Raw genomic sequence first — 253,731 nt, 5'->3', positions numbered from 1 at the left:
ACAAACATGGAAAACAGTATGGAGTTTCCTCAGAAAACTAGACATACCTATATCTAGCAATTCCTCTCCTAGGTATATACCCTAGAGATATTATAAAAAAAAAAGAGATATTATACAAGGGACAAAAACAGGCATACACACACCTATGTTCACTGCAGCGCTATTCACAACAGTAAAAAGGTGGAAACACTCTAAGTGCCCATCAACAGATGAATGGATAAATGAAATGTGACACCATACATACAATGGAATACTATGCAGTCAAAGAATAATGGTGAGTTCTCTAAACATAAAATGTGGATAAATCTGGAGGACATTATGCCGAGTGAAATAAGTTAATCACAAAAGGACAAATACTGTATGATCACACTTATACAAGAAAACAAGAATAGGTAAATATATGGAGACCAACGTTCACTGGTGGTTACCAGGGATGGGTGGAAGGGAGGAATCACTCCCTAGTCAGCAGACGTGTCATTTTTGGTGATGGGAAACATAGCATCAAATGTGCGTGAAGTGTGCACAGCTTGACCAAGGTAAATGATGTCACTAAGAAATACACAAGAAAAAAGGGCATTTCTGGTAAAGGATACAAACCTGTTGCTGTCGAGTTGATTCCAACTCATTGCAACACTATAGGATAGAGCAGAACTGCCCTATAGGGTTTCCAAGGAGTACCCAGTGGATTTAACTGCTGACCTTTTGGTTAGTATCTATAGCTCTTAACCACTACACCACCAGGGTTTCCAGTAAAGGATAAAACATATATAATTTTGCAACAATATCAACACAACCACCAAAAAAAAAAAAGTATAGTTACATATGTATGTATATATATGCATATATGTGTATGGGTATGTGTGTAGATAGGTATACATGTATAGATGTATCGATATGTATATGTATATACAGATATCCATGTGCATGTATATATATTCATATATATAATAAATCACATAGTGGGCACAGTTTCTTAGACATAACCAAACACCTTCCAAATTTGGTTTTCTGGGTTTGAAAGCTTAGGACCATAGTCTCATGGGACAACTTGGTCAACTGGCATAATACAGTTTATAAACTTTATGTCCTACTTCCTAATTTGGGAGAATCGTCTAGGGTCTTAAAAGCTTGCGAGTGGCCATCTACAACTATTGGTCTCTGCTCCTCTGGAGCAAAAGAGAAAGGAGGAAACCAAAGACTCAGAGAAGAAACTAGTGTACAGGACTGACAGTCTACATGAACTACAGCCTCATCTACCCTGAGACCAGAAGAACTAGAAGCTGCCCAACTACCACTACCTACCGTTCTGATCAGGGCCACTATAGATGGATTCTGATAGAATAGGAGGAAAAGGTGGAACAGAACTCAAATTCTTTAAAAGTCCAGGCTTACAGGACTGGTTGAGACTGGAGGACTCCCCAAGACTATCGCCCTGAGATACTCTTTAAACCTTGAGCCGAAACTATCCCCTGTGGTTACCTTTTAACTAAATAACAACAGAGTGGCTCATAAAATAAAGAATAGAACCCATAAGTACTACACTCCTTTAAAAAATCATCTATATGAGACCAAATGGTCAACAATTACCCTAAAGCAAAGACAAGAAGGTAAGGGGGTAGGGAAACTAGATTACTGGGAACAGAACAATCAGAACAGAATTAATGAGAATGGTGATACCTAGTGAAATATGTAACCAATTCATGGAATAAAAAAAAAATGTGTATAGAGGTTGTTAAATGGGAACTTAATTTGCCGCCAGGTTAGCTCTCACTGAAAACACAATAAAATATTATTTTAAAAAAATACAGTAAAAAAAAAATCAATTAACTATAAGAGTTTATTTCTGGTTTCTCAATTCTATTCAATTGCTCAATATGTCTACCCTTATTCCAGTACCATATACTGTCTTCATTACTGTAGTTTTACAGTGAGCATTAAAATTACAAAGTGTGATTCCTCAAACTTAGTTCTTCTTTCAAGATTATTTTGGCTACTCTGGGTTCCTTTAACTTCTATATGAATTTTAGTTTCAGCTAATCAATTCTTATGAAGAAGCCAGCCAAGATTTTGATATGGGCTGCACTGAATCTGTAGATAACTTGAGGGATATTGCCAACTTAACAATATCAAGCCTTCTGATCTATGGCCATGTGATGTCTTTCCATTTATTTAGATCTTTAAGTTCCTTAAAAATTTTTTGTAGTTTTCAGAGTATAGGTTTTGTACTTCTTTTGTTAAATTTATTCCTAAGTACTTTAATCTTTTTACTGCTATTGTATACGGAATTGTTCATTAATTTCATTTTCAGGTTGTTCATTAAAAGAAATGTTGATTTTTTTTTTTAATAATGATCTTCCTTCCTGCAAATGTGCTCATTTCTTTTATTGGTTCTAATAGTTTTTTAGTGGGTTCCTTAGGCCTTTCTATATACAGGAACATGTCATCTGCAAACAGATAGTTTTACATCTTCCTTTTCAATCTGGATGTCTTGTATTTCATTTTGCTGCCTGATTTCCCTGGTTGGAACCTCCAGTGCAATGTTTAATAGAATTGTCAAGAGCGAACATCCTAGCCTTACTTCTGACAGTAAGGGAAAGCATTTATAAGTTGCTGGATTTGGTTTCCTGGTATTTTCTTTTGAGGACTTCTGAATCATATTCATGAAAGATACTGGTCCATAGGATTTCTGTCTTGTGATATCATCGTCTGGTTTTGCTATCAGGGCAATATTGGCCTGCTATGGATTGAACTGTGTCCCCCTAAAATGTGTCTCAACTTGGCTAGGCTGTGATTTCCAGTATTGTGTGATTCCACTATTCTGTCATCTGATGTGACTTTCCTATGTATTGTAAATCTTACCTCTATGATGTTAATGAGGCAGTATTAGAGGCAGTTATGTTAATGAGGCAGGACTCAATTTACAAGGTTAGAATGTATCTTGAGTCAGTCTCTTGAGATATAAAAGGGAGAAGTGAGCAGAGAGACAGGGGACTCCATGCCACCAAAAATGGAGAACCAGGAAGGTAGCATGTCCTTTGGATCCCGGGTCCCTGTGCTGAAAAGCTCCTAGACCAGGGGAAGACTGATGACAAGGACCTTCCCCCAGAGCTGGCAACCTGAATTTGGACTTCTAGTCTCCTAGACTGTGAGGGAATAAATTTCTCTTTGTTAAAGTCATCCACTTGGGTATTTCTGTTACAGCAGCACTAGATAACTAAGACATGGCCTCATGAAATGAGCTGGGAAGTGTTCCCTTCTCTTTTATTTTTTGGAAGACTTTTTTTGAAGATTTTGGTGTTAATTCTTTTTTAAATATTTGATAGAATTCACTAGGGAAGCAATCCAGGCCAGGACTTTTATTTGTGAGTATTTTTTGATTACTACTTCAATCTCTTTACCAACAAACCAGTTGCCACTGAGTTGACTCTTGATTCATGGCAACGCCACGTATGTCAGAGTAGCCCTATGCTCTGTAATGTTTTCAATGGCTAATTTTTTGGAAGTAGATTGCCAGGCCTTTCTTCCAAGGTGCCTCTGGGTGGAATTGTACTTCCAATCTTTCAGTTATCAGCTGAGTACATTAACCATCTGCACCACCCCAAGGGACTGCTTAAATTTCTTTGATTGTCATACAGTGTTGTTCAAGTCTTCTATTCCGTTATAGATCTTCTGCTTAGTTTTCTATCCATTATTGAAAGTGGGGCATTGAAGTCTCCAGCTATTATTGTTGAGTTGTCTACTTCTCTCCCCATTTCTGTCCATTTTTACTTCCTGTATTTTGGGGCGAGTAAAAAAAAAAAACTGGTTTTTTTTTTTACTGGGATGTAAGGTAATTTGTTTAATTGGTATGTATTCCTGATGGTTTGATCCTTTTATCAGTATATATAAAAAAAAAATCCCTCTTTATCTCCAGTGACATTTTTTGTTTCAAAGTCTATTTTGTTCTGTATGAGTATACCTTCTTCAGCTTTCTTATGGTTGCTGTTTACATAAGTATCTTTTGCCATCCTTTTACTTTCATTCTATTTGAAACTTTGAATATAAAGCGTGTCTCCTGTAGAAAGTATATAGTTGGATATACATACATTTTTCTTTATTCAGTCTTAAAATCTCTGCCTGTTGGATGGACTGTATAATCCAGTCACAGTAAAACTCATGCTATCATTGATACAGTTGGATCTACATCTACCATATTCCTTTTTTTATGTCTCATGTCTTTTTTGTTCCTCTATCCGTCCTTTACTGCCTTCTTTTGCACAAAGTGAATATTTTCTAGTGTAATATTTTAATATCTCTAAGAATTTTTTCACTTTATTATTATTTTTTAGTTATTTTCCTAGCCATTGCTCTAGGCCTTACCACATACATCTTACCGTCAGAATCTACTTCAGATGTATACTAACTTAATTCCAGTAAGATACAGGAATATAGCCATATTCTTTTTTCCTCCATTTGTGCTATTATTGTTATACATTTACATCTATATGTTTCAAACCCAACAAAACACTGTTATGATCATTACTTGAGATATTTTATGTCTTTTAAAGAAGTTGAGAGAAAAGTATACATTTAAACTGCTTATTAACCTTTTTATTTATCATTTCTGGATATCTTCATTTGTTTCTGTGGATTCGAGTTACCTTCTTATGTCATTTCCTTATTCAAACACAACTTTTCTCCCACTTACCTCCTTTGTGCTATTATTGGCAAATATATTACATTTCTCTATGTTATAGGGCCATCAATAGAGTTATATGTTATACAACTGCTTTTTAAATTGGTTAGGAGAAGAATGTAGAAGAAATTTCCATTTATGCTGTATTTTATACTTATGTTTTTGATGTTGCTCTTAAAAGAGCGCAGTCTTGGGCACGTGCAGTCACTCTGGAACATTAGTGGTTTTAACAGGGCTCTCTGACTCTCTAGCTGTTCGGTCCCACTAACTGCCAGCTGATTGCTCTACTATCTTTGACAATGCCCTACAACATAAACTGTTGCACATTCTGATCCAGGTATATTCACACTCCTCTGCAGGCGTGTGTTTATGAGGTCAGTGTTTGAAGTTTGTTCTGATTCCGAAGGGTTTCTTCACTGCCTCTTTCCCTTGTTCTCTCTGGTAAACTAGCTGGCCTACACTTTATTTCACATCTCTCCTGAAGTTATCAGCCTCCTCTTAATTGTGCCACCAATACCTACATTGTTTTTAAGAATGCCATTAGGCTTGAATGGCATTCAACTTCCCTATACTCTGTTTCAAACAGAGTCAGTTTCTTTGGAGAGAACTTTGAAGCTCTTCTTCATAGCCTGCCTTGCCCACTGGGCCAGCAGGCTCTGGAGCTGGGGGCAGGGACAGTGGCTTGCTTCCGAGTGACACATCTGCTTTAGGACAAGAGTACTGAGTGGGGGCAGTAATGTCTGGTCTACTTGGCTTGCCTCTTCCAGCATGGAACCAATACCCTATGAATGAGCTAGGGTGAGACCAGTCAGGGTCCTACTATTCTGAGTGTGCTGCTCCTGAAGTAGAGCCTACACCCTATGAGCGGGGGCAGAGTAGATGAAGGGAATCTCTGATCTCTTGGCTGCACTTGCCTGGAATTTATTCTCTGCAACACATAGTTCAAGATGAGAAGTATGCGTGGTCTGCTCTCCCAGGAAGATACCAAAAAAAACAAACCTGTTGCCGTCAAGTCGATTCCAACTCATAGCTACCCTATTGGACAGAGTAAAACTGCCCATAGGGTTTCCAAGGAATACCTGGTGGATTTGAACTGCCGACCTTTTGGTTAGCAGCCATAGGTCTTAACTACTATGCCACAGGGTTTCCCAGGAAGATATAGTAACCCTCAATTGTGAGCTGAGGGAGGGGAGCCCTGTGTTCTCGGCTCTACCTGTCTGGAGTGGAGGTTCCCTCAAGCTGAACTGGGAGGAAAGAGGGAAGTAGTGGGTCATGGTTCAAATTAAATAAGGCCTAAATAAATGGACAAGGTGCCTTGGTGGCACAGTGGTTAAAGTACCCGGCTGCTAACCAAAGGCCCACAGTTCAAACCCACCAACCATTCTGCAGGAGAAGGATGTGGTGGTCTGCTTCTGTAAAGCTTTATAGTCTTGGAAACCCTATGAGATAGTTCTACTCTGTCCTATAGGGTCACTATGAGTCAGAATGGATTTGATGGCACTAAGGTTTTTTCAGTAAATAAAGCAGACAATTATATACTAAGTTTATGAACTGAAAGACTCGATGTTGTTAAGATGTCAACCCTATTCAAACCAATATTTAGATTCAGTACAATCCCTATAAAGGAAAGAGGATAGCTAAGACAATCTTGAAGAACAATATAATTGGAATATTTATATTACCAGATATCAAAATATAATAATTAAGACAGTGTGGAAATGATGCAAGGATGGACAAAAAGACCAATGGAACAAAACAGGGAGTCCACAAACAGAAATCTGTATGAAAATTACAACAAAGGTGCTTTTGCAACGTAGTGGGTAAAAGACTTCCAGTATATGGTGTGGGATATCAGTACAGAAACAAAGCACAAACCTTCATCCCTACCTCACAACATACATAGAATTGAATTCAAAATGAATTAAAGACCTAAATATGAAATGTGAAACAATAAAGTATCTAGAAAAGAAACAGAATGCCTTCATAAGCATAGGATAGATAAAGATTTCTTGACCAGGACACAAAAAATAAACCATAAAATAAAAAATAAAAAAATAAGAGATTGATAAATTAGACTTTGTTAAAATTTAGAACTTTTGTTCATCAAAGGAAAATGAAAAGGCAAGCTGCAGACTAGGAGAAGATATTTGCAATGCTTGTATCTGACAAAGAACATGTATTCAGGATATCTAAAGAACTTTTACAAATAAGTTAAAAAAAAAAAAAAAGACAAGGAGCTCTACTTCTGAAATGGTACTATGAGGAACTCTACAGACCTGCTCCCCAGCAAAACAAGTATAACTGGTGAAAATAATTTAAAAAACAATCAGTTAAAATCTTTAAAATCATTAGGTTAATTCGTATGTACTTTGTGGTTGGTTTTTATTTTATACTATCACAGATGGGTTTTTTTTTTTAATTTCATTTTCCAGTTGTTTGAATATCAAAATACTTTTAAGTATGTCTTTAGGCACATGTGTGTGGTTTAAAGGTATATTGTTAGAATTTGTCTTTTTGGGTCAAGAATGCATGCATATTCAACTTTTCTAGATTTTGCTAAATCAAATGGTTTTCCAAAGGAGTTTTTCCAATTTAGATTCCACTAGCTTTTTTGTAGCACTGTAAAAAAAAAAAAAAAGCAGTGGGCAGGAGTTCTTGCTATTTCACTTCCTCACCAATACTAGTATTATCAGACTTTTAAATTTTCTCTGGGTAATAGGTATAATATGGTTATCTCATTGTATCTTTATTCCCTGAGTCCTAGTAAAGGTGAACAGTTTAATTCATGTGTATTGGCTACCATGATTTCCTTGCCTGCGAGTTGTTTATTCACATCTTTGACCATTTTTCTATTGGGTTATTTTTCTCTTATTGATTTTTAGAAATTGTTTATATAACTGAATACTGATTCTCTTTAAATTACATGCATTACAAATGTCTCATTCCAGTCTATGTTTTTATACTGTGTTGATTGTGTCTTTTGATCCACAGGAGTTTTTACTTTTAAAGTGGTAAACCTTTGGGTTTATAGATTGGGCTTTTCATGTCTTAAAAAATCCTTCTCTATCCCCAGGTCATAAAGATAATCCCCTGCTTTTGACAATAGAGTCTTTTAATCTATTTAGAATTGATTTTTGTATGATGTCAAGTAATAACCCAAAATTTTACATAGGGATAAGCAAATTTCCCAAAAACATTTAACGGTCTTTTCCTTATTTTGTCCTATATTGTTTCAATGCATGAATGGGTAAATTTATAATTTTTTCTTTACTTGCTCATTTTCCTTTTTAATTTATTGGGGAGATAGAGGGTCCTGCTTGTCTTTGTATCCCTGGACTAAATACACAGTAAACCAAATAAAAAAAAAGGACATAGTAGTACTTATTAATAGTCATTGAATGAATGAATGGTCACCTAAGCCAACCTTGAATAATGAATAGAAACAGGAAAGGGGGAAAAGGCAGCAGCACATAAAAATCATGTCACAGAGTAAAACGCAGAGTATCACAGGAAAAAGTTGGAAAGGTAGGCAAGGTTTGGCCATAAAGTGGAGTTTATTTTGTGAATAATAAAAAGCCAAAAAGCAGAAAATTGTCATAGGAAGATATGTTGTTGTTGTTGTTTTTAAACTGGCAAGTATTCCGGCAATACAGAGCAATCAAAATGCATAACTATCCTGTGGGGGATGGAGCAGGAACTGTTATGACACTCAGAAGGGCAACTTGATACCATCTAGCAAAGTTGAAGAAACCGATATTCTACATACAGCCCAGCCATTCCAAACCTAGCATTTACCTTTGAGAAACCCGTACATATGCATGAGGAGATAGGTGCAGGAATGTTTATTGAAGTATTTCTGTAAATTTGAAAAACTGGAAAAAACCTAACATATACCAATAGAAAAAAAATGAATATATAACAAGTAATATATTGTAATGCCCAACAATAATTAACTATATGTATCATCACGGATAAATTTCAAAAACAGTATTGATCAAAAAAGGCAAGTCACTGAAGGAGCCAAACTGTGTGATACCTTTATATAAATTTAACAGTACTGTGTTTTGTTTATACATACAAAGATATGTGGAAAACAAAAACCCAGAACCATGCATGAAAATAACACTAAGTTTAGGACAGTCGTTACCTTTGGGCGAAAAGAGAGCAACAGAATAGAGCAGCAACAGGATCTTTAATGTTTAATTCAAAAATATATATCTCTGAATCAAACATGGCAAAATGTTAAGATCTGAAGAAGCTGGATGAGTGTTCATTACTCTCTCTACTTTTCTAAAAAAGAAAAGATTACTCTGGTGGCAGTATGGAAAATGGACTGGAGTGGGGAGAAGGCAAAATGGAAACAAGGAGGGCAATTAGAATACTTTTGAAATCCAGTGGAAAAAAACGATAAGCAGTGCAAGGAGGGTAAAAAGGTGGGGAGCAGGAGAAGGTAGTGGAACTTAGAGATATTTAGAAATTAAAATAAGCAGGATTAGGTGACAAACCAGATATAAGGAGTAAGTGCAAGGAGGAAACATTTTGGCTCAATGTCATTCTTCCTTAAAACAAGAAAGTAGGAGAAGGGCATTTTAGATGATGAGTTCCTTTTTAGAACCTACTGAGTCTGAAGGGCCCATTGGATGCCAGAGGAAAGATCCAACAGGAGGCAGTATAGAAAAGCAGTTAGCAGCACAGGCTCTGCAGTCATGTGGCCTGGGTTCAAACCCAGGTTCAACCACTTAAGCAAATTATTTAACCTCTCCAAGTCTCAGTTTTCAAATCTGTAAAAAGGGAGTAGGGAATTTGTTAATAACTATTTCTTATAGTTTAGGTGACAAGGGAATTAGGTAATGTCTGTCAAGTGCTTAGCAAAGTATGTGGCACAGACTAACTGATAAATATCTATAGCTACTGTGACTGCTCTTCTTTCTCACTTCCATGACATGCTTCTATTACATACAGCACTTAGGACTCTTCAGTGATTTCACCTTTGTTCCTGAGCATTTATTTCTGTAAATTACATTCTGTTGTGGATACAGGCTCCCCCCGCTCCAGACGCTTAATATTATACCTTATTTAAAATTGTTAAACAATTTCATTAAGTCAACATCATTTTCTAACCCAAGAGCATACTCTTCATTACCTGAAAGTATTATACATGAGATCTAAGCCCAATCCCTAGGGTGATAACAATAAACAATGCAGAAAGAGTCCTAAGCAAGATTACAGTCTAAACATACTTGCTAATAAGTAATTACAATGCAATGTGATAAATGCTAAAACAGGAGGCATAAAAGTGCTACAGAAGGCAGAGAAAAGGGATTCTCCCAGAATTTGAGGGTTAAGAAGGACATTGTAAAAATGGGACATCTAATGTCAAAGATAAGCAGGAGTTAGCAGAGTAAGGCAGGGAGGTGAAAGACGCATTTAGAAAAAAGTATCCTGGGCAGAGGGAACAGTATGTTCAAACACTTAGACTTGGCAGAGAATACAGACTGTCCAAGGAAGTGAAAAAGTTCAGGACACATGAAGTACGCAGTGCAAAGCAGGGAGCATTGGCCATGAAGCTGGTTAACATAAGCAGAAAAGAGATTGCGAAGAACCTTGTAAGTCATGCTCTATATGATTCAATTGAGTTAATGTTTAGTGTTTAGCACAGTTCCTGGTACAAAATAAATGCTCACTAATTGTTAAACTTTATTAGCTTATTAAAACTTCATGTGCTTATTAATATCTAATACACTCCCTTTTTCAGCCACAAGTTCAAATTCGACAACGTTCCTACCCAAAAATATTTTCCACCCAGTTTTCCTTAGTTTATTGCCAGAAAAACAGACTACTTGCTTAATGTCTTTGAGACTCTGTGCCCTTATTTATAAAATTGGAATACTAACTCTGCTGGCTTGTTGTAAGGACTAAAGAGTGTTTCTATTAAGGCAGGTCAGCAGACAAGCCAGAGAAATATAAAAGTGGGAAGCTTCACCTTCACTTTGGTGTTACGCGATAGGAGTGCCTCAGAAATAAAGGCACGTTAGGACTAAACTCCTTTGAAAGAGGGTAATAGGCATGCACCAAAAAATATCAAAGTTATAATAAAAGAATCAACACCAGTTTGACAATGGGTTTATTGTTTCCTAACATGTAAGTTTTTTCAAAAAAGGAAAACTGACCTTCTATAATTCACTTTTTTTACAAATTCCATATAAATCATATTTATCTCAAATATTTTGAAAAATAATTTCCCAAATCCCATTTCCCTAAACAACTAGTCTCATTTTACATATCTTTTTCCAAGTACTTTAAACACAATAATTTGAAGACTTTTCTTATTTAATATTATTGTGCTCTGATTTAAGATCCAGGCCAAATGTGTATTAGATTAGTAATGTTACCCACTTTTGCAAAAGCAAAATAATAAAATCCCTTGGTACATTTAAAACAAGACAATTTACCATAATTCATTTATCTCAACCTTTGAGTAACACATTTGGGATTTAAAGAGAGGCATCCTGTATAAATTTTATACCATGAAATTTCTGTCTGATTCTAATGTCTTATTGACAACATAAAACATTTATTTCTAACTACTTCTTTTCCTTCCTAATGTTCTTATTTAATGGGAGCTAAACTCTAAGAAAATTTTATTGATATTAATCCTAAACAACAATTAAATCACAATGTATTTGATAAAGGAAGCATCAAGCTACATCACTTTCTTAAAGAATGAAGAAAATTTTACCTATGATAAAAGATGATCTTAACAAAACCAAATATTTTTTGACATTAGTATACAACTATTATTATTAGAAAGTCATAAACGAACTAAAAGTTTAGCTAAATTTCCTAAATAAAAAGCTCAATTCAATGTAATAAAAAGCTAAACCTAGAATTTTGAGATAAGAAATCCTTCGACGCTACTGATACAAACTCCAAACCAAACAAGGTAAGATTGTCCTTAGACTTCTTACCAGAGATGTTTTCGAAAGTTACTATTCCAGGAAGGGGGAAAAAAAAAAAAAAAAATCTCTTACAGATCTTATTCAGTCTTATAAGTACTAATAAACATCTGCTTATGGCTCACATAAATGCCCTCGATAAACCCTCATTATGTCTAAAGATCAATTAATCTAAGCTTGCTGATGCTATACTGTCAACGATCATACTATGAAAAAAAAGAGTAACCCCTAAATTAAGGTGATTTAACTATAGCCTCTGAAGGATACATCCAACTCTCATGGTCCTCACTACTTAAAAAAAAAAAACTATGTAAAAATGCCAAGTCATGAGCAAAATATACTGGAAGCCACATAAACAAACACCCTCTCCACCCCCAAGAAAAAAAAAACAGGACTATTAAAAGAGTAAATCTTATGTTTTCAGTCTTGAAATACAGTAAGTCAAAAATCCATTAAGGTGTTTAAAATAATCTTAATTATTTAACCACTATTCACTTAAAAAATGCTCATTACCTCTCTCCCAATCAACCTTTAAAGCAAGTGGCAAATCCAGGCATAAAACAAGCAAATTAACTTCACATCACCTTCAATACCAATCCAACTGATTTCATTTGATCAAATTAAACTTCTTATGTAGGCATTTCTGAAATATATCATTTGGCTTAAGGCTATTATATGTGCATATTTTTCTTCATCTCCAATAACAATTTTTGTTTTTCTGATCTCTGGTAAAAACCTACCTTTGAGGTTCTTTGAAGTTGATCACCAACATATGTTTTACGAAACTGATCCAAGAACCACAGAATTGCAAGCTCTATTTTCTCATTAGAACACTGAGGCAATCCGGTATCCATTAAGGATATAAGCTGAAAAACTCTTTTCATGAAGGAAAAAAACAGCTTTCAGTAAAAATTCTTAAAAAAAAACATTAAAACACTTATCATCAAATAATATATAATTGCTGCAAAAAGTGGGAAAATATAAAAGTGTAAAAAGAAAATATTTTTTAATTATCTGAAATTCTACCACTGAGAAATAACTGCAATTTGGTCTAATTACTTCTGGTCTATTTTTTGACATATTCACATACACATGCATACAAACATGTATACATACACATATTATTTTGCTACATAAATATATATAAGTCCATGACATATACATATAAATATATATACATAAATTTTTAGTAAAAGGATGATTATTGAATGGGGAGTTTTGGATTTTACTTTTTCACTTCACCTTGTATTTTTAATAATTAAGTATTTTGGAATCATATCAATCAAAATTCAAAAAAATATCAGGAGGTATACCTGTCAGGTTATATCACCTTCTTAAAAAATAGTAAAAAATTTTACTGAAATAAACCACAAAATGATTTTAACAAAATCAAATATTTTTACCAGTAGTATGCAACTATCATCAGAAAAGCATAAATGAACTGAAGGTTAAATGAAATTTCTAGAGAAAATAATTTAACTCAATGTAATGAAAAGCTTAGTCTAGAATTTTCAAAAAAGAAATCCTTCAACATTACCTATTTTCAATAAAATTTTCCAGTGTATGGCTGCTAAGTGTCTTGCACTAACAAAATCAGTACATTATAATTATTTAACAAACAGGAGAGGTTCTTAAAAAGTAGCACCCTTTTCTAATTTGCACAAAAGCAACTGTATTTAACCCTGACCCACCCAGCTCCTTCCATGTATATATATACACATATGAACACAGACACACACATCACTAGTAGTCTGTGTCCTTCCAGAGATTTTTTTTTAATGCATATACAGGCAAATATGACTATATATTCTTTTCCCAGCCCTTTTAAACACATGGAGCATTCTATACACATGGATCTAAACCTGGCTTTTTTTCATATAACAATGTATCTTAGAAATCTTTCCATGCGAGACGAAAAGAGCTTCCTCATTCTCTTCTGCAGCTACTTAACATTCCATGATATGAAGGCACCATAATTTTATCAAATATTTCCCTACTGATGGACATTAAGGTTGTTTATAATTTTTGCTGGAATTAACAATCTTGTACATGTCATTTCACAAACATTTATAATATACATCTCTAAAAGTAAAACTACTAGCTCAGAGTACATACTTTTGTAATTTTGATGCTATTACCAAATTGCCCTCTGTAGAGATTGAACCGATTTATACTCCTATCATCAATAGTGCCTATATACACCCAGCAAGATAATTCAGGATGACATTAAACTTTAGAATTTCTGTAAATCTAAAAAAATTGCATCTCAGTACAGTTTTCATTTGTATTTCTTTCATGTGTGAGGGTAAAATTTTCTCATATTTTAAAGCCATTTATATCCTTTCCTACAATCTGTCTGTTCATATCTTTTGCCAATTTTTCTATTAGATTGTCTTTTTACTACTGATTTCCACAAACTCTTTATATACAGGTAGTCCCTGGATTACAAATTAGTTCCCTTCCTAAATCTTTAAGTCGAATTTGTAGGTTAGGTACGGTTCGTATCTAGTGACAGTCAAATGTTTTGTCTTCGTCTTGGTTGTATATATATTCTTCTACAGAGGAGCCCTGGTGGTGCAGTGATGAAAGCACTCAGCTGCTAACCGAAAGGTGGGCGGTTCAAACCCACCAGCTGCTCCTTGGGGAAAAGATGTGGCAGTTTCCTTACACCAAGATTTAGAGCCTTGGAAACCCTATGAGGCTGTTCTACTCTGCCCTGCATTCCAACTCAACTGCAGTGGGTGGGTTTGGGTGCTTTTCTATGCATAAAAAAACATTAAAGAGACACTTTCAGATACACTAAAACATCTTTAACATAATACAGTAATAACAATGTTTTGATGCACCTTGCAAAGTAGTGCCCATTTGTTATTATGAACTATCGTATGTACCACAAATTTTTAATACAGACTTTACAGAAGTTGGTTCATAACTATTGGTTGTACTTGAGTCAGACATTTGTAACCAAGGGACTGCCTGTATTAGAGAACTGAGCCCTTTGCCTGTAAATGGGCTATATTTTTTCTTTTGTCTCTTAACTTTGATTATGGTGTTTCTTAACTTCATGAAGTTTTTGTTGTTGTTTTCCTTATGCAGAAAATTTTATCAATTTTTTTCTTTTACAGATCTTACATAATAGCAAGACCTTCCTTGAATCTGAAATTTCTGTTTCTTTTCTTTTCACATTTGCCTCCATGGTACATTTGATCTTATTTTGACACAAAGGTTTAAGATACACCTCCAACATTATCTCCCGCCCACTCTCCAAGGCTAACCAGTTGCTTCAACGCCACTTCCTTCTTAAATAGTCCACCTTTTGCTTACAATTTTGAAGTAGCCATTACCATATATATTAGATTCATTTATGCACTTTGATTTCTTACTGGACCTTCTATTCTACTAATCTGTCTCACTTAATATGTTTTGACTAATTTTTTCATATTATTAAATAATTTTCAAAGCATTATCTTTAATGGTTGCATAATCTTAAGGCGATGTCAAAATTCAATCATTGTCTCATTTTGAACATAAATTCATATTTCTAAGTGATACATGATTATTGTCCTCTCCTACCCCAAAGATTTCTACAAATAAAATGTTTAGGTGACAGATATAAACTTATTTTAAAAACTTGGTACTTATTGACAAAGTGTTAAGAAAGATTATTTTGACAACCATATTACAGTGATTATTTCCTATATTTCTGTATTAAGTTGCTTATATAGAAGTACCTTCACTTTCCATGTCCTCAATACTGCTAAGATTTAAGAAGAACTTGCTAAAGATCATATTTAAGAATTAGATTACTGTAACCAGGTTTTTCCCCCGCTAAATTCAGGGCTGACTGTGGAACCAGCCATCGATTGCTTATATGCAAGTTCAAGTTGAAGCTGAAGAAAATTAGAACCAAGTCCACAAGGGCCAAAATATGACCCTGAGTATATCTGACCTGAATTTAGAGAACATCACAAGAATAGATATGACACATTGAACATTAATGACCTAAGACCAGACCAACCATGGAACGACATCAAGGACATCATACATGAAGAAAACAAAAGCTCATTAAAAAGGCAGGAAAGAAAAACCCAAATTGGATGTCAGAAGAGACTCTGAAACTTGCTCTTGAACACAGAGTAGCTAAAGCAAAAGGAAGAAATGATGAAGTCAAATTGCTGAACAGAATATTTCAAAGGGCAGCTTGAGAAGACAAAGTAAAGTACTATAATGAAATGTGGAAAGACCTGGACTTAGAAAACTAAAAGGGAAGAATACGCTCAACATTTAACAGGCTGAAAGAACTGAAGAAAAAACTCAAGCCTCAAGTTACAATATTGAAGGATTTTATATGGAAAGGAAGCACCAAAAGAAGATAGAAAGAATACAGAGTCACTGTACCAAAAAGAATTGGTCAACGTTCAACCATTCCAGGAGGCAGCATATGAACAAGAACCAATAACACTGAAGGAAGAAGTCCAGGCTGCACTGAAGAGAATGGCGAAAAACAAGGCTCCAGGAATTGACAGAATATCAACTGAGATGTTTCAATAAACGGATACAATGCTGGAGGTGCTCATTCACCTACATCAAGAAATTTGGAAGACAGCTTCCTTCCTGGCCAACCAACTGGAAGAGATTCCTATTTGTGTCCATTACAAAGAAAGGTGATCCAACAGAATGTGGAAATTACCAAACAATATCATTAATATGACATACAAGAAAAATTTTGCTGAAGATCATTCAAAAGTGGTTGTAGCAGGGAACTGCCAAAGTTCAAGCTGGATTCAGAAGAGGACATGGAATGAGGGATATCACTGCTGAAGTCAGATGGATCTTGGTTGAATGCAGAAAATACCTGAAAGATGTTTATCTGTATATTATTGACTATGCAAAGGAATTTGACTGTGCAGATCATAACAAATTATGGATAACACTGCCAAGAATGGGAATTGCAGAACACTTAATTGTGCTCATAAAGAACCTGTACATAAACCAAGAAGCAGTCGTTCGAACAGAACAAGGGAATACGCCATGGTCTGAAGTCAGGAAAGGTGTGTGTCAGAGCTCTTACCATACTTATTCAATCTGTATGCTGAGCAAGTAATCCAAGGAGCTGGACTATATGAAGAAGAAGGCAGCATCAGAATTGCAGGAAGACTCATTAACAACCTGCAATATGTAGATGACACAACTTTGGTTGAAGAAAGTGAAGAGGACTTGAAGTACTTACTGATGAAGATCAAAGACTACAGCCTTCAGTACGGACTGCACCTCAACATAAAGAAAACAAAAATTCTCACAATTGGACCAATAAGCAACATCATGATAAACAGAGAAAGGACTGAAATTGTAAAGGATTTCATTTTACTTAGTTCCACAATCAACGCCCATAGGAGCAGTGATCAGGAAATCAAACGATGTGTTGCATTGGGCAAATCTGCCACAAACGACCTCTTTAAAGTATTAAAAAGCAAAGATGTCACTTCGAGGACTAAGGTGCCCCTGACTCAAGCCATGGTATTTTTAGTCACTTCGTGTGTGTGTGTGTGTGTATCAAACTTTTTCTCTGTAATCATGTGATTTATCAAGCAACTTAAGGCATATTGTACTTTTAAATTCTTTATTAAGTAGGACCTCTCTTCTACTGAAGTTCCTTGTTGATTATATTTTCTTTTACTCTGTTTTTATAGCATATATTCCCAAATACAGGAAAGATGTAGGACCAAAAGATGGTTTGTTGGGGTGCCTTTACAACTCATATTAAACTGGTGATTTGTGTTTGCCTAAGGGGCAATGATATCCCGAGCAGAAGAGTAGGAAAGAATCACAACAGGGTACATAATCTATTTGTAAAAGAAGTTTTGGTGGTTGTATTATTTAAAAGGTAGGATCAGGTCCAGCTGTAAGGGACTAAAATCCAAAATAACAATGGCTCAAACCATATAGATGTTTATTCCTCTCTCAAGCAAAAATCCAAGGCACTGCTCCAGGGCTAAGTTGGTGCTCCATGGTGTGTTCCTTCAATCTTGTTGTTACACTAGCCTCCACTCCCACAATCACCTCATGGTCTAAGATGGCTTCTTTAGCTCTACCCATTATTTCCACATTTCAGCCAGCAAGAAGGTGGATGTTTCTTCTCTTTACGGACACATCCCAGAATATACAACTTTCACTTACATCCAATTGCCCAGAACATAATAACTTAACCCTATCTAGCTGCAAGAATCTAGTAAATCTAGTCTTTATTTAGGGTTGCCATGTACCCAGAAAAATAATCAGGTATTTTACTAGTATGGAAAAAAGTTATGAAGAAATACCGGGGGACAACTAGCAGTCTTTTACCACAACGTCCTTCATAGATTTGTAGTCACCTCTAACAAGTGCAGAAGACCAATGCTTGTACTATATATAATCTTCACTCTCAGCTTCAATTTATTGTCCTACATTTATTTTTCTTTTATCTTAAATCATTTGTAATAAAAAGCATCTAAAGAATAAATAGATAAAACACTTTTAATCCAAAATTAATCAGACCATTTCAAATACAAATGAATTTTGGATTATCAATTGTTCTGGATTACCCTAGACAGCCACTTAAATTGAGTAAGTATTCATTCAGAAAACAAATTTTTGAGGGCATACTCTATGCCAGGTGTGTGTTAGGAGTTCAGAATCCCAGAGTGAGCAAGACGTATAAATTCCCAGTCCTCCAGAGAGACAATAAAACAAGAAATGAGAATAAAAAAACGGCAAGTGCTATAATAAATGCTATAAAGAAGTTAGTGAGGATTCCTAATATACTAGGGTGGAGAAGGGTGGGAAAAGACAGTGTCTAGAGAAAGAGGAAAGTATGTACAGATCTCTAGAGAGGAAGAAAAAACACAGCCCATTTAAGAGCTAAAAAAGTTCAATACGCCTATAAAGCAGTCAGTAAAAGGAGAGGAGGCTAAAGAAACAGACAGGAGTCAGATCACGAAGGGTCTTATAGACCATGTTTAATTTAATTTCAAAAAACCATAAACCAAAGCCACTGCCATCAAGTCAACTCCGACTCATAGTGACCCTGCAGGACAGAGTAGAACTGCTCCACAGGGTTTCCAAGGAACAACTGGTGGATTCGAACTGCTGACCTTTTGGTTAGCAGCCGAGTTCTCAACCACTCCATAACCAGGGCTCCTTTTAATCTCAAGAGTAATGGAAAGTCATTGCAGAGTTTAAGCAAAGCACTGTCATAATCAGATCTGTACTGTAGAAAGATTACTCTGGCTGCAAAGCAGAAGCAAGGAGTCCATTTAAAAACTGTAGCACTAATCCCAAAGCACTGCATTGGGCAAATCAGCTGCAAAAGACCTTTTTAAAGTGTTGAAAAGCAAAGACGTCACCCTGAGGACTAAGGTGCGCCTGACCCATGCCATTGTGTTTTCAATCACCTCATATGCATGTGAAAGCTGGACAATGAATAAGGAAGGCCAAAGAAGAATTGAAGCCTTTGAATTGTGGTGCTGGAGAAGAATATTGAACATACCGTGGACCGCCAAAAGAATGAACAAATCTATCTTGGAAGAAGTACAATCAGAATGCTCCTTAGCAAGGATGGCGAGACTATGTCTCACATAGTTTGGACATGTTATCAGGTGGGACCAGTCCCTGGAGAAGGACATTATGCTTGGAAAAGCAGAGGGTCAGCAAAAAAGAGGAAGAAACTCCATGAGATGGACTGACACAGTGGCTGCAATAATAGGCTCAAGCATAGCAACAACTGTGAAGATGGTGCAAGACCAGGCAGTGTTTCATTCTGTTGGGCACAGGGTCGATATGAGATAGAATCAACTCAATGGCACCTAACAACAACAACAATAATCCAGGGGAAAGATGGCAGTAGCTGAACTGGCAGGGGAGATAGAAATAAGTGGACCAATTGGGATAACTAGAAGATAGTGCCAACAAGACTTAATACATGGATGTACGGATCCTAGTGTATGGAAGCTGGAGAGAGAAAAAAGGGAATATTAAGGATAATTTCCAGTATTCAGGCTTGGGTAACTAAGTAGACAGTGATGAGACACTTAAAGACAGTCACGGCTGGGGGTGGATGAAAGAGGGTTTATCCCACTTGTGAACTAGAGACACAAGTGGGATAGAACATCCAAGTGAAATAGTCCAATAGGTATTTTGAGGTCAGAAGACAAGAATTATGAAAACAAAATAGAATCCCTGAGGAATGCTGAGGACCCAGGGGAAGTCAAAAACTATATATTAGTTGGCAATGGCACCTATCTACAGAGGTGTGTAATTTCTTTCATTAGCACCCAGAAAATTAGAAAGAAACCTGAATTCCATCAGGGTTAAGGTTCTGCCAGGCAGAAGATAGAATACAGAAGTGAACAAAACAGACAAAGCTTATCCCTTCCCTTATTTTAGTAAAATAAACAATGTCAAGAAGTGAAAGTACTATGAAGAAAAATAAAAGTAGGAGAGGGTATTATTTGAGGATAAAAGGCCAGAGAAAACCTCTGTGAGGAAAAGATATCTGAGAATAGACCAAACTGAAGTAAGGGAGTAAACGACACAAATATCTAAGAGAAAGCTTTCCTAGCAGAAGAAAAAGAAGTACTAAGGTCCTGAAGTGAATACATATTAGTATTATTCAAAGAATAGCAAGACAAATAACCCAACTAAAAAAAGCACAAAGGACTTGAACAGACATTTCTGTAAAGGCGATATACAAGTAGCCAATAAACACGTGAAAAGACGCTCGAAACCATCAGTCATGTGAGAAACACAAATCAAAATCATAATGAGATACCACTTTACATCCACTAGGACAGCTGTTATTAAAAACAAAATAGAAAACAATAAGTGTTGGTAAGGATGTGGTGAAACTGGAACCCTCGTCACTGCTGATGGCAATGTAAAATAATGCAGTGGCTGTGGCAAACAGTTTGGCAGTTTGTCAAAAAGTTAAGCACAGAATTACCCATTCACCCAGCAATTCCACTCCTAGGCATATACCCAAAAGAAATGAAAGCAGGGACTCAGATACTTGTACACTGATGTTCATTACAGCATTCTTCACAAAAGCCAAAAGGTGGAAACAACCCAAGTGTCCATCAACAGATGTATAAACAAATGTGGTATATCTGCATCATGCAATATTAATCAGCCATAGAGAGAAATGAAATTCTGATAAAGGCTGCGACATAGACGAACCTTGAAAACATCATGCCAAGTGAAATAAGCCAGACACAAAGGGACAAATATTGTATGATCCCACTTACATAAGATATCTAAGATATCGAGATAGAAAGTAGATTAGTGGTTACCAGGGGCTGGGGGAGGAGGGAATGGAAAATTATTGCTTAATGGGTACAGAGTTTCTATTTGGGATGATAAAAAGTTTTAGAAATAAATAATGGTGATGGTTGCACAATATTGTGAATATAACTGTACACCTAAAGATGGTTAAATTGGTAACTTTTATGTTATAAATATTTGACCAGAATTAAAAATAAAAAGAATAGTGAGGAGGCCAGTATGGCTGAGTTGAATAGGAAAAGGTATAAAATGAGATCAGAAAAGTAGCAGACACTCCCTTGGCCCAAGCCAAGGTCTTTGGATTCTGTCTCTCAAGTGTGACAGGAAACCACTAGAGACTTACGAGTAGAGAAGAGCATAACATTACCTCGTATAGATTCGAAAAGAAGTTAGATTCATTGATATGACTGTAGGGTTTGGGAGAGAGACCAAAACTCTGAGCTAGTTGCCAAAGTGTTCAATGAATTGTAAGGGATGACTGGGAGATGAACAGGTAAAAAAGCAAGGTAGTGTTGCTGAGTGGAGTGAGGCACTCTGCTAGCATTAGTGGGTTGAGAGGAGACAAGGATGAAGATAAAATCACTCGAGAATCTCTCAAGATATTTAAATGCTAGTCATAATGAATGAAACTAAAATGAGTATAAAATCATCTGTAATAGAACTACGTGGCCTGAGCACAAATATATTTATTTGGTAAGTTAAGGCAGCACATGTTTAACTATAATTACAAATTTATCACAATATTAGGAGCTTCTATGTATATTAACCTTTTCCTGCTAAAATGGCACAGAAATTTTTGACAGGAGCTTGGCGATCTAATCTGGCTGTGTTCACCCAGGAGTAGAAGAGGTATCACGTAACACACAGAAGGCAACACTATCACTGTTCCAGTTACTTGGAACTCTTCCATATGAAATTTATATTTTGCAATTTTATATAAAACATCATTCTTACTTTTGAATCTAATATTTTTAAAAACATATTTATATGTTTCTAGACAAATATGTTAGTATATGCCCCCACCTCAAATCTCCTTGGCCCTGCCTGCACACCCACCAACTCCACCACTACTTGCCTCCCCCACCTCTGGCCTCAGCCATCTGCCCTGTAGTCCCTGCGAAGGTTCATCCGGTTCTACGATTATAAACCCCAACCCACGGAAAACAAGAGGGCTGTCAAGCTCCAACTCCACAGGACCAATGGAAACTCTGCCTTCCCCGGCAGCTGTTCAATGAAGCCAGGAAACACAACTCAGAGGTGTGAAACACATAAAACACTCCACGGGGTAGACTTCAAGCAATAAGAAATGGGACATAGAAAGGAGCCAAGAGATAAACTGCTTACCCTCAGTACCCCTAACATGGACTGTTTTGAGGCACAGAGGCTCCATGTGACATCTGTGGAAAACTTGTGTGAAAGTAAACAACCACTGTTTTCTTTGTAATACAAATCACCTTATATTTCTCTTATTCTCTCATTTACTTTCTCTTTTCCTTCATTCTTTTTCCCCCTCTCCCTTCCCCCGAAATAGCATTAATATATGACTTGTTTTAGGCTCTGTTTTGTAGGGAATGCAGGCTAAAACATTAATTAAATCTTACTTAAACATGTTCGCTGTTAGAAGAAAAAAATGAGATTTTCTATCTAGGAAATACACACTTTCTTTTTTTTTATTTCCTGTTATATGTTTTCTCAGGAAAATAATGTCAGTGTTTTATTTCCCTGCCTGATGGTGAAAACTTTAAAAATATCAAAGTAACGATAGTAGAAAAGTATACCTTATTTCCACTTTACTAAATATGCAATGAATTGACTTGATGGCAAAGGTCTTTTTTTTTTTTTTGGTATATTAAGAGACGGTATAGAGGCAAATTGTACACTTGGTTTAAAATTAATCGAAGTGTTTTAAGAAGGCCCCCAAATACTTATTACTCATGTTTTCAAGTGTCTTAATTTGATATTAGAAATAATAAATTTTAGAAAACTAAAAAAAATTATGTTCCATTCAGATTCAAATATCACTGAAAAGATAGGTTATAGATTAAAAAGTGTATGGAATATAAAAATTTTTTCCATTCAAAATCACAACAAATTTATTAAACACTTACAAATATATTTAAAAATAATGAAGAAGACTATATGAGGAAGACTATCACAACTAGGTATGATGATTTTAATAGGGTGGTAGAGGTATAAGAATAGACTTCTAAGATCAATGGAAAAGAATAAAACACACAGAAAAAGACTCAAGAATTAGTGTAAGACATAGGTATTTCAAATCAGTAGGGGGTTATTCAGTAAATGGGGTTAGCATTAAGTGGTTAACACTTTGGAAAGAGTATACACAACAAAATAAATTTCAGATATATTAAAAAATTAAATACAAAGCTGAAATCATAAAAGTACTAGGAGAAAATATAGGTGGATATTTTTATCATCTAGGTGTGGCAACATCTTTTTAAACATGAGCAGTGGAGAAAACATGAAGGAAAAAATGTAATGAATCAATATATAAATACTTAAAGCCAGTAAAAAAAAAAAGATATTTATAACAAAACTATGCAGAAAATACTTTCAAAATAAATAGCAAAATATTAAGATCTTTGATATAAACTCTGCTCCGAAATTAGAAAAGGTAATCATAGAAGCAAATTAGGTAAATATAGATATGAAGATTACAAAGAGGAAATACAAATGGCAAAAGAAGGGGTGGAAAAGAATGTTTGACACCAATAGTAACCAAAGAAATACAAATGAAAACAAAACATTTTGTTACCTATAAATTGTTCTATCTAGTGTTTGCAGAAAAATGGTCCCTTACATGGCCTCTGGGTTGGGAGGATAAACTGGTACACTGTATAGAAAATTCTTTAAAATGCCATATGCCCTTCAACCAGATATTCAACTTCTGTGAATTAATTTTAATGAAATTATTTAAATGTACATAAAGATATATCTACAAGAATATTTACCTAAAAGCAATTTATAAGAAGAGAAAATCAAGAAACATCTAAAATTCCAAAACTAGGGGTTTGCTTAAATAAATTATGGTACAGCTTAGGATATTTAATATATAAGTAAAATGCTCATGAGATTATGTTTGATTAAAAAAAAGTTGTTTTTGATAATATATTGCTTATCACTTCCCATTGTTCTAAGCATTTTAAAGATATTAGCTCATTTAATCCTTTTAACAGCCCCAAATGAGAAATTATTACTATTATTATTTCCATAATACAAAATACAAAACATTATAGCATGACTTAAATTGTTTTAAAAAGTTAAAAATTACACATGTGGTATTCATACACACACCCACATCCATTAATTAAAAAGACTAAAAAGTATTTTCAAAATGATAGTAGCAGTTACCTCCAGATTAATGTTTTCTTTACCTTTCAGCTGAATTTTTTAAGTCTTCCAAAAAATACATATCGGTTCACAGTAAATAAAAATGTTATTAAAAATAAAATATATGGCAACCTAACTCATTCATATTCACATGCAAAAATTTTCTTCAGTTAAAATAGAAACGTAAGAGGAATAATTCAGTTACTCCTTACTAGTGCTGTGGTCACTAGATGAGAAACCTAGTCAACAATCAAGCGAAGCCTGTGTTATATAACTATTCTTTGTTTTTTTTTTTTTTCTTTTTTTGGAGTGGGGCGATCAGATGTATATCATCCCTATACACATCAATTCTGCATGCTTTCTTAGTTCCTAAGAAACAAAAAGCAACTTAAATTTATATGACACTACCACACAATGTTTTAAAAAAATTTTACTCCACTACTTACTAGAAGGAGCCCTGGTGGCACAATGGTTAAGTGCTCAGCTGCTAACCAAAATGTTGGCAGTTTGAATCCACCATCTGCTCCTTGGAAACTCTATGAGGCAGTTCTACTCTGTCCTTTAGGGTCCCTATGAGTTGGAATAGACTCTACGGCAGCAGGTTTGGTTTTGGTTTATTTATTTGAGATTTGATCTTTTACAAATCACTTAACCTCTAAGCCTTGGTTTTCTCATCAGTAAAAAGGGAGGTAATATATTCTTAAAAAAGACCAGGTGCAACATGCTTTAGCTCACAGTACCAGATCAATAACTAAATGTTTAAACTAATTAGTCAATTTCTGTAAATTATATGGCTATTACTTACCGACAAGATAATTCTCCATCCATAGCATCATGTTCATCTGTACTCGTATATGTTAATCTTCCTCCTACAACTGTTCCAACTAAGTATACCAGCCATGCAAGACGTCCTAATAATATATAATAAGAAAGAAAAAAGTTAAGGAACTGTTGATAGAAACAAAACTTTTTCAGAAAATTCCAAAATTAGCAAAATGATGTATTCTTGGAAACAACTAATAAACTATCGTGAAATCAGTTCTCCACAGAGTTGAGAGTTGGGTTTTAAGTTTATTAAGCCAGCATTATAGGAGAAATGACACAGATTTTAGAGCTAGATAAAGCTATGTTTGAATCCTGGCTCTAGCAATTAGCTATGTGGTCTTGCATTAAGTTACTTAACCTTCCGATTTTCATATGCAAAATGGGGAAAATAATACCTACCATGAAGACTTATTACTAAAATAAAGTTTGATAATAAAACACCAGATGTAATGTCTAGAACCAGGGCTATGATTCAGTCAGTGTACTGATCCAATGATCAGCATCTTTACTGAATGGTAGATGTTATGATAGTACCTGTCTGACCATTTTTAATACCAACTCTGCTTGAAACATAAAATGTGCTAATAAATTTATTTCTTTTGTCTTTTTCTGTATGATTTTTAAAAATCAAAGACTTGCAGTGTGCAACTCACATTGTTCGACAGCCAAATTAAGTTCACGGCCAATAACAGCAAAGGATTAAATAGTTTTACAACAGTGGCACAAAAGGCAACCTCTACAGTTTTCACAAATATTATTTCAGGACATCCAAAATTGACTAATTTAGAAGTGCAGACATTTAGTGAATGATTTCTGTTTAAGATATATTATTTTACATCTCTGTACTCACTGATCTAGGTATCAGGTTCTCCACAAACTTCTGGAAAATATTTCGGCTGCTAACCAAAATGTGGGTGGTTTGAACCCACCCGCTGCTCTGTGGGAGAAAGATGTGGCAGTCTGCTTCTGGAAATATTTACAGCCTTGGAAACCCTATTCTGTCCTATAGTCGGAATCGACTCTACGGCAACAGATTTTATAAGTAATTAACAACACACTACTTACCTATTAAAATGAAATCGTGCGCTGTATTTGTGGACTAATTTTTCAAATACAAGCAGGCTAGTCCGTAATAACCAATTATGTTTTTGAATTGAGAAACTTTTTTTTTTTTTTAATTATACTTTAGATGAAGGTTTATAGAACAAACTAGTTTCTCATTAAATGGTTAGTGAGCAGGCAGGCAGCCTCAGGGCCCAACCCTTCTGAGAGACACCTGCTCTGACTTATCCTCCTACACCCAGCAAAATAAGCTGCCCTTTTTCTTCTGAAATTGTCCTTGACATGATAACCACAGAACAGGCCATAAGCCAAAAAAAAAAACCAAACCCAGCGCCGTCGAGTCGATTCCAACTCATAGCAACCCTATAGTATGGAATAGAACTGACTCATAGAGTTTCCAAGGAGCGTCTGGTAGATTCGAACTGCTGACCCTTTGGTTAGCAGCTGTAGCACTTAACCACTACACCACCAGGGTTTCCTAGAACAGGCCACAGATGGCCTCAACCCGCCTCTGGGCGGAGACTTAACATCCTAAGAAGAAAAATTCATTCCTTTCTTCATCCTGAGGGATCTAACCCTTTTCTCAAGAAAATGCATAGTCATCCCCAAGCTCTGAGCGCCTGCCTGAAGGTCAATCCTGAATATTCATGATGAATTTGCATTTCCCTGTCTACTTGCTATAAAAGCCCACCTCCCCAAGATGCCTGCAAGCAGTCTTGGAGACAGCAGCCCTGATTGCTCCTTTCCTTGTACAATGAAATAAAGGTATCTTTCTGATGTCCAACCTTGGCCTCTTGTTTATTGGCTGTAACAAGTCATGCCGAGCAAAACCTGGGGTTTTCACCCGGCAATTAGTACACATATTGTTTTATGAAACTGGTTAACAACCCCACTACATATCAACACTCTCCCTTCTTGACCTTGAGTTGCCTATTACCAGCTTTCCTGTCCCCTTCTGCCTTCTAGTGCTTGCCATTGGGCTAGTGTGCCCCTTTAGTCTCATTTTGTTTTATAGGCCTGTCTAATCTTTGGCTGAAGGGTGAACCTTGGGAGTGAGTGACTTCATTACCGAACTAAAAGTGTATCTGAGGGCCATGCTCTCAGGGTTTCTCCAGTCTCTGTCATGCCAGTAAGTCTGATCTTTTTTGTGAATTAGAATTCTGTTCTACATTTTTCTCCAGCTATGTCAAGGACCCTCTACTGTGATCCCTGTCAGAGCAGTCAATGGTGGTAGCCCGCACCATCTGGCAAAACTGGACTCACTCTGGTCAAGGCCGTGGTATATGTAGTCCATTAGTCCTGTGGAATAATCTTTTCTTGTATGTTTAGTTTTCTTGATTCTTCCTTGCTCCTGAAGGGTTGAGACCAGTAGAGAATCCTAGATGGCCTCTCACAGGCATTTAAGACACCGGACGCTACTCACCAAGTAAAATATAGAACATTTTCTTTATAAACTATTATGCCAATTGAGCTACGTATGCCCCAAGACCAGGGTCCCCACAGCACTCAGTCCAGCAATTTAGTCCCTCAGGTAGTTTGGATGTATCTATGGAGCTTCCATGACCTTGCCTTTGGCAAGCTGTGCTGGCTTCCCCAGTATTGTGTACTGTCTTACCCCTTACCTAAGTTACCACTTATCTATTGTCTATTTAGTGTTTTTCCATCCCCACCACTCATATCCCTCATAACCATCAAAAATTGTTTCTTTTTGTGTATAAACCTTTTCATGAGTTTTTACAATAGTGGTCTCATACAAAATTTGCCCTATTGTGATGACTTATTTCACTCAGCATAATGCCCTCCAGATTCATCCATCTTATGAGATGCTTCACAGGTTCATCATTGTTCTTCATCATTGTGTAATACTCCGTTAAGTGTATGTACCACAGTTTGTTTATCTATTCATCTGCTGATGGCACTTAGGTTGTTTCCTTCTATCTTTTTGCTATTGTGAACAATACTGCAATGAACATGGGTGAACATATGACTATTCATGTGACGACTCTTGTTTCTCTAGGATATAGTCCTAGGAGTGGGATTGCTGGATCATATGGTATTTCTACTTCTAGCTTTCTAAGGAAGTGCCATATCAGCTTCCAAAATGGTTGTACCATTTTGCATTCCCACCAGCAGTGCCTAAGAGTTCTGATTTCCCCACAGCCTCTCCAACATTTGTTATTTCCTATTTTTTTTTTATTTGTGTCAGTAATGCCAGGGTGAGATGGTATCTCATGGTGGTTTTGATTTGCATTTCTCTAATAGCTAGTGATCTCCAGCATTTCTTCATGTATCCGTTGGCCACCTTAATGTCTTCTTTGGTGAAGTGTCTGTTCATTTCCTTTGCCCATTTTTTTAAATGGATTATTTGTCTTTTTGTTGTAGAGATGTTGGATTTTCCTGGAGATTTTACAGATTAGACCTTTGTCTGAATTATAATAGCCAAAAATTTTTTCCCAATCTGTAGGTTCTCTTTTTACTCTTTTGGTGAAGTCTTTTGATGAGCATAATGTTTAATTTTTAGAAGATCCCGCTTGAGTTTGTGTGTTGTTGGTTATGGTTTACATCCTGTTAATGTCGTGTATTTGGACCTCTAGTGTTGACCTTATTTCTTCTTCTATGAACTTTACAGTTTTTGGCTTTGTATTTAGGTCATTGATCCATTTTGACTTAGTCTGCATGTATGGTGTGAGATATGGGTCCTGTTTCATTTTTCTTGAAGCTGGACATCCAGTTTTGCCAGCACCATTTGTTAAAAAGACTGTTTTTTTCAACACACAATACAGGCAAGGTCAGCACAACTGGACTAAACCAAAAGCAAAGAAGTTTCCTGAATAAACTGAATGCTTCGAAGGCCAGCGTAGCTGGGGCGGGGGTTTGGGGACCATGGTTTCAGGGGACATCTAAGTCAATTGGCATAATAAAATCTATTAAGAAAACATTCTGCATCTCACTTTGGAGACCGACGTCTGGGGTCTTAATCAGTAGCAAACGGCCATCTAAGGTGCATCAATTGGTCTCAACCCACCTGGACCAAAGGAAAATGAAGAACACCAAAGACACAAGGTAATTACAAGCCCAAGAGACAGAAAAGGGCCACATAAACCAGAAACTACATCAGCCTGAGACCAGAAGAACTAGAGGGTGCCCAATTACAACTGATGACTGCCCGACAGGGAACACAACAGAGAACCCCTGAGGGAGCAGGACAGCAGTGGAATGCAGACCTGAAATTCTGGTAAAAAGATCAGACTTAATGGTCTGACTGAGACTAGAAGAACCCCGGTCGTCATAGCCCCCAGACCTTCTGTTAGTCCAGGATAGGAACCATTCCCAAAGCCAACTCTTCAGACAGGGATTGGACTGGACAATGGGCTAGAAAAAGATGTTGGTGAAGAATGAGCTTCTTGGATCAAGTACACACTTGAGACTATGCTGGCATCTCCTCCCTGGAGGGGAGATGAGAGGGTAGAGGGGGTTAGAAGCTCATGGAATGCACATGAAAAGACAGAGTGTAAAGAAGGAGTGGATTGTCTCATTAGGGGGAAAGCAATTAGGAATATACAGCAAGGTGTATATAAATTTTGGTATGAAAGACTAACTTGATTTGTAAACTTTCACTTAAAGCACAAAAAAAATTAAAAAAGACTGTCTTTTTCCCGTTTGATGGACTTTGGGCTCTTGTTGAAGATCAGGGGAATGTAGGTGTGTGGATTTACATCTGTGTTCTCAATTCTGTTCCATTGATCAATGTATCTCTTGTTTTACCAGTACCAGGCTGTTCTGACAACTATAGGTGTATAGTAGGTTCTGAGGTCAGGTAGTGTGAGTCTTCCTACTTTATTCTTCTTCTTTAATAGTGCTTTACTTATCCAGGGCTTCTTCCATTTCCATATAAAGTTTTTCCGTATCTTTAAGGAATGTTGTTGATATTTGGATTGGTATTGCTTTGTGTTTGTAATTGTTTTGCGTAGAATTGTCATTTTCACAATGTAGAGTCTACCTATCCATGAGCATGGTATGTTTTTCCATTTATGTAGATCTTTTTTGGTTTCTTGAAGTAGTGTTTTATAGTTTTCTTTGTATAGGTCTTTTACATCCCTGGTTAGATTTATTCCTAAATGTTTTATTTTTTAGGGGTTATTATAAATGGCGTTTTCCCGATTTTCTTTTCATCATTCTTTTTACTGGTGTATAGGAATTTAACTGACTTTTTTATGCTTATCTTGTATCCTCCTAATTTGCTGAATCTATTAGCTCCAGTAGTTTTCTCGCAGAATCTTTTGGGTTTCCTATGTATATTATCATATCATCTGCAAATTTCTTCATTACCAGTTTGGATACCCTTTATTTCTGTTTCTTGCCTTATTGCTCTAGCTAGGACTTCCAACACAATGTTAAATAGAAGTGGTGATAAAGGCCATCCTTGTCTTGTTCCCATTCTCAAGGGGAATGTTATCAGCCTCTCTCGAATAAGAATGATGTTGGCTGTTGGTTTTGTACAGATGCCCTTTATCACGTTGAGAAATTTCCCTTCTATACATATTTTATTGAGAGTTTTTATCAGGAATGGGTGTTGGACTTTGTTGAATGCCTTTTCTGCATCGACTGTGATGATCATGTAATTCTCTTCTTTCCTTTTATTTATGTCGTGGATTACATTAATTGATTTTCTAATGTTGAACCATCCTTGCATACCTGGTATGAATTCTACTTGGTTTTGATATATTATTTTTTTGATACGATGCTGAATTCTATTGGCTAGAATTTTGTTGAGAATTTTTGCATCTATATTCATGAGAAGTATTAGTCTGTAATTTTTTTTTGTGGTGTCTTTGCCTGGTTTTGGTATCAGGGTTATGCTGGCTTCACGGAATGAATTTGGAAGTATCGTTTCCTTTTCTATTTTCTGTTGTAAGGTCTTCTCTGAATGTTTGGTAGAATTCTCCAATGAAGCCATCTGGGCCAGAGTTTTTTTGACATTGTTGGGAGTTTTTTTTTTTTTTACCTTTTCAATCTCTTCTCTTGTTATGCATCTGTTCAGATTTTCAACATCGTTTTGTGTAGGCACTGTGTTTCTAGAAATTTGTCCATTTCCTCTAGGTTTTCAAATTTGTCAAAGTATAGTTTTTCATAATACTTTGTTATGATCATTTTTTATTTCAGTTGGGTCTGCTGTAATATGCCCCATTTCATTTCTTATTTGGATTATTTGGGCCTTCTCCTGTTTTTCATTTGTCAGTTTGGCCAGTGGTTTGTTGATCCTTTCAAAGAACCAACTTTTGGTTTTGTTGATTCCTTCCATTGTTTTCTATTCTCTATTTCATTTATTTCTGCTCTGATTTTTATTATTTCTATTCTTCTGGTGGCTGTGGGGTTTTTTTTGTTTTGTTTTGTTTTTTTGCTGTTCTCTTTCTATTTGTTGGAGTTGCGTAGCTAATGTTTTGATTTTGTCCCTTCTTTTTTTGATGTGCGCATCTATTGCTATAAATTGAGCCCTGAGGACTGCTTTTGCTGCATCCCAAAGGTTATGATATGTTGTGTTTTCATTCTCGTTTGATTCTAGAAATTTTTTTATTTCATCTCTGATTTCCTCTATTACTCAGTGGTTTTTAAGTGGGGTGTTATTCAGTTTCCATGTAGTTGATTTTTTTTTTCCTTGCTCTTCCTGTTGTTAATGTCTACCTTGAAGGCATTGTGGTCAGAGAAGATACTTTATATTATCTCAGTGTTCTGGATTTTGTTGAGGGTTGTTTGTGGCCTATTCTGGAGAATTCCATGTGCACTGGAAAAGAATGTGTACTTTGCAGCTGTTGGGTGGTGTTCTATACATGTCTATGAGGTCAAGCTGGCTGACTGTCCCCTTTAGTTCTTCTGTATCTTCGCTGAATTTCTTTTTACATTTTCTGTCCTTTACCAAGAATGGTGTGTTGAAGTCTCCTACTATTATTGTGGAACTGTCAATTTCTCTTTTCAGTACTGTTAGAGTTTATGTATTTTGGAGCCCTGTCATTGGGTGCGAAGATGTTTATCATGGTTATGTCTTCATGATGGATCATCCCTTTAATCATTATATAACTGCCTTTTTTTGTCTTTTATGGTGAATTTTGTTTTAAAGTCTATTTTATCTGAGATTAGTATTGCTGCTCCTGCTCTTTTTGGTAGTCATTTGCTTGATGTATTTTCTTCTATCCTTTAATTTTTTTAAAATTCACATCTTTGTTTCTAAGGTCTGTCTCTTGGAGACAGCATATTGACAGACTCTATTTTTTTATCCATTCTGTCACTCTCTGCCTCTTTATGGGTACAGTTAGGCCATTTACATTCACTGTAATTACTGATAGGTGTGAGTTTATGCTGTCATTTTGTAGAGCTTTTTTTTGGTTGTGCTGATATTCTCTTTGTTCCTCTTACTCTCCTGTGCTGATTTCCTTTTGTTTGTGGACTTTTTTCTTTCTTTTTTTTTTTTGGTGTAGGTTTTGTTTTTAATGAGGCTTTATGTTCTCCTTTATTTTGATAAGTAGGTTTGTTAACTTTCTTTGTGATTATCTTGAAATTTACCCTTATCTTTCTAGGTTTGAACCAGTCTATTATTACTTGGTATCGCCTTGCCTTCATCTCCATTAGAAAGTTCTATACCTAAACCATTATTCCCTCTTTTATTGTTCTGACATGGTTGTCCTTTATAGATTAACCTCACTGGTTCCCTGTTGTAATTCTTTTGGTTCTGGATAGTCCTTGAGAGTTTATTTTCTCGGCTGGCATCTGGCTGGTACAATCTTTAGTCCTAGATTCAGGCTGTGGTATGATGTCGTTTGTTTTCAAACTGAAAGACTCCCTTTAATAATTCTTGGGAGCCTGGATCGGTTTTTACCTATTATCTTAATTTCTGTTTATGTGGAAATGTCCTGATTTTACCATCATATTTGAATGAGAGTTTTGCAGGATATATTATTCTTTGTTGGCAATTTTTTTTCTTTCAAGGTTTTATATACATAAGCTCATTGCCTTCTTACTTGTATGATTTCTGCCAAATAATCAGAGCTTAATCTAATTGTTCCCCCTCTATATGTGACTTTTTGTTTTTTTCAAGCTGCTCTCAGGATTCTTTCTTTGTCTTTGGTTTTATCGAGTGTGAGGACGATATGCCTTGCTGATTTTCTTTTGGGTTCTATCCTATATGGGGTTTGTTGAGCTTCTTGGATGGTCAGCTTTTCATCTTTCATGATATTAGGGAAGTTTCCTGTCAGGAATTCTTCAATGATCCTCTCTGTGTTTCCCATTTTCTCCCCCTGTTCTGAAACTCTGATCATTCACAAATTTTTGCTTTTTGATTGTATCAAATATCATTCACAGGGTTTTTTCATTTTTCTTCATTCTTTTTTCTGATTTTTCCTCAAAGTTGTATCCAAGTGTTTCTCTTCAAGTTCGCTGATCCTGTCTTCCACTGTTTCAAATCTGCTCCTCAGCCCTTCTATGACACTGTACATTTCTGAAATCTTGTTGTTTATCTTTTGGATTTCTAATTGTTCTTTTTGTATGATTTCTAATTGTGAATTTATTTTGACACTTTCTTCCTGTATTTATCTTCTTGAACTTTTCCACTGTTTTGTCTTTTATTTTCCATGAATCTGTCTGCCTTTTCCATGAATTTGTCTATGTTTTCCTCATTTTTGCTTCAACTTTTGGATAATTCTGAACATTGGAGATATGAATTCCCTAATAGTTAGTTCTAGTGCCTTTTCTTCTACTGGAAAGTCATCTGGTGTCTTATTTTGGATGCCTACTGGAACCATCTTGTCTTTTTTTTTAATATGTTTTGATATTGTCTTCTGTCTTCAGGACGTTCAGTAGTCATTTTCTTCATTTATTGATTGTAATTTGTTTTGTCCTGCTTTTTTGTTTTATTTGGTTATGTCTGAGCAGGCGGGCTGTGCGTTCTTTGTTGTTTGCTCATCTGTGGGCGTGATACTTTTCACCTCCTTGTTCAATGGCAGGGCCAGTCACTCAGCTATGGTGCAGCAGGGCAGAGCTACCTGAAAGGGAGGGGCTGGGATGATTGGTTTGTGTTAGGTATTAGGGCTGACAGGGTGGGACAGGAATCAGTGCAGGGCAGGTTCCAGTAGGCCATGCCTGTGCTGCTTAGAAGTGTGATATTCAGTGCATGGCGCTGGCAGGCGGGAAGTAAGGAGGAGGTTGTGATGTGTGGAGTTATCATGGGTATGGGAAAGGAAATAGAGAGGAGAGGGAAGCAGGAGCTAAAAATAAATAAATAAATTAAGAAAAAAAAAAGAGTGCTAAAGGAAGCTTGCTGTTGGAGTGGAGAGACGAGAAACTGAGAAATGGAGAAAAACAAAAAGAAAAAATAATGAAATAGATAAAAATTAGAAAAAAAGAAAAGCCCCCAGAGATTCTACCAGTGCAGCTGCGAAGACCTGGTAAATGGCTCCCAGGCTGCACAGTACAGCCTGGCTAGATGGGCTCCAAAGGCATGGAAAGAAAAAGAAAACAAACGAAACAAAAAACGAACAAAAAAGGAATACCCCAGGGATCCCACCAGAATGGCTGCACAGACTGGGGAAGTGGCTCACAATCCGAGCAGTACAGCACAGCTTGAAGGGGCTCCCAAGCCTCGAGAAGACACAAACAAAAAAAAAAGACCCTGGGGATCCCACCAACATGGCAGTGTGGCCTGGGAAAGCAGTTCCCCAGCCGAGTGGCGCTTCACAGGCTTTCAAGAAGACGTAAAGCTGGCACACAGAGCCAGATGTTTGAGAGAAATGGGGGGGGGGCAGGTGTGAGCAGCAGGGAGGAAACCAAAAAAAGCAACACCAGCAGCAAACAGTTGGCACTGATGAGGTCGGCCAGTGTGGCCAACTCAAATCCAAGCTCTGGCCAAGAGACTATGGCCGGCGGAAAGTGGCAGAGGTGGAGCAGCAGGGAGAAGAATGGGAGGTGGGAAAGCATTTATTGCTTGTTACTGGGTGTTCTGTCTCCTGCTGGGATCTCCATGAAGGTGCTTTCTTATAATCCTTGTCCACCAATCTCCAATGTAGGCAGGGCGTATCCAAGTGACATGGACCCTGCACTTCCTGGCTGGCTAAGTGACTGCAGCCAGCTAGGAAGCTGCAGAGGCTGGGCAGGCAGGAGAAGGATGTGAGGTGGGAAAGCACATATTGCTGGCTATCGGGTGCTCTGTCTCCTGCCAGGAGCTCTGTGAAGCTGATTTTCTGTACGCCCCATCTGCTGATCTCCGACAGGAGTCCAAGATGGTGAATCCACGCTATGTTAGCTGATAGGAGACCTCCGCATATATCTCTCCTCGATCTCTGTTCTTTGTCAGTTTCTTATTCCATTAGGTGCTTGGCTGAGTTCTTTATCTCTTCATTTGATGCTTATAGTCCCAGGATTGATGTTTTTCTCTGTTTTACTTAGTCTTTCAGGTCTTTTTTGTGGAGGGACAGCACGGTGCTTCTGTCTACAGAGCCATGTTTGCTCCACCTGAGTAACCTTTTCAAGTGAACTGCTGCATGCTTTTAAAAAGGTGTTCAATTGAAGAGTCATAAAAGAGGCTGTTTGTGCTTATTAGAAGACTTAGGAAGGATAAATAAATAAATGTAGAAAAAGAACACATTCTTCCATTTTCATGTGGCTATTTTTTTTTTTTTATTATTACGTCATTATTACACTACAACTAACCAACAACTCCTTCAAAGCTTCTAGGGAAGCCTCAGCCTATTGAGGTGACAAACTTCCTATAAGGTAGAAATACAGCCCAGCAAGTATCCACATTCCTTATTCTAACACACAGCAACAGTCAGTAAATCAGAAGGGACCAATTATGCAACCTTGTACATTAGCAATGTGAAGCTGATTAAATAGAACAGGAACACTAATTTGATCAAGTAACCCATCATAGAACAGACATAGGCTTCAAGACATGTACAATCAGTGAAAAAAGGTAAGCAGGACAAAAAGCCCATGTAGGAAACTTAAGGTATTCTGAAAGTTACGTACTTCAAATGTATCTTATGAGCAATATTTACCATTGTTAGGTACTGTAGAGTTGATTAGGACTCATAACAACCCCACATGACAGGGTAGAAATGCCCCATAAGGTTTTCTTGGATGTAATCTTATAGAAGCAGATCATCAGGTCTTTCTCCAGCAGAGTCGCTGAGTTAGTATCAACAGAGCACATACCCATCTGTGTCACCAGGGCTCCTTATGAAAAACGTAAGAGTCTATAATAAGATGCCTTGGTGGTGCAAGGGCTAAGTGTTCAGCTGCTAAACAAAAAGGTTGGCAGTTTGAATCTACCAGCCGCACTTTGAGAGAAAAGATCTGGCAATCTGGTCCCGTAAGGATTACAGCCTAGGAAACCCTATGGCTAAGTTCTACCCTGCTATATAGGGTCACTATGAGTTAGCACACAACAACGGCAACATAACATAAACATATTCTCTTCCTTAATGAACCTTCTTCCCCTGTGGGCCTTTCTAAAGTGGTAGTTGCTTTCTCTTCTATACCTCTTATATTTTTGGCCTTATACATTAAGTACATGTTCTTTATATTCCTCATTTCAACTTCCAGGATAGCCTCCCTCTCTCCATGATAAAAGCATTCAGCATTATATCTGATGTCACCAAGCAATACTACCAAATATCTCTCCTGTTACAATTATCTACTTTTCCTCAGGTCTACTGTCCCTTAATTTTTGAATCTATTAATTCCTGACTCACCATTACTCTTTCCAAAATTATTTCTATCAGAATCACTAGTGATTTGAATATCTACACAGATGTATCTTCCAACTCAACAATCTTTCATCCTACTGGGAATCTTCAACCATGAACATCTCACTTTTTTAAAAAGCTTTACTGATATGTAATTCACAGACAATCCATCCATTTAAAGTACATAATTCAAAGCTTCTTAGTAAATCACAGGGCTGTGCATTCATTACCACTATCTAATTTTAGAACATTTTTATCACCCCTAAAAGAAACCCTATGTTCATTAGCAGTCACTCTGCATTCTCCCCCGCCCAAGCCCTAACTAACCACTAACCTACTTTATGTCTCTTCAGATTTTTCCATCTCTGGACAGTTCATATGAATAGAATCATCTTTGTGACTGGCTTCTTTCAAGGTTCATCCACATTATAGCATGTATTCGTATTACATCCCTTTTTTTTATATTAACTTTTATTGAGCTTCAAGTGCATGTTTACAAATCAAGTCAGACTATCACATAGAAGTTTATATACATCTTACTCAGTACTCCCACTTGCTCTCCCCCAAATGAGTCAGCCCTTCCAGTCTCTCCTTTCGTGACAATTTTGCCAGCTTCCAACTCTATCTATCCTTCCATCCCCCCTCTAGACAGGAGATGCCAACACAGTCTCAAGTGTCCACCTGATATAATTAGCTCACTCTTCATCAGCATCTCTCTCCTACCCACTGTCCAGTCCCTTTCATGTCTGATGAGTTGTCTTCGGGGATGGTTCCTGTCCTGTGCCAACAGAAGGTTTGTGGAATATGACCGCCGGGATTCCTCTAGTCTCAGTCAGACCATTAAGTATGGCCTTTTTATGAGAATTTGGGGTCTGCATCCCACTGATCTCCTGCTCCCTCAGGGGTTCTCTGTTGTGCTCCCTGTCAGGGCGGTCATCGATCCTGGTCAGGCACCAACTAGTTCTTTTGATCTCAGGATGATGTAGGTCTCTGGTTCATGTGGCCCTTTCTGTCTCTTGGGCGCTTAGTTGTCGTGTGACCTTGGTGTTTTTCATTCTCCTTTGCTTCAGGGGGGTTGAGACCAATTGATGCATCTTAGATGGCCGCTTGTTAGCTTTTAAGATCCCAGATGCCACATTTCAAACTGGGATGCAGAATGTTTTCATAATAGAATTATTGTGCCAATTGACTTAGAAGTCCCCTTAAACCATGGTTCCCAAACCCCCGCCCTTGCTCCGCTGACCTTTGAAGCATTCATTTTATCCCGGAAACTTCTTTGCTTTTGGTCCAGTCCAACTGGGCTGACCTTCCATGTATTGAGTGTTGTCCTTCCCTTCACCTAAAGCACTTCTTATCTACTAATTAATCACTAAAAAACCCTCTCCCTCCCTCCCTCCCTCCACCCCTAGTAACCACAAAAGTATGTGTTCTTCTCAGTTTATACTATTTCTCAAGATCTTATAATAGTGGTCTTATACAATATTTGTCCTTTTGCCTCTGACTCATTTCGCTCAGCATAATGCCTTCCAGGTTCCTCCATGTTATGAAATGTTTCACAGATTCGTCACTGTTCTTTATCGATGCGTAGTATTCCATTGTGTGAATATACCACAATTTATTTACCCATTCATCCGTAGATGGACACCTTGGTTGCTTCCAGTTTTTTGCTATCGTAAACAGAGCTGCAATAAACATGGGTGTGCATATATCTGTTTGTGTGAAGGCTCTTGTTTCTCTAGGGTATATTCCGAGGAGTGGGATTTCTGGGTTGTATGGTAGTTCTATTTTTAGCTGTTTAAGATAACGCCTGATAGATTTCCAAAGTGGTTGTACCGTTTTACATTCCCACCAGCAGTGTACAAGAGTTCCAATCTCTCCGCAGTCTCTCCAACATTTATTATTTTGTGTTTTTTGGATTAATGCCAGCCTTGTTGGAGTGAGATGGAATCTCATTGTAGTTTTAATTTGCATTTCTCTGATGGCTAATGATCGAGAGCATTTTCTCATGTATCTGTTAGCTGCCTGAATATCTTCTTTAGTGAAGTGTGTGTTCATATCCTTTGCCCACTTCTTGATTGGGTTGTTTGTCTTTTTGTGGTTGAGTTTTGACAGAATCATATAGATTTTAGAGATCAGGCACTGGTCGGAGATGTCATAGCTGAAAATTCTTTCCCAGTCTGTAGGTGGTCTTTTCACTCTTTTGGTGAAGTCTTTAGATGAGCATAGGTGTTTGATTTTTAGGAGCTCCCAATTATCGGGTTTCTCTTTGTCATTTTTGGTAATGTTTTGTATTCTGTTTATGCCTTGTGTTAGGGCTCCTAGGGTTGTCCCTATTTTTTCTTCCATGATCTTTATCATTTTAGTCTCTATGTTTAGGTCTTTGATCCACTTGGAGTTAGTTTTTGTGCATGGTGTGAGGTATGGGTCCTGTTTCATTTTTTTTCAAATTGATATCCAGTTATGCCAGCACCATTTGTTGAAAAGACTATCTTTTCCCCAATTAACTGACACTGGGCCTTTGTCAAATATCAGCTGCTCATACATGGATGGATTTAGATCTGGGTTCTCAATTCTGTTCCATTGGTCTATGTGCCTGTTGTTGTACCAGTACCAGGCTGTTTTGACTACTGTGGCTGTATAATAGCTTCTGAAATCAGGTAGAGTGAGGCCTCCCACTTTCTTCTTCTTTTTCAGTAATGCTTTGCTTATCCGGGGCTTCTTTCCCTTCCATATGAAATTGGTGATTTGTTTCTCTATCACCTTAAAAAATGACATTGGAATTTGGATTGGAAGTGCATTGTATGTATAGATGGCTTTTGGTAGAATAGACATTTTTACTATGTTAAGTCTTCCTATCCATGAGCAAGGTATGTTTTTCCACTTAAGTAAGTCTTTTTGAATTTCTTGTAGTAGAGCTTTGTAGTTTTCTTTGTATAGGTCTTTTACATCCTTGGTAAGATTTATTCCTAAGTATTTTATCTTCTTGGGGGCTACTGTGAATGCTATTGATTTGGTTATTTCCTCTTCGATGTTCTTTTTGTTGATGTAGAGGAATCCAAGTGATTTTTGTACGTTTATTTTATAACCTGAGACTCTGCCAAACTCTTCTATTAGTTTCAGTAGTTTTCTGGAGGATTTCTTGGGGTTTTCTGTGTATAAGATCATGTCATCTGCAAATAGAGATAATTTTACTTCCTCCTTGCCAATCCGGATGCCTTTTATTTCTTTGTCTAGCCTAATTGCCCTGGCTAGGACTTCTGGCACGATGTTGAATAAGAGCGGTGATAAAGGGCATCCTCGTCTGGTTCCCGTTCTCAAGGGAAATGCTTTCAGATTCTCTCCATTTAGAGTGATGTTGGATGTTGGCTTTGCATAGATGCCCTTCATTATGTTGAGGAATTTTCTTTCAATTCCTATTTTGCTGAGAGTTTTTATCATAAATCGGTGTTGGACTTTGTCGAATGCCTTTTCTGCATCAATTGATAAGATCATGTGGTTTTTGTCTTTTGTTTTATTTATGTGGTGGATTACATTAATGGTTTTTCTGATATTAAACCAGCCTTGCATACCTGGTATAAATCCCACTTGATCGTGGTGAATTATTTTTTTGATATGTTGTTGATCTATTGGCTAGAATTTTGTTGAGGATTTTTGCATCTATGTTTGTGAGGGATATAGGTCTGTAATTTTCTTTTTTTGTAATGTCTTTACCTGGTTTTGGTATCAGGGAGAGGGTGGCTTCATAGAATGAGTTGGGTAGTATTCCGTCATTTTCTATGCTTTGAAATACCTTTAGTAGTAGTGGTGTTAACTCTTCTCTGAAAGTTTGGTAGAACTCTGCAGTGAAGCCGTCCGGGCCAGGGCTTTTTTTTGTTGGGAGTTTTTTGATTACCGTTTCAATCTCTTTTTTTGTTATGGGTCTATTTAGTTGTTCTACTTCTGATGTGTTAGTTTAGGTAGATAGTGTTTTTCCAGGAATTCATCCATTTCTTCTAGGTTTGCAAATTTGTTAGAGTACAATTTTTCGTAATAATCTGATATGATTCTTTTAATTACAGTTGGGTCTGTTGTGATGTGGCCCTTCTCGTTTCTTATTCGGGTTATTTGTTTCCTTTCCTGTATTTCGTTAGTCAGTCTAGCCAATGGTTTATCAATTTTGTTAATTTTTTCAAAGAACCAGCTTTTGGCTTTGTTAATTCTTTCAATTGTTTTTCTGTTCTCTAATTCATTTAGTTCAGCTCTAATTTTTATTATTTGTTTTCTTCTGGTGCCTGATGGATTCTTTTGTTGCTCACTTTGTATTTGTTCAAGTTGTAGGGACAGTTCTCTGCTTTTGGCTCTTTCTTCTTTATGTGTGCATTTATCGATATAAATTGACCTCTGAGCACTGCTTTTGCTGTGTCCCAGAGGTTTTGATAGGAAGTATTTTCATTCTCGTTGCATTCTATGAATTTCCTTATTCCCTCCTTGATGTCTTCTATAACCCAGTCTTTTTTCAGGAGGGTATTGTTCAGTTTCCAAGTATTTGATTTCTTTTCCCTACTTTTTCTGTTATTGATTTCTACTTTTATTGCCTTGTGGTCTGAGAAGATGCTTTGTAATATTTCGATGTTTTGGATTCTGCAAAGGTTTGTTTTATGACCTAATATGTGGTCTATTCTAGAGAATGTTCCATGTGCGCTAGAAAAAAGAGTATACTTTGCAGCAGTTGGGTGGAGAGTTCTGTAGAAGTCAATGAGGTCAGGTTGGTTGATTGTTGTAATTAGGTCTTCCGTGTCTCTATTGAGCTTCTTACTGGATGTCCTGTCCTTCTCCAAAAGTGGTGTGTTGAAGTCTCCTACTATAATTGTGGAGGTGTCTATCTCACTTTTCAGTTCTGTTAAAATTTGATTTATGTATCTTGCAGCCCTGTCATTGGGTGCATAAATATTTAATATGGTTATGTCTTCCTGATCGATTGTCCCTTTTATCATTATGTAGTGTCCTTCTTTATCCTTTGTGGTGGATTTAAGTCTAAAGTCTATTTTGTCAGAAATTAATATTGCTACTCCTCTTCTTTTTTGCTTATTGTTTGCTTGATATATTTTTTTCCATCCCTTGAGTTTTAGTTTGTTTGTGTCTCTAAGTCTAAGGTGTGTCTCTCGTAGGCAGCATATAGACGGATCGTGTTTCTTTATCCAGTCCGAGACTCTCTGTCTCTTTATTGGTGCATTTAGACCATTGACATTCAGCGTAATTATAGATAAGTAAGTGTTTACTGTTGTCATTTTGATGCCTTTTTATGTGTGTTGTTGACAATTTCATTTTTCCACATACTTTTTTGTGCTGAGACGTTTTTCTTAGTAAATTGTGAGATCCTCATATTCGTAGTGTTTGACTTTATGTTCGTTGAGTCGTTACGTTTTTCTTGGCTTTTATCTTGAGTTACGGAGTTGTTATACCTCTTTGTGGTTACCTTCTTATTTACCCCTATTTTTCTAAGTAAAAACCTAGCTTATATTGTTCTATATCGCCTTGTATCACTCTCCATATGGCAGTTCTATGCCTCCTGTATTTAGTCCCTCTTTTTGATTATTGTGATCTTTTACATATTGACTTCAGTGATTCCCTGTTATGAGCATTTTTTTTTAATTAATCTTAATTTTTTTTTGTGGTTTCCCTATTTGAGTTGATATCAAGATGTTCTGTTTTGTGACCTTGTATTGTGCTGGTATCTGATGTTATTGGTTTTCTGACCAAATAATATCCTTTAGTATTTCTTGTAGCTTTGGTTTGGTTTTTGCAAATTCTCTAAACTTGTGTTTATCTGTAAATATCTTAATTTTGCCTTCATATTTCAGAGAGAGTTTTGCTGGATATATGATCCTTGGCTGGCAGTTTTTCTCCTTCAGCGTTCTGTATATCTCATTCCATTGCCTTCTTGCCTGCATGGTTTCTGCTGAGTAGTCTGAACTTATTCTTATTGATTCTCCCTTGAAGGAGACCTTTCTTTTCTCCCTGGCTGCTTTGAAAATTTTCTCTTTATCTTTGGTTTTGGCAAGTTTGATGATAATATGTCTTGGTGTTTTTCTTTTTGGATCAATCTTAGATGGGGTTCGATGAGCATCTTGGATAGATGTCCTTTCGTCTTTCGTGATGTCAGGGAAGTTTTCTGTCAGCAGATCTTCAACTATTTTCTCTGTGTTTTCTGTCCTCCCTCCCTGTTCTGGGACTCCAATCACACGCAAGTTATCCTTCTTGATAGAGTCCCACATGATTCTTAGGGTTTCTTCATTTTTTTTAATTCTTTTATCTGATTTTTTTTCAGCTATGTTGGTGTTAATTCCCTGGTCCTCCACATGTCCCAGTCTGCATTCTAATTGCTCGAGTCTGCTCCTCTGCCTTCCTATTGCGTTGTCTAATTCTGTAATTTTATTGTTAATCTTTTGGATTTCTACGTGCTGTCTCTCTATGGATTCTTGCAACTTACTAATTTTTCCACTATGTTCTTGAATAATCTTTTTGAGTTCTTCAACTGTTTTATCATTGTGTTCCTTGGCTTTTTCTGCAGTTGGCCTTATTTCGTTGCTGATGTCTTGAAGCATTCTGTAAATTAGTTTTTTATATTCTGTATCTGATAATTCCAGGATCGTATCTTCATTTCGGAAAGATTTTGATTCTTTTGTTTAGGGGGTTGTAGAAGCTGTCATGGTCTGCTTCTTTTTGTGGTTTGATATCGACTGCTGTTTCTGAGCCATCACTAAGATATTTAAAAAAAAGAGATTTTTTAAAAAAAAAAAAAAATGTAGTAGTGGTTTATTCTGTAATTGCTCACTGAGTCTTATCTTGTTTTGTTTTCCTTCAATATACGTGGATGGGCTACTAGATTGTGCTGTCTTGTTTGTTGTAGCCCTTGACTTACTTATGACCTACTACCAGCTGGTTTGGGCTGTTGCCAGATACATATGCCTGAGTCTCTTCACTATTCTTGAGTAGAATCTGATTTTGGTTCATCAAGTGTGTGCTGCACCTTAACCCCTATGCACCTTGAGAAGTAGTGGTGATAGTTGTGTGCACCAGATTCTATTAGCAGCTGGGGTTCCCCCTCCAGGGGGGGCAGGATGCTGACAGGGTTCCCCCAAGTGTCAGTGAGGTAGGTGTGTCTCTATTCCTATAGCACCTTGGTGGGAGGGCACTGCAGCTGTACCTTAGGCCCCCAATGCAAGTATCTGTACTGATTGGTAGATGTCACCCTCCTTAGACCCCTAAGGCAAGAGGCTAGGTGATCTGGGGGGAGCTTCAGCCCTCAGTTCCCTGTTGTGGGTCAGTTAGGGCTCTGTTGAATAAGCAGAGATATCAGACCTGGGAAACTTGTTTTTCCAGAAAATCCGCTAAAAAAAAAATGCAGTCAGATCCCTATCAGAACTGCCTTTGGATTATAACTGCCACCTTGTTGCCTGTAAGGATGAAAGTCTGAGATTTGGATCATATATGCTTGGCTGTAGCTGGTTCTGTGTTTTTAGTCCAATTAGGGATGGATTTTTGGTCCCTGGGGTTTTTGTGGTTCCTTCTCTCAGGCCGGAAGAATGGGTTAGGAAAAGACCAAAAAAAAAAATAGGAAAAGCAAAGCCGCCACGGAGCTGGAGCCGTTCTCCCTCTGGCTCAGGAAATTCCAATGTTAATGAAGCCGCCTGGGAAGAATGGGGGAGGGTTCAGAGAGATAGGAGAGTAGCACCTCGGAATATAGCCAAATTTGTTTATCTTGCTTAGAATGACTATTTTATCTGAGATTCCCCAGGGGCGTGTCGCCTATGTGTGCTGGCTGTGTGGAGATTGCCCCCGGGGGTCTGGCCCACTGAAGCCGCGGTCAGATCCTCCGCTGCCAATCCAAAGCCCAGCGTCAAGGTTCCCCTGCTGGGACGCTGCACTCCTGGCTCCAAAATCAGTCGCTGCCTCCCGGGGACTTCTCATCCCGCCAGCCGCGTCGCCGCGCCGCCTCCGCTCACCGGCTGGGCCCCCTCCCGGGGTTAGTTCAGGGGAGTAGGGCTGTGCCCCGTGCTTTTGCCGTAACAGCACCCAGTCAAAAGCCCAGGGCCAAGGTTCCCTGGCTGGGACGCTGCACTCCCGGCTCCAAAACCAGTCACTACCTCCCGGGGACTTCTCCCACCAGCCGCCTCGCCACGCCGCCCGCACGGGCCAGCTGGGGCCCCTTCTGGGGTGAGTTCAGAGGGGTAGGGCTGCGCCCCTTGTTTGCGCCGTCAGAAGAATTTGAATTCAGCTCCTCTGGGCCCAGACCTAAGTCCGGCGCCAAGGTTACCTGACTGGGACACTGGCTCCAGGCTCCGAAAACAGTCGCTGCTTCCCGTATTTGTTCTTTCTCCGTCTCTAAATCTGTGTTTGTTGTTCAGGGTTCGTAGATTGTTATGTATGTGATCGATTCACTTGTTTTTCCAAGTCTTTGTTGCAAGAGGGATCCGAGGTAGCGTCTACCTAGCCCGCCATCTTGGCCCCCTCCTATTACATCCTTTTTATGGCCAGATAACATCCCATTGTTGGGATGTACACATTTCATCTGTTCATCCGCTGATATTTGACTTGTTTCCTTTTTTTGTTTTTGCTATTATAAATAATGCTGCTATCAACATTCAAAGGAGCCCTAGTAGTACAATGGTTACGTACTTGGCTGCTAACCAAAAGGCTGGCAGTTTGAACCCACCAGCAGCTCCAGAGAAGAAAAGGCGTGGCGATCTGCTCCTGTAAAGATTACATCCTAGGAAACCCTAAGGTGTAGTTCTACTCTGTCATATAGGGTTGCCATGAATTGGACTTCACTTAACAGCACACAACAACAACATATGAATGTTCACGTACAAGTTTTTATATCAGCAGATGTTTTCATTTCTCTTGGATATAACGAGGAGTAGAACTGCTGGATCTAATTGCAAAGATGTCACCTTGAAGACTAAGGTGAGCATGACTCAAGCCACCATGTTTTCAATAGCCTCATATGCATGCAAAAGCTGGATGATGAATAAGGAAGACCAAAGAAGAACTGACACCTTTGAATTTTGGTGTTGACGAAGAATACTGAATATACCATGGACTGATAAAAGAATGAACAAAAGTATTTTGGGAGAAGTTCAGCCACAATGCTCCTTAGAAACAAGGATGGCGAGACCTTGTCTAACACACTTTTGACATGTTATCAGGAGGCATCAGTCCCGGGAAAGGGACATCACGCTTAGTAAAGTAGAGGGTCAGCAAAAAAGAGGATGACTCTCAAGTAGATGAACTGACACAGTAGCTGCAAAAATGGGCTCAAGCATAAGAACGATTGTGGGGATGGTGCAAGACCGGGTAGTGTTTCGCTCTGTTGCACACAGGGTTACTGTAAGTCAGAACCGACTTGACAGCACCGAATAACAACAACAACAGAATTACTGGATCAAATGGTAACTCTATACTTACCACTTTGGGGCACTGCCAAACCAAAGCACCTGTACCATCTTACATTAGCACCAGCAATGTATGAAAGTTCCAATTTCTTCACATCCTTGTCAGCACTTGTTATTATCTGTCTTTTTTTATTATAGCCATAGTGAATACGAAGTGATATCTCATTGTGATTTTGATTTGCGTTTCCTTAATGAATAATGTGGATCATAACAAATTATGAATAACATTGCAGAGAACGGGAATTCCAGAACACTTAATTGTGCTTATGAGGAATCTGTACATGGATCAACAGGCAGTCCTTTGAAAAGAAGAAAGGGATACTGCATGGTTTAAAGTCAGGAAAAGCGTGCATCAGCATTGTATCCTTTACCATACTTATTCAATCTGTACATTAAGGAAATAATCCAAGAAGCTGGACTAAATGAAAAAGAAAGAGGCATCAGGATTAGAGGAAGACTCATTAACAACCTGCATTATGCAGATGACACAACCTTGCTTCCTGAAAAGGGAAGAGGACTTGAAGCACTCACTGATGAAGATCAAAGACCATAGCTCTCAGTATGGATTACACCTCAACATAAAAAAAACAAAAATCCTCACAACTGGACCAATAAGCAACATCATGGTAAATGGAGAAAAAAATAAGGTTGTCAAGGATTTCATTTTACGTGGATCCACAATCAACATCCATGGAAGCAGCAGTCAAGAAATCAAAAGATGCATTGCATGGGGCAAATGTGCTGCAAGAGATCTCTTTAAAGTGTTAAAAAGCAAAGATGTCACCTTGAGGACTAAGGTGCGCCTGACCCAAGCCATGGTGTTTTCCATCACCTCATATGCATGTGAAAGCTGGACAGTGAATAAGGAAGACCGAAGAACTGACGCCTTTAAACTGTCATGCTGGTGAGGAATACTGAATATACCATGGACTACCAAAAGAAAGAACAAATCTGTCTTCGAAGAAGTATAACCAGAATGCTCTCTGGAAGCAAGGATCACAAGACCACATCTCACATACTTTGGACATGTCATCAGGAGGGATCAGTCCCTGGAGAGGGACATCATGCTTGGTAAAGTACAGGATCAGCGAAAAAGAGGAAGACTCTCCATGAGATGGACTGACACAGTGGCTGCAACAATGGACTTAAGCATAGCAACAACTGTGGGGATGGAGCAGGACCAGGCAGTGTTTCATTCTGTTGTGCACAGGGTCGCTATGAGTTAAAACCGACACGATGGCACCTAACAACGACTAATGATGTTGAGCATCCTTTCATGTATTTACTGGCCATCTGTATGTCTCTTTTGGAAAAATAACTATTTTTAAAGTGGGTTACTTGTCTTTTTCATTATTGAGCTGTAGGTATTATTTATATATTGTGGATACCAGTCCCACATCAGAGACATGATTTGAAAATGTTTTCACCCATTCTATGGATTGTCTTTTCAGTTTCCTGGAAGTATGATCTGCAACACAAAAGTTTTTAATTCTGAAAAAGTCCAAGCTGTCTACTTTTTTCTTTTGTTGCTTCTGTTTTTGGTGTCATTATCTAAGAAACCAGTACCTAACAAATATTTACTCATCAGTTTTCTTCTAATAGATTTATACAAAGTTTTCAATACACATTTTTCAGTATGATTCATTTTGAGTTAATTTTTACACATGGTGTGAGGCAGAAGTTCAAGCCCTGGTAGCACAGTGGTTAAGAGCTCAGGCTGCTAACCAAAAGGTCGGCAGTTCGAATCTACCAGCCATTCCTTGGAAACCCTGTGGGGCAGGTGTACTCTGCCTTATAAGGTCACTATGCGTTGGAATTGACTTGACAGCAACGGGTTTGGTTTGGTCTTACCCAGTTATCTCAGTACCATTTGTTAAAAAGACTAGTTTCCCACTGAATTGTCCTGGCATCCCTGTCAAAAGTCAATTGACTTCAACAACAAAAAAACAACCCAATTTAAAAATCGGCAAAGGATATGAATAAACATTTCTCCAAAAAGACCTAGAAATGGCCAATAAACACATGAAAAGATGCTCAAAGTCATAAGTAATCAGGGAAATGGAAATCAAAACCACAATAAGACACCGCTGCACAGCCACCAAATGGTTATTATCAAAAAATGGGAAACAAGTATTGGCAATAATGTGGAAAAAATGGAATACTTGTGTATTGCTGGTAGAAATATAAAATACTACACCTACTGTAAAAAGCAGTTTGGTGGTTCCTCAAAAAGCTAAACACAGAATAACCATATGACCCAGCAATTTCACTGTAGGTATGTGCCCAGAAGACTTGAAACTACAGACTCAAACGGATCATATATTCCAATGTTCATTACAGCAATATTCACAATAGCCAAAAGGTGGAAACAATTCAAGTGACCATCAACTAATGAATGGATAACAACAAAGTGGTATAGCCACACAGTGGGAAATATTATTCAGCCATAACATTCTGACAAATGCTACAGCTTGAATGAATCTTGAAAATATTACACTGAGTGCAAAAAGCCAGATACAAAAGTACAGATATCCTATGATTCCACTTATAAGAAATAGTTACAATATACAAAGTCATACAGTCAAAAACATATTAGTGGTTACCAGGAGCTGGGGGAAGGAGGATGGGAGTTACTTACAGAGGATGCGGTGAATTTGTTTGGGGCGATGAAAAACTTTTGGAAATAGATAGTGCTGATGCTCACACATAACGGTGAATGTGGTTAATGTCACTGAATTATACAATTAAAACTGGTTAAAATGAAAAATTTTTCATTATATGTATCTTCCCATGACAAAATTATTTATAAAAAATAAATGGATGCAGAGGCGGAGCCAAGATGCTGGAACAGACGCTTCCGGCAACTCCTTTTACAACAAAAACCTGAAAAAACAAGTGAAACAAGTATATTTATGACAAGCTGGGAGCGCTGAGCATCAAAGACAACCTTAGAAAAAGAACAGAGGGGCGAGGGAGGAAGAGACAGTTCAGAACCAGAGAGGAGTTATCAGACCTGAATTGCAGGGAGCCCTCAGGCACCATTCCCGGAGCGGCGGCAGCTACAGTTTTCTCAGGGAGAAGGAGCCAGCCACACAGCCTACTCACACCTCCGGAACCTGAGAAGAATGGCGCTCACGCAAAAGCTAAGTACTTGCATATACTTTACCACGCCCCCGCACCCCCAAACCAGCTGCAGCGGCTGAATTCCCTGGGCCTCGGATAGGCACGGCTGAGCACCTAGAGCCATCCTCCTGGCCTTGGAGAGGAATAAATTTGCAATAGGGGGAAAAGATAATTTGACAGCTCTACTAACACTAACCAGGGGAGCTCAGGACAGAAGCCACTACTGCCCAGGCATAAACGGCCCATGGACTTTGAGCACATTTCCCCTCTGCATGGACCCATGTGGGCCTGTTTCAGGAGAATAGGCCATGATTGGCAGACTCCAACCATTTCAGCTGTGCAGTGGAGAGGTGGGTGTTGGATGTTTGACATTCCTCTGCCTACTAAACAGGGTCCACACCTACCCACATCAGGGGCCTAAGGACTGGTAGCTCCACTCAGGTCACCCGGCCACCCGCGACAGGGGTCTAAGGATAACTGGTGCTTCCCAGTCCTTACAACCAAAAACACTGGGTGCTCATGGTCCATCTGCAGAACTCACCCACATGCATGCTCTAAGGAACAGGAACACGCTTTCTTCAGAGACACTCGGGGGTCAGTTCTCAGCCCCCTGCCTTGTTAACAGTGTGACCCCCCGCTGCAATCAGATACCGGTACATACACCAATCACCCCTGTACTTCTAAGACTGTAGGACAGACCCTGTGCCACACACTTGATGATCAGCTACCCAGACACCTCAGCTGAACTCTTACAAGAAAAGTGAATGGACTCCTAGATTGATATACATGATAACACCTCTACCCATCTGGGAAAAGGATGTCAGAACTCCAAAGGTGAAAATAATCAAGCTAGCTCACTCAAGCAACCCATTTGGGCATATCAAAACTAAAAAAAGCAAGAAGCTACAACACAGTAAGCAACCATAAACTAATACAATAACTTGTAGATGGCTCGGTGTCAACAGTCAATATCAAGTAACACAAAGAAACAGACTGTGATCACCTCAACATGATCTCAAAACAAAGAATCCAGGGATCTTCTAGATGAAAGTGCATTCCTGGAATTACCAGAGGCAGAATACAAAAGATTAATACACACAACACTTCAACACATCAGGAAGGAAACACAGCAATACGTGGAACAAGCAAAGGAACACAGATAAAGCAATTGAAGAAATTAGAAAGATTATTCAGGAATATAATGAAAAATTTAATAAGCTGGAAAAATCCATAGAGAGCAATCAGAAACTCAGAAGATTAACGATAAAATAACAGAGTAAAAAAAAAAAAAAATTTTTTTTTTTTTTTTTTTTTTTTAGACAACTCAGTAGGAAGCCAGAGGGGCAGAATTCAGCAAGTAGATGTCAGAATTTCTGAACTTGAGGATAAATCACTTGGCACTAATATATTTGAAGGAAAATCAGATAAAAGAATTAAAAAAAAAAAAAAGAAGAAACCTTTAGAATCATGTGGGACTCTATCAAGAGAAATAACCTACGAGTGATTGGAGTACGAGAACAGGGAGGGATAACAGAAAATACAGAGAGAATTGTTGAAGATTTGTTGGCAGAAAACTTCCCTTACATCATGAAAGATGAGAAGATAACTATTCAAGATGCTCATCGAACTTCACATAAGGTAGATATTAAAAGAAAGTCACCAAGACATATTATAATCAAACCTGGCAAAACCAAAGATAAAGAGAGACTTTTAAGAGCAGCGAGGGATAAACAAAAAGTCGCCTGCAAAAGAGAGCCAATAAGAATAAGCTCGGACTACTCAGGAGAAACCACGCAGGCAACAAGGCAATCGGATGACTTATTTAAAAAACCAAAGAAAAAACTTGCCAGGCGAGAATCATATATCCAGCAAAGCTGTCTCTCAAATAGGAAGATGAAATTACAACATTTCAACATAAACAGAAGTTTAGGGAATTTATAAAAACCAAATCAAAACTACAAGAAATACTAAAGGGAGCCCTTTCGTTAGAAAGCCAATAATATCAGGTATCAACCCAAGACTAGAACACTGCGCACAGCAATCAGAAGTCAACCCAGACAGGGAACTCAAAAAAATAAATCAAGATAAAAAAAATCGTTCAACACAGGGTAACAGTGCTGTAATTATGTAAAAGAAGACAACATTAAAACAATAAAGAGGGACTAAGAAATGTAGCATAGATATTCCATATGGAGAGAAAGATACGGTAATACAAAGAAATAAAAGTTAGGTTTAAATTTAGAAAAATAGGGATAAGTAATAAGGTAACACAAAGCAGACAAACTATCCTACACATCAAAATAAAATACAAGAAAAAAATACTCGGCAGAAACAAAATCAACAACAATGAATATTAGGAAAGGACAATATGGAAAGATAATCTACTCAGCACATAAAATTAAGTGGAAAAAAGATACTGTCAACAACACACACACAAAAAAATCAAAATTTATAGCACTAAATTCATACCTATCCATAATTACCCTGAATGTAAATGGACTAAATGTACCAGTAAAGACACAGAGAGTGGCAGAAGAGATTAAGAAACACGATCCGTCTCCATGCTGCCTACAAGAGACACACCTTAGACTTAGAGACACAAACAAACTAAAACTCAAAGGATGGAAAAAAATACACCAAGCAAACAACAATCAAAAAAGAGCAGGAGTGGCAATATTAATTTCTGACAAAATAGACTGTAAAGTTAAATCCATCATAAAGGATAAGGAAGGGCACTATATAATGATTAAAGGGACAATACACCAAGAAGATATAACCATATTAAATATTTATGCACCCAATGACAGGGCTGCAAGATACATAAAACAAACTCTATCAACATTGAAAAGTGAGATAGACAGCTCCACAATAACAGTAGGAGACTTCAACATACCACTTTCGGTGAAGGACAGGACATCCAGAAAGAAGCTCAATAAAGACACGGAAGATCTAAAAGCCACAATCAACCAACTTGACCTCATAGACATATACAGAACACTCCACCCAACAGCAACCAAGTATACTTCCTTTTCTAGTGCACATGGAACATTCTCTAGAATAGACCACATATTAGGTCATAAAGCAAGCCTTAGCTGAATCCAAAACACTGAAATATCATAAACCATCTTCTCTGACCATAAGGCCCTAAAAGTGGAAATCAATAACAGAAAAAGCAGGGAAAAGAAATCCACCATTTGGAAACTGAACAATACCCTGCTCCAAAAAGACTGGATTATAGAAGACATTAAGGATGGAATAAAGAAATTCAGAGAATCCAATGAAAATGAAAACACTTCCTATCAGAACCTTTGGGACACAGTGAAAGAGGTCAATTTAAATCAACAAATGCACACATCCGAAAAGAAAAAAGGGTCAAAATCAAAGAATTATCCCTACAACTTGAAGAAATAGAGAGAGAGAAACCAAAGAAATCCTGAGGCACCAGAAGAAAACAAATAATAAAAATTAGAGCTGAACTAAATTGAAAAGAAAAGAGAAAAACAATTGAAAGAATTAACAAAACCAAAAGCTATTCTTTGAAAAAAATCAACAAAATTGATAAACCACTGGCCAAGCTGACAAAAGAAAAACAGGAGTGGAAGCAAATACCCCAAATAAGAAACGAGATGGGTGATATTACAACAGACCCAACTGAAATTTAAAAAATCATATCCAATTACTATGAAAAATTGTGCTCTAACAAATTTGAAAACCTAGAAGAAATGGATGAATTCCTAGAAACACACTACCTACCTAAACTAACACAAACAGGTAGAACAATTAAATAGACACATAACAAAAGAAGACATTGAAAAGGTAATCAAAAAACTCCCCACACAAAAAAGCCCTGGCCTGGACTGCTTCACTGCAGAGTTCTACAAAACTTTCAGAGAAGAGTTAACACCACAACTACTAAAGGCATTTCAGAGCACAGAAAAAGATGGAATACTACCAAACTCATTCTATGAAGCCACCATTGTTTTTTTTTAAAAAAACGACATAAAAACCAAAAAAACGAAACCCAGTGCCCTCAAGTCGATTCCGAATCATAGGGACCTTAGAGGATAGAGTAGAACTGCCCCATAGAGTTTCCAAGGAGCGCCGGGGAGATCTGGACTGCCGACCCTCTGGTTTGCAGCCGTAGCACTTAACCACTACGTCACCAGAGTTTCCAAAACCACATAAAGACACCACAAAAAAGAAAATTACAGAGCTATATACCTCATGAACTTAGATGCAAAAATCCTTAACAAAATTCTACCCAATAGAATTCAACATATCAAAAACATAATTCAATCATGACCAAGAGGGATTCATACCAGGTATGCAGGGATGGTTCAACATTAGAAAAACAATTCATGTAATCCACCACATGAATAAAACAAAAGACAAGAATCACATGATTTTATCAACTGATGCAGAAAAGGCATCTGACAAAGTTCAATGCCCATTCACGATAAAAACTCTCAGCAAAATAGGAATAGACGGAAAATTCCTCAACATAATAAAGGGCATTTATACAAAGCCAACAGCCAACATCATCCTAAATGGAGAGAGCCTGAAAGCATTGCCCTTGAGATCAGGAACCAGACAAGGATGCCCTTTATCACTGCTCTCATTCAGTATTGCACTGGAGGTTCTAAACAGAGCAAACAGGCTAGATAAAGAAATAAAGGACATCCAGACAAGCAAGGAAGAAGTAAAATTATCTCTATTTGCAGATTACATAATCTCATACACAGAAAACCCTAAGGAGTCCTCATGAAAACTACTGAAACTAATAGAAGAGTTCAGCAGAGTATCGGGATACCAGGTAAACATACAAAAATCAGTTGCATTCTTCTACACCAACGAAAAGAGCATTGATGAGGAAATCACCAAATCAATACCATTTACACTAGCTGCCAAGAAGACAAAGTACTTAGGAATAAATCTTACCAGATGTAAAACACTTATACAAAGAAAACTACAAAACACCTCTCCAAGAAACCAAAAGAGACCTACTTAAGTGCAAAAACATACCTTGCTCATGGATAGGAAGACGTAACATTATAAAACTGTCTATTCTACCAAAAGCGATATATACATTTAATGCAATTCCGATCCAAATTCCAATAACATTCTTTAATGAGATGGAAAGACAAATCACCAACTTCATATGGAAGGGAAAGAGGCCCTGGATAAGTAAAGCATTACTGAAAAGAAGAACAAAGTGGGAGGCCTTACTCTACCTGATTTTAGAACCTGTTATACCTCCACAGTAGTCAAAACAGCCTGGTACTGATACAACAACAGATACGCGGACAATGGAACAGAATTGAGAATCCAGATATAAATCCATCCACATATGAGCGGCTAATATTTGACAAAGGCCCCAAAACAGTTAAACGGGGAAAAGACAGCCTTTTTAACAACTGGTGCTGGCATAACTGGATATCCATCTACAAAAAAACGAAACAAGACCCATACCTCACTCCATGCACAAAAAAGAGCTCGAAATGGATCAAAGACCTAAATATAAAATCTAAAATGAGAAAGATCATGGAAGAAAAAATAGGGACAACGCTAGGAGCCCTAATACATGGCATAAACAGTACAAAAAACATTACTAACAATGCGGAAGAAAAACTAGGTAAAAAAAAAGGTAACTAGGAGCCCCTAAAAATCAAACACCTATGCTTATCCAAAGACTTCACCAAAAGAGTAAAAAGATTACCTACAGGCTGCAAAAAAGTTTTTAGCTGTGACATTTCCGATCAGCACCTGATCTCTAAAATGTACATGACACTGCAAAAACTCAAACTACAAATACACAAATAACCCAATTAAAAAATGGGTAAAAGATATGAAGAGACACTTCACTAAAGACATTCAGGTAGCTAACAGATATGTAAGGAAATGCTCACAATCTTTAGCCATTAAAAAAAAAACCTTAGAGAAATGCAAATCAAAGCTACAATGAGATTTCATCCCACTCCAACAAGGCTGGCATTAATCCAAAAAACACAAAATAATAAATGTTGGAGAGGCTGTGGAGAGATTCGAACACTCATACACTGCTGGTGGGAATGTAAAATGGTACAACCACTTTGGAAATCCATTTGGCACTTCCTTCAAAAGCTAGAAACAGAACTACCATACGATCCAGCAATCCCACTCCTTGGAATATATTCTAGAGAAATAAGAGCCTTTACAGGAACAGGTATATACACATGCATGTTCACTGCAGGACTGTTTACAGTAGCAAAAAGATGGAAGCAACCAAGGTGCCCGTCAACCGATGAACAGATAATTAAATTATGGTATATTCACATAATGGAATACTACACATCAATAAAGAACAGTGAAGAATCTGTGAATAATTTCATAACATGGAGGAATCTGGAAGGCATTATGCTGAGTGAAATTAGTCAGTTGCAAAACGACAAATATTGTATAAGACCACTATTATCAAAACTCATGAAATAGTTTAAATGGAGAAGGAAATATTCTTTGATAGTTACGAGAGGGGGGATGGAGGGAGGGTAGGAGAGGGGTCGTCACTAATTAGATAGTAGATAAGAACTACTTTAGGTGATAGGAAAGATAACACACAATACAGGTGAGGTCAGCACAACTGGACTAAACCAAGAGCAAGGGAGGCCGGAATAAAATGAATGCTTCGAAGGCCAGTGTAGCAGGGGCAGGGGTTTGGGGACCATGGTTTCAGGTGACATCTAAGCCAACTGGCATAATAAAATGTATTAAGAAAACATTCTGCATCCCACCTTGGAGAGAGGCGTCTGGGGTCTTAAATGCTAGCAAGCGGCCATCTAAGAGGCATCAACTGGTCTCAAGTCACCTGAATCAAAGAATGACGAACACCAAGGACACAAAGTAATTACGAGCCCAAGAGACAGAAAGGGCCATGTAAACCAGAGACTACATCAGCCTGAGACCGGCAGAGCTAGATGGTATCTGGCTACAACCGGTGACTGCCCTGACAGGGAACACAACAGAGACCCCCTGAGGGAGTCGGAGAGCAGTGGGATGCAGACCCCAAATTCTCATAAAAACACCAGACTTAATGGTCTAACCGAGACTAGAAGGACCCCGGTGGTCATGGCCCCCAGACCTTGTGTTGGCCCAGGACAGGAACCATTTCCAAAGCCAACTCTTCAGACAGGGATTGGACTGGACAATGCATTGGAGAGGGATGCTGGTGAGGAGTGAGTTTCTTGGTCAGGTGGACGCTTGAGACTATGCTGGCATCTCCTCCCTGGAGGGGAGATAAGAGGGTAGAGGGGGTTAGAAAATGGCGAAATGGACAGGAAAAGAGAGAGTGGTGGGAGGCAGCGGTCTGTCTTATTAGGGGGAGAGCAAATGGAATATGTTGTTGTTTTAAGGTGCTGTCGAGTCGGTTCCGACTCATAGTGACCCTATGCACAACAGAACGAAACACTGCCCAGTCATGTGCCATCCTCACAACCGTTATGCTTGAGCCTGTTGTTACAACCACTGTGTCAATCCACCTCATTGAGGGTCTTCCTCTTTGCCACTGACCCTGTACTCTGCCAAGCATGATGTCCTTCTCCAGGGACTCAACCCTCCTCACAACATGTCCAAAGTATGTAAGATGCAGTCTCGCCATCCTTGCCTCTAAGGAGCATTCTGGCCTCACTTCTTCCAAGACAGATCCGTTCATTCTTTTGGCAGTCCATGGCATATTCAATATTCTTCGCTAACACCACAACTCAAAGGTGTCAACTCTTCGGTGTTCCTTTTTCACTGTCCAGCTTTCACATGCATATGATGCGATTGAAAATACCATGGCTTGGGTTAGGCACACCTTAGTCTTCAGGGTGACATCTTTGCTCTTCCACACTTTGAAGAGGTCCTTTGCAGCAGATTTACCCAATGCAATGCGTCTTTTGATTTCTTGACTGCTGCTTCCATGGATGTTGATTGTGGGTCCAAGTAAAATGAAATCCTTGACAACTTCAATCTTTTCTCCATTTATCATGATGTTGCTTATTGGTCCAGTTGTGAGGATTTTTGTTTTCTTTATGTTGAGGTGTAATCCATACTGAAGGCTGTGGTCTTTGATCTTCATCAGTAAGTGCTTCAAGTCCTCTCACTTTCAGCAAGCAAGGTTGTGTCATCTGCATAACGCAGGTTGTTAATGAGTCTTCCTCCAATCCTGATGCCCCGTTCTTCTTCATGTAGTCCAGCTTCTCAGATTATTTGTTCAGCAAACATTAAATAGGTATGGTGAAGGAATACTACCCTGACAGACACCTTTCCTGACTTTGAACCAATCAGTATCCCCTTGTTCTGTCTGAACAACTGTCTCTTGATCTATGTAAAGGTTCCTCATGAGCACAATTAAGTGTTCTGGAATTCCCATTCTTCACAATGTTTGGGAGTATGTATCAAGGTGTATACAGTTTTTGCGTGAGACTGACTTGATTAGCAAACTTTCACTTAAAGCACGATAAAAAAAAAATGAATGGATGAGGATTTATACCTGTACTCTCAATTCTCTTACATAGATCTATATCTACCCTTATGTCAGTACCATACTGTTTTATTTACTGTTGCTCTGTAGTATGTTTTGAAATGAGGAGGTGTGTGTCTTCCAACTTTGTTCTTTTTCAAGATAGTTTTGGATATCCTGAGGTCCTTGAATTTCTATATGAATTTGAAAAGCAGCTTGTTAATTCCTGCAAAGAAACCAGCTGAGATTTTGGTAGGGACTGGGTTGAATCTGTACATCAATTAGGCAATATCGCCATCTTAACAATATTAAGTCTTCTGATCCATGATCATGGATGTCTTTCCATTTATTTAGATCTTCTTTTTCTTTCAATCCTTTATAGTTTCAGTGTACAAGTCATGTACTTCTTTGTTAAATTTATACCTATGTATTTTAATCTTTTTGATGCTATTTTAAATCTAATTGTTTTATTTTATTTTCAGATCATTCATTGCTAGTGTATAGAAATACTGTCGAATTTTACATGCTCATCTTATCCTTCAACTCTGGTGATCTCCTTTATTACTTCTAAAAGTTTTTTGGGACCTCCCACTTTTTCGCTCTCCCTTACATATTTATCATTATCTATGATTACTTATTTCGCTTAGTTATTTACATATTCCAAGACAATATAAATGTATAAAGGCAGACAGTTTTGTCTGTTTGGTTCTCTACTGTATCTCCAGAGCCCAAAACACAGTAAGTCATCAACAGACACACGTTAATGAACTAAGATATCACCACATAGAAAATACAGCATGTATGACAAATCCAATCTAATCTCTAAAATCTACAGGAATATCCAACATCTCTACAACAAAAAGACGACCCAATTAAAAAATGGGCAAAGGAAATGAACAGACACATCATCAAGGAAGACACACAAGCGGCTAAGAGACACATGAAGAAATGCTCGAGATCACTAGCCATTAGAGAAATTCAAATCAAAACCACAATGAGATACCATCTCACCCCAGCATTGCTGGCATGAATCAAAAAAACAGGAAATAACAAATGTTGGAGAGGCTGTAGGGAGATTGGAACTCTTATGCACTGCTGGTGGGAATGTTAAATTGTACAACCGTTTGGAAAAGGACATGGCGCTTCCTTAGAAAGCTAGAAATAGAAATACCATATGCTCCAGCAATTTCACTCCTAGGAATATATCTGAGAGAAATAAAAGCTGTCACAAAAATAGACATACGTACACCCATGTTCACTGCAGCACTATTCGCAATAGCAAAAAAGATGGACACAACCTAGATGCCCATCAAGAGATAAATAGATAAACAAACTATGGTACATATACAAAATGGAGCACTACACAGTGATTAAGAACAATGATGAATCTGCGAAGCATCTCACAAAATGGATATATCTGCAGGGCATTATGCTGAGTGAAATAAATTAATCACAAAAGGACACATATTGTGTAGACCACTACAATAAAAACTCATGAAAAGCTCTCGTGGAGGCGGGGCCAAGATGACGGACTAGGTAGACTCTACCTCAGATCCCTCTTGCAAAAAAGACTCAGAAAAACAAGTGAATCGATCACATACGTAACAATCTATGAACCCTGAACAACAAACACAGATTTAGAGACAGAAAACGAACAAATACGGGGAAGCAGCGATTGTTTTCAGAGCCTGGAGCCAGCGTCCCAGTCAGGTAACCTTTGGTGCCCGATTTAGGGCAGGGCCCAGGGGAACTGACGGCGCAAACAAGGGGCGCAGCCCTACCCCTCTGAACTCACCCCGGGAGGGGACCCAGCCAGTCCGCGCGGGCAGCGTGGCGACGCAGCCGGTGGGAGAAGTCTCCAGGAGGCAGTGACTGGTCTTGGAGGTGTGAGAGCAGCGTCCCAGCTGGGGAATCTTGTCGCCGGGCTTTTGACTGGGCCCTGTCATGGCACAAGCTCGGAGAGCTGCTCCACTACCCTGAATTAACCCCGGGAAGGGGCCCAGCCGGTTCACGGAGGCAGCGCGGCGACGCAGCTGGTGGGACGAGAAGTCCCCGGGAGGCAGTGACTGATTTTGGAGTCGGGAGTGCACTGTCCCAGCAGGGGAACCTTTGACGCTGGGCGTGGGACTGGCAGCGGTGGATCTGGCCGCGGCTTCAGTGGGCCAGATCCCTGGGGGCAATCTCCACACAGCCAGCACACATAGGCGACATGCCCCTCGGGAATCTCAGAGAAAATAGTCATTCCAAGCAAGACAAGCAACTCTGGCTATATTCTAAGGTGCTACTCTCCTATCTCTCTGATCCCTCCCCCACCCTCCCCAGGCGGCTTCATTAGCATTGGAATTTCCTGAGCCAGAGGGAGAACGGCTCCGGCTCCGCGGCGGCTTTGCTTCACCCCCCCCTTTTTTTTTCTTTTGGTCTTTTCCTAACCCACTCCTCCGGCCTGAGAAAAGGAAACACAAAAAACCAAGGGACCAAAAATCCACCCCTAATTGGACTAAAAACACAGAACCAGCTACAACCAAGCATATATGATCCAAATCTCAGACTTTCATCCTTACAGGGAACAAGGTGGCAGTTATAATCCAAAGGCAGTTGTGATAGGGATCTGACTGCATTTTTTTTTAGCAGATTTTCTGGAAAAACTAGTTTCCCAGTGATGGCTCGGAGACAGCAGTCCATATGAAACCACATAAAGAAGCAGATCATGACAGCTTCTACAACCCCGCAAACAAAAGAATCAAAATCTTTCCCAAATGAAGATACAATTCTGGAATTATCAGATTAAAAAAAAAATCAGATACAGAATATAAAAAACTAATTTACAGAATGCTTCAAGACATCAGCAACGAAATAAGGCCAACTGCAGAAAAAGCCAAGGAACACAATGATAAAACAGTTGAAGAACTCAAAAAGATTATTCAAGAACATAGTGGAAAAATTAGTAAGTTGCAAGAATCCATAGAGAGACAGCACGTAGAAATCCAAAAGATTAACAATAAAATTACAGAATTAGACAACGCAATAGGAAGGCAGAGGAGCAGACTCGAGCAATTAGAATGCAGACTGGGACATGTGGAGGACCAGGGAATTAACACCAACATAGCTGAAAAAAAATCAGATAAAAGAATTAAAAAAAATGAAGAAACCCTAAGAATCATGTGGGACTCTATCAAGAAGGATAACTTGCGTGTGATTGGAGTCCCAGAACAGGGAGGGAGGACAGAAAACACAGAGAAAATAGTTGAAGATCTGCTGACAGAAAACTTCCCTGACATCACGAAAGACGAAAGGACATCTATCCAAGATGCTCATCGAACCCCATCTAAGATTGATCCAAAAAGAAAAACACCAAGACATATTATCATCAAACTTGCCAAAACCAAAGATAAAGAGAAAATTTTCAAAGCAGCCAGGGAGAAAAGAAAGGTCTCCTTCAAGGGAGAATCAATAAGAATAAGTTCAGACTACTCAGCAGAAACCATGCAGGCAAGAAGGCAATGGAATGAGATATACAGAACGCTGAAGGAGAAAAACTGCCAGCCAAGGATCATATATCCAGCAAAACTCTCTCTGAAATATGAAGGCAAAATTAAGATATTTACAGATAAACACAAGTTTAGAGAATTTGCAAAAACCAAACCAAAGCTACAAGAAATACTAAAGGATATTATTTGGTCAGAAAACCAATAACATCAGATACCAGCACAATACAAGGTCACAAAACAGAACATCTTGATATCAACTCAAATAGGGAAACCACAAAAAAAAATTAAGATTAATTAAAAAAAAATGCTCATAACAGGGAATCACTGAAGTCAATATGTAAAAGATCACAATAATCAAAAAGAGGGACTAAATACAGGAGGCATAGAACTGCCATATGGAGAGTGATACAAGGCGATATAGAACAATATAAGCTAGGTTTTTACTTAGAAAAATAGGGGTAAATAAGAAGGTAACCACAAAGAGGTATAACAACTCCGTAACTCAAGATAAAAGCCAAGAAAAACGTAACGACTCAACGAACATAAAGTCAAACACTACGAATATGAGGATCTCACAATTTACTAAGAAAAACGTCTCAGCACAAAAAAGTATGTGGAAAAATGAAATTGTCAACAACACACATAAAAAGGCATCAAAATGACAACAGTAAACACTTACTTATCTATAATTACGCTGAATGTCAATGGTCTAAATGCACCAATAAAGAGACAGAGAGTCTCGGACTGGATAAAGAAACACGATCCGTCTATATGCTGCCTACGAGAGACACACCTTAGACTTAGAGACACAAACAAACTAAAACTCAAGGGATGGAAAAAAATATATCAAGCAAACAATAAGCAAAAAAGAAGAGGAGTAGCAATATTAATTTCTGACAAAATAGACTTTAGACTTAAATCCACCACAAAGGATAAAGAAGGACACTACATAATGATAAAAGGGACAATCGATCAGGAAGACATAACCATATTAAATATTTATGCACCCAATGACAGGGCTGCAAGATACATAAATCAAATTTTAACAGAACTGAAAAGTGAGATAGACACCTCCACAATTATAGTAGGAGACTTCAACACACCACTTTTGGAGAAGGACAGGACATCCAGTAAGAAGCTCAATAGAGACACGGAAGACCTAATTACAACAATCAACCAACCTGACCTCATTGACTTCTACAGAACTCTCCACCCAACTGCTGCAAAGTATACTCTTTTTTCTAGCGCACATGGAACATTCTCTAGAATAGACCACATATTAGGTCATAAAACAAACCTTTGCAGAATCCAAAACATCGAAATATTACAAAGCATCTTCTCAGACCACAAGGCAATAAAAGTAGAAATCAATAACAGAAAAAGTAGGGAAAAGAAATCAAATACTTGGAAACTGAACAATACCCTCCTGAAAAAAGACTGGGTTATAGAAGACATCAAGGAGGGAATAAGGAAATTCATAGAATGCAACGAGAATGAAAATACTTCCTATCAAAACCTCTGGGACACAGCAAAAGCAGTGCTCAGAGGTCAATTTATATCGATAAATGCACACATAAAGAAGAAAGAGCCAAAAGCAGAGAACTGTCCCTACAACTTGAACAAATACAAAGTGAGCAACAAAAGAATCCATCAGGCACCAGAAGAAAACAAATAATAAAAATTAGAGCTGAACTAAATGAATTAGAGAACAGAAAAACAATTGAAAGAATTAACAAAGCCAAAAGCTGGTTCTTTGAAAAAATTAACAAAATTGATAAACCATTGGCTAGACTGACTAACGAAATACAGGAAAGGAAACAAATAACCCGAATAAGAAACGAGAAGGGCCACATCACAACAGACCCAACTGTAATTAAAAGAATCATATCAGATTATTACGAAAAATTGTACTCTAACAAATTTGCAAACCTAGAAGAAATGGATGAATTCCTGGAAAAACACTATCTACCTAAACTAACACATCAGAAGTAGAACAACTAAATAGACCCATAACAAAAAAAGAGATTGAAACGGTAATCAAAAAACTCCCAACAAAAAAAAGCCCTGGCCCGGACGGCTTCACTGCAGAGTTCTACCAAACTTTCAGAGAAGAGTTAACACCACTACTACTAAAGGTATTTCAAAGCATAGAAAATGACGGAATACTACCCAACTCATTCTATGAAGCCACCCTCTCCCTGATACCAAAACCAGGTAAAGACATTACAAAAAAAGAAAATTACAGACCTATATCCCTCACAAACATAGATGCAAAAATCCTCAACAAAATTCTAGCCAATAGATCAACAACATATCAAAAAAATAATTCACCACGATCAAGTGGGATTTATACCAGGTATGCAAGGCTGGTTTAATATCAGAAAAACCATTAATGTAATCCACCACATAAATAAAACAAAAGACAAAAACCACATGATCTTATCAATTGATGCAGAAAAGGCATTCGACAAAGTCCAACACCGATTTATGATAAAAACTCTCAGCAAAATAGGAATTGAAAGAAAATTCCTCAACATAATGAAGGGCATCTATGCAAAGCCAACATCCAACATCACTCTAAATGGAGAGAATCTGAAAGCATTTCCCTTGAGAACGGGAACCAGACGAGGATGCCCTTTATCACCGCTCTTATTCAACATCGTGCCAGAAGTCCTAGCCAGGGCAATTAGGCTAGACAAAGAAATAAAAGGCATCCGGATTGGCAAGGAGGAAGTAAAATTATCTCTATTTGCAGATGACATGATCTTATACACAGAAAACCCCAAGAAATCCTCCAGAAAACTACTGAAACTAATAGAAGAGTTTGGCAGAGTCTCAGGTTATAAAATAAACGTACAAAAATCACTTGGATTCCTCTACATCAACAAAAAGAACATCGAAGAGGAAATAACCAAATCAATAGCATTCACAGTAGCCCCCAAGAAGATAAAATACTTAGGAATAAATCTTACCAAGGATGTAAAAGACCTATACAAAGAAAACTACAAAGCTCTACTACAAGAAATTCAAAAAGACTTACTTAAGTGGAAAAACATACCTTGCTCATGGATAGGAAGACTTAACATAGTAAAAATGTCTATTCTACCAAAAGCCATCTATACATACAATGCACTTCCAATCCAAATTCCAATGTCATTTTTTAAGGTGATAGAGAAACAAATCACCAATTTCATATGGAAGGGAAAGAAGCCCCGGATAAGCAAAGCATTACTGAAAAAGAAGAAGAAAGTGGGAGGCCTCACTCTACCTGATTTCAGAAGCTATTATACAGCCACAGTAGTCAAAACAGCCTGGTACTGGTACAACAACAGGCACATAGACCAATGGAACAGAATTGAGAACCCAGATCTAAATCCATCCATGTATGAGCAGCTGATATTTGACAAAGGCCCAGTGTCAGTTAATTGGGGAAAAGATAGTCTTTTCAACAAATGGTGCTGGCATAACTGGATATCAATTTGAAAAAAAATGAAACAGGACCCATACCTCACACCATGCACAAAAACTAACTCCAAGTGGATCAAAGACCTAAACATAGAGACTAAAATGATAAAGATCATGGAAGAAAAAATAGGGACAACCCTAGGAGCCCTAACACAAGGCATAAACAGAATACAAAACATTACCAAAAATGACAAAGAGAAACCCGATAATTGGGAGCTCCTAAAAATCAAACACCTATGCTCATCTAAAGACTTCACCAAAAGAGTGAAAAGACCACCTACAGACTGGGAAAGAATTTTCAGCTATGACATCTCCGACCAGTGCCTGATCTCTAAAATCTATATGATTCTGTCAAAACTCAACCACAAAAAGACAAACAACCCAATCAAGAAGTGGGCAAAGGATATGAACACACACTTCACTAAAGAAGATATTCAGGCAGCTAACAGATACATGAGAAAATGCTCTCGATCATTAGCCATCAGAGAAATGCAGATTAAAACTACGATGAGATTCCATCTCACTCCAACAAGGCTGGCATTAATCCAAAAAACACAAAATAATAAATGTTGGAGAGGCTGCAGAGAGACTGGAACTCTTATACACTGCTGGTGGGAATGTAAAATGGTACAACCACTTTGGAAATCTATTTGGCGTTATCTTAAACAGTTAGAAAGAGAACTACCATACAACCCAGAAATCCCACTCCTCGGAATACACCCTAGGGAAACAAGAGCCTTCACACAAACAGATATATGCACACCCATGTTTATTGCAGCTCTGTTTACGATAGCAAAAAGCTGGAAGCAACCAAGGTGTCCATCTATGGATGAATGGGTAAATAAATTGTGGTATATTCACACAATGGAATACTACGCATCGATAAAGAACAGTGACGAATCTGTGAAACATTTCATAACATGGAGGAACCTGGAAGGCATTATGCTGAGCGAAATGAGTCAGAGGCAAAAGGACAAATATTGTATAAGACCACTATTATAAGATCTTGAGAAATAGTATAAACTGAGAAGAACACACACTTTTGTGGTTACGAGGCGGGGAGGGAGGGAGGGAGGGAGGGAGATGGGTTTTTTTACTGATTAATTAGCTGAAAAGAACTGCTTTAGGTGAAGGGAAGGACAACACTCAATACATGGAAGGTCAGCTCAACTGGACTGGACTGGACCAAAAGCAAAGAAGCTTCCGGGATAAACTGAATACTTCAAAGGTCAGCGGAGCAAGGGCGGGGGTTTGGGAACCATGGTTTAAGGGGACTTCTAAGTCAATTGGCAAAATAATTCTATTATGAAAACATTCTGCATCCCACTTTGAAATGTGGTGTCTGGGGTCTTAAAAGCTAACAAGCGGCCATCTAAGATGCATCAACTGGTCTCAACCCACCAGGAGCAAAGGAGAATGAAGAACACCAAGGTCACACAACAACTAAGAGCCCAAGAAACAGAGAGGGCCACAGGAACCAGAGACCTACATTATCCTCAGAACAGAAGAACTAGTTGGTGTCCGGCCACAATCGATGACTGCCCTGACAGGGAGCACAACAGAGAACCCCTGAGGCAGCAGGAGAAAAGTGGGATGCAGACCCCAAATTCTCATAAAAAAAAAAAAAAAAACTTAATGGTCTGGATGTGACTAGAGGAATCCCGGCGGTCATGGTTCCCAAACCTTCTGTTGGCACAGGACGGGAACCATCCCCGAAGACAATTCATCAGACATGAAAGGGACTGGACCGTGGGTGGGAGAGAGATGTTGATGAAGAGTGAGCTAACAATATCAGGTGGACACTTGAGACTGTGTTGGCATCTCCTGTCTGGAGGGGGGACAGGAGGATAGAGAGAGTTGGAGGCTGCCAAAGTTTTCACGAAAGGAGAGACTGGAAGGGCTGACTCATTAGGGAGAGAGCACGTGGGAGTAAGGAATAAGATGTATATTAACTTAGTGAGAGACTGGAAGGGCTGACTCATTAGGGGGAGAGCAAGTGGAGTAAGGTGTAAGATGTATATTAACTTATATGTGACAGACTGACTTGATTTGTAAACGTTCACTTGAAGCTCAATAAAAGTTAATAAAAAAAAAAAAACTCATGAAAAGGTTTACATCCAAAAAGAAACAATCTTTGATGGTTATGAGGCAGAGGAGGGGTAGGGATGGAAAAATACTAAATAGACAATAACCAAACAACCAAACCCACTGCCTTCGAGTCGATTCCGACTCATAGCAACCCTATAGAACAGAGTAGAACTGCCCCATAGAGTTTCCAAGGAGCGCCTGGCAGATCTGAACTACTGACCTCTTGGTTAGCAGCCATAGCACTTAACCACTATGCCACCAGGGTTTCCAATTAAACAACAGACAATAGGTAAGTGGTAACTTTAGTGAAGGGTAAGACAATACACAATACTGGGAAAGCCAGCACAACTTGCCCAACGCAAGGTCATGGAAGCTCCACAGACACATCCAAACTCCCTGAGGGACCGCGTTGCCAGGCTCAGGGATGTGAGGATCATGGTTTCAGGGAACATCTAGCTTAATTGGCATAACATAGTTTATAAAGAAAACTTTCTACATTCTATTTGGTGAGTAGCATCCGGGATCTTAAAATCTTGTCAATGGCCATCTAAGATACTCCACTGGTCTCAGCCCATCAGGAGCAAGGGAGAATGAAGAAAACTAAAGACATAAGGGAAAGATTAGTCCAAAGGACCAATGGACCACAACTATCACAGTCTCCACTAGCCTGAGGTTGACCCTTCAGCCAAAGATTAAACAGGCTCATGAAACGAGACTAAAGGGGCATACCAGCCCAGCGGCAAGGACTAGAAGGCAGGAGGGGACAGGAAAGCTGGTAATAGGGAACCCAAGGTAGAGAAGGGAGAGTGTACACATATCATGGGGTTGGTAACCACTGTCACAAAACAAAACGTGTACTAAATGTTTAATGAGAAGCAAGTTTGTTCTTTAAACCTTCATCTGAAGTACAATAATAAAAAAAAGATAGAAATAGAGCAGACTAGGACAGAGGAGCTAGCAGAGCTGGGGGAAAGAGAGATGACACGCCGCATGAAGATCACCATGGCTGCCAAGGAATAGAAGCTGAAAAAGGACAAGAACCTTCTCCCAAAGCCAACAAGAGAGAGAAAGTCTTCCCTTAGAGCAGTGCCCTGAATTTGGACTTCTAGCCTCCTGAACTGTGAGAAAATAAATTTGTTAAATCCAAAAAGAAAAGAAAATACAGCATGAAGCAGAAAAGTTGACATTTTTTAATTAATTTATCAAACTTATAAAAGGTAGAGCCATTATTAAAAATAAATATTAATGGTAATTATTTCTGCTGCTTAAATAAAAGCGACTTCTTCTCAAAGCATATTAAATAAAAGATGTGATATTTCTCAGAATCTTGCAGAGGTCATTATTAATAGACTAATCAAACTGTGTGTGGGCATACATACTTTATACAACAGATGTGAATCTGAAACACTGCAAGCATTAATTATGATGAACGTACTGTTATATTTTACCTGTCCTATGTCGACTGCACTGGGTTTACTGGGTTTATGGAAGTCACTATTTTTTTTTTAATATCCTATTGTAAACTGTTTCTTAAAATGAATAATATTACTTAAATGTAGATAATTACCTATATGTCTTATCAGTTTAAATTTTTAGGTATCTGTTTTTCTTACAGCAAGCTTTGCTATTACTAATAAAACAGCAAACATTTACATACTGCTTACTATGTATTTACTATGTATTTTTTTTTACTATGTACTAAGCACTATTCTAAGCACTTGTCTATTATATGTATTCATTTAATCATCATAAATCCCTATTAAAAAATAGAGCTATGATTTAAATCTCAGCAAAGTTGTTTCAGAGTCCCTTCTCATAACATTCTATTAAACTTCCTTTCAACATACTGATAAAAGGAAGTTTTCAAATGACAGAGTTGTCAATTAATTAGCTGGACAGAACTCCAGTTCCAATAATCTCTTAAATGCTTGTTTAACACATTGATTCCTAATCCTGAACTGTCCTTTAGCTGTCTCCCTAATCTTGACTGCAGATGAAACTGCACAGGATTTGGGATAACTGATAAGTTTCATACTCTTGATTCCCAAAGCACTCATCATAAAACCAGGTATATGTGCCACTTGGTTTTATGATATATGTGACACATGAAATAAATGTTAAATAGTTGAACCTGAAATATGCAAACTTACGTTTGTAGTTTCTCATTAATTTAAGTGTTAAAAAGGGAACAGATGTCACTTTAAGGACTAAGGTGCGCCTGACCGAAGCCATGGTATTTTCAAAGGTCAAATATGCATGTGAAAGCTGGACAATGAATACGGAAGACGGAAGATGAATTGATGCCTTTGAATCATGGTGTTGGTGAAGAATACTGAATATACATACCAGGGACTATAAGAAGAATGAACAAATTTGTCTTGGAAGAAGTAAGTACAGCCAGAATGCTCCTTAGAAGCAAGGATGGTGAGACTTTGTCTCACGTACTCTGGACACGTGATCAGGAGAGACCAGTCCCTGGAGAAGAACATCATGCTTGGTAAAGTAGAGCATCAGTGAAAAAGGGGAAGATCCTCAACGAAACGGATTGACACAGGCAACAATGGGCTCAAGCATAACAAAGATTATAAGGATGGCGTAGAATCAGGCAGCATTTCGTTCTATTGTACGTATAGGGTCGCTGTGAGTTGGAACCAACTTGGCAGCACCTAACAACAACAACATTAACGCAACCACAGAGACATTTGCCTATTAGCTACTTGAAAACAAAGAATTCGACATACGTGCAATTTTAACATTTCTTTGTTGGAAAGTCAATATAAAAAAATAATGGAGGTACTATAACTTAACCACTAAGAGCACCAGGACTGCCCCATAGAGTTTCCAAGGAGCGGCTGGTGGATTCAAACTGCTGACCTTTTGGTTAGCAGCTGATCTGTTAACTACTGCACCAACAGGGCTCCACAAGAGCACAACCTGGTTCAAATCCTGTCTCTACCACTTACTAGGCAAGTTATTTAACTTCTCTTGGTTTTAATTTCCTTGTTTATAAAAATGAGACTGATAATACCTGGCTCATAAGCTTGTGACAAACAAATGCTATTTTGCAGGAAAAGTACGCCTAATAATGTCTGCTGCAAAGTAAGTGCTCAGTAAATGTTGGCTATTGTTACTATTATTTTATTAAATAAAAATGATTCCTTTTTAATGATTCCTCTATTATACCTATGAAAAACATAAAATATACCAATATGTAACATCTGGCATATGTTCATTCTGAACTATATTTTAGAAGCTGCTCAAAGAAAATGAAGTCACACAATATTTAAGAATTTTTAAGTTGTTTTCCTCTCCACCACAGAGGCTTGTTATGATTAATGCTAGTTACAATTAGTCATGTATACTTTCTTTATGCCCTTAGAACAACAAACAAAAAACTGAAAAAAAAAAAAAAATCTCTAAGTAAAAGACATTCAGAAAAACATTTGTTGAGTACCTACTATATGTCATGGTCTCTGGTAGGGATGTAACAAAATAAGTACATGTATGGGGTAGGTGGGAGGGAAGGAAGAGACCCTGTGTTCAAGGAGTTCAGCCTAACGAGGCAGGAAGATAAGGAAAAGAAACCAATGACTTCTGCAATACAGTGTGATTACCATCATTGTCTAAGAATAAGAAAATTGAAGATATTAAATACAGGACATGAATTTTTCAAATTTTAAATTTTGTATTCTTAGTTCGTTTTATTCTGTGACCTTCAAATTCAACATTTTATATGAAAAAATGCCATGCAAAGACAGCATGTAATCAATCATGAGCAGTTTTCCCTAAAATTATGTAAATATTAAACAGAAGTTTATTCATTTAGAAAAAAATAGAATGCATATTCACTCTTTCCTTGTTTTAGAAAGTAATGATTTCTATTCTATCAACAGAGAAACAAAAGGAATCACTTAACCCTCAGAAATTAACGAGTACTGATTGCATGAGTTAGGATTAGGGTTAGAAATGAACAATGGAAGATAAAGGCATTTTAAATAAGCTCTCAAATATATTTTTCATATTTAGCTGAGTGAGAAGCAGTATTTCTTATAAACACTAAACCTTTCCCTAAACCTCAATAATTTTAGATTGACAATCTTTGAAATAACATATGTTAAGAAGTTACTTTGGTTACAGAACTATATACACAAAGTTTAAAGAACCGTGTAAATCCATAAACAAACAGCATTTAGAAAAAAATATTCCATACATGAGTTTCATATCTATAATTAAAAGAAAAATCTTATCTTATAAGAAGACTAAATTTCCTTTATAATTTTCTATTTATCCTGAAATGTTCAGGGCACTTGTTTTAGCAGCTGTACCAGCACAGAACATTTTTTCTTTAACAAAATAATTATTGCTGTAATAATCTGTAATTATGGTTTATAACTGCAATAATCCCAAAGAAATCAGTCATTACCATAGATCACAAGTAATCGTTAACTACTGTTAATGACCTATTTCTTAGGGATTATTGTTTTCGTAAACCATGACCATATCACCACAAATATGAAAGAGCAAGACAATATAATACAAATGAGATCATAATATAATAATAAACTTATTTTGTAACATTAAAAGCCATTAAGCATCTAAATTAAAGCACACATAACGAGGGCATATAATTTTCTTTGTTCAACACTAACAGAAGTGTTTAGCCTGCACAAAGAAATTGAATACTAGTATACACAAACTAAAGCCATATTGGGTATTTTGTAATATAAAACCATCGTTTTTGAGCAGAGCAAAGTTCTCTTTAAAAAGCAGACAGATTCCTTCCTACTAATCTTTTGACTAGAAGGAAGGGAAGATTTATTAAAAGTTTTCTATGTGCCAGGCATTACGTTAAAGACGCTGAAATGTCATTTTATAAAAACTACAGAGTACATCCAACTGCAAAAACGCCTTAATTTATATTTATATTTATCAAGAATTAGGATGCTTGGTATTTTACTCAATAGACCTATTTAATATTAATGAATTATTACATTTCAGTAAAACTCAGTCATATATCATAAAATATCTATGCTTTCATCCAATACCCTTCTGATGGAAAACAGGTCTATTATTTTGACAACTGCATCTTTATACATTTTATACTTTAATGTAAAATTTATATATATGAAATAATGAATATGCAAATTATCAAGTATAATAAAACTTTATTACATCTGTGAGCTCCCTATCCAAATTAACAACCAAGGCATTACCAATACTGCCACACCTATCTCCACATTCTTCCTCTAGCTTATCCCCCTACCCGCCCTAGAGGTAAATATGATCCTATATTCGGCATGTAGTATTCTCTTGATATTTTTTCCAGTTTTATCACATACACTTATATTTCTAAACAACACATTTTAAGTTTGACTTGTTTCTGAACTTTTGTATTAGAGTTTCATACTGTGTATAGCTTTCTGAGAATTGCTTTTTTCACTAAACATATTATCTCTAAGATTCATCCTTGTTGAGTATACCTGTAGTTCACTCATTTCTATTGTTGCATAATATTCCATTGCACAAATATTTTAAACCAGTTGCCTGAGAGTCACTTCTGACTCATGGTAACCCACTGTATATCAGAGTAGAACCATGCTCATATGGTTTTTAATGGCTGATTTTTCAGAAGTAGACTCTCAGGTCTTTTTTCTGAGGCATCTCCTTCCTTCTAGTCAAAAGGTTAGTAGCTAAATCCATTAACTATTTGCATCATCCAGGGACTTCATATTTACCATAAAAATGACCCAGCAATTCTAGCCTTAGGTATTCACTCAAGAGAGATGAAAACTTAACTAAAAAAAAAAAAAAAAAAACCACCACGTCTGTTGCCATAGAGTTGATTCTGACTCATAGCGACCCTATAGGACACAGGAGAACTGCTCCATATGGTTTCCAAGGAGCGCATGATGGATTTGAACTGCCGACCTTTTTTTCGGTTAGCAGCCATAGCTCTTAACTACCACACCACCGGATGAGAACTTAAGTATGTACAAAGACATGTCGGCAAATGTTCATTGAACAATTTGAAGTATAACACAAATGTCCGTCAGCTAGTGAAGAGATAAACTATAGCAAAGACATACTGTAGAATACTATGCAGCATTAAGAAGGAAAAAAATATTAATATACCCTGTTTGAATCTCAAAAACGTTAGGCTAAGTGAACAAAGTCAAACACAAAAGACTACTTATATGATTCCATGTATACAGAAAGTCTAAAAATGACAAAACCATAGTGACAGAAGTCAGACAGTGGTTGCCTGCACCATGGATTGAGGGAGGGGATCGAAGGGCATGAGAAAACTATTTAGGGGTGAAGAAAATGCTCTCTACCTTGATTGTGGTTGTGACAACAAGGCTATGTATAACTGCTGAACTCATCAAACTGTACATTTAAAAAAAAGAAAGGAAAAATATATTTGCAACTCTTATTAGACAAGCGGCCCAATTTTCACCTGCAGGACTGGCAAAAATTCAAAAGCGTAGCAATAGTGTCCTGTGAAAACTACATGAAAACACTCTTATAGATTGCTGGTGGCAAAAAAAATGGTACAGATCTAACAAAGAGCAATTTGGGAATATTTATAAAATTACAGTACAGGACTTCCGACTAACAGGACACCATAGACAGAGGCACCACACCATCCCTCCACAGCAGAGACCCAAAAAACTAAGTAAAGCAGACAAACGTCATTGCTGGAACCCGAAGTGTCAAACGAAGAGATAAAGAACTCAGCCAAACACCAAATAGAATAAGAAACCGACAGAGGACTGAAAGTGAGGAGGTATACTTGCCGAGGTTCCTTATCAGCTATCGCAGCACGGATTTGCCATCTCCGACTCCTGTCAGAGATCGGCCGACAGGGAGCACGGGAAAGCAGCTTCAGGGAGCTCCCAGCAGGAGACAGAGCACCTGGTAACCAGCGATACACACTTTCCCACTCCCCATCCCCTTTATGCTGCTCTACCTCCAACCTTCCTGGCTGGTTGTGGTAGTTTTGCCAGCCTCGAAGTACAGTGTCTGTGCTGCTTGGATTCGCCCCACTCACATCACAGATCGGTGGACAGGAAGTAAGGGAAAGCAGCTTCACGAACTTCCCAGCGGGAGACAGAGCACTCGGTAACGAGTGATATACCCTTTCCCAACACCCACCCTTCTCCCCGCCCCCTTCAGCCTCCTCTGCTTTCCGCCAGCCATAGTCTCTTGGCCAGGAGGCAAACGCTTCCATCCCGGGCCACTTGGATTCAACCCATCCACAATGGCTGGGTCCCTCAGCTGGTGTAGATTTTGTCTCTTTCAGTTTCTTCAGTGTGTCCCACCACCTCCCTCTCCTTTCTGTCAAATACTTGGCTCTGTGTGCCACCTCTGCTTCTTCTTAAAAGGCTGTGAAGCCCCACTTGAGTGGGGATCCGCTCCCCTGGCCCGCAATACCATGCTGGTGGGGTCCTTGGGCATTTTTTTTTTTTGGCTTGTTTTGTTTTGCTTTGTTCTGTTTTTGCTTTTTCTTTTCGCAGTTGGGACCCCTTTCTAGCTGGGCTGCACTGCATGGTCTAGGAGCCACTCCCCAGATCTATGCAGCTGCGTGGGTGGGATCCCTGGGGGTATTTCTTTTCTTTTTTCCTTCTCTCTTTTTCCCTTTCTGTCTTTCTTCAGTTTTCAGTTCTCGTCTGTCTATACTTAGTTTCTTTTCCAGTCTCCTGAATACCTGGTGCTGTGTGACATCTATACCCCACCTAGTCAGGCTATACTGTGTAACCTGGAAGACTTCCTTGGACTTTGTGGCTGAACTGGTGGGACCCCTGGGGGCTTTTCTTTTCTTTTCCAGATTTTTATCTAGTTATCTTTTTCCCCTTTTCTTTTTTTTTCCTTTTTTCTTCTCTCCATTTCTCAGACTTTCATCCCTCTACTCCAATGGCAAGTTCCCTTTGTGCTCTTCTTTTTTTGTTTTTTTGGGTGTGTGTCCATGTATGTTTTTCCTTTGTTTTTGGCTCTTGTTTCTCTCTCCTCCTTCTCATACCCATACTAACTCCATACATCAAAAACTTCCCCCTTTTTCCTGCCTACCTGCACCATGCACTAAACAGCACATCTCTAAGCAACACAGGCACGGCCTACTGGAACCTGCCCGGCACTGATTCCTGGTCCACCCTGTCAGTCCTAGTACGTGCCAAAAACAACCCATCCCAAACCCTCCCCTCCAGCTGGACCTACCCTTCTGCACCACAGCTGAGTGACTGGCCCCACACATTGGACAAGGAGGTAAAAAGTATCATGACTACAGACAAGCAAACAACAAAGAACACACAGCCTGCCTGCTCAGATGTAACCAAATAAAACAAAAATCCAGGATGAAACAAACAAATCTACAATCAATAAATGAAGAAAATAACTACTGAATGTCTTGAAGACAGAAGACAATATCAAAACACATGCAAAAAAACAGGACAGTATGGTTCTGGAAGGCACCCAAAATAAAATACCAGATGACTTTCCATTAGGAAAAAAGGCACTAGAACTACATGACAGGGAATTTAAATCTCTAATATTCAGAGCAATCCAAGAGTTGAAGCAAAAAGCAGACAAAAATGAGGAAAAAATAGACAAATTTATCGAAAAGGCAGAAAAATTCATGGAAAATACAGACCAAAAAAATGGAAGAATACAGGAAAATAATACAGGAACAAAACGCCAAAATAAATTCACAACTAAAAACCATACAAAAACAACAATTAGAAATTCAGAAGATAAAAAACAAGATTTCAGAAATGGACAGTGTCATAGAAAGACTAAGGAGCAGGTTTGAAATGATGGAAGACAGGGTCAGTGAAATTGAAGACAAACACTTGGATACGACTCAGAATTAGGAAAAATCAGAAAAAAGAACAAACAAAAATGAGGAAAACCTGACAATTACGTGAGATACAATCAAAAGCAAAAATCTGTGAGTGATCCAAGTTCTAGAACAGGCAGAGAAAACGGAAAACACAGAGAGGATCATTGAAGAACTGCCGACAGAAAACTTCCCTAGTATCATGAATGATGAAAAGCTGACCATCCAAGAAGCTCAACGAATCCAATATAGGATAGACTCCAAAAGAAAAACACCAAGGCAATTTTTTATCATGAATGATGAAAAGCTGACCATCCAAGAAGCTCAACGAATCCAATATAGGATAGACTCCAAAAGAAAAACACCAAGGCATATCACAATCACACTCGCTAAAATCAAAGACAAAGACAAAGTCCTGCAAGCAGCTCAGGCAAAACAAAAAGTCACATACAGAGGAGAAACAATAAGGCTAAACTCTGATTATCCGGCAGAAACCATGCAGGCAAGAAGGCAATGGGATGATATATATAAAACCTTGAAATAAAAACACTGTCAACCATGAATAATATATCCTGCAAAACTTTTGTTCATACATGATGGTGAAATCAGGACATTTCCAGGTAAACAGAAATTAAGGGAATATGTAAAAACCAAACCAAACCTAGAAGAATAATTAAAGAGGGTCCTTTGGTCTTTTTTTAGTTTTTGGTCTGAGAACAAAAAACATCAGATCACAGCCTGAATCTAGGATGCAAGATTGTAACAGCCAGATGCCAAAGTAGGAAATGAACTCTCAAGGACTATCCAAAACCAAAAGAAGTGCAACAGGAAACCAGAGAGGTTAATCTGTAAATGACAATGCCAGAACAATAAAAGAGGGTAAACAGTGTAGGTATAGAACTTCCTAACAGAGAGAAGGGCAAGGCGATACCAAGTAATAATAGACTGGTGCAAACCCAGGAAGATAAGGGTAAATTTCAAGGTAACCACAAAGAAAGTTAACAAACCTACTCATCAAAATAAAGAAGAAAAACATGAAGTCTCAATAAAAACAAAAGAAATGAAAAAGAAATCCACAAACAAAAGGAACTCAGCACAGGAGAGAAAGAGGAACAAAGAAAACGTTAGCACCACAAGAAAAAGCACTACAAAATGACAGCAATAAACTCACGCCTATCAATAATTACAGTGAATGTAAATGGCCTAAATGCACCCATAAAGAGACACAGAGTGACAGAATGGATTAAAAAAACAGAATCCATCAATACGCTGTCTACAAGAAACACATCTTAGAAACAAAGATGCGAACGTATTAAAAATCAATGGACAGAAAAAAAATATATCAAGCAAATGGCTACCAAAAAAAGAGCAGGAGTGGCAATACTAATCTCAGATAAAATAGGCTTTAAAACAAAATCCACCATAAAAGATTAAGAAGGGCACTACATAATGATTAAAGGGACGATACATCACGACGACTTAACCATAATAAACATCTACACATCCAATGACAGGGCTCCAAAATACATAAAACAAACTCTAACAGCACTGAAAACAAAAATTGACAGTTTCACAATAATAGTAGGAGACTTCAACACACACTCTCGGTAAAGGACAGAACATCTAGAAAGAAACTCAAAGAAGATACAGAAGAGCTGAACAGTACAATCAGCCAACTTCACCTCATAGACATATACAAAGCACGCCACCCAACAGCTGCAAAGTACACATTCTTTTCCAACACATGTGGAATGTTCTCCAGGACAGACCACATCTTAGGCCACAGAGCAATGCTCAACAAAACCCAAAACACTGAGATGATACATAGTACCTTCTCTGACCAAATGCCATCAAAGTAGAAATTAACAACAGGAAGAATAAGGAAAAGAAATCAATTACATGGAAACTGAATAACACCCTGCTTAAAAATCCCTGGGTCACAGAAGAAATCAGAGATGGAAAAAAAAAAAATGCCTAGAATCAAACGAGAATGGAAACACATCATAAAAGTTAAAATACATTTACCCTTTTACCAACAAAAATTTCACCTTTAGAAATTTATCTTCTGCATTTGCATACATGTAAAATGACAGAGATATAAGTTCATCTGTGCAGCATTGATTTTTTATTGTGGTAAAATACTTACAAAATTTTCCACCGTAACCATTTTTAAGTGTACAATTCAGTGACATTATATTCACAATGTTGTGTAATCATCACCACCAACTAATTCTAAAACTTTTTATCACCTTTTCAAAAAAAAACTCTATACCCATTAAGCAGTAACTCCCTATTCTCCCCCTTCCTCAGCCTCTGGTAATCACTAAGTGCTTTCTGTCTCTGAATTTGCCCGTTTAAGCTATTTCATGTAAGTGGGATCATACAATATTTGTCCTTTCGTGTCTGACTTATCTTACTCAGCATGTTTCTAGGTTTATCCATGTCACAGCATGTATTAGATTTTCATCCCTATTTATGGCTGAATAATATTCCATCTATGTATATACCACATTGTCTTTATCCATTCACCTGCTGACAGACATTTGGGTTGTTTCCATGCTTTGGCTACTGTGAATATTGCTGCAGTGAACACTGGTGTACAAGTATCTGTTTGATTCTCTGCTTTCAAATCTTAGGTATACAGCCAGAAGTAGAATTGCTGGCTCATATGGTAGTTCTATGTTTAAGTTTTTGAAGAACTGCCAACCTGATTTCACAGTGGCTGTACCATTTTACATTCCTACCAACAATGTGCAACATTCCAATTTCTCCATCTACATCCTTGCCAACACTTGTTGTTTCTGTTTTTCTAGTAACTTCCATCATCGTAAACCAAAAAAAAGAAAAAAAAAAACCACAGTTGCTGTGGAGTCTACTGTGTCAGAGTAGAACTGTGCGCCACAGGGTTTTCAATGCCTATTCAAGCCCTCTGCCCATTTTTTAAATTGGTTTTTGTTTTGGAGTTGGAGAAGTTATTTATAGATTCTGGATATCAAACTCTTATCAGATATATGATTTCCAAACACGTTCTCTCATTCTGTAGGTTTCCTGTTCACATTGTTGATAATGTCCTTTGATGCACAGAAGCTTTTAATACTGGAGTTAAATTTATCTATTTTTTTTCCTTTCATTGCTCGTGCTTTTAGTACCACATCTAAGAATCCATCGCCAAATACAAGCTCCTGAAGCTTTACCTCTTGTTTTCTTCTAAGAGTTTTATGGTTCTGGCACTTATATGCACTTATATTGCTGATCCATTTTGAGTTAATTTTTGTACGTGGTCAGAGGTAGGGGTCCAACGTCATTCCTTTTTATGGGGAAATAGACTGTCCCAACACCATTTATTTAAGAGACGATTCTTTCCCCATTGAACAGACTTGGCACTCGTGTCAAAAATCATTTGGCCGTGTATGGTCAGGTTGCTTTCTGGACTCTCTATTCTGTTACCTCGGTCTATATGTCTATCCTTATGCCAGTATCATGTTGTTTTGACCTCTGTAGCTTTGTAGTCAAGTTTTGAAATAAGGAAGTGTGAGTTTTCCCACTTTGTTCTTCTTTTTAAAGATTGTTTTGGTTATCCGTGGGCCCTTAAAATTCCATACGGATTTGAGGATTACTATTTCTGCAAAAAAGATTGTTGGAATTTTGATGAGATCTGTATTGAATCTGTAGATCTCTTTGAACAGTACTGACATCTCAACAACATAAAGTCTTCCAAACCATGAACACAGGACGTCTTCTTGAATTTCTCTTAGGAATGTTTTACAGTATTCAGTATATAAATCTTTCACCTTCCTGCTTAAATTTATTCCTAGGTACTTCATTCTTTTAGACGTTCTTGTAAATGAAATTGTTTTTCTTAATTTCCTTTTTGGAACGTTCATGATTGGTTGTGATGATTAAGGTTGTGTTTGACAGGGTGGCTGAGCCACGATTCTCAGTGGTTTGGCGGTTATGGTGTAGTTTAGCAGTTATGTAATGGTGTAATCATCTCCATGATGAGGCTGTGAGCATCCAATCAGCTTCAAGTCTCCTTGGGGGTGTGGTCTGTATTCAATATATATGGACTTTCTGGCAAAGCTTGCTGGCTTTAGCTCACTCTAGATTCTACTCATCATCATCTGACCTCCGGTTCTTGGGACTTGAGCCAGCAGCCTGCCATCTTACCTACTATCTTGGATTCATCAGTCTCTGCAGCACATGAGCCAGCAGCCTGCCATCTGACCTGCTATCTTGGGTTTGTTAGCCCCTGCAGTTATGTGAGTCAGGAGAAGCCTCCAGCTGGGCACCTGACCCACAGATATGCGCCATTTCCTTGATATAAATCTCTATAAACATACATACATACACACATACACACACACACACGTACATACATACACCTCATGGTCTTGCTTCTCAAGAGAACCTTGCCTAAGACATATGGTACCAAGAGTGGGTCTTGGTGAGTGGAAGTCCATGTTGTTGAGCCCATGTATAACTTCTATGCCTGCCATCATGGCCACTCTGTTCATGAGCCCATTGCAATGATGGGAGTGGCTGGGAAAGAGGATGGCTGGTTTTCACAGAACATGTCATTCTATCCACTTGACTGTTAAAATCCTCCTCTGGTGAGCACTCACATGAAGACAGAAATATCTTCACTTCTTTCTTCTGTTTAGAGAGGTCTATCCACATACCACTTACCCATGCCTCCTTTTCACCAATTTTCCAATCATGTTCCTTCCAAGTCCCTGACCATTCAGCTAAACCACTGGCTACAGCCACTGCTGAGTACCCAATCTGCCAACAGCAGAGATCAACACTGAGGCCCTGATATGGTACCATTCCTCAAGGTTATCAGCCAGCAACCTGGTGGCAGGTTGATTCCATCAGACACTTCAATCATGGAAAGGGCAGCATTTTGTTCTTACCAGAACAGACACTTGCCCCAGATACGGATTTGCCTTCCCTACACTCAATGTTCCTGCCAAAACTACCATCTCTGGACTTATAGAATGCCTTATCCACTGTCATGGTACCCTGCACAGCATCACCTTAGATCAAGGGACTCACTTCACAGCAAATGAAGTGTGACAATAGGCCCATGCTCACAGAATTCACTGCTCTTACCATATTCCCCATCATCCTGAAGCAGCTAGCTTGATAGAACAATGGGATGGCCTTCTAAAGACACAATTACCTTGCATGTTTGGGGCAATGTTAGGCTGTATATGCTCTAAACCGGCATCCAATATATGGTGCTGTTTCTCCCACAGCCAGGATTCATGGATCCAGGAATCAAGGAGTGGAAAATGGGAGTGGCATCATTCACTATTACCCCTACCCACCTACTAGTGACTCATTAACAAAATTCTTGCCTCCTGCCCCATGACCCTATGCTCTATGAGTCTAGAGGTCTTAGTTCCAAAGTGAGGAATACTCTCACCAGGAGACACAACACTGATTCCACTGAACTAGAAGTTAAAAATGCCACCTAGACACTTTAGGCTCCTCATGCCTCTGAATCAACAGACAAAGAAGAGACTTACTGTACTGGATGCTGTGACTGATTCTGATTACCAAGAGGAAATCAGGCTGATATTACATAATGGAGGTAAACAAGAATATGGCTGGAATACAGGAGATCTCTTAGGATGTCTTAGTACCACCATGCCCTGCCATTAAAATCAATGGAAAATTACATCAACCCAATTCCGACATGACTACTAAGGGCCCAGACCCTTCAGGAATGAAGGTTTGGGTCACCCCAACAGGCAAAGAGCCACAACCACTGAGGTGCTTGCTGAGGGTGAAGAGAATACGGAATGGGTAGTGGAAGAAGGCAGAAATACCAGCTATGACCATGTGACCAGCTGCAGAAATGAGGACTGTAATTGTTACAAGTATTTCTGCCTTGTATGTCTGCATCAAATATTTTTGTTTTCTTCACTTATAAAACATAAGATGTAAACTGGGTTAGTGCATTTTCGGTTGTACCCGTGTAAGTTGTAACATGTTAGATGCAAGTATGACTTTATAAATGTCTTTATTTAGAGATCACGTATGGTATAGGGAGATGTGCACAAGTGCCAAGCTGACAAGGGATAGACTGTGATAATGAAGGTTGTGTGTCAACTTAGCTGAGCCATAATTCTCAGTGGTTTGGCAGTTATTACACAGTTTGGCAGTTATGTAATCATGTAATCATCTCCATGATGAGATCTGATATAATGTAATTACCTCCATAAAGAGACCTGCTATGGAACAGCCAATCAGCTGAAAGGGAGTTTCCTTGGGGGTGTGTCCTACAGCCAATATACATGGACTTTTTGGCACATTTGCCTCGCTTCTGCTCATTCTGGATCCTGCATCCAGCTCGTCGTCATCTAACCTCCAGTTCTTGGGACTTGGGCCAGCAGCCTGCCATCTGACCTGCTGATCTCAGGTTCCTCAGCCCCTGCAGCTATGTGTGAGTCAGGAAATCTTCCAGACTGACACCTGAACCATAGACATGGGACTTTCCAGCCTCTACGACTGTGTTAAGTCATTTCCTTGATATAAATGTCTCTCTCTTTCTTTCTACATATACACACATATGCTTCACTGGTTCTGGTTCTCTAGAGAACCCAGCGTAAGACACTGGTGTCTAGAAATGCAACTTATTTTTTTGTGTTGATCTTACACCCTGTAACTTTGCTTTATCTGTTTATTATCACTAGTGGACTTTTTGAGATATTCTATATATAGGATCATGTCATCTGCTAATATAAATAGTTTTACTTCTTCCATTCTCATGTGTATGTCTTTTATTTTTGCCTAACTGCTCTGGCTAGAACTGGTCAGTATAGCTGTGGTGAAAGTGGGTGTCATGGATTGAATTATGACCCCCCAAAAATGTATCAGTTGGGCTGGGCCATGATTCCCAGTATTGTGTGATTTTCCTATATGTTGTAAACCCCACCTCTATGATGTTAATGAGTTAGAATGGGCAGGAGTTGTGTTAGTGTAGCAGGACTCAACCTACAAGATTGGATTGTGTCTTGAGGCAACCTCTTGAGATATAGAAGAGACAAGCAAGCAGAGAGACAGGGGGACCTCATACCACCAAGAAAGCAGTGCTGAGAGCCGAGCACGTCCTTTGGACTCGGGGTCCCTGTGAACAGAAGTTCCTAGTCTGGGGGAAGATTGATGAGAAGGCCGACAGAGAAAAAGCCTCTCCCTGGAGTTGACACTCTGAATTTGGACTTTTAGCCTGCTTTACTGTGAGGAAATAAATTTCTCTTTGTTAAAGCCATTCATTTGTGGTATTTCTGTTACAGCAGCACTATATGACTAAGACAGTGGGTATCATTGTCTTGTTCCTAATCTTAGGGGGAATGCTTCAAATCTTTTCCCAAGGAGTATGATATTAGCTGTAGGGGTTTTGTAAATGCCCTTTATTGTGTTGAGGAAGTTGCCTTCTATTCCTAGTTTGCTAAATGTTTTTATAATTAAAGAGTGTTGGATTTTGATAAATGCATTTTCTGCATCAATTGAGATTACTTTTGTTTTTTGTTCTATTAATAAGTTGTGTTACATGGAATGACTTTATGTTGAACCACCCTTGCACTTCTGGAATAAACATCCTTTGTCCATGGTGTATAACCCTTTTAATCTGTTCTGGATTCAGTTGGCCAGGATTCTGTTAAGGATTTTTGCATTTATATTTATAAGAGATATTGGTCTGTAATTTTCTTTTCCTGTGATTTCCTTATTTGGCTCTGGTAGCAGGATAACGCTGGCCTCATAGAACTGAGTTGGGAAATGTTCCCTCATAACACTTTTGGAATAGTTTGAGAAAAGTTTTCTGGAAGAGTTTGAGAAGGACTGATATTAATTCTTCTTTAAATGTATGGCAGAATTCGTCAGCAAAGCCATCCCATCTTGGACTTTGTTAGGAGGTTTTTTGATCACTGGTTCAATGTCTTTACTTGTTATATGTCTGTTGAAATTTTCTATTTTTCTTGAGTCATTTTTAGGTAGCTTACGTGTTTCTAGGAATTTGTCCATTCCATCTAAAACCAAAAAACCAAACCTGTTGCCGTTGAGTCAATTCCAACTCATAGAGACCCTATAGTACAGAGTAGAATTGCCCCCTAGGGTTTCCAAGGAACAGGTGGTAGATTCAAACTGCTTACCTTTTTGTTAGCAGCCAAGCTCTTAACCACTACGCCACAATTTGTCGTCATACAAATTATTGTGTTCTCTTACAGTCATTTTTATTTCTGTGCAGTCAGTAGTAATGCCCCCACTTTCATTCCTGATTTTAGTAATAGGAGTCTTCTTCCTTTTTTCATTTGCCAGTCCAGCTAAAGGTTTGCTGATTTTATTGATTTTTTAAAGAACCAATTTTTGGTTTCATTGATTCTCTCTATTGTTTTTTTATTCTCCATTTCATTTGTCTCCACTCTAATCTTATTTCCTTCCTTCTGCTAGCTTTAGGTTTAGTTTGCTTTCCTATTTCTAGTTCCTCAAGGTATAAAGTTCAATTATTAATTTGAGATCCTTCTTGTTTTGTAATGTAGGCATTTAGAACTATAAATTTCCCTTTGAGCAATGCCTTCGCTATGAGCAGCATTTGTTTTAATAGCAGAAGACTGAAAACAACTAAAAATGTCCATGAATAGTGGAAGGAATGGTTAAATCAACTGATGCATTAAAACAATAAAATACTATACATCTATAAAAATACTTTGGACATGTTATCAGGAGGGATCAGTCCCTGGAGAAGGACATCATGCTTGGTAAAGTAGAGGTCAGTGAAAAAGAGGAAGACTCTTAACGAGATGGACTGACACAGTGGTTGCAACAATGGGCTCGAGCATAACAACGATTGTGGGGATGGAGCAGGACCTGGCAGTGTTTCCTTGTGTAGTACGTAGGGTTGCTATGAATTGAAACTGACTCAATGGCACCTAACAACAACAACATAAAAATAAGAGTTCTCTTTATACTGATTTGAAAATAGAGAATACGTTGTTAAATAAAAAAAAGCAAGGAGTTGAATGGTAGGTGTGGTATGTAAATAAAGGGGAGTAAGAATTTATATATTCATAATTGTTTGCACATGCATTTAGTAACTCAGTAAAGACCTGACAAACTAATAAGAATGGTTATTGTTGGCATGAAGAATGGGAGGACGGAGTACATGACTGAAGAGAACATATTTTTAGTTTTTAAAATTTTGAACAATGCAAATATATTACTTGTATAGACAAGTCACAAACTTGGGAGATGATATTTACAATTCAAATAATTAAAGGATCAGTGTCAAAAATATATAAAGAACTCCTACAAATCAGTAAGAGAAAGACAATCCAATGGTGGAAAAGCAGGGAAATGAACAAAAGCATGAATATACATTTCATAATGATGACATAACTATCAGTCAATAAATATGAAACAATGCTAACCTTCACTAATAATGAGGGAAGTGAAAATGAAAATACTCAGGAACACATCACTCCAACTAGACTGAAGAAAATTTAAGTTTAATATTATGAGCTGTTAGCAAGGATGTAGATCAGCGGTCAGCAAACTGCAGCCTGTGAGCCAGCTGCTTGTTTTTGTAAATAAAGTTTTACAGGAACACAGCCACACCTATTCCTTTACGTATGGTCTACAGTTGCTTTCTGGCTAAGACGACAGAGATGAGTAGTTGAGACAGAGACTGTATGATCAACTAGCCTAAAACATTTACTATCTGGCACTTTAAAAAGAATAGTTTGGCATTATCTACCAAAGCTGACTATGTACAGGATATATTTAACAATCTTTATAGCAGCACTGATTGTATTCACAAAAACCAAAGAAAACACAAATACCCAATGACAAGAGAATGCATAAATAAATTGTGGCATATTCGAACAAAAGAACAGTGCATGACAGTGAAAATGAGTGAACTATAGCTTTTATAGCTATACACATCAACATGAACACTCATCAATGCAATACTGAGAAAATAATAATGTGAGTTGTAGAAGAATAAATACAGTATGATTCCAGAAATATGCGAAACACAGTTTTAAGAATATATACATATACAGTAAAACTATGAAGAAAAGGCATAAACTGATAACACAAAATTCAAGATTCTAACTACCTTGTGCTGGTAGGTGAGGTAATAGGTTTGGAAACAGGGGAGCTTCAAAGATATTAAAACCCAAACCAAACCCGTTGCTGTCGAGTCGATTCCGACTCATACCGACCAAAGGTATTGGTACTGATCTATTCTTTAATCTTGGTGATGGTGTTTGTTGCTGCTATTCTCTAAGTCTCAATATATAGAAATATCCTTTTTATATGATTTCATATTTAATAATTTTTTAAACTCTACTAAAAAAGAAATCAATCACAAAAAGACTAAATGCTGCAAAACACGTTAGTTATCCCTCATTTAATTTATAAATAATGAGACTGCAATAAAAGAGAGAACATTTAAAAAAGGTTAACTACTCACTATCCCCTCAGCACTGCTGTGTAACTCAATTATGGATGGATGGATGGGTGGGTAGATGGATGGCATTTTAAGAAAATATTATACAAATGTAAGAGATAATCTTTTAAAGAATTTTAGAAAAAATAGTTAAGATAGAAAATAATTGGAAAATTTGATTATCATCCCTTATCAAGCTCACTTTGCAAAACAAGATAAAAGTAACAAATATGAGAGAAAGAAACAAACATTCTGAAACTACAATTAAATTTCCTATTAGAAATCCCATTCTCATGATTCATCTGATTTAAACAATCTGAATAATGTGCTTACTTATTTTAATTCCCTGCTATGTTTCTGAAAGAATTTAAAGGGATACACAAAAATAAATTACCTCTTTCCACAACAAAGTATTAAAGAGAAAGCTGACAAGGAAATTAGAGAAAGAATAATAAAACCATGATGAAGGTTAATACACCAAATGCAAAACTATGATGAGGTCTGATGCAATTTTTAACTGGCCTGAAACTTGGCTGTGAATTTCCAATCAGCTACAACAAAGCAGGACATATAATTAGTTAAAAGATAGCTATAAGTTAACAAACTATCTGCTCAAGAATAATTGTCAGCTTTTCTTGATACTCATATCAGAGAGAATTATTTCCTGTGACTCTTATAAAGGAAAACTAAACATCGACCACCAAGCCATCAAAATATCGAGAAGAATAATAAAATTAAAAGTTTATTAGGGGCCCAGGAGTTGGGGGAAATACCTAAAAATGATATGCAAAGAAATTCTTAAACAAATTGATTAATGATGCTACTTAAAATTCAACATAATATTCATAAAGTAGTCATATAAAATTTACTGACCTTCCTGAATTGCCATGTCCACAGTTATCCCCGAAGCTGAATGTAGAAGTTTTTGGTAGTTCTGTGCATTTTGGTCAAACAACTGTATAAGAAGAGTGCATGTCTTTTCATAGTCACATCTACTAACAGTGCACAACTGCTCCAGCTGCTGAAACACAGTGGCAGTATCATCCAGTGGATCATCTAAATTATCTCTGCAAAGATACAGAAACCAAGTATACAAATGGCATTAGAATAAACCCAAAAACCCACTGCCGTCAAGTCGATTCCGACTCATAGCGACCCTACAGGACAGAGTAGAACTGCCCCATAGAGTTTCCAGACAGCGCCTGATGGACTTGAACTGCTGACCTTTTGGTTAGCAGCTGTAGCACTTAACCACTACACCACCAGGGTTTCCAATATGATGTACTATTTCCCAGCAAAAAGAAACTTTATTTGTTAAATAAAATTCTATGACGGATAAAGAAATAAAAGACAAAAGGATCAGAAAGGATGAAATGAGACTGTCTATATTTGAAGAAAGGAGCCCTGATGGAACAGTGGTTAAATGCTTGGCTGCTAACCTAAGGGTGAGCAGTTCAAACACACCCGCTACTCTGCAGGGGAAAGATGTGGCAGTCTGCTTCTGTAAAGATTACTGCCTTGGAAACCCTATGGTGCAGCTCTACTCTGTCCTAAAGCAAACCCAAACCTGCTGCGGTCAAGTCAATTGTGATTCACAGCAACTCTACAGGACAGAGTAGAACCGCCCTATAGAGTTTCCAAAAAGCGGCTGGTGGATCTGAACTGTGACCTTTTGATAAGCAGCTATAGCTCTTAATCACATGTCACCAGAGCTCCTATAGGGTTGCTATTAGTTGGCATCGACTCAACCTCAATGGGTTTTTTGGTATATTTGAAGACAACATGATTATCTACATAGAAAATGCTAAAGAATCCACAAAAAAAAGCTACTAGAACTAATAGGTGAGTTTACCAAGGTCACTGAACACAACTCAAATGTATTTCTATAAACTCTCAATAAACAACTGAAATAAACAGTATCATACAAAGGCACCAGAAAACATAAAATACAAATTAAATCTAACTAAACATATGAAAGATTTCAATGTTGAAAACTACAAAACACTGATGAAAATAGTCTAGGAAGATCTAAATAAATGAAAAGATAGACAAGTTCATGGGCTGGCAGACTCAAACCTGTTGAGACATCAATTTTCCTCCCCCAAGGCAACAGACGCAATGCAATCCCAGTCAAAATCCAGCAGAATATTTTTTCAGTAATTGACAGACCAATTCTAAAATTTTCATAGAAAAGCAAAGGAACTAGAATAGGCAAAAGAATTTCAAAAAGGGAAAACCAATTTCAAGGGCTCACATTCAAGATAACTCAGGCAGCTGTACGCTCTCTGAATTTTATGGTAGGTAAATTATACCTCAATTAAATTATAAAATACAAAAGACGAAACTAAAACATAAAACATTTAATTTTTCAATACCTCACAACTATGGCAACAGATTCCAACCGAGAAGTGATAAAGGCCTTCGTGATTTCGGGTGCATAAGTGTCTAATAGATGGGGTTCAGTTGATTTCACAAAAGGAACTGATGCTACCATCCTTTGCCAAAGAGTTAATAAATAATGAACACTGTTGGGAGCAAATTCCCAATGCTACAAAGAAATAAACCAAAAGTTACTTAAAATTACATTCTGTTTTCCTAGATTAAGAATTGCAGAGGCAAGACAATGACACATTCGTTTTAAAATTAACAGTTCTTTTGTTTTTATAAGCAATGAACACTTAATATAGCAAATTTTATAAATGCAAAAAGTATAAAGAAACAATCTTTATTCCACGACCCAGAAATGATCACTATTAAAATGTTAGTGTACTTCCTTCAAACCATCATCTTCTCATGAACATTTTTTTCAGAGTTGGCAATGTGAAGAAAATATGGTTTTCTAACCTCTCTCCCAGACTTATAAACTGAATTTTTCCATGTTAATACAACCTGTAAAAACATTTTTTTATTTCTTTACATAGACTTATTAGAGCTTCTTAGTCATTCTTCAATTATTAGATATTTAAGTGGTTTCTAAATCTTTATAAATACTGCAATGAACTTTTTTACCTAAAACTTTGCAAAGAAAATTTCTGTAAAGTACTCAAATTAACCGACATTAAAAAAAAAAAAAAAAAACCTCCCACCAACCAATACCAAGGAATTGCCTCAAAAAATGTCTATAGTTTAACACAAACTACACATTTTTACTTACCTGGAGGCTAGTAATTGTAAAATTAGCTATCAATCTGATAACTTCAGGATACTCCTTCACCATAACTAATTCTCCCAGCTGATAATTTGTCTTTAAACGAGCCAAAAATCGACAAAATTCATGATAATTACCTGGATCAGACAAACCCTAAATTATGAGACAAACAGAAAGGTTTTTAAACATACTTAGAAACAGACCAAGCTAAAAAAAAAACAATTATACCATGAATAAAATTCCAAGTGTATCTTAAGTCTCCCAGTTTTCACAAGTACTTATGGTACTTTGCAACACTGGGTAGATAACAATGAAAAAAAAAAAACAAGTGACTTCTGCTGGATTTATTGCTGTCATTAATGATTAATAACAGGGACTTCAAAGCAGAGGCTTTGGATGAAACTTTGCACCGTTATGACTGAATTATAATGTTTGGGGACTTATATTACATCAAAAACTGTGTGTATGAGTGTGTATTATGGTTTAAAAAGAAGTCAAAAGACAACTTAGAAAATATTTAAGACAAAAAATACAAATGGGCTCTTGAAACCTTGGAAAAGAGCAGCACTAACTGGACTAAGTTAAATGGTACGTGTGTGTATACACAGTTAAGAGGAATTTCTTCTAATTCAACAAGTACTTACTGAGAGCCTACAGTTACTGTACCCTCAAGCAACTCCCCAACTCTAAATAAAGACTCGGTCAAACAATGGAAAACAGAAAGTTTAACGATATTATCTCCAAGACATAGAAATAACTCTCTGGAGAGGATAGGTTAGAAGGAAAGATCAGGAAAGGCGCCCCTAGTTGCCTGCAAGCACCTGAAGACAGGGCATACGTGTTACTTAGTCTGAGCACTTTGCCCTAAGCACTGTATCTGGAACGAAGCAGAATTAATACTAAAAGAAAGAGGTTCTAAGAAATTTCATTCACATGAGCTCCATGAAAGCATATAAAATAGTGTCTAAGTATTAAGGGCAAATTGCAGAAAGATATTTTGTACTCAAAAGTCTTTTAATAAAAAAGTCTTTTAGTACATGTTTATTAGGCTAAAGTAATTAATAGGCTATCCAAACTAACTTATGCAGCCATTAAACATTAACCTGCAAGTATTGGAAAATCATTTAAGAGAATTATATGACATTTGCATGTTATCTCCCCGTATTGGTTGATGACAGTAAATCAAACAACTAAAATTTTTAAAGTATATTGGTAAAATCCCAGCTATCAGAAAACAGGTATATTTCACAGCTATGCTAGCACTGAAAAGATAAAACAAACACACGATAACACATTAAATGCTCCTGGGAATAGCTTGCAGTACACCCAGCATTTTTTAGAGGAAGGACATTTTCTTTCTGTAAAAGTAGTATATGCCTCCCCAAAAGTTATCAACCAAGAGACTTAGATAAACCTCCTTAACCATCCCTTAACCTTTAAAATCTGTACTTAATTATAAATATTTTATACCAAAAACAAAATAGAAAGTGGAACAAAAAATTTTTATCTAGGTATCCAAAACCACTCATTACTAATGGTTTTGCAATTCTCTGAGATGAGTGTTACCTTAGAAGCTCTGTCCTTAATGTAGAGAGTACTCTTTAAAATCTACAAATTCTTATTTGTCCACAAGAGGGCAAAAAGGCATTCTTTCATAATTTAAAGCCACTTCTTCCATTATTAACATTCAGATTTATATTAAGTTTTCTAGTTCAGAAGGTGGATATAACTCTGAATTAATCACTTCAGAACTTAAGGAAGTGCAAGCGAAGAAATTCAGTACCATGGTAAAAGCCCAAAACATAATAACAAGATATATGAACTCTTTTTATACTCACCTAAAAGAATGGAAAAAATAAAGAAGGGGAACACCTAAGTCTGTCAGGTTAGCATCCATTTTTAAAACAGCCCAAAGAACTGTTAAAAATGAGACGTAAAGAAGATGAATACGATACTTTGTATTCTCTTGCAGAATCATAATAAACTCATGCTGAGTTTATTATGCACCTTTTGGTAGAAAAACTGTATTTCTATATGCTAAGTATTAATTAAATTACTTCATAAATACCTGAGGGTTTTCAAGTATCCTTTTTACTCCCTTAATTAAATTACCAAGGTACTTGGCACGTTCAGGACTGCTAAATAAGGACCTTCTTGTAGAAGCAAACTGAACTAAACATGAAAGTGCCTAAAAACAATAACAAAATTTATTTCAATTTTAAAAGCATCTATGGCCACATGTAATGAATACAAGTCTTTACATTAAAAAATTCCAATGATAAAAAAGCATTATAGAGTCTAAAAATAATGAAAGCTAAACATTATCAACCACCATCACCACCCACCACCACCCTTCCGCCCCACCACTAAAATTCCTATTTGTGCGTTATTTCCCTCTAATATTTTTTCATATACCAAATCTGCCAGAGCAGCGCCTGGACAAGTGCATGTGCAGAAGGCTTTCCAATCGATTCTGATGCCCAGCTCTGTTTGAGAACCACTGAACCTGATTTTCTACCAAAAAGAAAATACAGTTTTGTGGTGGAATATGTTTGTGAAACTCTGCAGGTTATACACCGAGGAATCCTGCAAGGGGAAAACAATTCTGTAACTTTACTTAATCCAACCTGTCCCAAACTTATGTGGCTACAGAATATTCTACCCACACTATTATTAATATAAAAAAAAAGAAAAACCCCTGGTGGTGTAGTGGTTAAGTGCTACAGCTGCTAACCAAAAGGTGAGCAGCTCGATTCCACCAGGGGCTCCTTGGAAATTCTACGGGGCAGGTTTACTCTCTCCTATAGGGTCACTATGAGTCAGAATCGACTCGATGGCAATGGGTTTTTTTTCCCCAGGTATTCATTCATATCTTAAAGGACAGTTTAGAAAATGCTGCTAGAAGAATTACATACCCCATAAATTACTAAAGAGTATCTGTGGTATAGTTGCCTTCCTAACGTCTTCAATATTTTACCAGATAATCTCACTACTTGGGTTTTTAATTCTACTGCTGATACCCATTGAAGTCAGCCTGATCATTGACTGCAAGAACCCTCAAACTGGCAACTTTCAGTCCAAACTGACCCATATATGTTTTGTTTTGGTCCATATGTGTCTGTTTGCCCACCTTTTTTAATTGGAATGAGTCAATATTTAGGTATTTAAGATAGGAGATTTCACATATGAAAAATGTTTGGCTCTCTTGGCAAGTGTGAGAATACTGACAAAAAAAAAATCAGAGCATGCCTTTTTAAACGTTCTCCAGTTTGCCACACACAGCCCCTAGTGTTAGAAACAAAAAGTAAAAATAAACGCCTTTCCTAAGCAATTCTGATAAGCAGGTTTGGGAACCACTCATGTATTAAAAATAGTCAGAGCTCTCGCCCAAAAAGACTTGGGTTTGAATTTTAGTTCCAATATTTACTTTGTTGACCAGGGAGATGTCACTCAGCCAGCCTGGGTCTGTTTCCTCCTCTATATAGAGTCGCTATGAGTCAGAATCGACGGCAACGGGTTTGGTTTTTTTTTTTTAAATAATACTTACCTCACAGGGCCACTATGAAGATTAAATGCGATAAGCACCAAATAACAGGGCCTGGTCAATAAATGCCACTTTCTCTCAAAGCAGCTGTTTACACTTTATATTTTAAGCAGTGGTACTTTCGTTTCGTCCCAAAACATAATTGTATATGAAACCATGGTTTTTAAACAACTAAAAGCAAGACTGTGGTGGCTAAAAGACAGAAAGCTGGAGCCCTACAGCACCACCTGGAATGTTAGTGCCCTGTGAAACCCAGTCTGAAAACCAGCACCTTAACACTCTAGATTCAAAAAGTGACACGTTTTTTTCTTTTTTTTTAATAAAAAGGGGAGGTATTTTTTTGAACCTGTTTTTCCTTTCTAGGAGATAACATATCTAAACAAATATACCGCTCCTGTGTACCTTAAATTTGGAACATCTTTCCTCAGCAAACAGCAATATTCCCTAATTTTACTTGTGCAAACTTAAGACATTAAATTTTTTTTTTTTTTTTTAAATCTTGCTGGGTCTCTGTTTTAGATTCTACAAAGGTAAGTCCCACAGTCTCTACATAACCAAAGAGTTTCAAGAATCTTTTAAACATGAATTTGATTCAAAAAACAAATGAGCAACTGGAGTTGCTCTTTTCTTACAGAATCATAATGTAATGAGCACAAAATCAAATGAGTAGATCCACTTCACTTCTCATTCACAGAGATCTGGTGAGGGCTGTCTGTCAAGTCTAAGACATGGAGCCAGGCAAGGTTGAAGAAAGACTTAGGGAGAGGGTAAGATAAGGGAAGGAGCTGATGGGTGGTAGATGCTAGACTAAGGCCCAGAGAAAGGGATGGGGACTGGTAGGAAGGAAGACATACTCAGAGACTGATAGTTTGTTCTGGCTCTGGGCAGGGGCTAAATCAACAGTTATTGGTTCTGGGCTCAACTGTGAAATGGAATGAACTGTTGACTATAAATCTAATCTGACAAATAGTTTAAACAATATACATCGCAGGAGACTTAAAAATTTTTTGTGAGAAGTAATCACTAAACATGTGGAAAAACCCAATCAAGTATGTATATAATTAGAATTTTTTTTTAAGTAAGTATATACCACCCCTTACTTCAATTAGGCAGATACTTTTTAATGAAGTAATGAATGATTTTTACTTACTAACTGAGATAGTAGTGGTGGAAATGAATGATACAAATTGAAGAAAAGATCCAATGTTTCTGGTTCCAGGAAAACTGAAAAAAAAAAAAAAAAAAATTTTCCCCCTAATACGGTTACTTGTAATTCACAGGGGACTTTTTCTTGCAGTGATTATAACATAGTAAGATATCACATAAAGCAAGAACTCCAAGACTTCTGCACGTGGTCACTCTTTTCAGGTAGGCCAATTTTTAATTTCTAGGTATTTTCTATTGAAAGACGAAATAAGAGAGAGAGAAAAATTAACTAGCTAAGACGTTCCGCATTTCTATGTAGCATTTATAGTTCTTGCTCGGAGAATCTTCTATTTTCACTTGTCTTAGAGTAACATAAACATTGTTTAAAAATTAAATAGTACCAAAAAGTCAACAGTAATGAAAAGTTTATAGTAAAAATATAGCTGACCCTACCCCATTCCAGCCACCTTTCAACTTTTTTAGCTACATTTATCTCCATGTTTCCAAATAACAATGCTGTATTATTCTTGATTTGATTGTTTTACTTTACACAACAGCTGAATTCCCATTATAGCATATGACATACAACATTATAGCATACAACATCCACTACTCTCTCTACAATCCATTCTCTCTCATAAAATCTATCCGCTATGTCACAATTTGGGGTTAAATCAATTCTCAGGCAGTCCATTTCCCCAGATTTCACATCTTCCACTTTCATGGCTTGTACACCAAGTAGCTTCCTGAGAACAGGTACATTGGGGTAAATTTTGGGAGAGATTGCACGTTCAAAAATGTCTATTCTATCTTGATAATCTGGGTCTAGTTTAAAAATTATTTTCTCTCAGAAATCTCAGGATATTACTGCATTGTCTTCTAGCGCTGTTGTTGAGAAGTGTAATGCCATTTTATTACATATTTTGTAAGTGACTTAATGTTTTCCTTCTAGAATATTTTTGAATCTTCTCTTTATCTTTGCTATTCTCAAATGCCATGATTACGAGGCTTAGTGTGCAACTTTTTTTATTCATTATGCTGAGTACTTGGTGGGACCTTTCAATCTGAAAATTTATGTCTTCAGTGCTGAAAACTTTGTATTATTTGTTTGCAAATTTTCTTGTTTTCTGTCATCTCTTTTTAGAACTCCTTCCAGTCATGTCAGACCTCCTAGTTTCATTTTCTAATTTTCTTACATATTTTTTTCTCTTACCCAACATCTCTTTGAACTTGGTTCTACTTTCTGGGAGATTTCCTTAACTTTTTCTTCCAAATCTTCACTGAATATTTTATTTTGGTTACTGTCTTTTAAATGTGTAACATTCTCTGAATATTTCTTTTTAAAACAATTTCCTGTTCTAATTTCAGGATGTATTACCTTTTATCTCCCTGGGGATACTAAAGTATGCCTTTTTTTAAATTAAACTTTTTGAGGTAATTACAACTTCATACAGAGTTGCAAAAAGTACAGAGACCCCCATCTGCCCTTTACCCAATTTTCCCTCAATGATAATATACAGCACAATATCACAACCAGGAAGCTGACAATGATACAATCCACTGATCTTACTTAGATTTCCCAGTTTTACACGTATGCATTTGCATGTGTGTGTGTATTTAGTTCTAGGCAATTGCATTGCATGTGCTGATTTGTGTATCCACCACTACAGTTAAGATAAAGAACACTAAGTCCCTCTTTATCGTTGGCATTAGTATTTGATTTCCATATTAGAAAGGTTTTCATGAAATCTCTGGTGCTCCATCTCTGGTATCCCTGAATATGAAGCCTGTGCAGTTTAATTTTTTAAGGAAAAAAGCCCTGGTCTTGGGAAGCTAGTGGGAAGCGAGAAAGAAGGTGGGGAGGGAAGGGCAGTCACCTCACTGCAAAGACTGTACAGCAAATTCTGGGGAAGTTAAGTATACAGCATACAGACTTTTTCACCCCTGACTTCAGGGGTACTCTAGTGCCACCGTTTTTCAGGGGTATATGGAGGCAAATCAGCTTGCTTTTTCTTGGTATCCCTCTCCGTAAAGAAGTAAATTGCAACTCTGCTCTGCTAAGTCAGTTATTCTATTTTCTTTATAATCGTAAAAAAATGGCGCTATCTCTTCTCAACTGTTATATCATCTCCCACTGTTTATCTGAGGGTTTCAAAACAGAATACCTGATTTCCCCTCCCACACCTGCTTTCCCCCAGCTCTAGAGTTCTGTCTTCTCTTTTTTCCAAATTCGAAATATGAAAGTTACTAGATATAAATAGGGGAAAATAGATTTCAAAACTGGCTATCAGAAACTACTTTGGGTTTAAATCCTTTTGAGGTTTTTTTGATTGTCTAGCAAAAAACAGGAGACAATTGTGCCTAGGGGAATTGTATTGCTTCACTGTGAGCCTCTTACGTTGACCATCATTCACGTTAAACTTTTTTCTTACTTGTTCTCCAGGTTGTTGGAATCTGCACTGTGCAGAGATCATCTGCAGACTCATCTGCTGAACTGCCGATGAAGTCAAAGTTAAGGCAGTTGAGGACCAGCTTCAAGACCTGCATTACAAGATTTTGTTGACACTGATCCTGCAGATTTAAAGGTTTGGCCAATACCTGAAAAAAAGTTCAAAGTCAAATAAAGCCTTATGAAACAAGTCAATAAACAAATTTTTCACGTCACATAACTTCAATAACTCTTCAATGCCAAATTAAAATTAGCAAAAAGAGTTTACAAAGTTTTGTTGCATACATTAGGAAAAAAAGGTAAAATCACAATCCACAAACTTCTATAACAGACTATTTTCTATTTTAATTTTGTGAAATGAGAATAAAAACATTTATGATTAACCTTAAATTGCAGGTCACCCTCTAAAATTGGAGCTTTACAACAAATACTTTAAATAGCACAATAGTGTAAACACATATGGCATTCATTAGCTCAAAAGCTGTGTGGAACAAGTTGAAAATATAAATTTTCTTCAAGAAAAGCTAGGCTATAACTTCATGCATAAAAGATTCATATTCAGCTAACAGAGGCTCCCAGAGCTGTCTGAATGTGGGAGGACACTCAAAGCTTCTGGGGCGCAATCTTGACCCCTAAAAATGTCCACCTCCACACAACCAGAAAAGATGGTATCTTTTAAAGATACACAGTGAAATATTTATGGAAGAAATGATACAAAGTTTGGGGTTCTGCTTTAAGAGTAATACAAAAAGAAATAAAGTGAGGAGGTAGGGGCAGCGATGAAACAAGACTGACCATAAGTTTTTAGCTGTTTAATTTGTTGATGGGTACAAGGGGGTTTCACTATACTATTCTGCCCACTTTTCTGTATGTTAAGATTTTCCATAATAAATTTTTTTTTAAGATAATAAAAAATCCACTGCCATCGAGTTGATTCTGATTCACAGCAACCCTACAGGACAGAGTAGAACTGCCCCCATGGGTTTCCAAGGCTATAATCTTTATAATTACACCATCCTATCTTTCTCCCATGGAACAGATGGTGGATTCGAACCGTCAACCTTTCGGTTAGCAACCAAGTGCTTAAACACTGCAATACCAGGGCTCCTTTTCAAGATAATAGAGGGTCTTTTGGTCTGACCTAGTTTAACAGTTATCATGTACCAAAGAACTGAAATACCCACTGCCGTCAAGTCGATTCCAACTCATAGCAACCCTATGAAATAAGTGAATAAAAATAAAATATTTTTTAAATAGTTTTTTTTAGCATAGCTTACCTGTGTTTCACAAATTGTCTTCTACTCAAAACTATTCCATCAGTCTCTTGGCAATTCACAATAATCTTTAGTATATTAAAGACTTTGATAAGTCCTTCAGAAAAGAAATCTACTTACCTCAGTTTGTTTTTTAAACTTATTTGACAATGAAACACTTTTGCTTACCTAATATCATTAAGACCCCAGAAACTAGTGCTTAATGGAACTTAGAGGAACGTATTTTGGGAAATGTTGTACTAGGCCAATTAACAAGCTTGAGCAGCACGATGAAGTCGCTATATTATACAAGAAGACAAAACATAATCATGAATTATGCTATCCTTAATGTTCAAAAGGGAGCTAAGTTATAAATGGGAAAATGTGTCCAAATGTATTATTGAAGTCAACAATCTTGGCTCAACTATGAATTAAGTTTGATAGCTGATAAATAACAAAAACTTACTTCCATTTCACTGTTCATCTACACTCTAGAAAAATATGGACAGGACAGATAAAAGAAGACTCAGTTAGCTTCTGTAATAAAGAACCTACAGCAGGAAGATCATGAACTACTACCTAGAGATAAGTTACTAAATTCCTTTGGGATTTTACTTTATCATAACCCAAGTAACTAAAAGAAATTTTTGGAACTTCTAGATTTGTGCAAATCTAATACACTTAAGTCAAGATTGTCCACAACATCTCTTCGGACAGCAAAATAGAGGAAAGAAAATCTATTTGAAATTCTTTTGAAACTCTGAAAATTTTCTAAATACTAACTAGGATAAAAAACCCACTGGATAATGTACTATTAAATAACTTACCTCTTTTAGAAGAGAGCATGCTAGCACTAGAATGTCTTTGAGAGAAGTGTCACGAAATGAAGTAGCTATTTTCCTGTGTTTTCCTGAAGATCTAGAATAGTCAATCTAAAAAGATCAAGATGAATTAGTTTAACTACACCTACCAAGGAGTAAAGCAAAAATTTATGGAATTAGAAAAGGAACGGAAGTAACGATTAAAGAGTCATAAAGTATTGAACTAAAAGAGCTTTTAAAAACCCACCAAGGAAGTGACCTATTCAAGGCTATTAAAGAGTTAATGGCAGAGCTAGGGTTAGAATCCAAGTTTCTGGATTGTTTTAATTCCGTGCTCCTTCTACAAACCATAAAAAATCCACTGTCGTTGACCTTATTCCAGCTCATAGCAGCCCCACAGGACAGAGCAGACCTGCCTCACAGGGTTTCCAAGGAGTACCTGGTGGATTTGAACTGCTGACCTTTTGGTTAAAAAGTTGCGTTCTTAACCACTGCACCATCAGGGCTCCACTTACAAACCATACTGATGCCAAAATTAAAAGCCAGATTAATTATAGTTTCAGAGGAAACATAAATACAGATTAGAAAATAACAAGCAGATAATTTTTGTTGTTGTTGTTGTTAGGTGCTGTGGAGTCAAAGCAACCCTGTGTCCAACAGAACGAAACACTGCCCAGTCCTGTGCAATCCTCACAATTGTTGTTATGTTTGAGCCCATTCTTGCAGCCAGTGTGTCAATCCATCTCCTTGGGGGTCTCCCTCTTTTTCACTGACCCTCTAGATAATAAGACTATCAATTCCTGATCCATGCATCTTATTTCATATTCGGCAAGTAACAACTTCTCTGATCCTGAGGATCTACATGTAAAATGAGTAACCTCTGAAATAATCTTCGAATTCCAACTTCCTGTGAATCCCTATCAGCAAACTGAATTACAGAAAAATTTTTCTATATGAAAAAGATATTTCTATATACACCATGTCATTGGTTCATATATCTTTGGTATTCTGAAAAGAAAGTAAGACAAATTATAAATAATTAGACGTCTAATTTATTATATCATCAATATTCATCTTGAATATTTTCTTAGCTAATGATAACTAATTCTTAAAAATAAATTTACTAAGACTAGCTTTTGTGCCTCTAACCTAAAATATAATATAGTCAAAATAATATTATGTGAATACACCATAATTTATTTATCCATTCATCTGCTGATGGACACTTTGGTTGCTTCCATCTTTTTGCTATTGTAAACAGCACTGCAATGAACATAGGTGTGCACATATCTGTTTGTGTAAAGCCTCTTATTTCTCTAGGACATATTCCAAGGAGTAGGATTGCTGGATTGTATGGTAGATCTAGTTCTAGCTTTTTAAGGAAGCGCCAAATCTATTTCCAAAGTCATTGTACCATTTGACATTCCCACCAGCGCTGTATAAGTGTTCCAATCTCTCCACAGCCTCTCCAACATTTATTATTTTGTGTTTTTTGGATTAATGCCAGCCTTGTTGGAGTGAAATGAAACCTCATTGTAGTTTTGATTTGCATTTCTCTAATAGCTAATGATCATGAACATTTCCTCATGTATCTATTAGCTATGTGAATGTCTTCTTTAGTGAAGTGCCTGTTCATATCTTTTGCCCATTTTTTAATTGGGTTATTTGTCTTTTTGTAGTTGAGACTGTGCAATATCAGGTAGATTTTGGAGATCAGACGCTGATTGGAAATGTCACAGCTAAAAACCTTTTCCCAGTCTGTACGTAATCTTTTTATTCTTTTGGTGAAGTCTTTTGATGAGCATAAGTGTTTGATTTTTAGGAGCTCCCAATTATGTAGTTTCTCTTCTGCATTGTTAGTAATGTTTTATATACTATTTATGCCACGTATTAGGGCTCCTAGCATTGTCCCTATTTTTTCTTCCATGATCTTTATCATTTTAGATTTTATATTTAGGTCTTTGATCCATTTTGAGCTCATTTTTGTGCATGGAGTGAGGTATGGGTCTTGTTTCATTTTTTTGCAGATGGATATCCAGTTATGCCAGCACCATTTGTTAAAGAGACTGTCTTTTTGCCATTTAACTGACTTTGGGCCTTTGTCAATTATCAGCTGCTCATATGTGGATGGATTTATGTCTGGATTCTCAATTCTGTTCCATTGGTCTATGTATCAGTTGTTGTACCAGTACCAGTCTGTTTTGACTACTGTGGTGGTATAATAGGTTCTAAAATCAGGTAGAGTGAGGCCTCCCACTTTGTTCTTGATATCCATTTTTTTGAGAAACAGAACTGTGTATCCATTTTGTACTGCATCCCTATACCTCTATCACACAAACATATTTTACTTCTTGATGATTATACATTGAGTATATGTAAGAAACAGTAGATTTACCTTTTTAAAAAGCCTAATAACTTAAATACTCTTTACTTTCAGAAAACCCCAAGTTTAGATCTTTGTCTTACATACATCCTGTTACTAACATTACATGAATTTACCTGGCTCACATCTGACAACCATAATATTTGATTTTCCTCATGCAATGCAGATATTTCTATTGCCTGGCTCAGAAGTGCTTAATAAATGCTAGTTGAAATTGTGAATGTTCTATAATTAGGCTGAGTAAAATGTACAGCACCTATACTATTATACCATTATACTATTCTCTTTGCTTTTATGAGGTTAAATTTTCATACTAAAATTATTTTAAAATATATATATATTTTAAAAAGCTACAGTTCAGACCAAATCAGAGTAAAGTAGGACCAGAATAAGCATTAACATGTCTCTGGAGAAATCACTTATTTTTTACCTTACGAAGCCTAAGTCACACTTCAGCCCTTGGAGCTTTTTTTAAAAGGCACTTGGTAATATACAGATAAGCCTGGAACACCGTGCAGTGCCAGGAAGAAAGACAGCATCCAAAGAGTAGTGAGAAAATGTCAAATCTACACAGAAGCCAGCTTGAAAGGGCTCCTACTGGCCAAATCTGGGGAAATTTAAGTATTGAAATAAATGATATTAGTAACAAATTATAACCTATTAAATAAAAAAAAAAAAAATAGCAAACCAGGAATCCATACTGATATAAAGAATAAATTGAAAGTCTGATGAGGAATGGGCTTTTTCAGGATCTTACGTACCTCACCACAAAATAGTCAATAATTACAAAGAGGAAAAGAATAAATCTGCAATGGAGAGGGCTAGCACAGACCATTTTAATCAAGTGATCAAAGTAATGTGGCAAATCAAATCATGCACGTATGACAGGATGCACTGAGAAGGCTACATGTCATGTCTGTGATATTCCTGACAAATAGTATGCAAAGTCTGAATCTAATAATGAGGAAACATCAGACAATCCCAAATGGAGGGACAGTTTACAAAACAATTGACCTATAATCTTCACAAGTATCAAGCCCATGAAAGTAAAAAAAAAAGATGGAGGAATTTTTCCAGATTGAAAGAGACTTAAGACATGATGGATTCTAAACGGGTTCCTTCTGCTATTAAGGACATTTGGGGGACTAACTGGTAAAATTTGGTTGGGGTCTGAGGATTAGATGGTATTAGTATGTCAGTGTGAATTTCCTGATTTCAGTGGTTGTATTGCGGTTATGTAGGACAATGTCCTTGAATGTACCAAATACACACTGAAGTATTCCAGGGTGGTAGGGAATCATTTCAACAGCTTAGTATCAAATTCTTGAGGGAAAAAAAAAGCAAAAATCTTCTTTGTATTATACTTGCAACTTTTCTGTAAGCTTAAGATGGTTTATTAAAAAAAAAAAGTTCTTGATTGCTCTCTAAAAACTACACCTTTATTAAGAACTCCGTATTACCTAGCTGTGTTTCAGTAACAATATAAACACAGCAAAACGGCACTACCAGGGCAGCCTATTATGCTGTGAAGTAGGAAATGAATAAAACTGCTAGTCTTAAAATTGGCAAAAAGTTGACGATTGTAAAAGCTGGGTGATGAGTACATGGGAATTATTATTTTCTTTGCTTTTATGAGGTCAAATTTTCACACTAAGATTATTTTAAATATATATATCTCTAAAAAGCTACAGTTCTTCATATTTAGAGTCTAGTAGGATTAAAATAAGCAGGCACCAGTGTTTCTAGCCAAGGTTCCTGTCATAACATCCCTGCCAACATAGTACCTATGTTCCACATACAACCACCAGTCCTGGAGATAGAGGTACACACGTACATACATACACAGATACATGCATACAAACTGCAGAGAAATCTTCACATACTCAAGGGCGGAAGGGTTGGGGAGGTAATGGCCATGGTTAAATAAGAGATCACATTAAGTTTTCGAAGTTCTTCTTATATCTTTAGAAATATTTCCTAATTCCTGATTGGATAGAAGTGGAAAAGGGTTATTTTAGATTTTTTTTTTCTTTCATTTAAATGCACAAGAACTACATTGTCACTCCAAAAGGAGCTGGAAAAGAGGTATGCATGCCTTCCATATATATACATAGCCAAGTCTCATTATTTACAGTAGTTATGTTCTATAACACTGAATTAACAAATACTGAGCATCACTGCTCTTAGGGGAAATATGGGGTTAGGTTCCTGTGAGCCTCTGGTCACATTTTTGATAACTGATCAATGCACAGCCTTCTTTTATGAGTAGTTCGGTTTAAAAACACTTTATTGAATATAAACTGTTGATTCATTAACACTGAACTCAGTCAAGAGTACTATAACTCATGTCTGAACAAAGCTTATCTAACACAATTTCTCCATAAGGTACATCATAGACTTTTGTGTGTGTGTGTATGCGCGCGCGTGCTTCAGGTGAAAGTTTACAGAGCAAACTAGTTTCTCATTCAAAAATTTATAAGCAAATTGTTTTGTACATTGGTGCAATGCTTGCATTATGTCAGCACTCTCCCCCTTTCCCTTTCCACCCCGGGGCTCCCCAGTTCCATTCGTCCAGTTTTCCTGTCCCTTCTCACCTTCTAGTCTTTATTTTTGGGCAGGTATTGACCATCTAAGAAGCACATTCCTCACGTGTGTTATTGTTTGTTTTACAGGCCTGCATAATCTTTGACCGAAAGGTGAACTCCGAGAGTGGCTTCAGTCCTGAGTTAGAAGGGAGTGAAGGGACCATAATCTCAGGAGTTTCTCCAGTCTTTGTAAGGCCAGTAAGTCTGGTCTTTTTTGTGAATTTGATCTTTTGTTCTACATTTTTCTCCCACTCTGTCCGTGACCCTCTGTTGTAATCTCAGTCAGAGTGGTAGGTAGTGCTAGCCAGGCACCATCTAGTTCTTCTGGTCTCAGAGTTGTGTAAGGTGTAGACTAACTGCTCCCTTGAGTCTTTAGTTTTTTTTCACTCTCCTTTGCCCCAGATTAGAAGAGGCCGATAGTTGTACCTTAGATGGCTGCTCTCAAGTTTTTAAGACCCCAGGCACTACTCACCAAAGTAGGATGTAGAACATTGTCTTTAAGAACAATGTTGTGCCAACTGACGTAGAGGTCACCCAGTCTATGGTCTTTTGCTTTTGAGCCTGGGAACTTCATTCCATGAGGTGTTTAGTTATGTCCGAGGTTTTCCTGACCATGCCACTTGTGTGTTCTATTGTCCATATTAAAATATGAGGAGAACCTACAGTCATGTATTCAGAAATTGCCACCACCAAATCTGTATCTGCTGGTGGATATACTCCCTTACCCCCTCCCTCATCTGCTAGTATTTCTACATATCCATTTGTAGACTACTGTTTGTTAATACTATTGCTGCAGGACTGTCTATGCTATAGTAGTTAGCAGAGTTGTCCTTTATTCCTGCATGCCTCTCAGTGTCCTATCTTGCCTTGGTCATGTTATGTTGACTTCTCTCATACTGTGTACTGCCTTTCCCTTCACCAATATTAACGCGTGTCTACTCTGTCTTTGGTAATTTTCCCTCCCTCCCCCTCACATCCCTGGTTACCATCAAAGAATTTTTATTTTCCTGTCCATAAACCTTTTGTTGTTACTTTATAATAGCAATCTGATACAGTATTTGTCCTTTTCCTATTGACTTATTCACTCAGCATAATGCTCTCCAGATTTACCCATGTTGTCAGATGTTTCGCGGATTTGTCATTATTCTTTATTGTTGTGTAGTATTCCATTGTGTGTATGTAGCACAGTTTGTTAATCCATTCATCTGTTGATGGGCACTTAAGTTGCTTCCGCCTTTTGGCTACTGTTAATGATGTTGCAAGTAACATGGGTATACATATGCCTATTCAACATCACAGACTTCTTGCACTTAAGAAACCTAGACAGCACTTCAGCACTATGCTTGGGGGACATTTTAAATGGTGAAATCACCAACAAAAGCACAAAAAGACAAAAATTGTGGCACTAACAAGACCTCAAAAAGGACGCCTGTTAACATCATGAGAGCTGAAACAAGAAGGCAGAGGGTCACTTCCTTCAGCAGTAGCTGGAAACATACACATCAGGCAACTCAACCCTTTTGCAGCTCTGTACATGTCCATGAACGACTACAAATGTACTGACTTTGGGTTTACAAATACATTTTTAGCAAGTAAGCTCACTTCCAAATACAGATTCCTGGGAATGAGGACTGACTGTATATATGAATGTGTCTGCATACACACACAAACATACACGCACAAACACACCAAAAACATACCATTCAGGATGACAATTTTAAAATTTAAATACTACATTACCTATTTTTTATAAAATTATTCCATACAGAACCAACTTCTGCTTTCGCTTCTGTTTATAACCATGTTAAGTGCAAAAGTGAACAGGAGGAGGTGAGGATGTGCTCAGCTGCGGAGCTCTCAAAAGGACTATCGCAGGGAGGTATAGCTTCTGAGAACCGTTCTTGTACAGGGGGAAAACCCATATGAACAAGAGGCAAAGTACCAAGTGGCCTGCTTTTTGATGAGTCCTGCTGTGTAACCAATGTTGAGAAACAATTCACCAAACTGCTTGTCTTTTATTTGTAAGCAAATAAAGGTTTGTTTCTCTTTTGCATATAATTTTTTTAAATTTTATTGTGTTTTAGGTAAAAGTTTACAGTACAAATTAGTTTCTCATTCAAAAATTTATACACAAATTGCTTCGTGACATTAGTTGCAATCTCTGCAACATGTCAGCGCTCTCCCCCTTTCCTTTCACACCCCAGGCTCCCTGTGTCCATTCATCCATATAATTTGTTTCTTATGGTTAGTACGTTACAATCTATACAGAGGATAAAAGGACAATTATCCAACTGTCCATGGAGCAAGGACCATGTCTAATTCCCTGTTCTTTGTAGTACTTTATTCTACTGCTGATACTTTCAATAACAACAAAAGTGTTCTAATATGTAATAACCCACCCAATAGACCTAAAAAATAAACACTACTGGTTATTCAGTTTTATGCCACATAAAGAACACTGTACATTTTGCCACGAATAAAACCAGCAAATGAATAGCATTTCTTAAATAAACCTTAAGTCCCATTAGATGAAAATGCTTACCAGGTTCATTTCCTGCGTCAACTCTGAAAGGATTATTACTCCTATTATGCAGTGTTCTACAGTACCCTTTGGAGAAAATAACCAAGTTTAGCATAAGTGGAGAATTATGATTGGTTCTTTATGAATAAATCAGGCAATGTTTCCAAATAATGATATATTCAAGCATCACATTTAATTAATAATATATCTATTAAAATATGGAAAATGACTATGAGTTCTATAAACAAAGAATATCAAGCTCGTGTTTTGAAAATAAATTTATGTACACAAAGTTGAGTAGGGAAAAGCCCATCTACCTTAGAACTGCATGACACTCTTCAAAATGTTTTTGGCACCTTGGACTTACAATAAACTAAAGCTTCAAAATTCAAGAGTTGCATTTAATATTTTTCATATAATCAAGAATGAGCAAAAAATGCTTTTTAGTTCTATAATTGTCTTGAAGGGTACTGACATAGCTATAATTAATAAGTAGCTTAGTAACAAATTCAAATCTCTGGATCTAATATCACTTAGGTTCTTTTAATATTATTTAATAGTGCATGTGTATGCATTTATTAACCCATTGCTGTAGAACTGATTCTGACTCATAGCGACCCTACAGGACAGAGTAGAACTGCTCCATAGGGTTTCCAAGGAGCACCTGGTGGATTCAAACTGCTGACCTTTTGGTTAGCAGGCAAACTCTTAATCAGTATGCTACCAGGGTCTTCATGCATTTATTAGTTACCTTTAATGAAGGCATCTAAAGTACCCAACGCACTGGGGTAAATACATGACAATATAGTATATACATTCTCATAACATCTGTAATGTTTTTAGTCAACTCCCAATTTAGTCTCGAAAACTTCCTTCAAATCAAAATCCATATTTTACATGCACATTACTAACAAATTACCCTATTGCAAAATCACACCGGAAGTATGGAAACAATAAATGCAACACCCAATTATAGTACAATCATAAAAAAATCACTAGTACAGATGACACACTTTTCAAATCTTAATTTTACAGTTGATCATTCCTTCTAAGTATCACAGAATTGCACTAACATTGAGCAACCATGTGTAATTAAATTCAAATTATCTTAGGACAAAAAATGAAGAAAAGACACATCCAAGAATTTTTGCACTTTAAGACTTTATAGCTGGTTAAGACAGTCTGGGTATCTGAAGTGAGCTACAAATTTCCTACTCCCTGAAGCATCCATCCTATATACACTAAATCAGCGCTACTCCAAGTATGCTCACTGACCAGCTGCTGCACCATGAACCCACTGGTGGGCTGCAAACTTGATTCTAATCTGAGAAAGGTTTGTTACTGATCAGTGACAAGATATGGAGCCTGCACCAGGATATAAAACAGCTAGGTCACTAAACACACTGTTTAGGTCAGCTAGCATTCTTTTTGTTGTTGCTGTAGCAAGTCTTGGTCGATGAAGGAAGCACCATGTTGATTTACACTCTGACTCAAGCTCCGTATCTCGCTGCAGTAACACAGGAAAGAAGATGCACAAACTCTGAGTCAGTAAAGATTTAACAAACCTTGAAATAATTTTTAGGGCAAAACTCACAGAAGCTGCTAATGCCCAAAGGAGCCATGTGGTACTATTTTAGAGCAGAAGAACATTAAAGGCAATTGCTTTCTCATGACTCAAGGTTAGGTCAAGTCATATACCCAGAAAGCAAGTGCTAAATATTTTGTGATGACACTACAATAAACTTAGAAGATAAAATATCTTGTTTCTTCTGGCCTTCCAAACTGACGAAAGCTAACAGAGGACATGAACTCAGCGTAAACCGAACTTAACGCCACTGAGAAAGGAGCTTGAGAAATGTTAGCCAACAAGAATTATTGTACTCCATGCTGCGTGCTGCGTGCGTGTTCAGTGTTCGATCTTGATTTTACTTTAAAAGAACTCCAAGGTCTAATTTTGTCTGCGCTAATGACTTTTTTTTAAATATGGTTTTCCTTAATTTATTTTTCTTATTGTACTTTAGATGAAGGTTTACAGAACAAATTAGTTTAGCATTAAACAATACACATATTGTTTTGTGAAACTGGTTGCCAATCCCACAACATGTCAACACTTTCCCCTTCTCGAACTTGGGTTCCCCTTTACCAGCTTTCCTGTCCCCTCCTGCTTTCCCATTGTTGCCTCAGGGCTGGTGTGTCCGGTATAGTCTCCTTTTGTTTTACGGGCCTGCCTAATCTTTGCCTGAAAGGTTAGTTTCAGGTGTTATTTCAGTACTAAATTAAAAGGGTACATGGGGCCATACTCTAGGGGTTTCTTCAGTCTCTGTAAAGGCCAGTAAGTCTGGTCTTTTTGTTATGAGTTAGAATTTTGTTTTACATTTTTCTCCAGGTCTGTCTAGGACCCTCTATTGTGATCCCTGTCAGAACAGTTGGCGGTGGAAGCTGGACACCATCCAGTTTTGCTGGACTCAGTCCTGTGGAGGTTCTGGTAGTTGTGGTCCATTAGTCCTTTGGACTAATCTTTCCCTCCTACAATGTTCTCCATTTCATTTCTTATTTGGGTTATTTGCATCCTGTCCTGTTTTTCTTCTGTCAGTTTGGCCAATGGTTTGTCAATTTTGTTGATCTTTTCAAAAAACCAATTTTTGGTTTTGTTGATTCTTTCTATTGTTTTTCTATTCTCTATTTCATTTATTTCTGCTCTGGTCTTTATTATGTCTTCTGGTGGCTGTGGGATTCTTTTGCTGTTCTCTATTTGTTCCAGTTGTGTAGCTCATGTTTTGATTTTGTCCCTTTCTTCTTTTTTGATATGTACATCTGTGCCTATAAATTGACCTTTAAGCACTGCCTTTGCTGTGTCCCAGAGGTTATGGTTTCATGTGTTTTCATTTTCATTTGATGCTAGGAATTTTTTGATTCATTTTTTATTTCTTCTATTACCCAGTAGTTTTTTTTTTTTTTTTTTAGTAGTTTGTAAGCAAAGTATTATGCAGCTTCCATGTATCTGATTTTTTTCCTTGCTCTCCCTGTTACTAATTTCTACTTCTATGGTGCTGTGATCAGAGAAGATGCTTTGTATTATCTTGATGTTTTGGATTTTGTTGAGGGTTGCTTTGTGGCCTAAAGATGTGGTCTATTCTGGAGAATGTTCCATGTGCACTGGAAAGAATGTGTACTTTGTGCTGTTGGGTGCAGTGTTCTACATGTCTATGAGGTCAGTCAAGTTGGATGATTGTGGCCTTTATATCTTCTGTATCTTTGCTGAGTTTCGTTCTAGACGTTTTGTCTTTTACTGTGAGTGGTGTGCTGAAGTCTCCTACTATCATTGTGGAACTGTCAATTTCTCTTTTCAGTGCTGTTAGAGTTTATGTATTTTGGAGCCCTGTCACTGGGTGCGTAAATATTTATTATGCTTATGTCCTCTTGGTGGACTGTCCCTTTAATCATTACATATGATGTCCTTCCTCATCTTTTATGGTGGATTTTGTTTTAAAATCTATTTTATTTGAGATTAGTATTGTCACTTCGGTTCTTTTTTGGTGGCTATTTGCTTGATGTATTTTTTTCCATCCTTTGATTTTTAAGATATTTGTGACTTTGTTTCTAAGATGTGTCTCTTGTAGACAGCATATTGATGGTTTCTGTTTTTTCTAATCCATTCTGTCATTCTGTCTCTTTATGGGTACATTTAAGCCATTTATGTTCACTGTGATTGATAGGTAGGAGTATACTGCTATCATTTTGTAGCGCTTTTTTTTTTTTTTTTTAGTGGACTGACATTCTCTTTGTTCTTCTTACTCTTCTGTGCTAAATTCCTTTTGTTTGTGGATTTTTTGTTTGTTTCTTTTGTTTTTGAAGGTTTTGTGTTTACTGAGACTTTATGTATTCCTTCTTTATCCTGGTAAGCAGGTATGTTAACTTTTTTTGTGGTTACCTTGAAATTTACCCCATCTTCCTAAGTTTAAACCAGTCTTATTATTTGATATCGCCTCGGCCCCCTCTGCCATAATTTATTCCCTTTTTTATTGTTCTGATGTTATTGTCATTTACAGATTGATCTCTCTGGCTCCCTGTTGTAAATCTTTGTTTTGTTTTATTCTTGAGAGTTCATTACCTAGGTTGTTACCTGGCTGATGCTGTCTTGCGTCTAGACTTAGGTTGTTGGTTCTCTAACTGAAGGACTCCCTTTAATCATTCTCTTAAGTTTGGTTTTTACATATTCCCTTAATTTCTGTTTATCTGGAAATGTCCTAATTTCACCATCATATTTGAGCAAGAGTTTTGCAGAATACATTATTCTTGGTTGGCAGTTTTTTTCTTTCAAGATTTTATCCATTGCCTCCTTGCCTGCATGGTTTCTGCCAAGCAATTACAGTTTAGGCTTATTGTTTCCCTTTGGTATGTGACTCTTTGTTTTTCTCAAGCTGCTCTCAGGATTCTTTGTCTTTAGTTTTAGCGAGTGTCATTATGACATGTCTTGGTGATTTTCTTTTGAGGTCTATCCTATATGGGGTTCACTGGGCTTCTTGGATGGTCGACTTTTTGTGTTTCATGATATTAGGGAAGTTTTCTGTTAGCATATCTTCAGTGGTTCTCTCCGTATTTTCCGTTTTCTCCCCCTCTTCTGGAACTCTGATAACATGCAAATTTTTGCTCTTGACTGTATCCCACATCATTGTCAGGGTTTCTTCATTTTTCCTCTGATTTTTCCTCAAATTAAGTGGTATTCAAGGATTTATCTTCAATTTCGTTGATCTTTCATTTTTTCAAATTTGCTTCTGAAACTTTCTATTGCACTGTCCATTTTTGAAATCTTGTTTATCTTTTGAATTTCTAATTGCTGTTTTTGATTTCTAGTTGTTTGACATTTTGTTCCTGTATTATTTTCCTGAATTCTTCCATTGCTTTGTTTTCCTTGATTTTGTCTGTATTTTCCATGATTTTCTCTATTTTCTTCGTTATTTTTATCTTCATTTTCCTTCATCTCTTGGAGAGCCCTGACTATTTCAGTTTTGAATTCCCTATCAGGTTGTTCCTGTGTCTTTTCTTCTACCATAAGGTATTCTGGTGTTTTTATTTTGGATGCTTTCTGAAGCCATCCTATCCTTTTTTAATATATGTTTTGATATTGTCTGCTATCTCTAGGATGCGGAAACCCTGGTGGTGTAGTGGTTAAGTGCTATGGCTGCTAACCAAAAGGTCGGCAGTTCGAATCCGCCAGGTGCTCCTTGGAAACTCTACAGGGCAGTCCTACTCTGTCCTACAGGGTTGCTATGAGTCGGAATCGACTCGACAGCAGTGAGTTTTTCGTTTTTTTTTTTTTCTAGGTCAGTCAAGAATTTTTTTTTTACTGATTGTAGATTTGTTTGTTTCATCCTGCTTTTTTGTTTTATTTGATTATGTCTGGGCAGGCAGGCTAGGTGTGTTTTGTTGCTTGTTCACCTGTGGACACAATACTTCTCACCACCTTGTCTAGGTGGGCAGAGCCAGTCACTCAGCTATGGTGCAGCAGGGTGGGTCCAGCGGGTATGGAGGGGTGGGGATGAGTAGTTTGCAGCCAACAGTTGGTACTGGTGGGCAGTGCAGGGCGGGGTCCAAAGAACTACATCTGTGCCACTCAGGGATGCTGGGCACATGGCACGGATAGGCAACACAGAAGGGAGAGGATGTAATGTGTGCAGCTATGTGGGTAAGTGAAAGAAGAGAAGGAAGAAAAACAAAAGCAAAAAACAGAAGGAAAAAAGAAGGAAATAAAATGGTGGAGCGTTAGGATTTGGCAGGTAGGGGCATGGCAGACCTGGTGCAGCCACGTGCCAGTGGCTCTCTAGCTGAGCGTTGTGCTCGGCCTGTCAAGAAGGAGCATGGGAAGCTCATGGGGCTAGGTGGGCAGGGGAAAGAAAAGGAAAGAGGGGAAGGAAAAGATGAAACCAACCAACAAACAAATTAAAAAAATATATAGTGGTGGGGGAGCCGGCCTTTGGGGGCAGGACAGAATTGAGGTGGCAGCGAGGTGATATCTATCCAATCAGGCACAGCCCGTCAGGAAGGGGTGGAGGCACTGCAGGGCCTAGGTGGGAGGGAGAAGGGGAAAGAAAGAAAAATTGAAAATATGGAGCCGAGGGAGCTGACCTGTGGGAGTGGCGCAGACCTCGAAGGGCCACGTGCCAGAGGCTCTCCAGTCGAGTGTTACAGCACAGCCTGCCAAGGGCAGGAGGGGCACACAGAGCTAGGTGAGTGGGAGAAAGGGAAGGAAGGAAGGGAGAGAGTGAAGAAAAAACAAAAAAAAAAGTGAATAAAAAATTAATTATAAGGGACTGACAGATTCAGTCAGTGATAGCAACACAGATTTGGGGAGGCAGTGCACCGTGATCTCCGGCTCAGCAGTGCAGCTCAGCTCCTCAAGAAGGTTCAGAGGCAGTGCACAGGGCTGGGTGGGTGGGAGAAAGGAAAGGAGAGAGAGAGAAAATAAACAGAACAAAAAAAATCACAGCCCATCAGGAAGGGGAGAACAGCACACAGGGCTAGCTGGGCAGGAGAAAGGAAACAAAGGAAGAAAGAAGCAACAAAAAATAACCAAAAAACAAACAAAAAAAAATAAACCAAAACAACAACAAACAGAAAAACAGCACTGAAAGGGCCAGCCAGTAAGAGCAGGGCAGACCCGAGTGGCAGTTCGCTGGCATCTCTCTGGCCAAGCGACTGTGACCCGCTGGAAAGTGGTAGAGGCCACGTAGCGGGAAGAAGGGTGGGGATGGGAAAGCATGCATCCCTGGTTGCCAAGTGCTCTGTCTCTTGTTCAGAGCTCCTTGAAGCTGCCTTCCCATACTCCTTGTCCATGGTCCTTGGTGGCTAAGGTCAAAGATGGTGAATCCAGGAGGCAGCGAGTCAATGTCTCTCCGACTGAGTGACCATGACCCGTTGGAAAGCGGTGTAGGCCACAAACAGGGAAGAAGGGTAGGGGTTGAGAAAGCGTGTATCCCTAGTTACCGGGTGCTCTGTCTCTTGTTCGGAGCTCTGTGAAGTTGCCTTCCTGTACTCCCTGTCTGCATTCCTTAGTGGCTATAATCCAAGATGGCAAATCTGTGCCACATTAGCTGGTAGGGGACCTCCACTCCTTAGCTCTCCTCATTCTCTGTTCTTTGTCAGTTTCTTGTTCCATTTGGTACTTGATCAAGTTTTTGTTTTTTTTTTTAATTGTGCTTTAAGTGAAAGTTTACAAATCATGTCAGTCTCTCACGAAAACTTATGTACACCTCGCTACATACTCCCAATTTCTCTCCCCCTAATGAGACAGCTACTCCCTCCCGCCACTCTCTCTTTTTGTGTCCATTTCGTCAGCTTCTGACTGCCTCTACCGTCTCATCTCCCCTTCAGGCAGGAGATGCCAGCATAGTCTTAAGTGTCCACCTGATCCAAGAAGCTCACTCCTCACCAGCATCCCTCTCCAACCCATTGTCCAGTCCAATCCCTGTCTGAAGAGTTGGCTTTGGGAATGCTCCTGTCCTGGGCCAATAGAAGGTCTGGGGGCCATGACCACTGGGGTCATTCTAGTCTCAGTCAGACAATTAAGTCTGGTGTTTTTATGAGAATTTGGGGTCTGCACCCCACTGTTCTCCTGCTCCCTCAGGGGTTCTCTGTTGTGTTCCCTGTCAGGGCAGTCATCAGTTGTAGCCGGGCACCATCTAGTTCTTCTGGTCTCAGGCTGATGTAGTCTCTGGTTTATGTGGCCCTTTCTGCCTCTTGGGCTCGTAATTACCTTGTGTCCTTGGTGTTCTTCATTCTCCTTTGATCTAGGTGGGCTGAGACCAATTGATGCATCTTAGATGGCCACTTGCTAGCGTTTAAGACCCTACTTGATCAAGTTCTTTATTCCTTCATTTGATGCTTATGGTTTCAGGACTGATGTCTGTATCTGTTTTACTTAGTTTTTTGGGTCTTTGCTGCAGAGGAACAGCATAGTGCTTCTGTCTATAGTGCCATGTTGGCTCTGCCAACTGCTAACGATTCTTGATAAATTGTGTGGAATCTTAGTAAATGATATGAAACCAAACGAAAAACCCACTGTCATCTAGATGATTCTGACTCATAGCAACTCTATAGATATGAGGGGGAAGCTACTGTGTTAGCCAAAATTACAAGCACAACTCTAAAGTAAGAGCTCATCAGCCTCATAACAAACTATCCCTCTGCCTCACTGTACGCTGATCTCCTCAGGGCTAAGAAATGCACTTATTCCTGGGAATATTTGTTAACCAGCGATTTAATAACATGAACAAAAGAGTCTAGTATTTCATATTCTGAAGTTTTCAGTATGGAACTATATGATAGAATTATATCTTAAACAGTGGTTAAATTTTAAAGTTACTAAGAAGTAAAATTTCAAAGTGATAATTACCCCTAACTGCTAATAAACCAATACTGAACCATCTCTCAATTAATCCAACACCGTCAGTTTTTCTTCTAGAACTGTCACAGATTACTGTTCCTTCAGCTAAACACTAGCTAAGGTAGTGTCTTGTAATTAGTAACAGCGTTTGTAGGGAAAAAAGCGTATTTAAATATTTGAATTACACTGGATAGGGCACGGTTATCAAGAAGAAAGCACACAGGAACCAACAGCAGATTTAGATTTTCCACCTCACACTCACCCCCACACAATTACTGTGTGAAATGGCAAGTGGAATTGCTAGCACAATTTAATTTCCTCTTGCCTTTTTTTTTTTTCCAGAGTCCAAATACCTGAATTTGTGTAACTTAAATGTTAAAAATGCACATAACTTCAATCAGTTAGGTTGAAAAACATTCTTGAAAAATTGATACAGTCAAAGTGGTACAGTACAAAAATTTTAAATATGTCTATCTTAAAGGTAGAAGGCTTGTTGAAGTGCTAGCTCTATATTTTACTAGGTCACTATGTGACTTTATGGAGACTACTTGACCTTTCTAAGCCTGTTTTCTCACTGACAAAATGAAATCCATTTCACAGGATTAAAAGGAGGATTGAATTAGATAATATATGAAAAGCATTATACATGTTTTATATATATGTAGTACATAAATAGATACATATCACAAAAGAAGAGCATATATTTTTTAAATTAGAAAACATTATACTTTGCATTCTTCTGGTTTGGAAGTTACAGAACTCTATAACAGCATGATCCTTATTTACTTACAATAAAAGATAAATGACCTGAGAATGAATAATAAATCATAATTAATATGGTACTGGTTGCTACACATCAGATTACAGAGCTTTATAAGTAGTAGTATTCTAAACTAAAAAAGCAACTAGTGATGTCCCAATAATGTAATAAGACCTTCTTACCTGTAGAAACTTTTTCACATCAGCAATAATTTCTCTGAAGATAAACTGGTCTTTCTGAACCTCAAACCACCCCAACTTAGTTATTTTAGCAATGACTTGAACAAGAGCTTGGATGACAAAGGGAGCCAGCTTGGGTTGTGATGCCACATAATGCAGAATGTAGTTTCCTATAAAGAAAATATTCTGTGATCATTTGGACTTTTCAGTAACATAATGTAAGTCATGTGAAGAAAAAGAGACGTCAATAACTCTTTGACAAAAAGTTAACCCTTTTCCCCAAGATATGTACTTATTTATATAGTCAGTTCTAAGCCTTGTTTTAAAAACGCAAATTTGTTTCAATGCAATCGATGTATTAGGAGATATGGGCAGTTTCCGGGTTACGAATGAGTTCCATTCCTAAATCTGTATTTAAGTCAAATTTGTACATAAGGTTTAACAGTTGGGTACAGTTCATATCTAACGTCAGTCAAATGTTTGTCTTAGTATATTATATGTAGTGTACCTTTCTATGCATAAGAAACATTAAAGAAACACTTCCAGATGCACTAAAACATCTTTAAGGTAATAATACAGTAATAATAACATTTTGATGTGCATCGCAAAGTCGCTACCATTTATTATAAACCACTGTACGTACCTCGAGTTTTTAATATAATAGGCTTTATGAAGGACAGCACGTTAACTATGAGTTGTATGTAAGTCAGATATTCGTAACCCGGGGACTGACTGCAGTTTGACTGTAATTTGAATACAACGAGAATGTTACTTTTGTTTATATGTGATTTCATCCACAAAAAAAAGCTAAGTGAATGCAGAAAACTCCAACCAGGCCAACTGAACTCAGCCATGTAAGAATACACAAAATGCACACACTTCTAACACATACCAGCTACCTAAGTTCACCCTGCGTGTTATAAGCCACTCTCATCCTCATCTGGTGTTATAACTTCCCATCTCCTTTCCATAATCTTCCTTCTACCACTTCATAGTAACTCATGAGGTGCAACCCTTCTGATGCCCACGTTCCCAAATAAACTTCGAGTCTTTATCAAGGTAACGTTTCGTATTTATTACAGTACTTACGAATTTCTAAACTATTTAATATGTATAAAACAACCTACTGCTTTTATTAGATTTGTCTTTTTTTTTTTAATGTGCCATTGACAAAGTTTTGCAATGTTGTTTCCATAACCCCATTTTTCTCATAAGCCCTATGGCTTTTACTGCATGACATTACACAGCACAGTCAGTTTTAGGAAAATGCATGTCATGTTATAGAAAAACTATCTTGTTTAAGCAGCATACAAAAATACAAATAGTAAAAAAAAAAAAAAATTTTTTTTTTTAATAGTACATATGATAAAATAAGTACAGAAATTTAAAAAAGTAAGAATAGAACAGTAAAGCTTGGAATAAAGTTAATATACCAAAATTATTAAAGGTGAGTAGGAAATTCAGCTATGAGCTTCTAGTGGACTAAGTAATTGAAGTCAGGTAACAAATACGCTACAAAGGCTACCAGAAAACATACAAAATAAATGTAAAATAAAGGGGAAAACAACAGCCTGAGACCAGAAGAACTAGATGGTGCCCGGCTACAACTGATGACTGCCCTGACAGGGAACACAACAGAGAACCCCTGAGGGAGCAGAAGAGCAGTGGGATGCAGACCCCAAATTCTCATAAAAACACCAGACTTAATTGTCTGACTGAGACTAGAATGACCCCAGTGGTCATGGCCCCCAGACCTTCTGTTGGCCCAAGACAGGAACATTCCCAAAGCCAACTCTTCAGACAGGGATTGGACTGGACAATGGGTTGGAGAGGGATGCTGGTGAGGAGTGAGCTTCTTGGATCAGGTGGACACTTAAGACTATGCTGGCATCTCCTGCCTGAAGGGGAGATGAGACGGAAGAGGCAGTTAGAAGCTGGCGAAATGGACACGAAAAGAGAGAGTGGCGGAAGGGAGTAGCTGTCTCATTAAAATTAGGGGGAGAGAAATTGGGAGTATGTAGCAAGGTGTATATGGGTTTTCGTGTGAGAGACTGACTTGATTTATAAACTTTCACTTAAAGCACAATAAGAAATACATGGAATAAAAAGGAACTACCACAAGATGCTCAAGAAAGGATTTATGTGGTGAGGATATGGAGAAACTGGAACCTTCACACATGGCTGGTAAGAATGCAAAATGGTACAGCCACTTTGGAAAACAGTTTGGCAGTTTCTTAAAAGGTAAGCATAAATCTACCTTATGGCCCAGCAACTGTACTCCTAGGTATCTATCTACTCAAGAGAAATGAAAACATATGTCGACACAAAGACTTGTATGTCAATGTTCAAGTTAGCATTATTCATAGTTAGCAAAAAGGAGAAAAAACCCAAACATCCATCGACTAGTGAAGAGATAAACACAGAGGTTATTCAAATCTAATTTCCTCATTTGCACAAGAATAACAACAGTGCCCATCTCATAAGTTTGTTTGGAAGATAAAACAAGATTGTGCAAATCTAGCAAATAGTAAACACTATAAAATGCTAGCTATTATTTATTATGAAACTAAAATGCTTTTTTGATTACGTGTAGCTTTGTATAACACACATCACTGTTCATCACTGGATGGGAAAAGAAGACTTGACTACTCACCCTAAAAAAATGGCAGAATTAAATAATTCACATGCTTAGTAACAGTTTAGCAAATTAAAAAAAAAAGTTTATTTATAAAGTGCAATTTCATAAAAGCATAATAAACCACTTACTGATATCTATCCTCTGTTCAACAGGTAAAGGTCTGACTCGGCTAACGAGTTTTGAAAGACATGTTGCTGCGAGGAGCTGGGCATAGGATGTCTGTAAAGAATAAATTTTTATTTGTTGTCACAAATGAAATTAGAATGATCAAAACACTATGACAGGAACTTTTCCTAAGGAATAATGAGACTATTTCAGGTTTCCCAAATCAGCTCAGTAGATTTGCATAAAACACACACACACGCATATATATATACACACAACATACGACCCCTCATAAGGGATCAGTAGCTAAGGGAGGTGCAGATAGTATCCTCAAATAACAGCAAACAATCAGAGAAATAAATGACCACAGACAAGTTCAAATAAAATACTCTTTACCATAGACCACATGATCAGGCCTCTGATTATCTCTTCAAATTCACCTGGTTCCACTCCTCACCACGGTCCATCTTTAACAGCCTTCTTTTTGTTCCTTTCAATGCCTTCCCCACTCTCACCTCCCTACTTCTTCAGAACCATGTCTGACTATTTTTCTCTGGCTATCAATTGTCTTAATGTTGTTGTTGTGTGTTGTGGAGTCAATTCTAATTCATAGCCACCCTACAGGACAGAGTAGAACTGCCCCATAGGGTTTTCTAGACTGGAATCATTACAGCAGAAGATTGCCAGGCCTTTTTGCCTGTGGAGCAGCTTGCCGGTTTGAACCGCCAACCTTTCGGTTAGCAGCCTAGCACTTAACCACTGCCCCACCAGGGATCCTTAACTGTCTTAATGTTGTTTTTGTTAGACACTGTTGAGTCAGTTCTAACTCACAGCCATCCTATGTACAACAGAACAAAACCCTGCTCAATCCTCCGCCATCCTCACAACTGTTGCTATGTTTAAGCCCACTGCTGCAGCCATTGTATCAACCCATCTTTTTGAGGGTCTTCCTCTTTTTCGATGACTCTCTACCTTACCAAGCATGATTTCCTTCTCCAGGGATTGGCTGCCCTGATAACGTGTCCGAAGTATGTGACACAAAGTCTTGCCATCCTTGCTTCTAAGGAGCATTCTGGCTGTACTTTCAAAGACAGGTTAGTTTATTCTTCTGGCAGTCTGTAGTACAGTCAATACTCTTTGCCAATACCGTAACTCAAAGGCATCAATTCTTCTTCAGTCTTCCTTATTCACTGCCTGGCTTTCAAATGCAAATGAGGAGACTATGAATATCATGTCTTGGATCAGCCTTAGTCCTAAAACTGACATCTTTGCTTTTTAACACTTTAAAGAGGTCTTTTACAGCAGATTTGTCCAATGCAATACGTCATTTGATTTCTTGATTGCTGCTTCCATGAGTGTTGACTGTGGATCCAAGTAAAATGAAATACTTGACAACTTCAATCTTTTTTCTCTTTACCATGTTGCTTATTGGTCCAACTGTGAAGATTTTTGTTTTCCTTATGTTGAGGTGTAATCCATACTGAAGGCTATATAGTCTTTGATCTTCATCAGTAAGTGCTTCAAGTCCTCTTTGCTTTCAGAAAGCAAGGTTGTGTCATCTGCACATTGCAGGTTGTTAATGAGTCTTCCTCCAATCCTAATGCTGCGTTCTTCTTCACATAGTCCAGCTTCTCGGATTACTTGTTCAGCATACAGACTGAACAAAAATGGTGGAAGGATACAATCCTGATGCACACCTTTTCCTGATTTTAAACCACACAGTATTCCCTTGTTCTGTTCAAATGACTGCCTCTTGGTCTATGTACAGTTTCTGCATGAACACCAGTAAGTGTTCTGGAATTCCAATTTTGTGCAATGTTTTCCATAATTTGTTATGATCCACACAGTCGAATGTCTTAATAGTGACTTACTCAAACTCTCTAAGCACGTGCTCATTCTTGAAAATTCAGTTCAGCTATTCATTCTACCCCCAGAAATTCCTTGCAAAGATAGTCCCTCTTTTTTTTCTCTAAGGCAAGAGGTAGGCAAACTATACAGTCCATGGACCAAATGCAGCCCACTGCCTGTTTTTGCACAGCCCATGAGCTAAGAATGGTTTTCACAATTTTAAACAGCTGATAAAAAATATCAAAAGAATAATATTTTGTGATATGTGAAAATTACATGAAATCCAAATTTCAGTGTCTCTAAATAAATTAGAACACAACCATGCTCATTCATTTATATATTGTCTACAGCTACTTTTGTGCTATAAAGGTTAGAACACAACCATGCTCATTCATTTATATACTGTCTACAGCTACTTTTGTGCTATAAAGGCAGGGTTGAATAGCTGAGACAGAGACCATACGTGGGGCCCTCCAACTGCTGCTGAGCTCACTATAAATTTCAGTGGTGTAGTCATAACTCGACAGTATCTAGAGCGCCATGAGTATTGCCATGACATGGAATGTACTTTTTATTATTACCACTGCATACCTATCGTGTCAAAACAACAGGAGGTAAAGGCAGATTTCAAATGTGTAGCTTTTAAGGCACAGTGGAATATGAATTATTGTTATTGAATTACTGGCAAAGCACTGCGCTTTTTATGCAATGACACTATAAAACCAAACCCGTTGCCGTCATGTCAATTCCGACTCATAGTGACCCTATAGGACATAGTAGAACTGCCCCACAGGGTTTCCAAGGAGTGCCTGGTACATTTGAACTGCCAACCTTTTGGTTAGCAGTTGAGCTCTTAACCACTGTGCCAACAGGGCTTTTCCGCAATGACACTATAACTGTCCTAAAGAATACAATATAGGTTGACAATACCACACTAAGCGCTTTTAACAGTCCCATCTAACAAGAAAGCAATAGTCAGAAAAAGCAAAAAATTCAGAAAACACCTCATCCCAGGGGAATTTCTTTACAAAAATAAAATACGAAAATAAGGCTGCAACCAATGTTGAGTTTCAACGTGGAAATTAACAAAACATCTGTTAGCCAAGCAAGAAAAGCCATTTACTAATGGTAAGTTAATTAAATCATTATGGTTTTACTGCAGCAACAGAAGTTATGTATGTAGAAAAAACTTGAAGTTATGTATGTAGAAAAAACTTGTTAAAGACTACTAGTCTTTCAATGAGGACAAAAGCTTGAAGAGTTGACATCTGAATAACTTCAAAAGTCGATTTAAAAACAATGCAAATGATTTGGAGAGGTTCTCTCCTTGGTTCTTGATGAGTGGACAGCTGTTACTGATACTGTTGCTGTTACTGAGACATACTCTCTGTTATGCCAGAAGTCAATGCTGAGTTTGAAGTGACTGAAGAATTTGCCTCTATGAACAGTCTGTGTGGAACTATAGGCTAGAACATTTTCAAAGAAGTTAGGAAAACACCAATTCAGTACAACCTCAAGTAAAATGTGCTAAGATGTATTACAACCGATGGTGGTAAAAATATGTGGTGCAGAAGAGGGATTGGTTGGACAAATTTACAAAGCTTGTGAAGATGTAAGATGTTTAAAGCCTATGGTATTCACTGAATCACTCATCAGCAGGTGCTCTGTAGAAAATACTTGAATCTATCATATGTTAATGAATTGGTAGTGTTAACAGCAGACTGCATTTGCTTTTGGAGGCTTAAATTTATCTTCAGCTCTGTGAATTTCTTCAGAAATCGAAGCTGAATATCTTGACTTTCCCTACCACACAACACTCAATAGCTTAGCAGTGGTGAAGTTTTACTGCAATTTTTTGAGCTCAGGACTGAAATTATCCTGAAAGGGAAGAACTACCTTCAAACACCACTACTGAACAATAAATGGCTTTGGAAATTGGCTTTTGTTGAACACTTGATAATGTGTTCCTAAAATTACAACATTTCCTAAAAGGTAAACAGAAGGTAAACAGTGCTGAGTGATTATGCTGCATAAAGTCATTTCGATGACAACTATGTGTGAATCACATGTAATGTCAAGCTGCTTTATACACTTTCCATGCTGTCAAAAGTTAAAACAAGTAGCGAGATCTCCACCTCCACACAAATTTGCAGCAGATGTATTTTCTGAGTTTAAGTTATAGCTCCAGCAGTGTTTTTTATATCTTGATGCAAGAACAAAGTAAATTTCAAAATCCATTCAACTGCACAATTGAGGAGTTTCCATCTAACCTTCAATTGGAAGTGATTTATCTACAATGTGATGACATGTTAAAAGGCAAATATCAAGAAAAAATTTAACAGAATTCTATAAAGGCCTTCAAAGTGATGAATATCATCAATTAAAATCATACACTCATGGGAGGAAACAGAATGTGTGGCTAATTGTCTCCCTAGACAACCGAACCCCCTTTCACCTGAGACCAGAGGAACTGGAGAGTGTCCACCTACTATTACTGAACATTTTAATCAAAAATTCTACAGAAAAACTCTAACCAAAAGAGGGGAAATGCAGAACAGAATTTCAAATTCTCACAGAATCCAGACTTTCTGAAGCCACAGGGCATGAATGAACCCCCGAAAACTATTACCCTGAGATAATCTTTAAACTTAAACCAAAAATATCCCCTAAAGTCTTCTTAAAACCAAGTAGTAGTTTAGTTTAACTAGTAAAGAAATGTCTGCTTTCAGCACTGTGCTCTTTTAAGATCTATGTATATGGGATCAAATTGACAAGAGCAACTCCAAAAATTAGACAGGAAACTTAGCTGGCAGTAAGTTTATATTAATGGGGAGGAACGATTTGGAAAGGGAGGGTGAGAATGGTTGCACAACTGGAAGAATGTAATCAATGTCACTAAACTGTACATGTAGAAAACCAAAGACACATGGAAAACACTAGCCCAAAGGACTAAAGGACCAAATGAACCAGACTCCACCAGCGTGAGACCAGCAGAACTAGATGGTGCCTGACTACCACCAATGATGGCCCTGACAGGGAACACAGCAGAGAGTCTCAGAGTAGGAGAAAAATGTAGAACAGAAATCAAATTCATGTAAAAAGACCAGGCTTAATGGTCTGACAGAGACTGGAGGAACCCCTGAAACTATGGCCCCCAGACGCACTGTTAACCCCAAACCGAAACCATTCCCAAAGCCCACTCTTTAGACAAAGATAAGACAGGATTATAAAACAAAAAAATAATACACATGAGGAATGTGCTTCTCAGTTCCAACAGATATATGAGACCAAGTAGGCAGCTCCTGTCTGAAAGCAGGATGAGAAGGCAGGAAGGGACACGAACTGGTCAAATGGACACAGGGAACCCAGAATGGAAAGGGGGAGTGTGCTGTCACATTGTGAGGATTGCAACTAATGTCACAAAACAATAAAAGAAAAAAAATTGTACATACAGAAACTGTTGAATTGGTATATGTTCTACTGTGCATACTCTCGTCAACAACAAACATAAATTTAAAAAAAAAATCATTCGGTCATGGACTGATACAAGTATTTGGCAGTACTGATCTGTGAGAAAAGATATTTTTAAAGATGAAATCAATAAAATCTCATTACAAATGTGGCGTCTGGGGTCTTAAATGCTAACAAGCAGCCATCTAAGATGCATCAATTGGTCTCAACCCACCTGGATCAAAGGAGAATGAAGAACACCAAGGTCACACGATAACTAAGAGCCCAAGAGACAGAAAGGGCCACATGAACCAGAGAACGACATCATCCTGAGACCAGAAGAACTAGTTGGTGCCCGGCCACAATCGATGACTGCCCTGACAGGGAGCACAGCAGAGGACCCCTGAGGCAGCAGGAGATTAGTGGGATGCAGACCCCAAATTCTCACAAAAAGACCATACTTAATGGTCTGACTGAGACTAGAGGAATCCCGGCGGTCATGGTCCCCAAACCTTCTGTTGGCACAGGACAGGAACCATTCCCGAAGACAACTCATCAGACATGAAAGGGACTGGACAGTGGGTAGGAGAGAGATGCTGATGAAGAGTGAGCTAATTATATCAGGTGGACACTTGAGACTGTGTTGGCATCTCCTGTCTAGAGGGGGGATGGGAGGATAGAGAGAATTGGAAGCTGGCAATATTGTCACCGAAGGAGAGACTGGAAGGGCTGATTCATTAGGGGGAGAGCAAGTGGGAGTACGGAGTAAGGTGTATATAAACTTATATGTGACAGTCTGACTTGATTTGTAAACGTTCACTTGAAGCTCAACAAAAGTTAATTAAAAAAAAAAATCTCATTACAGATGAGCATTACCATACAAACATTTGCAATCAATGTTGATAATATGGAACAGTAACTATGAATCCCAATTTAGCAAAATATTAATCCCTAAATGAATAATTCTATCTTTTCATTAGTAGACCTGTATTTAAAAAAATGTACTCAACTATTATTATATCTTGAATTTCATCAATAAAACTTTGTGGAAATTTGTCTTTTCTCTTGTTATAGAAGTACCTACAAAATATCCTAAATTTTGCCTGTTGGCCCACAAAGCCTAAAATATTTACTATCTGGCCCTTTACAGACAAAGTTTGCCATCCTCTGCTTCAAACCACACAGTCTTTTATCATAGTGATCACCTATCATTTCTCAGCTCTTTATTTACACACCTCTACCTCCCCAACCAAACCTTGAGCTACTTTAAGGAATGTACATAAACCAAGTAGGCAGTTCAGTGCCTGGTTCTGCATTTAAGGATTTGCTAAATGATTACTGAATGAACAGCTATGAACCTCTAGAAGGGAGGCAGACAAGAGGTAGTCAGCATTCTTCTGAATCATTCCTTCATGTTTCAGAGTTAATTACAACCTGCCTCCTCTAACTAGATTTAAAAAAAACAAACAGCTGTTAGTCAACTTTCTAAAAATGTAATGCTTGCCTACTGATAACCCCACTGCCGTCGAGTCGATTCCAACTCATAGCGACCCTATAGGACAGAGTAGAACTGCCCCGTAGAGTTTCCAAGAAGCACCTGGCAGATTCAAACTGCAAACTTCTCGGTTAACAGCCATAGCATTTAACCACTACGCCACCAGGGTTTCCTGCCTACTGATATGAAATAGAAAAAGGAATCAGCCAGAGCCAAGAAACTATTTCAAACCATTCCTATTTCCAACTCCTGGGCTTTCCAGGCTTTTCAGTTCTTTCCCTAATTAATCTCTTTGACAGTGAAATAAACTACAGTAAAAAGACATGTGGCACTATCTATCAGTTATCAACACAAGCATACACCACTGCATTAACACTGACACATATCTACTGATCTTTCATGGTTAATCACTGTTATCAAATACTTACTGTTCCTTGTTCTAATAAAAGTTGACACTTGCTGAGACATTCTGGGCTGTCAATAAGTTCCAGGAGTGCTTTCTCAGCCTCTATTCTTTGGGTAAGATCAGTTCCTACGTACAGGTGAGTACATAGTGCTTCCAATTCAGCCAAACTCTTCAAAGGCAAAAAAAAAAAAAAAGAAAAAATTAACATTTTACTTGCATGAAAAAAAAAATAACCTAAGTATACTAACCACAGGAAATAAGTGATACAAAAATCATGATTTTACTCAATAACCGAATACATGATTATTGAGCTACCACTTCTTACTAGGGAATACAGTGCTGAACAAAACAGACACATCTCCTACCTCCAAAAATTATTTCATTATAAAATTGATAGCTCCATGATAGAAAAGTAAGAGTACAGAAAAGGGGAGGACACGCATAATCCAGGGTGTTAGGAAAGGCTTGCCTAAAGAAGTAACATGTATGCTGAGAGCTGACAGAGTGAGCCAGATGAAAAAAGACTAGAAGCCTTTCAGGCAAAGAAATAGCATGTACCAGCGGGTTGCAGTGGAAAGGTGCTCAATCATTTTGAGGCAATAAAGGTCAGTGCAATAGTAAACACACAGCAAGGAGGAAACACCAGGTGAGGCTAGAGAGATGGGTACAGGAATGATCATGCTTTGCAGTCACTCTGCCAATTTACGTTCTTTCTCAAATTGTAAGAACTTCAATTGCTCCATCTATAAAAAAGAAATGATGGTAATTATAAGTATATGCTGATTTGGGGCCTCTGAACTAACAACTTATAGTGCTGTAGGCCAACTATGTCATGATTTTCAGGAACTGTAACTTGACCCCATGGTATTTATAGCAATGTAATTACTAGGTATCATTTTGCAGGTCCCTATTTTATAAACAGTGGAAACCCTGGTGGCATAGTGGTTAAGTGCTACAGCTGCCAGCCTAAAGGGTGGCAGTTCAAATCCACCAGGCGCTCCTTGGAAACTCTATGGGGCAGTTCTACTCTGTTCTATAGGGTTTCTATGAGTTGGAATCAACGTTGGCAACAGGTTTTGTTTTGTTTTTTTTAATTTTATAAACACAAAGAATAATTCATTCTTTTTATAAACATAATCTCATCTGAAGATACAGGACACACGGATACAATCTGAAAGAATATAAAATAAGTCTGACATTCCTCTCTGCTTAAAAGAAGTCGTGCTAAAGGCACCTTACTAAAACAAACTACTTTCTTTAGAACCTGAACTAGAGAATTATTCACTGGAGCATAAAAAAAAGTTGGCACAGATTTCAATGTCAGGTAGACAAATGAAGGTAATGGAAATTTCTAAAGAAATTCTATTTTTTGTCCTTTTATGGCCTGAATATTTAGGTGGTAGCCTTATAGCTCTTCTAGTCCAAACATTCCTTCAAATGTATATTCCTTGTCCTAAGAGGTATACACGGGTAACACTGAAATGAGACCTCCTCCAGCTCCCTTTACTCTTTTCACTTCTCTCTCTTCCTCGGCTCCTTGCTGGTATTTTCCACTTCCCTCTCCAGGTTAGAGCCCAGCATTCCAGACTTGGGATTTTCTTCTAGAGTGAAAATAGATGTCCAAAAGGAAGGTTACGAGTGGATAAATTAAGACAGATGACCTCAAGTGAACCACATTTTAAACATTTTCCCCACCTAGATAGGTTCAATAAACCTTCAAACACTACCACATACAGTACATGATATTAAAATGCATAGAAAATTCATAGTTCATGAATACATATGAATTCTCAGATTTTCTCCAAGAGTAAAAAATATAAAAATGAAAAGGATTACATTTTTCCTTCTCATGACCAAACCTGAAGTCTTTTCCTTCATCTAATATACCTGAATGATTGAATTTTAGAACTGGTAAAACCCAGAATAATTTCATGATAAACGGATTCTGCTGTCATATATTTTTCTAGATCTAAGATTCCTTGAAGAAAGTAGGCTTTGCAAACAGAACAGGGCCAGAAAGCGCAACAAAACCTAACTGTTGAACAAAACAAAAGCCCTCAAAAAGTGATGCAAATACTAGTGCTTACCTCATAAAATTGTTCAGAGGATTAAAGGAATCAGTACCGCATGTGTTTATTACTAATATTATCTAATAATAATAACAACGTAGTCGGTTGAATTGTGTTCCCCCAAAAGATATGTCCAAGTCCCCAGTACCTGTGCATGTGACCTTATTTGGAAACAGAGCCTGTGCAGTCTATTGTATGTCAACTATGCCTCAAAAAGTTAAAAAAAAATAAAGAAATAAAGGCTTTTGTATCAGGGAAAAAAAGTCCTCTAATAGTAAAAAACTACTACAAAAATCCCACCTCAACTGTACTTAAAGCTCTTTTCAATTACTTCCTTCTATCTTTCCTGGCTTCTGTAATTAAGCCTCATGATTACCATTAGTAGACACTGCCTTTATCTTAAAGCTATTCATTTCCCATCCACAAACAGTTAAGCACTAAGCTACTAGCCAAAGGATTTGAGGTTCAAACCCACCCAGAGGCTCCTCCGAAGACGAGCCTGGCAATCTGCTTCTGAAAAGTCACAGCCTTGAAAATCCTAAGGAGCAATTCTACTCTACACACTTGCCATGAGTCGGAATTAACTGGACAGCAACTGAAAACAAGAACTTCATTTCTTCTTCCCCTCACTACCTTTTACTGAGCATCCCTGAAGGCTTATTTATTCCTGGGCATCTTAGAACTCTTACTTCTACAATGAATAGGATAATACTTGTTTTTGTGCCTGACAGTTTACAAAGTATTTCCTTTTTTTCCCCAAACTAATTCTTAAAAGTAGACTCCTACAGAGTACTTATTTTCCACATGCCCATTTTACAGACAAAAAAACTACGGCTCAGAGATCAAATATATATTAGCTGTTCAAGATCAAATATACAGTAAATGGTCAATTTCTAGACAAATATAAGTTTACAGACCCTAAGTACATGTTGTCTCCTCACTACCATGTGATTCTGACACCCATTACTTCAGTCATCATCTACCTGCAGATGACGTCCTAGTCCGTACTTTCGACCCTGTCTGTTCACCTTCTTTATACTTATCTAAAAATTTCATCCTCTTGGAAATCTGGAAAGCTGCTTAAAAAAAAAAAAGAAACTGAATTAACGTATTTCCTGCTGATCTCCACTTGAAGTGTCTGTCCACTCCCCACTTTAAACATTTTCCCCACCTAGATAGTTTCTAGGCCTCACTGTTTCGCTAACTCTGGGTACGTTTCTAATTTGTCATAATGCGCTACCAATTCTCTTTCTATGAAGACTCAGATTTAACACCTCTCCATGACTGTCGAACACCTCTCCATGACCGTCAACAGTATCTTCTAACTGTGGCCTCCTCTCAGATAATCCAGATCCACTGCTTCCTAGAAGACAGGGTGCCCTAAGTCACATCTTCCTAACCAGACTGCATGTGCTTAGAATGGGTTATGGGTATACCTGGAATACTGATCCCCTTGCCCTCCTGACAGCCACACTGATGGCTGCTGGCTGTGACCAGCTTACCTCCATGAGCCACACGATTATAATTTTTTATGTATGCCATAATGTGAAAAAGACAGTAAAGCAGTGGCCTGTGTTCCACACAAATCAGCTTCTTTACCAATCACTCGATTCCATACTTTTTGACTACCTATCCTGTTGAGTAGATGACATTAAGATATGGCTAATGGAGAGAATATGAAACTTAAGAGTTATTGGGCCTACTCTAACTCTGTAAACTTGGACAAGCCCCAACTGTGCTGAGACTCCATGTCTTCAGGAATACAATATATATCTGCACGCCTCTCAAGTTAGTTGTGGGGTTCAAAATCTACAATGAGCATGTGAAAACTCAAAATGCTAGGTACTAGTTATCACTATTAACAAATGCTCCTTGAGTTATCTGGATAACAATATGATCTCTTACGCTTAAAAGAATTCAAACTGAGAAATTTCAAAGTTTTTTTCTGGCCCCCCCCCCAAAACTGTCTGATCTTTTATTTGTCCAACTCCACTTTGAGGCTGATTTATATCAGACCACAGCTGCTGCTAAGTACATTTCTGGGAAACTAAGATGGAATGGTAGTTTTCACATTAGCATCTAATTTTTCCCACACTGCATCTAAGTCTGAAGTCCTCTAGGACTGGGTGATTTATAACATCTTCCCAAGTCTGAAAAAGTTTCACTACACGTTTTAATGTACTTTCAAGATTTACACCTGAACTGTGAACATCTGATTACATTATTTACAATTCCTAAGTCTTCCCTGTGAGATTCTTCCCATGAAAATTTCCCAGAGGGTATATTTACTGAAGTGGTAATAAATACATTATTTTGACCTGGGGACCCTCAAAAGAGGGAAAGAGTCAAAATGTAATGTGTGGGGCTTGCTATCTCCTGGTTTATAACATCCTGGAGCTGTCAATTACCTAACAGGCAAGTGATTGGTTGGAAAGAAAAGACCCTTTGGAACAATCAATAAATAAGAAAGTAATGAGTCAGTGTGACCACAGGGGTTTCAAAGAAGTCTAGGAGGGGGCTGTGACACTTAGATATACTGTCTCCACGTTATGAAGCTGCCTACCTCTCCGAAGATATCGCCTACTCCTTCCCTTTTATATAACCCTATGCTCCAACTAGACAAAGCTTCCAAAATGTGCCACAATTCTTTGCCTCGGTGCATAATGTCCTCCTGTCTTTATACTCTTCTTCTTCACTTGTTCAACTCTCACAATTCTTTCAAGACCCCCCCCCCGCCCCAGATTGCACGTTCCTTGTGTAGAGATGGTGTTTTGCTTAGAGCTGTATCTTCAGCACTTAAGCATAATAGGTATTCAATAAACAGTAAGCCGAGGAATGGAAGCTCCTCAAAGCATCCCTTGTCTAGGCGGCACAGCAGTTCTGCCTCACTCCCTTCCAAAACACACACACACACACGACTGACTGCACCCTTTCTGTGCTCCCATGATATCCTGTACATTTTCACATGTACTGTAATGATCTTTGAGCACTAAGAGAGCAAGAATAGTAAGATGTAATCCTTTACCCCCCAGAACTTTGCAGTGCTTAAGACACACTGGGGGGCTCAAAAGCTGCTTACAGAATGAACACCTGAACCAATATGCCAGCGCGCTGCCCTGTAATACACGGGCCTTTCTCCTCAAGGAGAAAGAGGACCATCCTTATCTCCGCGACCCTCTTGCGCGTGCCCTGCCTCCGCTCCCTCCTCCAGTGAGGCGTCTGCGGAGTCCTTCGCAATTCCTGACAGAAACGGCCCCTGCCTCCCCAGCCATTCAAGCCCAACAGCCGCCGCCGCCGCCGCTCTTTTGGCCGACCTCAGGCCCCTCTAGAGCTCCATTTCAACTGTGCGGAGGCCGACGACAGACCCAGGCCAGCGACGGGGCGCGAAGGCTGGTCCACGGCGCCGGCGCCCTCCCGAGGCGCGCAAAAGCCGGCGGGTCCGGGCTAGCACCTGCCCGGGAGCCACCAAAGACGCCGTTCCCGCCCGTTCCGCGGCGCCAGGGAAGGCGGACACCCGCCCGGCTGGTCCTCAGCATCCGCCCTCCCGGGAGGGGCGGACTCCAAACCCGGCCCCTGCTCCATCCACCCCCGTCCCCCGGCTCGGTCCGCCCCGCGGCTCGGGCCCAGGGTTTGCAGCCCAGGCCCGTGCCCCTGGGTCCCCGGCCGGGGGCGGGGGCAGGGGCTGCGGTTCGGGGGCGCCGCCCCGCGGCCCTGAAGCCTCCTCCACCATCCCCGGCCCACAGGGCCCAGGCCCCGGCGTCCTGCCGGGTTCCCAAGGCGGCGGAGCTGGGGGCCGGGGTGCTCGGCGAACTGACCTGGAAGTGCAGCGCCATCTTCCCGTGAGGCGGCGCCGGCCGGCCAGTCCCGAGTGCCTGAGGGGAGGGAGTGAAGGCGGGCGCCACCGAAACCCCAGCCGCCCGCGGGGTCCCTGCGCCGCTCGCTTTGCGCCTCAGCAGCGCGCGGCCTTCGTGTTAGAAGCGCCGGGCGGGGTGAGGGAGGCGGTGCGCGCGGGGCGGGTTCTCCGGGGGCGCAGGAATCTCAACCGCCTCCTGCGTTCAAGTTTCAACCGCTGCTTTGGTGGGCTGTGACCTCTGACCCCTGTTCTTTGACTCAGCCACAACAACTTAACTGTCAGTTATGACCCTTGACTCTTAAATCTCTCATACACTTTCTTGACTCAGGACCTCAACAGCACAACTATGGCCCATGCCTCCTGACTCTCACACGGCCAAAGATTTTCTTGTCCCCTAGCACCCACTTGACGTTCTCGGGTGATGCAAACGTTGTTTGGCCGCTAACCTAAAGGTTGGTGATTGGAGTCGGCCCAGAGGTGCCTTGGAAGAAAGGGCAGGAAATCTGCTTTCTAATAATCAGCTGTTGAAAACCCTGTGAAGCACGCTCTGACACACAATGGGTGGCCATGAGTTGGAATCAAATGAAGGGCAACTGGTGGTGGTGGTGAGCACCCACTTGCTACCAGCACACCCAGTCAGCCATAACCTTTGACTCCCACATACCAGCTGCTTCCTGAGACCCCTGACTCCCAGAGCCCAATTTCCTTTCTTTAAATTTTAACTTTCTTAGACCAAAATTAAATTAATGGCGTTTGCATGATGCTAAGTTGTAAAATTCTAGATCATTTCTTACTCTTTTGTCTGCATTTCGTTGAATATGAAATTATATTTTCCACCAGATGATTCATTGGAATGAGAATTTGAGCAGAAGTGGGTCAAAATCTCTCCATTCTGATGTTCTTTGTTTCTATTTAAATAAAGTTCAACACTTCCATGTGTGTTGTTGTCCTTTAGCCTGAAACCTCCCTTTAGTACTTCTTACAGTTCAGTTCTGCTATTGACAAATTCTCTCAGCTTTTTAATATGAAAAGTCTTTTTTTAACCTTCATTTTTTAAAGGATAGTTTTGCTGGGAATAGAATTCCACAGAGTCTTTTCTTTTTTTAATCTTTCAGCATTATAAAGATGTGTTTCTGTTGTCTTCTGGTTTCTGTTGAGAAGGCAGCTGTCAGTCTGATTTTTCCTCCTTTTTCCTTAAAATGTACCCCCTCCACTTTTCCTAAACCCCAGCAACTTAAAATTTTTTCTCTTTCTCTTTGGTCTTCAGCAATTTCAGTCTGATGTAACTAAGTGTTATTTTCTTTGTAATTATCCTGCTTGGAATTCATAAAACTTTTTAAATATGAAATCTGATACTTTCATTGGTTTTTGAAAATTCTTGGCTAGCATTTCTTTAAATATTACTTCTTTCCCAGTCTATCTCTCTTTTTCTTCTGGAGCTCCAATTATATGTTTGTTAGATCCTTTTGCTATATTCCATATGTTGCTTACTCTGTTTTCTATAATTTGGGGGTTTTAATTTTTTTTTTCTTTTTGTGCTTTAATAAGGATATTTTCTACTGACCTGTTGTCTGTTCAGTAGAAACTCTGTTCTGTTGTGTCTGAGCTGGTATATGACCCATTTATTGAATTTTTAATTATTTCTATTTGACTCCTCTCCCTCCCATTTAAAAAAAATAGATTCCATGGCTCCAGTGAAATTGTTTCTCTTCCCTCTATTTTATTTAACATTTTAATCATATTATTTAAACTCCTTATCTGATAACTCCAATACCTGAGTCATTTGTGGGCCCTCCTGGTTTTTGGTATTTGGATTTGTTTTTTTAGCATGCCTCATAATTTTTTACTGAATGTTAGACAGCGTGGAAGATTCTCTTTCTCCAAAAACATTGCTTTTTTTATTGTCATAGGCAGACAGAGTACCAGTTGATCAACTTAATCTTATGGAGACTTGGATTTAGGCTTTTTAATGCTGATCTATTTCAGTTTTGCTCTTACTTTTAGGTCATGATACTTACTAGATCTTACAAGTAAAATACTGGGATGTTTGCCAAAATACTTCCATGCTGGTGAAGCTTGTACTCTGCCTCCTTAGCACTGCAGTTGCTAAAATCTCCATTCCACTCCTTAGGTGCTCCTGTTCTTCTGGGTTTCTTGAAGCCTGTCCCTGTGCATGTGCAGCTAAGGAATTTGCTGGTGGTTTGAGGAGTATTCATACAGATTTTTGGGCTCAGACCTCTGCAGTTGCCTCCAATCTAGAATTTTGTCTCTCAAGTCCTAGTTGCTTTCATTCTCAAATTCTGACCTCTGCCCCTAGGCTATTGGTACTTACGTTTTCTTTTAGCTCTATTACCCCTTTCTGCCAGTGGAAACTGCTCTCAGGGAAAAAGCTTGAAGTGACATGGATCTCACTTCTTGCGCTTTTGTTCTCTCAAAGATTATGGCCACGCAACATCTCAAGTTCTGCCTTCATTGGTTGTTCTCTAATGCCTTCCAACAGTTGGATGGATGGATGGATGGATGGATGGATGGATGGATGGATGGATGGATGGATGGATGGGTGGGTGGATGGATGGGTGGATGGATGGATGGGTGGATGATTATAGATAGATAGATGGGTGGGTGAGTGGATGACTGCATGAGTGGGTGGCTAGGTGGGTGGGTGGACAGATGGAGGATGATCAATAGATAGATAGCGAGTGCACCGTGTTGGCACAAATGGTTAAGTGCTTGACTGATAACTGAAAAGTTGGTAGTTTAAACCCACCCAGAGGCCTGGCAATCTGCTTTATAAAGCTTACAGCCTAGACAACCCCATGGGGCAGTTCTACTCTGTCACATGGGGTCACCATGAGTTGAAATCCACTTGACAGCACCCAACAACTATATAGTGATCCAACTGAATGCAGAAATTATTGAACAATATGATGAACATCACATGCGAGTAAAATTTTGTTGAACATGACTCAAAAACAGTTGCAGCAGTATATCTATAGGGAAATTCCAGAAATTCAAGCCAGACCCAGAAAAGGACATGGAACAAAGGATGTCATTGCTAATACCAGACAAATCTTGGCTGAAAAACAAAGAATACCAGAAAGATGTTTACCTATGTTTTATTGACTATGCAAAAGCCTTCAGCTGTGTGGATCATAACAAATTATTGATAACATTCCAAAGAATGGAAATTTCAGAACACTTAATTGTGCTTATGAGGAACCTGTACACAGATGAAGAGACAATCATTCAAACAGAACAAGGGGCTACTGCATGGTAAAAACAAAAACAACAACGTAAACAAAACAAATGTACTAAAAACCAGAATTAACAAATGTTACCGTATTGAGGTATTTGCTCTAGACTTTGTCTTTTTTTATTGTACTTCAGATGAATGTACAGAACAAATTAGTTTCTCATTAATACACATATTGTTTGGTGACACTGATTGCCAAACTCATGACATGTCAACACTATCCCCATCTCGACCTTGGGTTCCCTGTTACCAGCTTCCCTGTCCCTTCCTGACTTCTCATCTTTGCCCCTGAGCTGGTGTGCCCATTTAGTCTCATTTTGTTTTATGGGCCTAAATGATCTTTGGCTGAAGGGTGAACCTCAGCAGTGACTTCAGTACTAAGTTAAAAAGGTGTCTGGGGGCCATACTCTCAGGGTTTCTCCAATCTCTGTCAGACCACTAAGTCTGGTCTTTTGTGTGTGTGTGTGAATTAGAATTTTGTTCTACATTTTTCTCCAGCTCTGTCCAGGACTCTCTATTGTGATCCCTGTCAGAGCAGTTGATAGTGGTAGCTGGAAACCATCTAGTTGTGCTGGACTCAGACTGCTGGAGGCTGTGGTACTTGTGGTCCATTAGTCCCTCGTGTCTTTGGTTTTCTTATTCTGTCTTGCTCAAGTTGGAGTGGGACCAGTGGAGTATCTTAGATGGCTGCTCACAAGCTTTTAAGACCCCAGACACTGCTCAATAAAGTAGGAGGTAGAACATTTTCTTCATAAACTATATATATACGTTCTTTATAAACTTATGCAAATTGAGCTAGATGTCCTGTTAGACCATGGTCCCCAGCCCTCAGCCCAGTAATTCGGACCCTCAGGGAGTTTGGATGTGTCTATGAAGCTTCCATGACCTGGCCTTGGTCAACTTGTGCTGACTACTTCAGTATTGTGTACTGTTTTATCCTTCAAAACCAAAGTTACCCACTTATCTATTGTCTAAAAAAAAAGTCTAGTTAGGTTTTTTTCCCTCCCTACCCCTTCTCTCCCGAGTAACCATCAAAGATTGTTTCTTTCTGTGTGTAAATCTTTTAACGAGTTTTTATAACAGTGGTCTCACACAGTATTTGTCTTTTTGTGATTGACTTATTTCACTCAGCATAATGCCCTCCAGATTCATCCATGTTGTGAGCTATTTCGCAGATTCATCATTTGTCTTTATTTTTGCATAGTGTTCCATTGTGCATATGTACCACAGTTTGTTTATCCATTCATCTATTGATGGGCACTTATGTTGTTTCCATCTTTTTGCTATTGTGAATAATGCTGCAATGAACATGGATATGCATATGTCTATTTGTGTGATGGCTGTTATTCCTCTAAGATATGTTCCCAGGAGTGGGATTGCTAGATCGTATGGTATTTCTATTTCTAGCTTTTTTAAGGAAATGCCATACCATTTTCCAAAATAGTTGTACCATTTTACATTTCCACCAGCAGTGCATAAGTGTTCCAATCTGCCCGCAGCCTCTCCAACATTTGTTACTTTCTGTTTTTTTGATTTGTGCCAGTAATGTCAGGGTGAGATGGTATCTTATTGTAGTTTTTGATTTGCATTTCTCTGAAGGCTGCATTTCCTCATGTGTCTGTTGGCTGCCTGAATGTCTTCTTGGGTGAAGTGTCTGTTCATATCCTTTGCCAATTTTTAAATCAGATTATTTGTCTTTTTGTTGTAGAGGTGTTGGATTTTCCTATAGATTTTAGAGATTAGACCTATGTCAGACTTGTCACAGACAAAAAATTTTTCCCAGTCTGTAGGTTCTCTTTCTACTCTTTTGATTAAGTCTTTTGATGAGTACAAGTGTTTAATTTTTAGAAGATCCCAGTTATATAGCTTATCTTCTAGTGTTTGTGTATTGTTAGTTACTGTTTGTATGCTCTTTATGTCATGTATTAGGGCCACTAGACTATTTTTTGAGGGAAATAAAATATTACAGATAAATATATATATATAAGTTTACACTGGACAGCAGGAGTTGTTCTGGAAAAACTGGGTATTACAGTCACCCAAATTAAAGATAGGTTTAAACTTTAAATACTTGTTTAAGAGTAAGCCCATTTACCTAAAATCACACCAAGATGTTAATGTGTTACACAAAGTGGTAAACCTTTGCTTTTGGAAGAATGCAAAGGATTTATCCAGTATAGGAGCTTAGGAAAACTGTTGGTCTTCAGACTAATGGGGACCTTCCCAGAGTGTTTCACAGGGAATTCACATCCAGAATTCTTCCCTTTCTAGCTAACCCAAGGAAAGTTACTTAATCTCTCTCAAAGCCTTAGGAGTATAACGCCAAGTACTTTACAAAGCTGTAAAAGTTTAAAGCATCTGGCACACGGTGATTAATGTTGTATTTTATTGATTCCTCATGAACACTTTGTTTTTTCATAGTTTATTTTTTCAGAAATCAAGGTGCATCTTACAGTGGACGGCTTCTTACTGTCAGGAACAGCCAGAAATAGTCTAGATGCAGTGTTCATTGCCTGCGTGTTTGTAAATTTGGGTATTAGTCCCAGTGACCTGACTGGAAAACTGCAACACTTCAGTGTTTCAGTCAAAAAAATAATTTTAGAAACATTTGAGGAAGGCACACAAGCGTTGCTTGTTGATGGAAACCTTCTGCTGACCCCTTCTGGTGCATGTCATACTTTTGGGGCTCAGGGTCGCCAACAAAAGACACAGAGAAGACAATATTAGTGCGTGTAATGCTTTACTCACATAGAGGCAAGACAGAGTGATATCAGGTTCTCTAGTGCGCACCTGTCTCCCATGGCCCACGGATCATCCCCTCGTATGTCCGATGCAGGGCAAATGTTCTACATTCAGCCCTCTTGTGCCATATAGGAGAGACCTCGTTCATTCCCCACTGAGAAAAGATATAAAAGTGGGGTTGGCCAAGGGCCATATGGTGCCTGCACATTTTCAAGAGACAAATTTACTCTGTGTCCAGAACAGAGGGAACTCTTCTCTGATAAGGAGAAGGTACTGGGGGAGAGGGAGTGTCCCAGTTCCCAGCCTCCTTATCAGAGGGGGTTCTGGGCCCAAGGCATTTACTTAGGCAGCCTGGATAGGAGGCACAGAGGCAGACCATTCCCAACTTTCAGAATGGGTGTCGGTGGCTAGAGTGGAGCCCTCTTTTTAAAAGTGCTACCAGAGGACAATTTAAAACGAAACAAAACGAAACAAAAAAAACATTGCTGTGGCATCGATGCCAACTCATGGTGACTATGTACTACAGAGTAGGAGAGCTCCATAGAGTTTTCTTGGCTATAATCTTTACAGAAGTAGATTGCCAGGCCTTTTTTCCATGGCACCACTGGGTTGGTTCAAACCGCCAACCTTTCAGTGAGTAATCAAGTGCAAACTATTTGTGCCACCCAGGGAACTATTCAGAGGCCAATATTCAATAGAAAAACATGGACACCAACAATTCAGAATTGAAAAGTGATTTGGAAGATTCAGGCTGTGTATGTGGAGATATTTTAGGAATATTGGAACCCATTCATTTCACTTCAGTTTCCTTTTTATGTTTGCACAAGAATGAATGAGGATAAAATCCCTGTCCAAATAAGTCTAAAGATCTCTTTCAATAAGCACATAAGTATTCTAAATTATATATAATTTAATTGCCAGAGTTTTTCTTTCTTAAGTTTACATAAAATAATTGTGCTTTTTGCAGTTTATGTGTGCCTTAGATTTGGAGAAGTGCATTCAATGGTAATTTTTATTATCCTTGAAACCACATCACTTAAACAGTTGCCTGCCCTGCCCACACAGAAAATAATCTGCAGAAACATGCTGAGATCCCTAGGATTGCTTCCTTGTAATGGCAGAATTCATGCTGAAAAAATATATCCTCTGAGAGACAGTTTTTACCTATTCAGTTGCCATCAAGTCAATTCTGACTCATGGCAATCTCATATGTATCAAGGTGATGAGTAGAACTATGCTCCATAGGGTTTTCAGTGGCTGATTTTTCAGAAGTAAATTGCCAAGTCTTTCTTCTGGGTACCTCTAAGTGGACTTGAATCTCCAACCTTTTGATTAGCAGCTGAGCACTTTTGCAGCACCCAGGGATTCTTTACCTTGTTGTTGTTAGTTGCCATCAAGTTGTTTCTTGGACCCATGGTGACCCAGTGTGTGTTAGAATAGAACTGTGCTCTGTAGGGTTTCCAAGGCTATGATCTCCAGAAACAGATTGCCAGGCCTGTCTTCTGAGGCACCTTGGGTGGGTTTGAACTGACAACCTTTCGGCTAATAGTCAAATGCTTAACCATTTGCGCCACCCATGGAGTCCTCATTTTTTACCTAGGAAGACTAAAAGCAGTGTCCATCATGTCTGTATCATTAGGAATACACTCAGGGGAAAAATGAATTTACATTCTAGGGACATGCCAGTCGCACTCATCATTAATTAACTGATATGGTCCCGTTGTGTAGTATTCTGAAGTTAAAATGTTGGCCTCAGGAGGTCAGAAGAATCTACGTGAGTGATGGAAGTACAACCAAATTTTAGGGTGTTCAAGGAGACTATGGCTGAGTAAAGCATCAACCACCCCGATTAAAAAGGGAGGTCATGACATGGTGGTGCTAAACAAAACACTGAACATGGTGAGCTGTGCTATGTAGTGACACTAACAACCTTCTCTGGAGGGACCTGCTTATGAAGTGATGACAGTATCCATTTGGCAGGTGGACAAGCATAAGCATGGCGATTTCTAGATAGTTTACCAGAACCAACATATTTAATACTGGGGAAGAATGTGTGGCATTACCAAAGGCCTGATTTGAAACGAGATCAGCATTGTGAAGTACATTGTAACGTGACTTGCACGTACCTAGCACCTACTCATACACAGACATTTCTTGAGCTACCTCCCCTTCAATCAGCCTGGGATCAATCATTTCACAAAAGAGATAGCAGAATTTTGAAAATGGGCCAGGTCAAGGCATTTTTCGAATGAGCTATTCTTGGCCAAGTCTTCTACCCCTGTCTTTCCACTGTTCCACCCTCTCCCAACATGTACTTGGACAAGGTGTTTACAAATTGGGTGACTCAGGCTGTTTTACAATTGTGTCTGCTGCAGTGTCAATTGTAGATGGGTTAACCTTAGTTACTTTTCAAACTGGTTAACCTAATCTTGATCTTTGATTCACGGTTGTATACAGGGAATTTTTGCAAATAATTATCCAGTTGCAAAAAATGTTATTGTATTCTAAGACAAAAAATAAATAAACAAATGGAATGCATAAAGTTCGATACCCTGAGCATTAGTGAGCTGAATTGGACTGGTTTGGGCCACCTTGAATCAGATAATCATATGGCCTACTATGCTGGGAATGACAAATTTAAGAGGAATGGCATCACATTCATTGTTAAAAAGAACATTTCAAGGACTATCCTGGATTTCAAAGCTGCCAGTGATAGGATAATATACATACACCTACAAGAAAGACCAGTTACTATGACTACTATTCAAATATACACACCAACCACTAAGGCCAAGGATGAAGAAATTGATTACCACCAACTTCTGCAGTCTGAAATTGATCAAACATGCAATCAAGGTGCATTGATAATTACCGGTGATTGGAATGTGAAAGTTGGAAACAAAGAAGAAGGATTGGGTAGTTGGAAGATATGGCCTTGGTGATAGAAATGAAACCAGAGATCATGTGAAAGAATTTTGCAAGACCAACGACTTCTTCATTGCAAATACCTTTTCTCAATAACATAAACAGCGACTAGACACGTGGACTTCACCAGATGAAAAACACGGGAATCAAATTAACTACACCTGTGCAAAAAGATGATGAAAAACTCAACACCATCAGTTAGAACAAGGCCAGGACACAACTGTGGAACAGACCATCAATTGCTCATATGCAAGTTCAAGTTGAATCTGAAGAAAATTTTTTAAAAGTCCACAAGAGCCAAAATACAACCTTGAGTATATCCCACCTGAATTTGGAGACCATCTCAAGAATAGATTTGATGCATTGAACACCAATGACTGAAGATGAGACGAGTTATGGGAAGACATCAAGGACATCTAAAGAAAATAAGAGGTCATTAAAAAGACAGAAAATACCAAAATGGATGTCAGAAGAGACTCTGAAGCTTGCTCTTGAACACAGAGTAGCTAAAGTGAATGAAAGAATGATGGAGTAAAAGAGATGAACAGAAGATTTCAAAGCACAGCTCTAGAAGACATTGTAAAATGTTATAATGAAATGTGCAAAAATCTGGAGTTAGAAAGTCAAAAGTGAAGAACACACTCTCTATTTCTCAAGCTGAAAGAACTGAAGAAAAAATTGAAGCCTCGAGTTCCAGTTTTGAAGCATTCTACACGGAAAATACTAACCGATACAGGAAGCATCAAAAGAAGATGAAAGGACTACACAGAGTAACTGTACCAAAAAGAATTGGTTGATGGTCAACCATTTCAGGAGGTAACATATAAATAAGAACCAATGGTACTGAAGAAAAAAGTCAAGCTACCCTGAGGGAATGGCAAAAAATAAGGCTCCAGGAATTGATGGAATGCCAATTGATATGTTTCAACAAACGGATGCAGTGCTGGTGATACTTATCTATGCCAAGAAATTTGGCCAACTTTTTTGTGTGCACTGCAAAGAAATGTGATCCGACAGAACGAAAAAATTACTGAACAATATCATTAATCACACACAAGTAAAATTTTGCTGAAGATAATTCAAAAACAGTTGCAGCAGTACATTGGCAGGGAACTGCCAGAAATTCAGGCTGGTTTCAGAAGAGGATGCAGAACAAGGGATATCACTGCTGATGTCAGATGGATCCTGGCTGAAAGCTAAGAATACCAGAAAGATGTTTACCTATGTTTTATTGACTACGCAAAGGCATTCAACTGTGTGGTTCATAACAAATTACGAATAACATTGTGAAGTGTGGGAATTCTAGAACACTTAATCGTGCTCTTGCGAAAACTGTACATAGACCAAAAAGCTGTCATTCAAATAGTGCAAGAGGATACTGTGTGATTTAAAATCAAGAAAGGTGTGGGTCAGGGTTGCATCCTTTCACTAGACTTATTCAATCTGTATGCTGAGCAGATAATCCAAGAAGCTGGACTATATGAAGAAGAACATGGCATCGGGATTGGTGGAAGACTCATTAACAACTTGCCTTATGCAGATGACACAACCTTGCTTGCTGAAAGTGAAGACGACTTGTTGCACTTACTGATGAAGATCAAAGACCACAGCCTTCAGTATGGAGTATACCTCAACATAAAAAAAAATAATAATAATAAAGCAAACAAAAATCCTCACAACTGAACCAATAAGTAACTTCACGATAAACAGAAAAGATTGAAGTTGTCAAGGATTTCATTTTACCTGAATCCACAATCAACATCCATGGAAGTAGCAGCCAAGAAATCAGATGATGCATTGAGTTGGGCAAATCTGCTGCAAAAAACTTCTTTGAAGTGTTCAAAAGCACAAGTGGATAGCTTTAACAAACAGAAATTAATTTTCTCACAGTTTAGGAGGCTAGAAGTCTGAATTCATGGCGCCAGTTCTATGGGAAGCCTTTCTTCCTTTGTCAGCTCTGGGGAAGGTTCTTGACTCTTGTCAGCTTCCATTCCTTGGTTTCTTGGTGATCCTCGTGTTGGTATGGCACCTATTGCCCCCCATCTCTACTTGCCTTTCTATGCTCATTTTATATCTCAAAGGTGATTGGCTTAAGACAGACCTTACACTGATGCAGTCTCACTAATATATTACATCCACAATTATAGGGGTTAGGATTTACAGAATATATTCTAGGGAGACACAATTCAATCCATAACAGATTCATGAGGGATACAATGTATTTAATAACCGTTGGTCTGAGAGGAGACCTCCAAGTGCTAAATCTACCTACACCCTCTCCTTATCCCTGTTCCACCTTTCCCCTCATCCCACTGAGACAAACACAACCCTCCAAAATACAAGTATTTATCAAGCCCCAGGATTATCCGAGACACATGCATGGATTATTTATATTATTACTGGATGTCACAAAGTATTTGAATGCCCCAGGCATAACAGATTGCTTACTTTTATTTATTAATATATTGAGCTCTGGTGGCACAATGGTTCAGCACTTGGCTGCTATGTGAAAGGTTGGTGGTTCAAACCCACCAGCAGCTCCACTGGAGAAAAGACCTGGCAATCTGCTTCTGTAAAGATTGCAGCCTCAGAAGCCCTATGGAGCAGTTCTACTCTGTCGATGGCATACACCAACAATTTATTAATGTACAAAGAACCTAAAACCTAAGAACTTTAAGTTCTTAAGTGGCCAAGTTTTACTCTGCCTTTTCAGTTTTAGAGTCTGTTAAGGAAATTTCAAGTTATATTACCAATTATCTTTAGTTGAGGTAGTTTGCCATTCAGTCTTCTGTACTAAAGTGGTAATATCAATTAGCTAATATGAGTCTTTACTTTATGCAAGGCATTGTACTATAAGCTTGATCAACACAAAATTTAAGACAATCTTTGCCTTTAAGAAACTTAGAATGCAATTGAAGAGACAAGGAATAAACTGTTAAAAGCTCTATTTTGCATTCCAACATGAGGAAAATGATAACAAAACAAAAACCAAAAACCAAACCCAACCCAGTGCAGTTAAGTCGATTCCGACTCATAGCGACCCTATAGGACAGAGTAAAATTGCGCTATAGAGTTTCCAAGGAGCACAAAACTAGGCATTACAAAATAAAAAAAAAAATTAAGTACCCAATGAAAGGTCACAAACACTTAATAGTATTAGTATTCAAGGAAGGAGATGACTGTATACTTGAAGGTAAATACTTCACAGAAGTAGTCTTAAAGAGAGAAAAGACAGGAAGAAACATCATTCAAAGAACTGGAGTAAATCATTTGGCTCTAAGAGACGGCTTGGAAGGTAAGTAGTTGATGTAAGCTTGAAGAGGTTGGTTGGAGCATGATTACGGAGGGCTGTCAACGCCAGCTTGAGTAATTTGGACTGATTATTCTGCAGGTAAAGGAGCCATGGTGGTGTAGCAGTTAAAGTGAAAGGTCAGTTGTTCAGGCCCACTAGCTGTTCCATGGGAAAAAGATGTGGCAGTCTCCTTCTGTAAAAAGGAATCCACTCAATGGCAAAGGGTTTCTGGTATTCCTCAGGTAAGGAGCACTGGTGGTGCAGTGGTTAAGTGCTCAGCTGCTAACTGAAAGATGAGCAGCTCGAACCCACCAGCTGTTCCATGGGAAAAAGATGTAGTAGTTTGCTTCTGCAAGATATACAGCCTTGGAAACCCTATGGAGCAGTTCTACTCTGTCCTATAGAGTTCCTATGAGTTGGAATGGACTCGACTGCAATGGGTTTGGTTTTTTTATTCTGCGGGTAACACAAGGTGATAGGATGAAAATAATGATTTCAAAGGACAACTGTGGTTGTGGTATTCAGGATGAAGGGAAGGAGGAGACCCTGAAGGTAGGTAGACCAGTTGGCCATCTTTTATAAGACCTGAAAGAAAGATTAGGTGCAAATGAAACCACAATGGAAGTTAAAGAGCCATCATACTAAAAGGTGGATGCCGTTGGTCTTTAAGCATATTAATTTTTAAACCACAGAAGTAATAAATAATCATTATTATAAAGTCAGAGTATTCATTTATTTATTCTTTTGTAATAAAAACTAATATTAAGTAAAAAATGAAAACATCCCTTCTTATCCTCCTTCCTGCTCTCTAGGGGCAATTCCTTTTAAAAAATCTAGTGTGTTAAATATGGAATTACCATATAGCCCAGCAAAACCAATCCTAGGTATATACCCAAAATAACTGAAAGCAGAAATGCAAATAAAAACCTGTATACCAATGTTCTTTGTATCACTATTCACAATAGCCAAAAGGTGGAAACAACCAAAATGTCCATCAGCAGATGAATGGGTAAACAAAATATGGTACCTAAATATGATGGAATATTACTCTGCCATAAAAAGGAATGAAGTCCTGATACATGCTATGACATAGATGAAACTTGAAAACACTATGCTGAGTGAAATAAGTCAGTCACAAAAGTACAAATACTGTATGATTCCACTTACATGAAATAAGTGAATGTGTAGACACCAAAACACTTAATTGTGCTCATGAGGAACCTGTACATAGATCAAGAGGCAGTCTTTCGAACAGACCAAGTGAACACTGCATGGTTTAAAATCAGGAAAGGTGTATATCAAGGTTGTATCCTTTCATCATATTTATTCGATCTGTACGCTGAGCAAATAATTTGAGAAGCTGGACTATATGAACAAAAACGGCATCAGGATCGGAGGAAGACTCATTAGCAAACTGCGTTATGCAGATGACACAACCTTGCTTGCTGAAAGTGAGGAGGACTTGAAGCACTTACTGATCAAAGACCACAGCCTTCAGTATGGATTACACCTCAACATAAAGAAAACAAAAATCCTCACAACTAAACCAAAAAGCAGCATTATGATAAACAGAGAAAAGATTGATGTTGCCAAGGATTTCATTTTACTTGGATCCACAGTCAACACCCATGGAAGCAGCAGTCAAGAAATGAAAGGATGCATTGCATTGGGCAAATCTGCTGCAAAAAAACCTCTTTAAAGTGTTTAAAAGCAAAGGCATAACCTTGAAGACTAAGGTGCACCCGCCCCGAGCGTGGTATTTTCAATTGCCCCATAAGCATACGAAAGCTGGATGATGAATAAGATAGACTGAAGAAGAACTGATGCCTTTGAATTATGGTGTCGGTGAAGAACATTGAATATACCATGGACTGCCAAAGGAATGAACAAATCTGTCTTGGAAGAAGTACAGCCAGAATGCTCCTTAGAAGCAAGGATGGTGAGGCGACGTCTCACATACTTTGGACATGTTATCAGGAGGGATCAGTCCCTAGAGAAGGACATCATGCTTGGTAAAGTAGAGTGTCAGTCAAAAAGAGGAAAACCCTCAATGAGATGGCTGCAACAATGGGCTCCAGCATAGCAATGATTGTGAGGATAGTACAGGACCGGGCAGTGTTTCATTCTGTTGTATGTAGGGTTGGTATGACTTGGAACCGACTCGAGGGCACCTAACAACAACAACAACATAGAGACCAAAGCTTATAGTGATTATCAGGGGAGGAAGGGAGGGGAAAAGAGGAACTCATTGCTTAGGGATTACTAAGTTTCTGTTAATGGTGGTAGAATAATTTGGAAAAGGATGGTGGTGATGTTTGCACAACATAATGAATGTAATCAATGCCACTGAATTGTACATGGAAAATTGTTGAACTGGCAAATTGTGTTGAATTTACCACAATAAAAACAAACAAACAAACAAAAGGTGTGCTCTGTCCACATGCTTTTCTCCTATATTTGACTTTTTCAAAGTACCGTCTATTTTTAAATAAAAAAATTAATTTTACCAGGATCAATAACTTCCAGTCTTGCCGGTACATAGGCTGTACCATATTTATTTCTGGTGTGGCAGATATAAACACCTTTGTCTTATTTCCCAATCCCTTGAATTTTTTTTTTTTTTGAATTTGCAGCCATCCCATCAGATCATATTTCTTTCTTTCTTTTTTTAAATTGTGATTTAAGTGAAAGTTTACATAGCAAATTAATTTCTCATTAATGAGTTAATATAGAAATTGTTTTGTGACATTAGTTGCCAACCCTCTGATGTGTCAATACCCTCCTCTTCTCCACCCCAGGTTTCCTGTTTCCATTCCTACAGCTTTCCTGTCCCTTCTTGTCTTCGCTTTTGAGCTGGTGTGCCCATTAGTCTCGTAAACATGACTCAGCTATGAAGCATGTCCTTTATGTGGGTTATTGTTGGCCGTATAGACCTGTCTAAACTTTGGCTGAAGAGTGAACCTCAGGGAGACTTCAGTACTGAGTTAAAAGAGTGTTTCAGGGGCCATTGAGGTTTCTCCTGACTCTGTCAGGCCAGCAAGTCTGATCCTTTTTTTTTTTTTTTTTTTGAGAATTTGAATCCTGATCTACATCTTTCTCCTGCTCTGTCCAGGACCTTCTATTGTGATCCCTGTGAGAGTAGCTGGTGATGGTAAAGTTGTTTTGGACTCAGTCCCCTCAGACCCTATTTCTGAGGTACACCTCTCAGCTGTTAGGAAGATTTTCTAGCAATTGTTTATTTATTTAGGTATAATATCTAATTATGGAAACTTGAAACATAAAAAAAGAAGAGAGATAGTATAATGAATTCTTATGCCCCATGACCCACAATATATGGCCAACTTTGTTTTATCTATTAGTTCCATCCCAGGATTTATCCCCTCTTGCTTATTGTTCTGGAGCCCTAGAGGAGCAGTGCTTAAGAGCTCAGCTGCTAAGCAAAAGGCTAGCAGTTCGAATCCACCAACCATTCCTTGGAAGCCCTGAGGGGCAGTTCTACTCTGTCCTATAGGGTTGCTATGAGTTGGAATCGAATAGACGGCAGGGGTTTGGTTTGGTTTTGGTTTATTGTAAAGCAAATCTTAGACATAACACTTCAGTATGTATCCTTAAGAGATAAGGACTTTGAAAAAAAAAGCAAAACATTATAACCACAATCGTATTCTAGCCCCTAAAATTTTTTACAACTCCTTAATATCATCTAGTGGCCAGTCAGTGTTCAGATTTCCTCAGTTAGCTCATATTTATATTTATCTTTATAGCTGTTTTGTTTGAATCAAGATCCAAACAAGGTCTATGCATTGTATTTGGTTGATACATTCTTTTAAGTCTCTTTTAATCTATGTTAATTTTCTCCCTCTTTTACTTGTCTTGCCATTCATTTATTGAAGAAAGCAATTTGTTTGTCCTGACTCCCCACATTTCAGATTGGCCGATTATATCCCTGTGGTGCCTGCCGTTGAACATATTTCTCTAGCCTCTGTATTTCCTATAAATGGTTAATTAGATCTAGAGGCTTGATCCAGATTCTTAGCAAGAATATTTCCTGGGCAATTCTGTGTTCTTTCCCTGTTGTCCCATTTCTTGTGATGTTAAAATTGATCAGGTATAAAGTCAGTTTGAGCAGTCATTGCTGTTTGTTACCTGGATTCATTATTTTATCAGAGAATGCAAAATGGTGACATTCTAATTCTACTAGTCTTTCTGCTTTTAATAACTGGAATTTTTCTATAGAGGAATCGTTCCATCTTATGAATTATTTGTTTACCCAGAAACATATTTTGCTTGCTTCTTTTATTTACAAGTTTTCAGGATAACAAAACCTCCAAAGCTGACCCATGAGTTTTTCTTAGTATTTTATGAATGCATGTTTTTTTAATCTACTTGGTTTCTTTTTTTCTTTGTGCTTGAAGTGAAAGTTTACAAATCAAGTCAGCCTCTCATATAAAAATTTATGCACAGGCGGAGCCAAGATGGTGGAATAGACAGACACTTCCGGTGAGCTCTCTTTACAACAAATCCCCGAAAAAACAAGTGAATCGAGTATATTTGTGACAAGCTGGGAGACCTGAGCATCGAAGGTAAGCTTAGACAACCAACTGAGGGGCGGGGGAGGAAGAGGCCATTCAGAAGTGCAGAGGAGTTACCGGACCTGAATTGCGGGGAGCCCTCAGGCACCATTCCTGGAGTGGCGGCGGGTGGCGACAGCAGAGGCGGTGGGTTGGTAGTAGCATTCCATCGCAGTTTCCTCAGGAAGAAGCAGCCAGCCACACAGCCCACTCACACCTCCGGAACCTGAGGAGAACGGCACTCTCGGCAAAAGCTAAGTACTTGTGTATATTTTACGGCACCCCCCCCCCAAACACCACCACCACCAAGCCTGCTTCAGCAGCTGAATCCCTGGGCCTGAGATAGGCCCTGGTGAGCACCTAGAGCCATTGTCCCAGCCTTGGGGAAGGAAAAAATTTGCAACTGGGGGGAAAAGATAATTTGCTCGCTCCATTAACCGGGGGAGCTCAGGACAGAAGCAGCTCCTGTCCAGGCATAAACTGTCTGTGGACCTTGAGCACCTGTCCCTTCTGCATGGACCTGCGTGGGCCTATTTCAGGAGAATAGGCCCTTGTTGGCAGACTCCAGCCATTTCAGCTGTGCGGTGGAGAGGTGGGTGTTTGATGTTTGACATTGCTTTGCCTATTAAACAAGGTTCTCACCTACCCACATCAGGGACCTAAGGACTGGTAGCTCCACTCGGGTCACCCAGCCACCCAGGGGTCCAAAGATAACTGGTACCTCCCAGTCCTTACAACCAAAAACTTTGGGTGCCCACGGTCCATCTGCAGAACCCACCCATCAGCACGCTCTAGGGAACAGAGACGTGTTCCTTGAGGGTTGGTTCTCAGCACCCTGCCTTGTACAGAGTGTGACCCCTGCTGCAATCAGGTACCGGTATATACGCCAATCACCCCTGCCCCTCTAAGACTGTAGGACAGAGCGGTACCACGTACTTGATGATCAGCAACCTAGAAACCTGAGCTGAATTCATACAGGAAAACTGAATGGACTCCTAGACTGAACTACCTGATAACAGCTCTAGCCAGCTGGGGACAAAGGTGAAAATAATCAAGCCAGCTCAGTCAAGCAACCCATAGAGGTATATCAAAACAAAACAAAGCAAGCAGCTATGACACAGTAAGCAAGCATAAACTAATACAATAACTTATAAATGGCTAGGAGACAACAGTCAATATCAAGTCACATAAAGAAACAGACCATGATCACCTCAACAGGCTCTCAAAACAAAGAATCCAGGGCTCTTCTAGATGGAAGTGCATTCCTGGAATTACCAGATGCAGAATACAAAAGTTTAGTATACAGAACCCATCAAGGCATCAGGAAGGGAATGAGGCAATACGCAGAACAAGCCAAGGAACACACAGATAAAGCAACTGGAGAAATTAGAAAGATTATTCAGGAACGTAATGAAAAGCTTAATAAGCTGGAAAAATCCATAGATGGACAGCAATCAGAAATTCAGAAGATTAACAATAAAATTACAGAATTAGACAACGCAATAGAAAGTCAGAGGAGCAGAATTGAGCAAGTAGAAGCTAGAATTTCTGAACTCGAAGATAAATCACTTAGCACTAATATACTTGAAGGAAAATCAGATAAAAGAATTAAAAAAAAATGAAGAAACCTTAAGAATCATGTGGGACTCTATCAAGAGAAATAACCTACAAGTGATTGGAGTACAAGAACAGGGAGGGATAACAGAAAATACAGAGAGAATTGTTGAAGATTTGTTGGCAGAAAACTTCCCTGACATCGTGAAAGATGAGAAGATATCTATCCAAGATGCTCATCGAACTCTACATAATGTAGATGTTAAAAGAAAGTCACCAAGACATATTATAATCGAACTTTCCAAAATCAAAGATAAAAAGAGAATTTTAAGAGCAGCGAGGAATAAATGAAAAGTCACCTGCAAAGGAGAGCAAATAAAAATAAGCTCTGATTACTCGGCAGAAGCCATGTAGGCAAGAAGGCAATGGGATGACATATTTAAAAAATTGAAGGAAAAAATTTGCCAGCCAAGAATCATATATCCAGCAAAACTGTCTCTTAAATATGCAGGTGAAATTAGGACATTTCCAGATAAACAGAAGTTGAGGGAATTTGTAAAAACCAAACCAAAACTACAAGAAATACTAAAGGGAGTTCTTTGGTTAGAAAACGACAATATCAGGTATCAACCCAAGACAAGAACACTGCACAGAGCAACCAGAAGTCAACCCAGACAGGGAAATCCAAAAAAACAAAGCAAGATTATAGGAAAAAAAAAAAAAAAAAAGCCTGACACAGGGTAACAGCAATGTTATTATATAAAAGAAGACAACATTAAAATAACAAAGAGGGACAAAGAAATGTAATCATACACCTTCCATATGGAGAGGAAGATACGGCGATTCAAACAAATAAAAGTCAGTTTTAAATTTAGAAAAATAGGGGTACACACTAACCTACTCATCAAAATAAAACACAAGGGAAAAATACAGACTCAGCAGAAACAAAATCAACAACAACAAATATGAGGAAAGGACAATATATAAAGAAAATCTACTCAGCACATAAAATCAAGTGGGAAAAAGAAACTGTCAACACACAAAAAAGACATCAAATTGTCAGCACTAAATTCACACCTATCCATAATTATGCTGAATGTAAATGGACTAAATGCACCAATAAAGAGACACAGAGTGGCAGGATGGATTAAAAAACAAGATCCGTCTATATGCTGCCTAAAACAGACACGCCTTAGACTTGAGACACAAACAAACTAAAACTCAAAGGATGGAAAAAAATATATCAAGTAAACAACAATCAAAAAAGAGCAAGAGTGGCAATATTAATTTATGAAAAAATAGACTTTAAAGTTAAATCCATCAGAAAGGATAAGTAAGGACAGTATATAATGATTAAAGGGACAATACACCAAGAAGATATAACCATTTTAAATATTTATGCACCCAATGACAGGGCTGCAAGATACATAACACAAACTCTATCAGCATTGAAAACTGAGATAGACAGCTCCACAATAATAGAAGGAGACTTCAACACACTACTTTGGGTGAAGGACGGAACATCCAGAAAGAAGCTCAATAAAGACATGGAAGATCTAAATGCCGCAATCAACCAACTTGACCTTGTAGACATATACAGAGCACTCCACCCAAGAGCAACCAAGTATACTTCCTTTTCTAGTGCACATGGAACATACTCTAGAATAGACCACATATTAGGTCATAAAGCAAGCCTTAGCTGAATCCAAAACATTGAAATATTACAAAGCATTTTCTCTGACCATAAGGCCATAAAAGTGGAAATCAATAACAGGAAAAGCAGGGAAAAGAAATCAAACACTTGGAAACTGAACAATATCCTGCTGAAAAAAGACTGGATTATACAAGACATTAAGGATGGAATAAAGAAATTCAGAGAATCCAATGAGAATGAAAACACTTCCTATCAGAACCTTTGGGACACAGCAAAACCAGTGTTCAGAGGCCAATTTATATCAATAAATGCACACATCCAAAAAGAAGAAAGGGCCAAAATCAAAGAATTATCCCCACAACTTGAACAAATAGAAGGAGAGCAACAAAAGAAACCCACAGGCACCAGAAGAAAACAAATAATAAAAATTAGAGCTGAACTAAATGAAACAGAAAACAGAAAAACAATAGAAAGAATTAACAAGACCAAAAGCTGGTTTTTTGCAAAAATCAACAAAATTGATAAACCGTTGGACAAACTGACAAACGGAAAACAGGAGAGGAAGCAAATAACCCGAATAAGAAATGAGGGGGGCAATATTACAATAGACCAAACTGAAATTAAAAGAATCATATCAGATGACTATGAAAAATTGTACTCTAACAAATTTGAAAACCTAAAAGAAATGGATGAATTCCTAGAAACACACTCCCTACCTAAACTAACACAAACAGAGGTAGAACAACTAAATAGACCCATAACAAAAGAAGAGATTGAAAACGTAATAAAAAAACTCCCGACAAAAAAAAAGCCCTGGTCCGGAAGGCTTCATTGCAGAGTTCTACGAAACTTTCAGAGAAGAGTTAACACCACTACTACTAAAGGTATTTCAGAGCATAGAAAAGGATGCAATACTACGAAACTCATTCTATGAAGCCAGCATATGCCTGATATCAAAACCAGGTAAAGACACCACAAGAAAAAATTATAGACATATATTCCTCACGAATGTAGATGCAAAAATCCTCAGCAAAATTCTAGCCAATGGAATTCAACAACATATCAAAAAATAATTCACCATGACCAAGTGGGATTCATACCAGGTATGCATGGATGGTTCAACATTACAGAAACAATGTAATCCACCACATAAATAAAACAAAAGACAAGAATCACATGATTTTATCAATTGATGCAGAAAAGGCATTTGACAAAGTTCAACACTCATTCATGATAAAAACTCTTAGCAAAATAGGAATAGAGGGAAAATCCCTCAACATAATAAAGGGCATTTATACAAAGCCAACAGCCAACATCACCCTAAATGGAGAGAGTCTGAAAGCATTCCCCCTGAGCTTCGGAACCAGACAAGGATGCCCTTTATCACCACTCTTATTCAACATTGTGCTGGAAGTCCTAGCCAGAGCAATTAGGGTAGATAAAGAAATAAAGGGCATCCAGATTGGCAAGGAAAAAGTAAAAGTATCTCTATTTGCAGATGATATGATCTTATACACAGAAAACCCTAAGGAATCCTCCAGAAAACTACTGAAACTAATAGAAGAGTTCAGCAGAGTATCAGGATACAAGATAAACATAGAAAAATCAGTTGGATTCCTCTACGCCAACAAAAAGAACATTGAAGAGGAAATCACCAAATCAATGCCATTTACAGTAGCCCCCGAGAAGATAAAACACTTAGGAATAAATCTTACCAGAGATGTAAAAGACTTATAAAACCACAGTACATGTCTGCAAGAAACCAAAAGAGACTTACGTAAGTGGAAGAACATACCTTGCTCATGGATAGGAAGGCTTAACATTATAAAAATGTCTATTCTACCAAAAGAGATCTATACATTTAATGCAATTCCAATCCAAATTCCAACGACATTCTTTAGTGAGATGGAGAAACAAATGACCAACTTCATATGGAAGGGAAAGAGGCCACGGATAAATAAGGCATTACTGAAAAAGAAGAACAAAGTGGGAGGCCTTACTTTACCTGATTTTACAACCTGTTATACCGCCACAATGGTCAAAACAGCCTGGTACTAGTACAACAGCAGATACATGGACCAATGGAACAGAATTGAGAATCCAGACATAAATCCATCCACATATGAGGAGTTGATATTTGACAAAGGCCCAAAGTCTGTTAAATGGGGAAAAGACACTCTTTTTAACAAATGGTGCTGGCATAACTGGATATCTATCTGCAAAAAAATGAAACAAGACCCATACCTCACTCCATGTACAAAAAAGAGCTCAAAATGAATGAAAGACCTAAATATAAAATCTAAAACAATAAAGATCATGGAAGAAAAAATAGGGACAACGTTAAGAGCCCTAATACTGTCCATAAACAGTACACAAAACATTATAAAGAATGTAGAAGAAAAACTAGATAACTGGGAGCTTCTAAAAATCAAACACCTATGCTTATCCAAAGACATAGCCAAAAGAGTAAAAAGACTACCAGAGACTGGGAAAAAGTTTCTGGTTATGACATTTCTGATCAGCACCTGATCTCTAAAATCTACATGATACTGCAAAACTCAACTGCAAAAAGACAAATAACCCAATTAAAAAATGGGCAAAAGATATGAATAGACACTTCACTAAGGAAGACATTCAGGTAGCTAACAGATTCCTGAAGAAATGCTCACGATCATTAGCCATTAGAGAAATGCAGATCAAAACTACAATGAGATTTCATCTCACTCCAACAAGGCTGGCATTAATCCAAAAAACACAAAATAATAAATGGTGGAGAGATTGGAACACTTATACACTGCTGGTGGGAATGTAAAATGTTACAACCACTTTGGAAATCGATTTGGCGCTTCCTTCAAAAGCTAGAAATAGAACTACCAAACGATGCAGCAATCCCACTCCTTGGAATATACCCTAGAGAAATAAGAGCCTTTACACAAACAGATACGTGCACACCCCTGTTCACTGCAGCACTGTTTACAATAGCAAAAAGATGGAAGCCACCAAGGTACCCATCAACAGATGAATGGGTAAATAAATTATGGTATATTCACACAATGGAATACTACACATCGATAAAGAACCGTGAGGAATCTGCGAAACGTTTCATAACATGGAGGAAGCTGGAAGGCGTTATGTTGAGTGAAATTAGTCACTTGCAAAAGGACAAATATTGATAAGACCACTAGTATAAGAACTTGAGAAATAGTTTAAATTGAGAAGAAAATATTCTTTTGTGGTTACGAGAGGGGAGAGGGAGGGAGGGTGGGAGAGGGGCTTTCACTAATTAGATAGTAGATACGAACTGCTTTACGTGAAGGGAAAGACAGCACACAATACAGGGGAGGTTAGCACAATTGGACTAAACCAAAAGCAAAGAAGTTTCCTGAATAAACTGAATGCTTCGAAGGCCAACATAGCAGGGGCAGGGGTCTGGGGACCATGGTTTCAGGGGACATCTAAGTCAAATGGCATAATAAAAACTATTAAGAAAACATTCTGCATCTCACTTTGAAGAGTGGCATCTGGGGTCTTAAACACTAGCAAGCAGCCATCTAAGATGCATCAATTGGTCTCAACCCACCTGATCAAAGGAGAATGAAGAACACCAAGGACACAAGGCGATTACAAGCCCAAGAGACAGAAGGGGCCACATGAACCAGAGACTACATCATCCTGAGACCAGAAGAACTAGATGGTGCCCAGCTACAACCGATGACTGCCCTGACAGAGAACACAACAGAGAACCCCCGAGGGAGCAGGAGAGCAGTGGGATGCAGACCCCAAATTCTCATAAAACTAGACTTAATGGTCTGACTGAGACTGGAAGGACCCTGGTGGTCATGGCCCCCAGACCTTCTGTTGGCCCAGAACAGGAACCATTCCTGAAGCCAACTCTTCAGACATGGATTGAACTGGAGAATGGGTTGGAGAGGGATGCCGGTGAGGAGTGAGCTTCTTGGATCAGGTGGACACTTGAGGGTATGTTGGCATCTCCTGCCTAGAGGGGAGATCAGAGGGTGGAGGTGGTTAGGAGCTGGTGAAATGGACATGAAAAGAGAGAGTGGAGGGAGAGAGCGGACTGTCTAATTAGGGGGAGAGTAATTAGGAGTTTGTAGCAAGGTGTATATGGGTTTTTTTTTTGTGAGAGGCTGACTTGATTTGTAAACTTTCACTTAAAGCACAATAAAAATTATAAAAAAAAAATTTATGTACACCTTGCTATATACTCCTAGTTGCTCTCCCTCTAATGAGACAGCACACTACTTCCCTCCACTCTCTCTTTTCGTGTCCATTCGGCCAGCTTCTGACCCCTCCCCCCCGCTGCCCTCTCATCTCCCCTCCAGACAGGAGTTGCCCACACAGTCTCATGTGTCTACTTGATCCAAGAAGCTCACTCTTCACCAGTATCATTTTCTATCCTATACTCCAGTCAAACCCCTGTCTAAAGAGTTGGCTTTGGGAATGGTTCCTGTCTTGGGTTAACAGAAGGTCTGGGGACTATGACCTCTGAGGTTCTTCTAGTCTCAGCCAAACCATTAAGTCTGGTCTTTTTACCAGAATTTGGGGTCTATACCCAATGCTCTCCTGCTCCTTCAGGGGTTCATCTGTTGTGTTCCCTGTCAGGGCAGTTATTGGTTGTACTGGACACCATCTGGTTCTTCCGGTTTCAGGCTATTGTAGACTCTGGTTTATGTGGACATTTCTGTCTCTTGGGCTCATCATTAAGCTTGTGTCTTTGGTGTTCTTCATTCTCCTTTGCTCCTGGTGGGTTAAGACCAATTGATGCATCTTAGATGGCTGCTTGCTAGTGTTTAAGACCCCAGATGACACTCTCCAAACTGGGATGCAGAATGTTTTCATAATAGATTTTATTATGCCAATTGACTTAGATGTCCCCTGAAACCATGGTCCCCAAACCCGTGCCCCTACTATGTTGACAGTCTAAGCGTTCGACTTATTCAGGAAACTGCTTTGGTGTAGTCCAGTTGTGCTGACCTCTCCTATATTGTGTGTTATCTTTTCCTTCACTTAAAATAGTTCTTACCTACTATCTAACTAGTAAAAACCCCTCTCCCTCTCTCCCTCTCCCTCCCCACTCTCGTAACCATCAAAGAATATTTTCTTCTCTGTTTAAGCTATTTTTCGAGTTCTTATAATAGTGGTCTCATACAATATTTGCCCTTTTGCAACTGACTAACTTCACTCAGCATAATGCCTTCCAGATTCCTCCATGTTATGAAATGTTTCATGGATTCATCACCGTTCTTTATCGATGTGTAGTATTCCATTGTGTGACTATACCATAATTTATTTATCCATTCCTCCACTGATGGGCACCTTTGTTGCTTCCATCTTTTTGCTATCGCAAACAGTGCTGTAGTGAACCAGGGTGTGCATGTATCTGTTTGTGTAAAGGCTCTTATTTCTCTAGGATATATTCCAAGGAGTGGGATTGCTGGATCTATGGTAGTTCTATTTCTAGCTTTTTAAGGAAACACTGTATCGATTTGCAAAGTGGTTGTTCTATTTTACATTCCCAGCAGCAGTGTTCCAGTCTCTCTACAACCTGTCCACCATTTATTATTTTGTGTTTTTTGGATTAATGCCAGCCTTCTTGGAGTGAGATGGAATCTCATTGTAGTTTTGATTTGCATGTCTCTAATGATTGTGAGCATTTCTTCATGTATCTGTTAGCCACCTGAAGTCTTCTTTAGTGAAGTGCCTGTTCATATCCTTGGCCCATTTTTTAATTGGGTTATTTGTCTTTTGTAGTTGAGTTTTTGCAGTATCATGTAGATTTTAGAGATCAGGTGCTGATCAGAAATGTCACAGCTAAAAACTTTTTCCCAATCTGTAGGTAATCTTTTTACTCTTTTGGTGAAGTTTTCAGATGAGCATAGCTGTTAGAGTTTGAGGAGATCCCAGTTATCTAGTTTCTCTTCTGCATTGTAGTAATGTTTTGTTTGCTCTTTATGCCATGTATTAGGGCTCCTAGCATTGTCCCTATTTTTTCTTCCATGATCTTTATCGTTTTAGATTTTATATTTGGGTCTTTCATCTATTTTCAGATAATTTTTGTGCATGGTGTGAGGTATGGGTCTAGTTTCACTTTTTTGCAGATGGCTATCCAGTTATGCCAGCACCATTTGTTAAAGGGACTGACTTTACCCCATTTAACAGACTTTGGGCCTTTGTCAAATATCAACTGCTCATATGTGAATGGATTTATGTCTGGATTCTCAATTCTGTTTCATTGGTCTATGTATCTGTTGTTGTACGAGTACCAGGCTGTTCTGAGTACTGTGGAGGTGTAATAGGTTCTAAAATCAGGTAGAGTGAGGTCTCCCACCTCGTTCTTCTTTTTCAATAATTCTTTACTTATCCAGGGCCTCTTTCCCTTTCATATGAAGGTGGTGATTTGTTTCTCCATCTCATTAAAAAATGTTGTTGGAATTTGGATCGGAATTGCATTAAATCTGTAGATTGTTTTTGGTAGAATGGACATTTTTACAATGTTAAGTCTTCCTATCCATGAGCAAGGTATGTTTTTCCACTTATGTAGGTCTCTTTTGTTTTCTTGCAGTAGTGTTTTGTAGTTTTCTTTGTATAGATCTTTTACATCTCTGGTAAGATTTATTACTAAGTATTTTATCTTCCTGGGGGCTAGTGTAAATGTAGTGATTTGGTGATTTCCTCTTCGATGTTCTTTTTGTTGGTGTAGAGGAATCCAACTGATTTTTGTATGTGCATCTTATATCCTGATGCTCTGCTGAACTCTTCTATTAGTTTCAGTAGTTTTCTTGAGGGTTTTCTGTGTATGTGATCATGTCTTCAGCAAACAGAGATACTTTTACTTCTTCCTTACAAATCTGGGTGCCCTTTATTTCTTTATCTAGCCTAATTGCTCTGGCTAGGACCTCCAGTACAATGTTGAATATGAGAGGCGGTAAAGGGCATCCTTGTCTGGTTCCTGATCTCAAGGGGCGTTCTTTCAGACTCTCTCGATTTAGGATGATGTTTGCTGTTAGGCTTTGTATAAATGACCTTTGTTATGTTGTGGAATTTTCCTTCTATTCCTATTTTGCTGAGAGTTTTTATCATGAATGAGTGTTGAACTTTGTCAAATGCCTTTTCTGCATCAATTGATAAAATGTGGTTCTTGTCCTTTGTTTTAGTTATATGATGGATTGCATTAATTGTTTTTCTCATGTTGGACCATGCCTGCATACCTGGTATGAATCCAACTTGGTCATGGTGAACTATTTTTTTGATAGTTTGTTTTATTCTATTGGCTAGAATTTTGTTGAGGATTTTTGCATCTAACTTCATGAGGGATATAGGTCTGTAATTTTCTTTTTTTGTGGTGTCTTTATGTGGTTTTGTATCAGGAATATGCTGACTTCATAGAATGAGTTTGGGAGTATTCCATTCTTTTCTATGCTCTGAAACGCCTTTAGTAGTAGTGGTGTTAACTCATCTCTGAAAATTTGGTAGAACTCTGCAGTGAAGCTGTCGGGCTGGGGATTTTTTTTGTTGGGAGTTTTTTGATTACCTTTTCAATCTATTCTTTTGTTATGGGTTTATTTAGTTCTTCTGCCTCTGTTTGTGTTAGTTTAGGTAAGTAGTGTGTTTCTAGGAATTTACCCATTTCTTCTAGGATTTCAAATTTGTTAGAGTACAATTTTTCATAGTAATCTGATGTGATTTTTTTTAATTTCATTTGGGTCTGTTGTAATATCATCCATCTCATTTCTTATTCAGGTTATTTGCTTCCTCTCCTATTTTCCTTTTGTCAGTTTGGCCAATGGTTTATCAATTCTGTTAAGTTTTTCAGAGAAGCAGCTTTTGGTCTTGTTAACTCTTTCAATTGTTTTTCTGTTTTCTATTTCATTTAATTCTGCTCTAATTTTTATTATTTGTTTTCTTCTGGTGCCTGTGGGTTTCTTTTGTTGCTCTCCTTCTATTTGTTCAAGTTGTGGGGATAATTCTTTGATTTTGGCCCTTTCTTCTTTTTGGATGTGTGCATTTATTGATATAAATTGCCTTTGAGCACTGCTTTCACTGTTTCCCAAAGGTTCTGATAGGAAGTGTTTTCATTCTCATTAGATTCTATGAATGTCTTTATTCCATCCTTAATGTCTTCTATAACCCAGTCATTTTTGAACAAGGTATTGTTCAGTTTCCGAGTGTCTCATTTCTTTTCTCTGCTTTTTATGTTATTGATTTCTGCTTTTATGCCTTATGGTCAGAGAAGATGCTTTGTAATATTTCAATGTTTTGGATTCTGCTAAGGCTTGATTTATGACCTAATATGTGGTCTATTCTAGAGTATGTTCCATGTGCACTAGAGAAGAAAGTATACTTGGCTGCTGTTGGGTGGAGTGTTCTGTATATGTCTATGAGGTCAAGTTGGTTGATTGTGGCCTTTAGATTTTCCATGTCTTTATTGAGCTTCTTTCTGGATGTCCTGTCCTTCACCAAAAGTGGTGTATTGACATCTCCTACTTTAATTGTGGAGCCGTCTGTCTCACTTTATTTAAAGAGTTCATTTTATTTATCTTGCAGCTCTGTCATTGGGTGCATGAATAATATGTTTATATCCTTCTGGTATATTGTCCCTTTAATCATTATATAGCGTCCTTCCTTATCCTTTGTGGTGGATTTAACTTTAAACTTTATTTTGTAATAAATTAATATTGCCACTCTTGCTCTTTTTTGATTGTTGTTTGCTTGATATATTTTTTCCATCCCTTCAGGTTTAGTTACTTCGTGTCTCTAAGTATAAGGTATGTCTCTTGTAGGCAGCACATTGACGGATCATTTTTTTTTAATCTATTCTGCCACTCTCTGTCTCTTTATTGGTGCATTTAGTCCTTTTACATTCAGCATAATTATGGATAGGTATGAGTTTAGTGCTGTCATTTCGATGTCATTTTTTGTATGGTGTTAACAGTTTCTTTTTCCCACTTAATTTTTTGTGCTGAGTAGTTTATATATTCTTTTCCTCTTATTCGTTGTTGTGAATTTTGTATCTGCTGATTCTGTTTTTTTCTTGTATTTTATTTTAATGAGTAGGATTGTTCGTCTCCTTCGTGGTTACCTTATCATTTACCCCTATTTTTCTAAGTTTAAACCTAACTTTTATTTCTTCATATCACCTTGTCTTTCTCTCCATATGAATGATCTATAACTACATTTTCTAGTCCTCTATATTGTTTTAATGTTGTCTTCTTTTACATCTTTAATATCTTTTACTTCTTTAACATTGCTGTTTCCCTGTTTTGAGCTTTTTTTTAATCTTGATTTGTTTTTGCGATTTTTCTATCTGGGTTGACATCTGATTACTCTGTCCAGTGGTCTAGTTTTGGGTTGATACCTGATATTACTGATTTTCTAACCAAAGATCTCCCTTTAGTGTTTCTTGCAGATTTAGTTTGGTTTTTACGAGTTCCCTAAACTTCTGTTTATCTGGAAATGTCCTAATTTCACCTTCATATTGAGAGACAGTTTTGCTGGATATATGTTCTTGGCTAGCAATTTTTTTTTCTTCAATGCTTGATATAAGTCATCCCATTGCCTTCTTGCCTACATGGTTTCTGCTGAGGAGCCCAAGCTTATTCGTATTGGCTCTCCTTTGTAGGTGACTTTTCGTTTATTCCTAACTGCTCTTAAAATTCTCTGTTTATTTTTGGTTTTGGCAAGTTTGATTATAATATGTCTTGGTGACTTTCATTTAAGATCTACCTTATGTGGAGTTCGAGGAGCATCTTGGATAGATATCTTCTCATCTTTCACAATATCAGGGAACTTTTCTGCCAACAAATCTTTAACAATTTTCCCTGTATTTTCTGTTATCCCTCCCTGTTCTTGTACTCCAGTCACTAGTAGGTTATTTCTCTTGGTAGAGTCCACATGATTCTTAAGGTTTCTTCATTTTTTTTAAATTGTTTTATCTGATTTTACTTCACATAATTGATGCCAAGTGCTTTGTCTTCAGTCTCACAAATTCTGCCTTCCACTTGCTCATTTCTGCTCCTCTGACTTTCTATTGAGTTGTCTAATTCTGTAATTTTATTGTTAATCTTCTGAATTTTTGATTGCTGTCCTCTATGGATTCTTGCCGCTTATTAAATTTTTCATTATGTTCTTGAATAACCTTTTTAATTTCTGACTGCTTTATCTGTGTGTTCCTTGGCTTGTTCTGTGTATTGCCTGATCTCTTTCCTAATCTCGTTCCTGATGTCTTGAAGAGTTCTGTATATTAATCTTTTGTATTCTTCATCCAGTAATTCCAGGAAATCACTTTCATCTGGAAGATCCCTTGATTCTTTGTTATGAGAGCTTGTTGGAGCAATCATGATTTACTTCTTTATGTGATTTTATATTGACTGTTGTCTCCAAGCCACCTATAAGTTATTGTATTAGTTTATTTTATGTTTGCTTACTGTATCCTAACTTCTTGCTTTGTTTTGTTTTAATATGCCCAGATGGGTTGCTTGAGTGAGCTAGCTTGATTATTTTTGCCTTTGAATCTCTGACGTCCTGTCACCAGATGGCTAGAGCTATTATCAGGTTTATCATTTTAGAAGTCCATTCACTTTTCTTGTATGGATTCAGCTCAAGTGTCCAAGTAGCTAATCATGAAGTGTGTGGTATAGGCTCTGTGCTACAGTCTTAGAGGGGCAGGAGTGATTGCTGTAGGTACCAGTATCTGGTTGCAGCAGGGGGTCATGCTCTGAAAAAGGCAGGGGGCTGACAACCATCCCCCAAGTGTCTGTGAGGAAACTGTGTTTCTGTTCCCTAGAGCATACAGGTGGGTGGGTTCTGCATGGCCACCCAATGGGCACCCAATGGGCACCCGATATTTTTGTTTGTAAGGACTGGGAGGTACCAGTTATCCTTGGACCCATGTCACGGGTGGCTGGGTGAACTGAGTGGAGCTACAAGTCCTTAGGCCCCTGATGTGGGTAGGTGAGGACCCTGTTTAATAGGCAAAGCGATGTCAAACATCAAACACGCACCTCTCCACCGCACAGCTGAAGCAGTTGCAGTCTGCCAACAAGGGCCTATTCTCCTGAAATAGGCCTACACAGGTTCATGCAGGAGGGAAAGGTATTCAAAGTCCACTGATGGTTTATGCCAGGACAGGAGCTGCTTCTGTCCTGAACTCTCCAGGTTAGTGGAGTTGGCAAATTATCTTCTCCCCCTATTGTGAGTTTATTCCTTCTTCAAGGTTGGGAGAATGGCTCAGAGTGCTAAGCACAGCCTATCTCAGGCCCAGGGAAATCAACAGCCACTGAAGCTGGCTTGGGGGCAGAGGGCACAGTAAAGTATATGCAAGTACTTAGCTTTTGCCGAGAGTGCTGTTCTTCTCTGGTCCTGGAGGTGTGAGTAAGCTGTGTGGATAGCTGTTTCTCTTTGAGGAAACTGCAGCTGAATGCTACCACCAGCCTGCCACAGCCTAAGGGTTCCTGTTGATTCAGGTCCAACAACTCCTCTCTGCTTCTGAACCATCTCTCCCTCCCCTGCCACTCAGTCTGCTTTCTAACTTTGCATTTGATGTTCAGGGCTCCTAGCTTGTCATAAATATAATCGTTTCACTTTTTTGAGGGGCCTTTGTTGTAAGAGGGATCGCCAGAAGCATCTGGCTATTCCGCCATCTTGGCCCTGCCTCATAATCTATTTGATTTCTTATAATCTGTTGCAACCATTCTTCTAACTGATGCTTAAATTGTCCCATCTTTGACTGGAGGGAATCCCTTTGAGTTACTTCCTAAGTCCTGTTGATAAGACTCTAGTTGTCTGAAAAGTTTCTTACTTTGGAGTATGGCAAGATATTCCAGGTTCTACTTGCACATTTCCTTCCCCATACCTGGAATCAGCCATTTCTGCTTGGAGCCTTGATTCCTTTTAATGGAAAGTATATTTAGACACCACAATCTGGGTATTAGGAGTGCTCTTTACTACATGGTTGACCTTTGCTTCTAGGGCTTTTCATTGCTCAGAGTTAGGAAATAATTTAGTTTTGTTTTGCTTTAGAGTTAAAATTATATCATGAGTTTGTACAGACATTTCCCATCTAAATTTAAGGTTACAGGTTGTTATGGATTGAATTGTACCCCCCCGAAAGATATGTTGAAGTTCTAACACCTGGTATCCATGAATGTGACCACGTTTGGAAATAGGGTCTTTGAAGATATTATCAGTTAGGTTAACATGGCATCACACTGAAGTGGGGGGAAATCCTAATTCAATATAAGTGATGTCCTTATGAAAAAGAAGATGAGACATGCAGAGAGATACAGAGGAAGGACCAGCCATGTGAAGATGTATCTACATGCCCAGATACACTTGGGACTACCAGAAGCTGGAAGAGATGAGGATGGATCTTCCCTTAGAGACTCTGGAGAACTTTGGCTAATTTGGGCTTCTAGCCTCCAAAACTGTAAGATAATCAATTTCCGTCTTTACAAACCACCCAGTTTTTAGTGTTTTGTTACAGCAGCCTAGGAAACTAATCCATAGGTTTTAATTAACTTTTTATTTTATATCTATATTTATTTTCTTTAAGGCCAAAATCTTGATTTATAATAACACTAACATAATTACTTATTTGATTTACCATACAATTTTACTAATATTATGATTAATGAATACAGATTAATTCTGCTTTCTATCCTTTTTTCCTTAGGATATATCACACTAGGGATACATAGTTAAATTATTGTGTTTTGAAATCATCTTAAGTAAGTATTCTTTGTGTGATTAAGTCACCAGCTTGATATATACTTAGGTCATTTATTTTACTTCATTTTCAGTTTTTAAGGATTACTTTTTTCTCTTTTTATTCAATTTTGGTTTTCATTATCATTTATGTATTTATATGGGTCAAAGTCAAAACTACAAAACAAGGCACATTCAGAGAATTCATCCCTTTTCCCTGTCTCCCTGCTAATAAAACCCCTTGCTGTCGAGTTGATTCTGACTCATAGTCTCTCCCCTAGAGGTCAAAATTTCCATTAGGTTTTGGCTTACCCTTCCACTATTTTTTTTTTTTATTTCTCCCCTTGTTTAGATTAAATATGGCATTTTATAGTCACTGTTCTGCCCCTACAGCAATGATGTATGAAATAGTTAGGCACCCACAGGTTGATCCTGTACAAAAAAATTGATGACCCACTTATTTCTGGTACTAACTTTGGTCTTATTACTGCTTCCCTTATATTTTTTTCAACTATCTCCCAAATTTTTATATCAGGCCTCTAACTCTCTAAGAGGTTTCTATCAGTTTCAAAATTCTTACTGCCTGTTGGTCATCTCCACCTAGATACTGTGCTGTCATGAAATCCCCCATATCTTGTCAGCTGCTTAGACTTGTCACTTTCTAATGTTTCCTTAGTCAACCACCTTCTTTCTATTTACATGGCCACCACTGCAGTTCAGGGCCTTGCTTCCTCTGACCAAGACCCTTATCTTTAAGACAGAAGTCCTCAGGCTGTGGAAAATTCCACTGCCTCATGCACCTTGCTTGGCTTGCCCCATAGCTTTGCATTAGAACCCTGGTTCCTTTGCTTGGCATACCCCATAGCTTTACATTAAAATCCTGGTGATACATGAAGTTATATGCAAACCTCATTGAGCCAGTACAGTATGATTAAGAATGTTACCGATATAACTTGTATGAACTCCCTACTTGTAAGCCCCTTTAAAGTAATCTTTCCCCTTGCCCTTGCTGAGCAGTCTTGGTGGCAGCAGCCCGAACTGTTCCTTTCCTTGCACAATGAAATAAAGATGTCTTTCTACTGTCCCACCTCAGTCTCCCATTTATTGGCTGATACAAGTTACACTGAACAGAGCCTGGGGTTTCCATCTGGCAATATCATGGTGTCTTTACTATCCTAGAGGCTTGCAGTCTCTTCTTTTTTTAATTCACCCTAACCTCCTGCTGGATGAACCATCCGAAAACATGACTTTAATCATGTCACTTAGAGCTCTTTCAAAAAACTTTAATAGGCAACCGCTTGCCAAAAATGGAGAAATTTAAGCATCAAAAAATAAGGAATGAAATTGATTAAAACACATTGTATATGTAAAATATGAGTTCATAATGATATTGGAAGAAAAGACAAAACAACACAATTTACTGGAACTCATTGGAAGTAACTAACTCTTCACTCTGAAAATTCACAATTAAAAGAAAGAAATTTAGTATTTATCCTTGTTTTCCTATAAACATCGTATTTTTCAGTTAGTGAAATAGTCTTTACAGGAGAATTCTAGTCTCTAAACATGGAAGGAATGCTAGAATTAGAACATCGCCATTTTGTAATCCCTAATGAAAGAGTTGGAGTCCCTGCATGGTGCAAAAAGTTGAAGCAGTCAGCTGCTAACTGAAGAATTGGAGGTTCGAGCCCACCCAGAGGTGCCTCAGAAGTAAGGCCTAGCAATTTAGTTCCAAAAAGTCAGCCATTGAAAACCTTATGGAACACAGTTCTATTCTGACACACATAGGATCCACTCGATGGCAATTGTATTTTTTTTTTGATTGTTGTTGTATAAATATATATAGTACAACATTTGCCAATTTAATGTTTCTCACATGTACAATTTAGTGACATCAATTATATTAATCATGTTGTGGAACTATCACCAATGTCCATTGCCAAATTTCCATCAACATAAACAGAAACCCAATGCTTCCTAAATATTGACTTCCCCTTTCCTCCTCCCATCTGCTCCTGGTAACCACTAATAAACTTTGTTCTCTGTACATTTAGCAACTGGTTTATAGTGAAGGAGTTTGTTCAGGCAATAGTCATCAATTGGATGAAACTGTTCATTGAAGGTGATGGGGAGCTTTATAATGGAGAGATCAGGCTTTCACCTCCTGAAACAACCGACCAATATTAGCTTTAGTAGAAGCAGGATGGCCAGACCTAGTGTACTTGTGCTGTGATGCAATAGGAAGCCCACAGAACCACTGTGAAAGACTCCTGATGAGAAAGCTGAATCTGAATGTAAACAAGCCTCAAAAGCTAACATCCAGTAATAAGAAATATGAACAGAAAAACAACTTAAATGATCCTTTTCCCACCCCCCTACCTCCAGCCCTGGAAGGCCACAGACTAGTCCAGAATGTGGCATACTCCATAGGAATAAATCACCTGATTTCTGCCATATGCCAATGACATAAAAAAAAAAAAAAAAAGTGGGGGTGAAGGTACTTACCTAAACTAAAAGGACTTGAGAGTCATAATACCTATAATGTAGACTGGGTGTTAGATGATGCTAAGGAAATATTGTTATTTTTTTTCGGGTATGAAAAAGGCATTTTGATTATATAAGAAAATGTTCATAATTCTACAGACACACGCTGAGGCATGTAGGGTGAAACAATATGAAAGCTGGGGATTGGTTTAAGATATTTTGGGGAAAAAAGTAAAATAAAATAAAGATAGATGAGTCAATGTGCCAAAATGTTGATGATTGTTGAATTTGGGTGATGGGTCTTTAGAGCTTTATTATACTAGGTTCTGTACTTTTGAGTATGCTTGAAATTTTTTATAATGAAAATAAATAACCCTTTAGTGACTTTATGGCTTACTGTGAAAAATCCAGCCTCTGTACTTTGAGGTTCAGGGTCCTCTTATCTAACCTAGTCCTATTTTCCAGATTCATCTTTTACCACCCCCTCATACACACTCTACAAAGCTATAGTGAATGACTTGTGCGTCATAATTGTCCTCACTGCTTTGCTTACACTGTTTCCTCCACTTAAATGTTCCCTCTACCCATTATTCTGAGAATACCCCAGAGATATGGTTGAAATGACTGATAGTAATGTTGCCTTTGTGTGCCTCCAAGTTGATTCCGACTCAGTGACTCCATGCGACAGAGTAGAACTGCCCCATAGGGTTTTCTAGGCTGTAATCTTCATGGGAGAAGATCACCAGGTTTTTTCGCCCACAGAGCCTCTGGTGGATTTGAACCGCCAACCATTCAGTTAGCAGAAGAACACTTAACCATTGAGCCATCAGGGCTCCTACTGATGATAATAACTACCGTTTACTGAGTGTTCGCTATGAGTCGGAATCTACTTGATGGCAACTAGTTTTTTTGTTTGTTTACTCTGGGTAGGTAATATGCTGGGAGCTTGGGTACATTGATTATTAAACAACCCTGGTACGATTCTGAGAATGTGAGGAAATAAGATTAAAAAGATGAAGTTATTCACTCGTATTATGCCTCTGATTGATTGATTTTTTTATACCAGTGGCTGCCAAAATTTTGAGTGAATTGGGGTCCAAGAACAATTTTTTAAAAATGCAGATTTGTGAGGAACACCCTCTGAAATCCTGATCCTTTATGGCTGCAGTTGGGGCCTGCAGTTGGTCATTTCATGAGGTTGTAGAGTGATCCTGTAGCTTGAGGTCTTTGAACCACGTTTTGAGCAACATTGCACCATAGCAATATTGGTTGCCATTGAGTCGATTCAAACTTGTGGCGACCCCATGTGTGGCAGAGTAGAACTGTGCTTCATAGGATATTCGTGACTCTGACCAGGTCTTTCTTCTGAGGTACCTCTCGGTGGGTTTGAATCACTAACCTTTCAGTTAGTAGTTGAATGCTTAGCCATTTGTGCCAGCCAGGGACTCCTGGGTTACAGCATGCTATTACCTGTTTTATCTTTTATCTCTCTCACCCCATGCAGACTACCAGGTCATATTGATGTGATCATATACATGAAATGATTTCGTAAACCTTCTAACACCTTCAATATGTAAGATATTATTATATTCCCTGACATGATTATAATGGACATTTAATACTTCAGAACGGTATTATCAAATGTGATTTGGGAAAGAGAATTCATTAATGTCATCAAAAAATATATTGAGTGCCTGTGTGTGCAGTGCAAATAATTCACGTACCTGAATTGAAATACATGTATCATTGCCAGGGAGGAACATTTCGTCTGCCTTTTTTCTTCCACTCCACATGTGGTATTGGATAGACTGAAACTTCACAACCACAAATGACATTACTTCCAGTGAAGCTCTCTGTATTATGAGGTGGCAAAGAAATAACAGAAGTTACAAGACAAAAAATTAAGTCAAAAATGGCTCTAGTGTCTAAAAAAAAAATGGTTTTGAAAATAATTTGTGTGTGTATAAATGCAAGTGGCATAAAAAAAAATTGAGGGTTGTTTTTTATTCAGTACTCACATAAATAGTAGACTTTTAGCCAAAAAAATTATGAAAATATGTGTGGCATTTATACAGCTCGAAAACGGAAATCCCAACAACAAACAATCCTTGCATTACACAGTTATTCACAAGTGAATATTGTTTAATTGCATATGGCTTATTTAGGAGGGAATTTTTTTGTGGTTAAAATTTCCAAAAGCTTTGGTAAAAATGAAAGCTCTTTTAGACTCTGTTATGGGGGAGGTGGGGAGGAAAAAATAGGGAAAAAAGGAGGAAAAAGTGGTACTGTGTATCTGATAAGAGATCTGAATCTAGAATATATAAAGAACTACCACAACTCAATAGTAAAAGGACAAATAACCCAATTAAAAATGGGCAAATGATCTGAATAGATAGTTTTATAAAGAATATATACGAATAGCCAATAAAAAAAGTCCACTGCCATCGAGTCAATTCTGACTCATAATGACTCTATAGGACAGCGTAGAACTGCCCTATAGAGTTTCCAAGGAGTGCTTGGCAGATTTGAACTGCTGACCTTTTGGTTAGCAGCCGTAGCACTTAGCCACTACGCCACTAGGGTTTCCCAAATAGCCAATAGGCCCATAAAAAGATGTTCAACATCATTAGCCATCAAGCAAATGCAAATCAAAACCATAATGTGATATCACTGCATACTCATTAGGATGGCTATAATAGAAAAGACAGGTAATAACAAGTGTTGGTGAGGATTTGAAGAAATTGGAACCTTCCTACTGCTTCATACTTCATACAGCTTGTGGGAATGTAAAATGATGTAACCACTTTGGAAAACAGTGTTACAGTTCCTCCAACAGTTAAACAGTTACTGTGTGATCCAGCAATTCCACCCCTAGGTACATACCCCAGATAAATGAACACATGTTCACACAACAACTAGTACACAAACGCTCATAGCACCATTATTCATAATAGGCCAAAGTAAATACAACTCAAATGTCTGTCAACAGATGAATGGATAAACAAAATGTGGCATATCCATACAATGAAGTATTATTCGGCAATAAAATGGTATGAAGTAGCAATAGTGTTACAACGTGGATGATCCTTGAAAACAATATGCTAAGTTAAAGAAGCCAGCCACAAAGGACCACATACTGTATAATTCCATTTGTATGAAATGTCAGAATATGCAAATCTATAGAGACAGAAAGTAAAGTAGTGGTTGCCTAGGGTTGGGGAGAGGGGCGACTGGGAGATGATAGCTAAGGGGAACAGGGTTTCTTTTTGGGGTGAAAAAATATTCTAAAATTGTGATGATGCACACACAACACTCTGAATATACTTCAAGCCATTAAATTGTAAACTTTAAATGGGTGAATTATATGGCATATGAGTTATAGCTCAATAAAGCTGTTTAAAAAAAGACTAGTCAAAAAATGCAAAGATTATTATTAAAAACAATAATCTTTATAATATATGGAATAAAAACAGCCATTGCTCTAGGATCTCATTTCCATGACATTGACAGGAGAAAGGAGCAAATATTTTTTTTCACAGCTTATGTACTAAGCATTGTGCAAGATACTTTTGCTTATTTAACAAACACTGCCAGCTGGCAAGATAGGTGTTTCTCATTTGACAGGGGGCTTTGAAGGAGTTCAGGACCTCGCGCAGGGTCAGTCACATCTATAAGCGGCAGAGCCCAGATTTCAATAAGGGTTGTCTGTCTACGAATAAATATTCCATTACATCATTTAGTCTCTGTATTATAACTGGTTTTATAATTTGATTTCCGTAATGGAGCTACATCTAAAACAGACCTTTTATTCAGAAAGGAAACATAACAACTTAAAAAATGTATTTTTATAACAACTTAGAAGACGATAAATCCTATTTCAGTGTTATTTTTACTTTTAAAAAATCACATAATCAAAAAGGGTCCTATAACCATCCGCAAACTGCTGCAGAGGAGATTTTTATCCATTTAAAGGATAAAATTCAAAATATATGCATGTGCGTATATTTAATTAATATTTAATTATGTATCCTAAAAATTCTCCCTGAAAAATAATACAATATCATTGTTGCGTAGCTCAGTTTTCTCTTACATGATGCAACATCTTGGAAATTGAATTTGTTATGGCCCAGGGTAAAAAAACAAATCAAACCATCTTTAATCCAGGTCTCAAAATTTTCTTGCCCATTTATTTAACTATTTATTTGTTTTGGTCTATGTAGCAATTTATTTAATAGCTGATATGGTCTTTTTTTTTATGGTCCTATAAAAGGAGGTAGCTTTTATAAATTTATATACCATCACTTCTATTTCTTAATATTAAGTATTTTTTCATTAGTGGAAATCTGAATGGGTCATCAGTCATTTTAGCATTAAAGTAATTTTTCTTTTTGTCCTGGGAAAGCAAGAATGTGGATGTCAAGGGCACCAAATAAAAAACCAGAAATTACATAAATTCCCTTTTTCAAGGGTAAAACTACTCTCGTGGCCCTTGGAAGTATTAGGTTGTCCACATCCAATCAAAAATAAATGAGATAAGAAATAAAACAACAAAATGGACTGGTGTTAAATTGTTTCTTCTCAACATTAGGGAGTACATTTTATATCAAAAAACTCATAAAGAATGGGTGATTTAGCTTAGCTCTCCTATCCACCCAATTTTTTTTTTTTTTTTTTGGTGCTGGCTTGTGCTAAAAGCTCCCAATATTTGGTGATGCTTTTCTTTTTCCTCTTTTGGGGATATTTTTTGATTGCTAACAATAGTAACCTTTCCTTGGGCTTAAATGAATTAAACCTATCAGTGGGTTTTAGTTAGTATCCTGATTGTCCGCAAATCAATTTTTCTCAGCTAAAGGGAACTCTGGTACTAACTTCATTGCCCCAGCTAATGTCACATATTCATCAGTGGGCCTGGCCCTTTAATTTCTCTGTGTATTAGAAACTTAATCTATCCACAATAACTTGTGCTAAAATCACTCTTGATAAATCTACTTGTCCACGAAAGGTCTCACAGACTTTCCCTAGCCCCAGCGCGATCAAAGTTCAAACTCAATCCATCATATTATCTGCCAAACCCCAAAGAAAATTGTACCCGATGGACTGTTAGCTACACTAGGTTTGTATTATTTAGGTCAAAAATATTGAGTCAGATTTAAGTAAAATGCAGGCTTTCAAGTATTTTAAAGGATTCAACTCGCTGTTGCTGATAAGTACATGTATCAGTATGCTAAAATAACTGCAAATTATTTCTTATGAATGTAGGAAAATCAAATCATAATTATGTTGGTAAATTGGTTATTTTGCAAACGTGTGAATTCAGAACATTATAGGAAGTTATTAATATAGATTAACATAGAAAGGATGAACTATGTTTTTGTAAATGTGATTTTTAAAAGGCTTCTCACAAGATTCTGAAAGAATCCTATGGCTAAATTCATTTTATGATATTTCACCTTCAAATACTGATATTATCCATGTAGAAATTAGAGTGTGGAGAGATAACTGAATCGGGAATGAAAAAGTTGTGTACTCCCAAAACGTTGACATCACCAATCCTTTTAGTCCCATCTTCTCAGCCCTAAAACAAAAAAAGCAAACCAGTGGCCATTGTGTCAATTCCAGCTCATGGTGACCCCACATGTGTCACAGTAGAACTGTGCTTCATAAGGTTTTCAAGGCTTTTGGTCAGTAGTCTAGCATTTACCCATTTCCACCACCCAGGCTTGGCCCTAGCAATTTACAAATTCTGCCCAGAAGCTGAGAATCAATGGTTGGAAGTGATGTAAAACCTTTCTGAAAACTAACCTCAATGGCCGTAAAAGGGATACTAGAAAAGCAGTCCAATTTTGAAAATTAAAAAAAAAAAAAGACACTAGAAAACTGTCTTATGAATAAATAATCATCAATAATAAATACGATAATGATATTGGGATCACTACACACACTTCAAGTGTCGCTGAGGTTCTATTACTCTGGAGAAAACGACTGTTATTTCTCGTTTATAAGAGTACACACATAATATTAGGCTAGAGCCGATAGGAGAGATTATTATGAGCTTGTGGGTCTTTGGTGAAAACATTTTGTTTGCTAAACTATGTATTCTCAGGAGTCTTGCATTCTAGCACATCCAGTACTGCAATGCTCTGCGGACTGTGTGCCTGTATTTGCAATTCTAATGCTGTATTAGGATGGGTCAACGTTATTACCCTTCCGGGGGCAGTGCGGTTAAGCCTGATTTCATTCTGGGAACCTGCTTCTTCAGAGCTCAAATGTTTACTTGTCAAAAACAGATGTAGCAGGGAAAATTAAACCAATTTTTTTTTTTTTAAACGAAGTGGAATGACCCTTACTGACATACGTGTGTTTAATGTGCACATGTGACAACACACAGTGGATTTTAGCTACTGAGGTCACTGTTGAACTTGCCCTGTTTCATTAACAGCTATCTCTAGAACTATACTTCGAAGCATTTAATGAGCAATTTAGAGCTCTGGAGAGTACCTATTAGCACATTTGAAAATCTGTAAGAAATTGGAGCCACTCATTTTTGAAGAATGAATTATATTAATATGGGGCCGTAAGACTATCTCTGTGAAAGTTGCTGTTGTAATTATTTTTCTTCATCTTTCCCAATGAGTAGAGTAGGTTTATGTTTACATCAGCTTCTTCATCCTATCAAGGAAAACGCAGCCTTATAAGAACTTTAGTTTGTCTTGTTACAGCTCTTAAGTGCACCAAAATAAATGAAAATGATCTCCCATTGGTACAGGAAGTCTTTTCTACTTACTTTTCTAATAATGAAGATTTATAATCTATTTGCATGTGGTTCTTTCAAATTATATAAGTTTTGACTCTCACACTAAATGAAAATTTCACCCAATTGATTATGTCTTGTTTTTTTTTTTTGTCCATACTTTTTTGAAGTGTTGAGCCCAGCACCTATTTATCAAGTCATTTTACTTTTTATTCCTTCTTATAATTTTTAATTCCATCTAAATATCACTAAATAAAAAGTGAGTTGATTTTGTGTGATAACTTGTAGAAGAGATATAGGAAATTCTGTTAGTATTGTTGTGATGCCTGTAAACACAGAAACACTTGCTAGTATTTGATGAAGTCACATAGTTGCACTCTTTTACGCAGTTAATTTTTTGAAACCCTAGTGGCATAGTGGTTAAAAGCTGTGGTGGCTAACCAAAAGGTAGGTAGTTTGAATCCACCAGGCGCTCTTTGGAAACCATATGGGGCAGTTCTACTCTGTCCTTATAAGGTCACTAAGAGTTGGAATCGACTTAACAGCAATGGATTTTTTTGGTTTGTATAATTTTATCTAAGTAATAATAATAATAATTTCATCTACAGAGCGCTAAATCAAGGCCTGCGCAATTCACTTTTCACCTGAGTTTTTATATCTGCCAGAGGCCTAATAGCCCAGAAATTAAGTCAGATTAGGACCAAAAATTGATACAGCAAAACCTTCGAAAGCTGGAACCTGTCAGAGAAGGAAAATTACAATGTTTCCCATTAATTGAAAGTGGTAGAAAAGTGGTAAGACTGCACCCTGTCAAAGGCAGGAAACTTGTGATACCCAGAAAAAAAGGCAGTTCTGTCGAGTTCTCATTCTCACAGGTTTCACTGTATTAAGCTCTTACATCCTTTCAATATACAAGTGTTAGAAATAGAAAAATATGTAGAACTCTATATCCTTCAATCTTTGAAGATTCCACGGGATGGTGTGGGAATTCTGTATTACCTGAGTCACGAGGTCCTTGGTGTTTCAGGTGACTGTTGGCACCCTTCTGACAGTGCAGCTCCTTGAACTGGCACTCTCATAGGTCTTTCCTTTGAGCCCCCAGATGCTTTCCTGGCTCACACAGACTCATCCGGGCTCAGGAATTTCTCTATCCAGTGCCTCAGCATCCAGGACACATGCCAGGTCATGTCCACACTGACCATCACTGTTCCCGTCTAATTCACAGAGCTGACCTTCCACATTCTGAGCAGCAGCCAACACAATCCCAGCCAGACTGTCTGCAGGCTGGGAGCCGAGTTCTAAACCACATTTCCCACAGTCGTCACCGTCCCTGGATCATCTCAGCCACCTCTCGTGATTTAAGGTGGGGAGACTTTGCAAACCATGGAGCAGGGCAGCAAGGATCACTATGTTCACCAGAGGCTTCATTTCAAAGGCAGCAAGTACAAGCCCAGAATCTTTGGTTTTCAGCCAAAAGGAAAAAAAGTCTATTTCTTCTTTTCTTCTTTCCCTTCCTTTTCCCTCCACAAACATGTACAAATCTGCCACAGATGATTTCAAGCCAATATTGACATCAGATTGCAAGCCTAGAAAAGATAAATAGAATATTTTAAAACCCGCAAATGCTCTTCTGGGATGCAATTTTTATAAGGACAGCCTTTGGATTTAAAACAAACTATACTCTTGACAGTGGAATTATAGTTTTTGCCTCCTGTTATTTCTGGAAGCCAAATCCCAAGACAGTTATTGTATGAGAACAGAATTGTTTTATACCACCTAATATTGAAGCCCAAGAAGTATTAATGAAGAAAAATTGTGTAGGGTATAAAGTTTATCATTTAAAACAAATTCAGGGAAAGGCCTTCTGTTCTTCTTTCCCATCTACCGTCTTTCTTTCCTTCTCACTTTCCTTCCTTCCTTTCTTCCTCCCTCCCCTTCTTCTTCCTTCTTTCCCTCCCTCCCCTTCACTTTTGCTCCCTCCCTCCCTCCTTTTCTCCCTCCCTTCCTTCCTCTCTTCCTGTCTTCCTTCATTCTTTTCTCCCTTTCTTACTTGCTTGCTTCCTTCCTTTCTTCCTCCCTTCCTCTTTTCCTCCCTCCCTCCCTTTCTTTTGTCTTAATCATAAGAATCAAAGTTAAACTAACATGTTCACTAAGTTTAGGCTACGGTTTTATGAAATACCAGTGAGTACCTATGGCCCAACCTAATTAGCCTTTGTTTATTTGATGGTTAAGTGAGATTCTGGGCCATTATTTAATATACTGTGATTCTAAAATAAATGCCAAACAATAATACAATATAGGACTTCTGGTTAAACAGGGTAAAATGAATTCTCCCGTGTGTCCCTGTTCTGTCTTCAAATCTCACTAACATAAACATAAACAAATTTAAAAAGTACAAACCCACAAGGACAAAAGAAGAAGCAAGGACTCGATAGTCAATGAGAGAAATCAACACACTCTGGGAAGCTGGGAAGCCAATGAACAGGTGGTAACTGGTTTAGCACAGCAGGGAGAGTGGAAACCTAGATATCTGCAGTGAGGGCAGGTGACAAGAAGCCAGACACGTTGTGGTGCAGAACCTGAACCACTTTAAGTCAGAATGTCGAGACTTGAAAGCAGTATGAACCTCTGAAGATGGGGTTGTAGAGTGCGGTGGAGAATAGGGGGCTGTTTCAAAAGTTCTCCTGTAAGTCAGGAAGATTCCCTACCAGAGAGGGCAGTTGTGGTTCAGTAGTAGAATTTTTGCCTTCCAAGTGTAAGACCAGGGTTTATTCCCGGCCAATGCACCTCAAGCACAGCTACCACTTGTCTGTCAGTGGAGACATGTATTGTTGTGATGCTGAATAGGTTTCAGCAGAACTTACAGACTAAGATGAACTAGGAAGAAAGGCTTGGCGATCTACTTCTGAAACAATGAAAACCCTTTGTTCAGATCGCTTCCCAGATTAAAACAAAACAAGAGTTTAATTTCTTGCAAGATTTGCTTAGTTGTCATCTGTGGTCTTAAAGGCCTGTGAGCAGCCATCTAAGATACTCTACTGCTCTCACTCCTTTGGGAGCAGTGGAGAATGAAGAATACTAAAGACACAAGGGAAAGGGTAGTGCAAAGGACTAATGGACCACAACTACCATGGCCTCCACCAGACTGAGGCCACTACAACTAGACAGTACCTGGCTACCACCACTGACTGCTCTGACAGGGATCACAATAGAGGGTCCTGGACAGAGCTGGAGAAAAATGTAGAACAAAATTCTAACTCACAAAGAAAAAGACCAGATTACCCACCTGAAACAGACTGGAGAAACCCCACGAGCATGGCCCCTGGACACCCTTTTAGCTCAGTAGTGAAGTCACTCCTGAGGTTCACCCTTCAACCAAAGATTGGACAGGGCCATGAAACAAAATAAGGGGTTAAAGGGGCACACCAGCCCAGGGACAAGGACAAGAAGGCAGGAGGGGACAGGAAAGCTGGTAAAAGGAGACCCAAAGTTGAAAAGGGAGAGTGTTGACATGTCGTGACTTTGTTAACCAATGTCATAAAACAATATGTGTACTGTTTAATGAGAAGTTAATTTGTTCTGTAAACTTTCATCTAAAGTTCTATTTAAAAAAAAAAAAAGATTTGCTTAGTTGTGGCAGGAGTAAAATGCTAGACAAGGAGAGTGAGTGCAAGACAGCATACTGAACAGCAGGACCTCAGGCCGGTTTCTCCTATGGGCTCCCAAAATGCTGGCAGCCAGGTTTAAACCTTCCAAGCAAGAAACTGAAGGATCCTCTTGAGGGAAACCAGCTTATAGGAGGCATAATCTTTGGATGGTAGCTTTAAGTATCAACCAATGGAAAAGCTGACCCGCCACTTCATCACCCTCTTATCAAGCTCACTAGTTAGATGTTCTACACAGCTTCCTGTGTCATATTTCAGAATACCTCAGAGTGACAAGGCCAAGAATCACAAAACATTTCAGGAATACCTCTAATATGAAAGGTGAGAACCAAATGAGCGCATAGAAAAACATTACTTAAAAGAAATTAAAAAAAATTTGGGAGTAGGACAAAAAACAAACACTTTAAACCAAGCTATAATTAATTTTCTTAGAAAGAGAGAAAAAAATTGTATCCCTGAAATAAGGACAGGATTTGATAATAAAGAAACATCCAGAGAATAAGAAATAGACCTTGGAACTGGAAAAATACAAATCCTACACCCACAAATAAGAAACTCGCTAGTTGGAAGGAAATCACCCAAAAAATAGACCAAAAGGGTAAAAAAGCAGGCAAGAAGAGGTGAGGCAGCAAATCTATTCAGGAGGTCCAGCATTTAACTAGTAGGAGTTAGAGAAATAGGGGACAGAAATTCTCAAAGGCAAGGAAATTACCAAATAAACCACATAGGAGATACTTCCAGAACTGAGGGATGTGACCCTCCAGATTGCAAGTGCCTATCCAGAGCCCAGGACAGTGAATGCAGCAGGCCTGGGGAGCCACCAGTGTGGATCAGGACAGTTCAGGGATCCAGAATGAACAGTGGGGAAAAAATACACATGCACACACAGAAAAATGATAGATTACTTGATGATTTGACCATACTGAGAGTTTTATGATTCTGGTAGAGAGCTAGGGATGAATTGGTAATAGAAACACAAGATACTCAAGAAGTGAGATGGTGGTGCCGTTACGAATTCCAGGGAAAACTGTTGCATGAGAAAGGAAAAATGGTCAAGATATGCTACTACTGTTATTTGTCTGTGAATAATATTTACATGTCCAAAACAATGTAAACACTGACTACTGATTTAACCAAAAATTCTCATATTAGTATATTAGATGAGGGAAGAGGGAAGGTGTGTGGGGCGGGGGTGGGACATGGTGGTTGAAAGTTAAATCTTTATCTTTCATGGTAGTAAGTCAATTATAATTCTAAAATTCAAAAATCAAGAAATAGTAAATAGCGGAAAAAGCAGTTAAAGGAGTTGAAAGAAGTTTTCTTTGGGGAATGAGAATTGGGTAGGGAGGGGTGGTACAAGGGACCGTTGTTTGTTCTAAGTCTCATGGAATTCTTTTAACATTAAATGCATGTATTACTAGGTCTCTGGGTGGCACGAATAGCTTGGCCTTGACTACTAACCTGAAGGTTGGCAGTTTGAACCCACCCTGTGGCACTGTGGAAGAAAGACCTGGCCTTTGTTTCCATAAAGATTATAGCTAAGAAAACCCTATGGTTCTACTGTGTAACACATGGGGTCGCCATGTGTCAGAATCAACTCGACGGCGACTTTTTTTTTTTTGTATAGAACATTTGGCTAAAAATAAATTTGAAATTAAAAGTAATGGTAAGAAAGCATAGTCAAATAATGAATCGTGGTTTGGCTTGAATCTTGGCTCTGCGTCTCATCAGCTTGTGGCCTTGGGCAAGTAATTTCACCAACTTGATCTTTAAATTTCCTTAAAATTGGGAAAACATTTGCAGAGTTGTGATGAGGATGAAAGGAGATGTGTATGTAAAAGCATCTAGGGGACACTGAAAGTACTTAATAAATAGCAGCTTTTTTTTTTTTCGTTAGTTCGCAGCGATCAATAATTACCATGAAAGTGAACGCTCTTAGAATAATTAACCTACTCTGGCATAGTAACCTTTGGTCGAATATTACTCTGGGCAGAATATTGTATTGGCTTGCTTTAGACTTTTGCTAAGTGGCCTGGCTGTTGCCTGAGAAACAGTGATTTAAACTAAATGTATGGATTTCTGTCTAAGTGTGATAGATGAGGTAAGATAACAGTGGGAAAAGAGGGACGCTCGAGTAAGAGGGTGGAGAGGGGATTGATTTTTGTTTTCTTCAAAGGGCTGGTGTCATTTTTCTTGGATTTGTCATCATGTTTTGTTTGATCACTTGAAATCTAAGTGTCAAGTAGCAGCAGCATGCTTCACAAAAGAAGCAGGCTTTGTAGAGGAATTGAAAAAATTTGAGAGATAAAAAGGAAAAGAAGAGATGTGTGTCTCATGCCAGTTGCCACCTGGAGAAGGAGAGCGATGGCAGCAAAAGGGATTGAGATGCTTGAAAAATGATGCAGGATTAGAGGACCTGTCTGGATGTGAGTGTGGAAGGGAACAAACACCAAGTGCCCTCTGTGTTCCCAGTGGTGGGCTAGTCAGTTACATTTGAAACCTCACAACCCTAACCTTAACCCAGAGAGATGGCTGATGATGGAGTTTTTTTTTTTTTTTTAATTGTGCAATGATCATTTATTTATTTGGCCTAGATTTTGTTTCTCTCTTGTTTTATAACAATGGATTTAACAGTCCAGAGAAGTCGGATGACATCGTTGTTGTACTCTGTTGAGTTGATTCCGACTCATAGAGACCCTACAGAACAAGGTAGAACTGCCCCATAGGGTTTCCTAGGCGGTAATCTTCACAAGAGCAGATTGTGAAGTCTTTTCCCCTGCGGAGCCAGCCACTTGCAGGTTTGAACTGCCAGCCTTTCGGTTAACAGCCGTGTGCTTAACTGTTGCACCACCAGGGCTCCTTAGATGACATTAGTAGGCTTATTTTTTTTTATAGATCTATTTTTTTAATGTATGCTTCTTTTTAATTCTGAGATTTTTTAAAAAATAATTTTTATTGTGCTTTAAGTGAAAGTTTACAAATCAAGTCAGTCTCTCACATATAAACTTACATACACCTTACTACATACTCCCATTTACTCTCTCCCTAATGAATCAGCCCACTCCCTCCTTTCAGTCTCTCCTTTTGTGACCGTTTTGCCAGTTTCTAACCCTCTCTACCCTCCCATCTCCCCTCCAGACAGGAGATGCCAACACAGTCTCAAGTGTCCACCTGATACAAGTAGCTCACTCCTCATCAGCATCTCTCTCCAACCCATTGTCCAGTTCAATCCATGTCTGACGAGTTGTCTTCGGGAATGGTTCCTGTCCTGGGCCAACAGAAGGTTTGGGGACCATGACTGCTGGGATTCTTCTAGTCTCAGTCAGACCATTAAGTCTGGTCTTTTTATGAGAATTTGGGGTCTGCATCCCACTGTTCTCCTGCTCCCTCAGGGGTTCTCTGTTGTGCTCCCTGTCAGGGCAGTCATCGGTTGTGGCTGGGCACCATCTAGTTCTTCTGGTCTCAGGATGATGTAAGTCTCTGGTTCATGTGGCCCTTTCTGTCTCTTGGGCTCATAATTATCTTGTGACCTTGGTGTTCTTCATTCTCCTTTGATCCAGGTGGGATGAGACCAATTGATGCATCTTAGATGGCCGCTTATTAGCATTTAAGACCCCAAACACCACCCTTCAAAGTGAGATGCAGAATGTTTTCTTAATAGAATTTGTTTTGCCAGTTGACTTAGATGTCCCCTGAAGCCATAGTCCCCAAACCCCTGCCCTTGCTCCGCTGACCTTCAAAGCATTCAGTGTATTCAGGAAACTTCTTTGCTTTTGGTCCAGTCCAGTTGAGCTGACCTTCCCTGTATTGAGTGTTGTCCTTCCCTTCACCTAAAGTAGTTCTTATCTACCATCTAATCAGTGAATAAACCTCTCCCACCCTCCCTCCCTCCCCCGTCTCGTAACCACAAAAGAACGTGTTCTTCTCAGTTTAAACTATTTCTCAAGATCTTATAATAGTGGTCTTATACAATATTTGTCCTTTTGCATCTGACTAATTTCACTCAGCATAATGCCCTCCAGATTCCTCCATGTTATGAAATGTTCCACAGATTCATCACTGTTCTTTATCGATGCATAGTACTCCATTGTGTGAATATACCATAATTTATTTATCCTTTCATCCGTTGATGGGCACCTTGGTTGCTTCCATCTTTTTGCTATTGTAAACAGTGCTGCAATGAACATGGGTGTGCATATATCTGTTTGTGTAAAGGCTTTTATTTCTCCAGGATATATTCCGAGGAGTGGGATTGCTGGGTTGTACGGTAGTTCTATTTCTAACTTTTTAAGGAAATGCCAGATAGATTTCCAAAGTGGTTGTACCATTTTATATTCCCACCAGCAGTGTTTAAGAGTAGTAGGCTCATATTTTTAAAAAATATTTTTAGTGACAATTACTAAATACTTTACATATTTAGTTACACATTTTAGATATTGTTACACATTCAGTCTTTCAGTGTTTGGAAACTGGGTAAGGGTCACAGCCCTCTCCCGGCTATGGTGGGGACACGCCACCCAATGGCAGCTGACATTCAATGGCAATTGAAAGGCTGTGAGGGCAGAAATTTACAAAAGGCAACATAAGGTTACAACATATACCTTTGAGGTGCTTTGTTCAGGTAATTCCAGTTCATTTGGCCTAGACTTCAAAGTGAACGTGGTTTATATACACAAAAGCTTTGTATTATATATTCTGCAGCCTTATGTCCCATTTGTGCATTAGCATGATGGAGCTTTTTTTTTTTTTTACTTTTAAAATTATCTTTTTATTATAATTTTTTAAAATTGTGCTTTAAGTGAAAGTTTACAAATCAAGTCAGTCTCTCATACAAAACCTTATATACACCTTGCAACCTCTTAGTCGATCTTCCCCTAATGAGAGAGCACATTCCTTCTCTCCACTCTGTGTTTCCGCGTCCATTCAGCCAGATTCTGTCCCCCTCGGCCTTCACATCTCCCCTCCAGACAGGAGGTGCCCACAAAGTCTCGTGTGTCTTCTTGATCCAAGAAGCCTGCTCCTCACCAGCATCATTTTCTGTCTTATAGTCCAGTCCAAACCCTGTCTGAAGAGTTGGCTTCGGGAATGGTTCCTGGCATGATGGAGCTTTTTATACATCCATTTGACAGATGAGAAAATTGAAGCAAAGAGGCTAATTAAATAGTTTGTCTATGATTGAATACTTAGGCGACCCAGGGTTTGTATCCAGGTGAATCTCATTCCAGAGCCCGTCTACTTTTCACTGTGTCATTCTGTGTCTCCCCCAAAAGGGGAAAATCCCCTTTTTAAGGCATAAGAAAACAAAAACCAAACCCATTACTATCAAGTCGATTCTGACTCATAGTGACCCCATGTGTTACAGAGTAGAACTGTCCCATAGGGTTTTCTTGGTTGTAATTTTTATGGAAATAGATTGCCAGGCCTTTCTTTCGAGGTGCTGCTGGCTGGGTTTGAACTGCCAACCTTTACATTGGTAGCCAAGTACAAACTATTTGTGCCACTCGGGGACTTTCTTAAAGCATTATATAAATCCGAGACATGCTGATAACGTTTAACATTCGGAAAGGAAAAAGACAACTGAAAAGGAGAGACGCAGGTGTATTTGGGTAACACTCAATGTATTTCGTTCATATTATGTGCATGGAACAGGCTGGGAAGTGAGAAGGGACTATGAGGCTGAAATGGAGATGAAGTGGAGACAGATGAAAGGTTGTGAGTTCTTGTATTTCAAAGCAAAACAAATAATAAAACTGTCTCTGAGTAGTAGAAATTGCTCACTTCAAACATTTGATTCTTGGATTGAAAATTATACAAATATATACCTTTACCAAATTTAAAATTAAACAGATGATTTCCAGAGGCAGTAAGTTTAGGTCCTTTCTACTCTAAGTGTGGCCCGAGACCAGCAGATTTGGCCTCACTTACGAGCTGTTTTAGAAATGCAGACTCTCGGGCCCCATCTGAATCTACTGAGTCAGGAAGTGCATTTTAACAAGGTCCCAGGTGATTGGCATGGATGTTAAAGTGTCAAAAACATTGTTTTGAGACATAAAGGTTGTAGATAAAGAGCAAAGGACACGAAGTCGGGCAAGGGGTTACCTTTTTTTTAATGAGAAAAATGAATTACGGCGAATTTTTTCGTGAATGAATGGACTATGAATAAATCACTCCAATTGCCATAGAAGTCTGAACTGGACTGTGGCAGGTGAATGGGAGTGTGGGGAGGTGGGAGGAGAAGTTTCACTGTAAATAAAGCTCACTAATCTGTCAGTTTGTCACTCATCTGTCAGTTTGTCATACTGTCATGGTTTGTGTGTGGCTATGATGTTGGAAGCTATGATACCAGTATTTCAAATATTAGCAGGGTCACACATGGTGGATGAGTTTCAGTGGACCTTCCAGACTAAGACAAACTAGGAAGAAAGGCCTGGCAATCTCCTTCTGAAAATTAGCTAATGAAAACTTTATGGATCACAATAGGACATTGTCCAGTATAGTGCTGGAAGATGAGCCCTCTAGGCTGGCAGGCACTCAAAATACACAGTGATCTCAGCAATAGACTCCAGCATACCAATGATCGTGAGGATGGCACAGGACTGTGTAACATTTTATTTTGCTGTACACAGGGTCTCCATGAGTTGGAGGCAATTTAATGGCAACTAACAACGACACAAGCCAAAAAAAAAAAAAAAAAAGAGTGTATATATTAAAAGGAATCAGAACATTTAATTCAGTCTACTATTTGGCAGGCACATTTTAATTAGCCAAGGTGAACATGAGGGAAATTCTGAACATTCAGCTTAAGAAATGCTCTCTAATATGTTATACATATATCATGAATAAAACAAAAGCAGTACATTGTGGATTTCTCTTGTAAAAGCAATTCACTATTTCATAAAGAAGTTTAGTTTACCCTCAGTGTGCTGAGGAGGCAGGAAAGGGGTATCCTGCACCTTGCTTCACAGGTAAAGAAGCCGGCATTGGGGCAGGTGACGGTTCCCTTAGGCCTTCTGAATTCCAGCGAGGGGCTCGGTCCCATTTCCTGGCAGTCTGTCATCGCCACTGAGACCTTTGGCACTCTCAGCAGAAGGGTGTATTGAGAATGTTTTGTGGAGGTGTAAGACAGGGAGAAAAGGAGCACTGGTAGCCCAGTGGTTCAATGTTGGGGATTTGAACCCACCGGCCACTCCTGGAAGAAAAATGTGGCCATCTGCTTCCGTAAAGATTACAGACTAGAAAACCCTATGGGGCAGTTCTACTGTGTCCTATAGGGTCTCTATGAGTTGGAATCAGCACTACAGCAATGGGTTTTAAGTCACAGAGACAGAGGTTTGGAAGGGTTCACAGCATGTAGCTATGGTCTCTGATGTAAAAGAAATTGCAACCCTTCAGGTTCTTAGGAAGTAAATGAAGAACTTACACTGTATCGGTCAATTCATTAACCTGTGTTTAGTAAGCACGTAGTCTATGAACATCTCCTTGCAGTACACCAAACTGTAAACCAGTAATTCTTTTCTAACAAGATTTAAAAATCTCCAAACCAAAACTGGCAGAGCATTACATGGAGCAGCGGGTGATGCCTGCTTTGGTAGCAGGGGGCATAGTAATAACACACTGCCTATATTTAGGACTTGATATTGGACAAAAAGCATTCAGAGTCAGAGGGAGGTCATCAATTTTCCCCTTTCCCAACCAACCAACAGTTGGCATCAAGTCGATTCCGACTCATGGCAACCCCATGTGTGTCCAAGTAGAACTGTGCTCCGTAGGGGTTTCAATGACAGATTTTTCAGAAGTGGAGCGCCAGACCTTTCTTCCTTTCCCATTTTAGAGCTACGGAAACAGGTTTGGGGAGATTTAATGATTCACCCAAGGCCACCCCTGCTAGTACTCAGAAGAGCTGGGAATAAACCCCAGGCCTTCCATTGCCTAATTCTGTGAGGAAGAGTAACCCAGATGATGATGCTGATGATGGTGATGGTGGTGGTGGTGATAGGGAAGGGTAAAAAGATGAGAAAGGCAGTGCTAGGGCCTCTCTTCCTTAAATGAAAGAAATGTCTCTTATTCCTCCCATTGGTATTGTTTGTTCTGGCTGAAGAAAAATGTTAGTAGCTTCAAGAGACGGAAACAGAGGAAAAAAAAAAAAAAAAACAGACTGGGGTATCCCAACATGATCTGAGTACATGTGGGACTTCCCAGAGCTCCACGCAGTGGATGTAAGTGAAGAATCCTTGTTGTAACCCACAACTGAGGTTAAAAAAACCAGGAGCTTCACTAAATACATCTGGCAAGCATTTCGTCTTCCTTAAATAAAATAAATTCTCTTAATAAAGCCAATGGAGGCAGGGTTGGTGGTAGGGGCGGGGGGTGTGTATGATTTATTGCAGAACGAAAAGAGGGCCTTGATGGCTCTGAACTATCTATTTAGAACTGCTGGCTCTAAAGCCAAGTTTTACATTGGTTTCTCTTTTTGTGCCAATCTTACATTTTTTTTTTAAATATAACTTTTATGAATATCATCATTAGCTCTATAAGCATTGGGAAGTATAAGTTAATTCTACAGTAAAGTGATTATTAAATCCATTAGTCATATACAGGGAATCCATAATTAACTTATTCTCCAGCATCAAGTAAATGATTCTACTGTGTGCTTTAAGAAAGCAATTGTTCGCTAATATGCAAAATACAGCAGAACTATTAGATCATAAAGCTATGCAATCTTATAATTAAATTATAAATTTTACATATTTTAATAATGTGCTTTATATACTTTAATTGTTTTCTACGCAAGATTAAAAGGAGGTGCCACGTTTTTTCTCAGACATACTATATCTTGACCTGAACTGTGCAATACTTAATAATAATTGATGAGTATCTACCAGGGATGACAGCAGTCTTTCAGCAGCATCAGATATTTCGTTGGATTATTGCTGAGGACTAAAATGAGGATACACATTAGTCTTAAGTGGAGTCCCAGCTATACCCTTGGGCTTTCTCTTGTATTCCCTCCTTTCGCTGTTATAACAACTACAAGCATCCACGTTGTCTCTTCCCAAGCCTGGAGAATGGGCTGGCTCCCATTCACACTGCCTTGGCTGCGTATGTGGGTAAAGGCAATGAACACATTAAATACTCTACGGGGGACTTACGCACCCACATGAGCAATCTATTGCTGTTATTGTATTTTGGATTAAATAATGGTGCCATTCTTTTTCATGTGTGCAATTAAATGTGTTTGAAAGACCTGGGAAATACCACCATCTGTGCTGTGGGAGTTGCCTCTGTAACCTTCTGTTTTTCAAATCCTGATGGCTGCAGAGGGAACTGGAGTGCTGGTTTCCTTCCCCCGCCCCCTTCAGAGCAAGCCAACCTTTCTCTCAGATGATTACACCATTCCAGGCTGCTTTCCAGTTTTCAAAAGTAACATTGCACTGAGAATGCCCTCCACACAAGACAGCTAAGTGGTTCATTCATTCCTTCCCTAGTCAACACTTATGGAGGGTTTACCAAGTGCCTGACTCTGATCTTGATGTTGGTGGTGGAAAGATAGAAAAGATGAGGCTTCTTTACTTAGGTCCACAGAGGTGAATGGACCACTAAGGCCTACACAGGATGCTAAGCACCACCAAGGAAGAGTACTCAGCCTAGGCTAGGGTGGGAAGGTTTCTAGAGGGATGCTTTTAGTCTGAGTTTTGAATGGTAAATAGGAGTTATCCAGGTGAAGTATAGGGAAGGGGGGTAGGCAATCCAGGTGAAGAGGGTCATGATCGAACATTAGTTTTGTGTGTGGCTGGAGTATGGTGTGCTAGGGGCAGGGGAAAGGGAGTAACACAATGAGAGGGCTGGAAGGTCAGCAGGAGGCCCAGCCTTGGAGGATCTTGGGAATCATGCTAAGGGGCTTGGCCTTTATCTTGAGGCTGAGGGAAACCACTGAAGGACTGTCCACTGGGAAATGGTAGGATCGGAGTTGTTTGTTTAAATAGACTTTATTTTTTAGCGTGGTTTTAGGTTTACAGAAAAATGGGGCAGAAATTACCTGTAACCCATTGCTGTCCAGTCTATTCGGACCCATGGCTATCATATGTATTATGAAGTAGAACTGCTCCAGGGGGTTTTTTTGGCTGTAATCATTACAGAAGCAGATTGCCAGGCCTTTCTTCTGCAGTACTGCTGGGTAGGTTGAAAGTGACAACCTTTAGGTTAGTAGTCAAGCAGAAACTATTTGTGCCATCCAGTACGGAGTTTCCGTATACTCTGTCTCCCCCATTTATATTGTGTGTATTACTAATATCTTGCATTCCTGTGGTACATTTGTTACAGTTGATCAACCAATACTGACACGTTATTATTAACTAAAATCCTTAGTTACATTACAGTTTACTCTTTGTGTTGTACAGTCTAATGGGTTTTGACACCATAGGGCTTTTTTGCACAATTTTTCTGTAAACCTAAAAAATAAATAAATAAAAAATCATGGCTTCAGTTTAGATTACCATACGTTTACAATATGACCTTTACATTCTACACATTTATGATGTGACTGTCACATTCCACAGCCTGGAACAAAAAATGTGAAAAGATAAACAATTAGCAATCTCTACTCTTAAAAAAAAAAAAAAAAATTTTTTTTTTTTTTTTTTTTTACTCTTAGAAGGGAGTCCTGGTGGCAGAGTGTTTAAGAGCTCAGACTGCTAACCAAAAGGTTGGCAGTTGGAATTCATCAGCCGATATTCTGTCCCATAGGGTCATCATGAGTTGGAATTGACTTGATGACAATGGGCTAATGTTTTTTACTCTTAGAAGTACTTCTTTTGATGGCTTCACACTATTTGAAACAGTGTGTCTCAAAGTGTGGTCTGCAGGCTTTCCATCAGCATTTTTGGTGCTGAACAAACTACAGTGAACCAGGTGCATGAATGCTCAGAGCAGAATGAGGGAAACCTGGGAAAACTTCTCAGGGGAGATGAGGCCTCAACTTGGCTTTGAAGTCTAGGTATTGACTGTGGAAAATGAAAGGTAGAGAGTGGGAGACTGGGTGCTACAATGTTCTTCCCGAAGAATTGGTCAGAGGCAGGGCCAAGATGGCAGAAGAGTCAGATGCTTCCTGTCATCCCTCTTACAGCAAAGACCTGAAAAAAACAAGTAAATCAATTATATATGACAATCTAGGAACCCTAATCATCAAAGACAAAGCTGAAGAATCAGACTGAGCAGCAGGGGGAAGGAGAGACAATTCAAAAGCAGCAGAGCAGTACCAATTGCAAGATCTCCAGCATCTTGCTAGCTGAGTCTGTGCAGTGCATACTGGCTAAGGCAAACAGCAATGTTCAAAGACAAACCTCACCACACTGGGTGAGCCAAGAAGCAGTGAACCTGCACATGCCTCCAGAACCAAGTAGGAACAACACCAGATCTGTGGAAGTTAAGTGCAAGCATCTAACCTACTATGTGGGGCAAAATAAATCCTTCCCCTTGCAGTTTCACAGTGAAGTGCTTCCTTCCCCTTACCTACTCCACACCCCACTCCACTCCAACATCAGTCCCGCAGTATTAAAAAATGCTATGCACCCTGAGCTGGGAACTCAGGGCTCTCTGCTCCCACACCAGTCTCGTGGCCACTTCCCCCAGCCACTAGCATAAGGCATCCACAGACTTGTAACACTCCTCACCTCTGCCCAGACCTGTGTGGGCTGGTTCAACACCACTTGCCTTTATTAGCATAAAACAGCAGGGCATACACCTGAAGCCCATTTTTAACTGCAGCAGCCAAGGGGGAGCTGCAGATTTGTGACATTTGACATCACCCTGCCCCGTAAGCAGAGGCCTCGCCCAACCACACTTGGGGCCTGATGGCTAGTACCACCTACTCCATCTAGCCACCCATGACAGGGGTCTGAGAATAAGTAGTGCCTCCCAGTCCCTCCAGCCAACAGCACTGGGTGTCCAAGGACCGGGTGTAATACACCCTCCACTACACACTCTAGGGGACGGGGCTTACCCTCCACCCAGGCACCTGGGACAGCCATCATCTATCTGCCTTGCTGCACACATAGCCCCCTATTGCAGCCAGACACCTGTGCCTGTTCTGAACAGCCCATGCAGCCCTGCCTATCTAGGACTGTAGGTGAAAGTCTGCACCACACTTGTTGACTGACGACCTGGATACTTGTGCTGCACCCCTACAAGAAAAGTGAACAGACTCACACATCTAGTAGCTGCTCTGAATACCTGGAGACAGGACATGAGAGCTTCAAAGAAGCCAACAGCCAAAGTAGCTTACACACCCAGCCTACCTGGGAATATCAAAACAAAACAAAAAGTTAGGACACAGTAAACAAGCATACCATAAATAATCATAATAAATTATTGATGCCTTGGAGACAACAGTCAATACCAAATCACACAAGGAAGCAGTTTGAGATGACTCCAGCAAGCAACAAAAGAATCAGGAAACCTTCCAGAGGAAGATAAAGTAATGGAACTATCTGAGAAAGAATTCAAAAGACTAATATACAGAGCTCTCTAAGAGATCAGGAAGGCAATCAGGCAAAACTCAGACAAAGCCAGGGAACACACAAACAAAGCAATAGAGGAATTCAGGAAAACAATACAAGAACAAAATGACAAAATTAACAGGTTGATAGAAACCACACAGACAGCAACTAGAAATCCGAAAAGTTGATGATAAAATTTCAGAATTAGACAACTCAATAGGAGGTCATAGGAACTGAATTGTGACAATGGAAGTCAGAATTAGTGAGACTGAACCAATTTATATAGAAAAATTGGAAAAAAGAATTTAAAAAAATGAAGAAAGCCTAAGAATTATGTAGGACACTATCAAAACGAAAAATCTACAAGTGACTGGAATACCAGAACAAGGGAGAATAACAGAAAACTCAGAGACAATGTTGAAGATTTGCTGGCAGAAAACTTCCCTGATATCATGAAAGATGAGAAGATATCTATTCAAGATGCTCAATGAACCCCATACAAGGTAGTCCCCAAAAGAAAGTCACCAAGACATATATTAATCAAATTTGCCAAAACCAAAGACAAAAATAGAATCTTGAGAGTGGCCAGGAATAAATGAAAAGTCACCTACAAAGAAGAACCAATAAGACTGAGCTCTGACTACTCAGCAGAAACCATGCGGGCAATGGGATGACATATATAAAGCCTTGGAGGAAAAAAAAAAAAAAATGCCAACCAGGAATTATATATCCAGCAAAACTCTCCCTCAGCTCCCCACTATGATGGTGAAATTAGGTAATTTCCAGATAAACAGAAGTTAAGGGTATTTGTAAAAACCAAACCAAAATTACAAGAAATATTAAAGGGAGCCCTCTGTTAGAGAACCAACAATATCAAATGACAATCCAAGAAAAGAACGTAGGGAAGATCAACCAGTTATCAACCCAGATAGGGAATTCTCAAAAACAAATCAAAGCTAAAAGACTGAAAATAGGGAACCAGAGATGTCAGTATGTAACCGATGACAATGTCAAAACAAAAAGAGGGAATAAACAGTGTTGTCATAGAACTTCCATTTGGAAAGAAAGTTAAAGCAATATCAAGAAATAAAAGATTGGTTTAAACTTAGAAAGATAAAGGTAATTTTCAAGGTAACCATAAAAGAATCTAAGGGACCTACCAGCAAAATAAAAAAGAAGAAAAACAAAGACTCAGCAAACATAACATCAACAATAATGAAAAAGATGAAGAGAAAATACATAAAGAAAAGAAGCTCAGCACAGAAAATTAAATGGAACAAAGAAACTCTCAACACCACACACACAAAAGAACAAATAAACAGAAAATGACAGGAGCAAACTCATACCTATCAATAATTACACTGACTGTAAATGGCCTAAATGCACCAATAAAGAGACAGAAAGTGGCAGAATGGATTAAAAAAACACCACCCGTCCATATGCTGTCTACAAGAGACACACCTTAGACACAAAGACACAAATAAATGAAAACTCAAAGGATGGAAAAAAATATATCAAGCAAACAACAACCAAAAAAGAGCAAAACTGGCAGTATTAATTTTTGACAAAATAGACTTTAAAGCAAAATCTACCACACAGGATAATGAAGGACATTATATAATAATTAAAGGGTCAATATACCAGGACATAACCATAATAAATATATATGCACCCAATTACAGGGCTCCAAAATACATAAAACAACCTCTAACAGCGTTAAAAAGAGAAATAGACAGCTTCACAATAACAGTAGTAGTCTTCAACACATTTCTTTTAGTGAAAGACAGAACATCTAGAAAGGAACTCAATAAAGACATGGAAGATCTAAACACCACATTCAATTAACTTGACCTTGTATACAGAACACTCCACCCAACAGTGACAAAGTATACATTCTTTTCCAACACACATGGAACATTCTCCAGAATAGACCACATTTTAGGCCACAAAGCAAGCCTTAACAGAATCCAAAACACTGAAATACTACAAAGCATCTTTTCTGACCATAATGCTATAAAAATAGAACTCAGTGGCAGAAACGGCAAGGAAAAAAATCAAATGCATGGAAACTGAAAAACACCTTGCTTAAAAACTACTGGGTTATAGAAGAAATCAAAGATGAAATAAGGAAATTCATAGAATCAAATAGGAATGGAAATACCTCTTACCAAAACCTTTGTGACATAGTAGTAACAGCGCTTAGAGGTCAATTTATATCAATAAATGCAGACATCCAAAAAGAAGAAAGGGGCCAAAATCAAAACATTAACCCTACGACTCAAACAAATAGAAAGAGAGCAGCAAAAGTAGTCCTCAGGCACCAGAAGAAAGGAAATAATAAAGATTAGAGCAGAAATAAGTGAAATGGAGAATAGAAAAACAATTGAAAGAGTCAACAAGACCAAAAATTGGTTCTCTGAAAAGATCGACAAAATCAACAAACTGACAAAAGAAAAACAGGAGAGGAAGCACCTAACCCAAATAAGAAATAAGATGGGTGATATCACAATAGACCCAACTGAAATAAAAAGGATCATAACAGAATACTATGAAAAATTGTACGCCAACAAATTTGAAAACCTAGAGGAAATGGACAAATTTCTAGAAACACGTTCGTTACCTACCAAAACTAACACACACTGAGGTAGAAAAACTGAATAAACCAGTAACAAAAGAAGAGATTGAAGAAGTAAAAAAAAAAAAAAACAACAAAAAAAACAAAACTGGCTACAAAAAAAAGCCCTGGCCTGGATGGCTTCAATGAAGAATTCTACCAAACTTCCAGAGAAGAATTAATACTAGTACCACTAAAGGTATTTCAGAGCATAGAAAAGGAAGGAATACTCATTCTACAAAGCCAGCAAATAACCCTGATACCAAAGCCAGGCAAAGATACCACAAAGGAAGAAAATTACCTACCAATATCCATTATGAACATAGACACAAAAATCCTCAACAAAATTCAAGCCGAAGGAATTCAGCAGCATGTCAAAAAAAAAAAAAAAAAAAAAACTATTTATCATGACCAAGTGGGATTCATACCAGGTATTTTTTTTGATGCAGGGATGGTCCAACATTAGAAAACCAATCAATGCAATCCATCATATAAATAAAAGAAAAGATAAAAACAACATGCTTTCATCAATCGAGGAAGAAAAGGCATTTGACAAAGCCCAACACCCATTCCTGGTAAAAAGTCTCAGCAAAACAGGAATAGAAGGGAAATTTCTTGACATTATAAAGGGCATTTATACAAAGGCAACAAAAAACACCAACACCATTCTAAACAGAGGGAGACCGAAAGCCTTCTCCTGGAGTATAGGAACCAGACAAGGATGCCCTTTATCACCACTCTTAATTTTTTTTTATTCAACATTGTGCTGAAGATCCTAGCCAGAGCAATAAGGCAAGAAAAAGAAATAAAGGGCATCCAAATTGGTAAGGAAGAAGTAAAAGTATCCCTATTTGCAGATGATATGATCTTATACATAGAAAATTCCAAAAAATCCACAAGCGAACTACTGGAACTAAAAGAAGATTTCAGCAAAGTGGCAGGATACAAGATAAACATACAAAAATCAGTTGGATTCCTCTACACCAACAAAGAGAACTTTGAAAAGGAAATCACCGAATCAATGCCATTTACAATAACCTCCAAGAAGATAAAGTACTTAGGAGTAAATCTAACCAGGGACGTAAAAGACCTATACAAAGAAAACTAAAAAACACTACTTCCAGAAACCAAAAGAGACCTACATAGGTGGAAAAACATACCTCATGGATAGGAAGACTCAACACTGTGAAAATGTCAATTTTACCCAAAGTAATTTACAGATACAATGTGATCCTGATCCAAATTCCAGTGGCATTTTTTAACAAGGTGGAGAAACAAATCACCAACTTTATATGGAAAGGGAAGAGGCCCCAGATAATTGAAGCATTACTGAAGAAGAAGAACAAAGTGGGAGGCCTCATACTACCTGATTTTAGAACTTATTATACTGCTACTGCTACTGCTACGGTAGTCAAAATAGCTTGGTACCGGTACAACAACAGACACATAGACCATTGGAACAGAACTGAGAACCCAGACATAAATCCATCCACCTACGAGCAGCTGATATTTGACAAAGGCCCAAAGTCTGTTAAGTGGGGAGAAGACAGTATCTTTAACAAGTGGTGCTGTCATAGCTGGATATTCATTTGTAAAAAAATGAAACAGGACCCATACCTCACACCATACACAAAGACTAACTCAAAATGGATTAAAGACCTAAATATAAAATCTAAAATGGTAAAGATCATGGAAGAAAAAATAGGGATGACACTAGGGGCCCTAATACATGGCATAAATAGTATATAAACGGTAACTAACAATGCACAAACACCAGAAGAAAAACTAGGTAACTGGAATCTTCTAAAAATTAAACACTTATGCTCAATCAAAAGACTTCACCAAAAGAGTAAAAAGAGAACCTACAGACTGGGAAAAATTTTTTGACTATGATATATCTGATAAGGGTCTAATCTCTAACATCTACAAGATAACTGCAACACCTCAACAACAAAAAGACAAATAACCTAATTTAAAAAATGGGCAAAGGATATGAACAAACACTTCACCAAAGAAGACATTCAGGTGGCTAAGATGCACATGAGGAAATGCTTACTATCATGAGCCATTAGAGAAATGCAAATCAAAACTACAATGAGATACATCTCACCCCAACAAGGTTGGCACTAATCCAAAAAACACACAAAAACAAAAGTTGGAGAGGTTGTGGAGAGATTGGAATACTTAGGAGCTGCTGGTGGGAATGTGAAATGGAACAACCATTTTGGAAAATGGTATGATGCTTCCTTAAAAAACTAGAAATAGAAATACCATACAATTTAGCAATTCTACTCCTAGGAATTTATTCTAGAGAAATAAGAGCCATCACATGAATAGACATATGCACACCCATGTTTACTGCAGCACTATTCGCAATAGCAGAAAGATGGAAACAACCTAAATGCTCATCAACGGACAAATGGATAACCAAATTATGGTACATAGACACAATGGAATACTATGCAACAGTAAAGGACAATGATGAATCTGAAACACGTCACAACACGGATGAATCTGGAGGGCATTATGCTGAGTGAAGTAAGTTAGTCACAAAAGGACAAATATCATATGAGACCACTATTATAAGAACTCAAGAACATGTTTAATCACAGAAAAAGTATTCTTTAACGGTTATAAGACCAAGGATGGATGGGGAGAGGAAATTGCTAACCAGACAGCAGACAAGGATCAATTTTGGTGAAGGGGAAGACAGCACACAATACAGGGGAAGTCAACACAACTGGACCAAAGCAAAAGCAAAGAAGTTTCCTGGACACATCCAAACACTTTGAGGGACAGAGTAGCTGAGGCTAGGGCCTGGGGACATCTAGGTCAATTGGCATAACATGGTTTATAAAGAAAATGTTCTACATCCCACTTTGGTGAGTGGCAAGAGGCCATCTAAGATAAATCAATTTGTTGCATTCCACTTGGAGCAAAGAAGAATGAAAACCAAAGACACAGGGAAAACACTAGCCCAAAGGACTAAAGGACCAAATGAACCAGAGACTCCACCAGCTCAAGACCAGAAGGATTAGATAGTGCCTGGCTACCACCAATGACAGCCCTGACAGGGAACACAGCAGAGAATCCTAGACAGAGCAGGAGAAAAATGTAGACCAGAACTCAAATTCATGTAAAAAGACTAGACTTCATGATCTGACAGAGACTAGAGGAACCCCCGAGTCTATGGCCCCCAGATGCACTGTTAATCCAGAACTGAAACCATTCCTGAAGCCCACTCTAGATGAAGACTAGACAGGAGTATAAAACAAAAAATAATACACGTGACGAATGTGCTTCTTAGTTCAATCAGATATACGAGACCAAATGGGCAGCTCTTGTCCAAAAGCAGAATGAGGAGGCAGGAAGGGACAGGAACTGGTCGAATGGACACAGGAAACATGGGGTGGAAAGGGGGAGTATGCCGTTACATTGTGGGGATTGCAACCAATGTCACAAAACAATATGTGTGTAAATTTTTGAGTGAGAAATTTACTTGAGCTGTAAACTTTCACCTAAAGCACACACACACAAAAGAATTGGTCACTTCTGTTCTACTACCCGTAAGAGAGTCGCTGGCGAAGGGCCAAGCTCTTGACAAGAGGCAAATGCCTGAAGAACTCAGACCCTACCAGGTGTCCTTCCTTGGACCTTCCTACTCTGTGGCTACCCAAACCAAACTTGACTTTCCAGAATTGGCTGAAAGAGCAAGAGCCCGTTTACTTTGTGAGTTCTGGACACACAATCATTCTCTGTGGCAGCTCTGATATTGGCAGATGGGAGATTTAGCTCTGTCCTGTTTATTTAACAGCAGTTGATAGATAGTGACTTCATAGTTGGATATTTATGAGAGGTTTCATTTCAAATAATATAGTTTTGGCCTGTGGCAATGCTAAGGCTCTTACCCATTATTACTGAGAAGCTAAATCTTTAGGATATTGTGACTATAACTGCGGGGTCCGTTTGATCTACCCCGAAGAACTGGAAAAGTTAATTTTTTTTCAAAGCAATGAAAGCTTTATTATAAAAAGTCTCATTAGGAAGTTATCTGTCCTTAAAACATATAGGCAGTCAGAAGGTCAGGTGTGAAAAAAGGCAACTTTTCATACTTTTTCTTTCACCTTATGACTGCTGTCAAACAACAAGGCAATTAAAAAAAAGAAAGTCTCCCGCTTTCCATTACAGAAAACTGAGCACTGTGCCATGCCCTCCAGCCAGGCCTTACCTCTGAGGTAAGCTGGTAAAGTCCATTCTTCCCCCATTGCTGTGTTAGGTACTGAGGCCTCCTCTGATTTAGTGCTGTTTTCAGCCCTATAAACCGTCATCAAATAGTGGAAGTCGTCTGTTTTCCCGCTGTGAAAGACTACTGACTGGAGTGTCTTCCAGAGTCACCAGGTGGTACAAATGTTTAATGTGCTTGGCTGCTAAGTGAAAAGCTCAAGTCCACCCACAGGTACCTTGAAAGAAAGGCCTGGCTATCTACTTCTGAAAAACCAGCAATTGAAAGGTCCCTGAGTGGTGCAAATGGTTTGCACTTGGCTGGTAACCAAAATTTTGGCAGTTCAAACCTGCCCAGCAGGACCACAGAGGATATAGGCCTGGTGATCGGCTTCCATAAAGATTACGGCCAAGAAAACCCTATAGAGCAGTGTTACTCTGTAATAGATGGGCGTCCTTCCAAAGCCGCAAAACAACAACAACAAAAATCATCGACAAATCAACAGCAAAAACAAAATAAAATCAGTCATTGAAAACCTGTGGAGCACACACGATTCTACTCTGACACACATGTGGTCGCCATGAGGCAAAGCTGACCTGACAGTAACTGGTTTGGGAGCATCTTCTGGGTACTTTGGATGTTAAATATTTATAATGTGACGGGGGATCCTTGACAGCTGGGGAAGTTACCTTCATGTAGTCCAGCTTCTAGGATTATTTCCTCAGCATATAGATTGAATAGAAAAAAAAATAGGTATGGTAAAAGGATACAACCCTGACGCACACCTTTCCCGACTTTAAACCATGCAGTATCTCCTTGTTCTGTCCAAACAACTGCCTCTTGGTCCATGTACGGGTTCCTCATGAGCACAATTAAGTGTTTTGGAATTTCCATTTTTCGCAATGTTATCCGTAATTTGTTATGATTCACACAGTCGAATGCCTTTGCATAGTCAATAAAACGCAGGTAAACATCTTTCTGGTATTCTCTGCTTTCAGCCAGGATCCATCTGACATCAGCAATGATATCCCTGGTTCCACATTCTCTTCTGAATCTGGCCTGAATTTCTGGCAGTTTCCTGTTGATAAACTGCTGCAGCCGCTTTTGAATGATCTTCAGCAGAATTTTGCTTGTGTATGATATTAATGATATTGTTTGATAATTTCTGTATTCTGTTGGAACACTTTACTTGGGAATAGGCATAAATTTGGGTCTCCTCCAGTCGGTTGGCCAGGTAGCTGTTTTCCAAATTTCTTGGCATAGACGAGCAAGTACTTGCAGTGCTGTATCTGTTTGCTGAAACATCTCAGTAGATATTACGTCAATTCCTGGAGCCTTGTTTTTCGCCAATGCCTTCAGAGCAGCTTGGACTTCTTCCTTCAATACCATCGGTTCCTGATCACATGCTACCTCTTGGAATGGTTGAACACCGACCAATTCTTTTTGGTATAACGACTCTGTGTATTCCTTCCATGTTCTTTTGATGCTTCCTGCATTGTTTAATATTTTCCCCATAGAATCCTTCACTAATACAACTTCAGGCTTGAATTTTTTCTTTAGTTCTTTCAGCCTGAGAAATGCGGAGCATGTTCTTAACTTTATATGGAAAGGGAAGAAGCCCCGGATAAGTAAAGCACTATTGAAGAAGAATGAAGTAGGAGAACTTGCACTACCTGACCTCAGAAGCTACTATACAGCTACTGTAGCCAAAATAGCCTGGTACTGGTACAATGACAGATACATTGACCAATGGAACAGAATTGAGAACCCAGATGTAAATCCATCCACCTGTGGTCACCTGATCTTCGACAAGGGCCCAAAGTCCATCAAATGGGGGAAAAACAGTCTTTCTTTTTTTTTTTTAAATTGAACTTTAAATTCGGCCTTGGATTTCTTATTACCAGCTTTTCTGTCCCCACTTGCCTTCTAGTATTTGCCCAGGGCTGGTGTGCCTCTTTCGTCTTGTTTTTTCCCACGGTTCTGTTCAATATTTGGCTGAAGGGTGACCCTCAGGAGTAGCCTCATTGCTGAGCTGAAAGAGTGTTCGGGGGCCATATTCTCAGGGTTTCTCCAGTCTGAAGACAGTCTTTTTAACAAATGGTGCTGGCAGAACTGGATGTCCATCTGCAAAAAAATGAAACAGGACCCATATCTCACATCGTATACAAAAACTAATTCAAAATGGATCAAAAACCTAAATATAAAGCCCAAAACTATGAAGTTCATAGAAGAAAAAATAGGGTCAATGCTAGAGGCCCTAATACACGGCATTAACAGGACAGAAACCACAACCAACAATACACAAACTCCAGAAGATAAGCTAGATAACTAGTATCTTCTAAAAATTAAACACTTATGGTCATCAAAAGTCTTCGTCAAAGCAGTAAAAAGAGAACCTACAGACTGGGAAAAAAATTTTGGCTATTACAAATCATACAGAGGTCTAATCTCTAAAACTTACAAGAAAATCCAACACCTCTACAAAAAAAAAGGCAAATAATCCAATTAAAAACTGGGCAAGGGAAATGAACAGATACTTCACCAAAGAAGACATTCAAGCAGCCAACAAACACATGAGGAAATGCTCTCAAACCCTAGCCATCAGAGAAATGCAAATCAAAAACCACAACAAGACACTGTCTCATCCCAACATTACTGGCACAAATTAAAAAAACAGGAAATAACACATGTTGGAGAGGATGTGGGGAGATCGGAACTCTTAAGCAGTGCTGGCAGGAATGCAAAATGATACAACCATTTTGAAAAACCATATGGTACTTCCTTAGAAAGCTAGAAATAGAAGTACTGTATGATTCAGCAATCCCACTCCTACGAATATATCCTAGAGAAATAAGATTCGTCACACAAATAGACATATGTACACCCACGTTCATTGCAGCATTGTTCACAATAGCAAAAAATGGAAACAATCTAGATGCCCATCAACAGGTGAATGGATAAACAAACTGTGGTACCTACCCACCGTGGAGTATTATGCAATGATAAAGAACAACAATGAATCTGTGAAGCATCTCATAACATGGATGAATCTGGAGGGCATCATGCTGAATGAAATAAGTCAATCACAAAAGGACAAATATTGTACAAGTCCAGTACAGTAAAAACTCAGGAAACAATATTTGATGGTTATGAAGGAGGGGAGGGGTGGGGGTGGAAACACACTGAATAGACAGTAGATAAGTGGTAACTCTGGTGAACGGTAAGACAGTACACAATACTGGGGAAACCAGCACAACTTGTACAAAGCAAGGTCATGGAAACTCCACAGACACATCCAAACTCTCTGAGGGACCAAAATGCTGGCCTGAGGGCTATGGGGAACATCTAGCTCAATTGGCATATCATGGTTTACAAAGAAAATGTTCTGGGTTCTACTTTGGTGAGTAGTGTCTGGAGCCTGAAAAGCCTATGAGTGGCCATCTAGGATAGTCCACTGGTCTCACCCCTTTGGGAGTAAGGTAGAATGAAGAAAACTAAAGATACAAGGGAAAGATTAGTCCAAAAGACTAATGGACCACATCTACCATGGCCTCCACCAGACTGAGTCCAGTACAACTAGATGGCGCCTGGCTACTACCACTGATTGCTCTGACAAGGATCACAATAGAGGGTCCTGGACAGAGCTGGAGAAAAATGTAGAACAAAATTCTAACTCAAAAAGAAAGACCAGACTTGCTGGCCTGACAGAGACTGGAGAAACCCTGAGAGTATGACCCCCTGGATACCCTTTTAGCTCAGTAATGAAGTCACTCCTGAGGTTCACCCTTCAGCCAAAGATTGGACAGGCCCATAAAACAAAATGAGACTAAAGGGGCACACCAGCCCAGGGGTAAGGACTAGAAGACAGGAGGGTACAGGAAACGTAATAGAGAACCCACGGTCGAGGAGAGAGTGTTGACGTGTTACGGGGTTGTTAACCAACGTCATAAAACAAAATGTGTACTGTTTAATGAGAAGCTAGTTTGTTCTACAAACCTTCATCTAAAGTACAGTAAAAAAAAAAAAAAAAGAGGAAAAAAGAACTATGGGTAGTGCAAATGGTCAAAGCAAGAAAATGATTGGCAGTTCAAGTCCACCGGGAGGTGTCTCAGAAGAAAGGAGAAAGGCCTGGTAATCTGCTTCCTAAAAACCAGCCATTGAAAACCCTATGAAGCACAGTTCTACTCTGAGACACGTGGGGGGCGCCACGAATTGGAGTCAACTTGAAGGCAACTGGAAGAAGTGTGAAACTTTATGTGGTGCCAGAGTTTGGTCAGATTGTCGCTTGTGAATCCTAAGGCTTCTTACTGAGTTAGGCACCCAGCAGCCTCATTTTCCTTCCCCAATTCTCTGTCTAAAGGTCCCTAGGTTTTGCAAACTGTTTGGATTTGATTGCTAACCTAAAAGTTGGTGGTTCGAATTCGTCCAGTGGTGCTGCCAAAGAAAAGATCTGACAATCTGCTTCCATTAAGATTACAGCCAAGAAAACCCTATGGAGCAGCTCTATTCTGTAACACATGTAGTTGACATGAGTCAGAATCAATTCGACAACAACTAACGACAACAACAAAAATGTCTCCTTTATTCATCCAGAAGTAAATATTGTAAAATATTATTTTTCCAAGGGGACAGCTGCATTTTATCTAGGATTAAACCACAAGAAAAAAGGCTGAAGGTCCAGTCGGGAGGATTACCTTGGGCAGGAGGTCTACCCAGAGGTGGCCCTGTGTCAGTTCTGTATATCTACCAGGCTGCTAGTCTATCTTCAGTGATATACTAACGGCATTTTCTTTTTTTTTAAAAGAAGAGTTTTGGAACGTTGGACATGAGGGTTAAAACTTTATAATATAAAAATAAGAAAGTTCAGAGATTGCTATATCAGTTTATAATTCTATGGACTCTGATTTCACACTCCCACCAGTACTGATTTCCTACTTAAACTGGCCCAGCCAGTTGCCGTTGATACATGGCGACACCATGTGTGTCAGAGTAGAACTATGCTCCGTAAGATTTTCAATGGCTGATTTTCTGGAAGTAGATTGCCAGGACTTTCCTCTGAGGTGCCTCTGGGTGGACTCAAACTTCCAATCTTTTGGATAGCAGTCAAGTGTGTTAATCATTTGCACCACCCAGGGACTCCACTTAAACTGGCAGGGGATATCAAATGGGCTTTATTTTAGGATGTCCAAGTGGGCTTCGGAAACCCTGGTGGCGTAGTGGGTAAGAGCTATGGCTGCTAACCAAAAGGTCGGCAGTTCAAATCCACCAGACATTCCTTGGAAACCGTATCGGGCAGTTCTACTCTGTCCTATAGGGTCACTATGAGTCGGAAGCAACTCGAAGGCAATGAGTTTTTTTTTTTTTTGTAACTGGGCTTCAGTGTTAGCTGAGCCAAAACAAGAGCATCTGTTCTTGAAAATAGAAACCCCATGTTTAATACTCAGTCTTAGTTTTTAAGGCCGTCTTAAATCAAGAGTTGCAGAGTTAGTACCTGCCCTTGAAAACCGGTTAAACCTGAAACTGAATTCTTAACAATAATGTGTCCTTTATTTTTATATAGCAACTTAACAGCAAAAGTACCAGTAAAAAATGTCCAACATTTACTGAGCATGCAACAATATGTCAGATGTTAAGTGTTTTGTAAACATTGTATATTCAAAGCTATGAGGTTGTTTTTTCCATTTTGCAGAGAAGCAAGTAAGCTTCAGAGAGGTTGGGTCGGGTCACACGACTAACTGGTAATAGGCAGAGTCAGGGCTCCAACTCAGGTTGACTTTGGTCAAAGCCACAGCTCCTGACCTCCTCAGTATATGGCTTGAATCAATGGTTAAGTGCTGGGCTGCTAAGTGAAAGTCGGCAGTTTGAACCCACCAGCAGCTCCACGGATGGAAAGACCTGGCTATCTGCTCTTGTAAAGATTACAGCCTAGGAAACCCTACGGGACTGTTCTGCTTTGTCCCAGAGGGTGGTTGTGAGTCGGAATTCACTTGACGGCATACAACAAGAAGTTTGCTTTTTACTCATTGCCCTTGTGAGTTACTTACTGGCTCTAGAGATAGAAAGTTTAGTGGATATTTCTGAGAGGAAGGAAAGGAGACATGTTCTTATTACTGTTGGCATTTCTTTCATTCCTATTATTGTCTAACTCTGATCCTGAGCTGGAGACTTGTAACAACTTGTTTGTGGGAAGCAGTATGGTTTAGTGGATGAAGCCATGGTCTTAAGGTCAAATAGACCTGGGTTCAAATCCCAGCTCTGCCACTTACCAACTGTATAACCTTGAAGCAGCCCCTAAGTCTCATTGAACCACAGTTTTCTCATATGCAAAATGTGTCAACAATAACTACATTCTAGGATTGTCCTTAAGATGGGAGACTGGTTTCTCATAGGTACGTTAGGTGCCTACTACTACATGGCTGACAATAAATTGTAGCAACTAAGTGGCATTTACATACCACGGATATCTGTCCCTGGACGTGGTGTGACTCACAACACCAAGTCTATCTAAAGTATTTGAAGAAGCAACGTGAGGAAAACCACTGATAGATTGCACTGTGGTGATTATTTTTAACATTTCCTTCCAGGAAACCGAATAAAAGTTATTTTATGGTTGTGTTCTACTTGAAAAAATATTGAAACACTTTGCGCAGACAAAGTTCTGTGATAGCGTAGTGTTTACCAAAGCACTGTATGCTTTTCTGATAAAGATATAACTTTATTGCCTTTATGTACTCTCCTGGCTAATACAGTAGGCAAATGAGAAATAATTTGAAATACCTTTACTACCATTTATAGTGTCAGAACGTACAACTTACCTTTACAAATGCGAAAGATTCATTGCAATGGAAGGCCCTGCTTATACATACAAATACATTTTTTTAAAACAATCCAGTTGTGCTGTGCTGAAAGTCTTCATGGTCTGGGCTCTTTCACCCCAGAAATGAAGCAGGATTTTCTTGCCAATCGTCATCTTGCAGTAGCGGGCCGGGTCAGAGATACATTCCGTAGGCAGGGTGCCAGCTTTTGCGATGTCCCTTGAAGGGGCTTTAAGAGGAAATGGGTGAAAAGCTAGGTTCTGTAGGCTGAAGAATGACTTTAAAAAGTCCTTTCTGGGGAAGGATGATCTGATTTGGTAGCTAAGATTTCAGAGATAGCTCTACCTTGAATTTCTGGAGGCAGAATAGTCCTGGCCGATCAAGAGAGATTGTCAAAAGTAGACCTCAAATAAGGCCATTGAACATTGATGGGGCTGTGGCTTTTTGTTATAGTGTAGACGCTTGAATCTTGTGGCATGGCTTCTGCATGGGTGGTGTATGAAACCACCCGCCCAGAATCATTTAGCGGGCGATGGGATGAGCAGAAAGAATGCTGGACTCAGGGACCTAGTTTCTAGTCCTGGCTGTGCCCTGTGTCTGATCTTGGACAAGTCCTTTGATGTCTACACTTATGTCATACTAGCTGGTTGGACTTTATGATGTCCCAGAACCATCCTAATCCTAATTTTGTAGGGGTCTGTGATATGTGCATAATCGTGTATCATATTAATTAGGATCCCAGCAATTCCACTCCTAGTTATACACCCAAAAGAATTAAAAGCAGGAACACAAACAGATACATGTTCACTAATGTTCATTGCAGTTGTATTCACAACAGCCAAAAGGTGGAAACAGTTTAAATGTCTATCAACTGATGAATGGATAAACAAAATGTGGTACATACGTGTAATGGAATATTACTCAGCCATAAAGAGAAATGATACATACTATGACATGCATAAACCTTGAAAACACTGTGCTGAGTGAAATAAGTCAGACACAAAAAGACAAATATTGTATGACCCCACTTACATGAAGTATCTAGAACATGCAAGTACATAGAGTCCAAAGTTTATTAGTGGCTACCAGGGTTGGGAGTGAGGGAGGGGGAAAGGGAGACACAATGCTTAAAAGACACTGAGCTTCGGTTAAGGGTGATGGAAAATTTCAAGAGTAGTTAATGGGGATGGTTGAGCAACATGATGGTAATTAAAGTCACTGAACTGTACCTGTGAAGATGGTAGAAATGGCAAATGTTTTCCTACCTATATATTTAAAAACTAGTGCCATTTACCACCATATAAAAAGGAAATTAGGAACTACTTAGGTTGCACATTTCCAATATACTTTTACGTTTATAATCTCAATTTTAAAATTACCACAACCCTGTGAGATAGGAAGGGCAAATGTTTGTGTTCCATTTGACATATTCGGAAATTTAGGCAAATAGAGATTAAGTTGATGGCAGAGCCCAAATCTCTTGACTCTCATTCCTGGGTTCCTGTATGAAATTAAACTGGATTAGTCTTTTGGGATAAGTGTAAAAAGATATGCAACTGGATTCTCTCTATAAAACATAGCTCGATAACTTATGTTAAAATAGTACAGGAGTAGATAAAACAAAGTTCTAATTCCCTTGTTGAGAATTTCCCTTCTAATTGCTTTGTGAGATGGATTAGAATGTTTTGTCAGGATTTAACGAATATGCAAACCCAGAAAAGGTACATTCTGATATTCTTTTAAATGGATACTTTCTCCTAGGACTACTTTACATTCTGAAAATGTACTTTATTATTACAGTCTAAGGTTTGTGGCTTTAAATGCCACGGAATCAGAGTCTAACTTTTATTGGTGAGATTTCTGGTTATAACTTTCCACTGTCATTCTCTCTCATTTGTTTTGTTCTGTAGATACGATTTGATTTATGAATGAGGGTTTTTTGATTCTTCAAGATACATTTTGGCAAATTGGTTCAATAACTTGTTATTGAAAAGCAAAATCCATCAGGGACATACTTGCCTACTTCCTCTAAAAAAAACAAACAGACAAACAAAAAACACCTCTCTAGAGACCGGCTGGTTATTCATCAGTCCTGCCACCTTTCTGTATGTTTTAAGGCAATGTCTACATTGGTTTTTTTTTGTTTGTTTGTTTGTTTAATATGTCTATAAAAGCATTAAACCTAAAAATCCAGCTTCGATACTTCTAAAATTCAGAAATTTAGTGTTTTTAACCCAAAAGGTAATATGTATAATTTATTTTATTTTTTCTATTTTTTTAAATTGAACTTTAGATGAAGGTTTACAGAACAAACTAGTTTCTCATCAAACAGTACACACATTGTTGTATGACACTGGTTAACAACCTCACGACACGTCAACACTCTCCCTTCTCAAACCTGGGTTCCCTATTACCAGCTGTCTTCTTCCCTCCTACCTTCCAGTCCCTGCCCAAGGGCTGGTGCGCCCCTTTAGTCTTGTTTTGTTCCATGGGACTGTTCAATCTTTGGCTGAAGGGTGAACCTCAGGAGTGGCCTCATTACTGAGCTGAAAGGGTGTCCAGGGGCCATACTCTCAGGGTTTCTCCAATCTCTCTCAGGCTAGCAAGTCTGGTCTTTCTTTTTGAGTTAGAATTTTGTTCTACATTTTTCTCTAGCTCTGTCTGGGACCCTCTATTGTGATTCCTGTCAGAGCTGTCAGTGGTGGCAGCCGGACACCATCTCATTTTACTGGACTCAGTCTGGTGAGGCTGTGGTAGATGTGGTCCATTAGTCCTTTGGACTAATCTTTCCCTTGTATGTTTTGTTTTCCTCATTATTTCTTGTTCCTGAAGAGGTGAGACCAGTGGAGTATCCTAGATGGCCACTCACACACTTTTAAGATCCCAGACGCTACTCACCAAAGTAGAGTGTAGAACATATTCTTCACAAACTCTGTTGTGACAGCTGAGCTAGATGTTCCCTGAGACCAAGGTCCCCACAGCCCTCAGCCCAGCAATTCGGTCTTTCAGGGAGTTTGGATGTGTCTATGGAGCTACCATGGCCCTGCCCTGTACAGGTTGTGCTGGCTTCCCCAGTATTGTGTACTGTCTTACCCTTCACCAAATTTACCACTTATCTGTCAAGTGTTTTTCCATCCCCACCCCTCCCCTCCCTCTTGACCATCAAATATTGTGTGTTTTTTTGTATGTAAACCTTTTCATGAGTTTTTACAGTAGTGGTCTCATGCAATATTTGTCCTTTTGTGACCGACTTATTTCACTCAGAATAATGTCCTCCAGATGAATCCAAGTTATGAGATGCTTCACAGGTTCATCTTTGTTCTTTGTTGTTGTTGTTGTTAGGTGCCGTCGAGTTGATTCTGACTCATAGCGACCCTAAGCACAACAGAACGAAACACTGCCCGGTCCTGTGCCATCCTTACAATTGTTGTTATGCTTGAGCTCACTGTTGCAGCTACTGTGTCAATCCACCTCATTGACGGTCTTCCTCTTTTCCGCTGACCCTGTACTCTGCCAAGCATGATGTCCTTCTCCAGGGACTGATTCCTCCTCACAACACGTCCAAAGTATGTAAGACACAGTCTCGCCATCCTTGCCTCTAAGGAGCATTCTGGCCACACTTCTTCCAAGACAGATTTGTTCATTCTTTTGGCAGTCCATGGTATATTCAATATTCTTCGCCAACACAATTCAAAGGCGTCAACTCTTCTTCAGTCTCCCTTATTCATTGTCCAGCTTTCACATGCATATGATGTGATTGAAAATAGCATGGCTTGGGTCAGGCACACCTCAGTCTTCAAGGTGACATCTTTGCTCTTCAACACTTTGAAGAGGTCTTTTGCAGCACATTTGCCCAATGCAATGCGTCTTTTGATTTCTTGACTGCTGCTTGCATGGATGTTGATTGTGGATCCAAGTAAAATGAAATCCTTGACAACGTCAATCTTTTCTGCGTTTATCATGATGTTGCTCATTGGTCCAGTTGTGAGGATTTTTGTTTTTTTTATGTTGAGGTGCAATCCATACTGAAGGCTGTGGTCTTTGATCTTCGTTAGTAACTGCTTCAAGTCCTTTTCACTTTCAGCTAGCAAGGTTGTGTCATCTGCATAACACAGGTTGTTAATGAGTCTTCTTCCAATCTTGATGCCCCGTTCTTCTTCATACGGTCCAGCTTCTCGTATTATTTGTTCAGCATACAGATTGAACAGATATGGTGAAAGGATACAACCCTGATGCACACATTTCCTGACTTTAAACCACTTAATATCCCCTTGTTCTGTCCGAACAACTGGCTCTTGATCTGTGTAAATGTTCTTATGAGCACAATTAAGTGTTCTGGAATTCCCACTCTTTGCAATGTTATCCACAGTTTGTTATGACCCACACAGTCGAATGCCTCTGTTATGATCCTTTTTATTTCACTTGGGTCTGTTGTAATGCCCCCCATTCCATTCCTTATTTGGGTTATTTGTCTTCCCTCCTGTTTTTCTTTTGTCAGTTTGGCCAGTGGTGTGTCAATTTTGTTGATCCTTTCAAAGAACCCACTTTTGGTTTAGTTGATTCTTTCTATTGTTTTTCTATTCCCTATTTCATTTATTTCTGCTCTGATCTTTATTATTTCCTGTCTTCTGGTGGCTGTGGGCTTCTTTTGCTGTTCTGTTTCTATGTTTTCAAGTTGTGTAACTAATGTTTTGATTTTGTCCCTTTCTTCTTTTTTGATGTGTGCATCTAGTGCTATAAACTGATCTCTGAGGACTGCCTTTGCTGTGTCCCAAAGGTTTTGGTATGATGTGTTTTCATTCTCATTTTATTCTAGGGACTTTTTGATATCACCTTTGATTTCTATTACTCAGTGGTTTTTAAGCAGGGTATTATTCAGCTTCCATGTAATTGATTTTTTTTTTTTCTTTGCTCTTCCTGTTGTTAATTTCTACTTTGATGGCATTGTGGTCAGAGAAGATATTTTTTTTGTATTATCTCAATGTTTTGGATTTTGTTGAGGGTTGCTCTGTGGCCTAAGATGTGGTCTATTCTAGAAAACGTTCCATGTGCATTGGAAAAGAATGTGTACTTTGCAGCTGTTTGGTGGAGTGTTCCATGTATGTCTGTGAGATCAAGTCGGCTAATTGTGCTCTTTAGCCCTTCTGTATCTTTGCTGAGTTTCTTTCTAGATGTTTTGACCTTTACTGAGAGTGGTGTGTTGAAGTCTCCTACTATTATTGTGGAACTGTCAATTTCTGTGTTCAGTGCTGTTAGAGTTTGTTTTATGTATTTTGGAGCCCTGTCATTGAGTGTGCAGATGTTTATTATGGTTAAGTCTTCATAAGGGATCGTCCCTGTAATCATTATATAGTGCCCTTCTTTGCCTTTTATGGTCAATTTTGTTTTAAAGTCTATCTCATCTGAGATTAGTATTGCCACTTCTGCTATTTTTTGGTAGCTATTTGCTTGATATATTTTTTCCATCCTTTGACTTTTAATAAATTTATGTCTTTGTTTTTAAGGTGTGTCTTGTAGATAACATATTGATGGATTCGGCTTTTTTTTTTTAAATCCATTCTGTCACTCCGTGTCTCTTTATGGGTGCATTTAGGTCATTTACATTCAGTGTAATTATTGATAGGTGTGAGTTTATTGCTGTCATTTTGTAATGTTTTTTCTGTGGTGCTAACATTTTCTTTGTTCCTCTTACTCTCCTGTGCTGAGTTCCTTTTGTTTGTGGATTTCTTTTTCATTTCTTTTTTTTTTTGTAGATTTCGTTTTTATGTTTTTTTTTTTATTTTATTTTGATGAGTAGATTTGTTACCTTCCTTTGCGCTTACCTTGAAATTTACCCTTATCTTCCTAGGTTTGAACCAGGCTATTATTACTTGATAACGCCTTGCCTTTCTCTCCATTAGAAAGTTCTATACCTAAAACATTTATTCCCTCTTTTATTGTTCTGACATTGTTGGTATTTACAGATTAACCTCTCTTCTTCTCTGTTGCAATGGTTTTGGTTTTGGATAGTCCTTGAGGGTTCATTTCCTAGGTTGATATCTGGCTGGTACAATCTTGCATCCTAGATTCAGGCTGTGGTCTGATGTTGTTTGTTCTTAGGTCGAAGGACTCCCTTTGATAATTCTCATTGGCTTGGTTTGGTTTTTACAAATTCCCTTGATTTCTGTTTATCTGGAAATGTCCTAATTTCACCATCATATTGGAATGAAAGTTTTGCAGAATATATCATTCTTCATTGGCAATTTTTTTCTTTCAAGGTTTTATGTATGTCATTCCATTGCCTTCTTGCCTGCGTGGTTTCTGCTGAATAATCAGGGCTTAGTCTTATTGTTTCCCCTCTGTATGTGACTTTCTGTTTTTATCGAGGTGCTCGCAAGATTTTTCCTTCGCCTTTCATTTCAGTGAGTGTGATTTTGTCCCTTCTTTTTTGATGTGTGCATCCAGTGCTATAAGTTGAGCTCTGAGGACTGCCTTTGCTGTGTCCCAAAGGTTTTGGTATGATGTGTTTTCATTCTCATTTTGTTCTAGGGACTTTTTGATTCCACCTTTGCTTTCTATTACCCAGTGGTTTTTAAGCAGGGTGTTATTCCGCTTCCATGTAATTGATTGCCTTGGTGTTTTTCTTTTGGGGTCTGTCCTATATGGAGTTCATTGAGCTTCTTGGATGGTCGGCTTTTCATCATTCATGATATTAGAGAAGTTTTCTGTCAGCAATTCTTCAATGGTCCTGTCTGTATTTTCCATTTTCTCTATCTGTTCTGGAACTCAGATCACTTGCAAATTTTTGCTTTTGACTGTATCCCACGTAATTCTCAGGGTTTCTTCATATTTTTCTTGTTCTTTTTTCTGATTTTTCCTTAAACAGAGTTGTATTCAAGTGTTTTCAGTTTCACTGATTCTGTCTTCCATTTTTTTCAAACCTGCTCCTCAGCCCTCCTATGACACTGTCCATTTCTGAAATCTTGTTTTTTATCTTTTGGATTTCTGACTGTTGTTTTTGAATGATTTCTAGTTGTGAATTTATTTTGGCATTTTGTTACTGTATTATTTTCCTGAACTGTTCAATTTTTTTGTCTGTATTTTCCATGAATTTGCCTTTTTCATAAATTTGTCTATTTTTTCCTCATTTTTGTCTGCTTTTTGCTTTAAGTCTTGGATTGCTCTGAATATCAGAGATTTGAGTTCCCTATCAGGTATTTCTAGTGCCTTTTCTTCTACTGGAAAGTCATCTGGCATTTTATTTTGGACACCTACTGGAACCATCATGTCCTTTATTAAAACATGTTGTGATATTGTCTGCTGTCTTCGAGACATTCAGTAGTTATTGTCTTCATTTCTTGATAGTAGATTTGTTTGTTTCATCCCGCTTTTTTGTTTTATTTGGTTATGTCTGAGCAGGAAGGCTGTTCATTCTTTGTTGTTTGCTCATCTGTAGTCACAGTACTTTTCACCTCCTTGTCCAATGGACAGGCCAGTCATTTACCTATGGTGCAGCAGGGCAGATCCAGTTGAAGGGGACAGGCTGGAATGGGTTGTTTGTGGCATGTACTAGGGCCAACAAGGTGACAGGAATCAGTGCTGAGCAGGTTCCAGTAGGCTGTTCCTGTGCTGCTCGGGGCTGTGATGCTCAGTGCACGGTGCATGTAGGCACCAGGTATTCAGGAGACAGGAAAAAAAGGTAAGCATAGAGAGATGAGACTTGAGAAATGGAGAAAGACAGAAAGGGGAAAAGAGAGAGAAAAGAAAAAAAAAAAGGAAGAAAGAAAGAGGAGGAAAAAAAAAAAAAGAAAGAAATGCCTGCAGGGATCCCACCTACGTGGCTGCACAGATTCGGGGAGTGGCTCCTAAGCCATGCAGTGCAGCCTGGCTAGAAGGGGCTCCCAAGCTGTGAAAAGAAAAAGAAAGCAAACAAAGCCAAACAAAACAGAACAAAGCAAAACAAGGAAAAAAAAAAAAAGCCCCAGGGATCCCACGAGCGTGGTGTCGGGGGCTGGGGGAATGATTCCCCAGCTGAGCATGGCTTCGCAGCCTTTCAGGAAGAAGCAAAGATGGCATATGGGGCCAGGTGTTCCAGAGAGAGGAGGGGGAGGTGGTAGGAGGCACAGAAGAAACCAAAAGAGATGGAAAGAACCAATGCCAGCTCAGGGGCCTGGCCAGTGTGGGCAGGGTGAATCCAAGCAGCCTGAGGTCAAAGCATTTGCCTCCCAGCCAAAAGACTGCAGCTGGCAGGAAGCAGAGGAGGCTAAGGGGGGAGGGGGAAGAAGGGAGGTGGGAAAGCGTGTATATCACTCGCTTGTTACCGGGGTGCTCTGTCTCCTGCTGGGAACTTCAGGAAGCTGCTTTCTCCTACTCCTGTCTGCCAATCTCTGACGTTAGTGGGGCAAATCCACGCAGCATGGACATTGCACTTCCCGGCCAGCCGAGCCACTGCAGCCAGTCAGGAGGTAGCGCAGCAGGGTGGGAAAGCTTGTATCGCTGGTTACTGGGTGCTCTGTCTCCTGCTGGGAATTCTGCAAAGCTGCTTTCCTGTGCTCCCTGTCTGCCGATCCCTGACAGGAGTCCAAGATGGTGGATCTGTGCTGCCTTAGCTGATGGAGTCTTCACCAGGTTATCTCTCCTCACTGTCCTCTGTCAGTTTCTTATTCCATTTGGTGCTTGGCTGAGTTCTTTATCTTTTCATTTGACACTTCAGATTGCAAGAATGACGTTTGTCTCTGTTTTACTTAGTTTTTGAGGTCTTTGCTGAGGAGGGAAAGTGTGGTGCTTCTGTCTATGGTGCCTTGTTGGCCAGAAGTCCAGTATAATGTAATTTAGATTCTCTACCACGTGTCTGTCAATTTGTCATTCTATGTTGTCTCATGTGTTGCTGCCATGCTGGAAGCAATGCCACTGGTATTTCAAATACCAACAAGCTCACCCGTGGTGGATGGTTTTCAGCAGAGCTACCAGGCTAAGACAGACCAGGAAGAAAGGCCTGGTGATCCACTGCCAAAAGGCATCCTAAGAAAACTCTATGGATCACAATAAAACATTCTCTGATTTAGTGCTAGAAGATGAGCCTCCTAGGTTGGAAGGAACTCAAAATACACAGTTACTGCAATAATGGACTCAAGCACACCAACAATTGTGAGGATGATGCAGGACAGGGCAATGTTTTGTTTTCTTGTATGTGGGATTGCCATGAGTCGGAGCTGACTTGATGCTAACAAAAATAACCACAACAATTCAGACTCTGGCTAAACGTGTAAGGCCTCAGCCTTCAGTGTGGATGTAGAATAAGTTGGCAGGCCAGGGAGAAAGAGGCTGTAAGAATGAGAAAGGTGTTGGAGTTGGGAGATGCCCTATGATGTTCTCATATTTCTCAGCTGAGCCCTCTCCCTTTGTTACTCTAATGAGAGTTCTTAATGAGACTTTGGGACCATACCCTGCACCTCCTTGAGAACTGCCTGTGAAGCATCATTCAAACCAGTGGACCCCTCTATCTATTGCAAAAGCCAAACTCTCTGGTTACATGCTGTATCCCCATACATCTCCCTGACTCTTCAACCACATATTTATCAGTGGATGACTTTGTGTCACCTTTAGGCCCTATCAGAAATAGAATTTGTCCTGTTCCTTCTTTGCACCAAACTGTAAGATACAATGAGACAAAGAGAAAATTTTGCTTACTGTAGGCTCTATACATTATTTGTATTCAATAGTCATATTCACTTGGACTTTTGCCTTCCGTGTGGCAGACACACTATGTTATTATTCTTCTCAGAAAATGCAGTTTTCATGCAGCCCTTCTCTTTTCCACAAAGGCATTTGGCATCTGTCTTCCCATCTGGCCACACATCAAAAACATCTGGAGAGATTTGAGAAATACAGATCTTGAGTCCACAGGTCTGGGGTGAGGCCCATGGATCTTGTCTATAAAGCTCCAACAGTGAGTCATATGCTCAACCAGATATGGGAGTCACTGCTCCAAGACATGGATTCCAGGGGTCCCAAGACCACCCTCAGGTTTGATGATTTGCTAAGCGGACTCGCAGGACTAGGCATATAGTCATACTCATGGCTATGATATATTACAGTAAAAAGGGACGAATTATCCAATTAGCAATGTAAACATGGACCTGCTTGTGCTTACTTACTAATGTAGTGAACAATTTCACATCGTTTCACCACATCAAAGATCCTACTTCTTGGTATGGCTAGTATCTGTCTCTCTCCCAACCTCACAGCACCTTCCTATAGAATCAAAGCTTCTTTTCAAATTTACAGTCCCTGATAGAGGCAGATGACTTAGTAAGCAAGGTGTCTTAGGCTAGGTTCTCTAGAGAAGCAAAACCAGTAAAGCGTGTGTATAGAGAGAGAGAGAGATTTATATCAAGGAAATGGCCATCATGATCGTACAGGCTGAAAGGTCCCAAGTCTGTGTATCAGGACAGAGGCTCCTCTCAATTCACATAGCCACAGGGGCTGGCGAACCCAAGATTGGAAGGTCAGAGAGCAGGCTCCTGCTCTCAGGCTGTGAAGACTGACGAATTCCAAGATCTGCAGTTAAGTTGGTAGCTCAAGTCCCAAGAGCTGGAGGTCAGATGAACAGGAGGCAGTGCAGGATCCAGAATAAGCAAAGAAGCCAGAAAGTCTGCTTATATTTGGATGCAGGCCACATCCCCAAGGAAACTCTCTTTCAACTAATTGTCCACTCACAGCAGATTCAATCATGGGAATGATCACATATAAACACCGAGAACATGGCCCAGCCAAGGTGACACACAATCTTAACCATCACTCAAGCTAAGCATGGGTTTACTTGTGCTTGCTTATTAATCTTTAGTTAAACCCATGCTTACCTTGCTTATTGGATAATCCACCCCTGACAGCAAAAGAATGCAAAGCAAAATCAGCAAAGGGAAAAGGCTCATGGGGCAAGCTTGGAGGAAACCAGGTGTAAGCTTCCAAGAGTCCTCTCCCCATGGAGTCACACAGGATGTGCTTAATTCCTCCAACATGGCATTGTGACAACATGTGTGAAGTGTTGTCTACCAGAGAAGCAGATTAGAAACTCAGTGTACAGCATTTGTGTTGGGGAGCTGGTTATATAGGCATACTATGCCTAACATGTACCAAAATTCCACATTCCCAGAAGGAAAGCAAGTGTTCAGCATAAATCACATTGTTTGTGTGAATACTTTAGGCATAGTAAGCAACTCTTATTAGTCAGAAATCTAAGTTCCCAGGTGCCAGCCAAGGGACCAACCTTGCAAGCAGACCTTTCTAAGGATAGTGGTCTCAGGCCTGCTGTTTTCTGCACAGCATGTTAACTGTGTTTCTCTTTTGGGCAGGAGGAGAAAATTCCAGATGAAAATGGAGATTCAGGTGATGAAGTATGAAATCCTGTTCCTTGAGGATTTTAGCAATATAATCACCTGCCCTGACTTGATGAGAAAGTGCATGGGCTACCTCAGTCTCCAAGACCTTTCTAGTCCTTGGCTCTAGTCTGCGTTTAGGGCACAATAGATAGCTGGCTTGTAGATGCAGATGTCCTCAGAGATCACAGAGACATTGAACCAAGATCCACTGCCCATTCACTTTTCATGTTTTGTTCTACCTTCCTGTTTTCCAAATGGGATTGCTTCTTCTCTAGCTTCTGGAAAGGCATAATTATATATAATGAGATAGGATGGTCAAGCCCTATTCCACATCCAAGTCATTGAAGGCTGCGAATCATACAACTTCCCTTCAAGTCTCTGAAAAGAAACCAAAATTTTGGAGTTCAACCGCATGAGCAACCAAGAATATTCCTCAGCATACATTTTATGCTAGCAATGCTTTTATGACACTTGAATTTTCTGCAGCAAGAGGCGGCTCCCTCAATCTACAGTGTCCCAAAATTACCTGGTACAATACAGCCATCTGCTTTCAGGCAGGTAGATGGCAGAACCAAAGGAGAGATGATTGTTTGCTGTCAAGGGAAATTTCCAGATGGAGACTAGAAGCTTACCTGAGCATTTGATTATTTAACTACATTTCGTTATGCAACTTGTACATTTTCTTCCTTCTAAATAATTAGGCTTTCTCTTAAGTTCATTTATGTCTGCTTACTTTTATTCAGTTCATTTACTCAAGTGAATAGTGGACCCGCATGTTCCTTGTACAAAATCCTTCTCAAACTTAATAATGACAGTCATTATCACTTAGCCTTGATTTTCAAGGTGCAAAAGCTTCTTCTTATTGGTCCCGCTTTCCATTATTTTAATCACTTCTGTTATTTTTCTCAGACTCTTTTACTATGTCTGTATACTCTTCTTAGAAGTGTGGTAAACAAAATGGACTCAATGTTTTTCAGCTCAAGTATACTGCAGTCTGACACATATATATATTCACTCCAAAACTTACGAAAATCATATGTATTTAATATATTCATTTTTAATTATCCAAAACACACACGAAGTGTGTATTTAAGTGTTCTTTCACTCATTTTAAATATCATTGGTACAGAACATAAATTACGCTGACCATATATAGGAGTATAATTCCTTTATCTGTTAAGAGTCAATTTAAAGAATATATATGTCTTAAGGGAGCAAGGAGTTTTGGTGTAAACATATTATAGAGTGATAAGTCTTTACTACAAGGCCAGCTGCTGAGAAGAGCTGCTCTGTATATATAAGTGTACTGCACAGCATTGAAGAAAGACTGTGTCTCAAGCCTGGATGTCAAATTCCCCCTAATTACAGATCGTCACTATACTTTCCTGGCACTGAAAACCCATACAGTACTTTTTCTCCTGTTGGTACTCCATTGCCCACTCATTTGGAGCTTGTGGCCTACTACGATCTCACGCTCTTTTCTGCTATGCTCATTTCTCCATTTCTCTTTCATTTGAAATTAACCCTTTATCATGTTATTAAATATGTTCCTATATTGATAAGACTGCTTATTCTCAATATCAAAATAATTTAAAATTATATATCTATGACTTAGAATATTCCCAACCACACCTAGTTTCATGTCTTTGGGAAATTTGAAGAGGCTATTCTTGATATTTTCATCCAATAAATCAGTATGTTGAATAATCCTGGGATTGACTTAGGTAGGATACATGGGGCAGATCTAAAATATTAGGATATATTTTACTGAGAACCTGCATAAAATGCAGAGTGATACAAAGCTAAAGAAGAAACTGTTTCCAAAGTGTATTCTCAGACTATAAAGCTATCATGCAACAACAAAACAGAATTTCAGAATAATAAAGAAGACTTAGAAGGGGATGTGCGGTAGTTTCTTAGAATTGCATCTTTCAGCATCACCAGGCCCAGCTGTTTAATTGCAAGGGAAGTGCTGTGGGGTCAATTAAAAAATTGACTGTGTCACTAGTATTTATCTTCCTTGGTAGGAAATAGTGGGGCGGGGGCGGGGAGGGGAGGGAGAGTGTGTGTGCACTGTCTGGGATGGCGGAACATGAAGGTGGCAGAGTATGAACCCATTGTGCACTATGATGTATCCTTTTTCCAGATAGACACAACATTCATTCTAGAGATGACCAATTGATTTGCTAATTTGGTGTATTTATTTCACAGTTTCACATCTTTACAGTTTTGTTCACATAATGCTTGAATAGGATTTAAAAGCAAAAATATTTCCTTTTAAATTTTCTCTTTTTTAGGTCATAAATACAATTAAACTTACAGTCATATTCCACCTCTTTTAATTCCCCCATTCCCATTAAAAACATTTTATTGTTAAATACCCAGCTGATCAAATTCATAGAAACTGAATGATGAGAACTATCGTAATGGGAAAAAGAGTAAGAGCCTGTAGATATATGGGATTACTAACACCTCTTCTGCATTGGACCTTACCATTTTCTTGGCCTGTTGAAAGAGAAATAACCTTCCAAAGCCATGGTTTACCTGAAAGGAGCGGTAAGGCATGCATTTATTAGAAAAGGAAGCTAAAGAATTAGAGATGGCAAGGTTCTTTAAAACGATTGAGGCTGAACCGGAAGCCTTTATCCTGGTGCAGTTGCAAAGCATCAGTTATACAACTGTTCGCTTAGCTTGGCCAATAAGCAGGGGAAGGTACACACTGGTGCTTCTTATGTCAAGATCAGGCTGGCTGAACTTGGAGAAGATGCCTTATTTGCAGCCCGAAAGTAGATTCTGTAACATGTCCCATTGTTACTCAGAAAGTTCAGAACTCAGGGCCAACATCCTCTTGCTCACGCAATGATGAGCCACTCAGAGGAGTCCAGCTAGAAGGCTGGCATCTGAGCAAAGCTGAATTTACTGAGCTAAGCCATTCGCTCCTGGGGAATGAAGCTGGTTATCTAACAAGCATCATTCCTGGTCATTACAGCACAGGAATTGAAGCTCCTCTTGGAAGGATGCAAGGGATCTGCTGTTGGGGAAAAGAGTTGCTCAGGGTCAGTGCAGTAGAATTGACAGGGAACTCTCTGAATCTCTGAATGTGTCAGCTTACTGTTTTTAGCACCTCACTAGTATGTGAATAAAGGCAGCTGGAAAATGGACTCAGTTCTGCAAGTCTTTGTGTCAGGTTAGATTATATGATACTAACAAAAAATGGTTTTGTAAAGCCTTTCTACATTGAATTACCACATTATTAGTTACAACATCACTACTAACTAAGCAGAAGCCTTTTTTGATTTTTTCTTTTAATTACTACCTCCTTCTCAAAAAAGTTATTGCTATAGGTTCACAAATACTAATTACTACAATATTGTAGCTAAAACACCAGAACATTTGACAGAATCAGCAACTGTAAAACAACCAGCAACAACGAAAACAACGTTATTCGAAGAATCACTGAAATTGGGTAATAGTGACAGCTCTGACTGGAAGGCATTAGACGGTTCGAAAGTAAATGAGCATAGAGTTGTAGCCTTGTAGTTATATCGGTACGTGTAAGCTGGGCTTATGAAAAATGTTTCTGCTGTCATAACTAACTACAAGGATATTTTTATAAAAACCAAATTTCTGCTAGAACACGGCACACAAATTTTATAGACAGTCAGTTTGGCGTCACTGCCTCTGACAGTGTCACCTGGTGTGGTTCACACCCGCACACCCCCCTAGTGATGCCACTGAGATTACTGATCCACTAAATTTTTCTTTGTTTGCATTTGATTTCTTGGCGGCAGGACTTTTTGGAATTTGGGGACAATTCTGCTTTGGTATTAAATAATATATTGAAAAATCACCTTGGTGTTGAGTTATCAGTAACTGTGCAGTGAATTCCAGTAAACTGACATAGGCTCACATTTCATTTTAATAAAAAACAAAAACTAGAAGATGTTACTGTCTAAATAGGCAGCAGTGCATTTTATAAGCACTGAAGAAATTTAGTAAATACCATGTATCGTTAATTTAGAAACAACCCCTAACACTTGAGGGTTACCTAATGCATGTAATGGTCTTCTTCTCATTTTTTATATGAGAGGTAAATGCAGACCAAAATTCCTGTGTGGCACAAATGGTGAAGCACTCAATTACCAGCTGAAAAGCTGGCATTTCAAGCCCAGGCAGAGAAGCCTTGGAAGAAAGTCCTGGCCATCTGCTTCTAAAAGGTCACAACCTTGAAAACCCTATGGAGTGTAGTTCTACTCTGCACACACGGGGTCACTGTGTGTTGAAATCAACTCCACAGCAACTAACAACGACAAAAATGCAGACCAGGGAGCCATTGACCACATAGTCAACCCTGAGTGGGCTTATCGTCTTGGGATCTGCAGGAATGTCCTTCAAAAACTTAAAAGAGTAATGGGCTGATGTTTCTTTCTCAAAACCCTGTAATGGTAGGACTTCTACATAGCTTAGAATAATGGTTTGAGGTCAATTCTTTTCAGAGAAATAAATATTATTTTAGTGACTTGCAGCACCATTGAGTTAGGGTGCCTATTTGGATTAGGGTAACATTAACATCATTACCTTGTTCTGTTGAAGACCAGCAGCATGCAAAAAATTCAAGATTAGAGTCTCAAAAATACAGGTAGTATGCCCAATAAAATACATTGGCCAGCATAAAAATCAAAGGAAACAAAAGCTTGGAATACCGATCAACATTGCTGGGGTTTTGAATTGTGAAACAGTCGATAATCTTGCCCATTTTATCTCTGAAGACAAACTTGAACTTGTCACTGGTTTTCATTGTCAGGTCGCTATAGTTGACTTTATCACTGGAGATTTCAATGTTGGCAAAGCTGATCTTCCGTTTAAAGCTGGAGATGGAGCTGTTGATGACGTTAGTAATATTGACTTCTTCCACTTCCTTAGCTGTCCCCTAGTTTAAAGACAATGCAATTAGCTCCAAGGACTTAATTCGGCAAAATAAATCAGTGGATAATGAACTAACAAAAAGTTTAGAGACCTAAGTACTGAATAATTAGGTTTAATAGGGTGTGGCATTTAGTGTCTTGGAAACTGGCTGGTAAGCCAGGCTTGGCAGTCCTGTTATCCTGCCTGTAGGTACCCATCTCTAGGTCCACGGCAGTGGTGGTTCAGTGGTAGAATTCTTGCCTTCCATGCGGGAGACCCAGGTTCAATTTCTGGCCAATGTGCCTCATATACAGCCACAACCCATCTGTCAGTGAAGGCTTGCAAGTTGTTATGAAGGTTTCAGCAGGGCTTCTAGACTAAGAGCAGGAAGAAAGGCCTGGCGATCTACTTTCAAAAAAAAACAAAACAAAACAAATCCATTGCCATGGAGTTGATTCTGACTCATAGTAACACTATAGGATAGAGTAGAACTTACCCCATAGGGTTTCTGAGGCAATAAATCTTTATGGAAGTAGACTGCCACATCTTTCTTCCATTGAGTCTCTGGTGGGTTTGAACTGCTGACCTTTCACTTAGCAGCTGAGCACTTAACCACTGTGTTACCAGGGCTCTTTTCAAAAAGCAACCAATGAAAAAACCCCATGGATCACAATGGTCCTAATCACCAACCAATCAAGAGGATGATGCAAGATCTGATGTTTTGTTCTGTTGTGTATGGGGTCACTGAGTTGGAGGCCGGCTGGCAATAACGACATCTCTAGGCCATCAACATGTAAACTGGAAAGAACAACCATTGCCCACTCTACACATGCAGAGCATATAATGGCCAAATGCTCAGACTCTGAAGTTAGCAGACCTGGCTCCAAATCCCATTCGGGCCCCTCACTATTGTAAAAGTTTAGACACATTAATCCTTTCAAGAATAGATTTCCTTGCCTGGAAAATGTTGATGATACTAATACCTACCTTATGAGGCTGATGGGCAGATTAAGTGTCATAAACTATGTAAAGCATTTAGTAGGTGTTTGATGAATTCTATTCTGTTCCAGGGAGAATGATAGGGTAATTGATGATGAGAGATAACAGAAATTAGGAGCGTTTTAAGATCTTGCCACACAAACCAAAACAGTGATGCCCCTTGTAATTCCAGGGCATCGTCATTCTCCAATATGGTGCTCTAACACAGCATGTGGGATGTTTAGAGAAGTCAGAGAGAGTGGGGTTTGCATCCTTGGACAGGCTATCAACTAGGTGTGGGGTATTGGATAAGCTTCCTCCTCTCTTTGAGTGGCATTCCTCAGTAGTAAAACTGGGATAATAATGTTATCTATCTCAAAAAGAAGGAAACCCTGGTGGCGTAGTGGTTAAGTGCTACGGTTGCTAATCAAAGGGCTGGCAGTTCGAATCTGCCAGGCACTCCTTGTAAACTCTATGGGGCAGTTCTACCCTGTCCTATAGGGTTCCTATGAGTCAGAATCAACTCGACAGCACTGGGTCTGGGTTTTATCTCGAAAAGAAAGACCAGACTTGCTAGCCTGAGTGAGAATGGAGAAACGCTGAGAGTATGGCCCCTGGACACCCTTTCAGCTCAGTAATGAGGTCACTCCTGAGGTTCACCCTTCAGCCAAAGACTGAACAGTCCCATGGAACAAAACAAGACTAAAGGGGCGCACCAGCCCTGGGGCTGAGACTGAAAGGCAGGAGGGAACAGAAAAGCTGGTAATAGGGAACCCAGTGTTTAGAAGGGAGAGTGTTGACATGTCAGGGGGTTGTTAGCCAATGTCATAGAACAATGTGTGTACTGTTTGATGAGAAACTAGCTTGTTCCGTAAAACTTCATCTAAAGTGAAATAAAAAAAAAAAGAAAAGCTGAAAAAAATTTTTATCTATCTGTTAGGGATGCTGGTGGACTAAATAAGATGTTGATAAGGTGTTTAGGACACAACAAGTGCTCCATCCATAATGCAGCTATTGTCACACACAAAGCTCTATAGGTTCTATAGAGCTCTATAGCACTATTAGGTTTTTCTGGGGGATATCAGGAATTCTCAAGCCCTTTTGGTCAATCTAGAAAATTCATATATATTTTTTGTAATCAACCATTGTTCCTTCAAAGCCCATAGGGAGTAAGATAAATGGAATTCATATTCTTCTTTGGTCAGTACATGATGATCAGTTACAGCTGACATGGCTATCAAAAGTTGTTCACAATAGTCAAGCATAAGGAAAAGGCCACTGGGTCTTTGGAATACTCCGGTTCCTCATTTTCTCTCTTTAGACCCTCTGGAGTTCTAGTACTTTGCTAAAAGTAGGTGCCTCTTCTGTGTCTTTTTTTTTTTTTTTTTTTCTTCTTCTTCTGTGTTGGATCCCTACCATACTCTTGGCTTTTTAGCATGAGCTTTAGTTGCCTCTCAAATTGGGCTTCCAAAGAGTCCCACGGACCTTTGGACCTGTAAAGAGTAATGGTGAAGAGAGAGCATGGCCTGTTGCCCATTACCCACTGCAAGTGGAATAACAGGCTTTCGAATAAACCAGATTTAGCTCTACATCTTACTGTCTGTGTCCTCTGGGGTAAGTCACCCTCCTGCTCCTCAGATTCCAAAACTATGAAATAGAGATAACAATCTTACTGAGTTTTTATGACCATTTTAAATGATATAATATTTGCAAAGGGCTTGTTACTGTGTCCTGAAGGACACAGTAAATGCTCAAAAATAATATTTTTTAATGATTATTCTGATTTCTGGATCAGGGTGTTCCACTGATAAACCGTCTTTCCCAATTAGCAGAAAAATGTGCTAATCAAGAAATTTGTTGCAATCCAATTTTTTTAGAGTAGCTAAAGCAAATGGAAGAAATGATGAAATGAAAGAGCTGAACAGAAGATTTAAAAGGGCAGCTCGAGAAGACAAAGTAAAGTATTATAATGAAATGTCCAAAGACCTGCAGTTAGAAAACCAAAAGGGAAGAACATGCTTGACATTTCTCAAGCTGAAAAAACTGAAGAAAAAATTCAAGCCTCAAGTTGCAATATTGAAGGATTCTATGGGCAAAATATTGAAGGACGCAGGGAGCATCAAAAGAAAGTGGACCCAGAGTAACTGTATCAAAAAGAATTTCAGGAGGTAGCGTATGATCAAGAACTGATGGTATTGAAAGAAATCCAAGATGCACTGAAGGCGCTGGCAAAAAACAAGACTCCAGGAATTGATGGAATATCAGTTGAGATGTTTCAACAAACAGAGACAGTGCTCTCAACAAACAGAGACAGTGCTCACTTGTCTATGCCAAAAAATTTGGAAGACAACTACCTGTCCAACCAATTGGAAGAGATCTGTATTTGTGCCCATTCCAAAGAAAGGTGATCCGACAGAATGCTGAAATTATCAAATGGTATCATCAATATCACACACAAGTAAAATTTTGATGAAGATCATTCAAAAACAGTTGCAGCAGTACATCAACAGGGAACTACCAGAAACTCAAGTTGGATTCAGAAGAGGACATGGAATGAAGGGTATCATTGCTGATATCAGATGGATCTTGGTTAAAAACAAAGAACCCTAGAAAAATGTTTACCTGTGTTTTATTAACTATGCAAAGGCATTTGACTGTGTGGGTCATAAAAAATTATGAATGTCATTGCAAAGGATAGGAATTATAGAAACTTAATTGTGCTCTTGTGGCAACTGTACATAGACCAAGAGGAAGTCATTCGAACAGAACAAAGGGACACTTTATGGTTTAAAATCATGAATGGTGTGCATTAGGGTTGTATCCTTCCACCATACTTATTCAATTTGTATGCTGAGCAAATAATCTGAGAAGCTGGACTATATGAAGAAGAATGTGGCATCAGGATTGGAGGAAGGCTTATTAACAAGGTGCAATATACAGATGATACAACCTTGCTTGCTGAAAGTGAAGAGGACTCGAAGCACTTACTAATGAAGATCAAAGACTACAGCTTTCGGTACGGATTATACCTCAACATAAAGAAAACAAAAATTCTCACAACTGGACCAATTAAGCAACATCATGACAAATGGAGAAAATACTGAAGGTGTCAAGGATTTCATTTTACCTCAGTCCACAATCAAAGTCCATGGAAGCAGCAGTCAAGAAATCAAATGACACGTCACTGGGAAAATCTGCTGCAAAAGACTTCTTTAAAGCGTTAAAAAGCAAAGATGTCACTTTTGAGGACTAAGGTGCTTCTGCCCCAAGCCACAGTATTTTCAATTGCCTCATATGCATGTGAAAGACTGAAGAAGAATTGATGCATTTGAATTATGGTGTTGAAGAAAATTGAATACACCGTGGACTGCCAGAAGAATGAACAAATCTGTCTTGGTAGACATATAGCCAGAATGCCCCTTAGAAGTGAGGATGGGAGGACTTCATCTCACTTACTCTGGGCATGTTATCAGGAGGGACCAGTCCCTGGAGAAGAATATCATGCTTGGTAGAGTAGGTCAGTGAAAAAGGGAAAAACCCTCAGTGAGGGGGACTGACACAGTGGCTGCAACAATGGGCTCAAACACAGCGACAATTGTGAGGCTGCAGCAGGACCACGCAGTGTTTCGTTCTGTTGTATGTAGGGTCACTATGAGTGAGAATCAACTCCACTGCACCTAATAAGAACAGCAACGATTTTTTTCAGATGTTTTTCAGTAAACCATTACCTGTAAGATTTAAAAATACAAGAATGCAAAAAGGATTCAATAGTAAATATATATTAATCTGAAACTTGTAAACAGCTGATCATATTTGGTTTGTTTTTGGGTTTTTCTTGGGTGCTTGTTTTTGTGGTTGTGATTTTATGTTGCATACTTGTAACAGTGATTTTCTGTTGGAAAATTAAACATATTAACATGTCATTGTATTTGGTGAAAAGAGCAGATGCTTTCTAGGGATGTCATGACTTCAGATACCCCTCCATTCAAACAAGGTTGAGCATAACTGGAGCAAAGTAGATCATTGGAGGGCAGAACCAAGTCCAGCTCATCTTTATAGAACAGCACATGGGACAAGTGACTGACAAATTCCATAGGGCCCTCAAAATTCTTACCCTATCTTTGGCTGCCATCTGTTGTAAGGAGCTGTAGTGGGCAACTGCATATTCCAGTAGGGCCCCAAACACGAAGCTGAAGCAGATCCCCAGGTACACATCGATGGCCTTTATGAAGCAGTTGGTGTTGGGAAGAGAAGTGCGGGACCCGATCATCAGTGTGGTCATTGACAACACAGTGGTCACACCTGGGAAAACAAGCAGATGTTCCCACATTACTGGTCACTTAACCTTCCACTCACGAATTGGCAGGACAAGACTGAAAAACAGAACATATCTCATTTTGAGAGATCTGTGACCTTCTGGAACAGGGTTTATTTGCTCATTATTTACAGTTATGAATTATGTGGTTTTCTAGATGTTTTGTCTTCTGTCTTCTCCTTGGAGAGGGGATGTTCAGTATACAAAATAACTGACAATAGGCCATCTAATCACATTTCTCCTTTTTGTGTCACTGTAAAACATAAGTTTAAAAATGCGCTACTCCTAAAATAGTCTCTCTCTCTCTCTTTGTCCTCTCTCTCCGCTTCTGCATCTCTCTCTTTCTGTCTCTGTCTCTCTCTGTATCTTCCCCCCCGCTTCCTTTTCTCCTTTTTGCTTTCTCTCCCTCACTCCTCTCCCCCCACAAAGAATCTCTCAAGATACCAACTTCTGGAATTAACCTGTGAATATCAATGCGCAATAGTAGAAGAAATAAATAAATAAGGACCTGCTAACCCAGTTCTTAGCTACCTCCTGTTGGAGTGGCTTACCAATGCAGGTTCTTGCAGGAACTGAATCCAGGGAGATCCAAAACGAAACCCAGGATAACACCACCAGAAAAGTGGAGGGAACATAGGTTTCCAAAATGAAATACAGGACATTCCTTCGAAGCTCAAATTGCAAGACTAATCGTGTGTAATTTCCTGATAAGGTAAACAAGATATGCAAAATCATGTCTGCTCACACGGCAGATGTTTAGCTTAGCTATAGCCACATTATGCCCTCTGCAAAACCTAGGTAATCGGATATTCCAGTTAATCAAGAAGTGTCATTATGGTTTCAAGAAAAGGAATTGCTGTTGCTGAGAATGGATTTATAGGGGTTTTAATGCCCCCTCACTTATAATCTTCTTCTTATGCTTCTCTTTATTCTAGAACGCCTACAGCGTTATAACTGCTGGTTTCCTGGATGTCCACCTCTCTAGGCTGTGAGCTTCTTGGGGGCAGACCCTGAATCTTTCAGTTCTGCAGACACAAAGAAGTTGTTCAATAAATACCTGCTGAATGAAGATAGCTGTGGTTGTCCATTTTACAAGAATGCTGTAAAATAGGTCTGATGTCAAAATGCTAGTGCATCTAATTTAATTTTTGATGATTTCAGATTGTACCTTAGAATCCTACGGGGTTATTCTTAGGAAATGATTCAATATATACTAGACACAAGGAATGTAAGTAATAGGGAATTATCATTAATGGAATTCTGTGTGGCAAATAGGCTACTACAGCACCAAACATATACCCATGGGTTAGAGTACCAAGCTGTGCCTCTATCAAAGGGAGGGGAGCAAAGGGCAGAGAGAACATTACCGGCCAGCGGTAGGCCAGATAGAAGGGTGTAGAGATTGTTCTCTGGCTCAGATTGGAGTTGGGGAAGATAGGGTAGTGGAAGGGAGCACCTCCCACCCCCAATTAAATCCTGGAATTTCGAATGATACTGTTAAGTAGCTAAAACAACAGAAGCATCACTGGGGAGATAATAAAAAAAAAATAAGCTAGGCTAAAACAGAATCTAGGGGCCCCATTGTTGTGTGCTGTCAGTCAATTCAGGCTTACAGCGACCCTATATGACAGAGTACAACTGCCACATAGGGTTTACTAGGATGTAATCTTTACAGGAGCAGGTCGTTACTCTCATGGAGGCGCTGGAGGCTTTGAACCGAAGGCTTTTTGGTTAGCAGCAGAGGGCTTAACAATTGCACCACCAGGACTCTTTAGGGGCCCATAGATATTTCTTTATCTATGGATACATGGTTTTTATGATGTGATGTGGTATTTATGATATCTATTTTTTTTTTATGATAGTACTTTATAGGTGCTGTAATTGAGGCACGAGGAGTTTAAGCAATTTGTGAAAGGACCCTTAGCTAATGGCAGAAGCAAGATTAAAAAACAGGCCTTTGGCCCTCTTGTCTGGGGACTATCCCCTTGATTTGAAAGTCTGTGTTTCAAAAAACACTTAGAATTAATATCTGACTAAATAATGACCCTGTTTTGTATCCGAAGTAGGTGTGTGCTACCTAGAATTAAATAATCCTGAAAACGGGAGCCATTTCTGCATGAACTAAAAATGGGAATCTAGGTAAAGTATGACAACTATAACCCCAGTTTATGAACATTTTTTTTAAAAATGTATTACATCATCCATTATAAACATAACATATGCTATTTACTTAAGTTTTAGAAAATAGGAAAATCAGGAACAATCCTCTTTCTTTCCAGTCGTTTCTCTATGCATGGTGTTCAGTTCCTAATTTTTATGGAGTCATGATCTCGCTGTACAGATAACTTTGCCAGAATGCTCCTTTGGAGCGAGGATGGCGAGGCTTTATCTTGCTTACTTTGGACACATCATCAGGAAAGACCAATTGCTAGAAAAGGACATCATGTTTGGTAAAGAACAGGGTCAGCAAAAATGAGGGAAACCCTCCATGAGGTGGACTGATAGACACAACAGCCGCAGCAATGTGTTCAAACACGCCAGTGACTGTGAGGATGGCTCAGGACCGGACACTTTGTTCTGTTATACATAAGGTCACCACGAGTTGGCGCCAACTCAGTGGCAACTAACAACAACCAAAACCAGAACCAAACCCCGTGCCATCGAGTAGATTCCGACTCACAGCGTCCCTATAGGACAGAGTGGAACTGCCCCATAGAGTTGCCGAAGAGCACTTGGCGAATTCAAACTGCCAACCCTTTGGTTAGCAGCTGTAGCACTTAACCACGACACCCCCAGGATTTCAAACAACAACAGGCTCCATTAAAACAGTTTTTTCAGGGTGCAAATATTTGTGAAAACAAGCGTTCTTAATATGATTATAAGGCATTGAGAAGAAAATGTCACTGCTGATTTATAAAATCACATGTTGTTTTTTTTTGACAACATCTATTTAAAAATTCCTAGACTATGAGATCCAGCCCTTTCAGTAAAGTGAATAAGTAATTCCTTCCTGCCAGCATAGAATAAATAGGTTGTTTGTGCTCTTGTTGGGTACAGCTGATGTCTTCACCTATGAACTTTGTTCTCTCTCTTTTTTTTTTTTTTTGTCAGTGGCAGAGAACCAGTTCTCCAGTTAGAAACATCAACAGATTTTATGCATCGGGGAGCTGCGGAATTTGAGCAATCATGACAACATATTTGGAGGTAATGGTGCACGGCTGCAGAGATGGCCCAGAGGTCTGCTCTTCAAAGAACTATTTCAATCCTGGCTGTGGAACAGGTCCAAGTGCTGAGCCCAAACGCGACTCGTCCATCCCCGCCCTGCTGAGCAGTCCCTGAACCCGCAAGGAGTGAAGTGGAGAAGGGATGGTATTTACGACTCAGAGTGCTACCCTCCACTTTGGTTTGGTTATTTCCATTCTGTACAATTTGTCCTAAGTTACCTGTCTCCTGCTGTGACCAGGTGACTAAGGTGAAATACCGCTGTATGGTGTACTGAGCAAGCCGCAGGTTTTCCAGCCCACGCACAGAGTCATTCCCTCTCAGCCACCTGAACTCCACGTCGTTCCCATCATACCCCCCTGCAAATAAAAGGGTGTCACGGTCAGTGCAAAGTCATCTCAGACTGAGCTGGTCTGGAAAAAGCTATGATCTGGGGACAGCGTGAGCTCTGTCTTGATGGGGATATGTCCAAAATGGGTATGCTTCTCAAGTATAATTGCAGTGTCTATTTAGAATGAGTCTCTGGGTGGTGCAAATGGTTAAGCGCTTGGCCGCTAACCGGAAGGTTGGTGGTTCAAGTCCACCCAGAGGCACCTTGGAAGAAAATCCTGGTGATCTACTTCAGAAAAAAATCAGTCATTGAAAACCCAATGGAGCACAGTTCTATTCAGACACACATGGGGTTGCCCTGAGTCAGAGCCAACTCCAGGGCAACTGGTTTATTTAGAATGAAGCAAACTGCCAGGACTATTTGCCTGTGGCTAAAAACAGGTCTTATGTTAAGCACTGTATAGACCTGGTGGATGACAAGTCTCTATGAGTGGCCTTCCGCATTATTTAAATGATATTTATTGAACACATAAAGGCCTATGCTAGATACTACTCTGCAGGACCATCTAACAGCTCTGACAGTGCTCTTAGGGACTTCAGAACTGGTCTGTTCGTATTTCCACACTGGCATAGATGCCAAAAAAGTTACTGCACCCACTTTATTAATGTCTGTGAAACATATGCTTTTTAATAAATTTCAATTCGATCTTGTATAGCTGATAATAATAACAACAAAAAACAAACCAAACCCATTGCCGTCAAGTTGATTCTGACTCATGGTGGCCCACGTAGGGCAGAGTAGAACTGCCACACAGGGTTTCCAAAGAGCAGTTGGTGGATTCGAACTGCCAGCCTTTTGGTTAGCAGCTGAGCTCTTAACCACTGTGCCCCAGGACTCCATATAAACATTCATGTTACAATGTTGACACATTCTGTTTGGGATGTTGTCACAAACTTGAAAGGTAGACATTTCTGTATTTTTTTCAGTTCTAAAATGGACTTTTTTTTTTTCACTTCTCTGAATGGGGATGGGCCTTACAAATGATTTACATGTTTAAAGTAGAGCTTACTTTTTTTTTTCCTAAGAAGTTATTAATCAATGATGTGCCCTAGAATTCAGGAACTACATGCTTAACCCATTTTATAGGTGAAAATGCTCAGATGCAAAGAAGTTAAGTAACTTGCTCAAGATAACAAGGAAAATACGTTACTGAGTATTATACCTCAGTAAAGTCTAGTCCCAGAGCCTAGGGGTGATCACGATGGTAATTTCAATAGTATCTATCATTACTGAACAATTACATTTCTACGTGCTTTATAACAGTACCATCTCATTTAATCCTCAAAATATCTCTTTGGGAAGATATATGAATGGTTAATAAGCACAGAAATATATGCTCACTATCATTAGTCATTAGGGAAAAGCACCTTAAAACCACAGTGAGATACCCCTTCACCCCTGTTAAAATGGCTATGATAAAAAAAGACAGAGATTACCAAATGGTGAGCATGTGGAAAAACTGGAAGGGTCAGACATTGCTGGTGGGAATGCAAAATGGTACTACTACTTTGGAAAAGAGTTTGCAGTTTCTTAAAAACTTCAATATAAGTTTACCATGTAACCTGGCATTCTACTCCTACGAATCTGCCCAGGGAAAATAAAATCATATTCCACACAAAGACTTGTGCATAAATGTTCATTGCAACATTATACATAATAGCCAAAAGGTGGAAACAAGCCAAATGTCCATTAACTGGTGAATGGATAGATAAAATGTGATAGATAAATATTCACACAAAGGAATACTACTCAGCAATAAAAAGAATGAGGTATTGATACATGCTACAGAATGGATAAGCCTCAGAAACATTACGCTAAGTGAAAGAGGCCAGTCACCAAGGGCCACATATTGTATGATTTCATTGATGTGGAATGTCCAGAATAGGCAAATCTGTAGAGACAGAAAGTAGATTAGTGGTTGCCTGGGGCTGGTGGTTGGAATGGAGAGTGTTTGTCAATGTGCACGAGGGAATTTTTTGGTGGGTGATGGAAACGTTCTATCACTGGATTGTAGTAATGGTAATGGTGGCATAGCTCTGTAAATTTACTAAAATTTTACTGAAATTGTACACTTGAAATGAGTGAAATTTACAGTATATAAATTATACCCATTAAAACTGTTTTAAAAACCACTCTTTTTGTTAGTTACTATTATTTTTTCCACTTCACTGATGAGGAAACTGAGGTCTAGAGAAGTTAATTACTTACCCAAAGTCACAGTTTGTGATGGGAAAACCCCAGTGATTCCAGCACCCATGACCTTAGACATGGAACCATACAGCTTTCATTTTCAAAGGCAGCTAGGAAATGGGATTCCAGTGTTGGGACTAATGCTTTGTTAAGTCTTAGCTTCTGGAAGCCAGTATCTAGCAGGGTTGTCTCTCCTTCCATGGCATAGAGAAGTATACTTATGAGCCCTTAGGGGATTTCCAGGTAAGAGTGTCCATGGGCTTTTCCTTGGAAACACCCAACACGCACTGAAGCTAGGTGTCCAAATAGGTCTAGGATCCCAAAGAAATTAAAAAAAAAAAAAGTTATAAAAGTGAGTGGAATCCTTAGGTGGTGCAATGGTTAGTGTGCTTGACTGCCAATGGAGAGGTTAGAGATTTGAGTCTACCAGAGAGGTGTCTCAGAAGAAACACCTGGCAATCTCCTGAAAAATCAGCCACTGAAAACCCTTTGGAGCACAGTAAGGCTCAAGCAATTCTCTTTCAAGTACTCTGACATGCAATGGGTTGCCACAAGTCACAGTTGGCTCAACAGCAACTGGTTTTTATAACAGTGAGCAGGAAAGTCCCTGCTTGGGCACTTGGGTTTTACGACCAGTAAACAGTCACAACCATCGCATTATCACTGCTCTGTCCCTGGATGGATATGAACAAGTGTGCGAAGGTATCAAATCTTTTGTAGGGATGGGGCTAGAAAAACACCAAACCCCTTGGTGAGGTTTCTGTACCCAAATAACTGCTAATAAACGTTCGGCAAAAGCATCCTCTCTGCTCACAGGGGACGGGATTTGTGCAAGCAGAGCACTGAAGTTTCCAGGAGAATCTCCCTCCTGGGATTTGAAACGAGCACAGCCATGACACATGAAGGGCAATTACGTTTTCCATGTGGCACTGAAAATGAGTTCTCTTTTTGATAACCTCAAGTTTTATTCTGCTGCCCAATAGCCGTATTGCTTCATGAAGGTTTTGCATGCATTTAATCAATAAGATAATTAACCTGTCTGTTTGAGTCTCTAATTAAACATCTACCTCTGAAAAATGATTGCTGTCTCATAATGATTGTGGTTCTCGGATGTTGGAGCACTTGCGTTCTTATTATTGTAAGGAGGCCCCACTGGTCTCCAGCTCTTAACCGGTTTTTGTCCCCCTGTATGCCTGGTGCCTTAATAAATCCTGTCTGTAGCATTGTTTTCCCAGGACACCTATCGCAGGATGGCTTACTTAGGAACAATGGAGGCTACTCAACAACGCCCCGGAATTCATTTGACACACATCAATGGAAAATAAATCCTCATTCTTCATCATGAGCGAATCCCCAGATGACAAGATAAATGCTCATTTGCTGGCATTACTGTATCAAGCTTTATATTTATCAGCCAACGTCTTCTAAAAGATGGAAGCAGCTGTGTGATAAATGTCCATGGCTGCTTTGTGTATTGGCAGTTTCTCACTTCTGCTGTGTTCTTTCTTGTTTCCATGCCATAGTAGATTCTGAGCCCCACCCCTTGGCCTCTTGGCCAACTCCTAGTAATCCCCCATGTCTCATTTAAGTGACACTTCCCCTAGAAAGCCTCTGAATCCCCCAGGCTCCCCTAGTAGCATTACTTTTAATTGTTATAATTTCTTCTATTATAATTACTTAAAGTTCTGTCCCCTCCATTAGACTGTAGACTGCTTGAGAACTGGAACGTTGTTTTTATCTTTGAATCCCAAACATCTACCACCATGTCTAACACATAATAGTCCTTTAATTGCTGAATGGATAAATGGAAGTATTGCAATGAGGATAGACAGTCGGGGGAACTCAATTAGTCATTCACACTAGCTGGCGACGATAGTGAGTGCAAATGGTTAACATGCTTGGCTGCTAGCAAAAGGTTGGAGGTTTGAGTCCACTCAAAGACACCTTGGAAGAATGGCTTGATGATCTTCTTCTGCAAAATCAACCATTGAAAACCCTGTGGAGCACAGTTCTACTCTGATACACATGGGATTGCCATGAATTGACCCAAGGGCAACTGGTACTGGTATGTAGAACTGAGGTGTTGGGATAAGGCAAAAGACTTTCCTTGAAGAAATGATTTTTAAGACACAGAAAAGGAAATACACTGTTCTTGGCCCTACATAATGGAAAGTAACTGGTAGAAGAATATGTTTGGGACCGCTGATAATCACACCGTAATTCGATTTAACTTTCTAGCAGAGTGGAGGGAATCCCAAATAAGCATCATGTGGTTACTAAATTTGGGGAAAAATGATGATAATAAATGGACACTGGAAAAACTGGAAAGGAGTTATTAAAAGCTTTTTATTATCCCCATATTACTGTTTAAAAGCCCTGTATGGCCTACTCAGGAAAAATGTATAGTTCAGGTCACAAATCAGCCCAGGGGAACAAAATCCCTATGTGACTCTCCAGCCCAGGGGAAGGGCTGTTAGAGGCAGGGCCCGAGACTTGGAACTCAACGCCCCTGTGTTCAAGTATCAGTGTTGCTGCTTACTGTGTCCCTTTGGGAAAGGTCGAAATCAAAGTGAATCCCAATTTCTTTATCTGTAAGGGGTCCCTGTGTAGTGCAAATGGTTAACACAGTCACTGCCAACTAAAAGATTTAAGATTCAAGTCCATAAGAGGCACCTTAGCAGAAAGGCCTAGTGATCTACTTCTGGAAGTCACAGCCTTGAAAACCCTACAGAGCACAACTCTACTCTGACACACTTGGGGTTGATGTGAGTCAGAATCGACTCAATGGCAGTGGGTTTACAATGGAAAAAACAATATCTAGCTCATAGGACTGTTTGATAGGCACCTAGTACAGTGCCTGGCTTGTAGTAAGCAACGGATAAATGGAGGATATAGTATTAGAAAAAGAATATCTTTTATTACTGTGTATTAATGTTATATTATTATTATTATTTTTAATGAAAACTCGTTTGGTCAAGGAGACCAAAGAAAGAGTAGATTCAGATCCTATAATACATTTTGTCATCTCTTCCTAGAAGTCTTTCCCTACTAGTGTCTCTACTTCTGCAATGGATAGTGAAGCTTTTCTAGTAAACACAGAGCATTCTCTTTGAGCTGAAAGGGTAGCCCTAGAGCTAAAGGGGTAGCCCTGAGTGTATTTGCTGACAAATGAAAAGGGGTATTGATAATAGGTCCATGACCTCTTCATCAACTTCTACAGCCACCTATGGCTGATTTGATCCATGGTAGGGTGAGGGTGGAGCCCTGGTGGCGCAGCGGTTAAGAGCTTGGCTGCAAAACCAAAAAGTGGGCAGTTTGAATCCACAAGCCGCTCCTTAGAAACCCAATGGGGGGAGTTCTACTCTGTCCTATACGGTCACTATGAGTCAGAATTGACAGCAGCAGTGTTTCTTTTTGGGGGGGGGTGCTGATTGTAGTCATAGAGTGATTCATGAGGAACTCACCTGAAATCATAGACCCTCTGACGATTAATAGCCATGGCATAAATAACATGTTAAAAGTTTAGGTATTAGGTGCTAGTCTAGACCAGTTTCCACCAAAACGTTTTCTATAAAACAGTCGTCCGCAAAATATTCAGTGAAACAAAACTTCATGGTTAAATAAGTTTGGGAAATGTTACCACTCCCTCTTAGAATTACACATGTAATTAGCTTACTAAAGGTGCTTAAAAACTCTGTGGTTAAGAGCTCTGCTGCTAACCAAAAGGTTGGCAGATTGAATACACCAGCCTCTCCTTGGAAACCCTATGGGGCAGTTCTAATCTGTCCTACAGGGTGGCTATGAGTCGGAATCAACTTGATTGCCACAGTTTAGGTCATACAGCCTCTGTTGCAACTACTCAGCTCTGCTATTGTAGCATGAAAGCAGCCATACACATTAGGTAAATGACTGGGCATGGATGTGTTCCAATATATCTTTACTTATAGAAACAAGTGGTGGGCTGGAGTTGGGCCAGGGTGGGCAGTAGTTTGCTGACTGCTGGCGTAGACTGTTAACTACATTAAAATATTTCCTTTGGCTGTCAGGGATAATACTCTTAGGTGGAAATATTTGGTAACAGTTGACAATGGTGCTCCTTGAAGATGTAATGTTAGAAGGTTTTTCTTTGCACAGTCTCTAAATCTCTTTGCAAGTATGGCCAGTAGGGCTGAACCCATTGTGAATAAACACAGAGAAAAGAAACGACACGATCCGTAAGACATTCCTCATGAATACACAGATCTAAGCCACCCAGGAAAATCATCCCAGGGGCCTCTAGGATATATACTCACAGCTTTCCAGCTGCAACTTGCATGTCTGTGTGTCCATGGGGTATTTAGACAGATCCATGTTACATCCAACAGTCGTTGTGATTCTAAGAAAGGAAAAATGGGTTCAAGAGTGTGTTATGAGGATGCTATAGAAAGTATTGGACCGCTAAGCAACATCATGATAAATGGAGAAAAAATTGAAGTCAAAGATTTCATTCTACTTGGATCAACAATTAACATCCATGGAAGAAGCAGTCATGAAATCAAGCGATGCATTGTACTAGGCAAATCTGCTGCAAAGACCTCTTTAAAGTGTTAAAAAGCAAAGATGTCACTTTGATGACTAAGGTGCACCTGACCCAAGCCATCGTCTTTTCAATTGCCTCATATGCATATGAAAGCTGGACAGTAAAAAAGGAAGACAGAAGATGATTTGATGTATTCAAATTGTGGTGCTGGCAAAAAAGAAGAACAAATCAGTTTTAGAAGAAATACAACTAGAATGCTCCTTAGAAGCAACGATGCTAAGGCTTTGGCTTGCTTACTTTGGGCATGTCATCAGGAAAGACCAACTGGTAGAGAAGGACATAATGTTTGGTAAAGTGGAGGGTCTGTGAAAACGAGGAAAACCCCCCATGAATGGATTGACCCAATGGGTTCAAACATATTAAAGCTCATGGAGATGGCTCAGGAATGGGCAATGTTTCACTGTTATACATGGTGTGGCAATGAGTCAGAGCCAATTGGATGGCAACTAACAACAACAACAGTAACGTAGAGAGTATGTGTTTCTATGGGTCACTCAAAAAGGAATTTCATTTTGACTCCTACAGTGAACATGTGATTTGGAGCCCGCATTCAAAGCATACCTGAAGTTCTCTGTGTTCAACAACACCCGAGAGACTCGGTGTAACTGGAGTCTAGGGTGAAGAAAGCTGGAATGTTTGCAATTCAGAGGCCAAACTTCAGATAACATCACAGAGGAGAATCACGCATTGGCTTGTTTGAGATGCGTTCACATCTAGTTTTCAAATTTAATCTTTTCGAGAAACCCATGAGGAGCTAGAACAGCTATTGCTGTCACTATTGTCACCATTTGACAACAGATGTAGGGGCCTGCTAGGTACTTGTGGAGAGGGGGAGTGGAAGTGATTATGGCATGGTGCCCATCTTGAGAAAACTTACACTCCCTTAAGGGAGACAGAGAATAACAATCACTGCCATTTGCTGAGTGCTTATCACGAGCCAGTCCCTGGGCTAAGTGCTTCACATGCTTTATACCTTTGAAATTTTATAACAGCTCTATCTGGTAGGAAATACGATTACTCTCATTCTGCTGCTGAGGAAACTGAGGCTCAGAGACTCAAGTAACTTGCCTAAGTCACAGAGCTGCTAAGGCACAGAGCAGAAACTTGCCCTTAAATCTGTCTGACTCTAGAGCCAAGCTATTAACCATCAGCTTCTATTTTTCATCCTACATAAGACAGATTGTTGTGTGCTGAAATACAGACAGATGTGCGTGCACACATGCACACACACACACACGCTGTGGGAATGTACGGAAGGGGGGCATTAATGTCAATCAGAGTAGGGGGTCAAGGGGTAGGTCTAGTTAAGCTTCTTGAAAAAGAAGTTGTCATTTTGGCTGGCTTTTGTAAAGTTCAGGGCAGCTGAGGAGAGTCTGGTGAACAATCCAGAAATTCAGTTTATTGGTTAGCTTGGCCTTTGCTTTGAAACTTCAGTCTCTAAGTGTCTTATTTGGGATTAAAGATAAACCCTGTGAGTATTGGTCCCTGGCCTTCTCCCAAAGCCTCTGGGAGCACTGGATTTGCACAGCCCTTGGTGGTGGGGATGGTCCTCTGCCTGTGGGCTGCCCCATGTGGCACCTAGAGCATCTTCCTCTTCCAGCCAACCAGTGGCTTGATGAACAATTAGGTGGAAGGAACTTTTGGCCTCAGGGATTTGGAGAGGGGACAAAGGGAGCCTAAGGCTGCAGGTGGTAGTGGCTTTGCTCTGTCTATACAAAAATGATAAACATGTAGGGGTGCATTCTGGCGATACCCCAGCTCTGCTGAGCCCCAGGATAGGATAGCTCCTTGCATGCAGCCCTCCATTTACTCTCGCTGTTTGCTTACTTTCCCTTGTTAACTCCCTTTTATCTTCTAAGACTCAGCTCAGAGTCCTGTGAAAGCATCCTCTAACATCACCTCAAACCACCAACCTGTTCCCAACTCAGGCCGCAAGCACCCTGGAGTTCCTTTGTTTACACGTCTGTGTCATTGCGGACAGGACAGTATCTTATTCAGCTCTACATCGTCACGGGTCAGCATAAGGCTGGACATACAGGAGTTGTTCATAGATGCTTGTTGGACTAACCTGAACCGAGAGAGGGCTTTCGTTTTGGGGGGACGAGGATCTAAAAAGGCAGGAGCATGAGTAGTGTGAGACCCCAGAGTGGCAATTAGAGTGCTGGTGAGAACCACCCAACATGCACCTATGCCTCCTCTTCCAGCCACTTACCCTCTAACCCTGAGGTCACAGATGTTTGATTACCTGAGAGCATACAGGACCGTGCCATTGGAAAAGAGGCGAATGAGTCTGTTTCCCACAGTGACTTCATGTAGGAAGGAGGTCTTGGATTCCACGATGTAAGTGTCAGGGACCCAGAGAAACTCTACAAGGCGTGCGTCCAGAGTGAAGCTCTTGTTGCCTTCAAACACCAGCCGCAAATCCGTCCAGCGCTGTCGGAGGTATATGGTGGCTGTGTAGTCCTGAGGGATAGAAATGGGTGGGAGGAGAAGGATTCCAAAAATGCAAGGAAAGTGCCAAGTCTTACTCGCCTCCCTGCCTCTGGTTAGATCAAGAATATATACTACAGTGGACATCGGTGAAAAAAGTTATGTTTTCAGGTGGTGGCCTGTAGCAATAAGAGAACTACGATTTATTCTAGATGATAACTTCCACTGACAAAGGGGAACGCCATAGGACCATGTCCACAGTCTTAAATTATTTGGCCTGAAAGCTCATATTGCCTCCAGATGACAAAGACCCCGATAAATTTTTGAAGATTTGGTGGGCTAAGTGTTTGGTTGTTCAGGGTTTGCCCAGAATGACAGTGGGCCTTCTTAGCAAACTGCCTTTAGTTTTATCTTGTTTTTAACTTGCTTTCTTAAGTGAGCAGACCATTGGAAGCGGTTATGTGACTGTCAGTTTTCATCAGCTTGTCTCTCACTCTGTGATGGACCATGTGATATCCAGGCTTCCTCACGACACCTTCATTTTGTTCCCCAAATTTTATGCCTCGCCAAATGTACCCACTTTATTCCCTGGTTTCTCTCTTTTTGGCCTTTGAACACACTTTCTTCCTGCTAGTCAGAAAATCTGTTTTACAAGAATTTTCCACTGTCTTAGTTTTTGGGATAAGTCTCTAGCTTCCACCATTCAGAATGGAGGAGGGCTGTAAGTCTTTTCTGTTTTGAGTGGCCAGAAAGTTATGCGGTGCAGAAAACAACTCTGCCTTTTTTTGATGGTAGTTGAGATCATACACAGCAAAACAAACACTAATTCAATAATTTTTACATGGCAATTTGGCCCTATGTTCTGGGTTTCTGAGAGCCCTGAATACAGAGGCTCACCTGAAGACCCAAATCTGACTAAGATTCATGAGGTGTTACATAATTTATCAGGGCCAAGCAGTGAGGCCAATAAAAGCCATGAGCCCTGAGGCTCAGATGGAGCTTCCTGGTTGGTGAGAGTGAACATCTGCTCTTGAATGGGTAGCGTATCTCCTTGAGATATGGAAGATTTGCACTGAGACCCCTCCCAGACCTTGCCCTATGCATCTCTTCATTTGTATCCTTTTTTGTCATATTAAAGCTATTATCACAGGTATGGGGTTTCCCATGAGCTCTGTGAGTCATTACAGTGAATTGTAGACCCAAAGGAGTATTGGGGTTGGCTGGATTGAAGTGGACAGAGTCATGTGGACTCCTGAGTTTGTGGCTAGTACCTTGGGATGGAGAGGTGGAGGAAAATCCCAAATTTGGGGCTGCCTGGTCTGAAATGGAGGGACTCATTTGAACTACTGAGCTTGTAATTGAGACCTACTGACCTAGCCCTAGATGGCTAGGGTTGACAGAGAGAAGGGGCCAGCTGGTCTGAAGTGGAGGGAGTCATGTGGATTCCTGAGCTTATAGCCAGTACCTGCTGACCCAGCCCCAGGTGGCTAGTGATGAGAGATAAGGGCTGTGTGGGTAGCTGGGGTCTGAACTGAACAGGGAAAAGAAGCTGAGATTCCCATAGGATGCAGCTGGCATGTGGAGTGGAATTTGTTGTCCATCACACAAGTTGGCATCAGAGTTGGGTGATCTTAGTCTCCCTGGACTGGTTTGCACAAACGTGTATCCCCACTAAACACAAGAACAGTGACTCCTTGGGTGGAATGTGAAGTGATGACACTTACCATGTTACTCTCTGAAATACTAGAAATGCTTGCAATGTCGAGAGTCAGTGCTATCTGAACTGGTTCTCCTAAGAAGGAAGAAAAAAGCAGGAAAGACTTACACAGAAGGACAAACATAAGATTTCCTAACACTACATCAGTGCATTAAAAAATCAAGCTATTAATTACAAAAGTAATGCTTGTGGACAATGTCATACAATCTAGAAGGATATAAAGTGAAAACTTAATTTCTACCCTCCTCCTCTTAGGAGTAACCATTGTGTAAAGTGTGGCTCCTTTTTCTATCAAAAAAAAAAAAAAGCCCAAATATACAGCTATTTTAATATATACAAGGGACCAAGCTGCATATCGTTGGTGCAGTTTAAAGAAAGCAGCGGTGAGGTGTTTGCTACTTCTGACCTGGAAGAGTTTCCTGTGGTGCTTGCAAAGGACTGATTACTTAGAGATTTAACAGGTTTGGACTGATCCTATACAGAGTTCCTTTTCTTTTTCCTCTCTAGGTTTACAAGATGGCATTCAAGGTTGCTCATGATTGCACCCTGTCTACCACCTGACACTTCTTCCCTCTTGGTTTACTCTCCAGCAACTATTCTGAATTCCAGAAGTTTCTCTACTCAGTCCAGGGTACAGACTCTGTTAAAAATCCTGGAGGCTCGGCAGTCTTGGTTGTTTGCAGAAGTTAAGCTAGACGGGAGTTTGCTCTTCCTTAGACTGCTGATGTGGAAGGAGAGCCCAGCAGCCAGAGAGATTTGTGCTTAGATCTCGGGCCTGTCACGTCCCAGCTCTGTGATCTTGGAAAAGTTACTGTATCTTTCAGAACTACTGTCTTCTCATTTGCAAGTGGGGATAACATTAATGACACATAGGGTCGTGGTGAGGTTGCCATTGGGCATGTAACAACTTCTTTGCAGAGTGGAGGCAAGAAGGACTGTATGTGAGCCAGGAATCCAGGAAAAAACAGCTGCTGGGGAGTCAATTTCCATCCATGGCGACCCCGTGTGTGTCAGAGCAGAATTTTTCAGAATTAGATCACCAGGCCTTTCTTTTGAGAAAGGTGAACTTCTAGGTGAACTTCAACCTCCAGTCTTTTGGTTAGAGTCGAGTGTGTTAACCATTTTACATCACCCAGAGAAGGTGCCGATAAATAAAGTCATCTGCACAAAGTTTCCAGCATGTGTCTGTCTGGCATGTAATACATGCTCAATAAATGGCATTTTCTCTCTCTTACATAGTCCTGGTTACTTTTGGAAAGGGAACCACTGTCCTCGCCAGATTAATAGACACAATAGCATTCACTTGCGATAAATGGCTGGTGGTGCCTGGGACAATGTTTTCACCAGGAAAAGGAGAGGTGGAATTCAAAGGAAGCTTAAAAACATTTAATTGGTAGGAATCAGACAAAGCTACCTGATTAATCTAAGGACACCAAGCCATGGAACACAGGTAAGACATTTGGAAATGAAGTTTTAGAGCCAATGCAATTAAAAAATAATTAAGCATTAATACTTTGTGGAAAGGGGAAGGTCTTTGATGGCAGCCATTGGAGAATGTTGTAAGAGTGTGGCGCTAAGTGGTTTTCTGCTCCTAAAGGCAGCATGGTGCGAAGCCTGGGTTCAGAGAGAGGTGCTTGAATCCCATGCTCTGTGACCTTCGGCATGTTGCTAAACCTCTCTGTGCTGCAGTTTTCTCACCGGCCAGATAGTGCTACTAGTGCCTACCATCGAAAGTTGTGCTGCAAAGTTACAGCATCTGTTTTGAGTGCCTGGAACACAGACGACAGTCGGTCAGCATTCATTGTCCTCCCAGAGGAATTCGGAGAATGGAATGGAAACCACACAAGAGCTCCGGTCCCATTGTGTTTTTGTAAGTTTGTTTCTAGATCGTCTAGCCCAAACCTTGCCTCAGTTGGCTTTTCAATGGACCAGAGATTGTGCTTTCTTCCCCTTGAGCTACAGAATTTAGCTGTGCCACCAGAGGGCAGCTTTCTCCTAGGAAAGAGGTCAAAGCCACTTCCTGGGCGGTGTGCACAGTTGTCTGCTTGCAAATCTTTGCTTGGTCCAGCTCAGCCCTTGAAAAATCCTCAGGAAGTACTGTCTCTTAAGGACCTCAGGGTCCTAGAGCTTGAATGGATGGACATTATAGACAGCTATGGCCTCTCTGTGGGCCTCCAGGCTACCACACAAAGGGAAGTCCCTTTAAGAGGCAGTGCCAGGAGGTTCATAACAAGGGGGTGGTGGCGGGGAGGAGGAGGAAGATGCTGTTCCCTCCCCTCTTTTTGTCTGAGGAGCTCTTGCCTCATTCTTATCCCTGAAGGTTCTGGGCCTCACATTCCTTAAGTCCACTCTGGTTCCATGTTCTCAGGATGTGCACTTTGCTCAAGACTCCTGCTTCTTGCTGGCCAGGAGCAGATGAATGAGAAGTCATGCCCCGGTCTAATTGTTTGGGATTCAGGAGGCAAGAGGAATTGTTGAGTGGACTTAACCAAGGTATGCAGACTCACATGCTTGTCTTTAGTGTTGGATAGGGCCTAGGAAAGCCAGAGGAAATTCAACTCTCTCTAGGTCCCTTAACATGTTGCTATTGTCAGCTGCCATTGAGTTGGCCCCCGACTCATGGCAACTCCATGCGTAATGAAACAAAGTCCTGCCCAGTCCTGTGCCATCTCCGTGACTGGTTGCGAATCAGACTGTTGTGACCCTAGGATCTTCGTTGGCTGAGTTTTTGGAAGTAGATTGCCAGGCCTTTCTTCCTAGCCCATCTTAGTCCAGAAGCTCCATTGAAACCTGTTTAGCATCCTAGCAACACGAAAGCCTACAGATGGGTAGTGGCTGGGGTTGAGGTGCACGGGCTGGAAGTCAAACCTGGGTCTCCCATATAGAAGGTGACAATTCTGCCACTGAACCACCAGTGCCCTTCTCAAGTCGTAATTGTGTGGCCATGAAAATGCACCTCTCAGATCTCTGACTGAGGGGAGTGTGACTGACTAACAGAGGACTCCAGCTGCTGAGCTCTGAAATCTATCATCACGCTCTGTCACCTCAAATATGGTGTATGGGTTTTGGCCTACTAGTTGGTGTATGGTCCAACTAGTGACTGAACAGAGCAGGGATACTGGGGCATGCCGGTTCCTGGGAGGCAGAGATGGGAGACTCCTCTGATGGGCAACTCTGGCTCAAGGACTCCCCGGCAGCCTTTCCAAACACACTTAGAACTGTGCTGCAGTCAAAGACACTTCCACCCAACCCTTCTTCCTTACCTCTCTCCTTTCCCTGGAGTCAGACCTGCACCACAGTCTGATGGCTCTCCCAGCTTTCCTCTCCTCCTGCCCCATTTTTCCTCACAGATATTGCCCCAATAAATGTCTCGCACAGGTAACCTTCTTTTGGCATCTGCTCCTCAGAGGACCTAGACTAACACACTAATCATAGATCTGATCAGAGAATTTTATTATCTGAAGGGAGAAGCAGGAAGGGAAAGGAATTAAAATAGAACGCACTCCAATGACGTAGCAGGCACTGTGCTGCATGCTTACACTTTACCTCCTTCAATACTCTCTGGGAGGTAGATGGTGTCTTTCCATTTTACGGAAAGCAAAACTGAGCCTCAGAAAAGCTGAGGCACTTACCAAGCAATGGCGCTGGAAGTCAAATTCAGGTTTGTTCAAATTCAAAGTTTTTTTCTGCTCCACACAGTGAGAATTTAGAGACCACCTTGGTTCAAACTTCTATTTTATAAATAAAGTGACTGACACTCTGTGAAGAGGTATGTAGCTGGTCTCATTGTCTTCCTCTTTCCCTCATTCTTTCAACAAATAATTATTGAAAACCTGCTATGTGACAAGCACTGAGCTGCTGGTGAGGCTAATGAGGTAAATAAGCAAGATTCCTTTAAGGGGTTGCAGCCTAGAGCTGAAGCAGATATAAAACCAGCTATAGGTACTTTTTTTTATAGGTACAGGATAACAAGGAAATGGCTATAGCTTAGAAATACGTTCAAAATAAAGTGTGAAGAACGGGGATGGAGCCTGGAGAAACCAGGGAAGGCGTCTCAGAGGTGGTAGCCTTTGATCTGAGACAGGAGGGAAAAATGGACATTTTCCAGGTAGTTCAGTTGGAAGAAGCAATTCCAGGCAGACAAACAGCCTCTGCAAGGCAGAGACGCCAGGAGCGTTCTGGGCACACTCATGGAGCAGAGTGGGAGGTGCAGGAAGAAGAGACTGGCAGACAGCTAGAGCTGGGCCATGAAGTGCCTGGCGTGTCCTGCAAAGGACTCTGGACTCTATTCTGAGTCTGCTGGGTTGCATGCAAGTGTTCTGGGCAGGCAAATGACCCAAGATGGGGGCCATTCAAGTGGCAGCATGGGGGATTAGCCTGGAGAGGGTAGGCTAGAGGCAGGAAGACCAGGTAGGGTGGTCCTGGTGAGACTTGGTGAGCTCCTTGAATAAACATTGGAAGCGGGGGCGGAAGGAAGGAAGACTGTGCGTGAGAGGCTGTTAGGAGGCTCTTGTAAGTCCCTGAGTGGGGAAGAGTATGTCCTTATCTTGCAGCTGGAGAGGCAAAGTGCTTTCTCCAAGGTGGCATGAAGAATCACTGGCAACTTTCCTCATCCATCACTGCCAATCCTTAAGCAGGCTGCAGAGGAGAAAAGCAAGTCAACTACAACCTCCTAGAACCCTCCACTGGCTATTGTCTCTGTTCCTGTCCTTTAGAATGGATGTCTTGGACGAAAAGGATGACCTACCGCCAAAATTAGGCCTGAGGAATTTGTTATATCCTGCTGTGAGGTTGTCAAAGCCAGGCAGGGAAAGCTTGTCACTTCTGCCGACCTCGATGTTAAACTGATTCCCCTGGACACACATCCTGGAAGAGAGAATGGGTTTTGGTACGCACACTTGTTCATGCATGCAGAAACACGGATACGTAGGAACATGTGTTTGCACGTGTGTGTGTGTGTGTGTGTGGGTGGGTGGGTGGGTGTCTTGTGCCCTTGTACCAGTGTGACTTTCCCAAAGAGAAATTTCAAATTTTAATCAGAATTCGGGAGTCCTCCAAGTGTCTTCTCAACAAACACAAGGGATTCATCCATCTATGACTATTTGGGAAGCTTGAGTTTTCTAGATAGAATAAATTTGTTGTTGTTGGTAGCTGTTATTGAGTTGGCCCCCAACTCATGGTGACCCCATGCACAATGGAATCAGACCATTGTGACCCATAGGGTTTTCACTGGCTGCTTTTCAGAAGTAGATGACCAGGCCTTTCTTCCTAGTCCATCTTAGTTTGGAAGCTTCACCAAAACCCATTCAGCATCATAGCAACACAGAAGCCCCCGCTGACAGATGGGTGGTGGTTGTGCATGAGGGGCGTTGGCCGGGAATCGAATCCAGGTCTCCTGCATGGAAGGTGAGAATTCTACCACTGAACCACCACGGCCCTCTAGATAGAATAAACCGGAGGATGTTTTATGTTTCTCTTGCTGCAGGGAGGTGAATGACGAGGTTTTCCCTTACCACTGGTGAGCAGAAAGGGCTGCCACTGCTCCCACCACATACCTATACGCAAAGTGATTCCGACCAAGGCCATGGGGTGGGTGGGTGGGGGAGCAGGTAGCAAAGTTCACCTTTGAGTGCAGAGACTTAGGCACATGAAGATTAAGCAGAGGTTGTAGTTCATGTTGAGGAGCTCCTCACCCAGGGCAGGGTCAAAGTAGGAATCACCTGGGAAAAGAGATGGGGCAAGGTGGGAGGCAGAACACCCAAAAGGCTCACCTAAGTCCAGGCCAGCCTCTCTCCCCTGTGAATCACCAGTCATACCACTTACTCAACATGTGTGAGGAACAGTCTCTTTCCATATCTTTTAGTTACAGATTCTGGTCCATGCATCTAGAAATGACTCCATTTTTGAGGATTACATTTTAAATCCACCCTAAATAAAGACTGAGACTTCATTTAGAGAGTGGCTCACCAGCCCCAGGAATGCAAATAGTCCTTTCTGTGCTGTGCATCTGGGAAGCCCCACAACTGTCCTTGCCTTGTCCTTGTCCTGAACTTGCCTTATCTTTGTCCTGACTTTACCCTGTCCTTGTCCTGACTTTACCAGGAAGAACACCCCAACTGTACACTCATCTCAATCGAGCCAGCCATTCTTTTATTTATCCTAGGATCTATGCCTGTTGAGCAGGTCACATAGACAGGAAATGAAAACTTCCTGAGAACCTTCCATGGGCCAAGTAATGTGTCGGATACTTTACCACCGATGTTCGTACTTGATCCTCACAATAGCCTAGTGATGTGGCAGGATAATCCCTGAATTACAGATGAGGACACAGAGGCTCGTGGAAACTACACCACGCTAGTGGATGCCAGAGGGGACTCTAACCCAGGGCTGACTGCATTGTCATCCAGTGATCTCTTCCTTCAGGAATGATGGCTTTGTCGGCCTGAGGACACTCGCGGTTCTCACAAACCTCCCAGACCAGATACCCAGGTGCTCTGGAGCCATTTAGCTGATATGGGTGAGCATGGTATGTGCGTGAGGACCTTCAGGTAGGCATGGCCTGGGGCCTGGTCTCCTCAGGTTTGGGAGCTGCTATCGGATGTTGCTCTGAGAGAGCAGTTGGGCAGTGAGGCAGGCAAGTCTGTGACCTGTCATGCTGGTGACAATGAAATGGGGATTCTCAGGCATGGGCTCAGACAGTCCCAGGGTGGATCATCCCCTCTTCTGTGGTAACCTCTGTGAATCACGCAACTTTCTAGAATGTAGTCATTCTGGAAGAGTCCTGGTGGTACAGTGGTTAAGGTGCACAGCTGCCAACCAAAAGGTCAGCAGTTCAAACCCACCAGCTGCCCGACGAGAGAAAGATGTAGCAGTCTCCTTCCATAGAGATTACAGCTTTGTAAACCCTATCGGGCAACTCTACCCTGTCCTATAGGGTCACCACAAGTTGGAATTGACTCGACAGCAGTGGGTCTGAATGCCATTCTGGGATTCAGGGTGTGATTCAGCAATTAATGAACTAATATTATTTTAATAGCAAAACCAATACATGCTCACTGTAAAAGTAAAAACAAGGCAGAAGTGTATAAAGATGAAAGTCTAAGTTCCTCCCTCACTTCTCTCCAGTCTCACAGCTCAGAGAGAACCACTGTTAACAGTTGGTTTTTCCACACATATACACGTTTATCTCTGCCTAAACAACAACAACAAAAGAAATTAAAAAGCAAAATTGAGGTGATACCGAGCATATTTCTTTGCCCTTTACTTTTTTCACTTCACAGTAATTATGTTGTTAGGTGCCGTTGAGTTGGCTCCAACTCATAGTGACCCTGTGTGCCACAAAACGAAACACTGCCCGGTCCTGCACCATCCTCACAATCGTTATGCTTGAGCTCATTGTTGAAGCCACTCCGTCAGTCCATATCATTGAGGGCCTTCCTCTTTTCAGCTGACCTTGTACTTTACCAAGCATGATGTCCTTCTCCAGGGACTGATCCCTCCTGACAACATGTCCAAAATATGCAAGATGTAATAATAACAATGGTAACAAAAACAACTGCAAACACTTATTGAGTGCTTAATGCATGCATAATGCATGCTTGCACTGTGTGAAAAAAAGCACCTCGCAAATCCTCATACCAACTCTTCGAAGTAGCCACTATCATTCTTCTCATTTTATAAGTGGGGAAACTGAGGCTTAGAGAGTTTAATGTTCCCAAGGTGATAGGGCAGGTGAGGGACAGAATTGAATCCAAGCATGCAGACCAAAGCACTCTCAATCATTGTACCATACTGTTTCCCCACAACACCCACCCCTTTCTATACCAGTTCACATAGACCTGTCACATTATTTTCAATGGCCATAAAATATTTCATAATATAAATGTACCACCATTTATATAACAGATGTCCTGTGGAGGTCCCTGGGTGGCACAAATTGTTTGCGCTTGACTACTGACCTAAAGATTGGCAGTTTAAACCCAACCAATGAAACTTCAGAAGCATGGCCTGGTGATCTGCTTTCGTAAAGGTTACAGACAAGAAAACCCCATGGAACACAGTTCTATTCAATGCGCGTGAGGTTGCCATGAGTCTGAATTGACTCAACAGCGATGGGCTTGGGTTTTTTTGGTTTTATTTATGGGCACTAGGTTATTTCTGCAGCTTTTACTGTTACAAAATCAGTAACAAGCATCTTTGCACGTATGAAAGCACCTCTCATTCTGCACTCTGTCCTATATCTCTACCTCAGTTTTTTCCTTCTCACTCATTACAGATTTCAGGTATAAAATCAACTTTATTGATCCACCAATGATCATATTCACATCATCTTCTTTTAGTCTATCTGTCCAGTCCCTGTGCTTCCCCCTGTCCCCAGCATCAAGTTTAAGAGGGTCCATAAAGTAGCTCCCATGCCCTCCATCCCTTCATCCAATTTGCCCAAGGTTTAACGAGCTCTTTCTTTGGACCAGACACTTTTAGCTCACCACCAGAGCTCCTATGGAGGAGCAGGGAGGTGTGTAAGCAGTGAGGTGATATTCCCTGTGACTGTCATGTAACAGGGGCAGAGGCAAAAGAATACCTCTAAGGAAGTGAGCAGTCAACTCCACTGGGGGAGGCTGGAGCTGCCCAGGAGAGACGTCATAGAGAAGGCCAGTTGATTCTTGAAGGAAGTGTTGCACTTACTATGTGGACACGGGAGGGCAGTGGGCCCCCCAGACATTGGGCAAAGGTGTGGAAGCTCCCCCACAGCCACTCTCCTACCCACCGATGCTCAGCCTCATCCCCCCAGCCCGCAGCCTTCTGTGACATCATCCTTCCTGCCCCGTAGGGCTGAGGTACTTCTTTTCTCATTTGGGGATATTTCTGAACTCTTTCTCCTCCTGTAGGAAACCGCCCTTGATCAAGTAATTTAGGGAAACCTCTAGTCTTCAGTTCCAAGACTACTATCAGATAGTGCTTTCCCTGAGGCCAATCCTACCTTAAAAAGCAAAACAATAAAACAAAGCCAGTTGCCGTGAAGTCAGCTCTGACTCATGGCAACCCTGTGCTCCACCAGGGTTTCAGTGGCTGGTTTTTCAGGAGAAGATCACCAGGAGTTTCTTCCAGGGTGTCTCTGGGTGAACTCAAACCTCTAACCTTTTAGCAGACGAGCATGTTAACCATTTGCACCACCCAGGTACTCAACCCTATATTAGGAAAAGAGAATGTTTGGGCCTTGGGCAAAGAGTCTCATGCTAGGAGAAGACTTGCCCAGGCCAGAGCCAGAAATGTGATCTTACCCCACCAGGCTGACCTGGTTAGGCTTCTGAGCATGTCTCACTTTATAATGGAGGAAAAAGAAATAGGGAAAGCAACCAACAGCCTCTGAATACCTGCTGTGTGCTGGGTATCAGGTTTGGTGCTTAATCTTGTTTAATTCTTGGCCATCTTGCCCAGTAGGTGTTAACTTTTATAGGTGAAGCTCAGATTGGTGAAGGGATCTGGCTGAGGTCACACAGCAATTAGATAATGGTTTGAATCCAGGTTTTCCATGTCCCTATTCTCTGCGCTGCATCTGGGAGGAGTGCTCCAGGTTCCCAAGCTGGATTCCACTTGGTGCTGGTCCCTCTTACAATAAGCCCATCTCTGGGGCAGAGTGTTGCATCCACAGCACATCCCAGGTGGCTGTGCAGTGAATGCCAGCACCCCACGTGGCAGAGGAGCCAACCATTAAGTGACAATTTGTGTATCTGCTAGCCCGAAGGGAGGTTCAGGCAATGGGTTATATGATACAGTTGTAGGGAATGGCATTTAGCAGAGCAGTGCACTGAGCCACCAGAGGGGAGTGACCTGAGCGTTGTCTCCTGCAGTGGCAACACTCTAGCCTCTGGCTGAATCCATCTAACCTTCAGCACTGTAGGGAGCATGGTATTCACGGCGAGATCCCAGGCCCAGGGGGCTCCTGAGTAGGAAGCAGCCTCCGAGCTCTTAGCCTACCCGGGGTAACTCCAGAGGGGATCTCTGGTCAAAATCCTCCTCTACTTGTACAGAGGAGCTTAGCTTTTGATTTGGACATACTTAACTTCTCTGAGCCTCAGTTTTCCCATCTGACAAATGGGAATAGAAAGTCCTCATACATTAGTTTTCATTCCCCTCCATGTCTTTCTTGGGGTCCTCAGTGATATCACTGTGAGTGTGAGAATCCAAAGCTCAAGCTGCTTATATTGTACCCCATGCTGCCACCCAGGGTGTGAGCTGCCATAGTGCCATTTTGGAGCACTTAGACAGGCATAGGGTCAGAGATAAGACATTAGGGAGCCTGGTGGCACAGTGGTTAACAGAATGGCTGCTAATCAAAAGCTCAGCAGTTCAAATCCACCAGTTGCTCCTTGAAAACCCTGTGGGGAAGCTCTACTCTCTGGAATCAACTTGACAGCAATTTTTTTTTTTTTTTTTTTTTTTTAAGGTGGCTGATAGCATGATAGCACCCTTTTCTGGACTGGCTCTGAGAAGCAAAAGTAATTTCAGTATGTGCAAGTTTCTACTCTCCTTCCCAGAATCTCCATCATATTAATACCATGAGCCCCGTCACCCTCTAGCCTCCTTCCTAATCATTTCCCTGTCCTCAGCCACTTCAGCCTAGACAGAAATCATTTACTGGGAAACAGGAGTAGAGCCTGAATTAGGCTGAGGTGAGAAAAGGCAGTATAGCCGTGGGTCTTCCTTAAGAACAACCACAGAAGGTAAAGTTGGCCGGGGGAGTGCCCTGTGCCTGTGAGTCTTGCCTGGTTGCCGCAACAGGCAGGAACAATGCTAGCGTCTGACAGAACCGGCTCTAATCTTGGCTCTGCCAAGATCGTGTTACTTCTCCCTGAGGCTCAGTTTCCTTTGCTGTAAAATGGGATAATAGTCAATAGACTGTATCTGTGCCTGACAACAATTAGTCCTCAGCAGATTTTGGGCCCTGCCCCCTTCCCTCAGTCTCACCAGGGCTTGTATCTGGATCTCCTTCCTTCCCATCACCCAAACCCCAGGAGGGACCAGCAGTTCCCTTACCAGGCAGCTGCCAAGGGCTCTCTTAGGGCAAGTCTTTCAGGCTTTCAGGCCGGGCTTTCAGGCAGGGCATGGTTTCCTGGGCACCCAGGATTCTCCCCATCCTCAGCCCTGACCCCTCTGGATGTGGGCTTAGAGCCACTCTCCGAAGGAGTGGCAGTCTTTGTGGGGAAGAAGGAGCTGTTGAACTGAGTTGGGCTGAGACAGAGATGGGTGGGGCCTCCTGCAGCTCCTCCCCTGGGTTGGGCTCTGATCTGATCCGTCAGTCTGTAGGAATCACCCAGCTCCTTATGGGTATTGGCTACCACAGATTTGATTCTGAGTTCACCTCTCTGCTGTGCTCCCAGACCCCAGCTAGACAAGACTCCTGAGATGAAAGTCCCAGGAGGGTGAAGTGAAGTGAGTGACCCCACCCACCAGGGCAGGAAGATTAGCTTCAGGTTCTGAATTTGGAGAGCAGCCCTCCATCTAGTGAAATGGAATGGGAGCAAGCTGTGTGACGCTGGAAAGGCCACCTCACGGAGTCCTCAGCTTCCCATTTGTACATTGAGAGCTTGACCATTTCTAAAGCTCTGAATCAGTGGCTTCACTAGAGTTAGTGTCACCCAGTGCAGCAACTCGTGGTGTCACCCCCATCCCTCACGGGCCTCCTCCCATACCAGACCATACAGAATCCTTAGTGATGTTTTCGGTACTAATGTTACTTGTAAATTGTAATTCCTGTACATTATTCCTTCTTTTCCTTTAATTACTACTTCATTCTCAAAATGTTATTGACGTAGGTTGACAAATACTAATTACCACAGTATTATACCTAAAACACCAGAAGAATTGACAAAATCAGCGGGAAGCAATGAGAAGAACAGGGCATGCTTGTAGTGTCTGCAGACGAGATCACGTGATTTGAAGAGTCATTGTAATTAATATTGACAGTTCTGACCAGAGGGCATTAGAAGGTTCAAAAAGTAAATTGGCATGGAGTTTTAGCCTTGCAGATATATTGATAAACATGTAAGATGGGCTTTTGAAAAATGTTTTTGTTTTTACAACTAACTACAGGGATATTTTTCTAAAAAATAAATTTCTGCTGCAATGCTGCACAGAAATTTTATACACAGTCATTTTGGTGTCATCTCTCTGACAGTGCCACCCAGTGCGGTGACGCCACTGGTCTGAATCCTGGTTGTGCATTTTAAGAGCTTCTTTAGGACCAGTGCGAAGGTCAGCTTATGAATAAAGAGACTTGTAGATCCCAGGATTTAGTGCTTTTTAGAGTGGGGAGTTTCAAAAAGAGACGTAGAAGCCAGGAGAATGGAAGGTAGAGGCTCAGCAGGCCAACTGAAGAAGAGGTGGAAGAGACTTGGAGAAACGTGGCTGGATTTCTGGGTCTGTTCTTCCTCCCCACCCCTGTCACTCACACCGCCAGGGTCAGTTGCCATTGAGTTGATTCTGACTCATGGCGGCCCCATGTGTGTCAGAGTAGAACTGTGCTCCATAGGGTTTTCAGTGGCTAATTTTTCAGAAGTAGATTGACAGGCTTTTCTTCTGAGGTGCCTCTGGGTGGGCTTGAATTTCCAACCTTTTGCTTAGTAGCCAAGCATATTAACCATTTGCACCACTTAGGGGCTTCCATTAATCTCGCCTTTACAAGCATACCAGAGATGCAGGCCTCCTTCCTCAGTGGCAGTCAAACCTCCTAAAAGGAGGGCTGTGACAGTGCTCTGTGATCCCAGGGTCCTCCTCACCATAGCCAGTGGCCCTGAAACTCAATCTTGGCCCCAGTCCTGTGGGAAGGCACAAGGAATTCTCTCTTGCACCCCGAGGGAGCTGGGAGCCTGTGAGGAAGTCAATTGGAGGGGCCAGGTGAGAGATGGGGCTGTGGAGAAGAGGGGGCATCTCCGTCCTACCTGACATCATCTCCAAGCTCCTGCCCCGGCCCCTGCCAGTCCTGGGGACCAGGAGAGAGGTACGAGAGGGAGTGAATGGGGCTGCAGGAAGTAAAAGAAAATGGGGAGGAAGGGAGGAGCTGGGTGTACAATGCACCATAGATACCTCTGGCCCCAAACCAACTTCCTAAGTGCACCTCTGGACCGTGGCCAGCCATGCAAACATCTCTGTGCTGGTTGGTAGGGAGTGGGCGCCTGAAGAGAAAGCTCTTTCATTTCTCTGCGAGGCCTCACTTTCACCTGGGAACCTTGAAGGTGACTGGAACTGGCAAGGCTGAGGAGCCAGTTTCGGGTTCTCAGTGAATGGAATGTGGTTTGGAGCTTTTCTCAGAATATCCAAGATGTTCTTGCACAAAACAAAGGCTCAAGAGTAACAAAGACAGTTCAGAACTGGGAGGTGGGGGTGGAAGGAGGGCTATTCTCTGACTCAGGAGGCAGTGAGACTTAAATAAAAGGACAAGGCTGGATAGCTGAATGGTGTTGGGCAAGTTACCTAATCTCTTTGGATCTCAGTTTTCTTATCTGACAAATGGGAATGATGAGTCCTCAGAGTGTTTGTTGCTGCAACACTTCTGTGGATTGTATGAAAGTACGTGGCGCACGGTAGGTACCCAATAATCTATTGTTCTTTTTCTCCTAATGTTGTTAGGTTATTCTTATGCTTGTAACTATCTATCTATCTATCTATCTATCTATCTATCTATCTATCTATCTATCTATCTATCTATCTATCTATCTATCTATCATCTACCTACCTATCTATCTATCTATCTATCTATCTATCTATCTATCTATCTATCTATCTATCTATCTATCTATCTATCATCTCAATGAGGTGGATTGACACAGTAGCTGCAACAATGAGCTCAAGTATAACAACGATTCTAAGGATGGCTCAGGACCGGTCAGTGTTTTGTTCTGTTATGCATAGGGTTACTATGAGTCGGCACCTAACAACAACATCTATCCATCCATCCGCCCATCCATCCGTCCATCTGTCCGTCCATCCATCCATCCGTCCATCCATCCGTCCATCCATCTGTCCATCCATCTGTCCATCCATCATCTCTCTCTCTATCTCTCTGTCTCTGTCTCTCTATCTCTCTCTCTCTCTCCCTGTCTATCTATCTATCTATCATCTACCTGTCTACCTACCTACCTACCTATCTATCTTGGATAATGAAAAAGGAAAAGACAGAAGAAGAATTGATGCATTTGAACATAGTCTTGGCAAAGAATATCGAATATAGAATAGACCATGGACTGACAAAAGAATGAACAAATCAGTTTTAGAAGAAATAAAATCAGAACAATTCCTAGAAATGAGGATGGTGAGACTTTGACTCATTTATTTTGGATACATTGTCAGGAAAGATCAATCGCTAGGAGAGGACACCATGTTTGGTCAAGTAGAGGGCCAACAGAAATGAGGGAAACCCTCCACAAGATGAATTGACACAATAGCTGCTACGATGGACTCAAACACATCAATGATCATGGAGAGGGTACAGGACTAGACAGTGTTTCGTTCTGCTATACATAAGGTCGCCATGATTTGACAGCAACTAACAGCAATATTGTCTGTCTACCTA

At 39.3% G+C, this 253,731-nt stretch overlaps 2 protein-coding genes across 2 annotated transcripts; both read right to left on the bottom strand.

Moving 5' to 3' along the window:
* Positions 1–10,664: 10,664 nt before the first annotated feature.
* RANBP17 (RAN binding protein 17) lies at positions 10,665–131,316 on the bottom strand. Its single transcript, XM_064279109.1, has 14 exons — positions 131,279–131,316; positions 125,417–125,563; positions 118,219–118,309; positions 115,456–115,622; positions 106,152–106,217; positions 98,648–98,752; positions 96,551–96,716; positions 94,123–94,196; positions 91,497–91,616; positions 89,435–89,581; positions 88,656–88,828; positions 87,154–87,347; positions 25,103–25,208; positions 10,665–12,507 (listed from the first exon to the last, which is right to left on the bottom strand). Exons 1-14 carry the CDS (start codon positions 131,294–131,296, stop codon positions 12,303–12,305), a joined length of 1,779 nt encoding a protein of 592 aa, XP_064135179.1. The 5' UTR covers positions 131,297–131,316; the 3' UTR covers positions 10,665–12,302.
* Positions 131,317–216,614: 85,298 nt separating this feature from the next.
* Positions 216,615–250,344, bottom strand: GABRP (gamma-aminobutyric acid type A receptor subunit pi). Its single transcript, XM_003404653.4, has 10 exons — positions 250,197–250,344; positions 244,783–244,879; positions 243,907–244,025; positions 239,167–239,234; positions 237,258–237,475; positions 234,726–234,808; positions 228,074–228,211; positions 225,182–225,334; positions 224,430–224,617; positions 216,615–219,362 (listed from the first exon to the last, which is right to left on the bottom strand). Exons 2-10 carry the CDS (start codon positions 244,833–244,835, stop codon positions 219,060–219,062), a joined length of 1,323 nt encoding a protein of 440 aa, XP_003404701.3. The 5' UTR covers positions 244,836–244,879; positions 250,197–250,344; the 3' UTR covers positions 216,615–219,059.
* Between the last annotated feature and the right edge of the window lie 3,387 nt (positions 250,345–253,731).

This window comes from Loxodonta africana, chromosome 2 (assembly GCF_030014295.1).
Source record: "Loxodonta africana isolate mLoxAfr1 chromosome 2, mLoxAfr1.hap2, whole genome shotgun sequence".
In the NCBI taxonomy this organism is placed as follows: Eukaryota; Metazoa; Chordata; class Mammalia; order Proboscidea; family Elephantidae; genus Loxodonta; species Loxodonta africana.
The sequence above is the reverse complement of the archived record's forward strand: the minus strand, read 5'-3'. Positions and strand labels throughout refer to the sequence as shown.

Excerpts from the sequence above, each read along its gene's own strand:
- RANBP17 (XM_064279109.1), bottom strand. Across the intron at positions 115,623-118,218 it reads TGAACAGAGGATAGATATCA|GAAACTACATTCTGCATTAT; the intron begins GTAAGTGGTTTA and ends TTTTCTTTATAG. Across the intron at positions 87,348-88,655 it reads TCTGTTGCCATAGTTGTGAG|AGATAATTTAGATGATCCAC; the intron begins GTATTGAAAAAT and ends GTATCTTTGCAG.
- GABRP (XM_003404653.4), bottom strand. The coding sequence starts at position 244,835 with ATGAACTACAACCTCTGCTTAATCTTCATGTGCCTAAGTCTCTGCACT. Across the intron at positions 228,212-234,725 it reads CAAGTTGCAGCTGGAAAGCT|GGGGGTATGATGGGAACGAC; the intron begins GTGAGTATATAT and ends TTTTATTTGCAG. Across the intron at positions 224,618-225,181 it reads TCCTGCAAGAACCTGCATTG|GTGTGACCACTGTGTTGTCA; the intron begins GTAAGCCACTCC and ends TTGTTTTCCCAG.